Below are 288,358 nucleotides of genomic sequence, written 5' to 3' on the forward strand. Positions count from 1 at the left end.
TGCTGCAGTGCCTCTTGAACTCCTCCTTACCAAAAGAATAAAACTAGGACAAAGACAAATGTTCTCAGGTGCGATAACTCCGAAGGTAGTTGTGTTGAGGGTCAGGATGGCCCTCTCCAGCAAGCTTTTGGTGTTGGAGCAAATAACCAGATGGTGCCGAAGGAATAATTTCATAACAAAATGTTTTCTTCTTCCCAGAGCAAACTGCCTGTGAAGCGACCACACGTTCTACACGTGCATCAGCTGTATGGAGGTGTGCTGGTTATTCATCCCAGGGCTCTCATGTCTGAGCCTTGGGGCTTGGATGTTGGACTGTACAATCCCTCTGGCTCAGCACGGCATCCCCCTGGCTCCTGCAGCAAGGCTGCTGAGGTTGGTACACAGTGGTCCATTTCTCCTGCTCTCCCTGAGGGTTTGGAGTGGTGGATCTGGATCCAGAGCACCCAGAGCTGCCAGAATCCCAGAACTACCTGCTCCTTCCTCCCCAGCAGATCTTCTTGTCCACTGAAACCACAGCAACCATTTGCGTTGCAGGCAAGGAGACAAATAGCACCAGGAGTTCCTGGGGACCTCCAGGAGGACATAGGGAGAAGTTCCCCAAGAGGAATGAATAGGGACGGGCTGCTGAGGCCAGTGAGAGAAGGAGCTCCCCTCCAGCCAGTGTTAATAAGCAGTGGGAGGAAATATTTATCTTAACTTTCTTAGATGGCTCTGGAATATCACTGAGGGAGTAAGGGAGGGGTGTCCTCTAGTGTGATGGAGCAACTGCTGCTGACTGTGTCTTCTCAGCACAGCAATATCTATACACACAGACAGATCAGACCAGTACAGCATGGTCTGGAGGCTGAGCTTATCTGTCTTGGTTGTAAAGGCTCACTTTGGATAATGTGCACATGAGCAGCTGATGGAGATGGTTGCTGGACCCATCTCTGTCTTAGTGAGAAGTGGAGATCTCTATCCAGATGTTCCTCATTATAGAACAAGGAAGAACCAGGTGTCATTTTAGCTAACCTTGGTCATTTCAGCTGTAGGGACCATCTCCAGATTTCAGTTTTGTGCAATGTTCTGTGTATTTGCAAAAATAAAGTGATTCTTTAATATTTAATCAGAGTCGTTAGTCACTTTTATTTATTTTACTCAGCTGAACTGCATTACAAGTGTTTCACTGATAACTCCTCATAGTGGAAGCTCCTTCCTGGAGGAAAACTCCCCAGTGTTTGAGATTTTTGAACCAACTCAGGCTCCTCTGGGAGCTCTGCAGTGGGGGGCTGAGCACTTTTGGCTGGCAGAGGTCTGTCTCCAGCCCTCCCCAGGGCTCTCCCCCAGCTCCCCAGGAGGAACAGGGCTGGCAGGGCTCTGGTTAATGCTGCTGCACATTCAGTGTTGATGCTTTTGGCCATCACAAACCACAGCTTTGCCTGGCAGGGGGAGCAGGAGCTGAGCACAAGGAGGGGGGGCAGAATGGGAAGATGGGCTCTGGGGACCCCATCCCGCTGAGAAGGTGGGTTGTGTTTCACATTAGCTGATGCTCCTGTGTGATTTCCAGCACTCACCCAAATGCAAAAGCTTGTGGCAAGGCAGCTTGGATATGCAGCAAGCATCAATCACGTCAGCTGGATCTTCCTCTGTAAGGATGGGGAGAGCCTCTTTTCAGACTGGTATGGTGATATAGAGGGAATTGCTCAGTGTTGAGAATTGCTCAGCAATGGGATAAAAGCTGTGGAGGACTTACCCCTTTTGGCAGAACAAACGTTTATCTGCACTGCAAGATCTCGGGCTTTGTTTTTTCCCTGTTGGTACCAAAAGCGTCAGGGCAGAGATGATATGGGTGCCAATGTGGAGAATAATATGGCAGTGCTGCCCAGACATCTTCAGGGCTTGCTGGTGTCCTCTTCTGCCTTCCTACCCTGGCAGTGTGTCCCAGATGAGCATGGGGACCTGAGATCTTGACTTGCTGGTGTCTGTCACCAACCAAAATGACCTGAGAAATAATTTCCCACTGTAGGATCCTCCCTTGGGCTGTAGACCTGGAGTTTGACAAGAGGTTATCATGTTATCTGGCATCTTGAGCTTTGAACAGGTGAATGTGAGGTGGGTAGGGCTGCTTTAGGGAAGGCAGTGATCTTTAGCAAGGGACATGGCAGGAGTAGGTGAGGAAAATTGCTGCATATTCAAGGAGAAGAAAACCTCCCAGCTGTTTTCTGTGAAGGCAACTGGACCCTTTGTTCACCCAGTGGGGCAGATCTGTGGATCATCAACAGCCAGCGTTGAGCAGAGCCATGATGCACAGTCTTGCTTTGGTGAAGACTGAGATGAACACTTCTTCCATCCAATGCCCAGCCTCTGGCCAGTGGCCCCCACTCAGCCCACCAGGAGCTGAGGAAGGTCCTGGGCACCACTGTTGTTTGGGGAGTAGAAGACCATGGGATGGGATTTCACCCAGCAGGCAAGGGAAGGAGCAGGGGACGAGGGTGTTCGTGATGTGTTCTCTTGGCATAGCTCTCAATGACTGTCACTCATGGCACATTTCTACTTCTCACCTCCAGCATGTGGACTTTTTGCCCATCACACTTGCAGGTATGTTCATGCATATCACCTCCAGCCTCCACATCCCCCTTCTCCTTAGCACCCCAATGGTTCCTCCAACTGGCTGCTTCCCACACACCTCCCTCATCCTACAGCTTGCCTGCCTGATGAATCTCACCCTTCTCCTCCTCCTGATCCTCCATCTTCATCCCTAATCCAAACCTCATCCTTCTGCAGCCCCTTGGCCCTCTGCAGCCCTCCCCATCTTTGCTCATCCCACACTCTTTCCTTGGAAGGGCCAAAATAAGCTCTAACTGGAGTGTGTTCAAAGGCTAATGTATATCCTCCCTTAATTATTGATTTGTTTATTGCAGACACTTTGGCAGGACATTCCCCGCAGCTCACAGACCAGGCTCCTGCCTTTGGTTCCCCCTGCAGCTCACAGGGGCTGAGGGCCGTGTTAGTGGGGTGACCTGGGAACAATATTCCCTGGCTTGAGGGCAACATCTCCCCATCCCCACCAGTGCACCCGTGTGTCCCAGGGTCTCCCAGTTTAACCCCCCTTAGCCCAGCCCTGTGGGAATGGTTAAGGGCTTTCCCACAGAGCCAAAACCAGAGCTCCTCTCCAAGCCCCCCCGCCTCACTCCCCAGGTGAGCAGAGCTCATGGAAGCTGTTTCCCATTGCAAGACCCCCTCCTGTAAGGTGGTATGAACTCCCAGCATGTGTCTAGGAAGTGTGGCACAAGGGATCAAAACACAATTATGCCATTGAGCCCCAGCTGCTGTCATCCCCGGGCAGGGAGAGATTAGATGCTGCACATTAGTGGGGTTGTTAACGACTCTGTAAGAACGATGTTGAGGAACAAGACTGGCAGCACCCAGAGAAGAGGGCTCAGTGACCCTGTCCTGCCACCAGGGCTGCTGTCAGCCTGTCACCCTGCACTGCAGGAGCTCTGGCTTTCAGGTGATGCCAGAGAGGCATCAAAGTAGGAAAACAAAGATGCCACCAGCCGATGTGCTGCAACGCAAGAAAACAGGGTTTGGCATGGACAGGGTTTGGCATGGACGTAGCCCTTCCTTTTGTTCTGAAAAGCATGCTTGAAAATCAGCTGAAGGTTTGTTTGTTGGTTGGTTGCTTTTTTGGTTCATTTTGATTATTTTTAAATCTAAAGCAATTTTTCTTGCACCAAGGTCCTGTGTTGTGGGTTATCCCAGGCTCTCTCTGCCTCCCTGCAGTCCTGAGTGCTCCACTTGCACATTCAGAGACTGAATTAGCAATGTGGTATTTTTGAAAGCACAGGCTTGGTTTGGGGAAAACCATGGGGCAACACACTGGAGACCTCTGCTCCTTTGTCCTGGCAAGGGTTGTGCCTGTGACTGCAAGGCCTGACTGCTCACATTGGGAATTTCCTGACTTGTGCCCACAACCCAGCGGCTCTGAACATGTAAAACGCCCCAAGAGATGTGCAGATGGCAGGCCATCAGCGGAACAATGCCCAGACTATAATTCCCATTATCTGCCTGCAGCACATCGTCTGGAGTGTGTCCTGGGACTCCTTCGCAGTCCCCTCCCCAGCTCCTCTCCCAGCAGCCTCACCCCCAGTAGTTTCCCTACCAGCTCTCAACATCAACATTGCGCCTCTCCCCTCCCAGTGAGACCAACCAGCTCTGCACAGAACATCCCTGGCAGATCAAAGTGCTGCCTTGATTTCTTGACGGCAGCTGTAATCTGCTCCACATTATTCTTATTCCTATTCCTTGGGCTTTCCGAGACCTTCATTTCAGTCCTTTTATTTTATTTTTTTTTATTATTATTTTTTTACTATTGCAGACATCCTCCCTGGATCACCTCTTGGACATTACAGCCATGACCAGACCTTATCCCTGGCTAGACAAATTAATTCAGGAGCTGCCTAGGTGGGAGACTGGTTTAGGTTCTAGCAATGAATGCAAACACAGCAGTATTTGTTATCTTCATGACAAGGCTGTTTCTTTAGACCTCACTTGAATATGTTTTCTCCTGATTTTTTTGTTCCTGTTTATTTGAATAAATGGTTCCTTGCTTTCCCTTAAACTTTATTAACAGCCTTGGAGATTTTATGAACAGGACATGAGCTGGAACGGCTTCACCCTGCCCTTGTCCCCACATGCCCACAGCCTCAGCAAGGACAACACAAGGCTGGAGGCTCTTACCACCAGCCACCCTCCAGTCCCCCCAGCTGAGTCCTTCAGCTTTCATCACATGTCTGTGGCTGCCAAATGTGATCACTCCACACGTCTCCCCCTGTCCCTCTCCTTGCAGGTCCCCAGGCTGACCAGTGTGTGGGATGTGACCTCTCCTGCTGCACAAGGACTCCTCCTGCCAAGCGCTTGAGGAGCAATATGGACATCAGGTCACAGGCTGCCTCCTAGCCCTTCCTGAGTGGTGGGAATGAGGAGCTCTGCAGCACTTCGGTTGCTCATGTGTGTGTGCACAACTCGGGTGAGAGGCAAGTAACTCTTGGCTTTGCAGGGGCTGATGTTTTCCTCTTGCATTACCAGGGATGCCATGGGGGATGCTGTGCCCCCCAATCCAGCCTTGACCCGCTCCCCGAAAGCTGGCAGCACCTCCCAGGCATTTACCCTGCAAGCTGGACCCTCTCCAAAATGACACTTCCAAAATTCCTGGGGTGTGTCCACAAAGGGATGCATGAAGCTACAGCCAGATTCCCAAGGCAGGGGACGAAACCCTTCTCCCTGCCTCTCCCGGCAGAGCTCGCACCCTAGGCTGCTGCCAGATGGCAGCTCTGCCCGCCCCGGGGCTGGCTGCGTGTCAGGGGTGTGCAAAGTGGTCCTGCTGCCGGCAGATCTGCAGATCTTTCTGGATGAGAGAAGGGGGGCTAGAAAAAATGTCAGCTCATCGTTTTCAGCGAGCGGCGAGTGCTGTTCTGGTAAGAGGGAGCAGGGCGGTGCGTGGCTCAGCACGGGCCTGCCGGATCGATACGGAGATCAGAAGCAGGAGTGGACGTCGGAGCTTATGATGACTGAGCAGATCTTGGACCACGGATCTCTTTCTGATTGTGCCCCGAAGGGCCATGGTGTCTGCTGGGCCCAGGAGGCGAGCGGTGCATTGGGGAGCCTTTACCTGGGAAAAGGGGTGACAGGAGGAAGGATTGTCCCTGAGGGACGGCCAGCCTGGGACTGTGATGCTAAAGGCAACTGTGTAGGTGGGAAGATCAGAAATGCAAACAAAACAGCTGCCTACACCTCTGTCCATAGCCAGGAGCCCCTTGGGCATGTCCCAGCCCCTCTCCTTCTTCTGAGCCAGGTGTCTTGGTAGCAGCTCATGTCCCCATGCAGAGGATAGCTGGGATGGGGGAGAGAGGAACCTCTCTGAAGAGGAACTGGGGTTTGGTCTTGGCCAAAAGCATTCCATGGAGTTTCTGGAGGCTCTCAAAGGTTAGAGGGAACCCAGCCCCCGGGCCCCAGTGGGGCAGAGCTCTTGCAGGATGCACTGATTTAATCCTTCATGAAGATGCTTCTTGAAAGAGCAATTTGCCAGCATCCCTCAGAGCAATAATGGCAAGGCCTCTGCTCGAGATACCATCTCTGCGCTCTGACAGCCCCATCACTCATGTCCTGTTCCTGCCTCCCTCTTCCACAGGGACAGGAGTGAGGGATGGAGGCAGGGATGGTGCTTTCCCACCACCAGCGACTTCCGAATGCTCCTGTCCCCTTTTGGGTCTGGATGTGCAAGAGGTAGTGCTGTCCTCGCTGAGCAGCATCTTTTGTCTGTCTGTGGACAGCTGAGAGGTTATGGGTTCAAGTGGAGGAAACAGGACCGGGGTGGCCCGTCTGTTCTCTGTGGCAGGGACTTTGCTGTCACTGCAGTCTTTTCTGCCAGCAAACATGTCAATCCTCCCTGGCAGCCTTCAAAGGGGAGGATGAACAGCCCGGGTTTCTTTCTTTTCCTGCCCACCTTCTGCCCTGCCCTCTGGGCACCCAGCTGGATGCTCCCGCTCCTCCCATTTCCCCACTTTGCCTGGCCACGTTTCCTCCGTGGGCAGTGGCTTTAGCTATTAGCTGCAGAGGAAGCCGTGGCTTGGCACAAAACCTCCTCATTAGCTGCCCAACTGCGTCCCGCCTGGCACCGGGTGGCAGAGCAGGGTGTGCATGTCACAGGAGTGGGTGGGCTTCTGCATCCCCCCCTACCTGGGACAACCAGCCTGGGACCTCCCCAACTTTCTGTGGGTTAAACCTCATCTTTGCAAGGAGAGTGCAAAGCGTGTAACTCCCTCCGGTTGCAGAGGAGGACCTGAGAGGCTCTCTGGGTGGGTTTGTGCTCCATTAGCAGTTGTGCTCTGCTCCAGGCCAGTGGATGGAGGGACACAGGGCAGGCTGCCACCCGGGTGGGTGAGGAGGGTGCAGGGTGCCCATGTACGCAGCCCCATGCTGAGCAGTGCCACCTTAGCACCCTGTGTGATGGCTGCTTCCCCCAGATCCCAGTGCTGCCCTGCCCAGAGGAGAGCCTTGCTGTGCTGTGGGATCGCAACAGGTTCCCAAGGCAGGTGTGTGCCCCCTAAACATGTCCCCACCCTGTGACCAGCCCTGCAGTGATGTGCCAGGGCAGGCTAGTGCCCTCACACTGGTTTCACATGCTATGGTGTGATTGATGTCAAGTGCCATGAGGCTGTGACCTTGTGTCAGCTCCAGTATAAAGAAATCTCTGGTCTTGCCCTGGGCACTGGTTTTGTGGATAGTGTGACATCCCCGTTCCCTGTGCTGCTGAGGGTTGAATGCACATGCTGGCTGGGTGTTATGGGGTGCCTGGTGTTCCCTACAGGCAGGGGTGTATAACATTTTGCCCTCCATCAGTGTCTTCTCCAGTTGGCTTATAGAGCTGAGCCATAAGAATGGCATATCTCTGACATGGGTGGGGAAACTGAGGCAGGGAGTAAAAAATATGCTTGAGTGTTTTCCTCTTTGGAGCCTTTGTAGACATGGTCTCCATACAAGTGCCTGAGGATCAGAGCTGCTTCTCGTGGTGGTGGGGACCCACCAACCCTTCCCCGTGCTTCCCTTGTTTGCAGTGCCAGGCACTTCAGTGACCTCTCTGCATCCAGGTGTTTCACTTTAGTAACTTGCAAGCAGGTGGGGTTTGGAGAGAAACCAGCCCTCCCACCTTGGTATTTATTAACTAGATGAGTGCCCCTAGTTCCCCTGGAAGGCTCTGGCAGGAGGGGCCCTGGCAGAGCTGCCTGGCACCCCAGGAGCCACTGTGGGAGTAGGACCGATACCCTGGTGAGTGCAGCACCTTGCACATCACTGACACTGCCAGGTCCTGCGGTGCAGCTGTGTGGCAACAGGTGAGGAGTTACCCAAGTGTGAGCCCTGCTCATGCCCCACTGGACGGGCTCCCAGTAAGTGTGGCTGTGGGCAGCCCACTCCCTTCCCGAGGAGTATGGCTGCATGAATCCTGGTTGCAGAAATTTGGCCAAGGGGTATGGGTACATGAATCCTGGCTGCAAATATCTCTTTTTTCTTTTTCTTTCTTTCACCTTTTTTTTTAACTTCCAAATCCTGTTGCCTCTTCTGGACTAGGATGATTCAGGCTATGTAGCAGAAACTGGAGGTGTTAGCTCAGCCCATGCAGAGATCCCTCTGTCTCTCCTCCCTGTGCAAAGCCCTGTGCCTGGCAGAAGCAGACCCTTGAAATATTTGAGAGTCCTACACCTGTAATTCCTCCCTTCACCCGTGCTCCTGTCTGCAGCACCATCCCTTTATCCCTGTGTCTCTGTGCAGAGGAGCAGAGACATGAAACTATGAGCCGGGCGGGGGGAAGGCATGTAGAAAAGCACTGTAGAAAAGCAGAGCAAATTAAGCAGAGCTCTGATCTGCTTGGGTTTGTGCTTGCCAAAAATGCACCATGCATCTTAATTCGCTCTGCTGTTCAGCTCACACTCACTGCTCTCCTGATGCCATTTCGGCGCTCTGAGCTCAGCCTTTTCAACACTTCAGTCTTCCTCTTTCAGGATTTTTTTTTTTGCATGTCTGATTGCAGGATCTGCTGCAGGAGCGAAGGGGAAAGCCAGGGGAGGGAGGACGGGAGCCCCGACCCTGGGTGCTCCTGCCTGCGCTTCCCGGCAGCCGGCTGAGTCCCCGTTGCATTTTGGAGGGGGGGTGATGGGGGGCGTGTGTGTGTCTTTTCTAGAAAGTCCTTCCTGGGTGCTTTCCAGTCGCTTATTTTTTTTTCCACCCAGCCGTCTGATCTGCCTCTCGCTAGGATCCTCTAAAGAAAAAAAAACATTAAATTGCTGTAATCCACACTGGCTTTTATTCTCGTCCAGTTCAGTTTAATCTTTCTTTGCTCTCCACCCTTGTGTCCGGATTGCGGGGGAGGGGGCTGTGAACCCACCCAACAAACAAGCGAAAGGCAGCATCGTCCTCCTTCCAAAAGACGAAAGATCCTGAAAAAGCAGGAGCCGAGCCAGAGCCCCTCAGCTCTTCCCCCAGCACAAATTTAACCCCAGCTGCAACTTTTCCTCCGCTGGCGGGGCTGAGCTGGGGCTCCGGCAGTGCTGGGGTGGGTTTTTCCCCCCTCTCTCCCCCATCCCCTCCCCTAGATTGATTTTAGCGGAGAGGGAGGGGGGGGTGGGGAATCCTTTTTATTGCGGAGCCCGGCTCGCTTTGCAAAGCCTTCCTCCTCCCTCCTTCTCCTCCTCTGCTTTTTGTGCCCGCCGCTGCAGGGCTGGCCAGGCCGGGGGGAGGGAGGGAAGCGATGGGAAAGGGAGGTCGCCCCCTCCTCTCCCCAGCCTCCTCTTCCCTCTGTGTGTTTTTTTTGCAGGTGTGTCAATTTTAATTCTGCCCAGTAGGTGGGACTTGGTGACTTTCGCACCGGGTTTTTTTTTTTTGTTATTTATTTATTTCCCCAGCCTCCCGTTGCAATCCTCCGGAGCGGCTGCCGGGGAGCGGCGGGCGCAGGGCGGCCGGGCCAGCGATGCATCCCCGCCCGCTGCCGCTGCCCTAGCGGGAATTACAGCCTCTCCGAGCCAGCTGCCAGCATGATTTCATCTGCTGGAGGATTTTTGCATCTGATCGCTTGAGGTTTTGTTGTGTTGTTTTTTTGCACACCCCCCCCTTTCCCCCCCCCTCCCCCCGTCTTTGTTTCATTCCCCCCTTCCCCCCCCCCCCCCCCCCTTGACCTTCCTCCATCCCCCCTTTCCTCCTCCTCCTCTTTTTTAGAAGCAGCAATCGGAGATGGATGTCTCTCTTTGCCCTACCAAGTGCACTTTCTGGAGGGTATTTTTGCTCTGGAGCATTTGGGGAGACTATCTGCTTTCGGTGCTGGCTTGCCCTGCTAATTGTCTTTGCAGCAAGACAGACATCAATTGCAAGAAACCGGATGATGGGAACCTCTTCCCTCTCTTGGAAGGGCAGGATTCAGGCAGCAGCAATGGCAACACGAGCATCAATATCACGGACATCTCAAGGAACATCACTTCCATGTAAGTGGGGGGTGTCCCCTGGCTCTCCCGGCGGGCAGGGTGCGGGCAGGGCTGCCTGTGCCGGGCTCAGGTGCCCTCGGCATTGCTGCGCTGCCTGGCAGAGCTCAGCCCTGCTGCCCGAGCAGGGGACGCAGACCCGGCTTTTACCCCTTACCCCATTCCCCCAAAAAATAATTTAAAAAAGGGCCCAGCAACAGTTTGGCCAAGGCTTAAGAGGAATAAAGTAAATAAGATTTGATTCCTTAGCAGGGGAGAGAGCAGCAGGCGAGGATGCTAAAGCTGCTGCTTCCTTTAACTGTTAGCTTCTGCAAGTGGTGGTGGTGGGGGGACGCCACAGCCACATATATACCCAAATTGGGCAAGAAAAGCAAGTTCTGAGCTGCTTGTTCTTTTTCTAGACTTTGGATCCGATTAGAATGTCTTTTTTTTTTTCATCCCCACAACAGAAAATGCTCCTTTCCCTGCCCTGGCTGAGTGTATCAGGGGATCTGCGGTTTCGCGTTTTTAAGGGGAGGAAAAAAAAATAGGACAGTGAGATGTCCCTTAAGTAGCTGATTTAACTCGCATTGTTATAATTTTGCAACTCGCTGTGGTGCTGCGATAGGGATTTGTGTGTTTTCGTCTCGGGGTGGTGGCGGTGAGGAGAAGCATCGGAGCAGGGAGATATTTTTAGTTGAGCACTTTGCGTTTGTTTGCATGCTTGTTTATCTGGAAAATCAACTTGAAGTTGCATTATCCTTGTTTGGAGAGACAGTTAGCAAAGCCCATGCTAATCTCATCAGAGTAGAGTCGAGAAAGGAATATATTTCCTTCTCCTGAATCCATCATACTCTGTGTGTGTGTATGAGGGGAAAAAAATATCCTCATCTCTTCCAATCTCTGCTCTTTATTTTCCAGTACATTTTTGGGTGAGATGAACCCTGAGCCATTTCATTATTCTAATGCTAATTGAAATGTGAGCATTTAGAGAAATGTAGCCCCCAGAGCAAGTTGCCAGTGGGAGTTGAGCAGAGAAGAGGTGGAATCCTTTATTCTGGCAGTTAAATGCAGCAAGGTTTGAAATGAGTAATGGAGGGTTATTTTTTTTTCCCCCACCTCGATGGCACAGTTGCATGGAAGGAGAGGGCTTTGCGGGGTCTCTTCTTGAAGCTGTTTTATTTGGTCACAGTGCAATTGCAGCATAGCCACGGTATAATTGCAGTGCCTCTTTCACAGCTCTGCTTGTCACCTTTGCTGGGTAAAGATGATGGGAGCCGCTTCCCTGCTTGCTTACAGGTTCATGAGATGCCCGAGCAGGTTTTCAGCACGTACCACTGACCCTGAACCCCCAGCCCTGTCTTTGCCTTGTCAGCAAACCTCTGTAAACCTAGCAGGAATGGGAAAAGTAAAGGGGAAAACTAATGCAACGCTCCCCTTCCAATTGTCACATATTTATCCTGCGTAGTGGTGCTTTTTCTTCTGAGATGCCGGAGGGATGTGGCCGATGCTGGGGAAGTCAGAGAAACTCGTGTGTGGGGTTTTTTTTTGCCTTGTGCTTGCTGTTTGTTGTGGTTTGGTTTTAACCCTTTGGGAGGCAGGGAACAGTAGGAAAGGCTGTGAAGGGTTTGGAAGCCACCAGGGTGAGCGTTGTGAGATGCACACATACGTCTGGACTGCTGCGAGAGGTAGTATTACATGAGTTCTTTGTGCCCAGAAAACATCTTTACTGCTTTGAAATTGAAAAATGTTGATAAGCAGGCTGTATAAAAGAGGTGGCATAAAAAAATGGACAACTCCAGAAAGATGTTGGGTATTTTTTTGAAGTAGAGCTTCTTTTAACTTGGGGAAGGAGAAGGTGGCAATTTTTGCTGGATGCTGTATGCATCTCTGCTCCACTGTGAGCAAAGCACGTTCCCTCACCTCCTGCATCGCTACTGGCCTTGCGCCTCCCTCCCTGGGCTCGGGGGCCAAGATGTAGAACTGGGGTGAACCTTGAAATGCCATGAGGGAGCCTGAGTGAAAACTTTCCCCAGAGATCTGTCTGTGCTTACTGGGAAGACAGCAGTGGTTCGTAGAGGATGCTTATGGGAGTAGAGGGATGGTTTGCATGGTGGAGCTGCTTCCTGGCAAAAAAGTGACTGCTGGAAGCCAGAATTGAACCTGTCTCTTTGTGCTCTGGTGTGGGAGCCATTGGGTCCTGCATCCTTCCAGGCTGATGTCAGACCTCTCCTTGCCAGCCCACACACCATGGATGCTGGGGCGAGGGGTGTGTAGAAGCCCAGCCTGGTCATCGCTGAATCACTCCTGGCACGTGGGTCTGATTCAGCTGGGCACCAAACAACTCTTCTCCCCATTTGCCGCCCTCATGGGGGCTTGGCTTCGCCAGGCAGCCTACCTTGTTTTTGGGCAGCGAGGAGGCAAATGCACCTTTGCTCGATAGGCTTGGGGCTGAATAGGGGAGGCTTAGCTCTGTCCTTGTGGCCAGGCAATGTGATGCTCCAGCTGGGTCCTCCCCAAGGCCCTGGGGGAGGTGGTGGTCTCTGCTCCATCCTGTGCCGGTGAAAAGGTGGTAGGATACAGGGTGGTGAGAACACCCTGGGGCTAAGCAGGGCCTTGCTCATGTGTGAAAGATAAGCTCAGCTTGGCAATCTAAGCTTGAGTGGTGCTGATGAAAAGCTGCCAGGGCCCATTCTGAGGGCTCTGGAGGAAGAAAGCAGTGTGAGCTGGCTTGGGGGGCTCGTCCCTTTGAGCCAGGGCAGAGGCCACTCCATACCAGCCCACCGAGGCAGGTCCCACCAGCATCAGGGGCCAAGCCATCAGGAGTTTTGGGTTATTTCACATCTAAGTGGCTGCTGACCCCAAGGCAAGGAGGACAGGGGATGCCCAGCCTGCAGCACTGCCCATGGAGGCTGGCAAGGCAGGCTAGCCCTGTTGATACCCCATTGTGGAGCCTCCTTTTGCACCCCTCAAATGAATAAATTTTGCTTTGATTGCTGCTGCTTTTTGGTTTCCCACCCATCTTCCTTTTCAGGGAGAGCAGAGCAGCTGCAGTCAGGGCTGGGTGGCTCCTGCCTGGGCTGGGGAGGATGGTGACACAAAACCTCTGTGCAAGTCCAGGTGGTGCCAGGTTAATGGTGAAGCAGGAGCAGGGCAGGAGGTTCCTGGCCTGAGATAGAGGTTGGGTTGGCTGCTGTCCTTCTGCCCTTTCCCAGCCTGCCCAGAAATGTATTCGGTTTCAGACTGCATCCCTGGGGATGTCAGTTCTGCACGCAGAACCCTGTGAGAGCTGCCAAGGGTCTTGTCTAGCTCAGGGGCTGGCTTGGACCCCAGCTGAGATGGCTCCGGTTTGGAGTTGGACTGTTGGACTTTGCCCTCCCTGTTCAGGGAAAGGACAACTGTGGGGCTGGGGTTTGTTCATTGCTTTTCCTTGTGCAGCTGGGTGGCCTTTGCTGTGTCCCCAGCCAGGTGTGACTTGTGGGGATGCTCAAGCCTTTCCATAACCCCACCTTCACCCTGTGATGTGGTGCTCCATCCTTTGCAAGACCTCCCCGAAAAGACCAGATACACAAGGAGAACTTCAGTCCTGGCGGTCCTGCAGCACAAAACCACTTCTTGTCACTGTGCTCCGAGTGGCCGGGGCGTTTGCCACTCTGGGTCCCTATCCATGACACTGTGGTGATGTGGCTGGTGCATGGGGTGGCCAGACTTGCTCCTGCTGGCATGTGTCGTTGTAATGGCAGACGCTGCGTGCTGGGGATGGACCGGGGAGTTACCCTTCTGGCAGCGTGGGCAGCGCCTGCATGCGCCAGCACGGTACGTGGGGAAGGACGGACGGAGGAGTTTGCCATCTGGGCCTCCCTACTTCTGAGCTGTTGCTATGGCACTGCAGAGATGCTGCCAGGCAGGCGGTGGTGGCCTACGTTTGTCACCTCTGGGCTCCCCTGAGGGAGGGAAATGTCCATAGTATATAATGCCTTGCTCCCTTTCCCAGCGTCACCAGGGGAGAATGGGGTTTCTTATGGTCAAATGGGTGGGTTTGTAGGGTTTACCTGTGCAGATCATAGCTGCGTGAGATGAATTCAGAGCAACCCAAGAGGATGTGGGTCATTGTAAAACACTGTGGGATGCAAGATTTTTGGGGTCTTACTTGCAGGTCTAAGGGGAAATATCTTCTCTCCCACCCCCGTGGACAGAAGAGCAGTCCCATTCTTTCCTGCAGGGCTGTCCCACCAGCCCACAGCAGCATTGGCTCCATCCTATGGGCCCGGCTCAGGGTGGGAGAGCTGCGTCAGAGCCGGTGTCGTCCCACTCGCTGCGTGGGAGCTGGGAGCACGTGGTGTGGAGAAGAGCGAGGGGGTGGGCAGAGTGGCAGCACCTCTTTGCTGTCGGCACGGGGAGAACCAAGGCATCATTGATGCCCATGTGCGCCTGCATCTGGGAATGAGAGAAGAAAGGGCAGGCATCTTATTGGAAGGGCTGGGGGAGCAGAACTTGCTTTTATGGTCCAAATAGCTGAGAGAGGGTTTCCTGTGATGCCCAGGCTGGTGATTGCTCTGCTTCAGACGCCAGAACACAAACTTTTGCCTTCATTGTGAATCAACCACAGCGTACTCAGTGTGCCTCATATGCTGCTGCTCTCCAGATATGAAGGGCTCTGCATTCCCAAAGCTTCCCATCCCATCATTCCTTCCATCTCCTGGCCCCAGAGGCTTTGGCTGCTGTAGAGACCATTCAAATGTTCCCTAATTCAATCCAGTTTTGTTTTTGAGGGCTCTTGTTTATGCTATGAGTGTCTGTCCTGAAGTATGTTAGGATGGGGGTGGTGAATGCAGCATGAGGCTGTAAGGACAGAAGAGGGTGCAGAGATGCTTGGGACAAGGAGGTGGGCTGAGATGTGGTTTTGATGCTCTAGAGGTTCTTTAAACCAGGAGCAGTGGGTCCTGACTGTCCCTGTATTGTCCCCCTTGCAATAGGGGATCAGGACAATGGCAGGTTCTGCCTTCTGCGACAAAGTAGCTGAACTTACACCGGGACAGCCTGGGGCTGGGTGAGTCCCCTGGTCTGGCTGCTGGCTTCTTGTCCTGCTCTCAAAGCCTTTCTCCCCACTCACTAGTGCTGGAAGGAGGCACTTTCTTGGCATGGGTGATGTCTGTGACCTCCCATATTTTTGCAGCTCTCCAGGCTATGTGCCAGGACAGAGCAGAAGAATCTGGGTTAGATGGGCCATAAAAGATGATTTTTGGAGGAGTCAGCTGTCAGAGCTGGGTCTCAGCTTGGCTTTCCCAGCAGTGGCCAGGCTAACACTGAGCAGAGAACATCAGGCACCCGAGAGTTACAGCCCCACTTTGTCTGGTACATGGGATTCCTGCTGGGTTGAGTCACCTGCCTTTTCATGCCAGTCTGCTGGTGTCTCTGTTCCCCTTTTGCCTGATCCTACTGGGCTCCCCAAGTGCTCCCCAGCCATGTGTGCATTGCCTGGCTCTGCAGATGGTCTACACCAAGTATTTCTCTGGGGAGGAAAAAATTTTGGTGCCTGTCAGGACTTCCCAGGCTTTTTCTGAGGTGAATATGGGTCCTGAGCTGCTGCCTGGACAGGAGGAGCTGGTGACCTGGATGGTTTCAGGGTGCATGTGGAATCTCCTCAACCTTCATCTCCTGTAGGGTTTGGGGAGGTCTAAGTCAGCTCTGCGTGCTGGCTTGTCTCCTTGGGCTTGGAGAAGTGAGATGAGGATGCTTCAGGTCTAGGACAGCTGTTTCATGGGGGGAAGAAGCAGAAATGGAAGGGAGGACACTGAGGAAGGACCTGCCTTGCTGCCTTTAGAGGTTTGGAGATGTGTTGCCTCTGGGCTAGGGACTCTTGTAGAGCGCAGTTAGGGAAAGCTATCTGGGTCTGCTCTACCCCATCAGCTCACCTCTGTGGGTGTGACACCATCATGTGCTTTGGCATGAGGCTTCTCATGGTCTCCTAAAGACCTGTGACCATCCATGCACCCAGTAATGCTGGGCTCTTTCAGTAAACCCCCCCAAAGAGACCATGGGATGTCCCATGGGATCACCCTTGGGTAGGTAGGTCGTGCTCAGTGATGCTGGGCAGTGCTACCCTGGCACGCTGGTTTGTCCTGCTCAGTACCCATGCCAGGTGTTGCCCAAGAGTTTTTATGGTTGGATTTGGTGTATCCCGTTCAAGGGGGGCTGCAGTCAAGTGGGGAGTAGACCAAGCCCTGGGTTTGCCAGGCTTCCAGAAGAGAGTGTTAATAGTGCTTGTGGCTTGCTGTATTATTTACCAGTCTCTGTGCAAGAACAGTAATTTTGAGCTTGAGAGTTTCCTGCAGCAGGAGGATTTTACTGGGTTGTACAGGTGCTTTCAAGCAGGTGTGTTAGATAGCGGCCTGTGTGCTCTGGTCACCCCCAAATTCTCTTGCTCTTCCCCTCTACACCAAGGGGTCCACAGCAGAATCCCTGCTGAGGCACTGCTGTGGGGTGAGCTTCTCGGTCAGAGGCTGCAGTTTTGTATGGCAGTTGGATAATGCAGGCATTTTGTACCCTGCATGAAGAGATGGACACCAGCAGCCTCATGCTATGCTCCAGGTCCCAGAGGGCCATGCACAGGTCACCAGGACCACAGCTGCAATGGGCTATTCCCCATGTTCCATCTCCCAGACTCACAAGGCTGCTCCAGACAGATGCTATTGGGCGGGAGCTCTTGCAAATGAGCAGCTCCGGGGCTGTGCCATAACCCCCCAACCCCAAGTGAGCCTCTGTCCCTGGGGCAGGCGGAGCCCAGCTCAGCCCCGTGCACCCTCTGTTCGGCTCATCCTCTCCTTATCCTCCTCTTTCTTCCCCGGTTGGAGGTGGCTGTGCCGCTAGAGGGCAAGCGGCAGCGTGAGACAGCCCCGGCTCCGGGATGCGCCGGCTGCGACAGGGAGAGGGCGGCCGGGTCGGGGGATGCGGGAGCGGCTGAGGGTGGCGGGGACGGAGGGGTCAAGTCGCCGCTTGCTGTCCTGCGGGACAAGGTCTATTGCCCTGGGGTGTCTGTGCTGCCCCGCGGCTCTTGGACTCCAACCCGCTCAGTATCTCGGTTCCTAAGGGGACACCCCGTGGTGTCAGAGGGTCCCCTGGGGTGCAGCTGGGTGCTGGGTCACGGCTTGCTCAGCGCTGCTGTGGGAGGATGTGGCCAGTGCACCCCCATATACCAATAGCTCTTACACCAGAGCTGCAAGTGATGCAGCCCCAGCACTTCTGTGAATTGAGGTGATTTGCAGCTTTTTGGAAAGTGTTGACCCAGCCAGAGCGGGTGCTGGGGGGAGGTGTTGCTGGGCTGTTTGAAGTGTCGGGCAAGAGGTGCCTGATTGGGGTGATGTGCTGCTGTCTGCAACCAGCTTGTGGCTGTGCCTGGTCTGCAAAGAAGCTCCTCACAGCTCTGCCCATTTTAATATTGGGGAAACTGAGGCACAGAGCAGTGGAATGGGGATGAAGACCCTTCAGCCCATCACCAGCCAGGGTTTAAGGAGAGGCCAAGCATGGAGGGAGGGATAAACAAGGCTGTGATATCAGTCCTGTTGTATTGAACATCCATGGGAAGTGTCCCCAGAGGAATTCTGGATGTAGAGGCAAGAGGGCACAGGCTGAGAGCTGTCTCTGGATACCTCCAGGGTGAGCTGGATGCTCTTTTCTTCTCTGATTAACCCTTTGCTGCAGAGATTGGATGGAGATTGGCAGGCTAAAGAGGCCACATGGCCTTTCTCAATGGGGAAAGGCTGAGAAGAGCCTGGTGTGAGAGAGGGAAAGGGTTGAGTGGTGGTAGGAAGCTGGTCTTGACCTTGCAGCATCTTCCTTATGCAGCTCCTGAGGGATACCTCATCCTCCCTGGCCCCTGGGCCAAAGATGGGCTGGTTATTTCCCTCCTGGCTGTTGCCAGTGTGGTGGAAGGGCTGTGACACCCAGTGGTCCCACAATGCAACAGCAAATGGATCCCCAGCATCATGCTGATTATGTTTGGGTGGATGTGTGTTGGGGTATGGGTGATGGATATGCGTTAGAGCTGTGATATTGCTCAGGGTCTGGATTTGACTTCATTTGAAGAAAAGGAGATTAAAATCTCTCTGGGCTCCCCTTGGAAGGCGGCACTGAAGTCAGTGCCCAACTATCAAGGCTCTTCCACCAGCATCTGCCCTTGTGTATCTCCATCCCGCCATGTACCACCCTGTTTCCAGACCTCATGGGGCTGTGCTGTGACCTGTTCCTTTCTGTGTGAGACTTGACCCCTGCTTGCCTGAAAGAATAGCACCAAGAAAATATCTACTGTATTTTTAGCTTGTTTTCATGTGATGTAGCATTTGGGGAACTGAAAGAGAATTCAGAACTGTGTGTGCAGCCAGCTTTCCTCCAGCTGCCATCCAGTGCTCCAGTGTAGGAGATAATGGAGCCTGTTAGTGACTGTCCCCATTCTGTACCCCACCTCCAGTGTGTGCCATCATCCCTACCTTCCCCTTCTCCCAGCTGTGGTCTGCCTAAATGGAAAGGAAAACTTCTTTAAAATTAGAAACAAGAGTCCCAGCAATGGAGCAGAATGGTCAGGAAAGATTTCCAAGGGAGTGTGATAGTGTGGTGGCTTTGGGTGCTTCTCCCTGACCTCAGTGTTTGTTGCAGTGATAACTGAATGGTCTTGGGATGCTGGGGTTCCAGGGAAGGATGCAGGGAGATGCTGAGCCCAGGTGCTATCCCCCTGCAGCCCTCTTGCTGCTCTGTGCTGGGCCAAGTTTTGCTGGGGCACTGATGCCTTTGTTGGCTGCACCACAGTGTCCCTGGAGGACTAAGAAGTAGGTAGAAGCAGATGTGAGCATGGTGAAGTCCCCATCCTCCTGGGTTGTGCAAGTCTGTCCCTTAACTAGCTCTCCTCAGGCAGTTCCCACCAGGAAATGTTAATGTGGAAATGCTCAAACAGATGCTGGGAATTTGAGTGCTGCTGAGGACCCTGCACGCTCAGGGGTTTTGCCAGGATAAATTAGGAAAATGAGTGCTCAGCGGAGACACAGTGATGCCAGGCTGTCCTGACCCTACTGGGACTTGAAGCCACATGGGGGAGAGCCCGAGTGCCTCCAGCTGCTGACCTTCTCTCTACTCCTGGAGCAGCTCTGGCCTCATCTCCATTCCTGTGCTCTCTGTGGAAATGCTGTGCAGCAGTCTGGGCTGGGAACCAGGAGTCCTGGCTCTCTGGTCTGGGGTCCAGCTGTGCAAATGCTCCCAGGGGCTGTCTGCCCTTGTCCTGGACCACAGCCCTTCTTCTGCCTGCTTCTAACCCAGACAGGCAAGAGCAGCTTGGGCATCCCTCCTTGTCCGTCCTGGTATGGATGGGATTGCCTCTGGGTAGCTCTGTGACTTGTACAGCTGGAAATCTCTCTTTTGTCCCCCAAACCTCTTGCCTCCAGAGTGCAGCTGGGTGCTCCTGGGGCAGTGATGTGTGCCCTGGTTTTGGCTGTCTCCTGCCTTCCCTGTGCTCTCCCAGCCAAAATATATCCTAGGAAAAGCAAGCTGAATGCCATCGAGTCACTTGGTGGCTGTTGCTGAGCAGCCTGGGGAGCAAGCAAAGTTCAGTGGGACACAGGGTCAAGGATGCTGCTTGTTCCCAGCTCCTCAGCCTGCCAAGAGCATCCCTGTCCTCTTGGGGCTCTCTATGTGCCGGTTCAGAGAAGCCAAATGTTACTGGGGACTGTTTCTGAGGTTGAGCTTCCCATAGGCTCTGTACACACCAATACTGCCCTCTGTCTCACCAGCTGTCCCAGGCTCTCCAGTGGGGAGGACAGCACAGAGCTGGGTCAGTGTCAGAGCAGCAGCCAGGTGCTCTCTTGTCAAGTGCTGTGCCCCTCATTTCAGGTTGTGATGGGTGCTGGAGGGTGTCCTTGGGAGCATCAGAGCAAAGCCTGAGCTTGAGGAGTGCACGCAGGGTGCTGATGTGGTGCAGTGATGCTGGCTGGACAGGGAGAGACTCTCTGTAACAGGGAGCTCTGCAGGGCCTGGCACACTGGGGGTTAATGGCAAGTGCACCAGCAGCTGGAGCAGATTTGGGTGAGGCAGAGCCCAATTAGGCTGAAGAGGCATCAGGTGGGAGAGCTGGGGTGTGGCATTGAAGCTTGTTAGGGTTTGTGGGTGAGGAAGGCAGGTGGTTGCTGTACTCAGGATGCTACAGAAGCTGTTTTGGAAAGAGAAGCTGGAGCTGGGGTGCTCTCAGGTATGAAGCTGTGCAGGTTGTCTGCCCTGGCTCCGGGCAGGGGGGCGGCTGGGAGGGATGTGGGTGCCTGTAGCTGGTCCCTGGAGCAGTTTTGGCTGCTTGCTCAGTGATGGGGTGATGTGTGGTGGTGCCCATCTTTGTGTCCCCCCCAGCACTTTGTGGGCTGATCCTCTGGTCCTTAGGGGTTCAAGCTCTTGACTCCTTATTTGTAGCTGAGATTCCATCTTGGGGCCAAAAGGCACTGATTTGGGCAACCCTGCCTGGACATCCTCCTCTCTGTGCTTTGTCCTGCCTGTGCCCTTCTCCAGGTCTGAGTGGTTGAACTCCCTCATGTCCCCAGCCTGAGCTGTGCCTGATGTTGCTTTGTGTCATAGATAAGCTCTTGCTTCCAGGAGGGATGGTGGTGAGATCCTCATTTGCCCCAGGCTTCTCACCAGCCCTGGGCAGGCTGCCCAGCACCAGGGGAAGGATCCCTGCCTTCCAAAAGGCATGGATAACGTAGATTTATTTATTCAGAGACTTAATTAGCATCTTTAAATATTAAATAGTAAACAAACTGCATCTAGTGGGATCAACATTTACAAACAGGGATTTTATTTTTTCTCTCTATCTCTGGGACATGCACTTGTTTAAGTGTTTGGAGAGAGTTACTGACTGCTAGTGGGCTCTGGCTGATGGGCAGGAGATGGGTCCATAGTGCTGCTCGTGAAGGGCCATGAACAGACAGAAGGGCTGGGGAAAAAGGAAGCAGAGAAGCAGGGCTGTGTGCTTGGAGCACGGGTGTTGGGGAATTGCAGAGTTAAGTGCTGGATATCAGTAATTCTCTGCAGGATGTGCCATTCCCTCCTGCCCAGGCAGGTGGAAGGGGACAGGCAGGAGATGGAGGTTCCTGCTATGGCACAGCTAATTGCAATCAAAAGGTGGTGGTCCCTGCAAGGGGAGGTGGTTTGCAACTGATCTGCATCCTATTATCTCTGCAAATGGAGGCCTGCCTGGTAGCAGATTACACTGGGGGTTATTTATTGGCAACGCACTGTACAGTTTTAATTTTTCCTTTTTGCTTATTCAGGCTTTAGCTCCAGAGGAAAATAGCCTGCGGTGGCTTTGGAATGGATTCTCTCTGCCCCATTAACTTATTCAGTGAGTTTAATGGGCCTTTTTTTCTCTGAGCCTTGAAGCCATCATTAAAAGGCAGAGATTTATAAAAGCAAAGATACTACTGAGCTTTAGTCAAACTTTGGGGTAGAGGGGTGGGGGGCAATGGTGTTGTCACTGCTTGTGGTTTGGGTGAAGATGTACAGGTTTTTGCTCAGGGTTGTTGTGAGGGTTGGGTGCTGCTATTGTGACTCTCTGGAAGTTTTACTTCAAGAGAACCAGGTTGTTTGGGGTGCTGCACTTGCGGCTCGTGTTTCTCTGCTGGGGAGATGCCTCTGTGGAGCTGTGGAACCTGTTGGGCTGGGAGCAAACCCTCATCTGTGAGTGATGGGATGTTATCTGGGATCTTAAGCTTTGGGATATTGCCCAGTATAACTTTTAACTCATCTGCACCACAAAGCTGCCAGGAGCTGCTGTCACTCCAGGCTGGGAGAAACTTTGCTTGCTTTCTGTAGGCTGCTCACAACTTGATTTTTATCTCGTTTATGCCATGCTGGGGCTGGGCAGTACTTGGTGCTTTCATGGGGGTCTGTGGTCAATGCTTGGAGCCCATCTTCTTTTTCCCTCTGCTAGTGGCATATGGTCCTATTGCATCCCTGTGCTGAGCAACCCAGGGCTGTGAGAAATGGGGTGTCCCCTGCAGGGATTGCACTTGCTAAGCCTGTGGTCTCCTGGTATCTGAGGAGCATCTGGAGAACAACACAGACATTAAATGTCTGAGTAAATTCCATCTTTTTTGGGTTCTTCTAGGGCCAGCCCCTCCAACTGTTGTGTTTCAAATCAGGCGTGGTATCTTTTTGAGGAGTAAATGCAAGACATGGGTTGGAATGTCATCGAGGGGCACCCTCCTGCTGGCACGGTTAAATTTTTGGTTCAGGAGTGGGAAGAAGATGCAGTGGGAGAGGGGAAGGACCTGCTTGCCCAGACCGATGTGCTCAGGGTTGCACATCCGAGGCTGAGCCCAGACCCTGGCTCCTGCTGGGTGCTGGATGCAACTGCAAAATGGGACTGGAAACTGGGTGATGTGACTTGTGTGCATCTGTGCTGGTGGCCCTGGGGCTGGCTTGCTCATCTTGCTGTGGGATGAAGGGAGGGCAGACTGTGACCTCTGCCTGTCTGTCTCCAGCCTGGCAGCCCCATGCTGTTGGTGGTGGCGAGGAGCCTTTGCAGCAGCAGAAACACTGCCTTGCTGCCAGCGGATGGGCTGCACCAGACTGGTGGGCATGGGCTGTGGGGCTTGTCAGGAGGAAGAGCCTTCAGGAGGAGATGTCTGAGGATCTGCTATTTGTAGCCTCCCAGAGGGACTGGCCTTGGAGCGCTGCCTTGGGGTGGTGGCAGGACAGGGACGTGCTTAAATGACCCTGGGAGTGCTGTGGTCAAGCAGAAGCCAGCTTGCAGCCATGCTGGGATGGAGAGGATCCCTGATGACCTCTCTATGTGACCTCTAGAGCAAGGAAGAGGCTTGCTGCAAATCCATCTGCTACTGTGCCCCTCCCTGGGTCACAGCGGTTAGAAGAAGGAGACACTAATTTCCTAATAAACACCCATAAAAAGTAGTTCTCCCCTGCCCCTGTAGATCTTTGCCTCCTTGGTGCTACCTGCTTTGTAAATTGCTGCTAACCCTGTAAATCACCCTCTGCCTCACCTGACCTCCCCTGAAACTGTCCCTTCCCTGTAAATCCTCTATCCCCATCAGTTTTCTGCTGCCAACCCCCTTGCTCTGTCTGTGCTGTAAATCCTGAGCCCCAGTCAGGCTGGAGGAGAAGGTGCAGTGATGGAGAGCAGCTTCCCTGGGGTGGGATAATCCCTCCTGACAGCTTTCCCAGGACTCGCTTGCCAGCAGGAGCTGGTGGAGGATGTTCTGCCCAGCTGCCTGCAGGGAAGGTCATCTTTGCACTGGAAGCAGGACAAGGCTGGGCTGTCTTCTCCGTCCTCTGACCTGCAGCCAGCTGGGTGCAAACTCAAGGGTGTTGGTGGAACCTGTGCCTGACCACAGGCATCCCAGCACTTGGGAGGGCTCCTGAAGAGGGCTGCTCCCCCAGGACGTGTTTCTAAAAATAGCCAGAATGAAGAGGAAATCTCCATTCATGCCTCAAAAGGTCATCTAGTCAAATCCCCCTGCTGGAGCAAGAATGGAGAACCATCAGCTGAGCTTCTGCTGGATAGGTGCTGGTGCCCCGTTTCTGAGCCCCAAGTTGCTGGGGTGACCATGCTGTGCTTTTTCCTCTTATTGATGGTGCTGGAACAGCACGTAGGAGCTGAGGCAAGGGGTCTGGCAGAGACCTGATCAAAGGGAGGTGTAGGAAGACAAAAGTGGGAGCATTGCCTGAGTGCCATGAGCTGTGTTGTCCGAAAACCCAGCCTTACTGCTCAGCCCAGGCATGTTGGGCTGTGCCAGGGTGTGCAAGAGGAGGTGTTTGTGTCTTCACGAGAAAAGCTGTGGTTAGCGATGATGGCTTGGCCCATGTGGGTGGCTCAGCCTTGATCCAGGCTGGTCGTGCTGCTGCTTTGGTGTGGCTGGATGGAGCGTACTGAGGGTGTGCAAGCACCTGGCACCCAGACAGGGTGTTATTTGGCATGTGAACTACTGAGCCTTTCTACGTCCAAGGGCTTAATGAGCAGAAACTGATTATGCTCCAAAACAGCTGCCTTTTTCCTCCTAATGGGCAGGAATGAGCATTACCCTGAAATGCGTGAGCAGCTTTGCCCCACTCCCACAGAGGTCAGTGGATCACACAGCAGAAGATGTGCAGTCAGAGCCGGGATGGAGTCACCAGAGTGATTTGGGATGGTGCTGTCACCAAAGCTGCTGCATGCACACAGGGTTTAGAGACTTCTGCTTGGCTCTCAGTGGAGGATAATGTTGCAGAAGGTCTGTGTTTCTCATGGTGTGTCTTTCCAGATGCACCAAACCCCCAAGGTGTGAGTGGGAATCTGGGGTGCTGGCATAGGGCAGGGGAGCACAGCCCTTCCTGACCTCCACAAGCCCCAAGCCTGGCGGAGCTCCTCAACCACCTGAGTGGTTCATGGTTTGGTTTGTAGATGTGCTGGCCCTGACTCGCCATGGACCTTGTGTGTCCTTTGGGAAGGCATTGACCAGTGACATTTGTGGCTCAGATCTGCCTGATCACCCCAAGGGTAGTTGCCAGAAGACTTGCACAAAAAACAAGGTGATGCTCAGGGATGGCTGATTCAGGCATTAATATTAACTGCTCATGCTGCTGGCAGTGCTCTGCGATGGACCTGGGCTTGACCCAGGTGGGTGTTTCCTTTAGACCTTTCTCCTGCGGCCAAATATCCTTTATTCTTTTCTTTATTACTTTTTTGGGTTTTTTTTGATTAGTTTTTCTTGTGTATCTTGTGTCTGAGGCCAGTTGTGTATTAATGCTGGGCTTATGATACTGCTGTGCTCTGACTTTGGGAGGAGGAGGAGATGAGTATGGTGGCAGCACAGGGATGCTGACAGCACCGGGGAAGACAGGGGGCAGCGGAGGAGAGCAGAGGCAGATTTTCAAAATCCATATAAATAGCAAAAATAAATTTCCAGCAAACGTTTCCAGTCCTGCTGTATTAAGAAAGTGAAGCACTAGAGGATAAGGAAGCATGAGCAATAACAGCAGGGATTTAGAAAGAATAAATCTTGCCAGACAAACCTGATTGCTTTTTCTTTTTGATGGAATCACAAAATTAGTGGCTGAGCAGAACGTGGAAATCCTAATATATTTGGATTTAGCAAAGCATTTGATATAGTGTCTCGCCAAATCTTACTCTTAAAATTAGTTCAGTTTGCCTTGGATATGACGCTGCCAAATGGACTGAAAACTGGCTTAGGGCTCTAAGCAAATAGCATTGGGCTGCATTTGGGGAGAGAGGGAGCTGTGGGAGCAGATCTGTGAACTGGCTTTTTTATGGGAAAAAAAAATCCCAAAACTACAGAAAACTCCCAAAATAATAATTGAAAAAAAAACCCCAGGAATGTGAGCTCAGTTTGTGGCACCTTATAACAGGAATATTGGCAAACTAGAGAGAGTGCAGAGGAAAGCAAGGCAGAAAAAAACCCAAACCAAACCATTGGAAGGGTCATATTACCCTTGGAGGGAGATGGGGGCTGAGAAAGTCCCAGGGCTGGAGGCATTTTGGGGAGGAGCAGCTGGTGGCCCATGGGGCTGAGATGAATATTTGGGCTGTTGTTGGGACCTGGCAGTGAGCACCTCAGCGCCTTCGCCCCCGCGCAGTGGAGAATTTCTAAGCTGCCCATTTCACGGCCCTTTCCAGATATTATCGAATAAGTGGGGAAAATATTCACCATGACTGTCGGAAAGAACATCCCTGACTGGGGGAGCTGGGCACTTTTCCTCTGGGAAAATCTTGAGTCTCAGAGCAAGCATGAAGAGATGACCCTGGGTGATTTGGGTCAGTAGATGGTGGATTTTCCTGGGTCGGTTCTTGATTGGGAAGCAGAGAGGTGATTATAGCTATCTCGAGGTGCTGCCTCCTGCAATATCTGTCTATACCCTGCAAGCATCTATTTATGATCAGGGAAAAGGCTGGGAAACTGCTGGTGGCAGCTGGAGTGCAGGTGTGCCCCCAAGGGAGGATGACTGAGTCCCTGCATGTTTAACAGCTCGTGGAGAGGTAGTGGCCCCCTGGTCACCTTGCAGAGGTAGGACAGGATAGCTTGATGCCCCTCACAGGATTTTATGTGGGTGGTTGATTCCCTGTCTGTAGAGATCACGAAGGATGAGATCTTCCACCAAGTTCATGCTTGAAGGTGTCTGTCTGTCATCCTGAGCTACTGGAATCCTTTAGCACTTGTTTGAGGCATGGAGGAGACACTGAGTGCGTGGAGGCTTTTGGCATAACTGTAATGTTCCCATGAGGTGAGGGAATATGTCCATCAGCAATGGCTATTTTGATCAATTGGGTTGTACCTGGGCCATCGCTCTTCACTGCTAGTGCAATGGCTTAGGTGAGACAGACATATCCATTTGCTTTTTAAAATCAAATCTATGCCTTCTGATACAAATGCAAAGAAACTTTCAGAATAGAAAAGGCAGTTTGTTGCTTTTCCTAGGGAGCAGCTATCAATACCTTGCATTGTTGAGCCAGCCTCGTGGGGCAGGAGTTAGCTGGGCTGAACCAGACTTAAGGAGACAGCCTTGGAAAAGAGCTGAGAAGGGCTCCTACAAGATGGGATGGCTTTGTGTTGGTGTTCTGGTCTCCCTGGGGAAGCACAGGGTTTCTTCACCCCCATTCTCCAGTCCTTCAAGTGGTCCCCGCTTTGCGTTGCTCCCTGCCCAAGGCTGAACCTGCTGGGGGGGTGGTGGTGGGACAGGCCTGAACCAGGCAAGGTTTGGGAAGTATTTTTAGCTGTTCTAATTGTGGCAAATAAATGCCATTCGTTCTTGTTGGGATTGAGCTACGGCTAAATCACAACTAGTTCTAATGATGATAATTACCGGATTTCAATATTTATAGAAACGGGCGCTTCCTTCGTATCGGCGGCTGCCGCTGTGCTCTCACCTTCACAAATCGAAACCTTGGCTCATTATCGCTGCAGCTATTTATTTACTTGCACATTTTTAACCCACAGATGGCAACGTATGAGAAATTGGAGATGATATGGGTCTGTTGGGGATGTTGTAGTCTTTGGGTAGAAGATGTGGGATGAATAGGAAAGCATCTCCCAAAGACTTGCTGGATCAATTCTTGCTTTTTGAGCACTCTTGAGAGATGTTCTCAGGTCTGCAAGCTTGCCTGTGCCTGCCAGGGCTTAGCCTTCAAAGGGTGGAGGTCGCTGTGCATAGTTTTGCATATGTTAGCTTGGTGAATCGCTGCCTCTGATTGCTGCGTGCGCCAAAACATGCACACGCTGTAACTGGAACACAGCTTAAAGGTGAGACAACACAAATGACTCAAGTTCTGTAACACTGGACCTGAAGGAGCTTATGGAAATGAGTCTGGGAAGTTCCTGCCTGCAGCAGCAGCTTCTGGATGTCTCAGTATAGCTACAACCCTCTCCAGCCTGGTGCTGCAGAAGGGTGGGCACCTTTCAGAACTTGTGGGCGCAGAACCATGCCCATGGGTGGCACGTGTACCCATCCCCTGTACCTTACATGGGGATGTGGACCTTTCTGGGCTGTATCAAACCAGCCCTGTTGGGTTGCTCCCTGTCTGAAAATCCTCACGGGCATCCAGACCTGTGTGCCCTTTGGGTCTGAGGCTCCCTCCTTGTGCAAGGTATAGAAAAGATTCACTTATTCAATTTGCTATCTCTCCAGTGCCACATAAGCTGTATTGATAAATTAATCTTATATTGTTGTGACTAAACAGCCCTGCAATTTTTTACACTGTGCAGTCTAATCTGTCTTGACAGCTGTATCATTAGTTTATATTTGTTGTAATCTTATTCACTGTGTTGGCTGTGGGGAGTTTTCCTTTGAGGCGCTGTGCTGCTATGCAGGCACTAGGTGCAGCCAGTGGCTCTCTGCTGGGTGTCTTGGGGTGCTGTGGGGTGTAGCTGGGATGTACCCCAGGAGCCAGTGCCAAAGTGCTGCTTTGCTGCCTGATAGCATCATCTGCCTGGTACCACCATCCCCAGGGCTGAACCAGCCTCAACAAAACATCCTTGCTGCTGAGATTTTGATGGGGAACTCCAGGCTGGGGTAAAGATGGTGAGAAGGTGGATGTTGGGAGATTTGCCTCTTATGGTGACCTGAAGGGTTTGTTGTATGATGAAGTATAAATTGTTTCTTGGTCTGTGCTTTAGTTTTCTGCAGCATGCTCTGTCACTGAGGTTGTCTTTTGGTCACAGGGAATAAAGGGACTGCGGGAGTGTCTGACTGCTCCCCTGGCTTGAGCCTGGGTTTACTTTCCCTGGTCCAAGCAGGACAGATTTGGGCCTTTACTTTGCAGGCAGCTTCACTTGCAACTTATTCCAATAAATAGCTTCCCAAAACTATGGAGCACAAAGGTTTGTGCTGGTGCAATGAGATTGCTGCCAGCAGGGAGCAAGAGAGACTGTGTCTTCCCCAGGCATGGAACAAAACAGTGGGGATGGGAAGCATTTTGGCTGCTACTTCATGCTTTAGATCTTCAACCGGTTAAATTCAGATGGGAAAGGACAGTCGCTGGAGCACAGGTTCCTGTTTGTCTCTGATCAAGCCTGGATGGGTCAGTAACAGCCCAAGTTTGTCCTTTTCTCTTGAGTGTGTCCTTTTGGGAAAGTGTTCAGGATCTGGCAAGTCTGAAGAAGTGGTTGGCTCCTGAGACAGATATGCCCATTGCAGTTTGATATGATTGTTATTTAGATCTTTAATTAAGGTTGTGTACCTGCGGGGCCTGGCAGGGTCCAGCAATGCTGTGTGCTGATCTCAGATCCACCCTGGCACCAGTAATATGCCAGCCCAGTGGATGTGCCATAGTGCCTCATGGTGTCATGGTGGTACTGCCCAAATGCTTCCTCCTTTGCAGGCAGGACTGAGGGTGGGATGTGCTGTGTGACAGCCCCAGTGGCTTTATGTAGAGCTGGTGAGGGAGGATGGTGAAGCTTGGTGAGATCTACATGGTGGCATCAGCATTGAATTTGGGAAAATCCCTGCTCCAGGAAACAAATGCTTGGAGAAACATCTGTAGCCTGCTCATTGCCAAGCATGCAGTAATGCTGTGAAAGGAGTTTCATGTGTGATGGTCCATGGTGAGTGGTGACAATGGTTTGGTGAATGGTCTGTCTACTGCGGAACTCAGAACCTCACTGCTGTGGTGCCAGGTTGCATCAGGGTTAAACTGCCATTTGTGAAGTGACCTCAGGTTGGGGATGGCTGGGGACAGCCCTCAGTAGTGGCAGAGATCTTCATTAGCATCCTGCTGCTGGGAGAGCTTCCTGCTGTCATTGCTATGGGAGCTGCCATTTGTCATGGACTGCAGCTGGTTACTAACAGCTTGAATACAGCTACTGAGCATGGCCAGAGGCAGGAGGTGTCCATGCTGTTGGCAGGGTATCACACTCTCCCTCTCACCCAGCTGGGTGGGGTGATGGAGTTGGGGGTCCCTAACACGCTAATTCCACTGTTAATGACAGACGTGCTACCCCTGCCAGCACTGCAGTAGCACCTCTGTGTGCACTGAGCACTGCTGTCCTTCTGTCTGCTCCTGTGGAGAAGCTGCATTTCCCACCTGCCTGGTCTTGGGTATCTGGAGACCTTGTTCCAAGCTTGAGTGGTGAAGGATGATCCTTCACCTGCAAAGACCCCACAAGTGTTTTCAGCAAGGAATTGGCTCCTGCCACCCTTGTCTGTGGCTGCCTCCTGCTTCTGGTGAAGATATAGCTGAGGGAGACAGTGGCTTTTTGCTGTTTGTAACACTCTTAGCTGTTAGTGTGAGGATGTTTTGATTAATTTTTTTATTTTATTTTTTTTTTAACCTGATTCATACCTGGGTGAATTTTGGGTCCTGCCCTTGATTCCCAGATGGGTCTCACTCACCCATTGGTGCTAAGCGCTGCTTTAAGCTTTGGGTATCCCCTGTGCAGCTTGGGATAACCTCCAGCACTGCTATTTTCTAGACACTGGTGTTAACTGGGTGCCACAGGGAATTTTGGCTGGTACTGCTACGCTCCACCCATACTGATGAGAGTATTTCCATAGCAACTACGGGCTTTTTCAAAGGGGAGATATGGGAAAAATGTGAAAAACCAAAACTAATCCAGCTGAAAACAGTCTTGGGCAGAAGCTATTGGTCAGTGTGTGGGATCTCAAGGGGAGAAGTTCCTTGGTTCGGTGTATCTGTTTGGGACCTCCTGGCCGAGCATCCCACAGGCAGCCCTGATGCTTTTGCCACCCAAAATATGGAAACCAGAGCTGGTGCTGGCATCATGCTGCTTGGGAAGGCTGGGATGCTCTCACGGGGGTTTGAGGCTGGGGAAGGGGCAGGAACATGCGTGACTGTGCTGCATGGAAGAGGCAAGTGCTGCAGCTCTTGAGGGGGCTATGGAAGATGCTGCAGCTGCTGATGATTCTCAAGCTGGTGGTGTCACTGTGCTCATTGCCAGTGAGAAGGTTCCAGTGGTACTGGGGGCTGTGTCAGCTCAGGTGGCAGCTGGGGATGCCTTTTATCTGTCACTGCTTTCCTGCAGGGGCTAGAGCCCTGGGGGAGGGAAGGGTGGCTTCTGGCCCTGAAGCTTCCCAGGGCTGCTTCGGCTCTGAGCTCTGTCCTCCCCTTCATCCTCATCCTGCTTCCTTCTCTACTGTCTCCTGCCATTGCTGGTAGCCAGGAGAACAGCTAGAAGGGTGTAAATGATGCTTCTGGGGCAGAAAGCTGTGGGAATGCGTGCACAAGCCTGGCACAGTGATGCTGTGTGTCTGGTTCTGGAGGCTGAATCTGAATCTTGGTGTTGCAGCAGAGATCAGAGAGTGGCTTGACCCACTGCTGTTGGGGCTTACCTGTGGTTTGATGGTGGTGTGGGTTTGAGGGCCACCAGTAGGGTTTTGGTCAAGTCTGCTGGCCACCTGGCAAGCTTGAAGGTGACTCAGAGGCTGATGGGCATCCTGTGAAGCTCGGTGCAAGGCTGGTGTGAGGAACCTGTGTGCAAAGGCCAATTGTGCAGGTTGGTGAGACCTGATCCCAGGCCTCCTGCTGCAGAGGAAGAGGGACCACAAAGAGAGCTCTTCTCTGTCCCATTGTAATATGCACAGAGGGCGAAGGAGCTGCTGTGCAGGAGGGCTGTCCCCTGCCAGCTGCCGTCCTCAGTAAGCCCCAGCCTGGCACACGGTGTGGGCTCTTGGGCCCCAGCTGCCGCAGGCTGCGAGTGAGCCAGCTCGCTCCCCGGAGGGCTGCCCAGGGCTGGCGGCAGACAATGTCCGTATTCTTTGTGCAGAATGAGCTTCCCTTTTGCTGATAACCCTCCCGGCTCACATAATTTGCTCTGAGGTTGGGCTGGTACTGGGACTCTCCTGGCTCTCCAGCTGTCCAGGGGCAGAAACAAAGTTGGAGTTATTATTTGCAAAAAAAATTTAAAAAAATCCAGCAATAACAATACAAAAAAAAAAATCTCACTGGAAGGACTTTGTCCAATGATCTGCTTTCTGGCTTTGAAATTGCTCCGTGACCTTAATCAATGCCAAAAAGACATGTGTTCCATTAAATCCATCTTCAGCCCAAGTGGTGAAAGGGCAGGCGCTGTCAAGAGGTGCAGCCTGCCTTCCTTGCTCGCTGCCTCTCCACAATTACAACCAAGCAGGACCTCTGGATCCCTCAAATGCTCCTCTGAGACTTTATACCTGTCAGTTTAATGCCAGCCTCTTGGGAATGCTTCAGAGATAAGAGGCTTGTTTTCAGGAGCAGGCGCTTGGTTAGGGCGGCTGGTTTTGGAGACCTGTCAAGCTCTGGCTGTGAGTGCTGCTCTCTGTCGAGGTGCTGGGTGAGCATAATTCAGTTATTCCTTTATCTAGAGGAATGGCAGACTGAGCTGTGATACAAGATGGAAGCAATCTCCAGATTTGCTGTTTACGTATCTGGATAAGCTCAAACACAACAACCCGGTTAGCAGCATCTCTGACTGTCAGAGTATCTTCTCCTGTAACATTTTTGCAAGACGATTTTTTTTTTTTCATGTTTATATGAACAAAGTAGAGCGCTGGGAGAGGAGCTTTTAAAGTGTCTTGTTTCCTCCCTACTCTCCTTTCTTTCCTTCCCTGCCACCTCCTGCCTGTGTCATGTTTATAGGTGTGCTGGTTATCTTTTCATTCGTGGAGCCAGCTGACTTCCCACAAAATATCTGCTATCCTGGGAAGCCTAGAGCTCTGAGTCACCTTGTCTTAATGTGTACATCTCCTTACTACTGAGTGTGTTGGAAAAGCTGAGGGGGTGGGGGAAAAGGGATGTTTTTTTCCTGGCTGGGCAGAAGGGGACTGGGTGATGGAGGAGCCCCTCCATTGCTGTTGGGGAGGGTGGGCAAAACTGGCTGTGGTTTATTTGCAATGCAGATACAAACCTGGGGGCTTTGTGGCAGTTGGCCCAAAGTAAACTCCATGGGGAGCTTGCCAAGTCCTTTGGCTTTACAGGGAGCAGCTGGCAGGCTGGGCAGGCAGACCTGAGGTGCTGTGAAGGTAACGGAGAGCACGGCGGATCTTCTTGCAGGTTGGAGCTGCTCTGCCTTTGGCCGTCCTGAGCAGAGCGGCTGGGAGCCTGGCCTGCAGCCAGCCCAGCTGGGCATTGCTGCCTGCTTGTTTGAGCTCCATAAACATCTGAGGAGCCAAAATGCTGGAGGATCAAAGTTCAGGCTCCTTGGGACCCGTTTGGGAAAACAAGTGGTTCGTGGGAGCGGGATCAGAGTCCAAGCAAGATTGGCTCTCCCTTCACTTGCTCAGGCAGCGGCTTTCCTGTTGTTTGGCATATGGGAAAGCTGGAAAATGGGATGAGCTGTGCTAAGGGGGTGGAGGAGGATAAAATAGGATAGGGGCTGAGGGAGGGTGCTGAGTTCAGCCACTAAATAGCTATAACTGTGCTGAAGCAGAGTGGCCCTTTGACGCACCTGCAGTTTGCAGCTCCAAGCTTTGGTTTCTGTGCTGCTTTTGGGATCCGGGCACGGGAGCAATGGGAAGGATCTGCCCAAAAATGTGCAGCTACATTGGAATGGGATTTGAGATGAAGCTGATGTGGATGTATAAAGCTTCTGGAATTTAGACTCCCATGGAGGCTGTGGTTTTAGAAAGCGTGCTTGTGGGTTTGTGTGGGTGAGTGGCAGCAGGCAGGGCCAGGAAAGGTGGTGGGTCTGGATTAAGAACCACAGCCCCATACCCGGCTCTTGTGTCTGCTCTTGCTGGACTCTCACTCCTGTGTCCTCATTCCTAGTGCTGTATACCACGGTAAGAGCCAGTTTGTGGGAGATTTTATTTCCTCTTTTTCCTCCTCCATCCATTTTCCTGTCTTCAAGCACAGCATGAAATGCAATGCATGCATGTGGCTGGCAGAGCTCCCCTCTGGGTCCCAGCTGAGCTAATAGAGTATCTCGGGACATTGTCTTGCCCATCACTAAGGCCCTGTACCTTTTCGGGGGGCTCCTTTCCACCACACACTCTTTGGCACTGCTCTGTACCAAGAGTTACTCCTGCCAAGCTGAACTCTAGTGATCCTGTACCTTTAGTACATCTCCTTGTCTTGCTAATGTGTGTAGGCACTGTGCTCTCCAGGAGAGAATCGCAGCTGCCTTTAGAGCAGAGCTTGGCAGCTCTGTCTGCTTATATTAATTCATACATATATATATACATTTCTGAAAAGCCCTGGACCTGTTCAGATATGGGAATGTGAGGGAATCTGACCTCTGGTTTGAAGTTGCAGGGAGGGTTTAATAAGGCAGAATATGATTACTGAAGCTGATTTTGACCAGGGTGCTGCTTCCTCTATAAAATGCCATTTGATCTTTAAAGACCGCAAAATGCTGCACGCTGCTGGCTCTCACTGCATATGAAGTCCTATGGATAAAAGCATCCTTAACTTCGGTGTGACAGGTGCCTGGGAAGCTGCCTAAAAATGGGAACTTTTTTGGTCTCTTGCTCCCTGTAAAGCAAAGAGTGCTGCCTCACCTTGAGGTTTGTGCTTGGTGTAAAACTCCCAGGGAAATTGTTTTTCCTGCCCTTGGATTGCCCTCTCGTCCCAGCCAGCTGCACGGCTGTTTCAGAGATGTGGTGTTATTAGACAGCGTGGGTTGATGTTAGTAGTCCTGAACAGGAGCCTCTGCTCCCCGTACCCCAGATCCATTGGGAAGCACCTCTCTGGGCACAGAGGACTGGTTTTGCAGGCTCTCCCCCCAGAAAGTAATGAAAGAAATACCCTTTTATGGGAATAATAACTTTTGAGTCTGCCACCCAGGGGAAAAGGGGAGTGAGCTACAGCTGGTGCTGCAGATAAAGAATGGGCTCTTGCTCTTACCTATGCTTCATCCCAAGGTGGTTGCGTTCTTGTATCTATGCCCATGCCTGCAGGACTAAACTGCTTGTCCTGTCTTGTGCTCTATCACTTCAGGTGCTGTCTGAAACTATGCAGGGATCAGACAGTGATAGGCAATAAAAAAGTTATGGGGAGAGAGCCTGCAGCTGCTGAGAGGTGCTGAGGTGGTGGGCAGGGAGCTGGATCTGAGCCAAGAGCCCAGCCTGTAGACAGAAGGGTTCAGAGACACTGTCCTGCTAACCCTGCTCCCTGTGCAGATGCTGCTGTCCTTGGGAGTTTCCTCCTGAAGCTTTTGCACTGTTGCTCATCTCTGATAAATGACATTTCTTCAGCATGTGAATGATTTTGGACGCCTCACTTATTGCCTGGGACCCCAAGGCTGCTTTCTCCCAGCACTAGCTGAGTACTACTGATGGGATATTAAGGAGGATATTTGTGGTGAAGGCAGTTACACTGCTGCCCACAGCAGTTCTTCAGCTCTGCCATCCCACTGCCTTTTTTTCTTCCTTTCTGAAAGCAAGTGATGGGGCGTAACTCTTCCTGCACGGTAAAACCTTGATGTAGCATGTGATAATGGGAACATACTGCTTCCCATGTGCTACAGCTACCTGTCCATGCTGGGTCTTGGCACCTCGCTGTCCTCTAGTAATACTGACACATTGTCCCTGCAAGAGATGGTCTCTGCTCCATAAGTTACCATTCAGAGCTGGTGCAGGATGTGGAGGGTGTCCTCAGGTGAGCTGGAGGCTTGTGGAGATTGTGGAGGGAAAATGAGTGAATGCACAGACATGAGGCTCAGTGCACCCTGTGCCTTAGAGGGTCTTGTCCCTGGGGACAAAAGCAAAGGGTGAGGTCCTGGTCATGTTGACACTACTATCTGTTTTTTAAATGAATGTACTTTCCTTCCCTCCTTTAGATACAGCTATGTGTCCTTATGGGTGCCAGGCAGCATGGCTTAATTGGAGTTGCTGGAAAAAACATGTGTTCAGCAGAGCTTAAAGCTGTTTCTCAGGGTATCTTCCACAGTAGGGTGTCTTTAAGTGGCAGTCTTGTTAGGCAGCACAGCTGTAGCAGCTCTTCTGCACCTAATGGTTGTTCCTGGCTGTCCTGGGGCCAGGCAGATGCTGTTGGGGTGAGTGTGAAGCTTGTCTGGACTCATATGAATGGTGTCCTGCAGGGGAGTCCTCTCCTCTGAATGCCTCATGTCCCGTGAGTTACTTGTGTGTAGCAGATGGATTTCTCCAGGAAGACTGAGAGACAGCGCTGTGGTGGCTTGCATAGGGCTCTATCATTCCCATGCCCTCCCAGCTCTGGGGTTTGGAGGCTTTTTCCTTTGCACAGCCTTTCTGGAGAGACTCGTTTTGGATTGTTAGGTTGGATGTGACTGGATGGAGACTGGGTGCATCCCCCTTGCATCTTCTGCAGCACCCATGTACCCCTACATGGCCTTAGCAAGAGGAGTGCATCTGCTAGTGCAGAGGGAGCTGTGTTGCAATGGGCTGTTTTATGATTGTTACCTTGACGAATCACAATTACACTGTGGGGTTATGCTCATAATTGTTTCTACAAAGCTGGATTTGCTTTCTCTCCCTCCTTTTCCCAGTGACCTCAAATTATCCTTATTGATGCAAAGTTACCCACCACTGGGTGACTTTTCTGTGTGTTTTCAGGAAGGGAAAACCTACGCTTCAAATGGGGAAAATATTGCCCTCATAAGTCTTTATTCAGGTGCACTTGCCTTTAGTGCTCAGTTACCAATTCACTTTTATAACTTCCATATTGAGGGAATCAAGTTCTTTGTGCCTCTGGTTATTAAATGGATGCGATAAGTGCCTTATAATACTGTGAAAGATGGCTGATTCCTTTATGACTTCCTCAGCCCTGTGTGGGATGTGAGGGATGGATAAAAGGATCCAGCAGTATGCATTGTGGCTGTGCTTTGCCCTGGGGTGTGGGACCTGCACCAGTACCATGGGTTTTCCAGGCTCCAGGGCTTCCCATCAACATCTGCAGCACCTCTGCCTGGAGGCGACAGGTCTTACTGGTCCAGGGTTTTAAGAGATGTCTTCCCCCTTTTCCACCCCTGCAATCAAATTCATATTTGCGTGGTCTGGAGCTAGTGTGCCAAGAGGTGTGTTTATAATGCTAAATGTATCAGGTAATTGAAAGCTAATGCTTCTGTCTGGATTGTGAGGTATAATATGCCTGGATGACGAATCAATTTTCCTGTTGCCTTGCAAGAAAGAGGAGTCAAATGTTCTGCTTGTCTTTCCTATATATATATATCCTAGATACATAAAATTGTGTGTGTTTTGGGGTGTTGCCTGTTTGCTAGTTCACAATTTATTCACTGCCCGGTATCCAAACACGAGCAGTGGCACTTGCACAACATGGCTCTAACAGGGATGTGTCATCTGCTCCGGCAGTGACTGGAGCTGATGGCATCCTGGTGAAAAGCCTCTCCCCTCCAGCCTGGGCTAGATATGGATTTGGGTAGCATGTGTGTTTACATGCTATATAATACTTGGTGCTTATCGAGTGCCTTTTTTAGCTATTGACCACAGTGCTTGAAAAGCTGAGATTAGATAAATATTATCCTTGTTGTGTGAAGAGGGTGAAGGAAGGCCAGACACATTGAGTAGCCTCAAGCTAATTACTTGGTAAATTGGCATAAGAGGCAGTTTTTCACCTCTGGCTCATGCATGTGGGACAAAATGAGCCTGTCAGTGTTTGAAACCCAGTGGATATTCTGGTCTCATTGCTGCATTGGCCCTGCGCTGGAAGGGCAGCACGTGGAGCTGTGTGGTCTCCAGAAGGTGACACCAGCCTGTCTCGCCAAACACCTCTTTGCATGGTGTCCATCTGGGAATGAAAAGAAATGCTATTCCCATGGGGTTGGTGGCTACCAGTCCCCTTCCAGCAAGTGGGGTGAGGTCCTTGCATTTCTGGAGACCAGCTGAAACCTAAACTTGGTGACTTTGTGGTGAGAGGTTAATATGATGCTACATTACATTGCAAGTGTGGTATATAGCCCAACTGTTGTAGGTGAAGTGTTGGATAATGGAGAAGTGGTGTGAGGTATTGAAAGAGATCACCTCCAAGGAACCTCAGAGGTTATGTTTGCTCCTCCTTTTGTTGAGGACACTGGCACGAAAGGCAGAGGCTTGCTCATGGGCTTTGCTGCTGAGGCTGTGGGATCACAAAGTGGGGTAAGGATGGCCAAGGGGAAGAGCTGCAGCAGCAAAACCAAGAGAGCCTGTAAAGCAAAAGTGAGATAAATGCACGTGTGGGTGTTACAGGGCTTTTGCTGCCAGTTAGGAAATTAGGTCAGCTGGAAATGACCTGGTGGTTAGAAGTGCTTGGTGTAATGCTTAATTATGGGGTGAAAACAAGCCTCCAGCCTGATGGGGCTGTGAGAAAGGCCGGTATGACCCACAAGTCAGGACGTTTCCAGTGTAACTGGAGAGTTGCTTGTGTTGTTATTGAAGTGATATCTCCTGGAGACTGCTCCGTGGTTTTGGTCACTCTTTTTCAAATGAGAGATGGAAATAGGCTGATGAAGAAAACATAGAATTTGCTACTACAGTGTCTATCACCATGGTCCTTCTTGCGTAGGTCACCAAGCATGAGCGTCAATTATGCTGAGTCTGAAACCAGGAGCAAAATACCCTTGCTACCAGGACTCTGCCTGAGCAATATATCTATATCACTTCTTGGACTTGAGTTAGTATCTCTTCAAAGCACTTGAGACAATTTGCCTTGCACTTCACTGCTTGGTACAGACGTGCAGCCTTAGAAGAGCTGGCTCACATAACTTATAAATGACAGCAGGGTGGGTCTGGCTCTTGCTTGGAAAGGAGGGAGGAGGAAATGCCAGGAAAGGAAAAGAGCTGCCTAAGCAAAGGCAGTTTTGACACGAGAGAAAATGGATGTATAATGCTTCTGAGTGCATTTGGGTCAGAAATGAGAAGAGCAGGGGAGTTCTGGTGCATTGTTTCAGTGGGGGTTGGGAGGGCAAAGCCTGAGCTACTGCTAAGGTGGAGTTTGGTTGTAGAAGTTGTGGAATAGCAACAGGTCTCTGGTTTGAGGAGACCTGGACCAGCAGGATCCTCCAAGCAGACAAGGAGTATGAAAAGGAAGCAAGTACTTAAACAAACTATTCCTTATACTTCCCCTGCCGCACCTCCCCCTGCCCCCCCACCCCAAAACAACAAAAAAACAAACCAAAAAAACCCCACAAACCCCACAATTTCATCCATGTTAGCAACATCTCACATGGTCTTGATTAGAAGTTGGAAATGAGGCCAGGTAGATGCGTACATGGTGAGCACTTCAGTATTTGTGAAGTATGGTATTGGTCTTGAAGCTATTGCGTCTTGCAGAAGAGCAGCTTACCTTAGTAATAACTGAGGAATGCCACAGGAATAGATATTTAGAGATGTTTGTGGGGAGGGGGGAGTAACCCACTGACTGTAATTTATATGCCTGATTGCAAGGACCAGGGCAGGGCTGGGAGTTGTCACATCTGTATTTGGCATGAACCCAGCACCTGTGTTCCTGCCAGGTTAATGAACCGAGGCAGAGAAGGTCTCAGTCTTCAGCAGCAATTGGGAGGATATAGTATTTCTAGGGCAAGTAAAATCCTGGAAGGAAAAAAGAGGGAGCTAGTTAAGGTACTAAAGGACATGAGGAGAGACTTACTTTTAGGGGTGGAGTTTCTTTGCTTGGTTTGTTTGTTTTCCTGTGCAACCATGGCCAATTTTGCAATCACAGCTTGATTCCTTGAGCTTCAGAATAAGATGCATTTCTGTTTTGTTTTTAACGTGGATTGAGGCGAACCTAGCCAGTGCAAAATTATACTGTTCTTTCCAAAACAAAAGGGAACCAAAGAAAATGGTTTTTCTGGTGTATCTTTGAGATGCCTGTTAACCAAGACTGGTTTGTCACTTCTAGGAGCAAGAGTGCAATTCCTGCTAAGTTGAAAAATCAGAGAAAAAATGGGAAGAAACATTTCTGGGAGTCTCTGAGAAGGGAAATGTCTGTGTAGCTTAAAGGACACAAAGTCCCCTGCCTGACCTGTGCACCTAATTCAAGATGATGCTATTTCCCTGTATTGCCCTCTATGTAAAGCAGCTGCTGGGCTGGGTGATTATCCTGTACATAAGAGTATGTGTATATATACTTATTTTCACTGTTACTTCTCTTGTCTCTCCCTTTCTGGGTGTTGTGTTCCTATGATAAATGATGTACCAAAGCATATCTGGCTCAGGAAGCTCATGGGCTTTGTTTGGGAGGCTGCAACACAGGTGGTTGAGTTGTATTTACAATCTAGTGTAATGTCACTTCTGGGAGGGCTTGGCTGTAGGGACCCCTCAAGACCTCTGTACTGAGTTATCAGAAAGTCATACCCATGCACGTCACTGGGAACAAGTTCAGGTCTCTCTGCCTCTTCTAGAATGCTGTCCACATGGCTTTGAGTGTCAAGTCAAAAATAACTGTGACTTTTTTTAGCAAACACAATCAATAAAACAAGAGCCAATCTGGCCGCCGCCTCTTTCCCAGCTGTGGTTGCTCCATAACTCCTGGCTCAGGGCTGCTCCATCCCTCCATGAAGGTCATTGCTGGGATGCTGTACCTTCAGCATGCCCTGGTGTTAAACCCACATCATCCCACTCCTGCTTCTCCCCCTGCTTTATTTTTTTCTCTTAGATTACCCTCTCTTTTGATACATAGGAGTAGCAGATAGGAAATGCCTTCAACTTATGTTTCTAACCTTGCTCAGTCCTGCAATCTCATGGCCCAGGACCTGAACTTGCAGTCCTGCCATGTCTCAGAAGGGTTTCAGTGAGCTGTCGGGTCTCTTGACTGACTCCTCCCAGTCTGCGTTTTGTTCTGCAAGTGCTCGCAGAGGCCTCAGATATTGGCAGGGAATATGAAATGGCTGTAATCATTGTCCTGTTTCTCATTCTGTCTGGGACACAGGCGATTCAAGCCAATGAGCAGGTCATTGAGGATGAACCATAACTTATGCTGTCATGCAGTTGGGAGCAATGCTGAGTCCTTATGCTAACTCCTCTGGGTATGCAGACAAGTATGGAGCATGTGGAAAGCAGAGGTGACTCTTGCAGGTCTCTGCTTTTCTTGGATCTGCATGGTGAGAGTAGAGAAATATGTTTAGGTTTAGTTCAGGCTTTGCATTTTACTTTCCTGAGCTGGATGGTGTTTGGGATATGTCTCAAAAGGTCTGTATACTTCTGTCATGCTAATTAATCTGGTTTTGTGCAAGCACAAGGTATAGTGAGTGCTGGAGGAGCAACATGTGGCCCCTGTGACTGCTCTGGAAGTGGTCAAAGGTGCCTCTTCTGCTTACCTTCTGGACCACCATGTGGGGTCCTACAGCCTTCTTGCCTAGAATCGTAAAATTATGGGATAGTTCTCAGTGTTGGCTTGTCACACCAACCCCGCATCACCTGGAAATGTTTCCCCTCTCCAGGGCTAAATCCAAAGCCAACTATTACATCAAGGCAGATCTGAACTTTGGGGTGTGTGTTCATAACCTTTGAAGTTGGGCTTCTTTCTCATATTGTCTAAGGGGACCAGCCAGATGTTTTTTCCCTCTCTCAGTTCACTTTGAGAGAACCACTTCTGCTTGCTCCCCAGCAAAGACCCTCTTGAAATTGTGCTTTCTGGTGGGAGGGTGCCCGAGTTTAATCTGGGAGAAGGATGAGGACTGAACTCCTTCCCCACCATGCAGCTTTGCAGCTTGTTTAGCTGAAGCCTGTAGCTGCAGCCACCCAGCCACGCTGCTGCCAGCATCGCTCCTGTGCTGCCGATAACAGGGGACCCCGTTCTCTGGGGCCGTCGATCTGTCAACTTCCCCCGGCTCTAATATTTACTGAATAATGATCCTACGGTGACAGATCTATTTCTGTTTTTGTTCTCTATAACATACCTTCCAGAGCGCCCCAGGCGACTGAGGAATTTATAATAAAGGCACAATTTGAAAACCAAGTTTGGTGTTCCCCTGCCAGCAGCTGAAATTCCCTGCAAAAACTAGGACTCTGTTTGTCCACTCCCATAAGAGACTGGATAAATACATGACTTTTTTTTTTTTCCTCATTTTCTTAATTTTTTTGTTTTCTGTTGAGAGGTTTTATTTGCATTTATTTGTGTGAATTGTGATTTTGTTTTGTCGATGTGCGCAGAGAGGGGCGATGACTTCGTCAAGGATGTTTAATGGATCAGTTGCACGTTACACACTCAAAACTGTTGGTAAAATCATGTTATTTGTCTTTCGCAAAGCACGGGAGAAACAGAATAAAAAGTAACATGGGAAACTACCCATTTTGGCAGCGTGACGTGTACTGTATGTATTTGAGGGTGTGGGTGCTGAAGCCCAAGTGGCTCCAGTCCCCAGATCTGCAAGAAGGTTTTGGCTGAAGGCAGGTGGGAAGAGGTGTGGGGCTGGGTGGTTGGACATGACACACTCCTGCTGTGTGCTGTCCCTTGCATGGGCAGAGCGACCATCTGGTGACGATGCCGCAGCTGAGCCTTTCTTTCTTCTTGACAGACACATAGAGAACTGGAAGAACTTGCAGACACTGAACGCTGTTGACATGGAGCTGTACACGGGACTCCAGAGGCTGTGAGTATGTCCTGCATGTCGGGGAGGAGAACTGCACTGGGCAGCCCCTTCTTTCAAGCCAAGAGCTGCAGCGTCTCTCCCTCCACAGTCTGCATGCCAGCATGTTTGGAGCCTGTTTAAGCTGCCGGCTCTGCTGTATTTTGCTATGAGACTCTGCAAAATGGAGAGGAAGTGCTTTTTTGGTCTTTGCTGGGTTTGAGGGAAGGAAGATTGCTAGCTCCTGACAGCTCTGTCAACACACATCAGCCCTGACCTCTCTTCTCCCCCACTGTGCTGGCTGTGGGCTTGTGTGTTGTTCTGAGTCATTTCAGACCCACAATGTGAAATTCCAGCTGTCTCCACCTATTCTCCATTGCTGGGCTGCTGGTCCTCATTTAAGGCAGTTGTCATCACGTTGGTGCTGCACAGTAAGGGAATCTCATCTCCCTGCACAACCCTTTGAGTACCAGGGAAGGCTGACTTTATGCATCATGGAAGGGAAACTGAGGTCCATGAGGCTGAAGGGACTAGACACTTGGGAAGCCTGGCCAAGTGAGGATATCATTCAACCTCATTCCCCTTTCTGGAGCTGGGAGCACCCTGAAGTTCTGCTTATGTGAGATGCAGAGCGTTGTTCAGGGTTAATCGGAGACTCTGCTAATGCGTTTCACTGGGAGCTTTACATTAGGCACAACTTGCCCGCAGGCTGGAGGAGAGGTGAACATTGCTGAGCACTCAATAACTAAACTCCAGCAAGTAATATTTTTAACACACCTTGTAAGCAGGCTGGCTGCTGCTGTCATCTCACCTAGGAAAGCAGCAAGGGGGTCAGGCATACTTTTGTCTGCAGCAGATATTAATAAACACTGGTCATAGTGCTGATACAGCTTCTTCAAACAGGGTGGGAAAAGGATTCTCCCTTTGATGTCCATTACTCCCTATGCAAAGTACTCACTCTTCCTTATCAGAGCTGCAAGCAGAAGGGTTTTGTCCTTTTGAGGGAGGGAAGCTGGTGGTGCTGCAGATTAGGTTTGCTGTGGGGCCATGTGGTGCTGCTCATGAAGATGGAGGGAGAAGAGAGACAGGAGATGCTCCGGGCCACTCCAGCAAGCCTTGGTGGATGTGGAGGGAGAATCTCGCTCAGCAGCTGCTCTGTACTGAGCCTGTTCTGTCCTGATATCAGATGAAGATGAAAAGCCCAATTTCCTCTTTGCTTGTAACTCAGAGAGGCTGTCTGGGGAGAGATGTGCCTTTTGGGGGGGCACCACAGAGCTCCCAGTGCACCTCAGGTGCTGAGTGCAGGGTTTTAGAGCAGTCATCAGCCTTGATTCCATCGCTGCCCTTCTGCATCTCTTTGCAGGACGATCAGGAACTCAGGACTACGAAATATCCAGCCACGCGCCTTTGCCAAGAACCCTCACCTGCGCTACATGTGAGTGCCGGCTGCTCCTGCCGCCTTTTCCTTCTGCTCCCTGTGGAAAGGCGATTCCCAAAGAGGATCCCCAAAGTGCCTGTCAGTGAGGGAAGGGGGATGCTGGTGGGGAAAAAGAGGGAGAAGTGGCAAAGGTCAGGAAAAGGAAAAGTGAAGGTGCAGGGAAGTGCAGTGGGCTATGATGCAGGATGAGGGGAGCTCCTGCTAGACAGCTGATGAGCTTTGATTTTTAATAACTGCCCTGGCTTTTGATTGCCTCTCTAATGAGCGCTTGTGTCGTTAGCAGCCTTGCAGTGGCCCATGCACCCTTTCTGAAGAGTCCAGGGGGTGGCTACATGCCTCAGCACGCAGAACCTGTTCAGCTTCTTAGATTTTAACCAAAGAGCCCTTTTGTGTCACAAATCCTGAAGTGTGGGGCTGCCAGCTCTGTTCCCAATTATTGACTTCTTAAAATGATGTCTGCAGCGAGTGTGGGGTAAGGATGTCTTGCACCAGAGAGGCTGGAGTCCTGTTATCATGGGACGTTGCATAAGTGTCCACCTGCTGGGGCATTGTTGTCCAGCAGGAACGGTGTCCTAGGGGATTTTCACATCCTTGAGGCCAAGGGCACTGATTTTTCCTAGATATGTACTTAGTTTTCCTAAAGTGATAGAGGAAAGACTGAATTTCAGGCCAGTGTGCGAGGTGCTCCATGGGTTTTGAAATAACTTGTCAAAGTGATTGTGTCCAAGATCAAACCCCTCTCAGCTCTGGTATAGATCTAAAAGGTGAAAAGAGGTTGGTGAGATGCCACTGACCTTGGGCACAAGCTGGTGGGCTGGATGGAGAGTGTCTCCCTGCTTTTTGGAAACTGATGTTAATGGCTTCTTCCATGAAAAACAACAGTAACTCACATCCATTTGAGTCTGAAGATGCATGTGGCCATCGATATGGGCAAGTTCCTGGCTGAGGGAGATAGATGTGACCTGCAGAGCAGGATAGATTTGTCTTTTGATGTCTGCTTGGAGATGATGTGAACTGAAAAACCCCCAAAGCTTCCTTTTTGGAAAACCAGTTGCAGTTGCTAAGTGACAGTAAAGTACTTGCTAAATAGGAGATCTGCAGTACTAAAGGGCATGAATAGTTAAGGGCACTGTGAACAAGCATGGAGCCTTTTTGAGTTTAAAGAAGTGCTTATTGTATCATCATAAACCCTCCTTAACGCTGACCATTGGGATTTTCCTGACTTCTGCCCTTTGTTATTTTAATTTGTAGTGTTTGTTTTGTGTCTTCTGTAGTTGTTACTGGGAAGGATTCTATATGAATACCTCTCTCAATTGATTTTTTTTTTTTTTTGAGGGGGGTGTTGTTTGTCGATTGTGCATTTGCTGTTTACGTTTCTTGCAGATAAAATGAATAACATTAGATTCCTGATAAAATTAGTTTGGATATTGTATGAGTTTAGAAGGCCATGTACCATCGTTTTGAGGCTGAATGTGTTGGTAATGTGTACACATACAATTGAAGCTGCTCTCTGCAGAAGTGTTTGTTTTTGTCTTTCGAGATTACTTTTGAAATGAAAAAAAAGAACCACAAAACCAAACCAAAACCCACCACATCCATCTTGTGTCAAGAGTTAAGGTTGGTATGTGGTGATGAAATATGTGTTTGTTTACTGCTTGGGCTATGTAAGATTGATCATGTTCTTAACGTCTTTCTTTTCTTGCCTTTTGAAGCCTGAGGCAAGTAAGTATATTACTTGGTTAATGTTTGTTGGTGGATTTTGATGCTGTTCCTGGGACGTAGCAGTGTGGATTTTTGCAAGGTGGATTTTCCTCACGGTGGTGCTGGGTACCTGGTGATGGAGACCTGGTTCTTGCAGGGGTGGTGGTTCCCTCTTGCTCCCCAGAGGCCCTTGGGTCATGGAGCTGCTGCTCCCTTGCAGCCAGGCTGCTGTTTCTGGGGCTCCCTTGTCCTGATGGAGGGAACACGGTGGGTTCTGAGGCTTTGCACAGCCTGGCAGGTGCCTGGTGCCACCAGGGGCTCCTGCCATGGCACCATGCAAACATCTTGAGAGGTGCCTCCTCGGCTGCTCCACAGCTGCTGCCTCCTGGGGAGCTCAGCTCACCGAGGGTCTGACATTTTCCACAGCTGCTGTGTGTAGGAGCCAGGAATAAAAGGATTAATGGAAATGTCACTCTGCTGTAAGCCTTGGGCTGATGCCACCAGGTACAGTAGATGACAAAAGTGAGGGATAGTGTCCCAATCTCTTGGTTGGGGTCCACAGGACAGCATTAAGGCTCAGAGAGTTACTGCTGTGTTTTATTTCTGCTGCCCTGGTGTCGATTCTCCTTTGCTGGGTGTTTGGATGATTGCAGTTAGAGTCAATAAGACAGCAAATGTCAGAGAGGCTTCACTGCCAGGGAGGGCTGGCACAAGGTGGTGGGGACCTTTGCAGTGTGCTACAAGCTGGGTGTGAGCAGCAGCAGGCTTTTTTTCCACATGAAGCTCGTGTACAAATTGTGAGGACTCAAAAGTTGTTTTATTGCCCCCCTTCTCCCTCCCTATCCAGGGTTAAATCCCAGCCTGCTTCTGAAGTGAGATTTTTCCCAGTGCCTTTCATGGAGGTTTCCTCATCTCAGATGGGTCTTCTCCCACTAACTTCTATTTCTGGCCCTTCTTCAGTGCATGCACTTGTCTTCAGACCCCAGCTGTACAATCACAAACAGATCACTTAACCCAGCTCTAATTGCAGGAGCTTGGATTTGTGGGGGTTTGTTTAAGATAATGGTTCTGGATGAGGTTTGGCTTGGCTTTTTTTTCCCATTCCCCACCACAGAGTCAGGGAGGAAAGGGGAGAGAAACCCATGAACGGGTTTTTCTTCCTTCAGCTGCCTGAGTGGTAGGCAAAGTGCAGCCTGGTAGGGTCATGCCCATCCTATCAAGTATGAAATTAGCTTTAGAAGTGTAAGGGGTTTGAGGCCCACCTAATCAGTGGAGGAGCAATGAGTGACTGGGAGCCAAAGGTGTGGATCTAGAAATAGCTTTGAATGCCTCTCTGCTCTCCTTGAATGTGGACAGCTAGGGCTTCATGGCTTGTGTTATCTTCGGCGCTGTGAAGCCTATCACTGCTACAGAGGGAATTAATTCAAAATGTAACACTGGATTCTGCAATGTGTTTCTACCTCTTCTGTTGGCAACTGGGCTGAGGCAGTTGATTCCTTCCAGAACAAGTACTGGCTGGATATTGAATGGGGATGCATGTGGGTCTGATCTAAACTGGATGTCATCCAGTGTTTTTTTTTTTTGTCCCCCCCACAAAGGTCTTCTTGCTGGGCAAAGTTGTGTTGGTGGGTTCCTGGTCCCATTTCTGTGAAGATTTGATGGCTCTTTGGCTAATATAGGAGTGGTCCTGGAGAAGACCATGCTCTGGATGTGAAGATCAGCAGATCTAGGCTGTGGAAAACCAAACACTCGTAGCCCAGATCTGTGGAAGTTACTGTTAGCAGGCGATGCAGGTTTATGTAGGAGATGCTTGATGTTGACAAAAAACCTCAGTCTTTGCCTCGGTGCTGTATAAGAAAGGTTTAGGGTATATGGTTCCTATATTTGAGACACATAAACTGCCCAAATACACATTTGTGACACTGTGTTTAGCACAGCTTATTGAGGAAAAAGTCTTGCATGCTCTTGCTTTCCCTGCCCTTCTCTTAATAACACTGGAATGATTTGGCCAATTAATTTGAACTTTGATAGAGGATTACAAGTCATGAGGATATCAAGTTCCTATGTGTGTCTTGAAAACAGACAGAGGAATAGTAAAGAGAAGTGGTTGTAGTGTTTTGTGGGGAAGAATGTAACTTTATCACAATCCTCATTGGACCCTGGGAAGTCCACAGGAGAGCTCAGCTGCACAGTGCACCAGGAATCAGTGCACAGGAGAGGAAAGGACCTGTTTGCTACTGGCCAAAGCATCCAACCTTTGACTGTGGAACAGTAGAGCTGCTCCCGTAGGAGCAGGTTGTGCCTAGAGCAAGACAAGTTGACATTTGCAGTGCCTGGGTCCCCCTTTACTGGGAAGCAAGTACTTCAGAAACTGATTTCTTCTAAATGCTTTCCTGGTCTGCTGCGTACTCAGCCAGTTAGGAGGCACTGCCTTGTGTTTGCAGAGGGTAATTGTGCACACCTTATTTATTGTGTAGTAAAGAAAACAAATTAAGGCTGTGTAATTATAGAGACAGGCGCACTTTTAAATGAGGCTTAAGTAGTCAGATTTCTATTTAGAAAATTAATAATTGCCATTTCTGCCTGCATTTCAGGGGCTCTTCTTGCACAGCCTTCTGGAGGTTTAGACATGCTCTAAATTGGTTTGTGGGCTGGCCAAGATGCAGCTCCTGTCAGAGCTCTCTCTCAGTGCTGTCTGCCAGAGCAAGGATGGGATTGGGGATAAAGCTTTGTCTTCCAGTCTTCACCCAAGGGTCTTAAAGACAGAGACCTTGGATTGCTTTGTGTACAGTGTAACTGTTTTTTGAGTACAGGATGGTCCAGTCACCTTCTGCTCCACAGGTATTTTAATCTATGTGATCCTGTCAGTCTTTCTCCCAATAATGGGGATTCAGGAAGATCTGGAAGGTGCTGGCGGGAATGTGCCGTGATCTGCTGGTGAAGGACTGAGCTGATTGCCTACAGAAACAAGCCCACAGATCAAACCTGTGCTGTGATCAATTTAATGGCTCCCAGAATTTCCTATGTAGGTTGTGTTATTTTATGAGGATGGGCAGTTAGGTTTGGTGTCCTGTTTGTGGCAACTGTGCAGTGTCACATGAACTGGTACCCTGGTATTGGATGTGCAGGGTTACATGAACTGGTACCTTGGTATTGGATACAGTTTGTAGCTTTTACGTGGGAGTTCCCAGAGATGTTATGGTTTTAGGCTTTCATAAGAAAGAAAATGGGCTCCATCCCCTGAAAATTGAGGTAGCTGAGGCAGCCAAAGGTTGGTGAGTCTCTCTCTGCTCTCTTCAGTGCTGTTTTAAGACAGCGCTGAAAACCCTCCAGCAACTGAGGCCCGTGTGTTTTCAGAGGGCTGTAGACAACAGTCTTGCAAGGCTGGCAAGGTTCACCTTCTTTGCTCTGTGTGTCTGGGAGCTTGATGGAGATCTTGCATTAAATAAAGAAATAAGCAAAATATTACCTCTGAATTATTGCAAGCATAGCACTGTTCCTTTTTGGTCATGACTCAAGGGTCATTTCCCCTGCTTTGTGGTTAAAGATCTATTACCTTGCTCTGGAAGAGCCATTCCTGTATACGAAGCAGGGTGAAACTGTCTTTTGCTCTCTTCCTGTAACCAGCTCCAGGCCTGTGACTGCCTGTAACCCTCTGCTTGATTCTGCGTGTCCTATTAGCCTTCCTTCTCCTTCCCAATTATTTCCCTGAGCTTTCTCCTTTCATCACTGCACTGCTGTCATACCCATCCTGGCAGTCTCCTCCTAAGCCAAACTGTCATGTGTTAATTGCTCTTGATTTCCTGTCCATACTCTCAAGTCAGCACAACCTAACAAGTCCCTGTGTATCAGCAAATGACTGTATGTGAGCTCTTAGCTCACTGGGAGGATGAAGGAAAATGCATTTACCTAAACCACCTTCTTGATAGATCAATTCACTCTATTTTGCATTTGCAAAGGACAAAATAGGAACTGATTTTCTCCATGAATAAGTATGAGAAAGATTTAAACAGCCCTTAATTTATGTTAAGTGAATGTTCCTTTACTATCCCTAATCAGGCAGACGGCTTGGGTGCCCTTTGATTCCCATTTGCACTCTAAGGATGTTCCTGCTCCAGCTCCTTCTAGGAGCAAACCTCTGCGGTGCGGTTTACTCAGGGAAGCATTTCCCTCCATATGTGTCTCTATTTCTGTAAAGTGCTGGGTGTCCTTATAGCACAGTCATTAAAATGAACTGCAGAAACATCTCTGCTTCCATAAACTTTCCTGTTCTGCCCCCCATCTGCTTTGTCCCCTGGATGCCAGTGTAGTACTAGTCCTCACTGATATGCTAATCAGCAGCAGTGATTTGGTGGCATGTTTATTTCTAGTCATTACCACAGGTGACTGATAAGTCATTAATGGCAGCTATTCCTTTTTATGCAGCAGAGGTAGATCCTGTGTTTTACCGGCCATTGTGCACAAGGCCAGAGGAGACACATTCCCTGCAGGACTGTGACTTTCCTTCAGGCTGAGTTGAAATCGTTTGACCTGCATTCAGAAGGCTGGGTAACTAATTCCTGACTGCAGGCTGCTGTGCTCAGCTGTGGAGATGGTTTATTGGATTGTAATAGGAAGCAGAGCAGTGAGTTTGTGACTGGTGTACTCTAGTGGGACCTGAGAAAGAAAGTTTCCAACTCAAGCACTGTGCACCTTGCAGCAACATTTGTCCTGCATCAGTTCTCTACCTGGAAACCTGGAATACTGGTATTTCTCTGGTTGTATTTGATGTATTTGCAGCATTAATGCCCTGTATCATTTCTAGTGAAACCTGACCTTGAATTGCGGGATGCTGTTGCAATGGAAGATGATTTATAATAATACTGTCACAAATATTTGTTTCCTGCTCAGTTTCTTATGTTGTGCCTATTGCTCTGGTGCTGGGGCTCTCAGGATTTTGCTGTGGCTTTGTCTCTCCTTCCTTCCTTTGAAATGTTGAGATGTTCTTTCGAGCTACATCCTGTGGCCATGAGACTTATTTCCCTTCCTGAAATCTGATCAATTTTCTTGTGGTGGACGTGAAGGACAACTGTGGTTTTGCAAAAGTCCTATTTTTTCCATCCCCTCCTTAAAAAAGAAAAAGGCTTCAGGCAATGCTGAGGATGTTTTGAATGAGGCTGGGTGTGTGCTTCTGTCTTTTTACAAGCCTTGTTTAAGGGCTGGGGTAAAATGTGAACTTTAGACAAGTTTGGGGATTTTGAGGGGCTCATCCTCTGTGACATCATAGTTATTTCTGTGTGACAATGACCTGATGGGTGTCTTCTGAGCTTCCTTTCAAAGAGAGGTCAAACATTCCACTTGGATGTGATCCTGAAGCTGAGTTGTAGTTGTGTTAAACCTCACTGTATCTCAGAGATCATAATCAGCATAGAATGAGCTGATTTCTGGAGATTTGGACATGACAAGGACCAGACCTTGTTCCTCACCTCCTGAGGTCACTGCAGCATGGAGGTACTCTAGAAGCAGCCTCTGGCTGTTCCTTTTGCTTGCTCCCCAAACACTGTGGCTGAGTTGATTAGATGTGTTGCAAGGCATCTTACCTGTCTATGCCAGTGTAAGAGGTGCTGCACAAGGAGGAGGACCCTTCCCCAAGAGGCACCTGAAGACATGGAAACTTCCTTGAAATCTGCTGGGGGGACAGAGTGAACAATCATGGCAGGATGAGTGCAAATTAAGTGACTGCACCAGTTATTGCACCTGGGACTTTTCTTCTGTGATACTGGTTTACTAATGGTATGATTGCAAGGCCGATTTCTTTTTCCTTTTTGATATACAGGCAATAGGCACCAGGGCAGAAAAATAGAAACATTAAAATCATATGTTATTTGAGCAATAAGATACGACAGGGCACGAATGATGGGACATTAATTCACGATGGTGTGTGACTAGGCAAGAATTTAAATGTCATAAGTTGGGCAGTTATGTGTTTTATTGGAATTATAAAATTTTATTAGAAAACTGGCTGAGGGGGTGGAGTTTTCCACCAACCCCCTCCCCTCATTGGTATCTGTGAAGGGATGAGCTGTGAATTATGTTGGATGCAAGAGATGCTGGGATATTTACAAGTCTGCCAGTAGCAGCCAGAGATTTGTCCTCCTCAGGAGCTGTGAGTAACCCTGTCTGTAGACTTAACTGAGGATGACTGTTTGATGTTAGCTGATGTCCAGCATGCCCTGAGGTCCTGCATGGCCTTTTCCAGGACAACTGGTGCCCGCGGGTGTCCCATGGGGTGAGGCGGTGGCCAGCACTGGGCTCCCTGTGGTGCCACACTTCAGCACCATGGACAGGGCCGGCAGCCCTGCCCACACCCCCCTGCCTGCACCTCTGGCCACTGCACCCCCCTGCCTGCACCTCTGGCCTTTGTCCTCCCTGCCTGCAGCCCTGGCCTCTTGGCTTCCAACACAGCTGCTGATCTTCCTGCCTGCAGCTGAGCCTTCCTTCCTTCCCAGCCTCCAACCCAGACCTGACCTTCCTGCCTGTGGCTGGGCCTCTCTGCCTCCCACCCTCCAAATTTCCAGGCTTCTCTGCCTCCAAGCCATTTCTCCAGCCTCCTGTCTTCTCTGCCTGCAGCTGGGGCCTCCCTGCTGCCAAATCAGCTCTGACCTCTCTGCCCGTAGCCTAGAACCAACCACCCTGCCTGGACCATGGGCCCTGTCCTGTAGCCTTGTCCAGGCCTCTTGGTCCACCCTGCTTGCAGCCTGGCTCTGATCCAGCCTCCCTGCCTGCATGAAGCCCTCCAGCTTCCCTGCCTCTTGCTCAGCCCCAACCTGCAGCTTGGCCTCCCTGCCTGCAGCTCCTGCTGCCTTTGCCCTTCTCTTGGAACCACCTCATTCCCCTTCCAGCCCCAGCCAAGCACCCCAGGGCAGTGAGTGGAGCAGAGACTGTGCACACCTGCCTGAAGGTGCTGGATCAAGCCATCAGGTGTGAGCCTGCCTGAGGGGTGACCAGCCTGGTTTCACTGCCAGCCCCACCTTTATTATTCCATCTCTCCAGTAATGAAGCCACACTGCTGAGATGCCTATTTGAGAGATGCAATATTGAACTTTCTGAACTGCAGTGGCTCCTGGCACTGGTTTTGTTCTGCAATGTGAATGGAGTTGTCTTGCAGCATCGCCACCCGGCTGCTGTCTGTGGGTTTCTCACATGAGTAGTTCTCTAGGAGTACTGCCATCCAAGCTCACTGCAACCGCAACCCATGGGCTTTGGCTAAATGTTTGTTTTATCCAGTTGTGCGTGTTGATAATTGTGGGTAATTTGCTGTCTCAGAATAATGAAGGAATGCCTGCTGCAGTCTGAGGCACTTGGTGCTTCATGGTGATTAGTCTTTTCATTTGAAAATTTTCCTCACAATGTCCAATATTTGAAGATAAAGGGTGGGTGAAAGATTCTTTTCCTTTTCAAGTACATCACGTATTGAGAAGAACAGGGAGAATGTAACTGCTGTGTCCGAACGTTCTTGTGTGTCTTGGTTTTTTTTGTGTGCTTATTTTGTTTTTTTTGACAGAACTAATTGTCAAAGACAAAATATGTTCCCGCTTTTGAGGTGGCTATAAGCAAGGGGTGTAGACTCTGGACTCTGACTATATTAAGTCAACAACAGTTCCCTGCCCCGCCTCAGCCAAGTGTGCCTGGGGCCGTGCTGAGGCACATCACACCACAGCTCCTGTATACCTGCAGGCAAGTTTCTGCTCAGAGCATTACTCCTCCTTGTGTGCTCAGCCCCTGCAAACAGGAGTGATTTGGCCCAAAAGGCATCTGCTACTTCCCTGTTCCCCATCCCTACCTCACAGGCCCCCGGAGGGAAGCAGCAGCCTGGTGTGAGGCAGTCCCCTGCTCGATGCTGTCTGTCTCCCAGGCTGGTGCTTTTCTTGCTGTTTGATGAAGCGTAGCCGGAGCATATCAGCCTCACCTCCCGCTGCGGCCAGGAGCCTCCACGCAGCATGGGAGGTGGCAGCTGCCATCTCCGCTGGCTGACGGCAGGGTCCCTTTGGTCCCCTATTCCCCATGCTTGCACCTCACCATGCCAGGCAGCTGCCCCTGCCTGCCCCCCAGTTGTGGTCCCTCGTGGTGTCTGGCCACTGCTCTCTGTGCTGTGGGTACAGGTAGCTCTGCTCCCCGCTGAGGTGGGTCGAGTGCTGCAGGCTAATGGCAGGCTTTCTTTTCATTAGCTGGTGTAAACACAGCTCTTTGGCAGCAGTCTGCTTTTCTGAGCCCAGGAAGAACCATTTTTTCCTTTTATCTATAATTTAGTGAAGTGTCAAGCTGCAGAAGTTTTAACGATAATAAGCAGCAGAGGACATTTATTTATTTGCTGCAAAGGTGGGTTTCATTCCAGGGCTGTGGGGTTTTATTTTACGCTTCCTTTGCAAGAAATGTTGGCTGCTCATGCAACCTCCCTTCCAATGTGTTCAAGCGACCTTCCCTGCGAAGCTCACCACTGCAGTTCCTGCTTGGCTCGGTGTCTCTCCAGCCCCGCTCCCACGCAGGACCTGTGGGCCAAGCGAACTGGCAAAGGAGAAGCAAGGAAAATATAGTGAGGTGGGAGTTTTTGTGTGCCTGGTGAGGTGTAATGGGAGAAAGGGGAGTCATGAGTTCCCTGTCTTTCACTTTCTCCTGTTGCTGTGCATCACTTACATCTGCTTCCCAGACCAGCCTCTGTGATGGATTTGACTGCTGAGGAAAAGCAGGGCTTTTCTGGGATTACATGTAGCGCTTGCCTTCTGTCAGCCTGTGCAGCTGCCAGCGGTGGCTGAAGGAAGATAAAAAGTGGATCCATGTCATATAGAAAGACCAGGGCTCCTTCCTGAGGTCCAGGAATGCAGAGAATGGAACTTGAGGCTGGTCAAAGATGAGCAGGGAATGGAATGCAGATGTATGAGGGACAGGCACCAGTTTGGAGAGAGAGAGGGTTGCAAGAAAGAATTGAAGCAAGGAGTCATTAGGAAGAAAGTTGAAATCGAACAGAAGGGGGATGGAGTGTAGAAAAGATGATGGGGAAAATGGATCTGGAGAGGAGAAGGGAGGGTTGACAGGAATAGGGAAGAAGCATGTGTGTGTGGGAGCTCTACAGGGGGAAGCAAGTGTAAGGGAGAAGTGGGTTTGCTCACAAATACTTGGGAACTGTGCCTCTGCATTAACCAGAACCTTCCTCTCCCCCTCTGATGTGGCTTTGGAGGCAATATTAGAATCTTCCTAATTATTTTTCTTGGACGAGTTTTACGATCCTGATGATATTAATTATTCTTAAAGGTCAACAGCACTCACTTGAATCCCCTTCTGTTCTATCATGTAATCAGTTAATTAATTGGAAACCATTTAGCAGTGTCTGCTGAGAGCTTAGCCTGCCTTATGCCCTGTTGTTTTGCTGTTGCTGGGAGATAGATATGTGTGTGTGTGTATATATATTTTTTCATATTTGTACCCTTTCCTTTTTTTTCAGAGGCTCTGCAGAGCCCTTGATACCATCTGAGCCTATTCTGGCACCTCTTAGGCCCAAGTGTTACTTTTCCCTTTACTAACCCCCTGCAAGAGCAGGGTTTGAGATTATCCAGGGTTCATTGATTTCTGAGCATCCAAGTAGGTGAACTTTATTTTTTTTCTTTCAATATAAATTTGATGTAAGAGCCCTTTAACAGCTGAGGGCACAGTCCTAGTTCAGGAGGGAGTGGGAGGACCAGATCTGTGTTGAAGCTGAGGCTCTTGAGGACCTTGTCCAGGTCTCCCAGTGCCTACTGGTGCATTTAGGGATAATGTCCCAATTGGGGTGGTACCTTCTGAATGCCTGAACTTTAGCGTATTCAAGGGGAACGTGGTTGGAAACATGCAGGAGCCTAGGAGGACATGTGTTTGGGGCCTGGTGTCACCACTTATTGGGAAATACCCTTAGGCACAGCTCTCCTTCCCATGCCATCTCCTTGTGCTGTCTCTCACTGTGGGACAGAGGTCTCTTCTCTCACACAGCAGTTAGGTTTGCTCTGGGTCTGCTGGAAACCTGTAAATGGGAGGCATTCCCTGGGTGTTCTCTGCCTCTAGCTTGAAGAAACATGTAACTTGAAGGAAACAGGCAGGATCAACCTAACCTCTCACTAGAGCTGATAGCTGGCAACCCTTGTTATCAAGCGGCACACTTCTCCAGTGCTATTTCTGCATACTGAAGCAGGAGAAAAGCCCAATGTGCAAGTTATATTCCAGGTCTAATGGATGTAAAATTGTTATAGTTTGGGAGAGAAGAGATGGGTTGGGGGCAGAACAGCCCTGAGGATGTCTCAGCTGCAGGAAGGCAGCTGTTGGAAAGGGATCTTGCCTGTTGCAGGTTGATTTTTCTCTTCTTTGAGCAGAAGACTGGCATGTTCTGTGGATGCTGCTGGACTCTGCCCTACAGGGAAGCTGGCAGGCAAAGGCAAAGCAACTGCAAGGCTGACCCAGCTTTTAACCTTTTCTCGAGTCCTCCGAGAACTCAGATGTCTTTGGAGAAGAGCAGTGGAAACTGCACACAACAAGGCGGAGATGAGTGTAGTCCAGAGGACCAGATCCCTGCATCTGATCCGCCTCGAAGCATAAGGGACAATATTACCCACATCTGGTGATAGTTTCCCATCTGTATCATGTGCTGAACCAAAGTTGTGAACAGCAATAAGCTCTGAGGGGTGATTTGTCTCCAAACAAAGCTTCATGCAGCTGGGAGATGCCTCAGAAGAGATGACTTAAAGGGTGTGGAAGCATCATGGGGTTGGAGATGGCCTTTAAAACAGCCTTTAAAGTGTTTTGGGATGGGCTGGGATGGAGGCAGCAGCAGGAGATGGCTTGCTGTGTTGGCAAAGGCAGTGGGAGGGGAGGCGTGGGGCAGATGTTCCACTGACGCTGGTGGTGGGAGCCCTGTGATGGAGGCGTGGTGCCTTGCGCCTTCCCACTTGCTCTGCAACTTCTGTTTTGTAATGCTGTTGTTCAAAGAACAATGCAGGAGAGCAGCCCCTTCCACCTCCTCCAGCCCACTTTCGGTGACAGCTGGGACTTTACGAATCAAGACTGTGCAAATGGGAAATACAGGGGAGTGGTTGTTCCTTCTCCGGTATCACATCTCCAGGGCTCGTGGGTGGGCATTGACGTGGCAGGGTCTCCTCTCTTGTGCCACCAATTATGGTTGCTTCTCGTCTAGTGCATGATGCTTTGAGTTTGGGAAATTGTTGCAAATTCTATCTATAGCTATATATCTATAGAAGTAATTTTGGGGAAAATGAGATGATAATGTGATGGGACATGCTGTGCGACAGATGCCTTACAAGGCATAGGACAGTACCTGTGGACATGAGAAGAGAGTTACTCTGTTCAAACTCCCAGAGGAGCACTGAACCTCAGACTTTTTTTTTTTTTATTCTGCTGTGTTTGGAGTCAGTAAAGTCCTGGGTGTTGCTGAAGAGTTGCTTGAGAAGCAGAACTGGACTGTAGGTAATGCCGGACCATAGCTGGAGGACCTCTGTAGGCTTTCTTACTCTTCTATTGCACCAATACCTGTGTCCTGGCACTGAGCCCAGACAGGAAGCACAAATGGGAGAACTGCTGGAAGCTATGAAACCTCAGAATGACCAGTTTAACACCATATCCCATTCTGCTAACTCTGATTCTGGGCGTGCGAGGTTTGCAGGCTCTTGGCATTGCCCGGTGCTTTTGCAGTGCATCTTGCTGGGACTTTGTGCTGAGCTATTGGAGACTTCAGTTGATCCAATATTTCAGAGCCTGATTTGTGGGGAAGCCTGTGCTGCCACAGCTTCTGGGACTTGCTGGGGTAATTTTAGCACATTCATTAAGGGAGGACAGTACATGTTTTTCCCTTAATGAGCAAAGTTGCTTACTAAACAGGAAAAGGAGAGAGGAGGAAGGGCAGGGCAGGCAATGGGGAGTGTAGCGTCACTTTTAGAGGTCATTTGAGTTATCTGGCAGGGACAAGCAAGCCCCAGAGTGACTTTACAGCATTTCTCTGGTTCAAACCCAAAGCTTTAACGGCTTACGTGCTGCAGAAATGAAACCTGAATGGAACTACCCCTACTCCTATGGCAGCATGTGAAGCTGCTGACATTTTCCTCCCCTGTGGCCAGCAGCACCCAGCCAAGGCTGCTGTGAGATGATGGGAAGCACCTGCTGTGCCCAGAGCACAGGGGATATCAAGGGAGTCCCACATGGTACTACCAGCATATCAAGTGCTGGGGACCACGGCTGAGATGTGCATCTCGCTTCTCATTTCTGCCAGTCCTGTGCTCCCTCAGCCCCAGCTGCTCTGCACAGTTAATCCCCTTCTGATTAGGATTTTCGGAATGGCACTGTTATTAAAATGTGTGAAATACTTCTCCCATGCAGAAGTAAACGTGTCAGGTTGGAAACAAGGGCGAGTGGAGGAGGGAGATGTGTGGAGGAGAGACAGACATGGAGGGTCCCTCCCCAGCAGCAGTGTTTCCACCATTGTCTTGGGCTGAACTGCATGATATAGCTTACAGTTTAATTACAGGGGCTCCTGCTTCTTGGTGTCATTAATGAAGCAACTGGCTTAATTTAGCTGAATAAAAATGGTTTTAATAGTGGAAACACTTTTTGCTGCTGGGTAATTGAGGGAAAAGAAAACATGTCTCCTCTTGCACTGACATCCACCTGTTCTGGGCTGCATGGATCCAGACTCCTATTTTTGTGCTGTGCCCACTCATCCCTTTTTAAATGCAAGAGCTTGTCCAACAGATGTACCTACATGATCCAACCTGCTATCCATCCATGGCAACGGTCACGTCTCTGATGGTCCCCAGCAGAGTCTCTGCAGTGTCTGTGGGAGAATGTGCAGGACACATTGTGTCCTGTCCTGAAAAGCAGGAGGAGGAGGGATGGAGGAAGAGAGCAAGAACTGGGACTTTGCTTTTGAGGCGTGTGTGGAGTTGCTGGTGGAGATATGGTATGACAAGACACCTGCAAAGTAGGAGGAGAGCAGAGTGGTGTTGAGCCTCAGTCATGAGTGGGTTGGGTGTTTGCTGCCCCAGACCTGGTCCAGGTGAGCTCCATCCAACCCCCTGTTCCTACCCAACTCCTTTGAAACCTGCTCTGGAGGCAGAAAAAAAAAAGATTCTAACAACTATTTATGAGTACTCTCTTTGTAAAATAGCATCTTGTGAGTGATAGAGAAAATGTTCCATGGCAAAGGAGGAGTTTAAATATGTTATATGAGGGTGGGTGGCAGGTCTGTCTTGACAGAGACAGGCTCCTGTTTGCTGCTGTGAAATGCACGTTTTGCTTCCCTCCTCATGTTTTTCCTGGATGCGTGATGTGCCGTATTTTATTACAGGTGGAGCAGATGTACAGGCTGTTATGAAGGTTGTCTGGCATGCTCTGCTACAGGACTGCTTCCACTTTCCTATAACTGCCAAATTTTAATTGCTCAGGCTGAAGTTTTCTGTGTTGGGTGTTTGCTCGTCGCTGAATTAATGTTTTATTATTTTTTTTTTCTAGTTTCAAATAAAAACCTTCTCAAATGTTTGAGGTGGTAGAAAGGAAGGAAGGAAATGGGCTGTTTTGCTCAAGCTAGAAAATACTGGTGATGTTTCTGTTACAGAGCACCTGCGCTCTGTTGGCAGATTTTGCTTGGACTTAATTTTGCTCTGGGACTTCTCATTACATTGTCAGAATGGTTCTTAGTCCAGTTAGAGCGGGGGTAGTTTAGCAAAGGATGTTTGGGAGTGGATAGGGGAGATGGGGAGTGGCAGCTCTTCTTGGGCACTGGAGTTGGGTTGGGAAGATATTAAAGTGGGGGAGACTGTAAGAAATTTGGGCATGGATAAGGAAATTGGGGCTGAGAAGTATTTGGGAATAGCTGGAGAGAAATGGATGCTGTGATGCAGCTGGGTAAGGGAGATAGCAAATGGATTGGGAAGAAGAGACCTGGTGCTGCCTGGGCACAGGAGGATGGAGGTTCTGATCACTGAAAATGATGGGAATTTGGAGGTGTAACAGACTTTCAGCCTCAGAAATATTGATGGGAAGACAGAACAGGCAGCTGGAGCTGGGAAAGTATTAGTCCTGGCTGAGAAGGCCTTGATTTTCCCCCCAGTCCTCCACATTTATGCTTTACAAAATAATGGGAAAATCAGTGCATGCAGCTGAGGTTTGAGCACAGGGGGGACCTTGTGAGCACCGAGCGGGTGTTACAAAGCTCTGGAGCTCAGACTTTCACCCGTGGAGCCAGAGTTCAATATCCTCATGTGCATGTACTGTGATACTATCTCAAATTACACAATCACATGCTATATTTCCTGGGAAACCTGGCCCATCCAGTGTGTGGGATGGATCTATTCTGGGGAGAAATCAATGTTGTGCAGTGAAGTTTCTTTGTAGGAGCTGCTTATCTCTTGCAGAAGTCAGCAGATGTACCCTTTGCATGTGGAAACCCAACCCTGGCATCTCTGACCTTTGGAGTTTTTGTGACTGAAACAGTGTGGTTTTAATATGTTTGTATGCAGCCTCTGTCTGTCTCTACGCTGAGATCAGGGACCTTTGCAAGGGTCTATTGCAAGGACCTTTCTGTCCAAGGTGTCTTGTTTCCAATGACAAACACATTCTTCCCCGTGTATGTCCTGGCTGATCTGTACAGAGCCGTTGTTGCGTGTCCCTTTGACCAGCTATGCAGGAGTTGATGGTCAGGTTGGATCAGACACTAGCTTTGCCCTTTGAGTGTGGAATCTCCTTCCAGATGTGTACAAGTGAAGACTCATCTGACCCATCTCCTCCTTGCCTAATACTTGTTGTGGTTTGTTGTTTGGGGGAGGGAGGAGGTGGCAGGAGTTTGTTTCCAGGCGTTGTAGGAGGCGAGAAGCAGAGCACATCTGCCTGGCAAAGCTCCTTGCATTAGTGAGGATGTTTCCTTTCTCCATCTCTCTGTATCCTAAATTGTAATAACATGATCATGCTATTTTTGATTCCCTTATTTGCGTGGAAAGCCTGTTGTTTTTTTCTCTTCTCTTTCAGAATCCAATTTTCTCTTGACATTTCTGCCTAATGTAGCAAAACATGACCTTTGAGAAAGGACATTCCAGCAAGATTCACTCCCTCCTCTGCATCTCTGCCTCTCTCCCACATCTTGCTGTCTCTCATGCATCCCTCTTTACGCTTCCTTCTTCTCCCTGCTTTGGGGGAGGGAGTTTTCTGTCTCACTTTTCAGTAGCAGCGAACTGCTCCTTCCCCTCCTACTTTTCATCTGTCTTTGCAAAGTTTCCAGGTGCTCAGTGCTCCAGGGTGGATAAAAGAGGGAGTTTTGCAATATTTATTTTTTCCCCCCTCTGCTTAGCTTCACCTGCTATTTTTGCTGCTTTTATAAACTTTATTGGAGGCTGGAAGCAGTTTGTCTACAGCCGTAGGAATGGTGGGATCTTAGTCATGTGAAATGAGGTACCTGTGGTTTGCCGTGGTTTCCACAGCGGGGTAGTCTGATCCGAAGCAGCTCCAGAATTTAATGATGCAGCACTGTGCCATCGCGGTGTTCAGGCTTGTTCTTCTGCCAGGCTTGTGGAGAGCTTTTGGGATGGTAGTTTGCTGTGTGAGCTGCAGCAGCTTCCCCACTCCTCTTTGCTGTGAATCCCGAAATCTTGCATTGTTTGATAACAGGTGGGACAGCAATAGAGGTGACTTTTTCCCGTTGTTGGTCCTTGGGCTGTGCCCTCTCTGCATTTGCCCAGCTGCATTGCCCTTGCTGCAGCCTAGGGTAAGGTGACAAATGCATTTCTCATCCCAAATCCTCATCCATCGGGAGCCGTTCCAGGATTTGCTCTCTTGATTTTTTAGCATGTTTCTGCAAACCAAACAGGGGTTGTGGGTTGAGCCCTTGCTGTCACCTCTGGGCCACCTTGTCTCATACCCCCTCTCTGGCCAGCCGATACTTCAATGAATCTCCAGATGGTTCACACCTCTGGCTCTTCATCACACCTCCCGTGTTTCCTGAAGATCAGCACAGGAATGGGAAGATTTGGTTTTCTGCCAGAGCTTGTGACCACCTGTCCTTCTGCTCACCCCATGGGCTGGTCCTTTGGTTGGTGGCTCTCAGGCTGGCCAGGTGTCCCCAGGAATGTTGCCTCCTACAGAAAGCGCTTGATTACCATTTTCTCACTCTGTTAAAAAATCCGTGACTTTTCTCTTTCTGCTTGTGCTGTCCCAAACACATTTCTTCCTCTTGTTTTTAGTACTTCGGTTACTTTTACACTCTCTTACCCTCTCTGGCTTTCTGCTGAAGAAGCAACGTCTGCTGTGTTGAAAAGCTCTCCCAGGTAGATGCGATTAGTGTTTTTGCAAGTTTGGGCAGATGGAGAGAGGGATGGGGAGCTGTTGGCCGCTGTAGCAGCGGTACCCGTGGGTGCAGACAATACAGCCATACCGGGACACTTGGAGCGCACAGCTACTGCAGATCATGCGATAACACCTTGGGTAATCTTCGTGCTGTAATTTAAACTTGGCTGTTGCTATTTTTAACATAAGGTTTATATTTTTTTTTTTTTTTCAAGTTATGAGATAAGACTTGTTCTTTCTGTTTATGGTTGGTCAAGCTCCAGATTCATGAGTGAGAATCAGATGCATCTTGCTCTGTTTGGATTTTTTTTTCTTATCATTACAGCAGGATATAAACCATTTTCTCTCTTGGAAAAAAAAAAAAACCAAAACATAATGAGAAACTTCCATTTGGGTTCATTCTCATTAAAATATCTCATTATAAAATCTAAACGTGGGTCCTAAACTGCTTGGCAGCCTCTCCGTGGAGGAGGATGATGAGCTCTGCAGAGGCAGTAGGGCCACGTGCAGGAGGAATGACTTACTGTGACTTCTTTTTTTTCTTGTTCATTTTCAGAGACCTCTCTGGGAACCGGCTCACCACTCTCTCATGGCAACTCTTCCAGACTCTGCGACTCTTTGAACTGTAAGTGCCACCCTGGAGGTATCTCCTGGGAGAAGAGGGGAGACTGAAAGGAGGAACAATTTCAAAATAGAGCTGTTTTGAAGCCTGTGAATAATTACCTAAAACTCCAGTGGTCAGCACTCGTCCTTGGGAGGGTTTCCTGGGTATGGGAGCACCAGAGCAGAACTGCTTCTCTTTTAACTTCACAGCAGCTGGCTAATTAACATCAAGGATGATGAACAAGTTATGCTTGGGCTAATAAACAGTTGACTAACTCTGAGAAAACACTAGAAATACTTACTAGGCCAGATATTGAGTGAATCTTCTCAAATACTTGATCCTCATCTGGTGCAGGGTAGGACTAACTGTTTTTCTTCAGTTGATGGGCATGAATTATAAGACACCTTTGCTTATTAGGTGGATGACTGTCTTGCTCTCTAGCAATTGAGGCACCTCCCAGCCCTGTTGTGGGTGATGAGACAGTGTGTCTCCTGGGGCACCAGTGGCCTTCAGCCTGCTGAATTATTGATAGAGCATTCAGAGCCGGGCTTGAAAAATAAGTGGACACGAAATCAATGGAGCATTGCCCTGATGACCTGTTTTGTTGAATTTTTAGAAATAGTTGTTTGGTGGGTATAAAAAAATACATATATGTAGGATTTATCCCAGAGGATCCTGGGAAGCTCCATTCATCCTCACTGATGATCAATAGAGCTGTAAGCTAGAAGTGACTTATGAAAGAATAAAGACAGTCTTTCAAGTGGGAGTAAGTGTGTTATCACTGGTGTTACTGTAGTGTATTTTATTTCTGTCAAATTGTTAAATGAAAAATACTAATAGTGATATTAGAAAATCTAGAAACGCCCCTCTGATGGAGAATCTGGCTTGCAGAGTTAAAATGCTGAATTTGGAATTTGTCTCCTCACTGATTACAGCTCTAAATATTTTTCAAGCCTGGCTCAGTTTTCAAGTTTAATAGCATGAGTCATTTGTATTCTTAGACCTTTACTTATTGTCATTGCACTGTCTGGCAAAACTCAGATTGATGGTTGTTACCCAAGAGAGACCCAAGAGTGGAGGAGCAAATGGGGCTGCAGTCCTGAGCTGGAGGCACTGGCAGGGCCTGGGGTAATGGTGAGCCTGCAGATTAATGAGGATACTTCCAACAGGGCTTATTTTTGTGTGGCTTTGTTTCATTTGGTCATATTTTGTTTCTTCAGGCTTGTCTACCAGCCCAAGTCAGGCTCAAAAGACCAATAGCGGCCACAAAGGGAAGTGAGATGCTGTTGTTTGGGCAGCAAAACATACTTATCCCTACCTGATGAAGAATATATCTGCGTTGTCCTGCTATGGTGACCCTGACAGGGAAGCTGGTGTTCTTGAGGTGGCTTTGGTCAGTGTTAGCAAGTCAGGGCTGGTGCTCTGCAGTCTAGCAAATGGGAAGGATCTGAATTACTTAGCTTCTGTTGGAGCTGTGCTCAGAGCAGTTTTCTGTGAGATAACAAGCCCTGATTGGTGGAAGAAGTACTGCAGATGGAAATGTGGGAGGTGGTGGGGCTGGTTCGTAAGGAGAGGGGATGTGGTGGGAACACAGCACTGATGTGGTGTCCATGATGTCCCAGGGGAAGGCTTGGCACTGTGTGGGGCTGGAGCTGCAGCTGGGCCTCTCCTGAAAGTGTTGTGGAAAGGTCTCGGCAAACCACCCCTTGGAACCAGCTCCAGCCATCAACCTGGACCTACAAATGTCCATGCCTGCAGGGACTGGCTTGCCACTGGCTGGGCTGGAGTAAGAGCCTGGTCAAGTTTGTTTTTTAATTCAGAATTACTTTGTCACTGGTGTTTCCTGACAAGTTTTCCCTTGCCACTAAGGACCCTCCATCCACACGAGCACAGGTAGGATAGTCAGTACCAGAACAATATTATGATGCTGTTCCCTAAAATGTGACAGGAAAGGGATATTTTAACTGATACCCACTGGCATGTCAGTGTTAATGGGGCAAGGGCATATGCCTGAGAGTGAGAAACTGTCCTGCTGATCTTTGGATTTGTTTGAGGAAGACAGCACTGAGGTGCACTCTGAGCTATGGGCTCTGAATAATTATTCACATAAAGATGTTGGGGAATTATGTTAAAGGCATATGACATCTACTGTGGAGTGGTCATGGTCTGGAGTGCTAGAAGGATGAGACCTGTTGATGAGGAAAACAAATCCTCAAGATGGGGAGAAGTGAGTAATGGATGTGCAAAAGTGGGAAATATTGTATTTATTTTTATTTTTTTTTTTTTTTTAGAAATGCAGAGGATGGGTGAGTAGAAGACAGATTTTGGCATGCTGAGCTCTAAGGAGGCTTCCAGAATCTGGGAGGGAGATAGAGGGCCCACATAAAGTGAGTGTGAAGCACTGGTGAAAGCTAGAAAGGGAGCTGCAGTCTGAAATCAGCCAAAGACTTGAAGTTGAGCCAAAACTCACTGGAAAGGCAGAAGATGGTGAGCAGACTGATGCAGAGGCATGAAACTTGAGGAAGGCAAGAAGTCCCCAGGGACAGGGAGATGCTGGCAAGAATCTGCTCTTCTTGGGAGGGTTAGGTCTATGGGGAAGGTTGGTGAGACAAGCAGTTGCAGGTCTGTGGTGGTTCACCAAGGGACTTTATTGAACACCAGTGCCCCAGCACTACCAGGCAATCATGGATCTGGAGGGAGGATGTAGATGAGGTTCTTAGGGACATGGTTTAGAGGTAAACTTGACCACGGTAGGTTAATGGTTGGACTCAATGATCTTAAAGGTCTTTTCCAACCAAAGCGATTCTATGATTCTACAATAGTCATTGAAGGCAAAACTGTGACATGTAGCTTGGAGCACGTGGGAAGGGAAATGATGGGAGAATCGTCTCTGAGAGAGTGTTGGGAGGAGAGGAACTGCAACTGATGCGACGTGGAGACTGCCAGGGAACATGAGACCTGACAAAACCGTTCACGGTGAACACGGAGGAGGAAAGAGCAGAAGACTAATGTGAAGATCATGTCACACTATGAGAGCAGGCAGGTGGATGGGAACTTGGGACTTCAAACAGCTGCCTGGCTGTGTTCAAGGCATCTCAAGCTTGGGATGGTTGTATTGCTTTAAAGCAGATTTCATTTTCTTGTTGAACAGAACTGAGCTTTTACCCTGCTGACTCACTGAAGAAAGGATGGCAAAAATGAGGCACACTTCCAAAGAATATTATCTCTTTCTCTTCCTGGCCAGAAGCAAGGCTTGGAATGGTTTCCAGTAACTCCAGCCCTAATTCCCACAGCACTGGCTGACCTTGACCGGCAGGGCTTGAGCTAATGTGTGCACAGCTCTCTTAAGTCTGAAGCTGACTGTGTACAGGAAAGCATCTGACACATGCAACAGCTCATAAACCTTGGACTTAGAGCCTTTCTTATCCAGAAGTCACAGCTGGTTTCCTCTGTCATGTCCTTGGCTTCCTTTGTCATGTCCTCGGAGAGCTTAGGGCTAACATTTCAAGCAATTCCTTTCCAGAAAGACCTAAGACTCTGGATCCAATTACATCTTTGGTTGTACAAAACCCTGTAGTCCTGAACATCTTGCTGCTCTGTCTGGCCCATCAGCATTTCTAATATCAGCAGTTCTTGCCAGCTTGCCCTGCAGTAGATTTCTGCAATGCTACAGCAAGAGGTTTTGGTTGGGATGGGGCACAGCAGCATCTCGGTTAATATTATAAGTCCGACTTATTATTGCCTGTGCCTCTAGCTTAAAAATGTATTGCTGCCAACAGTCACACTGATAGAGTTGTAGCCAGACAGTGGGTACTCACCTGCTCTCTGCCTTAGCTAATCCAGTATCACATGCCATGCATCGATCCCTGAGTTTTTTCCTTTCTATCCCACCCCTTTTTGGCAGGGGTTTGGAAACAACATTTCTGGTTGGACCACCAAGAGAAGCCTTGGTTCTGGGAAATAAATAGAAATGAAAAACAAAAGTAGGTTTTGTTCTTTCTCTGCTGGGTGCTTTTTAGTTCTCAAGCTTAGGGAAGTGGTCTCAGTCCTGAGGTTGAAGAGTGTTTTAGTTGCAAGTGTCTGAAACCTCAGCATTAGTTTTATGTGAAGCAAAACAGACAGAAGTGTGGCAAGGATCTCTGCTGCTCTCTGAGAGGCTTTAGCTGGACACAGCTTTGTTTTAGCTGATGAGTGGGGTGATGTCTCCTTTAACTGCCTAGCCTGAATAAAACCTTGTGTGTGAAGTCCTGTCTGTCCCAGTATATACTGGCATGCTGATGGTATCCCTCTCCTGCCCAGGCTCACCCTGATATAGGTTGTCCAGGCAGTTTTGGGGGGTGATGAGTACAGCTTTTGCTGCAAGCCTGTGCTTCCCAAGGCTTGTGGGTGGCTCTGGCTCATGTGCAGGTTCAGTCCCTTTTTGTGTCAACTCCTTGGTGCAGAAAGCAGCAACTCTGCTTGTGCCAAGACCCCAGCTTGCTTGTGACTGTGACACTTGCTATTTCTCACAGGCATTTTCAGTTTTAATGAGGTCTTCAGAAGGTGTGGGAGTGCACAGCTCCTGAGTACCTATCACCAGGCAACGATTTGGCAACAGTTCCAGGCTAAGGCTACATGCAAAAAATGCCCTTTGGGTTTACTTGTCCTCTCTGGGAGTGACCTGTGCTGGATATGTCTCATGAGAAGGAGCCCCTTGCCTTAATTCTCACTGCTGCACCCACTAAGCAGAACGTCCATGAAGGCCTCTTGCCTGCCCCGTCGTGCCTTTCAACACCATTTTTTGTTGTTCCCACTGTGATGGGAGACATCTCCACAGCACATGGTGATGCTTTCTGGCCCGATAGAGAGTTTTGGCCAAAGCATGTCTTCTGTTCCCTGGGGTGCTTCTCCTTGCAGAAAAGGGCAGGTGTGTTCATCTCAGCAAGCAGAAGGCTGTAGGTGGAGAGGGCATATTGCAGAAGTCATGGTAGGAAGAGTTAGAAGGAGCTGCAGCTCCTAATGATCCCTGCAAGCCTGGGGCACTGATAGGGTCTGAGGAGGGAGCTGAAGGTTCAGGTTTTTGGGCAGGTGCAGGACAGTGTGAACATGGAAGTCCCTGTGCACCTCTGGAAAGCTGGCTGGCAAGGAAGGCACCAGGTGATGAGGGAGGCCATCTTCCATGTGTCAAGGATGCTTTTGTGATGTGTGCTAGGGAAAAGGGGTGCACACATCTGTGCCCCTTCTACCCACCAGCTGCTGGTGATGGGAGTTAATTTGTGTAAAAACCCCTCTGGGGGTCTCGATTAGAGCGAGTTACATCGCTGATGTTGGGGCAGGTTGTGGGTAATTCTGCCCTGAAGCTCGCTGCTCTTGTATTATTCATGGGACTTCATGAATTAGCAATGGCCGGGAAAGCTGCCGTCTATTACTTATGGAACTGCCCTTAAGTGCTGGGACAGCGGCTCTCCCCAGCAGCCTGTTTCATGAGGATATTTGCAATGGAGCAGAATTTCTCCCGGTTGCCTCTGAGCTCCCCTGGCTCCCTGCAGGGTCCCAGGGTACATCTCAGGTTACGTGACCTGCTGAGCCCATAGCTCTTACCCACCTGCCATTCTGTGTCCTGCTGGTGGGCATGACCTTGGGAGGATCCCGTGGAGCACGTGGCTTCATGACTCTGATGAAGAGGATGCAAAGCCTGTGAGGGGTGCTGGCAGTACTTATAGCACGCAGGGAATGTCTCATCATTTGAGTCCCACAAAGTCACTGCACTAATCTGCTCTGATCTGTTAAATTTAGTGCTTTGGCCTTTGAGTTGCTTGTCTGAGCCTTGCGCCTGTCATGCAAAGGTTTAGGTGCTTTTGATGGGAAAGGAATGAACTAATGAAAAGCTATAGAGTGAAGTTGAACTTGATGTGTGTTCTTAAAAAAACCAAAAAACAAACAAACAAAAATAACCCCCGAAAAGGTCAGATGCCATCTTGTTCTATGAGGAGATTCAAAGTGGCATCATTGGGGTTCAGGTTTAACAACCCTGGGTGATACCAGAAGATCCCTTCCCCTCCTTTTGCAGTACCGCATGGACGAAACAGTAGCTGCACGTATTTGGAAGGCTGGTTTCAAATCCTGTTAGTCGGTGGAATTAATTTTGTAAAAGCAAGCATGAATTTTGCAGTAACACATGGAATAGACCTGAAAAGCAGCTTACCCCTGTATGACAGGGGAATCTAGATGTTGCGTGAAGCAATGGTTTGAGCTTTGGAAATGCTCTTCTGCTTTGGGGTGACTGAGCTCACCTTTTGCAGCACTGACTCCTCTGCTGCTTCTTGCTTTCTTTCATTTCATGGTTATGTGGGGAGCTTTTCTTGTTCTTTGGTTTTTTTAGGCTGTATCTTCTGCAACCCCTGTTGGTAACTCAGTCTGTCCTGGCTGAGCACTGGGCTCTCCTCCCTTCTGGGACCTGCCCTCCTCGCATCTCCACAGAGAGCTGCAGGGCTTTAAAAATGTAAATGAAATGGTTAATAGGTTGGAAAATCAATTATAATAAACATTCCTGGTATATAAACTGTGTGTAACTGTGTTTTAAATGAAGTACATTAAAGGCAGTACTTTTCCATTTCTCCTGGCCAGGTCAGCAGGGTCTCTGTGCAGTGCTGTTTGATTTGATTAAAATGTGTGATACCCTGCCCATTAGCTCATGTCCTGGGTCACCAGGAGCCTGTGTTCAGACAGGGTACTCGGGAGAAGAGCTGCCAGCTTCACTGAGCACTTGTGGGGCTGGAGGTTGGCTTTGAGTCTTGGACCCCCACTGAAGGGGTTTTGAAGATGTGAATCAATACTTTGGGGCAGTGGGGTGTTGCTGCTGCTTTGCTGAAGTAGGAATGTTTTGGGTGTCTGGATGGGCCTAAGCTGCAGATGTGCAGATCTTGTTGTGAAAGATGCTGATTGTATCCACGTGCTGCCCTGGGAGATGTAAAACCTTGTGTGTGTGTGTGTGCGTGAAGGAGACTGTGTGAATGCATGGATGTGTAACTTCTGTCTCTCTGGAGTTGTAGGAACAGCGTGTACCAGACGACCCTAGGAAAATAACTTGGAGGAGATTCTCCGCTAGCTCAAAAGACCCCCTTGCATGTCGGCTGTCCTGCTTGGGGATCCTGGGGCCATGCGATGGCCCTGCTCATCCTTCCCCACCCCACCATCCTTTCTCATGCTCTCTCTGCCTGTAGGAGACTAGAGAGGAACCTCTTTAACTGCAGCTGTGACATCCGCTGGATCCAGCTCTGGCAGGAGAAGGGTGAGGCGAACCTGCAGTACCAGGACCTCTCCTGCATGAACTTGGATGCTGCCATCATCCCTTTGCAGGATATGAACATCACCCAGTGTGGTAAGAACTCCTGAGACAATTGGGATGCCAGGAAGGACCCATGCATTATCTGGCACCTCTGGTGCAACCACTTTCTTGGGGAGCCTGGTGCTGTAGAATCCCACCACATGAGTCAAGAATAAGATGATCAAAGCTGATTGGGGTAGTTTGTGGATTAAAAATGGAGTATGTGGGTACATGTGGGGCTGCTGTTTCTGTATGTGCAAAGGTATCGAGTGGTTTGAGGCATTTCCTCCACTGTAATGCTGCTGCTTGACAAAGTGTCTGTGATGAGTCTACGTGATGTCTTGAAAAGGGATATGTTTCATGGTGCTCTTTCTCTATCAGATCATATTGTTAAAAGATGCTGGCACCGTGTCTTTTGTAATTACTCTTAGGAAATACATGTCTCTATTCATTTTCTTTTGTTTTCCAATTGAAAGCCCATATCTGTAGGGAAGAGGCAGGAGTGACTTTATATCTCTCTGTTTCCTGCTGATGTTTAAAAGAGTCCACTGGCCCCAGGAGCAACATGAGGCATATTCAATAGTTATCCCTTTTTCCTTCACCTTGTTCACACATCAGCTGCCTACTTGGTGTCAGTTTTTTGCTCTGTTATTGCCATTACTGGAAAGCAGCCCTTGCAGAGTAAGGGGAAGATGTACTTTCAACAGCACAATTAAACTGTCTATACACAAGCAGCTCTCAAACTCACAAAACCCCAGAAAAACTAGAGGTTTTATTTTTCTGATGGTTGTTCTCTGTTCTAGGAATTTGGCTTTATTTTTTGTAGTGGTACTAGGCATAAAGCATGCACATTTGGATTTGCATTATTTTTTATTTTTTTTTTTCCAAGTTCATTGTGTCCCTTTATTAAGCTCTGAAAATTGGCCAAAGTATACCTGCATGTGGATGAGCTAAAAAGATTCGAGAGACCGTTGTAATTTCCTCCCCCAAGGGGAAAAATAATCTCCAAGGATTAGAGGGGAAAAACCCAATCCTTAGGGATCAGGGATGGCAGGAGGAAGTGATTTAATCAGTGGTGGTATTAGACTTGATGGGACAGCAGAGTGCTGATTTGGGAACACAAACATGCTGGTGTGCAGAGTGAGCACCAATTCTGACCTTACAGTCTCCTGGAAAGGAACCACACTGATCTGCTTTCCTCCAGAGGAGAATCTGTTCAAGCATTTCATTTGTCTTTTTCCTTTGGTGCTGAGGGCTGGCAAGAGTTGGTATGGTCACATTTCACACCAGCTGAACCTGCTGAGACCATCTGTGTCTCTCCCACCTTCCTTTCTGATGATTCCTGCCACCTATGCAACTTTTCCAGACTTTGACTGCTGCCTTCTTTTCTGGCGTCCCCCAAATCCATGCAATGTTGCTTCCCTCCTGATGCCACCCCCTGATGGCACTGAGAGGATGTGTATCCCCGTCCATGGGTTTGGGTCAGTGTGATGGGTGCTGGTGCCCTACAATAGTCTGTTCGCCCCTGCCCACCCAATTTGCCTTTACGATGAGCCTGGAAAGCCTTCCTCATGCAAGAAGTCTGTTTGCCCTTCTTCTTGCAACCAACATGATCTTGTTTTATGTTGCAAGGATATTTGGCGCCTGTGACAAGTAAGGAAGTGGTGTAAATCAGGGCCACCATAAATCAGTGGATCTCTCTGCCACCACTAAGGAAGAACAAGGACACCTTTTATTAGGAGAGCTGCAGTTGATGTGAGGACACAGCCTTGGTCATCGTCTTTTGATTGTTATAAATTAGAGGGACACTCTTCTCGCCTGAAGTGCTGGGCACTTTCTGATTTGTCCCTGGAGGTGGGAACTCTTTGGATCCTTTTCCAGCACATGCGGCTTTCCTGTCCCAGGTGACTGCCCCTGAGAGCAGCTTCTGTGGGAGCAGAGGAGATGGAGAAGGGGTTTTTTGGGAAGGGAAGGGCAGCCAGTACTGAACACCAATTCAAGTATGATGGGAGGGTTTTTTCAGTTGGCACATCTCCAGTGTGCATGCTTTCCCTTGTCTCCATGCCTCATCCCTCCCTCAGTAGGGCAAGGCCATGCTGTTACCTCCTGCTACTTATCCCAGGGTGCGGGAGGCTGATTTTTGGGAAACAGCTTGGCAGGATCTGGGTCCACACGTGTGCCCCCTGCAGCTGGTTGTAGCAAATGCTGCTCCATACCTGAGCACCTCGGTGTCTGGCTCTCCTAGATCTCCCTGAGATCAGCGTGAGCCATGTGAACCTGACGGTGCGGGAAGGGGAGAACGCTGTCATCACCTGCAATGGCTCGGGCTCGCCGCTGCCTGACGTTGACTGGACAGTGGCTGATCTCCACTCCATCAACACGCACCAGGTAAGGGCTGTGGGACCTCAGTGCTGCCTGTGCCCCATATGGTGTGGGCAAGGTAGTTGCCTTGGGTTCCTCAGGTCTGTGCATGAAGGGCAGAAGGTCAGGTAGATGCTGGAGACTGCTGTGAGAAATGTGAAAAGGCATACCGAATCCACATGAGAACCTGGCAACTACCTGAAGGCAACAGAACCTTCCTTCTGTATGCCTGGAAAGATGAGATAGCTTCATATATCAGTGTTCCCTAATTGAATTAAGTCCTGTCTCCTCTAATGAAAATACCTGTTCATAGAGGTGTCTTCAATAACTGTAGCTGAAATAAGCAACTAAGAAAGCTTTTGTAGAGATAAGCCATGTTTATTAGTGCTACAACACCATGGGTCTCCCCCTCCAAGTAGTTCCTCTTATAGGACACAGTGTACTTAATCAGACCCCCCCTCACCCAGATCCTAGTTCTCCTTGGATTTTTGAGACCTTTTTGCATCTTATATGGAAACTGGGATCCTCAGCTTCTGATTCAGACACTGATTTCTGTCTGTATTTCTCTCTGGGATTTTTAGACCAACCTCAACTGGACCAATGTTCATGCCATCAATTTGACCTTGGTGAATGTCACCAGTGAGGACAACGGGTTCCTGCTTACCTGCATTGCTGAAAATGTGGTGGGGATGAGCAATGCCAGTGTGCTGCTCACTGTCTACTGTAAGTAGCAGCAGAGAGACCTTGACCATATAGAGACTGGAGGGCTGCCCTGGGAACTGTGTGAATGCATGTCCACTTGCTACCTGTGACACTCTGGTTTTGAGGGTGAGGAGCTGAGCACAGTCAGGAGGAAGAGAATCCCTGCACATCTATCTCTTAAGTGTCTATTTTTACTTTCCTGCTGCTTCCATTAATGCAGAAATGAGTGACTAGAGCAGGGGAAGGAGCAGCAGTGCCACACCGGTGGTGGACATCACTCCACCTATCTCTTGGAAGATCCAGCAAAGTAAGAAAACTCTGATTACAAACACAAGAGTTGCTCACCCTGGTGCCATGTGAGTGGTTAAATGTCACTCTTGCTAAAGCCAGTGTAAATCTTGCCTCTGAGTTCAGAGATACTAGTGCATCCTCCTTCCTCCTAGGTCTGTTCCTACAAAGTTAAACAGCAAATGTCATATAAACATGCACATGTCAAATTTCAACTGTTCACTTTTAGCTGCAAGTAGCTAAACTTTCTCTATGCTTTGTAATATAACTTCACATAAACCTGACCTTAAGAGGAAGTTTACACAGCTTTGTGCTCTCAAGCGGATGAGATTTACTATGTGTTGCTGTGTCTGTAATATTTGCTTTTACTCTGTAGTCCTCTACGCTCAACCCTGCCAGGTAGAGTGGAGACCCATGCAGGATTCTGGCTGGTCTTGATACATGTGTTGCATGTCCAGTGTATGAGACACTGTAAAGACAAAGGGTCACAGGGGACTGGAAAGAGGAGAGCAGATGCTTTACTACTTTAATCTTCCTCCCAATAAGTACTATTGATGGATTGAAGAATGGACATAATTAAAGTTCACATCAGCTCAGAGGTGATTAGTCAGCAGGTGGTTTTTTTTTTGCACTGTGTCTTTTAACATCTTTTCCTCCACACCTTAAAAAGCACCATGCCAATGCCTTTTTTCACTGGTGTAATCCTCTAAGCTGCTGACAGTTTCTGCTACCTCTGCTCTTGTTGCCCAGACACATCACTCAGGCTGTAATTTCATGCTGAAAAGATCCAGGTTTATACACGTGTAGGTGGCTGCCTGTTTTGAATCCTCCTTGCCAGGAAGATGCGAACAAGCCACATGCAGATCTGGGCTTGTGAGTGAAACAAGGTGGCTGGGATCTGGCTTTGTGGTTCAGGGTAGGTGGGTGCTGGTTGGAGAATTTTGCTCAGTTCCAACCAGCTCTGCACTTTTTTCTACCACCTCCACTGCCTGAAAATTCATTCTTTTTTCCAAAAGATGGGTCAAAATTGGTGCATTGTGTTTGTTCCCTGCGGATGCCTCATGACTGTCTTTGCAGCTGGATGCTACCAGGAAAAGGAGAGTTTTAGGCAAGACCTACATCTTTTTTTGTCCTTTGTATTGGCACAAAAGTCTGTTTTTCTAGTTCAGACCTTGTCAGCCTTGAGGTTTGGGACCTTGAACGTAGGCATTGTAAATGAGGTTTCAGAAGTGATGGCAGGGCAACATTTAAACTCTTGGGAGTCCTGGGGGGAAGATAATGCATATGTAATAAGTTGCAGGTGGAATCTCTTCTTTTCTTTTCCCTCTCCCACTCTATTCCCTTTAATTAAAACACCCCTGGAGGGTGTTTGGCGGGTAGGAACTCCTTTGGGATATTCAGGCAGTCAAAACCCGCAAGGACAGGCAGTCGCTGAGGGATGCTTGCTTCCACAGCCATGCAATCCCGAATTGCTCAGTGTGACTGGAGAGCCCCCAAGGTGCACCTTGCACATATGTAAGGGTGCTACGTCATCAGTGTCCTCCTTAATGGGGACAGGCAGCCTCCCCATCATCCCTTGAGGGAAGGAGAGCAGCAGTAAGTGTATAGACAGGGCAACTCCAAGCTTAATTGTTTTCTATGCTGGCAAAAGGACCATCCCTGTCATTAATTTGTACCCCATGTTCACAAGCCCAAGAGAGCTGGCTATGGTTCAGATCCTCCTTCTGGGGAGCATGGAATGGTTCCTGTGGCTTAGCGCTGCTTCTTTGCAGACATCCATGGGAAGAGTAGAAGAAACAGGGATTTTGGAGGTTGTGTTTTCAATAATCTCAATTTCCATGGTGCACAGAGACATGATGTGGGTGGAAGTATGCTGTGAGCCTGCCATGTTTCTCTCTGCTAGATCCCCCTCGCATCCTAACTCTGGAGGAGCCGGTGCTACACCTGGAGCACTGCATTGCATTTGCGGTGCATGGGAACCCAGCTCCCACCCTTCACTGGCTGCACAATGGCCAGATCCTCCGGGAGACAGAGATCATCCACATGGAGTTTTACCAACAAGGGGAAGTGTCTGAGGGTTGTCTGCTCTTCAACAAACCCACTCACTACAACAATGGCAACTACACGATTGTGGCCACCAACCAGCTGGGCTCAGCCAACCAAACCATCAAAGGACATTTCCTTGAAAAGCCGTTTCCAGGTATGTTCAGTTTATCTCATTAGGGTTGCTTGAAGTCCAAAGGTCTTACTATGGTCCCACCAGTAATCATTGCATTTAGACAAGGCCTTGTCAACCCAAGTTGGGCTTTGTCCGAGCAGCAGGTTGTAAGACGTGACTTCTGGAGTCTTCTTCTGACCAATGTGATTCTCCTACTCAAGTGTGCGTTGGTGTCATAACAGCTCTTTAATGCAGAGAGAGAGAGACACTAACTGGTGTAGATATTTTGGTTGTGTAATATGTTCTGCAGTGCGTGTTTTTGTTGTTGTTTGAGGTTTTATTTTTCTTTTTTAAGATCTGTAGGGATTTCAGTGTGAATAGAATGCAAGTTTGGTCAATTATTTTTAATCTCCTCTGGGGTGCACCACAGAGGTTACCCAATTTTTTTTCAGAGAAAGTATTCTTCTATGTGATTGCTAGTTATAAACTAAAGAAAGGAAAGCCCTTTAAAATGATGCAGCTCTTCCCTTTTTTTCTTTTAGCTTGTGTTTGAAATGATTATAGCTGGATGCAGCAGCGTCAGGATTGTTTTCTTTCTAAATATGACATGTGCAATTCCAAGATGACAGGTCTACAAAAGATGCGATGGCTCAATTAGTCGCTTTGCCTCAGTTTGGGTTTTCTTAACTGATTGTTTAGGATTCCCTGATGTACTCCCTAGTGATTCAGGGCTTAACTGGAAAAAAAAAACAACCCAAGAAAAACCAAAACCAACCAACCAGAAGATTTGAGGATGTGAAGATTCAGCTCTGAGGAGTGCAGTAGAGACTTTAGAAACTTCTGTGGTGACTTGTCAGCTCTATAGGAGCATGGAGGGTCTTGGTCTGCTCTCTGTCATTGCTACACCATGCTGGCCATTATGGAGTTAAGATCTGTGCATGCTGCTGCCTTCAGGAATGATGCCATGAGAAAGTGGCAGCTCTAAATTGGCCCCTACAGCCCAAGAAAATCCAGTAAAATAGGACGTTTGCTAAATATAGAAAAATACCAATGGAACTCTCATTTATTATTTATATCACACCATATATGTACACAGAGTTTTCCTTCAGGTCAAATATCATAAGTGCAACCCCAGATCTCTGCCTTGAAGATCTGACAATCGAACAAATGAGCTGATATGGATGGGAAAATTTATATTCAGGCTTCAAGAATGATGCCCTGTTTGGCTATCTGACCTATTTATGTTTCCTGCTGTCGAGGCAGAAGAGCAGCTTATCAAATGTAGGTGGGTGCAGAGAGGTATAGGTTTGCAGTCTCAGCTCTGTCAGGTCCCACCTTCGTGACTCCATTTCCCCATCTGTGAAATGGGGGCAGCTCTGAAGTAGGTGCTGGACCTCCAGAAAAGGGGGCAGATCTGCTGTTTCGGAAAGCTGATTTTGGAAATGGATCTGAGCTCTGTTGTGATGTGGGAAGGCACGTTGATGTTTGAAGAGCCACTTTTGTCAAAGGCTCTGGGAGAACCCATTTGTGTGAAATATATGTAAAATATTGCCCTTGTGAGTGCATCTTCACCCACGCCTTGTATGTGGTGTTGGTGTGGAGTATTTACAGACCCCAAACCATCTCTCAGCAAGAACTGACCCATTTCTTTTATTTCTTCTGATCCGAAGTCCCAAGCCGTTCCTCACCCTGGCAGACCCTGTCAGCCCAATGCAGGATATAATTTACTTTCCTTGAAGTTTGTTACTTCGTCCACTGTCACAGCTGACATTAACACTCAATGCAGCTGACATTTATAATTTCCCATTTGAAGGTAGATTTCCCTAGAAAATGCCACAAATGGAAGGTTTCCCCAATGTGGTTCATTCAAGAAGCTTATTGCCTATGGCTATTCGCATGTGCAAGGTTTTTGCTGCCACTACCCAGGATAAGATTAATTAGTCTTAATTAATTAATGCAAGTGTAATTCCTGGAAAACTTCCTATCAGCATAGAAAAGGACCCGCGACCATGTGTTTTTAGAAAACCCAGTCATCTTGGTGCCAGATTGTGCTTCCCGAGTTGGGGAGGGGGAAGGTGCTGTTAGAACCTGGACGGGAGCAGGGAGATGCACTCCATGCCATATCCCACTTCTCTGCGATGGTGTGGCTTTAGGAGCCAGGACACATTTGTGTCATCTCCTGATAAAAATCTCATTGCATATTGTCACTGGTGTCTCTACCATTTAATCCACATAGGTTAATATACCTACCACCTCCCCTTGATGAGCGTTCAGTTCTTTGGGAACTTCTCACAGAACTCAAGTTGGCTGAAATTTCTTGGCTATGTTTTATGCTTTGAAAAATAGGGTTTAGTGGGAAAAACTTTGTGTGGGTTTTTGTTGAATTTTCTTAGTCCAGCAGAGAAAAATAGAAAGGGGAATATGTAGAAGCAGAAGAGTTTTATGATTAGATTCTGTCTGCTGTAATAGCAAAAAAAAGTCTCCAAATGAAATATTTCTTCCTTTTTTATTTTTTTCTTCCCTCTTGCTAGAGAAAGCCAAGGAAAGTTACTCTTCTGCTTGACTTGAAACAAAAATATTTTTTCAGGTTTTTTTCCCTGGGTTTGGAAAGCCGTGTTTGTCACCTGGGGATTGTTTTATGCTTCCCTTCCAAACCTCACCCGTACTTCAACATGAATGTTTCAGCATCCTTCCAGGAACCCTCTGCCAGCAAAGCTGTGTAAACTCCAGTTAATATCGGGCTCAACTTCTTACATGGGCGAGTGAATTGAAAGCTGACGTTGCTCTCATGCTATGTAAACTGAGTGTCACCAAGAGCTTTAGACCTCATCATCTGAGGCCTCGGCTGCCTTCGGAGCTTTACTGAATAGACTGGAGCAGTGGAGGGGCTGACAGCTGGGGAGAGAGGCAGCTCTAGGACAGCTACAGCCCCCATGTCCGTTTCAGATGCCATCAGCTTTCATGAGTGGTTCAGCAGGCTATGGAGGGAGCCCAGATGAGATCTCTAACCTCCTGCTCCAAGGTGGACTCTCCTTCCTGGGAGCTTATTCATGTCCCTGTAGGACTTTCACCCTGGGCAAAATCTGCTTCTGTTGACCTTTACTCACCTGATGTAAGCAAGGTTGTTTCCTGACCATTCAAAAGTCTCCCGTACGGGGTACTGCTAATTGTTCTCCGTTAGGGCAGTAACATCCCTCCTCTCCTGTTTCAGCTGCTCACAGTTACCCCGTGTTATCCAGCATGTCCTGCTGGCACACCTGCAGTAATTTCCAGTTACAGTTGCCCATGCAGGAGAAAATATGAAATCTTTTGGTTTTCTGGGCTTTTTGGGCTGGTGAAGTGTGTCTGAGCCAGGCTGGGAATGAGACCACTCTCCCTTTACTATGTTGCTAACTGTCTTGCTTCTCTCTTTGTCCTTTCCACAGAAAGTACGGATAACTTTGTCTCAAGTAAGTGTCTCCTTGCTCTTTGGGTGTTGTGTTTTGTGGTTTCCCCTGCCCCCCTGTGACTTCAGTGCTCCTGGAGGAAAAATCAGGAACCCAAAAGGAAATTGATAGAGGCTGCACAAAGCCCTGGTGTCCCCACGCATGAGCAAGATGACTGGGGAGCTTCTGATGAGCTGGACAGTCTCTAAAGCTCAGGAGATGCTCATTTCCCTTTAGCGACACCCTGAAGAAGGTCCTATAGTGAAAATGACAGTCTTTGGTCCTAAATGGCAGAGCTGGAGACAAATATTACCAAAACTCTAAGCAGTCGGGTTGTGGTGTAGGAGAAGGGGTCTTAACTAGATGCAGGCTGGCCAATCCCCAAAGTATTTGGGTGTCACGGCCCATTTACAACATATTCTCTAGTGTGGATTGGAGTGAGAAGCAGGACTCAACTTTTGTAGCGTTTCCTCCATTTCCTCTATAGATTATTTCTTCCCTCACACCCCCCCACCAAAAAAACCCCAAACAACCCAAGCATCCAAGTAATTGATTCTTTGGGTCAAGTTCTGCTGGAGTCAGTCTTGTGTTTTAACCCTACTTAGCCCAGTAGATTTCTGAAAACTCTAGAAGATGGCTCAGTGGTGGAGGCCACCCACCCAAGGACACCAGACACCCAAATGTTTCTCATTTATAAGGCTGGAGGGACATCAGAGTTGTCCTGGTCTGTGTTTTCTCTGCTCATGTGCACAGGGAACTCCCTGATGGCTGATTTTGTTAGGGGTGACTTGGATCTTGTTAGTCAGGCGCTGCCATTGGGGATGTGCTGGTGCCTTGGGAGTCCCATGGCAGCCGCTTTGAATCTTCTGTCTTTGGTGTTTTGGTTTCAGTTGGTGATTATGAAGTGAGTCCCACCCCACCGATCACTGTGACCCACAAACCAGAGGAGGACACTTTTGGGGTGAGTCCTGTCCTCTTCACTACAGAACTGTTTTACGTGCATTTCTTTTTATTGGTGACTCAGTATTTACATTCCTGTGCTGTTTTGAGATTTTTGCAAGGAAAAATCTCTCTCTTTATGACTCAAGACAACAATCAGAAGGATTTTGTGGCTTGTGTCAGACAAGTAAAATACTGACATGAACCATCTGATCCTCTTGAGTCTGCAGTATGGAACCAGGCAGCTCTTTGAAAATAAGGTGTCCTGTGAACTTGCTGCTGGCAGGGTCAGAAATTCTCACTCTAAAAAGGCAGCACCCAGAGAACAAACAAACAGGCAATCGTGTGTTTCATGCTGTTATTGAGCTGTTAAGTTTAGCCCTGTGAAGGGACTTGGATTTAGCTTGGTTCAATTTTGTGAGTGCCCGTTTGCCCTCACTCCTGCTCTGTAGGGCATGCCAAAAATGAAAAAAGAAACAAAGCCTATGGCTTATCCGATCTCAACATTGTCTTTCTCCTACAGAATTCAGGTAGAAAAAGCAAAAAACATTGTGTATAAGTATTGAGGGGGGAAATAAATAACATGTTACACAATTGCTCTAATTCCGTGAAAGTTTTAAGATCTTGAAATCCACCAGGTGTTAACAGAATGGAAAAAAACCCCTCAATTCACCTTGGTTTCAGATCTCATCCAATTGAAAATGTTCTATAACTGAAGTGAAAGCTTTGAACAGTGAGACTGGAGTAATAATGTGCACTGATTATTAAATATAAAGCACAGAAAACAAGCAAGGGGGTGAAAATAGAGTGTGGTAAAATAAAAAAAAATTAAAATATTGTAGCTAATGTATCAAGGGCAGGGAAAAGGACTGAAAAATGAAATTACATTTTCTTGGTTAAATGATGTATTTTCTATTATAGCAGAATACAGTTTTGTAAAAGGAAACAAAGTCAAAATGCATCACAAGACCCAGTACAGGAGAACAATTGGACAAATGCCAAAGAAATTGTTGTTTACATCAATGCAATAAAAGTATCTTGAGCAAGGACCTGAAGGCATAAATATTCATAAATATTAATATAAGCCTGAGATTGTAAGCCCTTTAGGGCAAGGAGGTTTTCTTTCCTCCGCATGTACACTGATACAGTGGAACTACAGTTCCATTGAAGGAATCCGGATAGTGTTATGGTATAAATATTTACTACTTATAATAAACAGGGAACTATTAGAAGCTTTAGAAAAACTAAATGGTTTTGGGAAAAAAAAAAGCCACAATTCTACTTAATTCCTTCTGTTTTCTTTTTGTGGTGTGTTATTTTCCCTCCTCCTTTGTCCTGAGGGATGTTTGGACTGAGACAGAGTTGGTCTTTCTAAGTAATTTTGTGCTGCTCCTGTGTGTTCCCAGCTCTGGTTGGTACAGCTTGATTGTTGTGACATCACGGCGCAGTGGTGATGTCACAAATGGAGGCTCATGATGTGGTGCAGTGGAGGGACAGCCCAGATATTGGGGCAGAGGTTCTCCTTCCCTGCAGATGTGTGGAGTGAGAGGCTGGGGACAACTGGTGCTGACAGGGAGATCCCAAACCTCCCAGTCCTGCAAACAGCTGGTGATGCTTCCAAGCTGTGCCAGAGCCCTTTGCTTTCACTGTTATTTTCCTCTACAGCTGATATTCACAGGGCTGCAGCAGATGGTATGAGCCTGAAAAAAAGGTTAACCGGGCAAAGAGGTGCTGTAGTTCCAATCTAGACTCCTAAATTCCTCTGTCTTGACTCTATAGTTTTTGCCTTTCAGGTTTCCATAGCGGTTGGGCTGGCAGCTTTTGCTTGTGTCCTCTTGGTCGTCCTCTTTATTATGATCAACAAGTATGGCCGACGGTCCAAGTTTGGGATGAAAGGTACGTGCAGTCGCTTTCCTCTAGCAGGAGGCACCTTCCAGGATTGCCCAGCTCTTATAGCACACGTGGAAAGGTGTTGTGGTTTATTCCTACATTATCAGTATTGGGGCAAAGCCTTCTGAAGAGAACATTGTCCAGCCCACTTCTGTTTGTTGAGAGAGTAACGGAAATGGTACGAACTGATGGTTCTCATCTGTATGTGCTCCTGCTGGGCAGAAATTTGTGGGTTTTACTTATCAGTACATAACTGCATCTGCAGGTTGCCCAGAAGAACTTTAAGCTTATTCCCTCCAGCCATGTATTGAGGCAATTGTATTTAGGACAGCATGTTCTTGGATGAGATCTTTATTTGCAGACCTGGTGACACCTGAGCTTCTCCTTATGTCACACTGAGTGCATAGCACAGGGTGTGAGGGGGGGAACAGGAGAATGGGCAATCGGTTTGGGTTCTGTTGGAAAGGCAGGTGCACCCATTCTGTGCCTGTCTGTGAATGGGGACAGAGACACTGCTGTAAGTTTGTAATGTCTATACTGGGAAACCAATTGCTGACCTGTCTTTCAGTGATGTGGAAGGTCTTTTTCTGCTGCCTCTGTGTTGGAAGGTTTCCTCCTCTGTCTTGTGAATAACCACTTTAGGAACTATTTCAAATGTCCTTGGTAGTTACAGAAAGCAGAAAGGCATCTGATGTTTGCCGAGCAGAACTGGTCTCTCTGTCTCACCAGCACTGTGATGTGACAGAGCCAATGCCAGGAGAAAGTAGGATGACTCTGTGCCATCTGCTTTTTGTGACTCTGCTGATATCTCCAGTTGGGCAGCGTTGGTGGTGCCCAGTGGAGGCTGGAGGAAGAGCCTTCACATGACAAAGTAGTTCCCAGCCTAATTGGTGGCTCATACATACACCATTTGAAGCCAGACTTTGACAAACATGGGCTTCTTCCAAGGCTTCTGAGTTGCAGCCTATTTCCTGGCCTTGCTGGGTTCTGCATTGCAGGGCAGGTTGAGGGGTTTGGGAACATTTCTAGGGCTTTGTTTGCTTTTACAAAGACATTTCCTGAGTGTGTCCAGATGGGATTCTGGCTGGAGTTTCCCCTATGCATCCTATGGAGATGGAAGACAGGACATTTAATTAAATAGCAAATCTTCTACACCAACTTAGCAATATTTAGTCCGTATGTCCAATGATAAGAACCATCTGTTAGGGTATACTGACTGGTGGGTGGAGTAGAGAAATAGAAAACACGGTTCCTGGGATAAATTCCCAGCTCTTCCACTGACTCACTTAGTGTCCGTCGGCAATTAGCTGTCTTAACCTCTGTCTCTGCTTTAATTTCCCCATCTGTAAAACTGGGATGAAGTTACGTGCCTTCTGGAGGGATATGTTAGAACACTTTGGATGTGCTTGGGCCTTTGCCACTGATGGGGCCTAGAGATACAAATATGAAAAGGCAAAGAAACTTCTGACCCTAATGGAAGAATCAAGGAGGAGTGAACTTTGCGAGTAACCAGTCTTGGTGAACAGATGTGTGTACATATTCAGAGGCGTTTGGATAAGTATGTTAGTGGATATTCTGAATTTCTGGAAGCCAGAGGGGTGCTGTTGATTGGCCTTTGTGTCTGCAGTTTTTGGAAGGCTAAAATGTATAGCCAGAAGAACCTGCTGTCCTCACTGTTCTGTATTTCTTCCAACTCTGATATGAAACCACAACCCTGTAGAGTTTCTAAAAGTTTTTTTCATTACATGCCTTGGAGAGATGGAGTTGACAGAAATTAAATATGCAGTTAGAACCGGGGAGATAGCTCTTTAGTAAAGTCATAGATGTCATAAACACCACCATGGGCATGGGCACCTATTCATTTTGCCTAAGCTCTACTCCCTGTTGGAGGCTGCAGATCCTCCTCCCCTGTGGACAGTCTCCCTAGGACATGGCCTTACTTGCTCTGAGCCTTCTGCTTTTCCCTGGTGTCTCTGCCTGCACTTTTTTCCTTAGCCGTGGCATTACTGTCACACCACCAAGCTTAGCATCTTTAGCCTGGATCTCCCTTCTTTGCATCAGGCATTCTACCTGAACCTCACCACTTTCATCCACAACACAAAGGCAACTCTTCCATTCACCTGCAGTGGCTGGGATGCTTGGTGGGACCCTGGCTATGGCCTGCCCTGGCAGCTGTAGCTAATTTATTTCTCACCCCCTCAAGAAATGTCACAGCCTCCTGCAAGCTTTACAAAATACAATTTCTAAACTTTCCTTCCTTGCTGCTCTGCAGGTCCATGTGTCCAGAGCTTTACTCTCTCCCTTGGTTGCTTTAGGGTCTCAGCTGTTGCAGTTGGTCCCAAACTGGCAAAGATACCTTGAAACTTGTGTTTGTGCTTGATGCATCTTTCCCTGGCATCTCCTCTTTCGCTTCACTAACAGGCTGCTGTTCCTTTCCTCTTCCCTGGACATTTTCTGCTCATGAGGTGATGCCTTTCTCCAGATTGTCAAATCACTTAAACTAAGTGGTCCTGAGCTGCTCTTCCAGGGGTTCACAAACAGGTCCTACCTTATTCTGACACCTGATACAGGACAGTGGAGCTGGCAACAACCTCCAAATCTCCTTTAGCTGGCACGTTCCTCTGGGTCCCTCATTATCAGTTAATTCTTGGGTAGGAGCCATCCTGTGCAGCATCCATCATGTTATCATTTATTAAGAACAAAAATCCAAACCCTGAGTATTTCTGGGGAAGTGCATCACTCCCTGAATCAGGAGCTTTTCGTTGCCAGCTGATATATTGCCACTTGTTGTTGAAATCCTATCTTGGCAGGCCTTCAGGAGCAGGTTTTTCCTGTTGTTTTTGTCATGGACGCAGAACATTGTGTGCTCATGTTGGACATGTTACCCAAAGCACCTCGTGAGTCTCTCTGAGCACATCTTTTTCCTTCTGTGGCTCCTAGCGCTAAGCAGATGGTTTATCTTGTAGAGAGGTGGACTTGGAATGACAAAGTTGGATGACACGTTGGGCTGGAAAGTCCCCTTGGGTTACCCACCAGGCTCAAAAGCAGATTAAAGGACTGTCAAGTGTCCAGCTTTTGCTGAAAATAAAGTCACTGTGTCTCAGGGCACATGTGCTGGGGGAGGACTAAGAGAGGTTGGTGTGTCCACATTTGTCCTCTCCTGGCTGGTAGCACTGGAGCATTGCACGAGAGTCCTGGCAGAGCTGCTGCTCTGGTTATGACCCGGTTACTGATCCAGCCAGCAGCCAAGTGGTGGAAAAGCCTGCGCTGCCAAGCGCTCAGTCGGCAGACTGGAGCGGTGGCATCAACAAAAGCTCCTTGTGAAAGGGGCTGTGACGTGCTGCGCTCCCGGCTCCTTGGCGTCCCTCGGCTGAGCTTGCGGAGGCTGGCTCCGTGCCATCCCCTTCGCCTTTCCCTGCTCCCTCTGGAGAGAATGTTCATTAACAGGGGATGGAGAAGGTCAGATCCCCTTTCTGGCCGCCTGTCAACTTTGGCTCCTGTAGCTGGGGGGAGAGAAGGGTGGGCTGAAGCGGCTTTGGGATCACTGGAGCGGGGTGTTGGAGGGAGCAGGAAAATGGCAAACAAAGTGCCTTTTTGTGAAATGTGGCGTTACATGGGCGACACAGAGGCAGTGGAGGGGGAACCACTGGGAAAGGTGAATGTGAAAACTGAGAAGCATTGAAGGCTCAAGCATGGGCTGCAACTGTTTGCTAAAGGGTGATGTATCCAGAGGGAGCTGAGATGCTTTTTAAAGCCTTGTGGGAAGAACAGGATCTAATAGAGCAAGGAATTGGGAGTCAGGGTGTATTGCTGTGTCCCAGGGGAGTGAGATTTACAGGTGGGATAGACCATATGGGAGCAGGGAGTCTAGTATTCTGCGCTCAGTTGTCACTTGCTCTGGCTCTGGTGTCCCGTGTTCCCTGACTGCCCAATGGAGGTGAAGGAGTTTACAGCTCACCTTCTGGGGTCAGGCTTGTCACCGCAAGCCTCATAAACCTGAGTCTTCCCAGCAGATGACAGGAAATGAAATTTCACAATATAACAAAAAAGCCATGCACAAGTCCCGGGACTAACAAAGATGAAATTTCATGAAGCAATAATAATGACATGAAGTCCTGAGACTAACAAAATGTTTGGATGGCACGGTGATGGAGGCCATGTAAATACTGAAGTTGATGGAGTTGATATACTCCTTCTACTTGTTTTCTATAACATTTGGAAGTACATTGGGATGAAGGATGTGTACTCATGCACAATTTTGTGTTTTATTCATTGTGATGCTGCACAATTACCAAAAAACCAAAAAAATTGAATTTGCAGCTATACAGAAAGAAAGATGCTAGAGAAAATCCAGAAACAAGAGCAGTTGTTGTTTTGCTGAGATGAACTATTTTCCAGACTCTGAGATGAAAAACTACTTGCATTCTCCAAAAGAGGTTTTCTTCTTCGAGTAGAGACAGTGCCAGCTAATGGTTCAGACTTGGTTATAGTTGGCAAAGAGTCGATTGCTTTTTAATCTGATTTCCTAAAGAAATAAGGCGTGTGGTCATGCTGCCTCTCTGTGTGCGTGCAAGCTTGTGTGTCCAGCTCTGCCTGCCTGGTTTTTCCCTTTCTCTGCTGCAGCTTTTGTATCTGCTGGCTGGTTCCACCCAGAGAAGAGGGAGGAAGAACTTAGAGATGCCCTTATAGGCATCCTGGAAATAGCAGGGGCTAAATAGAGGTTGACAGCTTGGGTGATGCCCCACTGAGGGAAAAGCCTTGAGCCTTTCTGGGCATCAGAGAATCCATATAAAAGCTCATCCTCAAACAGGAAAACAAAATACAGGGGACCAGTCTTTTGTAGGGTCTGTTGTGGTGGGTGTTGCATACGTCTGTACACAGGCATATACATATTTTCTTTCTGAATAGTCAGAAACAACAAGGAGGTGGGGAAAAATGAAAGAACAGTAAATAAATACAGCCCACGCTTTCTGTAATGTTTGAGGAATCGCATCACTATCAGTTCATTTGGTATTTGTTCTAATAGCGCCGATCAAAGTGCTGGCAGTGCTGATGTGCATGTGGATGTCAGAAGTACTTGCAGAGCTGTTCCATTGTAATTTAACATTAGTTAATAGGTACTTAAAGTAAAGTGGTTGCCTATTTGATTATGATTGGGGGTTATTAACATTTTTTTTCCATAAACAGATGGTAACTGTCCACTGAGGCAATTGCAGAACAGTGCTAGGGTTCTGATTCAAGAGGGCCAGCTCCTGCAAAGATATCTTGGGTGCCTGGCTTTTTGCTTTTGTTGATTTGGTTTTTTGTTGTTTTGTTTTGTTTTTTTTTTTCTTCTTCATCATGCAATTGTCACGGCAGCTTTAAGGGAAAAAAAAATGTATACAAAGGCTATGACCTACCTTTCAGATGAGGCTTAATTCTGACCCATGTTGCTTTAGCCAAGCCTGGCTATAATCATGCATGACTTGTTTTTCTCTGATTATTTGTTCATGACTGTATAGGAAAGAACAAACACTCTGCAGCTTGGAGAGCCTACACCTTAAGGGTGAGTTACTCAGGAGAAATGTGTGATTAGGGCCCTTTCATTTCATCCTCTGGGGACCCTGCCATGTAGCGGGAGCAGGAAGAAGGAGACACCAAAGTGATATTGACTGGCGGGGCATTGCTATGGGGGAGAAACAAGCATACATTAAAAACCATGGCTAATGACGGCATCTCAGGGATGTATGGAGAGCCATGCTAAAGGACTGGAAATGGAAGCCCGTTGCTTTCTTTAAGCCTGGGTGTGTGATGAGCAGAGACCAGCGGTGCCAAGGGGCTAAACACCCTGAAACACGTGGGCAGAGACACCATGTGGGATGGTTGGAGGTCAGGGCTTTTCCTTGTTGGTATCCTTCTGTTTGTTTGAAAAGCCCCTTGATATACTACTTGTGCTCAATCTTACTTGGTTTTCTTTGCCTAGGAAGTGGATTGAAAGGGCATGTGGTTTCATCTGGGCTTCTTTCTATAAATGCCTGTTTATACGCTGCTGAAGTGCAAGCTGTGATATTTATTTATTAATTTAGTGCCTTCAAGGTGATAAAGCATAAAGCTCTTGGAACTAATAAGTGCCTCATCCTCTGCTAAGCCATGCAGTCCCTAACCGGTATGGTGGCAACAAGGGAAAGCTGCTCTGCAGCCCTGGGCTTCTTGGTGAACCTTGAGAGATGCCACCTTTCCTCTGGGGTGCTGTAACAAGGCACCTGCATCTGCCTTTCCTCTCTCCAAAGGCTGATCATCTCTCACACCATCAGTTAATGCTGACAGCCTTTGTCCTTTGGTCCCAGGTGTGGTTTTAGTTCAGTGAAAGCTTTCAAAGATGGAATGGTGCCTTGCTTGGTGCTGCCTGAAGGAGCAAGGAGTCACCTTTGGCTGGAGAGATGCATCCAATGACCCTGCAGGATAAATGGTTAGCAAGACATCAGGACTTATTTATATCTAGAAATAAAACATTTTCCCACTCCCAGAAGTATTAATAGGTTATTTATAAAGGCAATGTGAAGTGCACTGACCGGCCATTATCTATTTCAGTGGCTTTTACAATACCAAGGTGTCTATTTTAGGCAACTACTAAAAGCAGTTTAAAAAAAAAAGTCAGATTGGTAGTTTTCAGGTGACCTGAGAAGCCTTCAGCCTCCTTCACACCATGTTCCTGCAGGGTCTTCCTCCCCATGCGTGACCTCCCTTGCTCACAGGTGCACTTATTTGCTCTGGTCAGCAGCCAGGTGCTGGACCCACGGGTGCTACACTTGCTCCAAATGAGCCCTTTGGCACAGTCAGTGTTTGTCCGGGGCAGTTGTGTTTGCAGGTGTCTCATCATGAACTTTCACAAGTGGTTCTTACATTGTGGTGTCAAAAGCTGCCTCAGTGACGCTCAACTTACCTGTGATTCAGTGTGATGTGAACTCCTTGCCTCTGCAGCTCCAGCCTCTGTCTACTGCTTGATCTGATGGTGTCTGCCTGTTTCACGTGGCTTTGCTTAGTGAAATCTACTCTATTGACAGCACAGAGCCAGAATAATTCTGTGTATCTCCAGAACAGGTACCACATAACAGCAGGACAGGCTATTTTTTTTAACCAGTGTGATTAATCTGATGAAGCGAGATCACCTCCATGAGCTTTACATCCCGTGCACTCTCTCCTGTGCCTCTCAGAAAGCGGCCAACAACCAAACAACTGTCAACTTTGATGTGGTTTTAATAAGGTGCAGGGCAGTGTGGAAAGAAGCAAAAGCCTCTAATTATTATTTTAATTGTAGTTGGTCTGTACCGCAGTTGTCCAATTATTCTTTGAAAAAGATTTTGCTACTGTTAATGCTGATAAATGGTCCTCTGGGAGGATGTCCTTGGTGAGGTCATCACCTCTTCTTCCTCGTGACATGCGGTAGGATTGTCATTCATTCATGCAGTGTTTAACCAGTCAGGCTGAGATCTGACACTGTCCTTAAACCCTGGAGCAGGAGAGCTTTGCTTTTGGTCAGGGGACAGGTAACTGTGATTTAAACAGCGGGACTGACAAGAGCAGTGTTTGGGAGCTGTGACAGCAAACGTAGAAAAGGAAGGGAATGGTGCTGCTTGGTTTTCGACCTGGGATGATTGTGCTTGAAGGAGTGCCTAGAAACTTGGAGACAGTGGAATAAGGGAACGTCAGTTGGGCTGCTCAAGCTTTGACTGGTGGAAGTAAATTGTAAAGAGCACTGGAGCATCTGATCATCTAATGGGCTTATTCCATCTCCAACTTCTATTTCTTGTGATGCAATAACAAGCCTGCCTGTGTCCTGGACAGCCCTCAAAAACTCTATCATCAGCACCAGCGTTTAGCGTCTGTTGATGAAGGTGGAAGCGATGCAGAACCCCATGTGATGCTCAGGCATCTCATTTCAATCTACAACTATGCTATTAAAAGTCAATGGACCAGAAGATAATGCCTGTACACAAGGCAGCTGGGTAGTATTTTCTGCACAGTAGGAGTAAATCACGTTTGGATTCACATATTTTGTGTCTGAGGGACAGGGTTATAAACCAGTTTCTGTTTGGGACAGTGGTCTTCAGTTGGTGCCATGGCTCTGGCTGGTGAAGGAGAGCAGGATAGAATGCTCTGTTGCTGTGAACTGGGCTTGTAGTTCAGGAAAAGGACCTAGGAGATCTCATTGACCATGACCACATAAACTGGCCACATGTCTCCCTTTGGCTCTGTGTATGAGATGCTGCTGCCGTCAGGGGGCACGGAGGGGCACAAAGTGGACCAGGTCCATGCTGGGAATGATGCTCAGTGCATGAAAACTCACCCCAGCCCAGTTATCAACCTTCAGTGTTCTCTGCTCCGCACACAAGACCATATGGCTGGATCTCTTGTCTACTCTCAGGCTTGTGGTGAGAAGAGCATGGAGCTGGTGCTTGTGGTCATCCTCTGTCTCACAGCCTCTTTGCTCCCTGTATCTGCCAGAACCTGCTAGCTGCAGAAAAGCTTTTCTTCATTGTTTTATTTCACCACAGACCAACATCTGCAGGAGCTACCAGCCTCTTCTGGAAGGGACTGTTTCACATCAGGATCCTTATGCTGCAGCCCAGCCTGCTACATGTCCTGGTGCTGGGGTGGTTTTGTGGTTCTGTTGGATACCCTCTGATCTTGCTGGAAGACCTCACTTTGTTGCCAGCGAGGGATTTTCTCCACAGAAAAGGAAAAAGCCATTTTTGATCAGAGCTCTGTTGAGAAACATGACCTCTGGCATGGTGTTTTTTCCACGTCTACCTTTGCCACCCAAGCCAAAGTGGTGATGCAGCTTCAAAAACCACAGAGCGTGAAGAATCATACAAATATGGCAGAGGAAATGGATGGATCTGCCTGATTTTTGGGTTAAAACTCTGGCTTGCTTCTCATTCTTCTTGAACCAGCTATGGCAGGAGCTGGTGCCAGAGAACTTGTGTCTCTGTCCCAGGGCATGCTTCGTCTTCCCCAAAAAGCTCCAAGTTCCTCCCAGCCTACAGCAGTCAAGAGTCACATGAGATGCTGTGAATTAGTGTGAAGGGAAAAACATTGTTTTCCTTCAGAGTAAGATTTACATATGGGCTGAGTTGCTGGTGCCGTGGTAGCTCCAGGGCGGGCAGCGTGCTGGCGAGTCTCCCCATCACCACCGGCATCAGTGTCCTGATACAACACCAGCCTCCTGTGCAGAAAAGCCTGTGGCACTGAGACAGCTGCTGGGATTAGGGCAGGGAAGAACTGGCCCTTTTCTTGCTGACAAGACGATTTCATCTTGATGCTCTAAAAGCTCTTGTGACATCTACAATTTTCCAGATGGATAACGAAAACCTGTGAGCAGGGGCGTCTCGGTGGCTTTTGAAGCATTTGCCTGTGGAGCTGTATCCATTGGTTTCATATCTGCTGACAGGGCTTAATAATCATTACGCTAAGTGTAGCCGGCACTCGGGGAGGAAGGTAAAGCTGCTGCTGCCCCTGGGCTAAGATGCGTTTCTCACCGTGCAGTGCAGAGATCTGGATCATCGATGTGCATCCACATCCTGACGAGCTGATTTCTGCCTCTTCTTCCAGCTGCGGGACTTTGCGAGAGCTGCCACCTGGGTCTGCTCACCTCTTGCTTAGGAGCCCATCAACAGCCACTCATGTCATCCAGGGATCCAGCCCAGGGGCTCAAGTGCTTCCACTGGACTCTGACTTCAGCCCCACTTTGGGAAGAGGAAAACAGAACTGGAGTTTTCCCTCAATCAGCAGATGCATGGTTTATGTGCACAAGCAAAGCATTTCTTTTACCCAAAGTGCTTGTAGCAACAACGTGCTCTTTTTCTGATTGATGTGGGGGTAATAATTAGTGTGGTGTCACCTATTAAGCTATTATTATTTTTTTTTTTAAATGAAAGAGAGAGGTCTGATGTTATGAAAGGAAAGAAAAACCCCATCATTTTGAGGTAATAGTGGTCTAGGATCAATATTTATTGTTATCGATTCCTTAATTGATTTCTCTGACTTTGTTTCGCTCTGGTTGTGTTTTCGGTGAGTTCTCTGTGCACACAGCAGCGGGATGCTGCAGCAGGGCTGAGTGGCTGGCCAGGGGCTCTGGTGCAGCGCAGCAGGGCAGATACCCCTTTCCCTGCTGGCGTGCAGCACTGCAGAACCGGCTGCTGAAAGCTGTCTGGAGGATGTGTGATGTGCAGGGTCCCCCAGCGCTCGATGGGGACATGTCCCTGTATAGGACGTGGCCCTGCTCCCTCACCGGCTTATCACCTGTTCACAGCCTCACGTTACCACCAGCCCGTTTGGACATTGACTCTTTTCCAGGTTTCTGCCTCCCACCAAATTGGGCATTTATCTCCAAAACTTGTTTTTCTTTAGTTTTTTCATCTTAGTTTTCTTCTGCCTGTGTTTGCTGGCTAAGGGATGTGCTGCCTGTGTAATATTCTGTGCCTTTGGTGTCATTCAACTTATGAGAAGGTCACAGAGCAGGTGCGAAGGAACCAGCTCTTCTCAGTCATTGAGCCACCATATCAGTGATGGCTTTCAGAAATTATTACAGTTCCACCCTGTCCCCTAAACAGGCATGCAGCTAATTCAGTGGGCTTGTTTTGTTTCCAAATAATTAAGACACTAAATAAACACAGCCTTAACACCAGTCCCCATGGTGAGCCTCTCAGGCTTAACACTTTGCCATATTTGTGCCACCCAAACCAGCCCTAGTAGGGAAGAGCCACATAAATCAAATTTACTGTTATTATTAATTTTGTTGTATGACAGTGCTCATATCCAAGCCAGTTTGAATTAATTTTTCAAGGAAGTTTTTTTCTGAGACACTATCAAATATTTTACGAAGCCCAAATATATTACAGCCTTCATTGACTAATTTTGTAATTCAGTCAGGAAAAAATAAAGCATTGAGGGTAGTTCAGCTTGATTTGTTTTTATAGACCAACTGCTTCATCCTCTCTCTTCACCTATCATTTAGGCCCTTAATTTTTTTCTTAACATTTCCTTTGATTTTTTTACTATAAATTTAAAGTTAGGCTTATTAATTTTTTCTGCACGTCAGCTGGGAGAACAAATGCAAGTTGTCTGCATATGTGTGCATATACATGCATATAAAGGGAGAAGTCTTTACAGATTTACAGTACGTCTGCCTTCTTGACAAGTTTCTCTGCTCAGAATTGAATTGGTAGCAGCATCTGGTAATGAGACTTCATCCCTTTTGGGCTACTGAGTGCTTTTGCTAAGTATCGTGCTGTCGACTGCTGCAGGTCTCTCCCTGCAGATCAAGAGGGGAAATATTGCTGAATTTTCCAGTAGGACTTTAGTTAGCTGTTTGGACCATTATTTCATTTTTTTCTTTCACTTCATTTATTTTTTTAAAGAGTATTAATTCTTCTATCTGCTCTCTGTTCTCAATCTCCCTTCATCTGATATGTCATGGTAGAAACTGAAATTAGATACAGCCTGATCTCACTTCTGGGTGTCTGCAGAAATCCCCTTCCACTCTGCTGCTGCGGAACAGCTGGATTTTAGATTTTCCTCCCCTTCTTTACATTGTTATTTAGGTCTTCATAAGAAAACATATAGTCTTTGCTATGTTTCTGTTCTAAGTTTATTATGCTACTGGTGTATTTAGGACTGATTTGGGTTTATTCTCTCTGCTTAAAGATTTCAAGTAGTGCTCCTTGGCTGCTACTGTCTGTTAACATGATATGGGAGTTAATGGGATGTCAGCCTGTGCCAAAAGCCCTCATCAGCATAGCACATGTTCAGCCCTGGCATATTAAAACTGAAGCAGTAAAAGTACATCAGGGCGCCTTCCTACCTTTTGTTATGCATGGGTAAAAATATTGATTTAAGTTCTGCTGAACTTGCTGTGATCAGGTCACAGCAAAAAATTGCTCCCTCTCATGTGCATCCCAACAGAGAAGCCAGAATCTATACTAGGTTTAGAGATGCCTCAACAAAGAACATCTCTCTTGGGTATGCTCCTGCCAGGACATCACTGGGATTTCAGCTGGTGGTTTTGGGACCAGCTGTTTGGGCAGGCTTTTTGTTAACCTGCCAAAAAGGAATGGCATTCTGCTTTTTGTTAAAAGAAGAGCTGTGTAAGCCCTCTTTTTTGCAAAAAGTACCTTAGTTGAAATTCCTGGTTGCCCTACTGTGACCCATGGTGAAACATCCTGCTTTGATATTGGCCTTTCAAACCCCCCTAGGATGCAGGCAGGGAAGGCAGTGTGCTGCCTGAAACTGTGCTTTTGACGTTAAATCCTCATTTCCAACCAGTGGGAAAAATCTATACATTTTCCCTGGATCAGGTTTTACTTTTTTTTAAGCATATGTGGTTCTCAATGCTGTCAGGTTTTGTGCAAATCTGTGATAACTTACAGGTTCTTTAACAGCGTTCTTAGCAGAGTCTTGAACCCAGCCCTTGAGAGCTTTTCACAGGAGCCATTTCTGAGTATTTTACTTTTAGATATCATTGCTAAGCTGGCATGTACATATCTCCGCATGCTTCGGGAGTTACGAGCTCTCTTTTGTGGCACACATGTCTTCTGAAAACTTCATCATAGAATAGTTTGGGTTGGAAGGGACGTTTAAGGTTATCTAGTCCAACCCCCTGCAATGAGCAGGGACATCTTCACCCAGATCATGTTGCTCAGAGTCCTGTCCAGCCTTGAATGTCTCCAGGGATGTGGCATCTACCTCCTCTCTAAACAACCTGTTCCTGTGTTTCACCACCCTCGCTGTAAAAACATTTATTTCTTATATTTAGCCTGAGGCTCCTCTCCTGTAGTTTAAAACCATGATCCCCACACCATCACAAATAACATAAATATACATTTATGACCCCTGCACCATCACCATCTGCAGCACATTTTGGACCGTGTGCTGCTTTGCAATGTGCAAAGGTGTTGTGAAGTTTGCAGGTGGAAGATGAGGAGAAATTAAGATGTGGAAGGATAAGGGAGAGGCAATGCAGCAGCCCAGGCACACACTTGACAGATTAATGTTTCATGTCACCCTTACCAAAACAAGTAGAGAAGAAGGAAACTCCTCTCTCTGAGGGCTTTGTGCATGGAGACCACAAGTGTGTGTGTTCACATGTGTGTGCACTGATATCATGAGGGAATAAAGGTAGGAAAATGCTTTATGAAGCTGTTAGTAGCTGGCACTAAGTGCCTATTCATCTGCACTGAGCTGCAGAGCCCAAGAGTGGCTGGAGAGAGATTTGCTGTCGGGCAAGCTCTTTAAGGATAAATAATCTTGCCTGGAATTTGTGCTAATGATTTCCTAAGTGTGCTGGCATACCTTGAGCGGTGGAGAGGGAGGGAAGGCAGTGCTTGCGTCTTTTTTCGGGGTGTGAATGGGGAAGGCAGGAGGAGGGAGCAGCGAGCGTCTCCCATTTCGGTTAGCAGTGTGGGAGATTGGAAGTTGGCGGCTGAATCTTGATTTCTCTTAATTTGTCTGGTAAGGACAGTAGCTATGGGAGATGCATGACTCATGGACGTGGCTCCGCTGAGCATTCCGCAGTCCTTTAAACTTTTTACTGAAGCATGGTGCCTTAACAAAGAGGTTTGGTTGAAACTGAGTCCAGCACAGCTCTGTCAGTTTAAATTATCGAGAGTGTACATACAACTGTCTCCATCAGGTAGCAACAAAAACAGAGAAAAATACACAAACCCATCTCTCTGGAGCCAAAAGCCATTCCATGCTGGTGCAGAGCAGGGGGAACTGCTCACATCTCCATCGTGCTCAGATCAAGTTCAACTGAATTATCTCAGCACCTGCCTGAATTTTACTGTGGAACTGAAGATTTGAACTTTAACTCATCAGCCCCAAGCCTGGAAATAGGTGTGTACCCTTCTGCATGTGTTTTGAGTGAGCAGGAGCACTGTAGGCAGTGTTTTGTGCATTTGTGCCTTGTGCTGCAGCTGTTGAGGTGCAGGGGGTCAAATGTGTCGTGGTACCAAATAAAGTCTTTGGGATATCAAGACATAATCTTCTAGAAGTTGTAGGCTGAGGAAAATGTTTCTAGTAAATATTGACTCCTAGAGGATAAAGAAATGAGCAGTCCTCATTTGTTTGAGGTAGTTTATCCCTGTTTCTGGGGCATATCATAAATGCACAGATTAGGGTTTTGCTGCGTTTGTGCCTGTGTGCTGGGAGGTGGGGGGATGCGGTGTGTGCTTCTGGAGGAGTGAGGATCTGGTGATGCACCTTTGTTCCAGCCTTCATCAGCTGTGACAGCTGCTCCAAGCCCCACCACCTCAGTGGTACTTTTTTCAGGGGGTTGCTCCTTCCAGATCAGCTGAGATTTACTGAATAAGACGGATAATTTCATTAGTAGCTACCTGTTGGGAAGGACATGCTTGCAAGCATTTTTTTAAGCATTGTGAGTTTAAAAAGTAGCAAATGGAATTAATATACAAATCCTCCTGAAATTCCTCTAACATCCTTTGCCAATCCTGGGTTTAATATCTAACAAATGCTGAGGTATGTATGATGGGAGCAGGGGACGGTGCTTAATAAAATGTTTCACTAACTAGAGAAAAAGGGCTTTACTCACAGTAACTCAGTGTGGGTAAGTTTGTATGGCCTTGCTGAGAAGACCAGGACAGAGACGGGCTCCCTGCTGTGAGTGGCACCAAATGAGCCATCCAGACTGTGCAAGATTTAAGGACCATCCAAGTAGAAATGATGTCCTGTAGACTGTTAAATTACCAAGGCTGGATTTTCATTTACCCTCTGCTAACAAGTCTGCCTTGAATAGTTCTTCAGTTTGATGTTGGAGTAGCTTTCACAGAGGCCTAATGAGACTAATCACCGCAGACACCCCCTCCCAGCTGTCCAGGAGGGGTGGGTTCCTCATTAGGCAGATGCAGAAGTGTTTGGAGCTGGGTCTCTCACCACTGACTGCAGAGTGAGCCTTGGGGACATCCATCAAATCTGGTTGGAGGCTGGGACACTCAAAGATAGAAACATACTTAGAATAAAAGCATCCTGAAATGCTGTCCTGAGCATCTTCCTCGCCGAGAGGGGTATATGCACTGACTACCATCATGACCTTTGTTCAGCATGGGCTTGCCCCAAAGTGGCTCGTGGGTTTTGGGAGAAGTTTAAGCATATGCTCAGTGTCTTTTGAGATGCATGTTCCTGGGACGTCTCTCAGGCATCTGCTGATAAGTGCTTCTTGTCCTCTTTCACTGCACTCTTTGTTGGAGATTATTATTATTAAACTTCTTTGTTATTGTGTCAGCTAGAAGAGATGAGGTGTGAAGGAGGATACGCTATCACAGCCTTCTGCAGGCAGCAAAAGGGAAAAAAGGCAGATTAGAGATGTTTTCAGAAGGTGAATAGACAAAGAGCAATGACTTGAACTTCAGGAAGATTTGGCGAGCGGTTAGGAAAATTCTGAGAGTGGAGGAGAATGGTGTCCAGCATGGGGGGCATTCAGGGCTTGGACTGGGGAAGCACAGCTGGGTTTGCAAAAGATGACCCCAAGGGCACAACTAAGTAAAGATTTGTCTGTTCTGAAGGAGGAACTCCCTGGAGAAGTGGGCTGAGGGCTTGTGTAGACTGGTATTACTGGCCATGGTGGCCCCTGCTGTCCTTGATCCTCTCTTGGGAGCTTGCTTTGCTGGCTTCCCCGTGCTGTTAAGCACTCGCTGCAGCTTTCCTCTTACTCACCCTGTCCGTCCCCTGGGGAATTAGCAAATACCCTTCAGCACAAGCATCCCTGGTAATGGAGATGCTTATGCAGTAGGTTGTTTGCAGCTGAGTTATGTGCCACTTGGAGATTTTTCTCCTAACAAGAGCAGTATATACGGATTTTCCGCTTACCGCCCTGCGTGCGCTGGCTGTTCCCCGAGCCCGAGTTAGTTACGGCAGCTTTCAGCGCACCCTGTGTCTATCATTCGGCTGGCAAACACGTGTAGCTCATGCAGGAAAAGCTTTATTTATTTATTTATTTTATTCCTAGAGAATGAGTGAATTAAGTCATGTGTTTACAACCACTTGAGCAAAGCGGTCCCAGGCTGGGCCACAAGATAAACGGCTGGTGTTTAAAATTAAGAGCGCAAACATCAACATAGAACCTAAGAGAGGGAGAAGGAGTCTTGGTAATGAGATTACATTACTTCCATGCTAATATGACCTTGGAGATGGTCTGCTGCTCTGCAGGGATTTGGGGAGTAATGCATTTGATAGCATCATCTGAGAGGGTGTGAGTTTATCTGTGCGTATTTACATCCAAGCTTACATATTTTTGCGTATGTGCATGGTGTTTATTCTTTCAGTTTTATCTGTTCATCTCCAGCTCTATGTGACCCAGGGATGTGTTGTGGGTGATGCTGTGGGATCCTCCTGCAGTGGGTTCAGATGCTCTACAAGGGGTTAATGCCTTCTCCTTTGAACTGCCACCTAAAAAGCCTGAATCAAAAGCATTGCACCCATGAAAGTCAGAATACAGTGGCAATGCCCCCCAGGGACTAGATCTTTACTCCTTAGTCTCAGCTGGAGCCAGGAGGGGAGGGAGATTTCAAAGGAAGGAGCTGCTATCTGCTAATTCATCCTCTTTGTGGCATTATTAGTGTGGAGAAGAGCTGCAGCCTCTCTTTTATCTCGGCTATTGGGGTACCACACCGAGAGGAATCGATTGCTGAGGTACCCAACGCCCTGGCTCTGAATGGAGAGATTTCCAGATTAGAACCAGCATTTTTGGATACCTGTTGGTGGTCAGAATGCTGTGGTGCTGGGCAGCCTATAAATTATTAAAATCAATTTTTTATAATAGGCAGTCACAGTAGAAGTGAGTTATAATGAAATGGATCAAATGGTTTACAGACGGGCAGTGTAGGGGGGGTGGGAGAAAAGCAGGTTTTTCCCTGTACAAAAGCATCCATGGGGAGCTGTTTTTCTGGGTCAGAATATCCAGAGATGTGCATGTAGGGGGGCGCTCACCATTCACTCTGGACTCTGCAGAGCTTACCTTTTTTTAGGAAACAGCACTAGGTTTTTGCCTTTTCTACTTTTTTTATTAAGGCTACTTTTTTACTGGAGAGTCTGTGAAAACAGCATTTATGTATCAAAAAGGAAAAGAGACAAGTTCATCATTTAGGGGGAGGGACAGTCTTGGGTGATGTGGGAGCTTTCTGTGCAAAGGTGGCATTTGCTCAAGGAGAGAAGGCAGCTCTTCCCAATCTTCCTTGGAAATAAAAATGATGCAAAGGGAATGGGATGACAAGAAGAATGAATGCTTTAATGGCTTACATGGCTATTGAAGCTGTGGAGTGAATGTGGTTTCTATTGAGGCTGCTGTAGCTACTTTATGGGGCTTCTGCTGATAGAGAACATAGCTTGGGAGTGGGCAGGTAGCCCCCACCCAGCATCCTCATGGTAGCTGGTTTCTCTCCAGGTGTTCATCACCTCTGCATACCGTGACAGCTCTCAGCTCCACAACTCCTTTCTTGTGAAACACAGATTATTTTTGTTTTCCTTTTATTTTGGTATTTTGGATGGGAGAAGGTTGTGCATCTATATGATGTTTAACACTGATGGTCTATTGCAGTGCATGCTTCTGTCATGCCCTGAGTCCTCTGGCAACTGGCAGGTCATTTTGTCTGTCCTGCTCAGATGTGGCAGATGGAGATGTCTTCCTACCCCTTAAACACAGAGGTGACTCTGGTTCAGTGAGAAGAACTTTGTTCTGTCTACCATTTCCCTAATCACTGTGGCACGTGCCTGGATTGCTGATGCTGGGAAAGACACTGTGGCTTTGCGGGATGATGCCACCTGCCTGAGCTGAGCTTGGCTTTGAGCTGTCATCTCACAAAAGGCAGCACCCTAATAAGCACCTCTCGGTGATCGTGGGGTGACCCTTGGAGGGATGAGCCCTGCTGCTGTCTGAAGAAGGGGCTTTGAAGGAGTAGTTTTGGGGTGCTGTTTTGGGGTGCAACCCCTTGCACCCTGGGGTTGGCTTCAGACCAGCTGCACCTCCATGGAGGCAGGTTGTAGGCAGCACGTAGAAATGAATCCTTGCTTGCGGTCTATAAAACACACAATAGAATCTGCTCTCCACATCCAGGCAATTAAAACATCTACTTTGTGCATAAAGAGAGTCTAATAATAATAATAATAGCGAAGTTAATGAGATTTCAGATGTCTTTGCAAACTGGGCGAGGTTTTGTAAGCTCAAAGATGCACTGTGTTGCAGCCCCTGTGAATTGGGGAGTTTTCTTCCCTCAAGTGCTTCAGGCTGTAATGAAGGTTGAGCATTCCCAATCAGGCAGCCTGCATGGTGTATGTCTGATCCCAAAGGAAACAGGCATTAGTCAAAATGCAGTCTGGGAAGGATGAGAGCAAATTTGCAAAACATTCTGCCTGATGCCTTTTGGAAGGAATTCAGAGAAGAGCAACTAAAATGATTAAAGTTCTGCAGGGAATGTATTGTAAGAAAAGATTAAGAAAAAGAAAAACTAAATATATAAAATGCAGCTAGACCAAAGTGAAGGGGAAGTGATCCCCAGTGGTGCATATTTAGAGGAGTTGAACAATGGAGAAGTAAAAAGACTATTTAGGATGCTGGAAGGAGAACATAGGGTGTATAGAATCAATTAAGCAATCAGAAACCCATGGGCTGCATATCTAGATCCCTTTTCCAAAGGGAAGAGGTAAGAGGAGCATGAAAGAGTCTCTGAAATGGATGTCTCTGCCTTTGGAAACTTTTGAGCTGGGTTGAGAGCGGCAGACGATGAGGGCTTGCCCTGTGTCACCTGGGTGGAGATGTCCTTCCTGAGGTCCTTGTGTGGTAGGATAGGAGTCTGGAAATGTCCTGGCCTTGTTGTGCTTCTGCTTTCTCCTTAGAAAGTGCGGAGGGATGTCTAGGCATCCTTCCCCACCCTGAACTGCCTTCTCCCTTCCCTGATGCTGTGTCTGTGCATGAAATAGCAACCTGGAAAGCGTGATAGGGACGACTGGCTGCCGTCTCCCTGCCTTAGCTGATTAATTAACTCTTCAGATTAATTTCCTTTCTGATTACCGCTTGATTAATTCTTCCTAACTCTGTGAGACCTCCTCACCACTTAATCCTCTTTATAAGCCCTCAGAGTGCGATGCTTGAAGTAAACATCAGGCAAAAAGGAAAAAAGCAAACACTCTGAAACACAAACACGGCAATGCTGCTGGTGGGACCCCCTCCCGTGCTGGGACCCGGCACCCGTGGGGCTGCCCCACAGCACCCTGCCCCAAGGGCTCCTCCACGCTCCCCTGTCCGAGCCCCACTTTTTGCTTCGGTTCTCCAGCATGTCTGTAGCAAATTGCACGATTTCACTTGTTGATCCTGATAATTAGTGACAATACCCCAGAGATTTGCAAAGGGGGCAGGAAGAGGGAGCTGTGTTCAGCAGCATGAGGGGAGGTTTTTTCTCATTGCTTTGTTACAGTGAGTGTCTGAACTCATAAAGCAGCTTTTGATGTGCACACCAGCACAAGATGCTGCTGATGTGGTGGGTCGAGCCAGGCATGGGCGCTTGTGCTGTCTCAGTGCTCAGACCGGGGCTGTGGAGCAGGGCTGAGAAGCTTGGAGGTGGCAGGAGCCACCAGCTCCAAGGAGAGGGGTGTGAGTAGGAATACCAGTTTGCAGGTGGCTGGTGTTAGTTTGGGTGAAGGAAATGGGGTTGGAGTAGGTGAGGTGTTCAGTCTGAGCCTTCTCTTGAGTCTGGATGAAATCTGCATGCAGAAGGCAGCAATCCTGATCCTGCTGGGCTTTTTAAATTTCATTTTGATTTTTTTTTTTTTTTTAATTCCTGGGCATCCATTCCCAAAGGCTTCTAGAAGCTTTAATAAAATATAAGTAAAAACATAACTTATGATGAGAAAAGAAAAGCAGCCAAATGAATCCCTAAACAGGAACGAAAGTTTTCCCCATATCTTCCCTACACTTAATAACCCAATGTGTACTCCTGGGAAACGTAACATTTAAAGAGCAACAGACCTTTCTTGGCCATTGTTTTTGAGGAACGTTTTGTGGTTGGAAACAAAGCTGTAGTATGCACCAGCTAAGTCCAAGTGAATTTGTTTTCCTTGTGACCTCAGCTGCAATGGACACAGCAAGAATATTTTGCCCCCAAGAGCCAAGCTTGTTTTTTGTTTCATGGCTGTACAGCATGTGTCATCCATAAATGTGACCTAAACTAATGAATTTGGCTGAGTTTGAACTGCCGAGTGGAAGAAAATAAGAATGATGGTGTGTGGATAGAGGCATAGGCAATGATTTATTTCTGTGTTGACAGACAACACAAGCAGCTCTTGGAGGTTTTTGGAACTGATACTGTTCCCAGCCTGTGGCCTTCACTGTGAGAACCTGGTGCAGCACTGCGCTCCCCTGGTGTAACACTACGGTCATGATATGTGAATCTGTCTTTAGATCTGCTGGAGCAAATGACTCTGATAAAGGAGACTGAACTGCACATGGAGAATATGCTGTTCTCATATACATGCTGTTTAGTGTAACCCCCAAAAATTACCAAGATATGCACAGACTGGGGCAGGCTGCAGCTGGTAACCTTTGGCCATGAAGTCACTTGAGCTTGTTTTTCTTCCATGTCATTGCCTCTAAAAAAATATTCCTTTCTGGTGGTGTGAGCTGTGTTCTAAGCAGTGCATGGCAAGTTGGAGCTGTGTTCTGCTGCATTAGCTTGGACAAGCCTGGAGTTCCTTTTGGTCCTATATCTCACCTTCTGAATTGCAGGAACAGATTAATAGTCTATTTCAGTTATTTCTGAACTTGTGCAATGATATTTCTGCCCCGCCAGGGTGAGTTGAGGAAGAGATGGAGTCCTCCTGGTAGTCCACAACCATGGGAGTTGGCAGCAGCAGAGCTGTACATGGCTGAGGTTCCTGGCCAGGGAAATCCATGTCCAAGCAAACATGGGTGGTGGGTGATCAGGGGACCTGATCTGTGCCCCTGGCTGGCCCAGGCTTCAATCCTTCCTGTCACCTGTCTGTAGTGATAGCAAAGGGTACCTATAGACCCTGCAAAGCTCCCTGATTTCTGGGCATGGGAGATGCTGCCATAGCACGGGCAATGATTTGTTCTTGCATCCAAGATCTGCAGAACCTTCTCTTGGCTGTCTGCAAGGCCAGATCTTGTGTGTGTGACTTTTGTAGGTTAATCACATCTTTCATTAGGAAAAATAATCCCTTTATGTTTACCTTTTAATCTCTACTGTTGAAGCTTTAATGCTGACCGACCTCCAATTCCTACAAGGAATAGGCGAGAGTAAATTGAAATCTTTGATCTCCTTTGCTCTACCTCCCCTGTCCTTGCATTGTCTTTAGGGCTATGTTTCCTTAGCCACAAAAAAAAAGTCAATATAAAAGTAAGAAGGCAGGGAAAAAAAACAAACCAAAACCAACAACAACAAACAGGATTTATTTTTTGTAGTGTAAAGGGAGCGTGCATACCAGCAGCAACAGCAGCATTGCATCAAAAAGTTGAGCACCATGGCTGTGAATGACATGTTCCCTGTTGCAGGAGTGAGGACTGTTATCTTCTGATGACTGTGCTATCTGCTGTGTGTCGGACTTGAAGGGTAGATATTTGTGGGGCAGCTGTGTGGCTACAGGTCAATTGTAGGGTGTTCCTGTGGACATGACGCTGTTGAAAACCTGTGCAGCCTCTTCTGAGTTCCCATTTGGCACCTTGGCATAACCCCAGCAGACATGATGGGTCACATTCTTAATCCAGAGCAGGTCACTGAGCCCTTTGAGGGTGCAGGACACCTCTCCTGGTTAGAGCCTCCCAGGACAGGGCTGGTTCCCCCAGGCTGGCAGGGGATCAGTGCTCTGTCTGTCATTCCTGGAGGGTGATGGAGTAGCTTTGGTGTCACACCTTCGGATATTGTCCTGTGGCTAGTTCTGGGCTTGGCACATGTGTGTGGGTGTTACTGTGTGAGGACCTTAGGTGGGTTTCAGGCTGTTTTAGAGGGATCCTGTCCTAAATCCCAGGCTGGAGGAGAACAGCTAAGGGTGGGGAGTCCCTCAGCACTTTGTCTGGGCTGAGACTGTCATCTGGACTACACAAAATTAACTTCTGAAAAGGGGAAAAATTACGAGCATGGATATTCTGACTATATCCTGAAAATCTAGCCAGAAGCAGCCAGAACAGGGCTTGGTGGAGGAGCGCTGGCACACTTTTGGTTTCCTACGCAGCTTGGAAATGGGAGTGAGAGAGAGAGAGATGAAAGGCAGATTTGCAAGGAAGGTGGTAAGTCTGGGGAAGAAGGAGGAAATAACAGACTGAAAAGGATGAATGAGTTCCCAGCTCATGCAGAGGATACAAATATGCACACAAATTATTTTAGAGGATTGAAGCTAGTTTTTAAAAGACATTGCTTCCAAAGTCCCCAGAAAAGGCGCTTCAGTGCCCAAGGAAATTTCTCATTTTGTAAAGTGACCAGAGGGTGAATGCACAAACCTTTTGGTACCGTGTTGTACCTCCCGTGCACCAGCTCCCTCCATCCTTTGCGCTCAGACAACTTCAGCTCTGTAAAGATGACTTAGCACATGAAGGATGTGGTAGGACTGGATCCTAATCAGATCATTACTGCAGCAGTAAAGGAATATAATTTCCCATCCATGAGCCACCACCTATTTCAGCATCTTCTTTATTTATTTCTAAGTATTTTTTTTCTTTCCTGTGTGATCAAAAATGAAACCACTTTGTGTAAAAGGCAGGAGGGGAAGTAAGCCAGGTTCAGACAGCGTGGAAAATGTTCTTTTCTTCAGAATTAAACCTAAGCAAAGACCCCAGACGGTTTGAAATCCAATACTGAGACAGACACATGCACAAATGTCTTTTCTGCCAACCAAATAATACTTTTCTACATCCAGAATCCAGCTACTGGATTTATATGTCTGTTTAGCACAGTGGGATCTTGTGGCCAAAGGCTACAGAGCAGTAGGAATGGGAAGAAGTGAATGTATCTAAAAAAAAAAAGCCCCGAAACATATAAAAACCCAACACCGTTGCTGCTGTAACAGCATGTGGCGGCTGGCTGAAGACACGGGTAATAGCTTTGCTTTCTGTATTGCACATTTAGCATCTGGTCTAGCGCTGGGTTTCAGCCGGTGGTCGGCAGCGCTCTGGGTGTTGCTGAAATCCTTAAGAGGGACCCAGGGAAAGGTGGTGGTTTATGAACAGAAGATGTGACAGGAACCTCTAGCTCTTGTAGGGCTCCTTTGCTTCTACTGAAGACTAAAGGCTTTGGTAGGTGTGTTAGGGGCTCCTGTTCTTCGTCTTTAAATCATTACTTCCACACAAGATTAACTTCTTTTAAGTCTCCACTGATAGAGACGTACTGGCACCGGGGAGTCTCAGGCCCCAGATATCAGCTCTTTGAGGGAGCTGGATGGTTTTTGTTCTCTCCAAACTTTGACCTTCCAGGTAATCCCTGGGTGGTTTAATCAGCTACCTTGGAAAGCATTTTAACTTACAGTATCATACTAAATCCAAAAACAAAGCTAAAAGCTGCATGCATGCTTAAGGAATATTGTATAGTATCTTGATGAAACAGTTGAACCATGATACGTGTAGCCTGGTAGCAGACAGTGCAATACCTCTGTCTATAGTTTTGGGGAAAAGATTGTAATTTTCTGCATAGACTCAGAAAAAAAGTTTGCATGTGATGCTGAAGAAACTGTAGAGCTGTGAACGCTTTGCAGAGCTCTTTTTTTTTTAGGAGACCACAGATGGAAAAGAGCTCCAAACTATCTGCTAGTACGCAGCTATCTGTGAATGGGAGGATCACAGTTGCATGAACCATCCACAGCAACAAGTTGTTGATGCAAACTGGCTTAACAGATCTGCTCTTAACAGCCTCGCTTAGCTTGTGATTCAGCTTTTGGGGTGGAAATTGTAGTCTTTTATGCAGAAGTCTTGCTCTGCTGCAGGTAAACTGCCAGGCTGTGGGTCAGCCCTAGACCTTCATGCCATGGGACCTGCTTGGTGGAAGCGTGTGTGCCATCAGATAACTGGGTTGGAAAGGGATTGTCCTGTGGGAATACAGGTTTCTGTGTTTTAGGGCAGCTGCTAGGAAAGGTTATGATTTTGTTACTGTGTTTTCAAAGGACAGGAGGAAGAGGCTGGAGTGAGGGCATCCTGCTAGGTGGCTCAGGGGTGCTCTGCCTACATAGACCTGTCTCAGTGGCATCACCGTTCCCCACTTGAAATGCTAAATTATTCTTCTCCTCTGTTGTGTGATTGTTTTATGTGCTTTTCTCAGCAAAATCAATCAAGAATTGATAATTTATAAGCTCTTGTTTGCCTTTTTCACTCTTCAAGGAGAAAGAAAAAAAAAAAGGATAAAGCAGAAGGCAATGCCACAGGTAAAGGAGCCTGAGGGATGCAGAGCTGACCACTCACCTCCCTTCTCTATGGGGTCCAAGGCTACTCACTGCTTGTGCCAGTGAGGGGGCTTGACTTTACTGGTGGCTCCTTAAGAGTCTGCCCTTGCTGCCTACTCAAGGAGTGAGGATACAAGCTGTGAGCATGTCTTAAGGAAAAAATAGCAGCTCAGCCTTGAGAGGTACCAGGCATGGTCATCCCTAGTAAAGTTATCTGAGTGTGAGCAAGAGCAGAGCGTTGCCTGGTCTGTGCATTTCTATGTGTTCAGAGCGCTGTGGGAAGAGAGAGATTCAACTCGGCAGGTAGAAGGAGAAAGCTGGGTCGGCTGCCATTCCAGCTTACGCTGAAAAAGAAACACCCTGTGGCAGCATATTCCACACTTCTCAGCTGGAGCCCTGCCTGCATGCCTGCTGTCATGTCACCCCACGCAGGCAGGGCTGTGTCCTCCTGCCTGTCTACCTGCCCCCAGCCACTGCTGCCCTGTGGGCACATGTCCCATCTCCATCCCACCCCACCACCTCCATGTGATCCTCCTTGGATTGCAGTGAGGACACAAGAGGAAGGAGCCTTTTCCCCTGGGAACTGCCCTACTTTGAGAATTTTTAGGGAAAAAGGAAGCAGCATTGTCTTAAAATAGAGGCAAATGCTATAGCTTTATAGAAAGATAAATAGAGCAAGGAGACACACTGCTGAGATAAATAAGTGCTGTGGATAAATACTTAAATACTGTAAATAATTATGTAGACAGATGGGTGCACAACTATTCCATAGACATGGATGATATGAGGATGCTCTTATGGGAAAGATGCACAGTAGTTCTATTTCTCTCTTCCTCCTGTGAATTGTTTTGTCCCCTTCACTGATGCTCCTCTGCCAGAACAGTCATTTGCATGGTGAGCTGCTGCTTTTTCTTGGGAAGGTTTGATTTCTCCATCTCCAACTCTGTAGCTTTCCAAGCATTGCATCTCTAATTTGGAGAGCAGCCTTGGAAGAGAGAGCTTAATAAAGCTAAGAAAATCCATTTATGAAAACAGCCCATCTTAGACCTGGCTCCAGTTCTGCTCCTGTGAGTTTCTGATCCAGCAGGATGAAGGGAGCTGAGCTGTGGGGAAACCAGCCTCGGTGGCTGCCTGCGCCCCTCCAGTGCTCAGGTACCCGCTGGAAGCGATGGCATCTGTTGTGCTGCCTCCTCTGCCTAGCGGGGTTTCATCCTTTAGCAGATGGTCTAGAAATGCAAAACAAATCTCGGAGTGGACTGTTGACATCTCTCCTTTGTAGGCAGTTCAGAATTTGATTCAAGTAGTCTATATTTGTCTTGGGTGTTTCAAATGATGCTTTGGAGAATTTGGCTGGGAAGGGTCTGGAACTGGCTGTCTCCCAAAGCTTTCCTGTTACAAATATTCCTTCTTCAGTTTTCAGCTCTTATGCTTCTACTCATGATCTGCAGCAGAAGCATAGTAATTGCTTACATGAAGATATATGAGACTTTTGTGATATCCTCGAAAGACCTGGACATTCATTCAGCTTGGCTCTAGAAATGGCAAACATTGATGTGGGCAATGCTTTTTGAGGGCAGTTTTGTCTTCTTTCTGGAAGATAACTTTTTACTTTATCTGCTCTGACTTCCTGGGATTACCAACATTGGTCCATCTCACTTGAACTCAATCTCTTGAGAAATAGGTGTCACTGGATGGGTCAATAGATGATATGATTTAAAGTGTAGCCCATGGTGGGTCAAGTGATTCTGAAAGCTCCTCTTAACCTCTTTATTCTGGTTGCAATTTAGCCAATGATATAGCTCAGCAAATGATTTTACTAGGTACCAGTCTCTTATTGTGCAAGAAACCTTCTGTTCTCACCCATTTTAAAGGAAATCCAGTGAGATTTCATTACCACTTTTCCAACTAACTGCTTGTTAGCAGAGAAGGTCCAAGACTGAGCCATACTACTGAGAACAGACTCTGACCTTCAAAGTTGTGACTGGTTGTGAGTAAAGGGTGAAAAATACCCCAGATTTCCCCTTTCCAAGCCTTCCTGTGACAGGCTACTGGCAAAAACATGTTGTTTCGTAGTGTTACCAGAGACTGTACTGAAAGCTCTGTTAAATATAGCAGAGCCATGTGACGCCCCTACTTGCTGGACGTTCAGTCTGCTCCTTGTCATGTGCCGAATGAGGAACGTGGTGAAACAGCTTGTTCTTGCTGCTGTTAGGCGGAAGATCCTCACTATCTTCCTATGTCGTCCTTGTGAGAAGTACGTTTGGGCAGGACAGCATACGTGCATCTCCTGGTGAAGATTCATCTCAACCATGGAAGAAAATATTGGGCTGATTCACTGGGGAATTATCAAAAGACATTTTTTTTTTTTCTATAGTGCCCTTATGTGGGCACTGGCCATCAGAAGTCCCTCTGGATCACATCTTGGTTTATGCCTGTTCTTTGGCCATTCTCATTGGAAAATATGCTCTTGAAGAACTTGTTGCTTTTAGCAATATGTTCAGAAGGTCTTTGGTTCAATCTTGCCTTGACTTATCTTCCCCTCACATCCCACCCTTCTCCTACTTCTCATTGTGCCACATCTGATGAAGTGAGCAGTTCCCTGCACTGTACCACTAACGGGGCTGTGGATTGATAGCTCCTGGTTGCAGAAACCCTTGTCGGGGGCTTGATGGGCTGCTCAGGGTTGCTTGATGTTGCAGGGTGAAGGAAGGAAGCTGGTGAGCTGTGTGCTCGTGCTTTATGGCCCTCCTGGTGGGACTGGTGGGCGGCCTGGCATAGCAACTGCTCAGGGCATTTATGAAGAGATTTATGAGTTTGTAATTTTCAGAGGCCCTGAAGGAAAAGTGTCTTTAATTAAATTTTGATTCTCTCTCCTCTTTCTGCCCCCTTCCCTTGCCTTCTCCCTCCCCACTCCCGTCCCTGCCTCTGGTTTGTTTACCAAGACCCAGCAAAGCTTTCGGAGAACAGGTAGGAGTCTTTGAGCGTAGCCAGGAGGAGCAGAGGATTGCAAAGCAAACAAGCAGATGGCAGATATGATAAAGCAGCCCCCGGCCAGCTCTGCCAAGCTCAAAGAGCACTCTGCGATGCAGTTCAAGTGTTCCACAGTAAGAGCTTCCTGCATCCCTCTGCTCCGGACATGGATTTGGCAAGGTCTCCAAGAGACCAATGGCCAAGCTGTGTTCCTGTGCTCTCATTTGTGTGGTGCTCAGATCCTGGCGTTGCTTCAGACTACCTGGGGACGAGACAGCCTTATGTTGCTCTGCAGGCTCTGCTGTGGCTGTCATGCTTGTGCAACCATCCATCTCTGAGTGGTGGCCTTCTCTAGGGGCAGAGCACAAAAACCAAAGGAAAACAGGCAGCTGCCATGTATTATTTTGTTTTGTTTTTGCTTTTGGTGAGTTTTTCGGTTATTTGTTTGTGTGGGTTTTTTTTTTTTGTTTTTTTGGGTTTTTTTTTAAAGGAAGTTCTAGAATAATAAGAGAAATTGCCTTGGCCTTTGTGATATACTGTTAGGGGAACAGGGACAGGTTCCCCCAGGAGAGGCTGCCTTGGCACTGCCCAGGATTTCCCCCATCAGCAGTCTTATTTTGTGATCCCTCCCCAGCCACTGAGTCAGTGGCAATGTCCTTACCCAGCCAAGATATGTCAGTCCTGTGAATAGATTTCTATTAACCCACTCAGCCCTAAAGAGCTGCAGTTAAAAGGCTCTGAAGACACCATTGTGTCTTCGTAACAGCAGTGATGATTTCCCTGAGAGGTAGGACAAAAAGTGTCTCCATTCCACTACTTCTACAGAGACTCGATAGCTGCTTCTAGAAAGCAGCTTGGTTGTGGTCCAGGTGCCTTGACCACCACAGCTCTCCCTGTCCTGTGCAGCTTTCTGATCTCATGCTTTTGTGGTGCCCGCACCCTTGAGCTGTGGTCTGTAGAGTGCTACCAGCTTGGTGGGTGCCTGTAGACAGGTGAATTTGGGAGTGGGTTTGGCAGGGTCTGCTGCAGGATATAATCGCAGCCTGAAGTGCAAGGGAGTACTTGGCCTGATGCTCAGCAGACACATGCTACTCCCAACTAGAAAGCCACCAACCTTATGCAAGCTTGTTTGTTTGGTTTTTGTTTCCGCCCTCATCACCATGCTGTGGGTGAGGATGCTGTTTATCCCTCTCCTTCCTGCTCCCTCGATGGTGCAGATGGAGAAGTCACTTGACCTCTGCACGTCTTCAGGTCTGGCTTCCCCGCATGGATGTGTTGTCATGTCTCCTGTTGTGAGCTAAAAGCCATCAAGACAGGGATGTGTTTTAGGGCCATGTCGGGCAGGGAGACAGTGCTTAGTCACAGAGGTAAATGTTGAATGCCCCATCTTTCTCTGCCTTCCTGGCTCGCAGGCTAATGCAAGGCAGCTTCCCTCCCACTTGCCTTCAGGGTGCTGATGAAGTGGCTTGGGGGTAGGGTGTGGAATAAATGTAGGGAGACAGGGATATGGCTGGTGATGGCACTTATGCCTGTAAATGCTGGTGACTGAGGCTGCAAGAACCAGCAGAGTCAAAAACAGACTCTGGAGATCTTGCTGTAATGTCCCTTCATATTGCCAGGCCATTTTTTGTACAGGGTGACTGTTGTGATGCCCAGTCTCTTGAGTCATTTTTAGTAGGATTTTCTCTCCTGGGTATAAAAAGATGTTTGTTTTGATTCTGCTGGCGCCATGTTCAGATGCCTCTGGTCTCACGTGGAGCTTCATATGACTTGTCCTCATTCACCGACCACACGCTGCAGCATGTCCATGTGGTTAACTCCCACTCCTCATTTATTTTCTGAAACTGTTCTGTTTCCCTGGTGTCTTCCAGCTAGAGGACAGTGCCTTGGTTAGCTCCTGACATTGTAAAGGATAGAAGTGGAACTGGGGCTGATTCCCCTCGGGGGAGGTAGGAGATGAGATGAGATGTGCTCTGCCCCAACCTTCACGATTGCATTGGGCACCAGCTGCTTGTTTCTCGACTGGCATCAGGAGGTGATGCATTTCTGCAGAACAATCTGCTTTAATTGACTATTTTCACTCTTGCTGCATAAAAACTCTCATCTTGAAAAGCTTTGGTGTCGGGCTGGCAGGGTGGCAAGTATCTGAGCATTTCTAGCCAGGAGGACTTGCCAAGCAGGAAGGTGCTGGGAGGTGTGAGGCAAGGTCCTTGTAAGGGCTATGGCAGAACCCCCACCCCTGGGACTCTTAACCCAGTGACAATGGGTGACAGGTGATGTGTTTGCCAGAGCTCCTGCATTGAAATGCAAGCGGCGTTCCTTACTGACCTCTGATGGCAGCCGCGTCCCTGCCTGGAGCTCGCCGGCGAGGAGGTGAGTGTGCTATGCTGGTTTAGAAAGAGAAATTTCCCCGGGCCTTGGAGGAATTAATCGTTTTATATGCTGGACTCTTGCCTTCTGACTGATCTATCTGAATTACAGATTAACTGGCAGCGTGGGGACAGAGGAAGCCATTTCAATGAATAGCTCTCTAATTTATTAAAGGGGTTGTTTGGGCTGGTGGATCAGCAATGCTGCAAGTTCTCTGAGCGGAGAGCTGTTTTCTGTGCCCCTCTGCACCTCCCAACCTTTTATCCCCTGCTTATTTTAGCTTCCTGCCCATAGGGCCCCTCTCAAATTTGATGAGAGTCCCAGCAAGGCAGATGGAAACCCCAATGCAGTGATACCCTTTGCAAATGCACCATCGGCTCCCAGAAAACTGCCATTTCAGAGCCTTTCCCTAGGGGCAAATTCTATGATTTTTTTTTTTTTTTTTAAGCAAAACCACTACCTTTATAACCAAGTACTATAAATTTTAGAGTAAGCTGTGGCATCCTGGAAAACACTGATGTGCTGATGCCGCAGTTGGTATTAGTTCAACCAAAAAGCATCAGTGATCAGTTCCTCCTGAAGAATATCAAGGGCTTCCTCCTTACCCTGTGAGTCTACAACAAGTTCTTGAAAACCTGCAAAACCTAATTTTTTTAAAGCGATTTTTTCCTTTAGCAAATGTTGATCCCTGGACTTGCAGCAAAGCTTGACACTCCCAGTACCATTATTGATGTGAGCATCATGGTCTGGGCAGCACCAGGGGCTCCCCAAACCTCAGCATCGTTTCCTCTCCCAAACTGCTCAGCATGAAGGAAGATTTGTTCGTTTGTGGATATTTCTGACATGGACTTCATATTCCAGAAGAGTCTTGTAATACTGTAGGAGCAGATTCAGGATTTAGACCAATATACAAGTTAAATACATTTTGATTCTGTAAGCAACACACTATTTATCTTGGGATAGAATAAATCTGAGAGACTGGTATCGTTGCCAGAGATCATCTCAAGGAGGGCTGTGAAGGAAAAAAAAAAAAAGATTTGTCTGAGAAGAAGTTTTATATTTTCATTGCCCTCATGCATGAACTGAGCCAAACTATGGTTGCAAGGATTATTTTTTTATTTGTTGACCATGTAAGAATTTATCTGAGGAAAGTAAACATCATGAGTCTGATTTTAAGTTGGGTTTATAAATTCACACCCTGAGCGAATGCAGCCGCTCTCTTGCTGGCAGGAGCCGGGCATGCAGGGTGTCTCCTGGAAGTGAACCCAGTCCATTGGCATCTGCAGCCTCAATGGCTGCTTGATGTTTTCATAAAAATTCTATTTAAAACAAAAAGGTCAGATGTTGACCAAAAAAGCAACAACTGAGAACTCGTTTTGTTTGAAAAATTACAAGTGCTAATAATTACTGTATGAGAACCAGATGGTGGTACTGACCAGTTTAGTTTTGTGGAAAAAAAAAAAGAAGAAGAAAAACACAGAGCAAAGACAAACCATGTGTTGTGCCAGGTACTTTACATTTTGAATGCTCCTTCCATTTGAAACCCCTGAGCAATGCAGAGTGCGGCATTTTTTTTAATGTATGATTTTATTATTTTTTTTTTATATTGACAGAATATTAAACCAAAATAAGGAGGCCTGAAAATTAATGTCCTGTAATGATAGCAAAATCCCTCTGTCTCAGGAGTCTCATAAATGGAATATTTGGAGAGAGGCACACATCTCGCTGGGCTCAGAGAGGCTTCGGTTACCACTGGAGAAAATAAACCTCAGCTCGGGCAGCCGGGCTCCAGGGAGAAGGTGCTGGTGTCAGCACGAAGTGATGTGGCTGGAAGATAGCCTCGTTAGGCTAATTGTTCTGGAGCCTTTGCCTTTCCTGCCAGGGCTGCCTGTCTCCTTACCCATAATCCCAAAACCCTTTGATGGCCCATCAGGAATATTGGACTTGGCCCAGTTTTACGTCCATCCAATAACATTATGAAATTGATAGTGACAGTTCCATTGGCACTAATTTCAGTAAGAGATTGGAGCCAGAGGACAAGCGGTTTGCTTTCATGGCGGCTAAGCTTTCCAAGTAGATCAAGATGACTCAAGACTGATCTTGCAGCAGCCGAGGTGTGGGAGGGGGATGAAGATGGCTGGTGGACCTGGGCAAGAAGCTGGTGAGCAACATGCTCAACACCTGCCTTCAGCATGCGATGGTCCTGACCAGTGGGATGCATATGCTGCTGCCCAGGCTTGCGCTGCAGGGCTGCTGCTGTCGGGGCTTTCTCTCTGTGGATGGTGTTTATTAAGCAGTGTCGGGCACCAGCCTCAGCAAAGGTCAGGAGAACTTGTGGGCAGGAAGGCAGCAGTGGTTCTAGCTGTTTCCTCTGAGACCTTCAGTGGTTCTTGCTGGTTTGGGTGTTTACTGGCACAGACACAGGTTCCTGCAGCATTGTGCTCTTGGCTTAGGTCAGCAATCCAGCAGCAGGCTAGGCATGCTGGTGGTGGAGCTGCCAATGGAGCCCCTCACTGAGACATCAGTGGTGCCCCCTGTACTACAGGAACTCCACACTGAGCAGGTTAGGTGTCATGTCCCAAAGCTTTCACCCAATGCTGGCCACAGGGTTGAAGCTGATGCAGTTGCCGTGGCCTTACTGCACATCGTGTGCATGTTCTTTGCTGGCTAAATTGAGGAGAAATCTGAGATGTAGCTTAAACTGCCTCTGCTTTCCTCTCCACCCTGCAGCTGTTGAGCCAAGGTCTGGTTAGAGGTGAGTGGAGGGGAGCATCACCTTGGTGCTGAGCTGAAGCTTGCAAAAGATGGCTCCTTGATGCCTCTCCAGCCTCACACTGTGTTCACACATTTACCCGAGCAAGGGCTCGGGAAAAATGTTTATCAGTTTGACACAGTCTCATTCTGCGGTGGCTGGGGGCCAGGAGAGAGGATAAAAGCCTTAGGCTGATGATAAATTGGAAATGCGGAAAGAAAATGTATTTGCTTAGTGCTGAGCAGGCTGCCCTGCTTCAGGCTTGGGTGTTTGTGTGGGGTCACTTGCCCCTGGGGTGCTGGATGCTCATGAGGAGGTGAAATGCCATCAGGGCCACATGTAAGCCCCTGTGTGAACACAGTCATGGGGTGCTGAGGGTGTGGGGGATGCATATGCTGCTACTGCCTTGCCCATGTCAGGCTGTCCAGGGAGGCTGTGGAGTTTCCTTCTCTGGAGACGTTCGAAACCTGCCTGGACACATTCCTGTGTAACCTCATTTGGCTGTTCCTACTCCAAATGGGGGATTGAACTGGATGAGCTTTTGAGGTCACTTCCAATCCCTGTGATTCTGTGATGTCTCTGTGTCAGTGGGACTGTCCCCCTTGGTGTGCTTAGCAGCAGATGTGAGGATGCCTGGATACCTATCAGCACTGAGCAAGCCACCATCCACTCAGGAAGGGGTGTGAGTGAGTGAGCATTTTCAAGGCTAGACACGAGGAAGAAATTATTTACAATGAGGGCGGTAAAACACTGGAACAAGTTGTCTAGAGAGGTGGTGGATGCCCCATCCCTGGAGACATTCAAGGCCAGGCTCGATGGGGCTCTGAGCAACCTAATCTGGGTGAAGATATTCCTGCTCATTGTAGGGAGCTGGTCTGGATGAGCTTTGAAGGTCCCTTCCAACCCAAGCTATTCTATGATTCTTTTATGAAGTGCTAATGTGACCTAGGGCTCAGTGAGTGTGTGTTAGTGTTGCTCTTACATGGATGAGGTGTGTTGCTTTTGGAGACATCTCTCCATCTTCCACACAGAGCAGGGGAAGAGCTGTGGTTTGGATCTGCAGATCCCAAAGATCTCCACTGGAGGGGCTGGGAATGAGGAGGTGGCTGCACACCAGCGGGTTCGGAGGTGCCAGGGCCTCCTGTAGACAAGCTGTAGGAAACGCTGCAGTATATAAAGTGCATTTTGCGAACAGAAGAGATTAGAAAGCTGATATGATGTTATTCCGATTGATTTTGCTGTTGTATTTATACCTGGTGGTAAAGAGCAGACATACTGGAAATCAATTGGCCTTGTGCTCTTCCCCACTCCCGCTGCAGCACCGTTTGAATGAAATGTTTATATCATTTTTACGGTGTTTCTGTGATAGGGATGAGTGAGCCAAGAGATTAATAGGTGCTGCTGAAGCCTTTACCCAGCCACTGTCCAGCTCTCACCTCATAAAGCCTTCACTGCTCGGGAGTTCAAGGTGCCCCCGAGGTGACAGCTTGGTGACTTTGTTTGGAAAAAAAACCTAGAGGCGAATCTCTAGTCAAGAGGAAAAATAGTGGAAAAAAAAAAAGGTAAATGGCAGTAAGAGGAGGATTTGGGTCAAGCAGGATGGTGCCCAGCTCTGGAGGATGATAGAGACCCAGGGGAATAAAAACAAGTTTTTTGGCTTCAAATAGAGCTGATCCCATAAAGATGGATGGAAATGGTAGCCTTATACTCAGGAGATAAGGCGGTGGGGATGTTATTTTGCTGTCTCATACCTGACAGCTGCCTATCCTGCCCCAACAGCCCCTTCTGAGCCTTGACCTTGGGACTGGGGCAGGAGGTCTGCAGTGGGGCCACGTGGGGAGATTGGCCATGCACAGCCACTGTGACCCCAGGTGCCTCAGTCACTCTTCCCATCTCATCGGGGTGTGTGTTCCTTTGCTGGGGGAGCTGCTGGTGCTGGCTTTGCCGTGCCAAGGTGCCATTTTGCAGGATGGATGTGTTGGAGCCCAGCTGGCTTCTCACATGCCATGGGGAGCATGCATGCCCAGCAGTGGGAAAAATTGGATTATGACCTGCAAATGATGAAGGCAGGTGGGGTAACGGTGGAAGTTGACTGGGGATGGTCTGAATGCCAGCACTAGCGTCTCCAGATTAAATATCATCTGTCCTCTTTGGAGTGACAATCAAATAAAACCTACTTTTCTTCTTCTTTTGCTGCCTGTACCGCTATCTGCTTCATTCCACCTCAACAGTGAAATCCTTGTCCTTTGGCAAACGAAACAGCTATCCAGTATCCATTCCCTGTTATGTGGGAGAAGATGTTGGCTTATTCAATACTTGAAAAGTCATCAGATTCTCACGTTGCAGGATCGAAAATGTTCTCCTGGGTACATCCATGCCCTGTTTGCGGTCCCTTTCCTGGTTATATGGTTTTTAAGTTGATGAGGCTTGGTACTGCTGGGCTGAGAGCTTTAAGCCTGAACATAAAAATTCCTGCATGGCTTTCCTGCAGGTGCTGGTTGGCTTTGCTGTCATGCATGGCCTCAGCTTGTCAAATCTCTCCCTTTTTAATTATCAGATTGTCTCATCATTTTTTACTGTAAGCGTTTTCTGTTGCTTGTTCTACCGAATTTATGTATTTGTGCCATCATATCCATTGACTTTATATTTTATAGGATTTGATCTTAATGTTTCCATTCCCGAGCATGAGTGCTTATAGGATTTGTGTCTAAGCTCAATAAATAAACTTCAGCAAGGGGAAGAAGGAAAGGACATGGGAGGAGAGGGAGAGGTTTGGAGATCCTCTGCCCCCAATGGGGTTGGAGTGATGCTCTATACTGGGACTACCAGGGCAGCTGCATGCTGGAAAGGGTAAGGGGAGGATGCACAGGGCTGCTGCAGCCCCTCTGCCCTGATACAATGCCTTTTGCAGCGAGAGCTGCTGTCTTCTCCTGCAAATACTGAAAAAATCAGAGGGAAAGAAATACTGATATCTAAAGAGGGAAAGGGGGTTTTGTAAGCAGCAGTATTTTAGCAGACTGTTTAAACAGGAAAGATCCTGAAGTGCTTTGAGGGTTGTCCACTGAAAATGGATCTGACAGCCTTTTTTTTTTATACCACAATGCAACTGCAATTTATTATGAGGTGGAAGGTGGCAGCAGGGTGAGGAAAGAGCCACATGTCCAACCCAAATGGTGATGGGTGCGGGGCCCCCTGGCCTGTCCCTCTCTCCCTTTCACACCAAAGGTCAATGGGATCTTCAACTCCTCGAGATGGTCAGGGCTCCAAACCCATCATCTTGTTCAGGAGAGGGAAAAACAAATCGCTGCTTGGCTATTTTCTCCTGCCTTTGCTGCCAGAGGGCTTGGAAGCTGAGGATTTAGAGTAGATTCCTTTGAATCTCGGGTTGAACCTCAGTGTTCTGTACAAGTTGAGGGATCTTCTGTGGCACGATGTGATGGACCATCCTGTGGTTGGGATTGGAGACCCTGGGGATGAGGAGAAGCAGCTGATTCCCATTGCAGGAGGGCAGGGGACGGGCTGGAGCCCAGGGCAGTCTGGCTCCAAGAGGTTCCCCACAGGCACCAAGCGCCGGCTTGGACCCATGCCCACAGCTGCCAATAAAAATTAAGAAATTGATTTCCTTTTGTTTGCCTGAAAGGACAAGGCACTCTTTATGAGACAGTAAATGCAATCTTGCTCTGAGCACAGCTAGATTTTTAATTGTATTTGTTGTGCTTGCGCTTATTGTTTTATGAGTTTCAGTTCCTTCCCTTGCTGGTGCAGAGATCAGCCCTGGGGGATGGTTTGATTCCAGCTTCAGCAAAAGGTTGGAATTTTCTTTAAACATTTTTCTGTTTGTTTCCCTGATGAGCTGAAGTTTGGGGTTAGTTTTCTATCTGCATTAAAAATAAACGTGCAAGTGTGTATGTATAGCTCTGAGTTGTAAAGCTGGGCTGAGAGATCCTGACTTGAGATTATCCACTTGCCAGCCAGTGATGCGACCCTTTGAAGAACAGCATTTAAGATTTCGATCAGAGAAATATAGAAGTGCCAACAGAGGCTTGAAGTCAGAAGAAGAGGGGGTTTGATATATAATATATACTGGAGTTTAATGAGGTCTGCTTCAGCACTTGCTGTACGATGCACAGTGACCCACTTTACTAGGAGAGCACTTTTTTTTTTCCTAGTTATGGGTCATATACAGTTCCTAATTAAGTAGGTTAATTATATGACTCCTTTATATTACACAGGCGAATGTAGATGGCACAATTATCTCTTGCAGTGATCATTTTTGATCAGAAATGATGTTCTGAGTGACAGCTTGCTCTCTGCTTCAGCAAACTCTGTTTCTGTCTTGAGCTTGTGGCCTGGGATGTGGATGGAGTTGTCCTCTCTGAATCCACGTTGGAGACCCCATGGCCCTGTCCTGGTCCAACGCTGTACCTGTGGCTGCATCGGCAGCTGCCCAAACCTGGTCTGTAGTGCTGGTGAGGTCCATGGTTGGTGTTTCTTTGGAAGCACTGAAAAGGGAAGAGACCTGAGGGCTGTTTGGTTGCAGGTAAAAAGTGCTGCAGCTTGGGAGGGCTCTGAGCAGCATCAGGCCCTGTAGCTAAACTGTCCTAACTGTCCTTGAAAGAAGTTTCTTTAACCTTTCCCTTCTCAGCCCCACAGCGGCTGAGCCCCCGCAGCATCCCCGGGTTATCTGTTCCAGTGCTCAACCATCCGTACCGCTAGGCATTATGGAAAACATTCAAACTCTAATCTCCCTCAGTGCAATTTAAACCTATTATTTCTAGTTTTATTCCCAGTGGACGTGGAGAACAGCTATTATATTTCTCTTTGCTGCAACCTTTTATGTATTTGAAGGCTGTTATCATGTGTCCCTTCAGTCGTCTTCTCTCAACACAAAGCATAATTCTTTCAGTTTTCCCTTGGAGGTCATGTTTTCTACACCTTTGGACATTACTGTGATAGCAAGCTGGAGGTTTTGTTGTTTCTTCACCTGTCTGCCTTGGAGCATTCATTGCGTTACAGATGTGTATGAAGTGACCATTATCTTCTCTAATCTGTGTTTATTTATAAAGTACCCTATATTCCTGAGCCTGTGTTTTATCAGAAAGTATAGCTCTTAGTCTTGATAAATAATTTACCGTTATGTTATGATCATGCGAACAGGGGCTCCCTAAGCTATTTATTATTTTTTTCTTTATTTTTCTTAAGTAACAAGTTGTCCATATAACCCTTTGAATGAACTAGGTGATTCACAGACACAGACTAAAAGGTATATCCTATTTCACAGAGCTTCCAGATAGACAAGGAGATAAAGGAAAACACCAAGCAATTGGGTTAGCATGGAGAACAGCTAAACCCTGTCCTTGCAGGCAGGGTGAATGCTGTTGTCTGGTGAGACATCTGTTTGGATGGAAGGAGAATCACTGAAAGCCTTTTGGAGTATAAATGTGGCATATTGGATGCTCAGAACATAACAAAGGCTTCTTAAAAGTGCTAATGAATAAACTCTTTTTATAGTTAATATCCACAATATGTTTGTCCATAACACAGGCTGAGTTATTCACAGAAACAGCTACTGCATTACTGTTTAGATTCTAAATTTCAGAGAAGCTCCAGAATATTTTATAATTGTGTTTTTAAATTGAAGGATGGTATATCAGGAGTTACCCCAGGCTACACCTGACTGTTTTTCTACATTTTTACAGTACAAAATTGGCTTAATTTGTATGTCCCTCTGCCCATTCCTCTGTCAAGTGCAAGGTAAACCTAAATCTTAAAATCTGTATTTATTATTCCAAAATAAAGCCATTCATCAGCAGCTCAACCTCTTTACCTACTTAGTGGCAAAAAATATATATTATTGCCAAATAGATTAAAAATGTTGAAGTCTAGGCAGCTGCTTTATTTCCAGGAGTTACTAATGGCAGTATATGTTTTGAGTGTCAGAGCAATAGTCAAACTCATAAAAGTGATTGGTGACTGCTTGATATCAATGATGTTTTTAAAGTCTGTCTCAGGCTTGTGCAGCAAATTCAGTGCTGGTCTGAGTCTCAGAGGGGCAGCAAGAGTGGCCATGCGGATTTGGATCAGGGAGCTGGATCTCAGCCTTGACCTGCCAGAAGAGATGGGAATCACAGAATCATGGAATGTCTCAAGTTGGAAGGGACCTGTAAGGATCAATGACTGACAGTGATAAAGAGCCATGGCTGTGTTGTAGGAGTTAATGCTGTCCAGATATCTACCCCTCTCCCCCGCTAAGTTAAAAGAGGAAACTTGGAGAAGTCCTTTACTGTAAATAATTATGTCTTTAATCCAGTTATATCCTGTTGAGGATATAGGGATGGCTCAGCTGAATATATTATAGTTCATGCCAGCTCAGTGCGTATCATCCTCAGAAATGTTTTTGAAAGCTAGTGCATTGCGTCCATCTGGTGTGTTCCTTAGAAGCCTTGAGAATGCAATTTATTTTGTGTTTTTCAAGAGCTGGAGATACAGTCAGAGGCAGTAAACTGTCCCTGGATTATTGCAAGGGTAGAATGTACTGTGCGTGGTGTACTGTCCCTGTGGTGTCAGGGCTGCAGCTGCCTTGGCAGTTCTTGGGTTTTGCAACTTTTACATTAATGGAAAGGGATTGAGATGATGATGGAGCATCAGAGTTCTGCTCTAAGGGTTTTGAGGCTCATCAGATCTTGTAAATGTCCAAACCTGGAAGCATCGACTTGAGCTGGATGACTAAGAGACTGAGTCCATTTACAGGACCCAGTGTTTTCTGGAGAACAGAAGTGAAATTGTGAATTGGCTGAGACGCAGTTACCTCCTACCTCATAGACCTTGGACAGGTTTGGGGAATGAAATTAGTGATAACTAGTTCTTCTAAGAAATGAGTTGTAGGAACAAACCTGTGGAGTGTTAAGAAGATCAGATTCTGGATCTGTTTATTGTCGAGGAAATTGCCATCAGAACATGGGGTACTAGATGCTGGTGGTTCTTAGTCTCACAAGTGCCTGATCTCTTTGATTGTGCCCTACTCGTTTAGAGGTAGCCATGTCCTAACCTCTTTGTGCCAGAGGGACACTGTCGTGGTCTTTGTTCCCTAAAAATGAGATGCTGTGCCAGCAGAGACAGCGAGGGTTACCTGCTGGTAGGGCTTTGTGGGCCCCCGAGAGCTACGTCCCCAGCAGGGTCTGTGCTAGCCTGGTGCATGTTCCATGGCTGGTTATGAAACCAACCATCTTCTTCCAGCACCAATGTTGTAGAAGAGATCTTTTTTTGCTCCTTGTCACGAAAGTGTGATTTCTGCTCTCAAAGGAAAGGACAACAAAGACTTCCTTCATATCATTCACTAGAGGGGCCTTTCATGTCCCACTGTCTGATTAGGTACCTTCCTTTGAAGCACCACCTTGTTTGCTTGGGGAAAGCAATAAGCCCTCAATAGCCTCTCCCACTACTCCACTGCAAGTGAGACCTTTATGGTCTCTCCTCAAATTATTTACACTAGTCTATACCAGCTGATATTTTTATGGCTTGTTTTGTGAACTGCATCTTGAAATGCAGAGTTCTCCCCTTCCCAGCACAGCAAGACCAGCCAGTGGCTCAGGGTAAGACCAAAGGGACATGCGCACTGTGCAAAACCCAGCCCTTCTGGTTTGCATGCAAGGACTAGACAACGTGAAAGAACAAAAGTAATTCAAACTAAAATTGCCTGTTTGCTTTTTGTGTTTGGAGAAATACAGCGTGCGTAGTCCCAACAGAGGCATCTTGCAGCAAGAGCTGAATTTGGCCTTTATGTCTCAAAAGCTGGAAGTCACGTGGGTCCGGGGAGTAACATAAAAAGCAAGAACCTGCCAGAAGGAATTCACAATAAAGGGAGAGACTTTTTTCCTTGTGACTAAAACACCTGTCACAGCTGCCAGGACTCTGCTAATTACACAATAACTTTATTACATCCTGCTTGGAAGACAAAACAATACTTGAAGCTCCAAAAAATGAACAGCTTTTAGACTAGATTAATGCAGGCAGAAGGACTGCACAGAGCCAGTGTTTGCCCTGTCCTCCCAGGAGCTCTGGAGAGTAAAATGGCTTGAAGACTCCCCTCTTTGTTACTAGCAATACATAATATAGTAATTGTGCAATTAGAAATAGAGGCATTTTCTATGCAACATAGGTAAAAGACAGGTTTCTCTGAATAGGGTTGAAGCCTTAATGCAGCATCTCTGCTCATTTTTCCTTGGGCTTCTGGTAGCCCCTGGTAGCATTCAGACAGGAGAAAAGGAGAGAATCTCTAGCTGAGTATGTTTTTTCTGCCCATGTGAATAGGTAAGGGAGGTCCTTGTGAAAGGTTGCAGCATGGTCCCCATATTGCCTAACTCCTCAGCATCCTGTGTTTACACACCATGAAAAGCTGCAGCATGGATTAGAGGGTTTCACCTCATGATGGAGATGTTTGTGACATTGGTTTGCAGGTTGGATGAAAACAGATGGAAGTGGGGAATAATGTATTAAGGCCTGATGTCCCCTGAGGTTTTCCAGCCTTAGCAGCTGATAGCAAAGGCTGAAGTTAGGAGGTCTAAAAATAAAATAAAGCATAAGCCAAAACCAGGGTAAATATGAACTTTGTGAAGTAGCTCCATGTGGGAAACAGGTCTTGGCTCTCAGGTATGGGTGCTCTTTCCTTCCTCATTTGATTTTTACCTATGGGAACAAGCTTGTCATTGGTTAGAGTAAGATTAGAGCAGTGATGCCCTTGAGTGTAGACACTTGGGTGTAATGAGTCATGACAGGCACGGGAGGCTGAAGGAGCTGGAGCTGGGTTGCTGACTGGCCGTCTGCAGGAGGGAGATGCATGTTGGTGCATTTGGTCATGCTGGTGTTTTGGGGGTCTGCTCCGTGGGTGTAGACAAGGATGTGTAAGCGGTTGCTGTGGGACTTGAGGAACACATGTGGACTGGCCCAGGAGGGCAGTGTCTAGCTGGAGTGCTGGTGGATGCTGAGATGCTTGGGGAGTAGGAAGGTCTCTGCAGGTATCAGCCCAAGCAAAGGGCACTGTGTGTGTGCTCAGGTGAAACTAAACAATGGGAGACAAGATGGGTGACATGTATTCGGAAGGCAAATGGTTTTGAGGTGAAATAGAACTTTGACTGTGATGTTTCTTCAGTCTAAGTTGCTTATGTATTCTGCCAAGTTCATGATGCCAGGGCATACAGGCGCCACAGCAACTGATCTGTCTTGTGGCAGCCCTAAGAGAGGACTTTGCAGGACTCACCTCTGCTGTGGTGTCATCTGTAGCTACTTTAACCCCTGCAGGATTGTCAGCCTGGTACCCCAAAACCAGGAGAGTCTTCCCTGCTGTGTGAGCTGCCTGGGGATGGGCCAACTGCGAGAGGTGTCAAGACAGGCATCCCATACAGAGGCTGGTGGTGACCCACTGCAGGAATCCATACCCACCTGGTCAGCAGGTCTTGTGGGTTCCTTTTTCCCTGTTGTGCCTGATAGATGTCCATGGTGTTTACAGGTCCTGTGGCAGTGATCAGCGGAGAGGAGGATTCAGCCAGTCCCCTCCATCACATCAACCACGGCATCACGACGCCCTCATCCCTGGACGCTGGCCCGGACACGGTGGTGATCGGCATGACCCGCATTCCTGTCATCGAGAACCCTCAGTACTTCCGACAAGGTCACAACTGCCACAAGCCAGACACGTGTGAGTGCCCGATCTGAGCGGAGCCCCCTGCGAGGACCAGGGGATGGGTTGGGGGGACGGGGGAAGGAGGGCGAGGAGGAAGAGGTTAAGAGGATGAGGAAGAAGAGAAAGAGGTTTTTGAGGAGAGTGGGTCTTGGTATGGTCCAGAAACCAAAGTGAATCTCAGGTCTCAGAAATCACAACATACATGTAGGTGCTTCCAGAGAAGATTTTCCACCCTCACCTTCACCTCCCTTCACCCTCCCTCCGCCACCCGCCAGTCACCTCCCCTGCTTGCCTGAAAATGCCATTCAAAGCCTGGCTCTACCTCTGAGCGTGAGGTCCTGGGTGTGGGCAAGAGCCACCCGGGAACGTGGGGATGGAAGTGACCCCTGCCTGGCTGGGGAAAGGACCTGCCTCCCCTTCCTCCTCCAGCAGTTTCCCAGCCATAGAGCTGCCTCCTTGGCTCCCTGCTGGGCCAGGGAGAAGCTCAGGACATGTGGCCATAGATGGGACAGATGCGTGGAGATGAAGAACAGGAGGCTTAGATGCTGGTTGCTTTGTTTTCATTGGCTTCTGTAAAGCTTTTGCAGCTTCTCTGTATAAACCTTGGTTGTGAACTGTGCTTGTTAGGCTAGCAGGTGGTGATCAAGTGGTTCTCTTCATTTTGCATTCTTAAATTCTGAGCATAAAAGAAAAAAGCATTGGGTAAAAGGATGCAGGGAGCACCGCAATGGAGTCACCTCTGCTCTCGCCTTGGCCGCTGCTAACTCCTGAGAGCAGGAGACATAATTCAGCCCTGGAAACAGGGAGGAGATGGATCTCCCAACCTTCAGGAATTTATTCAGCATTAAGTGCTGGGCAGTGCTGGTCCCCAGCCACTGCTCCTCCTGTCAGGATGGGGAGCTGCAGCCACTGCTCTTGTGGAGGTGTCCCCGGGGCAGCCCTTTGTCACTGCGCTTCGCTTGCTGGAGCGATGGGGTGTACCCAATGAATGCCACACAGCTTTCCTTTGATTTTCATTTTAATGTGCTGAATTGGGTCTGTTTGTAGAGAGAGGGGAGGAGGAGGGCGGTGATTAGGCAGGAGTGGAGAAGCTGAATGTAGCGTGTTTTTTCTGTGCCGTTAATTATATATTTTACATTTCGTATAGCACCTCATCTCAAAATGATTTACAAACTCTGATGGCTTGTGAGGGGGGGCTCCCCCACTTTATCTTTTTCCTTTCCCTCCTGTGCTCTCTGTAATTTCTCCATGCGCCGACCATTTCAATACACGGGTGCCATTGCAGCTGTGCAATAGCAGAGCTTAAACCTCAAAATTTTGCCCTAAGTGTTTGCCCTGTGAGGCTTGTCAGAGCTGGGGAGAAGTCACTCACATCAGGACTTGGCCTCAGGAATTTCACAGAACTATTTGGTTAGGATCTGAAGAGTTCATAGAGATTCTTGGGGGTGGCATCTGGAGCCACTTCTTCCATGGAAGGTGCCATGGGGGAGAAATGCAGCGCTAGTGATAACTGCCACACTTGGAAATCCACAGCAAATTGCCACCTTTGAGCTCCAGGTTTCCCAGGGCTGGAAGGGGCTGAAACCAAACCCCACACATGGGCACTGCCCTTGGGTGCGAACAAGAGGCAAACCTCAGCTGGATGCTAGTGGGCTGAAAGCCCTTGTATTTTTTAAATTTGCTTGTCATTCACAGAGCAAAACCCAGGCTCTGAGACCTCAGGGAGGTTTGTATTTATCATGTGTTTTGTATTTTAGTCCCCAAGACTTTACTTGGACAAAACTTCTGACTTCACTGGTGGCTTTGCTTGAGGCTGGAAAGTTTTATAATTCGCCTTTTAAATTAACCGTGCTTTGGGGAGCTTTTGCTGTTTGATCTGGAGAATATTTGTTGTTCCTGTTCTCCCCATGGCTGTCATGCCAGAGGGTTTTTCTTTCCCCCTGTGCAGATCTTGGGCACAAACACTTCATTTGCTGTCACTTGTAGAGAGGACAACTCCTCTGAGCCAGGGAGTACCTTGATGCCCAGTTGAGCCTGTACTGATGCCAGCTGTCACCTCCCTCCTGTCACCCACCTCCCACAGAGCTGCTGTCCTGCTGTGAGCGAAGGTGCTCCCTGGCACCAGCATCTCTCCTTTGCACTAAGATGTTGCTAGAGCAACATCTTCAGCAAGCAATTTGTCTCTTTATGATGAAGCTTTTCTCCTTCCTCCCTCCTGCGAGCATCCCTGTGCTCTTCGACGTTGTACGGGTTGAGGACGTGCCGATACCCATTACCGTGCTGCAATGAGGAGAGCAAACTCTATATGCTTAATGCAGTATTAATAGTACATTGATGTGATATAGATTTCTGTCACCCTCTATACTAGCGAACATCGCTTATCACGCAGGGATGACAGATGTTTATTCCCAGCCACTTAGCTCTGCATAATGGAATTGCAGCTAAAATATGGAGAGCAGCTCCCTGCCCACAGAGCTGCAGCCCCTCTCACTCCCGCTGTGCAATGCTGTCCTGTGGACTCTTCTCAGTAATATGTCCTTGAGGAGACAGGGATGTGCTCCTCCTTGGAGATGTGCTGTGCTCCCATGGATGGGATGAAGGGCGCAGTAGCCAGCTCTCAGCTGTGACTCACTGGGATTTGTGCAGTTGTCTCTTTGTGCAGGAGGGTCAAGTTTGGCTCAGGGTCCTCTTCCCCTTCCCATCTGAGGGCTACTCAAAGAGCCATGGAAGAAACTGCATCGCCTTGTTTTCTCGTGATGAAGCACCGAGTCTTTGATAAGACGTTCCCCGTGTCTTTATGCTGTAACTCCATGGCACAATGAACAGCACTGGAGTTTGCAATGAGTCCTTCTTCCAGCCAACCTCAGCTTTACCTGAAGGGTTAAACAAAGACCTTGACAATGGGGACACTCCAACCATAAACTAATTTCAGAAGAATAAGCTAAAATAGTCTTTTTCTCCCCATCTTTTTCACATGGAAGAGAAACCAAGTGGCATATCTTCTTGGTAGATGTCAGCAGGGGGAGCGACAGGTTGTGGTGAGTTTGCAGCTCTCTATATTTGGAAATAAACAGATGAGAGGAGAACGGGACTTGTGGAGCAAGCACTTTGGACAGAATATGTGAAGAGGAGATAGGGTGTAGGACCACATAGCTTCCACTTCTGGTTTTAGTAAAGGAAAACATGATCAACCCTCGTTTGTGTCCAGAAAATGGCTATCAATGCTTCTGGGCAGGCAAAGTCAACTCATTACAACAGATCACTTCTGAGAGTAGAAAAACAAGGAGCATCAGCTTGAAATAAGTTCATGAGGCTGCTAGTAGGGCATAATTTTCATATACATGCTTCTTGGCAGTAACAGCAACTTGTAACCTTAGCTCCATCTCCTGATGTTCAGGATTCAAATTTGCAAAATGGGTAATTATGAGTAGCTGGAGGTTTTTTGTGGTGAAAGACTGGTAATGTTTCAGAAGAAACATTTTGGAAGATTGTTTTACTTTAATAGAAGTAATTTATTATCAGCACAATGCATCAGATGGAGATTAGTTCCTGGATATAATCTCTCAAGCTTTACTCAAATGTCACAGCACAATCTTGGAGTTGTTCCGTTTCCTTGTATTTCTTGTCCGACCAAAAAGCTGATCTCAAGAATTACAACAGTCAGAGAAAAAGATCCAAACCTCAATGGAGAAAATGCATCCAGGGGGCAGATCTTTTACAGGTCCCTGTCTGCCTCCCAGCAGTGGATGCTCAGGTCCCACCAGTGCTGTGAAGCCAGAATTTTGGGACAAGTGGTTTGATTTTTGGTGAGGGTCGTTGCCCGACACGACCAGCGCTGGCTGTGTTTTCCAGGACTGGGATGTGTTCTCCACACGGGTGGATCAGCCATCCTTCCGTAGAGTCCTAATGAGCGTTTTTTTTCAACCTCATTTATTACAGGCTGCCCTGACATAATTACATAGTCGAAGTTAGTAATTACATGTATTCATGCTAATTAAGTAATTAGATATAATTACACTAACTGTAAATACATGGTAATCGGCTAAAAAGAAGTACTTTGGAAAAAAAACAAGGCAAATCACACAATAAAAGCGCCATCAGCACTCTTTCACTCAACACCCTGCCTTTATCTTCTATTGCTGTGCAGTTTAAAAGGAACATTGTGGTCATTTCAAAAATCATATTTTTTAAACAAATAGTTTTCCTTATGCCTGCTTCTAATAGGGCTTGAAAACAAAAATGGAAAGGATGTTTACCGTTGCCGCTATAATTTGTTTTTTTGTTTTTGTTTGCCTAGAGTGTTTTGTTCATCCTGGGCATGGGAAGCTAAAAAGTATGCAGCATTTCTATTTTTGGTCACTTCATGTTCCCATTTTTGCCAAAACAACAACATGAAAATAAAGCCATAAATGCTGCTAAAAAAGAAAACTGAACCTGTTGGTAATGGAAAAGAGAAACTTTCCTCCCCTTTTTTTCTATCCTCAGGGATAAGAGGATTTCTTAATTATTGTTTTCATGCAATATAAATGTGGAGCACAGTGTGAAGTGACAGCAACACTCTGCTGCCCAGTGCCCAGCCTGGGGCTGAGCTACAGAGGTCTCAGTCCCTCCTACCAGTCTCTGCTTCTCCTTCCATTCCTCCAGACTTCTCTTTTCCTCTGCCCTCCTTTCACATGAAAACTCCAGGCTCTTCTCCAGCAGGACTCAATGCCCATTCTCCGAAGTAGGCATTTGTGGGTTGAGACTCTTCTGCACTGGGGCTTCTCACTGTCTTATGGTCTTGTCCTTCTCAATCAGCCCATATAAGACACTCTGAGGATTTAATGATGACCCACAAGTAGCTGCATATTCATTGACATGTGTTTTGCTACTTTTTCTGTGTCTCCTTATTCGTACTAGCAAAACTTGGGTTTCTGGCTTGGGTCTGTGGAAAAGCCCTGACCTAAATGCTCAGCTGCTAGCAGGTAGAAGGCATTGGAGGTCCCCGCAATGACCTTCTGCCTCCAAATTTCTCTTTCTTCTGGTTTGTGATTGCCTCTCATAGAAACTACTCTGTGCTCCAAGTGCTCTGGTATGAATGTCCTGCAAAAAGTTTGGATGTTGAAGAAACTCCACAGGCTCTGGCTGGCTGCTTCCAGAGCAGATGTTACAGGTACCTGGAGAAAAGTGTGAGCAACAACAGTTACTGCTTCTGTCACCCCTCCTGGGGCAGGAATGAACTTCTCCTGTGCCCAGCATCGCCTTCTCGTCCCCTTGCTCAGGCTGCAACATCTGACTAACAGGAGATCCCATGGCCAGTGGGATTTGATCCAACCTGCTCAGCTCTTCCCAGCCCTCTCAGCTGTTTTTTTCTCACTTGTGGCTATTTTATGCTCTGCAACGTTTCATCCAGCTCCAAAAGAGCAAATGGAAGAAATCTACTCATTTTCTGAAACTCAGAAGTCCAACCTGCATTTGCAGAGGACGAATGCCCATCCCACCTGTACTTTTGAGTTGCAACCTCATACTCAGCAAGTCAATCTTCAGACCTTCTTATCAGGATGGTGCTACAGAAATGGGAGTTTTTCAGGCTGTCTTGGAAAGGCTGACAGAGTTTATTGCATATACCTTGCCCCACTGCCATCTCTGCAGGTGGTGTCTGTATGGCTGTATCCAGAGAAAGAAAAGCAGCATGGGAAGGTGGGAAATGTGTCTCTGCCTGTTGCCAGCAGCACAGCTCTGCCATGCTCTGGGTGCAGTGTGCACAGCAACTTGGTTTGAACACGAGCTGCTTACCTGCTGCAGCTGTGATTGGGCTTTAGATTCCATCTCTGCTACTTTTGTGTGTGTTTACCAAAAATATTTGTAGCAACACCCAAGATCAAAGTGGCCTGAGAAGATTCCAGCCCTGGTGCAGGCAATGATGCTGGCAGCACAGCTGGTACTGGGTGATGACACATCGGGCACGGATCCATTAGGAAGAGAAACCTTTAACTCAAGGAGAACATGGCTTTGGGCTATAACATTGACCTGCTTCCAGGGACCGTCCCGGTGGTGGAAATACTCCTGGATACAGACAGCAAGTGGACAGGGTGGTGCTTTCTCATGCAAAACTCTGCCTTCTCTGGCCCGAAAACATCTCTGGATGGACCCTTTAATCCTGGTGTCTGTGAAGGCAGCGAGCAGCATTGGCTCACCTGGGGTGATTTCAGAAAGTGAGCCTGTGATGTGTAAACTGTCAAACACTTAACAAGCCAGATGATGGAAGGTCCTGAGCTGGTTTCCTCCTGGATTTGGAGAGGCTCTAGCACAGCAGACTGCTTGTGCTGCCTGGCAGCATCGTCCCCATGTCAAATAGGCTGGACCAGACTTCCCAAGACATGCACCATCTCATGGAGGATGTATATGTGCACTCCTGATACTCAGACTTGCATCCAGCCCCCTGCTTATGTAGGGGTTCATGCACCCTCTCATTGCTTTTGCAGCATCCCCTGGCCCCCACACCAGCCTGGATATGTGGGTACATGGTCCCCACTCGCTCACCTGTGCACTGTGGGTTGGACATATAATAAAACCCTTGCTGAATCAGTTCTCCATCGTTCACCATGGCACAGCTTCCTGCATGGTGACACCGATCACCCAATCATCTCCGCCTCGCGACTGAAGCTGCTGAAGCACATGTGGACTTCTGCTGAGCACCCTCCCAGCTCCGTCTTTCCTTAGCAAAGCCAGGGATGCCATGATGCTCCTGGCTGGGCAGTTCCCCTGCCAGGGATTGCCTGAAGCCATCAAAGATAGTTGCATTTCCAGTTTCTAGTGAGTGTTCAGGGCTTGGCAGCATGAGGGTGTTTCTCACCTGTGGTCTGGCATGAGTCAAGACTAGCCATAACACAGGGAGAGAAAAGGAGTGGGATGAAATGGGGATAAAGCGTGTTTTCATTCCCTACATAATTTGCCATGTGTTCAGATATTGGTGCTTCTCTACAGTTGCGGTTGTAGTGCTCTTGACCCCACAGTGCTCTTAAATCTGAAAGATGGGTCCATGCCAAAGGAAGGAGGGCTCTGTTCATCAGCCAGTACTCCTCGTTCCCAGGGCTTCAGCCCTACAAGACAAGAGATAGCAACAGGGTGCATGACGTGAGGCTACTGCAGACTCGGGCAGCCCTGATGCCCAGGTTATGTTGTGGATTCAAGAGTAGTCTCCTAAGGGTTCATTGATTGTGTGAATTTTGCTGTGGGTTGCTTTAAAAATAGCTGGTGTCTGTATGTGTGTGTGGCTAGAGTTGTCGTACTGATTTCTTTTGGTCATCAGTTAAATATTTGTTGTGCCTTCTAATGAGTTTACTGTGGCTTATGATGCTTGACTGTTGGGACGTACCTGCAGGCTGGAGTAGCTCTGCGTTCCTGGGACAAGGGGTCTGTACCCATGGGGTACCCCTCAAGGCACCAGGAGCTCACAGTCTGCACAGACATTGTGTTGTGACTTTCTAATCTAATCAGGATGGTTTTCAGGTTTAAAATCAAGCGCTCAGAAAGCGTATGGGGATTCATCATGGTCAGACAGGAGCTGTGTCTCTGGTTAGAAGATCGCAGGTTCTCGTTGTTTGTTCATTGTCTGGTTAAATTATGATTCCTAATTAAAGATAGCTGGTATTGTTTAGGAGTTGGAGTGGTTTTGCATGAGCACACATGCAGCAGGAACATTATTAGTAGCAGTGCACTGTGGGACAAGAAGTACAGCTCGGGATCTAGTAGAGAAGCTGTACATCAGTAAAGGTTAAAAAAATAAAAACCTATATTGAGTGCTGCTTTTAGGCTAGATAGCCCCAAATACCCCTTTCAGTCCTGAAAACTGGGGAAAGACCCTTGTAAAAAGGTATTCTGCCTCAAGAGCTTCTCATGACAAAGTGGGTTTTGGTTTCCCAGCATAGCATGGTGTCTGGCTCTGCGAGGTGTTGTGTGCAGGCAGGGATGGCTTGTGCCTCCTGGCAGCACAGCTCTCAGCTTCATACATAATATAACAATAAGACAGAAATTGTCATTTTTAGTTGCTGAACATTTCCAGTCTGCCTCAGCATCCTTCTGGCTGTCTTGCTCTCATCAGTCGTGGGTGTGAACAGGCACGTGAGGTTCACCATCAGTTGGGCTGGTGGGATGGAGGAAGATGCTGCTGCTAATAGGAGTGCAAATTTACCGGTGCAGTCCTGAAGCTTTGACTGAAGCAGCTGTCTCGCACCGCTGTTAAGCGTAAAGTACTAACCTTGTTGAACTTGGCGTCATTTACTGTAGTGAACAGACTGGGCTGAGAATTCAGCAAACCCATTTCCATGTGTAGCTGATGTAAGATTTGTATGCAAGTGTCTCAAGGTGAAAAGCACATTGGATTCACAGCATGTAAGGATTGCTCTCAATGCCCAGGCTTGTCTCCCATTAAGGCAGAGTTTATTGCATAATCCATTTTTAGATTCCTGCACACTCATTCCTAAACAGACTGCAAGTTACCTGATGCTGAACCCTGCTTGAATCTGTTTTTCGGGCCCCTTCTCCTTGGCCCTACCTAGATAAATCTGCTTAAAAGACAGGAGCAAATAACGACTCAGTGAAGGCGTGAAAATTTCTGTATGTACCACATCAACGATCGGGGTGTCCTGCTGTCTGCAGCTAAGCGTGGTCAATACAGGATGCAGTACTCGAACTAAGAGATAACTTACGTTCATGTATACCCAGCTTTTCCTAATGTTCGTTCCACGTTCCTATTTGTTGCTGACATTGCGGCAGTACCTGCATCTCTCTACCACAGTTGTGAGTCTGCAAAAATGTCACACCTTTCTTACAGCCCTACTAACCTTTTTTTTCCCCCTCTATGAATCGGAGCACTGAGTCTGAAGGTTACCGTGCCTACCTATTTTTCTGTATTTAGATGTATCAAATATATATGTTGGATCTACTTGAAATGTAGTATTTTACAATGTTTGGGTACCTGTTGTTTTATTGCTAGTACATTTTAAGAGGCTTTACATCATCCTTCACTGCCAGCCACCATACCTCCTTTTTTTCCCTTTGTGAGGAAAAAGGGATCTATTTAATTATTTTTTTCCCTACAATCATCTCTGAAATTCAGGACAAGCAGTTTCCCTGTCTCCCATAAGTGTGACTAGGAGACAAAGCAGCTAGGTCTCCTAAGTATATATGGCAAATCTTCAATTAGAAGAAAACACTGGAACAAAATTACTTCCGACTTTGTTTCCCTTCCCCCAGCCTTTCCCACCCATCTACCTCCCTCTTGCAGGATTAAGCTGAGCTAATCCTCAGATGAGCAAGATCTTTGGGAAAGCAAAGAAGTGAAGTAAAACCAAGGGAGGAGAAAGAAAAATCCTTCACACTCAACACTAATAAGGAAATTACAGGCGTCCTACATTATGAATTGGATGAATTTTTAATGGTTAGAAATGCAGTTGATTTATAATGCATCCATCCTGGACTGCAGGGACTGTTGCCAGCTACTAAATAAAAGACAGACCCTTTGTATTAAAAATATCAGTCATTTTACATCTCTGCAATGTAATTGATGTGGAGCATTGAGCAAGTGGAGATGATGGCCATCAGGTGTATACCAAAACAAAGGACCTCATGCTTCAAGCAATACCTGAGGTCTTGATACACTAGAACGTTGCAGCCCAATCTTCAGGTCTTCTCTTGGATGGGCTACAGCTTCTGCTCTATGCTATTGCTCACAATCCAAGACCAAAATAAATAAAAAACTTGGCAAAAGGCTCCATGATTTTAAAAGTTTATTTTAAAGCCTATCTTAGGGCTCTGTTTGATGTGTCTCATGCTCTAGGACAAGTTAGTTACCACCATGCAGCAGATGAAGCTCCATCTGAGGTGTCTGTCCAAGGCTTCCTTCCTACACGAGGAAGGAGATAGGATGCTTTGGGTCTGCCCCATGTTAGATGCCTTGTTCAGGATGAGGGAGATAGTGCTGTCTGTTCTCTCGATGGTCCAGGTGATCGACACAGATGGGGTGAGCCTTGCTCAGAGTCAGAGATCAACATGAAGTTGTACAAATCCCATCACAAATGTTCACAGTGAGGGTTGTGTTAAAAATAAGTCCTGGGCAAATTCCAGAGATGGGATGGGGTGGAACTGTCCTGTTCTCATGCCAGATCCTAGCAAAGCTCAAATGTCAGGAAAACCTTATTGAGAGCACAGCACGCAGCTGAGTATTCGAGGGATGGGATATATTTTTATCCTCTTCTTAATGAGGTGAAGTAACCTGGCATCTTGTACCTTCACTATTTCCTAGAAAGAGGCATTTCTCCTTACAGCTCATCAAGGGACTGCCAAGCATCTTCATCTCCATTTTATGTATGAGGAGAGGTAGCTGGAAAGACATCAGTTTCCTCAAGGTCACACCAGGTTGGTGACAGATAAAGGTCTGGCCCATGTTCAGCCCACTGGACCATGTTGTGTATTTATGAGTGAAGACCTGAAGTCCTTTTCCAGCCAGTCTTTTGGAGTCAGGAGTTTAGATGGGCAAACAAGTTTTGGAGCTATCAGCTGTATATCATGATCCCACAAAACAGAAATTCTGAGCTTTTCCTGCTCCTTGTCAGAAAGGTTAGATCAAATTCTCTCTTTCCACCTTCATGGGGGCCATGCTACACACTATCATGTTTATGCTTTGCTCTTTCAACTAATTCTGAAGAGACCTTTCCTTGCAGGCCTCCTAGGAGCTCTGCCGACCCCATTCCACCTCGGCATTGCCTCCTGGCCCACTTGGTTGGAGTTGGTGTTGGTTGGAGCCCAAGTGCTGGGCTCAGAGGAAGAGCAGTTATTTTTTACCTTGGCTTTATTTCCTGGCTGAAGGAATTGAATGAGGATCCTGGGATACGAGCCTTGCTGCCCAAGGAAAGCGCCGCGCTCCAAGATGTAGACTTGCATATTGACCTGGAGGAAGGAAGCGCTTATTGCCTTATTTATTACATTTCCCCATAGCAGCGTAAATACTATATCCATGATAGATATAGATCTTACAAATAATATAGAGATTTGAACTAAGTAATTGCAGTGCTTTTTTAATACAAGAGATCCTCAGTGTCAAGTAGTATTAATGATCTGTCTTGACGCGGTCTCTGCAGAGAGCAATTGCAAACCCCAGTTCCGTGAGAATTTGAGAAATTGGGAGAGAAATTCTAATATGCTGTTCATCCCCTCTGTTCCTTTTGGGACACTCCAGAAAGAGTATCCTGTCTGCTGATTTATTTTTTTTTCTCAGCTTTCCCTAGACCCTCCAAGGATGAGAAGGCTAAGTGAGTTTTGGGAAAAGAAATCCCTTTTGTAGGCAGGCTGGGCTGGGCTGTCAGAGGAGACAACTTGGGGAGGAAATGTAATACAAAGATTTTCGCAGCTCCCTGTGGTCACTAACAGTTCTCCGGACATTTCTGGAAGACTAAAATAATTAGTTATGGTAAAATAGCTAAATTCAAGCAGAGGCAATGATATTCTATGTCTCTGCTGTTGTGAGTCTGGTCTCTTCTCTGTAGCTTTAATTTGAAGCCCTCCTTTCCACTTGCTCTCTGAAAACCTTCTGCAGCCTTGCTATTAAACAGGTGGCTACATTATTATGAGGAATTCTCTATAAAGTCCACCTTTTAATGCCTTAGAATCTTTAGGGGTTAATTTAAGATATTAATAATTATTGAGATTTAACACCTAATACTTCTTTGCAATTGTGTCACTGTGGGGAAAGGGATAACAGGATGGTACTTGTGGGATGTGCGGTGGGTCATTTTGTGCCTTGTATCATATTTGCAGAGGACTGGTAGCCCGGCTGGGTGGTCCTTGCTTTCTGCTGTAGCTGCAGAGCCCTAAGGCCTCTTTAATTTAATGGAGCTGTCTGAGAAAGTTATGAATACCTTTTCAATTTATTTTTTTCCCCCAAACATAACATCTCAAGCCTTGAATCAGGCTGTGAATGTTTTCCATTCCTCTCTTTCTAGCTGTGTTCCTCTTCTATGGTTATTTCTTTCCTTTTTCCACCATTGGTCTTTTAACAGGAACAAAGGCAGGGGAGACCCGTGGACTCAGTAGCCCGTGTTCTCACGTTGTCAGTCTTGGAGGAGCAGGTCTTGCTGACCTCTGTGGGCTCAGGTGTTTCTTTGCTACAGGAATGGTAGCTCATTAACACTCTCTGCCCTGCAGATAACTTTTATTGATCATCAGCTGCTTAATCAAAAACTCTATCACAGTTTGTTTCGATTATTCTTTTCTGTCTCTTCGTCTCTGGAGAATCAGCTTAGCGAAACTTAATGTACTCATTACGCAGTTGGGGAAACCACTGCCACAGACTGCTATGTAAATCATTGGGTTTATGAAGGTTTGTGTCCTCCTTCCTCCATGTAGCAGGATGAATATATTGGGTGCATATTGGGTGCCAGAGACATCCCTCCCATCTCGTAGTGGGTCTTTGGGTCAAAGCAGCTTTGTGGAGTTCTCTCTGCTGACGATTGCTCAGCACCTGAGTGATGAGGACTTTCCTATGGGAGACTGAGCCCTCAGGAGAGGGGATCAGAGAGCTGGGACAGGGTTAAACTGTGAAACAGGGCACAGACAAGGGATGTTTGAGAGATGTGGGGTGGGAGCAGAGCTGAGTGCCAAACCACAATGACCAAGGTCCGCACAGCTGGACTATGCTTTTTTGGTTTTTATTTTCTGATGATCTGTGTGCAATGTATATATAGACGCAGAAGTGGTGACTTACAGCAAAAGTAGGACGTTAAGTCCCCTATCTAAACAGATCTCAGCACTCCTGAAATCAGCACCTTAAGTGTGTTGCTGTTGGGCATTTTGCTGACGCAGTGAGGGCCATGGCTGGAAACCTGCTCTGCAAATAATGGCTTTACCTTTTTGGAAGCATCAGGGTGCTGGGGAGGAAAAGCGAGGAAGCTGTGCAGGAACTAGCAAAGATATTTCCCGGCACTTGCCATGTTTTTAATGAGCAGGGCTGAGGCACTTGCCATGTTTTTAGTGACCAGGTCTGAGAAGTGGTAAGCCAATTTGACCGGGAACACAGGAAGGGCATGAGAGGGAAGCCCTGAGACAGGGGTGCTGCTTGTTTCTGCTGCTCCAAACTTATCTCACACTCTAGTTATGCCTGATGTCCTGATATGATCCATTTTCCCATTGTCTTTTAATGTTTACTACATAAAATCATTCTCCTTGATCCTATACACTATCAGGGCTACATATTCTGTGGTGGTTATGGTGTTTGCAATGACCTAATTTGATTGCGGGGGGTCGTGTCCTGTATAATGTTCTCTCGTTTTCTCAGTAGTCGATACAAACTCAATTTTATTTTCTTTGAAAAGAAAGGAAATGGGGGCAGGAGCCCAGCATCCACGGCCACGCTTACACCTGCAGCTCTTACCTTGTTGCCTGGTTGTGAAGCCGCGATGGCACATGTAGTTTAGCCTGAATGGGACCTGCAGGCTCTTTTATTTTTTTATATTTTTTTCTTGCTGGTACTGAAGGGGAGAAAGGATGGAAGCTACAGCCGAGAAAGGCACTCATTTATAGCTGCTGGCACCTCTGATTTGCCTCAAGGAGTCATTATTCCAGCAGGCTGGACCCTTGATGGAGCTTATCTCTGGAGGGGAGGGTTAGCTGTGTCTCCCATGGGATGGGGGTGAGTGTTTAGCTTTCTCCTTTTGTCTCCAATTAGATGCTCGGTCCTTTGTATCTCTGTGTTTCATGTGCCTCAAAGACCCTTAACCTGCCTCATACCACTGTTATTTATGGGTAGCTCAGAGGCGAAAAGGAGGGTCTGGTCTCTACTTGTGTGGCTGATTTGCATGTGTAAGAAGCCTGTGGTTTCAGGAGTGGTGGCAGCAGCCCAGGTCTCCTGGCCCTGCTGGTCTCTTTGACATCTCCAGGGCTGTAGCTTGGTGAGCCGTGGCAGGGCTTGCTCATCAACTGGAAGTGTCTCTGTGTTTTTGTAGAGCTTGTTCAGAAGACGGTGTTTTTTCAACAGCTCTTAAAGGAGATATCAGCCTTGTGTTTGCTCTGTGGGGAAAAGAACCTGCTTTTGCAAAGTGAGGACTGCAGCAAGGGCTTAGCTCTGGCTCACAGGCCATCTCTGCCAGCGGGGATTGATGGTGTGGCAAATTATTCAGCTGAGATTTTTCATTGCTGTTTTCCTTCTGGGTTTTGAATTTTCTTCCTTTGCTCTCAGGATATTCTGCACTCTCAGCCCTGCATCCTCCTGTTCTGTTGGGTGTTCGCTGCACTTTGGATTAAAATGGGTTCTTTGTGGTGACAAAGCAGGAGTCAGAGAATCATTGGCAGGCAAAACAGACCATGATTTTGCAGCTTTAGATGCAGGTAGGAGTTGAATAAATGAGTCAGCAGATCTGTGTTCCTGTTGTGCCACCAAGCAGGCTCCTTTGGCTTGGGTGAAGGATTTAGTTGGTGGTAGGAGGAGGCCAGGCAGTGGAGTGGCAGTGATCAGTACAGCCGGGCAAGGACCAAGGGAACGGGATGGTGAGGCTCGAGGGCAGAAGCAGAGGGAGCGGGTTGTACATCGGCCACTTGTGTGATCCTCCTTGGCAGGATACCAGGTCTCCATGGGCCAAGCGCCTGGCCCAGTCGAGCCAATGTCCCCGATTTGTTCTCAGTTTCAAAATATTTAATCAGAGAATCAAATATGAAGTCTCTTTAAGAAGGGACTGGCACACAGCAGCTGGCTGAGTGTCGCGATCAATGTAACCACTGTGGAACGTTTCCTGCAGAAATATTACATCCTCTCTCATTTACTTGATGATCTTCAGGGTGAATCAATCAAAAGATGCCGCACACAAATAGTTCAGCTTGTGATCCTGTGGGTCCATTAGAGAGACATTTGCTCCATGTTAATGGACCTGTTGATTAACAAACAAACCATTGCTTTTTAAATAAAAAGCTGTTTCTTGATGGCAATTGTTAGCATTTGCTTTTCTGCTGCCCCACCTCCCCTATGTACAGTTCTCTGTGCCAGAGAAGGCAACTGCTGCAACAAAACCCAGATCTGCACTGCTGTAGAGAAAAGTACTTGCATCTCACCCAAGCAGTTATCAAAGGTGTATCTTCTCCTGGAGGCTGGAAAGGACAGAAAGACTTATTTGTACTCAGCATGTGATTTCACCACTGTGTGTCATTTGTCCTGTTAATTGTGTTTTCTGCACCCATCTGGCTTGGCATTACATGTCCTGTTGGATTCCAGCGATTTCCAAGGAGGATCTCAACCTGGCATCCCCAACAGGTCAACTCCCTTGAGGAGTCTGTCTTGGCTTTTACATGCATGGGAGGTTTTTATTTGGGTCTGTAGAGCCTCTAGTCTGTTGGAGCAATACTGTGTTCATTTCCTTCCCCTACAACATGGATATTTTCCTAGTCTCCACATTTTCTGGGTGAAAAATTGCTCATGTTGTAGTGTTAATTCTTACTTTTCTGATACTAAAATGGCATGAACCCCAACTGGCATTTTAAGCACTAGGAGATCAGGATGATGCCTGCTGCACAGAAGATGTCTTTACCCACTGGATCAACCTGAGTGGACCCAACTCAGTGATGACCAGAGCTATGCAGACAACTAAAAAGTATGTTTGGTGCTGCCAGAGCTCTGGTGTGGCACTGAAAACATGAGCTAAACCAGGATAGACCACCGTGCTGAGCCACGTACTATCACTAATTTCAGAGAGGCAGTCATGCAGCAGAGCTGACCAGCCCAAAAGGACCAGGGTTGTGGCTATGGGTTACATTTAGCCTCATGCTGGTAGTTGTTCTGCTTTTTGGGATATGTATTTGGACCATTGCTGCTTAGCCAGCAGCTGTGGGGGCATTTGTTCCCCCCAGGCTGCTGGTGCAAAGCAGCCATTGTTCAGTCTGGCAGACCAAGCATCACTCCGTCCCGCTGCAAAGGGGACCAACATCCCCTGTGTCATTTGTTTAGCTCCATCACTTGATTGCTACAAACCAACTCACCCAGAGCTGTCCTTCGTAAAGCTGGTGGGAGTCAGAGTGATGAAGCAGTTAGTGGATGAGGGCAGCAGAGTGAAAACCATTTGGCGTTTCTATCCTGATTCTTCTGGGTGCCTTTAATTAGCATGATTGCTCAGCATGCGATTTTGCCATGTTCTTTAGCTCCCCTGGTTAGAATAATTATTCCCCCAGCTCCTTTTGTTCCAATTCCTGATCGCTTACAAAGTCTCCTGTTAAAAGCCATTAAATCCGTAATGTAAAGTGAGAGTAAACGTTCGGCGGCGTTATGCTCTCAGCCCCACACGTGTGTGCTCACGCTCTCTGCAGCCCTCTCCTCTGCTCCTGGCCACGTGCTCCGTGCTGCAGCATCCCCCTCTGCTTTTCTCTCGCACGCTTCTCCGCTGGCCATCCCACGTGTCCCACATGCAGCAGGTTGTGTGCACACTCTCCTTTGCTTTCTGCTGGTGATTTTTGGTATCGCTCAAGCTCAGTTTGCTCTGCACGTAGGCTGGTTTTTACTGAGGTTGAATTTATGGCTGTGGACTGTGATCTCGTACATTGAGTTGCATGTGCAAGTGTGGAGGTGCCATATTAGAAGTGTATGGTTTTGCATGCTTTTGCCCCAGTGTGGGCAGCTCTTGCTTCAAGGGGCAGCATACGTAGAGGAGGACATGTTTAGCCTGTGGTGGCAGGCAGGACTTCTGATGATAGATGATGGATAAGAGGAAATAACTTATTTTCTAAGTAAAGCTGTTTCCCTTTTTCTCAAGCATGGAATCCTCTGGCAGAGTAAAAACAGGTTGTGTTCCCGGTAGTTTCCATGTTGCAGTGTCTCCCCATCCAGAGGCTGGGAGCTCAGCCCTTTCCCTGTCCCTCATCTCTACTGATATTTGATCAGCACATGCCGGTGACACAAGTGGGGCAGACACACAAAGGCTTGCACAGAATTATATGGTGTGAAATAAGATTGGGCTGAAGTGCTTTAAATGCCTTGTGTGTTTAGGTGACTTGATATGAGAGGGAGAGGAGACATATTTTCAGACCCCAAATGAAACTGGATCAGAGAAAGGCCTGGCAGTCATGTAGATCATTAAGCTTGGAGCTGGCTGCTGGAGTAAAAATTCACAGCTAGATCACTTGCTGGAAAAAGCTTCTAGGAAAGAAATCCTGATCCTTCCTCCCTCCTTTGAATGAAGACTTCTAATAGACAACAGCCATGTGTTTTGGGCTTAGGTCTTGATTTGCTGCCATGCGGTGATGTGCCAGACCTTCCTCACTCTGCAAATCATGGTGGCATGAAGATATCCTTGCACAGCAGCAGCCACCTTCCCAGCACCCCTCCATGGTTGGGGGGCTCCCCACTCACCTTGTCTCTGCCTTGCTGGATGCAAGAGTTCTTCTCAGGATTTTGTGTCTTCTCTTGCAAAAAATATGCTGTGTTTCATGTATATTTTGTGGGAGCAAAGCCGTTTCTCCCCTCCTGCAGAAGGAAAGCCACCACGAATACCTGCCACTCATTTGGTGGGCAGTACCCGCATTGTTCCCTGGGAGCAGGGAACAATGCATGATCCTAGTGCAAACCTGTGTTTGTCTGTTTGCTGTCCCCTTCCCTGGGGAAAGCACAGCCCTCCTGTGCCCTGGGGCGTGTGTTTTAGAGCTTGCCTCATACTGGCAGGCACCAAAATGTGGTCTTGAAACAAAGCCTGGACCTGGGAGCTCTCCCCTGGGAAGATTAATGACACTCTTCTGATATATTTTGGTTCAGAAGGCAACTTGTTTTGAGAACCATCAAGTGGGGCAATTATTAAGAGAAGAGGAGCTGTGGTGGCATCCTTCATTTCCCAAACAAGCAACAGAGTGGAAGCACTGGAGAAACACAGACAAAGGACAATAATTCCAGACAGCACAGCATCCAAGCAGCCTAAAAAATCAACAAAACCTCATTCCTCGAGGCTCCCTGCTGTTCTCACTGTGTTTTTGCCCTCAGCTCTTCCTGTTCCCATTTACGACTCCTCTGTATTCCTCGGTGCCTCCTCGCCTGTCGAGATCTCCCACGCTCCTCGGTTTCTATCCTCAGCTTGTGAACTCCACTAAATCAAATTTCCCCACAGGATGCTTCTCCCGACAACTTGAGGCTCTTGGGCTTGTACTGCTCCTGGGCTTCCTGGAGGGCAGCTCTGGCCTTTCTAGATGACATAAGGTATTGTCGGAGCAGATGGCAAAGTAAAGAGACTTGAGCAAGCAAGAATTTATCCTGGGCCTTGATCAGCTCCTCCACCAGCCTCCTCCTGAGCAGGAGAGCATTGTTGACACTGCCTGGGCAAGGAAGGCGCCAGGTGCAGACTGCAGCAGCTGTGTGCTTTCCTATGCACCGTGTGTGTGTCCTTTGGCTTTCATATCCTGGCACTGTGGCTTTACTGAGTGCTTCTGTCTCCTTCTAGACCCCAGGTCTCCTGGCAAGGACAGGAGTCTGGAAGCTGGGGCTGTTCCCTATTGAGTGCCCACGCCTGTATGAGTTCCTCCAGGGACCTTGGAGAAACTCTGGTCCTGCTCTATGTCACCGTTTTGCCATCTACATAACGAATATAACATCTCCTGCCTCCCCAGGGAACGAGCAAGGCATAACAAATTAATGTTTATGAAGCACTTTCTGGCTGAAAAGAAGTTTGCAACAGGGCTGTTGCTGTTCTAACTTAGAGGCTTCCTTTGCTGGTTGGCTCTTTGATGTGATGATCTGTGGTACTGGTGGATCAGCTCTACCATAATTGGAATTAATCAGCAATTAAGGAACACGAGCCCAACCAGATTCGTTCCCAGTGGATGTTCATTTCTGGGCAGATTAGTCAGTGGTTTCAATAACTCTTTGTAAAATGCTTAGGGTAACTATTGCTGTCTGAAGCAGCTGGGGAACAGAGGCGGTGTCAGAGGGACGAGAATACCTGTCGGGCAAAGTGGAAATGTGAAGCACTTGTAACGCTGTGCTCAGTGCTTAAATTGGCAGCACTCTGAGGGATGACTTGAAAAAAAAAAATATTAAAAATTGACAAAAGAATATATTTGAAAACCAAAGTGATGAAAAGGTTGTATTACTTATTACTTGTTGGGATGAGATCTTTCATGCCAGGTCCCACAGGCTTTGTGGAGCACAGAAGCAGGAGAAATGGGGACTCGTGGAGGCAGGAGATCTTGTTACTCTTCCAGGCAGTGAGAATTGCAGAGGAGAAGGCTTCTGGACTTAACAGTGCGAGCACACAGAGGGACAGAGACAGGGCAATAGCCTGATAACACCTGGGATGTCAGCGGCCACCAGACTCTTGGGCATTTCAGAAACAACTTCCTGGAGCTCGTTCTCACAGCTGACCTATAAATGCCAAGAGTTTTGCCACGCACATTTGCATAGCGGTGGATGTTATGAGGGACAAAATGAGCCATCCTCTTTGCTCAGGTACCTTCTCTCTGACCCAGTACAACTTAACTAAGGCAGAGACTAAACTCTGCATGTTGTGGGTGAAACTGCTGTGTACCCAGTCCTTCCCCTTTCCCTGGTCCTCTTACGAGTCTTTCACATACTCTGGCTTCAATCTAATGAAAACAAAACCGAAGAGGCCCAACTGATCTGGCTGCTTTCCATCATACAGTTGGGCCTCCAAGTGGCTTTAAATAGCTGCACCTCTGGGCAGTCTGGAGAAAAGCATCAGTGGTGCCTCTGGACAGGGAGGGAAGCTTTAACCCAAATCACAGGGCATCTCAGACCTGAAAATCACCTTTTTGTTTTGTTCTTGGTCTTAATTTTTTTTTATTATTATTTTTTTTAATTTAAATTTTATACCCTGGTAAGTTCTTTCCTACTTTGGGGCTTTTCCTAAGGGGGATTGGTGGGGAATCTTGGAGCTCTGCCTCCTGAGCTATCAGGCTACATCATTTAGCGTCTTGGAACTACTCCATCCATGAAGGAGTTCCAGAGAAAACAAACTTGTGATCCTGGCTAATATGAATATGGCCCACATTAACAGTGACAACAGTAGAAATGCGGTGGATACTGGAATTCCTTCGACCAAAGGTTTGATGAATCTCACAAAGTCTTAAAGTGTTCACTGTGTGGAAATCTGTGGACGCTATCCTTTTCTCAAGGAACATTGTTCAGCTGTTGAGTGCCTGTGGTATATTCCTAACCCTTCCTCTGCTCTAGTTAAGTATGAGAGAAATTTGTGTGGAAATGGGATCTTCTGGACCCTTTTGCTTCTGCTGTTTCTCTTACTCTCAGCTGTCTTTTCCCTTTCCTGCCCTCAAAAGCACATGCAGTGCTGTGATCCTCTGCTCGTGGGTTTTGGGTTGTGGAGAAGATGAAGATGCCACAAACTGTAGCTAGAGCTCCGCCTAGCACATTCCCAAGAGGTTTCCAGTGATGTCAAGTCTCATTGACTAAAGTGGGAGACTCTTATGCCTGAGGTTAAACCATGGAAAATGAACAAAGATACAAGGTGAGCTGCTGTGGAGGGGACTAATGACCCTGTCTCCATGCAAATGAACAATCATAACCATTTCTGTAGCTCTCAGAGACATTCTGTGGATCTTAGAAGAGGAGTTTTCTATTTGAGGATCTGCTTGAGATCTGCGTGTTGGTGTAAAATTAATCTGTGGGCTGAATTTTCTTGCGATTCTCTGTTGTGGTCAACACTGCTGGGCTGGTGTGGATGAGAGGAGGTCTAGGCTCTTCAACTTTACCTTGAACAGTAGAGGAGATGATGTGCTAATCTGTGGCTGAGAGCATCAGGCAGAACCTCATAGTGCGCTTCTGCTGGGCTTCTGTGACCTGCTGTGTTGTGGTGAGCAAGGACTCAGGCTGGGTTTTATCTTGCCCTGCTGTAAGTTGTGGAGGAGGAAAAAAAGATGGGTTTGTATCATAGCCCTGCAGATGAACCCATCCGTGACAGGAAACCTGGATTGCTGTGTTGCTTTGCCTTCAGATATAGACATATCAGTCCTGACTTTGACTAGACGGATGGCTCCTTCGCTCTGGATGCAGGCCAGGCTTGATGGTTTTCATGCCGCCTTTTGATGCTATTCATACTTCATATCTGTGCATAGAGAAAGATAAAATGTACACAGTTGTTGGAGTCTCCTGTTGCTTTTCCTTTGTATCATAAATTCTGCTGTTACACGGGAGATGAAAGCTCCATTGCCTAACGTGGGCTGTGTGGATAGCAGTGTTAAGTTTGACCAGCTCCTTGCCCCTAATTTGCTATTTTTATTTAACCCATTTTTGCCAGTTGTTACGTGGCATCCTGTTGCTTTTCTCATCTGTTCCCACAGGGATTTATGATGCTGTTTTAGAAGGAGTTTCCATCCATGAGTTTCAAATCTGGGCTGCATCACTCCTGCAGTGGCAGACGGGGCTGCTGTGAGGAGTTGTGCAATGTTTTCTGCATCGTTCTCTCACCTTCCCGTGTCACGTTCCCTGCTGTTCTTCTCTGGTGACCCGCAGCAGCCTCACATCTCAAAAGCCTTAGGAGCATGATGTATTTGGATGGTTGCAGTTCTATCAGAAGGGGAACAGTGAGATGAAATTATCTGGTTTATCTCCTTGGTCTTGTTCTCAGTCAGTGGAGGCAGAGTGTTCCTTGCAGGGCACTGGCTGTAGGCTGGGTTGGGTGATGTGCCTGGGGTAAAGTGGCTGAGAACCACTAGCCAGGGTGTTGGGAAACGCAAGATAGCTCTGGAGGACTAAGTGGATGGCCAGGCTTGAGGACAAAACCCGATGGCATGGTTCGGTTGCCTTCAATTTTATTGTCCTTTCATTGCCACATCCTTCCAGCCTGCTTAGAGAAATGCCCCATCTGCTCCCTCCATCTCAAGCTGTTAGAGCTGCACAGCAAATCTGAGCTCATTCCTCTTCCCTGTTCTCCAGCACTCTCCATACATTGATTTCACTACCATACCATAGCTATTAGTAGAGACAGTATCATGTTTAAATTTAAAAAGTGGTCTCACTAGAACTGGGAGAACCACCAAGTTTAATCTATCACACCCTTCCCAGTTTTGCAGGGCTTTGGAGATACTTTTGATTTGAATCTACAGGGTGGGTTTTTAACCTCATTACCATTTTCAGGCTTGTATATTGGAGTTTCCCTCCATATCTACAACCAGTGTCAAAGACAGTATTTTTCCTCCCTTTTTCCAGCTAACACTGACAAACACGAAACTCCACAAAAGTAATTGTTTTTAGAATTTCCACAACTCCTTCTAAGAAAATGAAAACTTTACTTTTTTTTTTTTTCTTAAAATAAAAAAAAAAAGAAAAAGAAAAACCCCACATTCTTTAAGACGTTTCCAAGCTAGCTTTTCAGGAGCTAATAGCTTTGATGGTATAAATATGACATTTGTCACAGCAGCATCCAAACTCTGAACCTGTTGAGATTCACCCATTTTAACCCCAGACCATCTCAGTGAACATCATGCATCTCATATCTGACAGAGAAGACATAAACCTAGCAAGAGCCTTCTTGGTTTCTGCTCCATACAAGAGAATGGGGTTGAAGGTAGCAGTATAGGTATAGGAGTATAGGAATATAGCAGTATAGGAGACAGTAGAGAGGAAAGAGAGAAAATCAGTCAGGAGAGAATCATGGTTTTTAAAGATTCTTTGGGGACTTTAAGAAATCAGAAGAGAATGCCAAAATGACTGATACTGCATTGCTTTCCCAAGTCAGTGGTATGTGTGTTCATCCCCTAAGCTTCAGAAATGTTGGTTGTCCTCCTGCCACGTTCCTCATTGTCTCTCAATAACGACTGCACATCATTTATGGGGTAACCCCTTCTGCAGTCCCATTTGGCACAGTCCCTGCTGTCACTGGAGATCCCTGCAGCTGGGATTCAGAGCATAGCGCCAATAACAAAGAGAAAAGCCCTCGGTGTCCCCAGCCTTGTCTTGCTGATCTTTCACATGTCCCTTTATTCAGGCTGTGTGTCCCCAGTGGGTTTTTAGGTCTGTTGAGTATGGTCCGGCAGAAGTGGAATTGCCTTAATTTAGCAGAGCTAAGAAATGCAAAGAAAATAAAGTAGACAGGAATGCTCCTTGGAGATACTTAGTATTGTTGAGTATAGTCTTTCCCAGCCATCCTTTGGTGGCCGTAAAATATATTTATATCATGAAAACCATAACACAATAAATAGTGACGTTCAGGGATGCCATGTTTATTTGTCTCCCAGTGACTCTGATAAGAAATGGACTTAGTTTACATACACTTTTCCAAGCATCAGCACTTTAAACTCTGCTTTGGCTCTGAGAGTTGAGCTAGGCTTTTTCTCACTACTAATGATATTTCAACACTTGGAATTTGCCTATGAATTTTGTTTATGACACATGAACTGAAGCTGAGCCTGTTTTACTCTCCCATGAGGTTCAACCCTTCAGGGCCACTAAGAATAACAGATAGTTTCCCCCAAACAAGTTTAAATGTTCCAAAACAAACAAATAGCTTTTGTCTACATCCTCAGGTTTGTCAAAAGAGGCATGTGTTTGATGAGCAGATGCAGTAAGATAGTGCAGGAAAAAAATATAATTAGATATAAAAGAAAAAATAGAAGAAATAGGAAAAAGAAATCTTCTGGCTGGTGTAGGTTTGGCCTGAAAAACCTTCTGTGCCTAGGCTAGTGGAAAGGACCTTTTCTATTGAGGTCAGTTCATAAGGGCATCTGAGCTGCTCCATGCTGCTCTAGTGATGCCAGACGTGGGCTAACTTACTTGGTTTGTTGGGGATTCTGTGACCATGTGAGAAGCAGGAGCGTTTTCCAGACCTTAGAGCAATTGTGTAGCCAAGGCATCCCAGTAATTTTCTTGGAAAACCCCTTTGGACCTATAAGAAGTTGGGACAGATTAGAGCAATCCTCAGGATGCTGCCATACATATCTTGGTCCTGGCAACTGGATCTGAGCTGAGGATTTTGAAAAGCTGGCATAGAAGTCTCTTATGTCTACATACTTGATCTGAGCTAAGAGCAACTTAGCAGCCACCTGTAATGACATATGTCTATTCCTGCCATGTCTCATTCCAGCCCTTTGGAATGGCCTCAGCTGTAGAAATACTGCTACAAATGGGTGTCTGAGAAAGTAAAAATGATGAGCTGACACCTGAAGACAAATATGTGGGCTTTTTCTGCAAGAACTTGTGGAACTGGGCACAAAAGGTAGTAACAAACAGGGTTTCAAGTCAGGAGGAAGGGAAATGTAAGCTAAACATCAGGATGTGTCCTAACAGTGAACTGGAATGTGCCCTCCTTCAGTCAGGCTTTGAGGAGAGGGCTGTGGGACTGGGTATCCCAGCAGAAGGGCTCCCTCCTGGAGCTCCCTTCCAGTGCTCCACAACAGGATTGCTCCCTCCAGTCCAGAGAGCTATTCTCTGATGAGTCCTGAATATTTGCATCTATTTAGCTTCAGAGAATAATTCTCATCTTTAATAGTAATTAACATCTAATAACTTGTATATTACAAACATGCTAGTAGTGGCTTTCCCTGGTTGGGACACCCCAAGGCAGGAGCATTATGAAGAGCCCTTGAAAATGTTATATTTGTGAAGTATGTTCACTGGGGCTGAAGGAAAGAGGATGCCTGCTCTACTTATTTTTATTTTTCATCTTGCCAGTATTTCTGGCAAATTCTAAACTTTCAAATTACTTTCAAAGAGGTGGGGTTGTGTAAGGAGAAGATGCCTCCAGTGTGCAGGTTTGGGTGTAGATGGGACAGCTGGGACAAAGGAAGTCTATGAGGTTATGAGAGTCAGGTCTCCCTAGTCTCACAGTGGTACTCTTCAGCTTCAGAAATGTTAAGCCAGACTAAATAAATCATGAGAGGAAAGTAGACATAGGAAGGATTCTCCATTTTTCTCACCCCTTGCCTAGGGGAAAGATGGACTAGGTAGGAATTAGGACTTTTCCACTCCTGATTAGTGGGAAACTCTAGAAAAGAGTTGTTCCCAGTTCTCCATCCAGACTGCTTGCATGCCCCTTGTCCTCAGAGCACTTGTGCCTGCATGCACCACATGAAAGAATTGCCTATTGGTTATGGAAAGACAGAGTGAGGTAGCCCTGCCCAGAGAGGGCGTTTTGGCTTTAATTTAACTACAGCCGTTTGCTGGTTATTCATTTGGTTCTTTTTTAATAATTACATGTGTGTCGATATCTCTCTCTTTTTTTCTAGTTTTGCTCTTTTTTGTTTTCGTTTACTTTATTTTGCTTTTTTCTTTTTTCTGTTTTTTTTTCCCCTTTAGGTTTCAGAGAAATTATGTTGAATCCAATAAGCCTCCCTGGACATTCCAAACCTCTTAACCAAGGCATTTATGTTGAGGATGTCAGTGTTTATTTCAGCAAAGGACGTCATGGCTTTTAAAAACTCCTTAAAAGTCCCTGTTCTGATGTCAAGTTTATAGGCTGTGCCCTCAAAATGGTGGGAAGCAGTAAGCGTGGTCTATATGGATTGAGGTCTCCTCCTAATAGGACTCTACAGCCCTGCCTGTACACACGTTAAAGCCAACTGAAACTGTGGTTCTCTGTCACCAGATAACAGGGTTGTTCTTTTCCTCCAATGGTCGCTGTGTACGTTAAATATTCCTGCAAGGCACAACAGCAGCAATGAGAGCAAATAAAGAGAATTAAAACCCAGTTGAAAAGGAGTCATCCTAATAACACAGTAAATAATTGTACTTTTTGCTTTAAAATAAAACACAAAACAAAACCAACCAAGCCAACCAAACTGACATCTTTAGTCATGTCCTCCCTGCTTGGAGTTTTCCTTGTAAGCTTGTGTCTTCGCAACACCCAGTGAACGCTGCCATCACCTCTTGTGTGGCACCGCCATGGGAGGTCTCCCAGAGCGAACCGAGGTGGGAGCCTGGAAGAATCTAATGCAGAACGAAGACTTTTGGTAAGAACAAAGGCAGCCCCACTCCCAGTTCTTGCACAGAAAATAATGTTGGAAGGAATAATAATGGAAAGAAAAAAAAATCTTCTCTGACAGGAAGAGAATGTGGTTATCTTTGAAGTGCACATATTCTAGGAGGCTATTTTTTTTTTTGTTTGTCTGTCTATGTGCGTTAGAGCGGCTTGTTGGATCTGACTATATCATTGTCGTACTCTGATCTCTTCCTGCTGTTTGAATGATGAGCTTTATCTGAGGAGTTGCCTGGACTTCCCGCATGGATGGAGAATCCATAGCGCAGGAGGGTCCGTGTCCTTGCCAGGACTAGGGCAGTAAGCAAAGTGGAAAAGCATATCAGATGCACGCAGGTCCCAGTTGCTGGACCTTTTCCAGCCCACTTTAGCTCTTCCCTGTGTTCTCACCCAACTGGAGACTGGTTATAACCCAGTCATGTACCCAGAACCATCAGCATGAGGCTAACTGACTGAAGGGGAGGAAAAATAAGTATTCTCTTGCTTCTTTTCTGGCATAAACAGGAATATTGATCCTGCTCTCTGGCCAATATTCTCTCTCCCTCTCCCTTCCCACTTTTGTCTTATTTCATCCAAAGCCTCTCAGATGGAAAAATAAACCCTTTGATCCTGTCCTCAAGAGAAGCCAGCTGCCCTCATGGCAAGTTACAGAGCTTTCCTTGGACTCTCTGGATGCCACATGTACGGGCAATAAAGATTTGCTCACGCATATCGGTGATAACCTATAAGCAAGGCAGATATTCTCTAGAGGGAAAATAACCTTTCCAAAGCTTCAAGTGTTGCCAGATCCTTTTCTGAGAGGAGTATTGAACCAGGAGCTTGCTCACCAGCCACTCAGATTTTCTTGCCTTCTTGGTGGCCCGAGACGACCTTATCACATCAGGGATGTCTCTAAATCACCAGCTCTAAAGGGTCACTGCAACGGGAAAGAGTCATAGTCCCCCTCTGCCAGAATGGGGCAGAAGCCTCAGAATGGGATGTTCTGCTTCATCCTGCCCTTATGGTGACCTGTATGAACCACCCTGGAAATTGCCAGGAGGTTTTATTATCATGTCCCTGGGAATATTCCATTCTCTTGCTTCTTTTCCTGATTTGCTCACATAAAAAGGTAAAGTGCAATAGAAGAGTACAGGAGAAATGGTAGCAGATTAAGTTAACAGACTTGCCTTAGGGGGGGCGTATATGTTAGGATGAGGAGACCTGGCTCAGGTTGGATGGCTTCAGAAACCATGACCAAAACTCCCAACAATGTTTCCTGCCCACATCGGAGCTGGAATTGCGAGAGGTGCACTACCAGAGAGGACCTGCGGCCATGTGCTCTTGACACCTCAATTCTGCAGATTCACAGAGTGAGGAGGAGCTTCACCAAGCATGTGAATCACTGGGTGCTTGTCCGGACTGAATTTCCTCATCTCCTGGAAGTCGCCCACCTGACCTGGGGATGTCTTGTCCGTCTGAACTGTCTCCTCTCCCTAGCACTGTTCAGGGGACTCTGCTCTCAACTGTGTGTATCAGTACTAGAGATACATCTGTGGGCCTGGACCAGAAGCCTATATCCAAACACCCTAGCAGAGGAAGGGTTGAATTTTGCAGCTCAGGTCCATCTCTGCTTAGAAGAAATCCTCCGGACCGTACAGCATAATTTAAAGCAGTTCTCCCCACTGTGATCGATGTCTCAATTTGTTTAACACCAATTAAAGTCTCTGGTTCCTCACTGCTGAAAACAAAAGCCAGTCATGGCCGTTTGCAATTGGTGGCTTTAAGTAGCAAGTCTAAGGATGTTTTTTTTTAAAAATTATTTTATTTTTAATTATTGTAAATCATTACCTCATTTTCTGTCAATGAGACTCCTCCATCTTTGAGCATTCTTATCTTGCCATAACTATCATCCTGTGCTAATGGGAAATGGGACAGTCCCTTTTCACAGAGACTATAGGGGTGTTCAATGTCTAGTTTCTTAATAAACACTTTATTTTCTAACGAAACAGCTGCATCAGGTCTCTTCTTTGAAGGCAAAATAAATAAATGTTCAGAATGACACGTCCTATAGTCTACTTCTTCATGAGATGGTCCATGTGTGCGGAGTCTGGTTGGTTTGCTTCTTCAGGGGATGCAGAGGGTGGGATTTACAGTTGTGATGTGAACATTGCTCAAGTGCAGCACTTGCTTCTGTTATTCTCATCAGGTACAAAGATGTTTTCTTGCTTGAAGGTTTTGCTGATGATGATCTCAGTTGACCACCTGTTGTTTTTTGTAGCTTAGGATGGTCATATTCTTAGGGACAAGGCAGTACTGTTGGGAGATGGTGTCAGGATTTACCAAGACACGTTTCTACACTTAGTGGAAGGAATTTTATTAGGAACCTTATCTCTCAGAGAGCTTGACACTAGAGGATTGTTTCGGCTGTCGTGATCTTGTATCAGAACATGCTGTTGCTGCAGGTCTCCCTGCTTGACTGTGCAAATTACTCTCCTGTTGGGTGTTGGACTGTTCTGGCTTTGTCAGGGACAATTAGCCTCCTTATTAAGCTAGTGAGGATGTGTGTGATATAGAGGTGATGGGGTACAGGTGAGTACTGAACTCAGGCTCCTCATCAGGAGTTCATGTGAGGATGGTTGGTTGCTTCAGGAGGAGAGAGGAGCCACTCTACAGTGTGCAGGGCTGGGCATGAGGATGTGTCTTATTGGTTGTGTCTTAGAATCACTACTGGGGGATGTCATGTATGTGACTTAAAGCTGCTGTGCCAACCTGCAGGTGACTGGGCATGAGGCTGGGGGTGTGTTTGAGCTGATATTGGCGAATGGTGCTGGAACCCTCTTAGAAAACCTGGTGAGGGTTTTGATGAGCAAAATAGAAATAAGTTTTCTGACATCATTCTGTTCCTACAACTTCTGGGCATGACTTTCAAGCAAATGTATCAAAATGATGCTATGGGTGAATTTCTGCATGCTGTTCCCTTCTGATGAGTGTGCTTCTAGAAGTGACTGAGTGCTGCAGTTCACAGGACTGGGTGATGGCTGAGATATTTACCTTTCCAGGGATGCCTGCAAGCAGCTGAGCTGCATCAGATTTCATCTCTATTTCCCTCTCCTTTCTGAGATGGTGGAAACAAATATGGGTGTTCGAAACTCTGTCTTCTCCTCCCTAATACTCCAGGGTCCATTACCAGGTTTCACAGCCCAGAAATCTTGCAAACAAGGGGCTGATTAGCCAATTACTTATGCTGCTGGTATGGTCTGCCTTAGTTCCCATTGCTTTATATTTCAGGGCAACTGATTCCTTACATATGAGTTCCCACAGTGTTTTTGATGCTGCCAGTTCCCAAGGAGCCAGCTTAATTCTGCCCGTGGGTTCTGATATATATTGCAGAGGGGTTGGGCACTAGTTACTCCTTGTGCTTGATTCTTGGTTGCCTCTGTTGCTTGACACAACCATGTGAAGCCTTTGTGCTCTTCAAGACAGCTGAACCATGAGTTGATGCTGCTGTCTTGCTCTCCCTTCCCACACTGGCTCTTGAGCTTGTTACTGAAGGAGCTTGGAGTACTGGTTGTAGGCAGTGATACGTATCAGCTCCTCTTGAAAATCACAACCCTGCCTTCTCAGTTCTTGTAGAACATGGAGGCTGTATGTGGACAAGCAGAGAAGCAAAGTTGTGTTTACTTGTATTTTGAGTCTAAAAAGATGAAATCACATTTCTTTTAGTTCATGCCTGGAGCAAGTATGATGCGCGCTGTCTGATTCTGGCATGTTACCTCTCTGAATAATGGAAGCCTGATGGGACCTTAGGATTGGACTTCCCACGGGCAAGTGTTTGACGTGTGTGATGCTATAGGTCATGATTGGTGTATGTTGAGACTCTGCCACTGCTTATCCAAGTTGCGCGGGATGAGTCTTTATATTTTTGCTGCTCTTTTGTTTATTTAATTGTGCTTTCAAGGAGTCAGCCCTTCTTTCTCAAGAGGCTGGAGCTTATTTGAAGGTGGTAGTTTTCTCTGCCATCAGGTCTTTGGCTTTTTCAGTATGTGTCTGTGCTCAGTGTGGTGGGGCCGAAGTCCCAGGAGCTGTGGACACTCAGAGGAAGATGCTTCTGCTGTTTCAGCAAACTGCGCCAGCGTATCACTGCTCTGCTCTGATTTGTACCCACAACAAGCTGCAGATCCTTGGGGTTAAGCCCTGGCATTAGCAGAGGATAAAGAGACCTAGACACAGTCACAAAGCTGAAAACCAGAGGTTTGGAGGAGCAGCAGGAAGAGAGCATGCAAGGAAACAATGCCAGATTACTTCATTTTTGCTTAAAGATTTGAAGTGCTTCTGGTGTGGTTTATGCAATGAGTCAGAGGCCTTATTAGTTGTATATTTACCAGTCCTGCAGAAACCGATCAATTGACAGAAAAGTTTAACAGGCTGTGGGAAAGTGCGTACAGCTGCTTTGAAGGGGAAAGAGTGTGGATGGGAAACCAGCACACAAAGAGCTGGAAAAGGTGCTTTTTCTGGTGAAGCAATGATACATCTTCCTCTGCTGCTGTGGTGCATTTTGCTTTGTCTATATCTGTTGTGGTTTCTCTGATGTGCCCTCCACACTCTCCTCATGACAAGCAGACGCCTGGTGGTGCCCATACATGGTCTGATGCTGCAGAGCATCAGCCACCAACTCCACATCTCTGGTGACCTGAGCTGCTTGTGCTGCAGAGGTGCACTGCGGGCTGTGTGGAACCACATAGGTACTGCTCTGCCTGGACTCCTAAAAAACAGCATAGGAAATCCAGCGGTAAAAATAAGTTAATTTGTTCAATGTGACTTTCTTTGTGTTTCTTTTAAACTGACATGTGGGAAAGACACAGATGGCTTAGGGATGCAGATCCAACACCTCTTTGCTTCTTCTGGGAGCTCAGTTTGGTTGCGTCAGCTCCTGACATCATTCTTCAGTTTGAATTTCACCTCCTTGGGTGCACCATTGGAGTTTTGGGGGTTGTTTTTCTGTCTTCCTTAATGGGATTTGGTAATTGGTTTCCAAAGAAGTGGTGTCTTAATGAAATCAACATGGAAATTCAAAAGAGTGTGTTAACTGAGCTTTTGCCAGACAGCACTTTGAGGTGGAGTTCAGTCTTTGAGTTTGTCAAGAGCTAGAATAAATCCCAACCCACACTCCCAGCCCTAATAAAGAAATGTGGGATGATTCCTTTGCTATGTGAGGATTATGATCTCTCCAGCAGTAAAGCAGTGTGCAAGTACAAGAAAATTATATTTGAACTTTATTAATTTTGAACTTGTGAGTGTAGCTGCTGACTAATCAGCAGGAATAAATCTTAGTTGTTCTCTACAAAGCTGAAGGATTCGTTCCAAGTGCTGGTTAAATAATTTGCTCTCCCGTTAGTGAGTCATTTGTGACCTGTGCCCAATTCCTGCAGATAAGTTGACTTTTTGTGAGGGTTTGCCTATGATTTCAGACTATTTGGCTTTTTTCATCTGAGGGTTTGTTTCAAATATTCATGTTATGTGACTGGCTAACTGGTGCTGCTTTTGCTCTCAGGCTGGGTGAGTGAATGTTTCAGACAGGCAGACAGAAATGTAACATGCAGGGATGCTCTTTGGTAATCTGATATTTGGGGTTGTCCCTAACCCCATGTTTCCATTTCATATCTTGGGACTGATAGCACCCTACCAGTTCTGATGGTAAAAATACCAAACAAACCACTGTGCCCCAGGCCCTTTGGAGCAGTTAAGAGATCGCTTTCAGAGCAAGTATCCTTCATGGCTCTAGCTTGAATTTTGGGAGCAGCCTGTATCTGATCTGTATGTGGGTCTGCAGCCGCTGATCTCAGCGCAGCCACTGCTGGAGGTCAGTGTCGTTCATAAGAAGTCAGAAAGAGCCAGACTGGAGTCGCATTAGACTCAGTAAACTGCCAGGATGTCTGAATAAGCTAATCATGGCCAGGTCATCATTATCTTAAGTGAGTCAGAGATGTGTCCAAGCTGTTTATTAAGATAATTGGAAGAGGGAGGGATGTTTGCAGTCTGTGAACCAAACCGGTGAGGCGGTGGAATGTATTGCAACAAGAGAGAAGGAGCTCATGGTCTTGCAAATTGATGTTCTACTTGTGTCCATAGCCTGGTTGCACGGGGATTCAGTCCCTGGTGTCAATAATGGGGATGTAAGGTGGTATCATCAAACACCACCAACATGAACTTATCTTGCCTGGCCAAAGAGGTTGTACCTCTGCTCAGATTTCCTCAAAAGGCCTTTTTTACCTGGTAATTTTAGAGATATTCTGGATCAACATAACATTTTGGTTTTGGTACATCAGTGCCAAGCAATATTTGGGGATGACAGGAGCAGCTGTGCACAGTCACTCCTTGCTTGGCAGTGCCTGATCCAGTCCTCTGCAGAGTGCTGAAGGGGGCGGCAGGTTTGCTTTGTGTTTTCTGAGACATGTTTGTTCATCGAATGGTGCCAGAGGGGTTGCAAGTTTAAGAGTGTTTAAGCTCCAGTCATGTGCTCAGCGGTGCTAGAACAACTCCAGAGGTACACGTCCCCCAGAGCCATCACACCTCCCAGTGCACAGACATTGCAGGCAACTGAGAAAGGACTCACTTAAAGACAGGTAAGTGTCATTTTTCTCCTTCCAGGGAGCTGTTGTATGTAATATGCTGAATTCAGACCTCTAGCAGGAATTATTTTGATGGATCTGTTCTAAATGCATAAAGGATAATGGACTGCATTAGACATTATCAGTGAGAAGCTGTCAGTCCCTGCTTGGGAACTAGCAGGGGCTCTTCTGGCTGGAAATTCTGCAGATGTGGCACTGTGTGAAAGCCAAAAACCAAGAAGAGCCAATTGCTGCTCGATTTGGAGTTAACCCCTGCCATTGCTTTTGCTTGACAGCCCAGGTCAGGGCTAGGGGATGCAGCTGGGGTGCCAGCAGGTACGGCAGAGCTGTGGGAGTTGTTCGGTATGGCTTTCCCTCCTTTAGAAAGCTCGAGAGCACAGAACTGCAAGGGTGGCTACTGCATGGTAGTGCTAGTCTCTCATTTTCATCAGCAATAAGTAAAAAAAGGCTCTGGTGTGCCTTAATCCTTCTGTCTGGTGCCAGCAGGACATTCATTTCAGATGGATCACCTCTTTTGCAGCCACATGAAACACTTGGCACTCAATTCCATCAGAAGATCTGTAGCCAGTGTTTCAGAAGAAGGCAGCAAAGTCCCTGACAGTGCATCCTGGATGAAAATACTGTCTTGTGACTAGACTGAAAGTTCAGGTTAATCCTGTTAACCTCGGAGGGGACTCCTGGGAGTTGGGTACTGTTCTGTGTAGGTCCTTAAGCTCCTCTGCAGGACTGTAATGTGTGAAGCATCTAATCTTGTGCCAAAAATCCCTCCCTGGATGTAGTGATGCTGGCCTGAACCTCAAAGAAAATGGGTAGATTGATAACAAAAGCAGTCTTACCAGGGAAGGAGAATATCTCTCGCCAAAAAAACTAGAGTCCTCCTTAGGAAATAAAGAAGTCTCCTGAGCATAAAAGATATCGTCAGGTACACACAAATGAGTAAGGATTGATGATGTCTCTTCTAAGGAAGGACATCTCTAAGAATCTAAAGAGCAAGGAAATGTGGTGGTCATGAGCTGTAGATACAGCACAGATGGAAACCTGGCTCTTTGATTCTGAAAGGATCACTGAAAACAAATGGGCTGCATAAGAATATATGAATGGTGCCTTAATGGATGGTTCAGCCTTCTGGGACAAGTCTGTGCCCTTAGTTTATGGCACTACGAAGCTCAGGTTTTCTGGCTACCTGGGCTGTTGGTCTGCCAGCACAGGGAGGGAGACATCCCATAGCTTGCTGGGCACGAGCCATGGAGGACTTTGCTGCCCAGCCTGTCCTGTCTGAGAACTCTATCTTTTGCCTGTGCTTTTGCCTGTGCTCCCTTCTGAGTAATGGTGGATCCTCATGCTTTGAGCTTTCACTAGATCTTACCCAGGCCTATGCTTAGGTTCCCCAACAAGAAATCAGAGCATGACCATCTCTTTGGTTACTTGGACATAACATCCTTGGAATTGTCTGAAGCGATCATCTTGTCTAGTGAGGTAAGATGTTCGCTGATCATGGTGCAGGGATGTGTGTATGTTGGTGTTTGTATGCACAGTAGGAATCAAATATTGATGGTGGAAAGATGGTGTTGGATTTCCAAGGAAAGAGACACAATCATTAAATGTGATCTGCTGCCCAAGGCAGAGAACTGGAAGTTGAGATGGTAAAGTCCTCAGTGGATTACGCTGTGACATGGAGGTAAGTTTTTGCTGCAGCATCCCCATCTGTAATCCTGCATAAATGATTTAAGTCCCCCACAGTGCACTGATGGTATTTGTACACTCCAGCTGCCAGGGATGGATGAGAAGAGCCTGGCTCTGAGCTGGTCCTGGGTGTGATTCAAAATTGCAATTCTTGTGGCTGTCAGCAGCAAGCACGTCCCTGCGCTGCAGAGACTGAGCTGAGGTCTCCCGCAGAGCTCAGCTTCCACTTCAGAACAGCTTCTGGGTCTGGAAAAGTGGGAAGCCACAAGGATCCTTTCCCAAGGGACATCCCAGCCCAAGCACAGGCATCACACATGCTGCTCCCTGCTCCCTTGCAGCACCCTGAATAAAGACTCTTTGTTCTAAGAGATATAGATTATATATATATTTTAAGGCTCCATTAATCATTCATATCACAAAGATGAAACCAACCAAGCATCAGAGCTAAGGAAATGCTGAGGGTGTGAGGCGAGGAGCCTTCTATTATTTATTGTACTAAATCTGACCTGGTAGCACCTTCGCTTGATCTTGCCTTTGCTTCAGAAAGCCCTCCTTTCTCCTAAAAATAACGTAATCTGCAGTATTCTCTTACTTTCAACAGATAATTGTAGCAAGAACCTAATCAGCCGCTTCCCTTCTTGTGCAGCTTGGTGTTTGGCCTTTAAAGGAGTAAAAGGTACGTCTTAGTGAGAGTTGGGCTACCGGGACAAGCATGGACACGTTGGCTTGGATGGAGAATGAAGAGTCTTAAGTATGTTCTAAGGTCAAGAAGGGTTGAAAGGTTAACACTTGATCTGACAAACAGCAGCTGGGGAAAATGGGATTGAATGGTTTGGAAAGAGCTTCTGGCTCATTTCTGACTGAGACAGGCACTTCCAGGCTTGATGTGGCACAGGCCAGCTGTGAATAAGGTCTCCTGTTCATTCATGGTCATTTGGTGGTCAGCATAAAAAACTTTTGTGTGTGTCAACCTCGTTCCTGGCAGCCAGATGTCTATAGAATATAAAATGTCTATGGCTTCTTGGATGGAGGCAAATGCACATTACTAAATCGAGAGTGTTGTTGCATGATTCTGGTTTGTGGTGTCCTGACCTCTTGGCAAGAAGAAGTAGTCAACACAACCTGTCTGAATAGCACCAGAAATCATAGCCAGAAAAGCAAAAAGGGTGGAAGAGAGGCTGGTTGGTTGCTTGCTTGCTTTTTCTTTGTGGTTTTACAGTTTGATTCTGTAATCTAAGAGAAGGGCTGGAAGCTGAGCTTTTCTTCCTTTTTTATTATTTTTTTTTTTTATAAGATCATAGTTTGCTTTGTTATTTCAGTTGTATTGCAGTAAAAATTCAGGTTATGCATGTCCTGATTAAATGGCAAAATGTTTTACCACAACAGCAGGAAACTATCATGTTGCTTTGTTACTGCCTTTTTAATTACTGTGACCAATTCATTGGCAAGAGTAATATTATTATTGCTAAGGGCTGGAGGCACCTTCCCTTTCCATTGCTGTACAGCCCCAGGCCTTGTGAGACGCAGCTTTGGCAGTCAGGTGAGATAAAGAGAACTTCATTTATTTGCTGCTCTTCATTTGTGCCAACATAAGAGCTTACAAGGCCACAGTCTAACCTGAGTGTCTAATATGATCCAAGTTAAAAATAACCCCACTTCTACCCCTGCTCCCTCGAAGGTTATTTTTTAGCCGGAACATTTCAGGGCACTGCTTTGCCAAACAGCAAAGACAGCAGAAGGGAGGGAGAGGCAAGTGCTGGGGTGGAGATGGTGGGGATATTTGGGGGCAGGAGGAGGCCAAACACTCAAGCAGGTTTCACCAACAGAGCTGGCAGCCAATAGTTTGCAGCAAGCAAGCGCCATGACCCCCAAGAAGGCTGCAGCAAAAACTGGGAGAGAAATTATTTGGGAACATGTGCCCTTTCTAAAGATTTTATTTTTTTAATAGAGAAACCTTTCAGGCCTCTTTTTAATTAATAATAAAGAGCAGGTTCAAAAGAAGGAGAAGGCAAATGAAAACAATGAGGCTTGCAAGGTTCTTTTAAAGTTGGAAGGTCACCTTTAAAAATGGATGAATGCAGCATTTGGAGGAAGCTCCAAGGCAGCAAGCCTGGGGATCAGGGCTAGAAGAGGAGGCAGAATAAAGATGAAAAGAAGAATCCACATAGGATCTAGGAGAAGCTGCAGAGCTGCAAGTGCCCATGGTGGACTCAGGTCGAGGGGGTGTTTAAGGGAGCTTCTCTGCTCATTCTCTCAAAGCTGCTGTTGTGCATAGTGATGTGCTGGGGGACAGTTGTTGGGTGCTGGACACCCAGCTGGGTTGCACAGGAGCATGTGGATTGGTGATATCGTTGTTAGTGTAAGCTGGGATTTGGGATAAAATTAAGGAACTGCCTGCCTGTTCCACATACAGGGGTGCTGAGCAACCCTAGAGATGTCTCGCTTGTACCAATTTTGTTCATGCTGAGTTGTCCCCTTTCCTGGGAGCCCTCAGCAAATGAGCAAAGGGTGATTACAATGTGCGTCGTGGTAACGCCTTGCTGGACAGGAAGCTTTTGGGCTGTATTTTGGATGATTTCCTGGCTTTCACTACTTTGGTCCACTTTGTGAGCCAGTGAAAGTCAAGGTACCACCACTGTGTTGTATGTGAATATATTCCCCTCGCCGTACCTCATCCGAATCAACATACTGGAGAAACAGTTTTTAGGTATTTCCTGCCCACAATACCCCAAAGATGAGACTGCAAGGAATGATGCCCAGCATTTGAAACTGTAAACTCCTGTTGTGTCTGACACAGACCTTTCTCTCCCATGCTCCTGCCCTTCCCATCTTTCCTTGTAACCCACCAGACACAGCCTGGGAGCTGCCTGATTGTCGAGAGGGCACACAGCAGCTCTTCTTTCTTCTCTAACCGGCTCAGACATATCCTCAGCGAGCTTCAGACAGCCTCAAGTCCCACAGGTTCCTCAAGAGCCTGGATAAGCACAGGGAAATGTTTTCCCCCCCGCTATGAATCTACAGTTCGTCTGTAGCTTTGGGATCTGCTGAGAAATGCTGTCTACATGGTGTTTGATGTTTTGTCCTGCTGTGTTGCTTCCCTTTTTCTGTATCTGTCCTATTAGAGGGTTTTTAGAACAGTTTTGCAATCAATAGTTAATAAAGACTTGCTAAGGGTGTAGTATGGAGGCAGTTTTCAGGAAGGAAAACTGAGGCTACTGTGTTGCCTTCCCTAGGCTGATGCAGTTCCTGCAGAAGCACATGGGAGTGAATGGCCAGACAGAGAGCAGGACTCCAGGGACACTATGGGGACTGTGACCAGAGAAACCTGGGACTCTGGCACCAGTCTCATCTCTGTCTACTGGGCACAGAAGCTCCCTATGACAGGGAATGAAATGATATTTCTTAAGGGTTCACCTAAGAACTGAACTCATTTCATATTTAAGCACTTATCTGTCTTTCCCACTGAGCCAAGGCACGGGGGCATCAGACACATGCTATCTGTTGCTTATTAAGTGGTTTAACAAGCCCAGCTAATTACAATGTACTCAAGGATTTCGTAGCTTATGAAAGCGGTCCCTGTTTGTTTGTGTCAGTGCTTTAATACATTAATACACCAATTAAACCTCAGGGTATGTGCGTGCTCACACAGCTTAACATAGAGGAAGGCATGTTGATGTCTTTCATAATCATCTGGGGTTGCTCTGGCTGTTTCAGCTGCAGCTCTGAAGGGATGTTTTTGGTTTTATACTCAACCTTGTTGCTGAAGGGACATGCATTGTCTACATAAAAACGTAGCTCAGCCCCACCGAGAAGTACATTGTTTTACAAGTCTCTGGCAGACACGGGTACTCTTTGTCATCAAGGTTTCCTTCTCTAAGGCAGGCCTGGGAGAGTTTCTCGGTCTTTATGTCCATCTCAGTGCTGATGATACAGGCAATTTTTGCATGAAAGTGTTGTCTTCTCTTCCTCAATTAGTCCTGAGGGGTCACCAGTGAGGAGTGTGTTGTCTGCGACATTTGCACTTGTTTGCAAACGGCCCAGTGCATTTGTTAAACCACACGGGTAACAAGCGATAATCAGTGCACAAGGCACCAGTGTGAGTCAGTGCAGGGATGGGGCTGGAACGGGCAGCAAGGGTCAGAGGTAAAATCCTCCTACAGAGCACTGAGAGTTCAGTGAAAAGAAGGCAATCATCGGGGAGGAGAAGGAGAAATGGCAGATTAAAGGAAATTGAGCAGCTGTAATAAATACACTCGAAATTGAAGATCATCTAGGATGCAATGATTATCTTCCCTGCAGAGCTGAAGTGCTGAGGAGGGTCTGCAAAAAGGGCAGCCGTACAAAACCACTGGCCTCTTAGAGAACAGGCTTACAGAGAATGCAAAATGAGTCAAAGAAAGCTGTCTGGGTTTTAGTGCAGGTCTTTAAGATACAGTTGGAAAGGCTGTCCTAAACAGTCTAGTGAAAATAAAGACAATAAAAAAATTGATCAAGGGACCAACATATGCCAGGTTGGCTAAGCAAGAGATAGAGACCATGGTAGGACGCTGCTGATGTATCACAGTGAAAGCAGAGAGGAGGAAGAAGAAAGCAGGAGAAAGCAAAGGGATGGAAAGCAGCAGCCATATGGGATGCTGAGTATGTCAGCAAAGTTCTTTTGTGCATAAGTATGTTTGAGAAACAAAGAAACTGGCCTCATAACATGGAGGGGTTTGGGCTTTTGACAACAAGGAGCTGATGGGGAGGATACAGAGAAGAAAGTGCTTATCTTGAGAGTGATATATGCAGGACTTAGACTGGTGACAGAGAATGAAAGTCTGCTTAGATCAGTGATAAGAGGAGAGAAGGATTATTAAACAATTTTCATCTGCAAAATTGTGGCCAACTTTACAGAGGATGAAGAGAAGAAGATCTCCCCATATCAGTGGCCAACTGTTCAAGGGCACAGGACACGGTGAGCATCCTCTATGGATGGAGAACACATCCCATAACATACACACCTGTGGGCATGCACACAATTTGTTGAGCTCTTTGCTGGCATTTTAAATTGCCTGCCTAAAATGGAGGAGATGGGTGAGAGTTAGAAGGTGGTGGATATAACAGGGACAAGAGACAGACCAGTAAGTTTAAATGTTTACTCTGAGAAATTCTTGGAACTCACTTTAAGGGATGTTGTGGGAGAACACCTGGAAAAGTAATGCTCTGTGAAGGCCAAACTTATGTCACTTGAAGTAGTGGGAGGTCACACTCAACTAATCTGCTGGTGTTCCCTGAGGAGCTGACTGCCACTATGTATAAGGGAATTTCAGTGGATACAGTACACTGAAATTTTCAGCAAGGACCAGCATCAGAGATTAAGGGCTTGGGGTAGAAGCACTGGTGTAGGATTTAAAATAAGAGCCTGCGTGGAAATCTGCCCTAGCAACATGAGACAGAAAGAAGCTATTGCGAAAAGTGTTTCCAATTGGAAAGAGGTTGAAAGTGATGTGTTCTCAGTCAGTCCTAATAATCTGTGTTTTTCACAATGTCTGCTAATGATCCACAAGGAAACACTGGCAGCAGGAGCCAGAGTTGTTCCTGCTGTAACACCATGGATGTGAGGGATTTTTCACCAATGCTGATTGTGGCCCAAGTCCCAAATGTGCCCAATGCCTCTCCTGATTTGGGAGATGTTTGAGAGGAATCCCAAGTGAGAGAAAAGAACCAGAGACAGAAAGAGGACCTCTTTCAACCTCCTGCAATACTGTGAGCAGCACAGGGAACATACCCACACTGGAGGAGACATAGCATGGGGAGACAGCAATTTATGCAATGGAAACACATATGAAGAAAGGAGAAACGAAGAAAGCTGGACAGCACAGGAATCTTTTCCTTCATAGAACTCCTTCCAGAAATGAAGATGTGATTTTGAACAGCTCGGTAATTATTCTTTCCTTCATTATTTTTAAATTTTGTCTGCTTTCTCTACAATTCCAGTTTCTAGTCTGGAGACCTCGAATGACTTGATGTGAGCTCTGTTTGCAGGAGAATTTCAGCCTGGCTTTGTAAATGCGAGAAGTCTGAGTGAAGTTTTGAACTCTGGGTGCTCATCTGCACTCAAATATTGATCTGGGTAGGTTTGCCCATTACATGCTTGAAAAATCTCTGCCCTGCAAAAAGGTTAAGGGACTTGATTTAAACTCTGATTGATACAGAAAAGACATCAAGGTGACCTTTATAATACAAGCTGAATTTGGGGTCACTTTCCAAGCTCAGATTGCAATAACAAAACAGGATTTGCAGGCAGACTTATGGATTAGATTAGTGGAAACTGACATCTGATTTTTCCATGTTACCATCCAAATATCTGATGCTGGCCCCCCAGTCAAGACAATTTAAGGAAGCAACATATATACTCTTGTCCAAGACATTTTCCAATTAAATGAGATCCATCCAAGGCTAGTGAGGAGAAAGAGCTAATGGCATATCAGACATCTTTCCACCATTGTACCCCACTCCATGCTCTGCAGCATCACCCACATGCAATTCATCTGCAAATTGCTGTTATCAGGTTTGGGAGGTCCTTTTTATGCCTCTACATCCTCAGCTAACTGCAAAACATTATTTTCCTTTCTTTTCTTTCTCAGCAGCCTTGCTCATTTTGGTCTTTTCCATTACCAGTATGTTCTTGCTGTAAAACTCCAGCATACACATTTAAATTTAAACTGTTAAGCCATATATGATATATATATAATCTTGTTTTTGTAGCTGAAGATCCTAGCAGGTTGCCTTCCCCGTGTGTCTTGAATACCAACTTAGCAATCATCCAGTCCTCACACATAGTTCAGTTAAAGCTGAACATGCACCTTTTCACCATCTGCAATTAATCATGTCTTCTGAGGCTACCAGCACTGTGGAATGTTTTCTCAAGTCTCACCAGGGTCCTTAGGAAGAATTAACTGGGTATTTTTCCCCTGGTGCAGACACTGATGTTTTGCCACAGGAGAAAACTGTAGGATATTTTTTTTTCCCCCCTTCTTGCATGAGGTTGAAGTTTGTGATGTTTTTGTGTGAAAATTCTCCCCAGCCATCTGGCTCATAATGGCAGGAGACATCACTGAGATGACAGACAGACAAACGGACAAATATGTGGTGTTTTATCACCTTGTGTTCTCCCTGTGCTGGGAGTGTCAGAGACAATAAACCAAGATGGATTCTCATTTATAAGCATAATAAAGGCAGGACACAGGGGGGATACAATAAAGCAGTACCATCAGGGAGAGAAGGGCAGCTTCCTAACAAGAGCATGTGGTTCCTTAAACAGTCCTGAAATCCTGGTGATGAGACATTTCCAAAGCCTTGTCCAAGGAGAACTTTTCCTGGTTCACTTCTTGCTCCTCAAAGCGCTCTGTTTCTGCTAAGGAGAGGAAAGTGGTGTTGGCACGACGGAGCCTCTGCACAGCCAGTGTCTGTGGAACGACTCAGATACCACCAAGCAGCAGCTCTGGAGTCAATGCATGGATAAGCTGCTGCCTTTCAGATGTCCTCTTCTGCGGGATGGACCCAGGGCTCCTGTCTCTTGACTAGAGCCGCTCTGCCATTACCCTGCTCGTTCGTCAGTAGTGATGAGGACCCGAGAGGAAAGGTGGATTTGTCTTTGTGTGCATCACAGGAGCACTAGTTCAACATTCATTGCATCCGACCCGTGACTGACTCCGATGTAGACCAAAGGAACACAGGAAGCCCCAGCTAAACACAGATCTGGATAACTAAACGAGGACCAGCTGCTATCCCCATCAGATTAGCTAATTCCTTTGTACAATCCATCCTTTTCTTTATTCTCCTCTGCGTAGTTTATTGCCTCGTAACAATTGCCGAAATCACCCAAACCACAGTAATTTTAGAGCTCAGCAGACAGAGCTGTCTCACATTACTTCTCCTTCAGGGGTTTCCTTCAACAGGAGAAGTTGGCAAGGTGAAAAAAGGGATGGGGCTGTGCAGACAGAAGAGGTAGGGAGAAAGCCAAAGAAACCTCAAGGAGAAAGAAAGATGGAGCAAGGTCCGTTTTGGGGTGTTAGGAAAACATGAGTCTGAGGGAACACCTCATCAAGCTGTAGACGTAAGCGCACCTCCTGTGTTGGTCCTGTGAGAAAGGGACTTGGAGGAGGCGGGAAGGAAGGGGAGAGATGGAAATTGGGCAAATTGGAGAGAAGCCTTCTAATGAAATCATAACTTGAGCCTGAGATCTGTCTTTCAACACCTCATGTTTTCACTTCATATGGCCTCACTTCTGGAATTTTCTTGTTCCACGAGTTAAGCTGCATTAGCCACTCATTTAATGACCACCAAAGGAAGTTGTTGGTGGGAAGAATGACTGTGCATGGGGTGAGAAAAGACACAGGTACCCAGAGATCCCAGAAGAAAAAAAAAAGCAGAAGATGCCATCTTTTGTCCAAAATCATTCTTTTCCTTTGTGGTGATGGTGAGGCTGGCAGCAATCAGAAGTATTTCCAACCTACCTGGAGCTCTAACTGGAAAATGCAGAAGACCAAGCCATCTCACCAAATTTCCTGCTTTGAGTCAGTCCAGAAATTCTGTCACAACAGATTTTTCTGAAAGTATTTTCACACTTCCACATCTGGAGGGAATGGTGCTTCTTCTAAAAATACTTGTTCATTTTGCACCTGATTTTGGGGCCAGTTCTTACTCTGTTCAGAATGGGTTCTGTACCAGGGACCACAGCTGTGGATCGATGCTCAAACCATTTTCAAGCCATACCTCTTTCTTTAATGCCACCCTTCTAACAGTCACATAGTCCCCATAAGATACTCAGTATATCTGTATTTTTTTTTGCATTTATGGTGGGAGCACATTAAGACCAGAAGCTGTTAGGAAGGCAATGACAGCAGTCTCACTAGGCAGAAACAGCAGATGCCTGTGGCTGGATGCCTCAAGCAGAAACTGAACAACATTGAAACAGTCCCATCAAAACCCCCTAAATCCTCAAAAGTGCAAGGAAAAACTTAACCCTGTGACTTGAACCAAGTGCTGTGGTATCTATCTGGTTATGCAAACTGCAGCGTGGCTCTGAGATTGCCTGCTGGGACTGGGATGGGACCAACAGGACCTGGCTGCTGAGGCCAAAAAGGGCAATAGATTGACCATGGGATGTCTGTCGGTCAGAGACATACCCCACTGTGGGGGTAAGTACTAGCACGGCTGAGCTCTCCTCTTACCTGTTGGAGGTTAGACTAGGTGCTAGCAGCAGTGATGCATGACACTTTCGTGTCTGCCTGTCACTCTGGGCGGGGATTGCAGTTTATCACGGTTGTTGCAGAGATGAGGGATTATTTTTGGTGCTGGTCCCAAATTAAGGAGTGAGAGGAAGACCTAGCTCAGGGATGAGGGTTGGGAGAAAGCCTCAAGTTGTGGCATGAGCCAATTAACCCAGCCCTGAGTGACACCCTCCTGCTGGGACGCCTGAAGGGTGCTAAAACCCAGAGGACAGCGAAGGCGAAAGCTCAGGCTGAGTTTACAGAGAGCAAACTCCTTTCTACAAAGGACCTGGCAGCTCTTTTCTGGCCTTGCAGCAGCTCAGCATGATTCACACACAGCCAAGGAGGGGCTGCCTGTGCCAGGTACTGGAGTCAGTTCCCATTTCTCTGCAGCAGAGCTTTGACTAGGGAAATATGAGGCTCAAAGCCTGAAAAGCAGACGCTGCTGGGCTTCTGGCCCCACTGAAGGAGGCAAAATTAACTTGCAGACTGGGGGAGCCGATAGCCAAGAGCCTCCGAGCCCTCAGGAGCAGCAGGTAAGCCTCTATGTTCCTGCTGGGAGACAGTCTCAAAGCTGCAAGGCTGCTGCTGAGACCCTAGTCGCTTCCAGCTTTCTTGTGATTATCCATCTCAGCAATAAGATGCTGTTAAGTGTCTGATTACTGCATTGTTAAAGCCTTAAGCCTGGAATCTGACTACTGTGTGGTTCCTCAAGGGGCAGCCAATCGTCCTCCGTCCTTCCAACAGTAATCCTTCCCTTCCCTTGGAAAAATAATAAAAAAGAAAGACAAGTGATATCTGTCTGCAGCAGTGCTTTCCAATCGAGTGAAAACTAGCTGGAAAATCAAATCAGCTGGTAAGTTCCTGCAAAACACAACTCTATCTCTTTAAAATCTCTCCTTTTGAAGGGATGAACTGAACAGCAATAGCTGCTGATGTAAAACAAACCATTATTCCTTCTGTCTCCTCTCCAAGCCCCCTCTCTGCAGACACACAAGTCTGAGGGAGGCAGATGCTCTCTGAAGACTATTTTCCTCTGTTAAATAAATTCACTTTCAAATAATGTGTAATTAAATGTGTGGTATTGAATTAATGTTTTATTCCGAGTGCTTTGGCAGCAGGGGACCTGCAGGGGCCTGGCTGGTGGAAAGAAAACACATTCACCAGAAAGACTCCCTTTCCCTCTCTTTCCCTTTTCCTCCCACCTTGCCAAGAATCCCAGTCCCTGTTTCTGAGAACTGCTGAAGTGTACCAGGGTGTCGGTGAGGAGGATGCTTTGTGTAAGGTTGCTTTTATGATACGTTGCCATGAGGCTCTTGGGTATTTCACCCAATGCAAAGATGTCTACAGTCCACTCCGGTCCGTCCTTTCTCTGTCTCCTGCTGGGCTTAGTCTTCCTCCTCAGAACAGCCCAACTGTGTAGTTAACCCTCATGTATGAAAGGCAGAGCCCAAGCGTTCTCTCAGGGTGTGAAGTGGTTGCTGGATGCCTAAGGAGACAGACTACTGAAGCTGGAGAGGCAGTTTGGCTCTGCAGCCTCGTGTCAGACAGAAATTATTTGAGAGGGTGCAGGAGATGATGGGAATCATTGCTCGGTATTTAAGTCTTTTGTCTGGAGTGTTTATAAGGTTTTGGTTCCATCAGCAGTGTTTTCCCCTGGGAGCCAGCTAAGGAGGAGTTGGTGTGTAGAGAGGTATAGGTAGGCACAGGGTGAACTTGCACCCACGCTTTGTAAGGATGATAGCAACAAGGGGCACATTTGGGAAGTCTTCCAGGTCTCCATACTAAAGGACATTTTAACCATTGACAACAGCATAGGTGAAGGGATTTACCTTCTTGGTTCAAGGAAAGGTCCTGTTGGTACAATGAACTCTTGCTTGAGTAATTTCATTAACTAATAAACCTGCAGAAAGAGGATGCTGTCTTAAATGCGAGAGCCTGCTGCTGTGCGAGGCCCAGAAATGCTGGAGGCTTTGTTTCCTTGTTGCTCTGGTCATTGGCAAACATTTGTTGGGGGTGATGCTCTTGCTGTAGCTCTTCTGCTTTGAGATCTCCCCAGGATAGTTGTGCTTTCACAGGACTCTGCGGTGTTGTGCATCCCAGATGAGACTGCTCAGCACCCAGTAGACATCTATTTCTCTTTGTATTACTCTCTTTATAAAATAATTACTAAGTGATTTGTACTCAGATTTATGGGACTGAGATGGATGAGGAAAGCTTGAAACGATGCTTTTATATAGGAGGTTTAAGCTGTGATGGAAGTTTATGCTTAAAAAGTGTTTATGGGGTGATGCCAAGCACATTCTAACACTATTATTTTTCAGATTTTTTTCATGGAGAAAATGAGCGTTTGCTTTGGTTTGGGCTTAAACTTTGCAAGTATGTCGCACCAGGTGATGTCATCTGCTTCCAAATGGTTTTCAGCATGACGTGGTGAGGGAGTCTGGCAGGTTCTGGGCTTGCATCCGCTGAGTTGTTGGTTTAAGGGGCGATTGCGCTTTGCCTTTCTGTCAGCACCTTTACACACACACATATACACTCACTTTACACTCACCTTTAGCTCCAAGTGTGTTGTACACGTGCAATGCTATTGCTGTGTGGCTGACACCGGAGCTGGTGCTGCAGCAGAGATGCAGCAGCTCCAGTTACGGCAGCTCAGCAGGTGCTAATCCAGTCGCTTCGCGTCGCTAATCAAATCACTCTGTGGAGCGTGAGGGCTGTGTTGCAGAAATGTGGCTCTCCCTTGAATCATGGCTGGCTGGCGTTAGCTTGTGAGTGAAAGACAGCCCTTTGGGTGTGAGCTTCCTCTCCACTTGCTATTGCAACTGATGTCCTAATTGCTGGAGGTATGCTTGGAAAAGCTGAATGTAAGATAGTTTCAAAGCGTCAGAGATCAGACTTGTAGAGTTTGCTCTTCTGTTGTCCTGTTTTCATGAGTTTGATTACACTGAATTTCAGCTCCCAGTGCAGATTGATATTCCTGGATAATTTTTTCTAGCCCAGATTGTCCAGGTAAATGCATCGAGGCTCACTGTTTGTTAGTAAGGACCATATAGCAGCATGTAGTATGTTAGCCCCAGATCTGCTGGGTCAGCTGGGCAGTAACAACTCCTTCTCATCCAGGACCTGCACTCGTGTCTTGTGGCTGCTCCCAAGGAATGAAGGGAATGGTAAGAAAATGCAAAGAACTGCAGAAACATAAAGTAGTTTTCTTTTAAGGTCTTTATGAAGGAGTATGACCATAACTGTTTGATAACGTAATATATAGTCAGGCAGCAGGGGCTGCCTGGAAGCAAGTTGCCAGCATCTTGGTAAGGTACAAGAGATGAGTAACAGTCTGAAGAGAGGCTGTGAAACTAAATAACTTATATTGGTTTGCTGAAGATCAAAAAGCCTGAGAAGTGGTGTAAAGAGGGGTAACACAGTAAAAGGGAGAGCATCCTTTGCATTTCTGGTTGTTTCCGTCAAGACCAAAAGAGAGATGGATGGAAGATGTAAAAGTCTCTCTCTATTTTTGCCACGTGGACAAACACAAATGGCTATTAGAGATGTCATGCAGAATTAGTAAGACTGAAATACTGCCTCAAAAAATGAAGAAAAATGTCTGAGTGACGTGGTCTTGTCCACAGGGCCTGCAAAAAGAAGGGGGTGTTTTGGACCTTGGTGCACCCATGTATTGGAGCCCAGGTGGCTCAGCCAAGGACTGTGCCTCCTCTGCCAAGTTCCCAGAGATTCAGATATGCTTTACATAAACCACCATGATTTGGGGTCTCTTTGAAAGGACTGTCAGAACTGCTTGGTGCTTATAATCATGAATCTTTTGAAGCTGAGTCCTTGAAGGGTGCCTTGATGGAGGAACTTGGCAAAGAACCAGCGTCTGGGCACGGCGCTGAGCTGCCGAAGTGTGTATCGAGGCCTTTTTCCAGAGGTGGCTCATGTCAGAGCTGGGAGAGAAGACACCGGAAGTGGAGGGTACCTACTCGGAGTCCATATGGAGATAAGAAACTGCCTGGTTTTGTCTTCATTTTTTTTAAATGATGTGGGACTGATTCTCCCTTTGTTTACATGTGCTTCACAGCAGACTGTCATTGAAATCAATATCCTTCATTGACTTTGATGGATTTGCACCGGGCCAGGAGGGAGACTCAAGACTCTGTGCAGCTAGCCTATGCCTTATCTTCTCTCACTATGAGACAAATCTGTGAGAGAATGGCTTATCAGCCCTCCAGTGGCCAGGCTTTTTGATCTGATCCTACCCAATCTGCACATTTTGCTCTGATCAGATACATTGGGTAACTCATCTACACGTTTGGTTGACATCCAAGTTGCTATTGACTACCTGACATGAAAGGCACTCTGTTTGGTAGTTACATGTCTTAATGACAAGATTTCCAGTGTAAACTGTAAGCTTTGCTTATTTTATTTTAATTGTCATAGAGCAGTGAAGCTATGCACAGTTTATTCATAAGAATTATTTTAGCAGAGTCAAGCAAGAAGTGAATGAATCATGTTGACTGAGAACTTTGCTACCTTTTTGTGGACAACTTATGCATAAAGAAAAAAGAAACAATTCTTTGGCATAAATTAGTTGCAGCAAATGACTCAGCTGCTACTGAGAAGTGTCATTGTTGTTATCACTTATAAAGTGCTGTTGAGGCAAATGAGGCTTTAGAAGCTTATAAAAATCAAGGCCATTACCACAAAGAAGACAGGTTCAGACTCAAATCTAAAAGAAGTCAGTTTTAAAATAGGGATTGAAAAGCAAGAGGGGCAATAAATAGAGGAGAAATGCCACAAAATGCCAAAGGTAAGGGAAGGAAGAGCTGGTGATGGAGAGGTGCAGAGAAGGACCTACCTCTATTGAAAAGAGGGCCACATGTGTGGAGAAGAAGAAGGAAATGATGGAAAATGAATATTGGCTAGAGAAGAAAGCTGCTGTTTAAGAGCGTAGCAAAAGTAAAAGGAGAAATTTCCATAGGTTTGCTCTGTTTCTTCATTGAGCTACATGTTGTTCATGAATTAAGAGTCTAAGGACAGGAAACTCACTAGAAATACAGCAGCCAGACAGACTGCTGTTCAGGAGTTTGAAAGAAGGAGATGTAAGGAATTAATTTCAGACCTGGCGTAAATGATCCAGCTTAATAAGTAGTTTTGCATTTTGCTGTAACTACAATACTGGCACTGCTTGTGGTTTACTCTGTTTGGAGTTTGATTTATCCATTTACCTCCCGCTGTAGCCGTCTGTGTCCAAACACTATCATGTGCATCCAGGTTTCAAGAGTATTATCAAACCGTGGTTTTAAGGATGCTGCCTGTGATGGGAATGTGAAATGCAGAATTTGCAGTGGCATTGAACCCATCTCTTCCTCATCGGACCCCCAGGACTGATTTGGGAATGAGACAATAACTGGAAAATTAGATTCATGAAATGTACTCATGCAACTTTGCAATTTCTACCCATGTGATTGAAATGTGGTGGTTATTAGAAAAACGGTGTTCTCCTCACACACAGTCTTTTACCAGCTCTATGTGCTCTACCCAGGATTTGGAGGCTGTTAGGGTCTTTTTGCTTTGACCTTGTCACAAGCAAGAGAGATTCTGCAATACGAGCATAAAAGATGGGTGAAGAGTCATTGAATCAGTGATTTACGTGAAAAAGCTCTGTCTTTTCCAGGCTTTATCCCAGGGGCCAGTGCAAAAGTGACCCATCAGGACATGGTAGATTGATATATGAGAAAAGTAGAATTAATCTTGTTCCCTTTTCTTCTTCCCCTATTTCCCATGGCTGTGCTGGGTTCGCAGGGTTAGCAAACTAGAGTATGTTTGTGTCAAGAAGAGGAGCAGACATGACTAAGGGACACATGGGAGCAAATATGAGGAGGAAGAAGTTGCTGGTTTTAGACAACCACTTTTCTAACTGAGTGCACTTTAAGCACAGATCAAGTCAGCCTTCCTGCAGAAGGTTCAGAGGAGGTTAGGTAAGATTCCATCACAGATCCAAAGGCGCAACCCTTCTGCTTTGGCTCTTCCAGAGAAAAGGAAAGGTTTCTGCTCTGGAGGCAGTTTGTAAAGGTGAGTGCAGTGTCCCAGACTTACCCTCTTGCTAATGCTCTTGCTCACCCACATGCTACCATCATTGAACTGAAGTCTTGGGGCAACTCCAATCAGCTGCAGGTGAAGTGTTTTCTGATTTGGTTCATGTGCTATTTAGAAAAACAGTTAAGGCAAAGCCTTGAAACACATTCTCCATGTGTTAAATCTTGATGGACAAGAAGGAAGGTGGGGGATATGCCTGACTCTCCTTCCGTGTCATCCAGCAACATAGAAATCCCCAAACAAGGACAGCAAGATGTTTCATTTAAAACTGGAATTACTTCAGCGTTGTGCACTCACATCCTTCCTGCAGATACAGCACGGCCTTGAATGAGTTCCCATCATGCTGTCAAGTCTGGTTATTTTCCTGTTGGGTCTTGCTGTGGCTCCTGCATAGATTCTTCTTTTGAATTGTCTTGTTGGCTTGTTTTTATAAGTTAATGGTACAGGGGAGAGGAAAAAAAAGAAGAAGTGGTACTTACGGGAAGACTGTTTGTGCACACCTTGTCAGCAACACAGCCGAGACAGATTAGCACACGACTGCCTGCCTAAAACAAATAAACACCAGCTGTTTATCAGGCAGGGCTCAGCTTTCTCCAGGAGGAGGTAAGCAGATTTATGCAGATGAACCTCCCAGGTGCCCTTGCAGAGCAGCATCTTTCGTGGCCACTCGGCCTTGCTTATGAGTTACAGCCACGACAGACGAGCAGAGAGATGCAAGGTTAGCACAATAACACAGCATCCACACAGTTCCAGGGCTGTTTATCATTGCTTTATGTTTAAAGCCCATATTTAATAGTAATGTAGAATTAATCATGGTGCTGATCTCACTGTGAATGGAAGAATTTGCTGTAAACTTACAGTATTTTAAGCCTATAGCATGCGAAAAAGCAATTTATTATAACTCGCTTATTATTCCATTTGTGCCTGAAACATGAAGCAAAATTTATGGCCACTCGAGGTTGAGAAAAAATTGTGATCAGCAAAAGTACAAGTGCTTTTCTGACTTTTCATTAAGATTGTCCAGTTGCTGTCAAACTGCTTAAATTCACGAGCTTTCCTTTTTTTTTATAACCATCCAAGTTTACTTTCAATCCAGCAGTGATACTTGAGTTCGCTACCTCTAAAGGACTGCTCCTCTCTCAATTCAACTCCATCTGCTACAATATGTCCTTAAATTCTTCATATAAATTTTCCCTGAAGCTTCTCAGGTGACCCAAACAACTTTCTGCGAAATCTAGTCTTGAAGACAGATGGGATATTATTTTGATAATGTAGATGTAATTACACAGTCTGGATGTCGGCTCTCAGAAATGGCTGATCATTTATTAAGACGTTGTTGGGAGGAAAAATTGGGAGCTGGAAATTTTGGACAAGACCCTGGGGAGTTCAGAAAGAGAGGTTTGCTTCAGTTCTCATGATGCTACCGCTTACTCATCAGAAGTGTAAATAATGCCAAATAGCATCACTAGTTATTCTGAGACGGTTTCCTTTTTAACTCACACAAAATGGGGCAATCGTATCGCAATTGCTACATTTCTGTTGGGATTCTGAGTTTTTTAAAGTGTCGTTGGGCTCTTCTTAATACAAGATCATTTCCCTGCAGCTTTCTTGACTGCTGCTGTTCAGGAGACCAAGAATGCAAATACACAGTTTGTCAGTACAGCAAATCCTAGGTACGGTAGTGATGAGTGCTGCAGAAAAGCTTGCCAAGAGAAAGAAGTAAAAACCCCTTTTCCTCTAATCTATTAAGTAAATTGTTGCCATTTGAGCTTTTCTTAGATTAGGACTTTCCTCACCCAAGTGTATCACTTAACATTTCAACACATAGTATTTCAGATTTCTCAAGGTACTCCTTAAACACTCAACTAAACCAGGTGGAGAAGGCAAAGTCCACACGTGATTTGTTCTCCCTCACTGTCACTGCAGATTTAAAACCAAAGTCATTTTGGATGTGCCTACCATCCTGCACCTTAATGTTACTAATATTATTAATATTGGTAACTAAAAGTTTTCAGTCTATTGAACAATTAATGGAAAGGTCAATGGGAATTCTCTATAGAGGCATCATTCATTACAAGGCCCATTGCTTATGCAATCTTGCAGCATCCATTTTCCCAAACAAGGAGAAGGGCCAGAGATGGCAGCTCCTTAAACCTGCTTGTGAGCTCCTAATTAAGAAGTTTAATTGTATGAAAGCCTTTTGGATGTTAGTCGTCCAATCCATTGGCTTTTTGATGCACTAAATAGTACCTATGTTGCTGTGGGGCATATCCTCCCTTGGGTCGAGTCAGGTGCCTATTTGGGCACCTGAGTGGTAGGAGCTGGTGGCAGATTGTGATGCTTCCCTGCAGCTAGTTTGAAACCCGGTGTTCATCACCTCCACCTTCTATATCTGCAGTGCCCCACAGAAAACCTGATCTGAGGGGCACATGCCTGTACAGCTCCCAGGGAACATGGAAGAGATGGAAAAGACTGAAAAGCAGTTGAGGCTGTGAGCAAACAGGTGCAGGGCCAAGTTATGAACACACCGGGGTAGGAGTGGAAAGAGGGCACTGTTCCATTTAATGCCTCTGCTTGAGGAGACCCCTAATGCACCAGCTTTTGCTCACCAAGCACTGGAGAAGACTGTGTGGCTCTCACAGCCCTGCCATGACCATCAGGCTGAAGCTTGAGGTGGTCTGCACTACCGCAGTTCTGAAGGGAGGCAGTAAGCTCTAGTGAATGGCAGTTTAGGGAGATGAAGTTCTGGGTTCTGTGCCTCCAGACAATGATCCTCTTTGTATTGCCAGAGGAGCTGTATGGGCACTGTGATGCCAGAAAGGTGCTTAGAGTTTTGGCAGAAAGTACTTGTTGTCCTAGTGTCATCCTCAAATGACAGCGTGGAGACCCCCAAGCTCTTCCAGCAATGAGGGACATTTAATCATGACCCAGCAGTTGTGGAGATCCCACCAGCCACTTACCTGCCCTTCTAGATGCCTAGTCCCTCAGCAGATCTAGCCCTTATGAACGGCCCTGTTAGCTGAGCAGACCCATCTTCATAGTCCTCTGTACCTTTGTTAAATTAATAGCTATTGCTCTTTTGATACTACCTGAAACCTCGGTTGCTATTCTCTGTCAGTCCGCACCATTCTAAATGTCAGTGGAAAGGATCATTGAAACTAATGGGCTGAGTTTGTCTGTTGTGCTAGTGACTTCATCCTGGGATGACCTTGTTTCTGAGGAAACTGTCACACAGGAGATGGCTGCAGGGTCAGAGTCTTGCCATAGGGTAGCACTTCGCACTTCGACTCAGCTCCTGCTGCTGCCCTGAGGTGCATGGGGGTCAGTGGTCCCCTTCTGCTTAGGTACACTTTGCCTTGCCAAGGCTCAGCCTCAAAAATCTGCGCTAGTTTGGGTTTAAACTGATCCTGACTGAACTGCAAAACTCAACAGGACCTTCTAATCTCACCTGGCCTGGCACTGGAAGTATGTGACCTTTGCTACGCCTCGCAGGAGATGAATTATTTCCAGGAACATTCCAAAGAGATTCAGGACTTTGTAGCAGATTTTGCCCCAAAGGTTCCTCTCCCTGAGGACAAGCTTGCTATGAGCTTGTAGCAAAAACTGTGCCATACTTCAAGTGCTTTCCTCGCAGATGTTTTGTGTGAGACTAGCTCCATCCCAGAGATGGCTACGTTCCGTGGGTGGGTAAAAAGATCTCTGTAGATACTTTTGCAAAGCAATTTCAGATCCTTTGCAGCTTGCTAGAAAATTGAATTAGTTGTTTTCCATTCCCTGAATTAACCCTGATTCATTCTTCCCTCAACCCTCTCCCTCCCTTCCCTCCAACAGACGTCCAGCATATTAAGAGGAGAGACATCGTTTTGAAGAGGGAGCTGGGAGAAGGTGCCTTTGGGAAGGTGTTCTTGGCCGAGTGTTACAACCTCAGCCCCACCAACGACAAAATGCTGGTGGCAGTGAAGGTAAATCCCAAGGGCGAATGGCAGAGATTAGGGCAGGGGCTGGATGAGCCTGCATGGGAAAGGGAAACAGGGGAGGGCTGGGGGCCAGGGACGGACATTTATCTGATACCGGAGATTGTGGTAAATCCACTTAGTCACACAAAGTTTCAGTGTTTTGCTTCAAGGTCGTCTATTCTCACCCATGCCAAAGTTTTTCTTCCTGCCGGTGCAGCCAGGAGACAGATGGGGAGGAGAAACTGGTCGGAAAGCTGGAAGCTCCCACGCAGCTGCAGTGTGGTGTCCACCTTCCCTCCACAAGGGACCGGGGCCCTTCTCTTTCTGGATTTTATCTTTTTGTGCAACATGCAGAAGCTGAAAAGGGACAAAAAAAAAAGGCCTCGGCAAAAGTGAGCACTTAAAAGCTAAGCACAACAAACCAATTTGCTAGGATCAATTTGCTGCAAGATGGGCAGAACAGCACAGCTTGGCTCCATTCAGCTCCTCTTTCTTAGCCACAGATTGCTCCTGTTTTTGGTGATTTTGAGTAAACACCAGTTCAGCTTGACTTGTGCTGTGTTGTTTGCAACCTTGTGAGGGTCCTCACGTGAGCTGTGCCCCACCAGTGCGGCTCTGGGCAGAGGAGACCACTCAGCGCAGGAACGTGCTCTGCTCTTGAGTGGCACCGCTTGGCAGACACACACAGGCTAATCCCTGGAAGTTAATTGATGCCTCCTAACTCTTTGGAAGAAGATGTACATTTGAATGAATGCTCTACAGGGAAAAAGGTTCCAGCACTCTCTCCAGGATGCTGGAGGCATCCAGTTACTTGAGAGTTGTTATAATCATTGGCAGTTCAAGCCTTTTTTAAGCTCGTTTGTCCCTTTATGCTCTGGCTGTGAACTGCAAGATTGTACCTTTCACCTCTGAGACTGGTTAAAGATGAGATAGCACAGTTACTCATATGATTAATTGCCTGATTATATGGCTGGTACCTGCCTGTCAGTGTCAGCCATCCCTTATGTGATCCTGTCTCTTAAGTCTCTACTGATTTTCATTTGCATGTAGGCAGAAACAGCATCTGAACTTGTTTCTGTTAATTGCTACTATGAGCTTACATCTCCAGAGTGCCTTTCATCCTGCAAGATCATACAGATCCAGCTTTGGAACAGGGCCTTGAAATCTGGCTTCTTGCCAGTTCAGGGAGGGGGAGGTAGGGAAAAAATCCCTCTAATTTGGGCCACATTATAAGTCTTAGGAAAAAAAAAAGAAAAGTAAAGAAAAGAAAATGGCTTTACATATTACATTAAGATTTGACTGCATTTTCTGAAGATCTCACACTCCTGACAGAGGCTGAGAGCTGCCTCCCTGGGCAGGAGCAGGATACGCTGGTCAAGACAGCTGAGTCCACAGCCCAGAGTCTGCCTCTGCTCTCAGGGACCCCCTCCCAGGGCCAAAGAAAGTGGCTCTCTTACTCACTTGGTTAAATGGACTGAGATTTTCAGCAGATCTAAAGGTTGCAGCCCCGCAAACACACTGAGCTTTGATGTGATGGTATGGACAAGCTTCCTGTTTTATTCAGCTTGCTTCTAAAAACATCCCAAGAAATGCACAAAAACTATATTCAGTGAAGAGTGTTGAGGTTACAAAGTCAAGTACTAGAAATGCTGGAGGGGCTGGTATTTGGGACATGTCCTCTGAACACATATTTTTCATTTCTCTTTGGACTTCTTCATCGTGATGATCGCTCCTGTGTCTAAGAGCTCCCTAGATGTGAGTATACTTGTTCTCAGCCTCCCAGTGAGGTGCTAGGGTTGTGTCATCCCCATTTTGCAGAGGGCAGATGGATAAGCAGAGAAACAGAGCTACAAGGATCCACTTAGGTGGAGGATGGAGTTACAGACTTGCCTTTCCAGCCCCATGGACAGCAGGTACCAGATCCACATGGACTCTCACTGCTGCAGTACAGACACAGCACTTGCACAGAGCTGGCCCTGATGCCACCTGAGAGGGGATATCCCAGGTAATATTGGATCAACTGACAATTTGTGACAACGGCTGCAACCTGCAGATGCTGAGTGACTTGCTGGATGTCACATAGGAACTGTGTGATGAAGGCACAAACACAATCCACCCCAAACCTTTCCAGGAGAGCCATTTCAATGGTTTTGGTGAGAGATCCCTTCTCTTCCTCCGGTTCTGGTCTTCTTTCCCTGTTCTACCACTTCTAGCTCTTGTTTCCCTTATTTCTAAATGCTTTGCTGTGCAACCTTATTGATGTGGACGTTTTTTATTTGTTTGTTTGGTTTTTGTGTGTGATATTTACAAACTTACAGTCCTAACACTTTGTAGAAATGATTGTGTGCAAAGGAGAGGAAACTTAAAACTCACTGCAGCTTGAGATATCACATGCGACCACAGGAAAAAGAAGGAGAAAAGAGGGATGGGGGAGGCAACTGCTTTCCTGAGGAAAAATAGAGTAACATCAACATTATGAAGATATTAAATGTGTAAAAGTAATTGTGTATCTGAGATAAGGATGGGTGCTTTGCCATCTGCACAGTGTAACTAACATCCATTTAAATATCTCTAGTCAAGCTACCCCAGAGGACACAGAATTAAAATAAAATTATGCCATATGACTAGCAGTTTGCGAGCAGAAGAAGGAGATGAGGCAGTGTCCTAAGGCTTGGGTAGAAACCTTGCAGCAGATCTGCTCTCAGGGAAACAGCAGCTACTCAGGAGGACTCACTACACTCTGTAGTGTTGCACCAAGCAGCACCATGGACCAGCCGGAGATGCATGAAATGTGATTGTAGCAAGTTTCTTTGGATCCTTTTCAACTCCCATTAGGCCACACGTTTAAAGCCAGAGCTGGTATTAAAGAGACCTGGCATATGGAGGATGGGAGAACAAAACTGAGACCCCGCAACTCAAAACCAGAATTGCCTCTTCATTTCCTTCAATGTTTGCAAAGACCGTGCTGATTCTCATGGCCATCCCATCTTGTCAGATGTTCTGGACTTCAACTTTTTTACTCAGTGCTCATGGAAGAGCCCTCCCTTGATACCCTGAGGTGACAACATGCTGCTTTCAAACTAGCTTTCTGACGCAACTGCAAAATAATGCACAAACGAGTGGCCTCCAACCCTGGGGAACCCACCTCGATCACCAGCTGCAACCACAACAACATCTTCATAGCAAACATGCTGCAATATCAGGCTGGTACCCACAGCCTGAAGCCTGCAAGCAAAGTGGTGTGCTCAAATGCGGAAGATGAGATATTCTCATAAAGGGTACCGATTTCAGCATCAGTCTGCCAGGGGAGTGTTATAAACAGCAGGGAATAAAAACATGATTTTAAAAATTATGAGAAAAGACTTGACAGTGTCCTTCTTCAGAGGCAGTTTGAAAAATCCACACAATAACTGCACAGCCAGGCAAATCCATCTTCTGAATAAAGGCAGTGTAGTCAGCTATTTCAAAATAAAAGACAGATAGCAAGGACTGGCTGGCTCAGGAATTTAATAATAATGAGATATGAAGCCATTCACCCCTAGGTCACCAGTACAAATCCTGCCCAAGCTGGGAATAATTGGAAGCTATTACCCTCTGAAGCATGTTTGCTGCTGCCTGGGAAATGAGTTGGGGAACCCGCTGGGCCAGTAACTACACAAACAAAATGCTGAGATGGTGCCGCCGGCACCTACCACCACCCTCCCAGTACAACTGGACCAGTGGCAGCTGTTTCTCTCCCCTCCCTTCCTTGTCAGCTCCTCTGCGATGCTGTGACCCATTTGTTCTAGCTTTGTCCCCACCTGAGCCCACCCTGTGTGTATCTGTGCCCCTTCTTTCAGGCACTGAAAGACCCCACCTTGGCAGCCCGCAAGGATTTCCAGAGGGAGGCAGAGCTCCTCACCAACCTGCAGCACGAGCACATCGTCAAGTTTTATGGTGTGTGTGGTGATGGTGACCCGCTCATCATGGTCTTTGAGTACATGAAGCACGGAGACCTAAACAAATTCTTGAGGTAAGTGAAAAAGAGGGTACGGGAGAAGCTGTCCAGCTACTCCACAGCCTTGGTGTGGCTGGTTATAGATCTGAGGTGCACCAGTGACACCACTGCCATGTGGATGCTGGTGGGCTGGGTAACAAGAACTAGTTGTTCTAAGAACAGCTTGTAGGTGATGATGGTCCTCGCCAGATTTGGTAGTTTATTAGCCACACCTTGAATACAGTGTTCAGTTTTGAGCCCCTAACAACAAGAAGAACATTGAGGTGCTGGAGAGAGTTCAGAGAAGGGAAAAAAAGCTGGTGAGGGGCTGGAGTACAAGTCTGATGAGGAGTGGCTGAGGGACCTGTGCGGTTTAGCCTGGAGAAAAGGAGGCTAAGGGGAGACCTTTTCTCTCTCTACAACTACCTGAATGGGTGTTCTGGCATGGAGGGTGTTGGCCTCTTCTCCCAAGTAGCAAGTGATAGGATGAGAGGTAATGGCCTCAAGTTGCACCAGGGGAGGTTTAGGTTGGACATTAGGAAAAAGGGTTGTCAAACACTGGAACAGGCTGCCGAGGGAAGTGGTTGAGTCACCATCCCTGGGGGTGTTTAAAAGATACATAGCTGAGTTTCTTAGGGATATGGTTTAGTGCTAAAGTTATGTTAATGGTTGGACTTGATGATCTTGAGAATCTCTTCCAACAAAAATGATTCTATGATTTCTTCTCCCCAGCAAGTTTGAAGCTGCAGGAACTGTGGCTACAACTTCTCTATGCACTGTGAGGGTAGAAAGATGTGAAGCTGCTGTCAGCAGCTCCAAGTCCCATCCACCCAGCAAAGTCACGCCCTGCTGAAGCAGGAAAGCCACTAGCTATCAGTCCCCATGTCACCCAGCTCCTGCTTCAATAGCACCAGAACCAAAATATTCCTTTGAGAAACTTGCTGGAATCTTTGATATGATTGGTATCCCGGGTATTTCCTTATCTCTAGTTCTCATTCCTATTATCAGAAAAGAGCTGAGAAATGTTGGAGGGTCCTCTGACAGTGCCTGTGGAGTCCATCCCTGGTCCTAGTTACCTAAGCCTCATCAGACAGAAATGCTGACTGAGGTACAAAATATCGTAACCTGGGGCATCACGATACTCAAGAAGCTAGACAAGGCCTGTCAAAGTGCTGTAATTGCCTTCCATGCCTCTAGAGAGACGCTAATTGCTGGAACCACCCCTTCCCAGTGATCATTCAACCATTTCATCAATGTGAGGCAGATCATTTGTGTGCCTTGCATCCGCCAGCAGTGAGGAGCAGGGAGCAACTGTGGGAGGATGTTTGTGGTGCTGTTCTCCCACGATACAGAAATTACGCTTTGAAACCGGCATGCAAGTGGAGTGGTACTTACCTCTTGAAATAATTAGTAGTTTTATTTTGCATTATTTAGAAAATTGGACCCTTGATATTTTCCTGTTTTGACTGCTAAGTGTGAACATGATTGCAGCAAGAACAAGAAGCTTGAGCACAGCAGGTATAGGTGTGGGGTGAGGATACACTGCGTGATTATTTTTCCACCATCACAGTCAGTTTTTGACCAGTAAACACAGGTCCTTCCCTGAGGTTTTCATTTCTAGGCAATCACCTACACCAGAAGGTGGAAGGACCCCAAAGGTTTCTGCTTCCTAATTTTGGCACAGTTGTGGGTAGATGGAATATGATTTTACAGCTCAGGCCCTATCTTGGGCTCTGACATACTTGACAAGGTAGGACAAGTGAAGGCTGATGCTACACTGGGTTTGAATGGTTCCTCAGACCCATGTTCAAGGACGAGCAGCCTTGGTTACCCTGGGACCCTCTCTCTTGTGGTACCCTGTCTTGCAGGGGCCCAGTAACCTCCCAGCAGAAACAGATTGAGATCTTCCTTCAGGTATGAAACCCTGCATTGGGCTGAAACTGTGTTTTTGTGTAGATTGAAGATGCAGTGTTAAGGACAGTGCCTCAGCCTTGTGACTGGAGGAAGACAGTCTAAAAAAGAGCATGAGAGACCACATTTTTGACATACTTCACAAGGAGGAGCAGAAAATTCACCCTTTTTTTTTTTTTTCCTGGCAGAACAACCAACCTTATTCTCCTTAGAGCAGGTTGACACCATGGCTGAGGCACAGCCTCCCTCTCTGCTCTAATTGATCTCCCAAACAGTATTGTCCAAACTAGGCTCTCCTGCTGTCTCAGAGGGATGTCTCATGCCCACTGCCAATGCCTTGTGTAATTGCTTCACACAACAGCATGGTCCTAAGGTTGATACCATGCTGAAGCCATGCACCCCTCCTCCCGTATGTCCCAGCCCTGCTCTGGGACATGTCTGAGAAACATGAGGCCAGGTTCTGTACTGGTGTCACCGGAGAAGCTTATTGTTATATTATCTTTGGCCTTTATGAAGGAAAATAAATTTTCCAGATGTGTAGTCCCTGGGATTGCAGCCTTGCATCTTCCAGCTGCATTTAGCTGCCAGCTTTTCCTTCTCATGCAGCTATGGAGTAAGCAGCTATGAGCTCCCTTCTCTGCATGCTGGTGTGTTACAGGCAGTGAAATCCCTTGGTGCCCCAAAGAAAGATGGGTTTGGGGACAAAGGAGCTTATACCCAGCAAACAGGAATTCAGAATGCCTAAGGGAGCATATGGAAAGAGAAACTTGGGTTTTTTGTGCCAGCTCAGCTGTCTACTGGTGGGAAACTCTAGAGGGCAAGGGCTGCAAGGGGATCAGAGAGGGTCAGTGGTGCAGGAGTGCCTGGCATCCCTCAGCAAGTACCAGTTTTTATTGTGGCACAAGTCACCCAGAGCACAGCAGGAGATGGTTGTTGCCAGGCACTGGAGTCTGCAAGGGACACTCAAATAGACTTTTCCCAGTTTAACTGCAGAAATTGGAAAAGCAGTAAAATAGAAGAGTCTCACTTTAGACCCAGTTTCCTAGAGAAAAGCACAGTCAATAAATTCCCTGAAGTGTTGTTAGACCTTTGTGGGCTTCCCAGGAAAAAAAAAAAAAAAAAAAGAAAAGATAATTTTATTGGTCTGTAAAATTAGCTGGTGTGGCAATGGGGAAAGTATGAGGATCCATGCCTACCAGCTGGTGTCATGTATTGGGATGGTTCTACACACCTCCCAGGGCCCTTGCATGTAAGACCATTGCAGGTTGTGTGGGTGGCAATGCTGGGTGCTCCCCACCACATGGACCCACTGCTTAGGGGTCTGCAGGAACCACCTTCCCTCTCTGCTCACCGAATATCTCCATCGTTTCTTCCCTTTCCTTCGCTCATTGGATTTCTAGCTTTTGTCTTCTGTCTGTGGTAGCAGCAAATTTGAAGTAGTGATGTTTGTATGTTGCCATTACAGACCCTCTTTGCAGTCTATAGTGAGTTGTTGCCATTTGCTGTTAACTCAGAAAGGCAATAGATTTTGTTAAAAAAATTGCATGGTTCTGATTTTTTGTGCCAGCTCTTCCAGTAGAGCAGCCCCACAGTCAGTCTGTCTTGGGAGAGAAAGAGGCATTTCGGCAGAGGAAGCCAGGGGGGTGATTTTCTTCCTCATGTTGGCAAAAGCCTCCATCACTCCATTATAGAAAAGAACCCCAACAGTTCTTTAACAGGCCCTATGGCCTTTCTGTAAAGCTGAATTAAACCTGTTTCTCCAAGAAGAGATGGCCAGACTCCATTCCTTGACACAACTTAATGTACTAGTATCCCTCCTGTTAATCTCATAAATGTGTCGATACTTCTTTCTTCTGGACTATAACCATGTGGGATGGAGGGAGGTGTATGTATTATATAGCACATACCGAGAAGTGTCCTATATAGTAGGATGTACAAAGAGCCACTCAAATAAAGGTGTTGGCTGACCATTTTTTAAACATCACCTGTTCCTTTACAGAAGCTTCTTTGGAGGCCATTATTGTATTTTTAAGAAGGTGGCAGTGATGACATAGTAATATATCCTTCATTTCTCACACAGGAGTGTTTGCCTTTCATGACAACAGGCATCAGGTGCAGCTAAATATGGTGTAACTGCAAGGCATGACGGGTACAAACTGTCCAGCACAGTTTTAGAAGCTATTGTTTGTCCTGCTTTGCTGTTTTTAGCTAACCTGTTTCACCTGCTGTTGACATCTGTTGTCACCACCCGGTAATTTCCTGGGGTAAACCCATCTGTGGTCTATTTAAATAAGACATCAAGCAGTCATTTCTACATACACTCTTCTGCAGTTTCTCCTTGCCCTCAACAGTTCTTCCAGTGTTCTGCTGCCCCTACCATGCCAATGAGCTCCCAAAATTCCCCCAGCCCTGCCAACTCATCCCACTTTCACCGCAGCATCACCCACTCGTGGCTCCCAAAAAGCACTCCTGGGTCCTCAGCACTTATTTCCAGAGTTCCTCTCCTGTCCATCTGTCCTTTTTACCAGAAGGCGACCTTCAGAGCCATGGTCGCAGTGGTAGGGCAGCAAGAGGTAGCTGAAAACAAGGGCATTTTAAAAACCATCATTTGATCCCCAAAAGCCTGGATGTTAATCCCTTGCTGCACCCCCAGGCAATCAGGGAACAGAGACAAAGGAGGAAAACAGTTTGGATCTTGTTGTGGGTTGTTCAGTCCCATGTCAAGAAGGAGGGAAAGCTCTGTATGTGCAATTTCAATTTTCTGGCTCTCTGTGGGGTTACTGCTGATGACAGAGGTGAAATGCCAAGAATCATTTCAAAGAGAACAGTATGAAAGCCTTGGAGGAAATGCTGTACTGTATTTTAGTCACAAGGAGGAAGGTCACAGCAAAATCTCATGCTTTTCCCTAAATATGAGAGCTTTTGTTATTCAACCTTCACACAGGCAACCACAGGGTGAGCTCTGCCATGGGAAGAGACATCACAGAGGGAGCAAAGCAAAGACAGGCTTGGTACACAGCGAGGGAGGGGACTAAAAAGAGGACAGGACAGGAACAAGACTGACCTTCAGTCCTGCATTTACAATGCACTTGCTTCAGCAAAATATTTCCTTTTGCTGCCTAGGATGTTCTCTGCATCTGCCAGTATCCAGGTCTAATGTTTGCACCTCTGCTTGTGTTACTTCTGGAATAGCTTAAGCTATAAAAGGTATTTTCCAGGGTTGAAGCTGCTGATGGTCTTCTGAAACCTTTCCTGTGATCTCTGGCTGTATTGGTGTTGATCAGGGGGAGGTTGTTTGGTGATACAGTGTTTGGAGAAGATAGAGGTTTTTTTGGGATTACTAAGGAGACTAGGAAGCAAGTATATGATGGCTGTGGAAGAAAAGGGGGTGATATCTCTACCTCTGGGAAGGTTGCCAAGGTGTAAGAATCAACTGGAGCAAACATGTAAATATCTGAAGGCTCATTTGTTTTGCATATGTCTTGTCAGAGACGAATGTCCATGTTGCATCAAACCAATAGTTCCTCTGTCCTGGTAGTCTGTCTCCTTCTATGGCCATAAGAATTTTCTTGCAGTGGAGTAAGGATAGGAAAAGGATGTATGTCACCCACCAAATGTTCCCTCAACCTCCTGTTCTCTTTTTCCTTTTTTCTTTCCACTGGAGTTGTGCGTACATCCTCACAGTGAGGGTTAGTCCCCACCCCAGCAGGAACAGAGACGGTGTGGGATCCCTAATCTCCTCTCCTGGTCACTTTTGAGACCCAACTCTATGCTTTTTGCTTCTTCCTCCCTATAGGGCACATGGCCCAGATGCTATGATCCTCGTGGATGGGCAGCCTCGACAAGCCAAAGGGGAGCTAGGGCTATCTCAGATGCTCCACATCGCTAGCCAGATCGCCTCTGGAATGGTGTACCTTGCCTCCCAGCACTTTGTTCATAGAGACCTGGCCACCAGGAACTGCTTGGTCGGAGCCAACCTGCTGGTGAAGATTGGAGACTTTGGGATGTCAAGAGATGTCTACAGCACTGATTACTACAGGGTAAGGCAGCTCGAGCAGCAGTCGGATGCTCAGAGCAAAGGCAGACTAGGAAATGTTACAGTAAATCAGGTTTTGGAGCTCTTGGGCTCAATTGCTTGGTTATTCCCTGTTTGAAATGTGCACAGAAGTCAATCAGGCATTCCTGAACCACTGTCCTCATTCTTTTTCAGTCCTGGGTATGCTTGTAGTTCAGACATCCATGCAGATGCCTATACACAGAGCAATCTGTGATAGCCCAATCCACAGTCACATGCTTTGGGATGGCTCTGGAGTCATCCTATTCTTACTTCTTTCCTATTTTTTCTCCCTTTTTTTTGAAGATGTTGATAAAGGTAATCCAAAGACATGACAAAGACTACAGGCTGTGACCTCTGTTGTTAGATTAAAGAAACTTAATACAAGGAGTTAGAGAAAAGGCAGCTGAAAGACTGACTGATAAGTGCATAAAATATGGAAGAGGAAATAATAAGCGATTTAGGTTTGACCTTAGAAGACTTTTTTGCAGCAAGGTCATCATTTAGGCAATGGAATAATTAGCCAGAGGTAGGTTACTGAGGGCCTGTCATTAAAGAAGTTCAGGAAGCAACTAGATAAAAATGCCTGGGTTTAGTGCAGAGGCTAATCCTGCACTCATCTCTGGGGACAGACTCAACGAGTCAGGAATTCCTTTCCAGGCATTTCCTCTGTGATTTGTGTTTGCACTGTCCCATTGTCTTGCGCAGTCCCTTTGTCCCTGTCCGCACTGCCCGATCTGCCTGGTATGGTGGCCTCCCTGGGGGGACAGCATGGTCCTCACCCTTCCTCAGCTCCAGGACAAGCTGTGGTGTGCAAAGTGTTGGAAGCAGACTGGAGCAGGCATTTGTCACTGGGCCACCCACCAGCAGGGAAGCGCTTTTTAGGCTGATGAGCAGTGGTTTCTAGCTTGATGCTTGAACTAAGGCTGGTTTATTTCTGGTTACAACATGATGTTTGCCTTTGAGGATGATTTCAAGGAGTAACCCAAAAAAAAGACTTAACTTATGGTCTTGATCTGATTGGGAAGATTTTCTTTATGTGATAGGCAGTTGTCAAGTGGAGTTGCTGTGTTGGGAAGGAGGAAAAATGTGATCAGATTTCTGCTGAGCCATATCATGTCTTCCAGCCCAGGATATTGGCTTATCACTAAGTTTAATTACCAGTGAGGGAACCAATCTTTACTGTGCAGCACAAAAACCTATGTTGGGAAAAGATCTCAGTGCGGTTACTGGGCAGTGATGAGGGAAGAGAGGTTGGCTATGGTCCTATCACTGCTGAAACTTCAGGAAGGAGTGAGTAGGAAAGAGAAGAGCCCAGGGGATGACAAGAAGCAACCCATGTGATTTCTCACGTTCTTTCCTACCTCCTTTCCTTCAGCTGTCTTAGACCTACCCCAACCTCCATCAGTGTCACACCAGCCAAGCTTGTGTTCCTGCAGTGCTGAGAACTCTGTGCAATGGGAGAATTTGCTGCTATTAGAGTGTGAAGGCTGGGAGGGACCCCAAAAAGCAAGAGCTGAAATGATCTCCATAGGCCTGTTCACTGTTTGGGGAATTTTTGTCTTCTCTGTGGTGGTGTCCTCATTGTGTCTTTGCAAAATGCTTTGCCAAGGATTGCTCCGTGCTGTCTCATGTAGTGTCATAAGAACTTTTAGCTGACTTTTCTCTGCTAACACAAACTGCCGTGCATGACCAAAGCAATAACTACTTACCACTTGTTTACAAGAGCAAGAGCTGGACTTCAGACCGGCACAGCCTTTTGTGTTCAGTTGATTTTCCTTTTTCTGCTTTCACTGACTTTTGGTACTTTTAAAACCTTTGATCAGTCAGTCCATGCTCTGCATGCATGGAGACCTTTTCTCTCTTACAGTCCAAATAAGGGCCCTATAATTACATTGGTGGCATGAGGAACAGAGGGTTTATGTGACTTGCCTAAGGCCAAAGCAGGATTCAGTCACAGAGCTGGGAAGCCCATCCAGGCCATATATTCCCCCCAATAAAGAGCAGAAGTCCAGTGCCCAAGTGTCCTTCATCCCTTCTCCAACTACAGCCCAACCACACTCCTCCCAGCATATGAGAACCCAGATACATTTATTTCTCTGTCTCCTCCTCTAATCACTACTTTAGGGGACATATTTACCAGAAGAGCACATGGAGCTGATCTCATTATTCACCTTCCTGGTGTGCTCACGGTTATGTGACAGTCTCTGTCCTCCCTCATCCACCACTATCTTGTACCTGTCCTCTCCTCTCCCTCTGCCATTGCACAGCACCACTGCATTCATTCTCTGCCAGAACTGATATAAGCCTAGCTGTCTTTAGACTGAGAAATCTATCTGGTTTCTGTGTGGCAGCCTGCACTTCTAAGTTCCCTGTGAACAAGTGTAGACAACCCTTTGAACAGAAACCTGCTTGTGACGCTAATGAAGCCACATGGGGCTCCTGTGAACTGACTGTATTAGACTTGACTTTAACTCTGGTAAGCAGCAGCATTCACTTTCTTCTGCAAACATAGGTAAGAAAAACAAATTACCTTTACAACAGTTGTGCATTTGTGTCCTGTCTTCCTCCTAATTTCAGTTTCTAACATGTCTTGCATGAAAACTGGCTCTTTAAAGCTCCTAAGATAATCCTTTCTAGTTGACAGACCCATTACAAAATCCACCAAGATACCCCAAGTGAGGGCTTGTGAATGGATACAGATAGAGAGCAAATGATCCCAAGTGTGAAAACAAAAACGCTCCTGGGTCTCACCTATAGAAGGTGGAGATGTGAACCTCTTTGGTGCTGTCCCTGGTCACATCTATAACCTACCTGGTAAAATTCCTGAATCTGATTCTCATTGTTTGTGCACAGCAGCTCTCCCCTCTCAACAGCTGGCCATTCCCTGCAGTAGGACCTTGAGCAAAGTTCTCTTTCAGATGGTTTCTAGAAAATATTTATTGGTGTATCCAAGCTGCAGCCCGGGGAGAATAGTATAATTTGTCATTTTCTGGGAACACAGTGAAGGATTCCACCTCGAAGCTGACTCAAAGTGACAGGTCTGGAGCTCTGTGCAAGTAAAGTCACTTAAATCTGCTGGGTCCCTGTGTTTGCTCCTGCTCAGGCCCCATGAGCACAGATAACTGGGCATGTGGATCTGTGAGTGTCTTGCAGGCTGAGGATTATCTCCTAGCTATTCCTTTTCTTTCCCATTTTTAATCTTTTAAAACAAAGAAAGAACACCATCTGGCTCCTACATTTGTGGGATTCAAAAGTGCTTTAACAAAGGTGAACTCTTTAATTTCTTGTTACACATTTGGATACAGAAAACAAACATTTGCTTAACAAAAGCAGCAAAGAGACTTGTTTCCCCTCTCCACAAGGCTCTCCATGCTCTGCCTGAAGACAGATGTGTCCTTTTCCTTGTGCAACACAGAGGGATCCCATCAGCTGGTGCCTTTAAACCTTCTTTCAACAAGACAGGATGGAGAGAAGATGGTTGTGGAGGTGTAGGTGGTGAGGAGAGGTGAAACAGCATCTGATTAGAAAGCGGAGGAAAGTGGAGGGACTGGGGGTATGAGGAGAAATAGCTCAGCATCTCTGTGAAGAGTAGAAGTGGGGATGCTGAAGAAGCATTTCTGTGATGTGTTGTGTAATGTGCTGTGCAATCTTTGGTGTGGGTCTTTGTGGGAAGGCAGGATGGAATACATCCATATTGGAGAGAAAAGATTTGGGCGGATTTCATTTTCCTTGCTGTTTTCTTAAAAAAACCCCAATGTGTAACTAGGCGATTTTTTTAGGTATGACTCAGGACTGTGACAACAGGTGGTGGGACGCTGCGGGCCAGGGACGTTGTGCCTCAGCCAAGCTGAGCACGACATGGAGACTGCAGCAAGTCAGGCCCAGAGCTGCCTGGGGACAAGTAGGCTGTGATGGGGGCTGATAGGGGTTGTCCAGAGCTGGGGACATTACCAGGGCTGGGCTTAGGAGCCCCAGCAGACTAGGGTTTGTTTGCTCTCAGAGCCCTTCTGTGGGTCTGGACACATGTGCTCCAGGACAATCCCTGGATCATTTTCCTTTTGTCCCCCAAAATGCGTAATTCAATTCCCAGCTGCCCAGGGAAAGAAAAGTATTTCTTCATCTTTAGAAGAGAACACAGTCTTAAATCATAGTCAAAAGCCTTCAATAATTTCCAAGGTGATGTCCTGACATGGGTGGGACATCAGCAGTGAAAACACATGTCAAGTAGAGGAAGGATTTATGTAGACATTAAACTTCATTAAGACATCCCTCTATGCAGGTCTCCTGCGTCTTACTCTTCTGGCATCCTGCCCCAAATCCTGGTCTGGGCTTGAAACCTCTAGGGAATTTAGCTCCATCCTTTCCCAGAGGTCTGTCCTGAGTATCCTCCTGGTAACAGATCATCATGCAGAGGACACCTGCTTGTCAAAAACAGACACATACAGGATTTGCAAAGGGCTCTGAAAATGTATTTCTATTTCTAGCAACACAGAACTAAACATAATAACATATATTGCTCCCTGTTTCTGTGTCTTCACCATTCTGGAGCATTGTTTGGATTTGGGAGACAAGGTTCGCAGGAAGAAGTAATATCTTTTAACAGAATGTATGATATTGTTGCATGGGGAAAAAGAATGAATTTTAGACACACAAGCCCTCTCTGAGCAGTTTTTTTTTTAGTGGTATCAGCTAGTTTAATAAAAGATTAATATCTCCTCCTATGAACCTAACTTCTCACATCCTTAGACCATCAGAACCAAAACATTTCTGCTATGATTTTGGCCTTAGGTCAGTGTTCTCTAAAAAGTTTAGGATCCGTCTGGCAGATGCCTCCTCCTCTGAAGCAAGAAGTTTTATTGTGTAAACATTTTCTTTCTTCTCTTTCTTTAAAATGCCTAGGAAAAATTTTCAGTACCCATTTTGAGGCTGCTTACTGATGACCATCTAGACCATCTCGTACTTTGGTTCTTCTCTGGAGTTCAAAATTGTGTTCTTTCTCCTGGGCACAGTCAGTTATTTTTCCAATGAAGTTTCCAAGCAAGTAATAGATTACCGAGGTTTAGCAGCTGCCTGGGTCGTGCTCCTTTGGAGGCTCATTCAGCATGGTAGATAAGACTAATAGGCAAGCCACTGAAAGCAGATTTAGTCTGACCCACACTCTCCTAGATACAGGGTCCCTAAATGATCACACCTCTGAATTCCTATCTAGGATATGGTACTGACACACTTTGCGGGGGGACGGGGAAAAAAGCTGCCACTCTCAGGTTTTATTGTAGATCTGGTGTATGCCGGCAGGATTAGACAGCTCCAGATAGAGAGCAAACCAGGCTCTGTGCACCCAGACAGTTCTCAAACTCTGTTTCAATGTCATAGAATCGTAGAATCATTTTGGTTGGAAAACACCTTTAAGGTCATTGAGTCCAAACATTAGCCTAGCACTGTCACTAAACCATGTCCCTAAGAACCTCGTCTATGTGTCTTTTAAACACCTGGAGAGATGGTGATTAAACGACTTCCTTGGGCAACCTCCTTTCAATACCTGACAATCCTTTCAATAAATAAATTTATCAATGTCAATGGGTGAGGGAAAGCAAGCTCAGTCCCTGGCCATGCTGACTGTTGTGTGGGATCTTGTATAGATGGTACAATGTGTGTGCCATGTTCAGCTTCCAACATCAGCACCTAAGTGCTGTGCAGATGCTAAGCAGCTGAGCATCACCTTTTGTCTCTTCTACCTCTTCTCTGAGGTGAAAAATAAAATGTGCTACTCTCTTTCCATTGTTTCTCCTTGGGTGTTGGAAAGGTTTCATATCTGTAAATATGTGTTCCACTAAGAACAGAACTTAGAAGTGGAAAGTGCTTTAATTTTCTCCTATAGTAAGTGGGATCCTGGGGAATATGTCTTGCTTTGTCATACCTACATAAGTAAGGGCAAAAACATCTCGTAGTGATGTGCAGTTGTGACCTGTAGATTCCTAGTCTGATACAGATGGGTCAGCCAGGCAGAGCCATTGTCTTGCAACGTGCAAGAGCCCATGTCTCCTGTTGAAACTATTACATGCCCTTCTCAGCCTCTGTTTAACCCATGTGTCCCATCACCCTAACCTGTGATTTGTTACTTCTTTCCTTGTTTTCATTGTTACTATTCTGCCTAGATGACACCTGTATGCCCCATGAGGTTGGACGGCTCATGCCATGGTGCCTCACAACTGCCTTGGCTGTGGTTTAGGGGCAAAAGAACCAGTTTCCCCCCTGACTCGCAACAGGGCTGGAAACAGGGGAGGTGAGGGAACCGCTCGATGTGGGTCCGTGGGTTAAGTGTCTCTGTGTCTGTCCTGGTGTGTTCTGCGTGCAGGAAAAGTCAGTGTGATATTGAACGTGCTGGTCTTCGATATCTCTGTGGCTCCTATAAAAACCTCTGCAAATTGAATTTGTGGCACAGTTTCTTATCTCCTGAAAGGAAGATGTAACAGCATCATCTTGTGTTTTAGCCAGACATTTTTCCTCAACACTCCCCCGTTTCTACACTGAGGGAAAAACAAATGTTGAGACTTTTTTTTTTTTCCCCCACCTTCCTCCTGTTTGAAACATTAAGAGCCCTTCACACAAAACAGCTCAAGTGCAGAAGAATTAATTGGGGAAATTAGGTTGTGTTGTATTTCTGGCATTTTCTCAGAAATGGTAATTGCCCTAATTCTCCATGCTGCCAAGACCTTCAGCCGCACCCTGTTTCCCCCCTCCCCTTTTCCTCACTATCTACCTGTCTTTCTCCTGCTTCAGTTGCTGTTTTCATGCTGTTGCCATTTATTTCATTTCAGTAATGAGAGGGATGTGGCAGGTGAAGAGCTCTCACAATCTGGTGACATCTTCTTTGAAGCACAGGCACAAAAGAGCAGTTTGTTTTTGGGAAATAAAAACTCCCTGCTATGGTACTTGACCTCCACGCTCACCTTTTCTCCTGCTTGGGATGTGTTGCTGCTGCATTGCAAGTCATTTGGCTCAGATTTTTTGTTTAATATAGTCTCAATATTCACGCAAATGCTGACCTCCATGCTTAACCCCTCTATGTTCCCCCAAACCCTCACACACTTACTGAGAGCTAATCAAACCTACTTTCAGTCAAAGCTCAGCCCCATTCCCATTTGAATTGAGGTCTTTGCTTTCTCCCAACCACTGGACTGAGTTCCAGATAGTTGAGAGTTCAAAGCCTTTTCAGTTTAGCTTTCCGATGGTTTTTAACTCCTGATCTTCCATTTACAGAGATTACAGGTGTAGTCAAATAGGAAGGAATTGGTTCTTGTTCAGTATTTCCTGACCTAAAAGACCTGGTGAAGGTCATGGCAGGTTCAGATCCAACAGGGATGCTATAGGAGGTAGTAAAGTGATGGGAGTCCTTGCCTCAGGAGATGGTAAGTGCCAAGAGCTGAGATGGCTTAAAAAAGGATTGAATACAATTGTAGAAACAAAGGAATTTATCAGCAGCTATCAAACACAAAATACCTCTCCTGTTTCAGGAAATCCCAGTGCCATTGATTATTGAGGACTGGAAGATATTGTGGGACATAGGCTGTGGGATCTTCTGTTTTCATACTGTACCCTATACATTTCTGAGCTGACTGGACTTTGGCTTCTCTTAAAAGCTGTCCAGGCTGATCTCTGCACTACTGGGAGCTGGGGAGAGTACTGGGAGCAGCCAGTCAAATGTTGAACCCAGCTGAGGGGTAGTGACACTGTCCCCAGGAAGACAGAGATTCAGTTCAGAAAGCTGGGATTATTGCTTGACATAGCCAAACTACCCAAGCCTCTTCACCCCTGCTGTGAAAACTTGGGAGAACAAGTTTCCTGTAGGGATTTCAGGAGTCCTTTCCTTCAAAGCAATTCTCTTCCCGTAAAACTTAACTAGGGAGGGTAGGATGCTTTTCTGTTTTCAATGTTTCTTGGATGCAACCAACAGATCCAGAAAGAGTGATCCTCACCCATTCTTCAGTAGTTTTTTCCCCCCCCTTGACTGTGAAACTGTTTTGTTCCCCGTTCTAATTTGTATTGTTCAAGTGTGGTTCCCAGCCATCTCCTAGAAGATGCCTGTATACAATGTGCTCCTTTCTTCCCACTCTGAACTTCCCATTAGCCTGAAAGCTGTGAGATACATTGAAAAGAGCACAGTGCCTGGTTCTGAGCCAGAGAGACTGTCCCATCGTGGAGATCTGGCCAAAACATAGTGTCACCAGAATCAAAGAATGATTTTGTACAGGGCAGGCTAAAGGAGCTGATGGGTCCTGGGGTTTACCAAGTTGGCCTGATTAAAAGGGAAACTAGAGCAGAAGAAGATAGAGAACCATATGCCAGCAAGCTTAATTATTCTAGCCCTGGGTAGACTAGAAAGAGTGTGTGTGCCCCTGAGCATATGGAAACAAACTGTGCATATTTTGGAAGGAGCACTGTTCCTTAAAATCAAGGGAGGCTTGGATGTGTAAAACCCTTCCCTCTCACCTTCTCTAGGTTTTTGGACCTGTTTCTCTCCTGCATCCCAACCGGCCAGTGGTGTCCTGACTTTCCACCTGCAGGACCATGATCTCAGCTCTTCTTTACCATGGGGACAGCCATGAGATCATCACACATCAGTCAGGAAAGGTGGGGAGTAGCCCCAGACCTCAGTATGATCAGCAAAAGATCTAGAGGCGGAGAAGTTATAAGCCAGTTTAGTGGGAGCATGAATAAATTATGCCTTGCTTCAAGACAAACTGAAAACCTCCCTAGAAAAATTAAGATGCAAATATTTCCATTGTCCTCCTTAATTAAGATGTTTGCATGGAAAGAAACCATTGTCTTTCTTTTTTTCCTCCTGCTTCCTGCATGGTCAGAGTTTCCACAGGCTTTCCCCGTCTGATCCCCCCCCATTTCATAGTCCTGCCTCTCACAGCCACAGCGAGTTCCTTCTCCAAGCCAGCTGGATGGAGAAAACCCCTATTTGCAAGCAGCTGTCTTTAATAAACAGGCTGTTTAGGGCTAGGCTGTCAAAGAGAGCATGTTCAATGTACAATCAAGGGGCAACGATGCACAAAATTGCACACACACACAAAATAGGAATCCTTTCTTGGTGCATGTTGAGCTTTGAACGCTTAAGTGATTCCACCTCTCTCTTCCCCATCCAATTATGCGGGCAACACACGATAAGATTGCTAAAGGAATTAGTGAGGGAAATCTTTACACTGCCTAATCAATATTGTTCTGCTCAGTACAAGGCATCTCCCCGCCTCAGGCCCCAGTTGTGTTCTCATTTGCCCTCTGAAAACACAAGTTCACCTTCTTGCTATTTGGGCTGTGGTGACCAAGAGGAAAAACAGGAACATGTCTGATGAAAATGTTTGTAGTTACAGCATGTCTTCCTTGCATTAAAAAAAAAAAAAGGCAATTCAGCCCTGCCAAAACAACATTGCAGGTTTTAAAGAGGTTTGCTGTGCAGACCAGAAAGACCTTTCTTCTGTTTCAGTTGTGTGGCCTTACAGAAATAGCCAGCAACCTTATAAGCAAAGACACTGGATGATATTTTTTCTGAGCATCACTGAGGCAAGATGCCAGATTTTATGGGCCACTAGACTGATCCAATATAGCAAATCCTGTATTCCACTGTGGATTCCGAGACCAAATTATCAATTAATGTGAAGCATTAAAAAATCCAAATCCCTTTTAGTTCCCTGCAGTCATTAGTGACAAGATACAATATCTATAGCTCAAATGCTTTGCCAGCATCCCCTGGCAGCAAGGCAGAAACTCCGCTCCTATTTTTTTCCAATGCATACAAGGAAAACATATGAGATCAGTGTTTTTTACCATCAGATTCGGCTGCCTCTTCATATTTGCTCAGATGGAGGAATAAATCAGGTTTGGGTTACTCTCGGGTTAGTTATTTTTTATTGGAATAAATGCATGCTAATAGATCTGAGGGAGGAAGATGTTCCTCTTTCAGCTCTGTGTTTGAGGTAGAATTTGCTTTGTTCTGCACTATATTATATTGATGGTTTTTTCCACCACTGGATGACTTCATTTGCTCTGCTTCTTTGTAATGCCCATACCTCTGCCACAGCTGGCTTTAGGATGAGACCTTACTGGATAGGTCTCTCTTTTTCCCTAAATGTAACATTGTAATACAGAGGCAATTTAAACAACCATCATGAAACAATTTTGTGAGCCTTTCCTCCACCCATTTCCTACCTCAATTTTTTGGGAAGGGAGGTTGAGTCAGTTATTCATGGGGCAATTCCCCAAGCAGAATGAGCTGTCAGCTACATTCAGCAGCTCACTTTTCACCTCTGGTGCGGTGGGAAGGTGCCCAGGGTGATGACTAGCCTGACACACCCTGAGGCTGTATTTTTGGTATTCCCCAAGCAGCTGTCAGCCTGAGCTCTTAAATACCACCACAGCCAGAACTCTCCCGACAAACCACCGTGTTTACCATCTACCCTTTTATTTTGGGATTTTGTCCTGTTTTTTTTTTAATTTATTTTTTTTTTTTTATTGTCCTGGTGGGAACATGAACATCTAAGAGAAAGTCAATGGACCTTAGGCTTATCATTCACTCCTAATTTGCACATTGAGATCCCTGTTCCATCTCCTCTCTCCCATTCCCCAAATCTTTCCTGCTTTGATACACTGGAAAATGTACTGCTGTATTTTCTGCTCCATCATTTCCCTTGCCTTTTCTGCTCCTAAAGTTCAGTTTTGCAAGTGCTGGCAGGCTTGCAGGTGATCAGAAGCTGTGGAATCAGGTTTTTTTTTTCCTCCTCTGACTTGTGACAGTAGTGATGGGACAAAGACTTTTGCAGAAGAGTAGGGTGAGGTACCAGATTCTTCACAAGGACATTTGGCCAATGATGCCCTTAACTCTTGCTTGAGTAAAGACATTAGATCTGGGTCTTGATGCACTGATAGAGGCAGATGGGTCACTGCACCATGCCCAGGACGGCTGGTGATGGGCAGGGAGTAGGATGTCTAAGTACCAGATATAGAGGAACCACTCAAGCCTCCTGAAACTTCTGTCCAGAGAAGGACTCTGGGTCCCCCAAAGGATGTGTTTTCTCAGGCCAAGGAGAGGCCGGAGCACCCCTCGCCTCTTGCCCAGCACCAGTGCTTGCTGCTCACCCTCCCTCTGCCCTGGCACAGGCGATGGTGTGGGGTGCAAGGTGGTGGTGACCAGGGCCAGGGGGTCTCACCTGCCCCATGCCCCCTTAGCAAGGGTTGTACAGTGTTGGAATGTTGCAGCCAGTGAAAGACATACAGTTCAGTTAAAGACATACCCTTTCCCTTCTTGTCCCCTCGCTTCATCCCCCGCCATCCCTCCCTCCCTCTCTCACCCTTCCCTTCTCTTTTGTTTGTCTCCTTCCCTTGTTTTCACCCATTCACTGTCAGGAAGGGCCGCGTCCGAAGGGCCAGTTCAGCGCAGCGTGGCAGCGACAGAGACTGGCACCGCCGGCAGCTGCAACAGTGAGTGGATCTCGACCCCTGGGGCAGCTGGAAGCGGGGAAACTGGTGCTGCTTGAGCATGAATTGACACGTGGGGTTGAGCGGCTTCGGGAGTAGGTCGGGTCTAGTGTGTTTGGCAGCAAAGGGGCTCTCGTGTGATGGGAACTTCACATGTTTCTACTATGGCATCTCTCTGGGGCTTATCTGTACGGTGAGATGATCTGGATGAATGCAAAAGTCCTCCGTGTAATCTTTCTCCATGGATGTTCAGGCTGTGTCTGCACTAGTGGACAGTTGTGGGCTGTCCTCTGGCTCTGATGGCAGTGAGGGCAACATGGTTTATCTCTGTGCAGCTAAAACCACTCCATGCCTCCAAGCAGGGTGGCATTTGCACTGTTCATTGGGAACTGTCCCTAACTTGCGTTGTCCTCCCAACAGTTGTCTGGATGCAATCAAATTGGTGTGGACTAAAACTAGATCTTTTGAACAGCTGGACCATCACATGTCAGTCCTGATGTCTTTTGTTTGCTAGTCTAGACACAGCCTCCGTGTCTGACCAGTTGGGTGCTTGCAGCGGCAATTGTGTGGATGTCAACCACCATCACTGCTCCCTCCGTCCTTGCGTGGTGGGGCAGCAGTGAGAGGTGGGTGTGGGTTTGATGTTATGACAGTGCACAGGAGTTTGGTTTTGCCAAGGTGGTGGCTGATGGGACCCGTGTGAGGCCGCCAAGGGCTGGTGACACCTCTGTTCCTCCTGTCCTCCCTGCCACAGAAGGGAACCCTCATCCCGCTGTGCTCGCTGCATGCTGGAGTCTCTGTGAAGGGATGCTCAGCCCAGTGGGTTCCCAGCTGTCACAGCATCCCTGAAGCCACTGCCAGTGAGCTCTGAGGATACTGAGGGTCAGCTGAAGAAGCCTGTGAGAGGGGCAAACATCAAACTTGATTGTCCTCTGTGGTTTTGCTGCTGGCACACAAGGAAGTGCTTGATCCAGAAAGTTGGGGAGTCTTTAAGTCTGTTTTGGAAGTGGATCAAGCTAACCCACCCAATGTGCAGACCTGTCATGACCCTTCACAGGTTTAAGGCAGGAAAGTGATGGCTTCCACACTTTATTTCTCAATAGCTTCCCTGTGCCAGCAAGCCCCAAGAGATGGACATAAATATTTGCTAAGTAGTTGTGACTGGGACAAAGTACTGGGATCCAATTATCCAAACCCCGCTGTGACATTGCTAGGTGAGGTGTATGGTGGTGATGAAGGGCCAGCTGTCCCACCACCCAGCCTCCTCCCAGCATCACCTCCCTCCTCCTGCCTGGCAGTGATGGGGATTAAGCGAATGCCTACACGGGGTTAAGCAGCTGAGCAGATCTCACAGAGCCATCCCAGGGATCTGGGATCTGTGAGAGAGAGGGGCTCTGGCAAGTCCTGACTGTCCCCAGAATCACAGGGAGTGCGAGTTTAGCTATCACTGATTTTACAAGGGATATGTCAGCGGATAAGATGTGCCACCAAAAGGCGATTTTGTTACGTTTATGCCTTTCTGAGCCAAAATTGAATTGTGGGGTGTGGATGGGAATTTAGTTCTAAGCTCTGATGTAATTTTGTATCTTCAGCCCTGAAGGCAGTTTTTAAAAAATTATTTTCCCTTGTGCCCTGACACTATTTTTTTTTGCCTTTCAATCATGCCCTTATGACAGAACAAATACTGGAGTTGACCTTTGCAATGTGACACAATAATATGTGACTTCTTTATAGCTCTTTTCATCCAAAACGCTTGGCACACTATGAATCTGATCCTGCAACCACTTACCACTGGGCTTAGCACTCACTGCTCCAAGCAATCCCTGGGGAAGCCAGAGGAGCACTCACACACAGAAGCGCTATACCTGGTATTATTTGCCAGATCAGGCCCTAGAGAAATGTAGTGCATGTCTGTGAATAGCCACATTTTGGAGAGAAAATGCCTTGCCCTCTCATTTATTACTTTTATTCGCTGTCAGAGTGCCATGCCCAGCGTTAACATGACAGTATCCCCTTGGCTAAAATGTCATGGCAGGTAATGCTTGGGTCATATTTATAGCTATCATCTACAACCATGTTGCTTCTTTTTATTTTTTTTTTTCCCAGCATGCTAATTAATAAGCTCTCTTAGCTTATCCTACACCATTTGATCCTGCAGAAATTACAGCATTTTATCTTATTAGGAAGTAAGAATTAAAGAATTAAAACTACTCAGGGAAAAAATGAACATAGCCACTTTCCCTGTGCATCCCTTCTGAAACAACCTTGCACTGAGCCCTCAGAAAACCCAAGCTCAGCCCCCTTGGTTTGGCAGAGGATGGGAATCCCAGAGCAGAGAATGCTTGGGCTGAAAAACGCTTTCTGCTCTACTGTTCTTGTTCTGAAAGGGAGAGCCCAGTTAGGTGTGTGGAGGAGAGTCCAGCAGTGAGATCCCAGCCTTGGACTGGGCTGCAGGTCCCTTCCATGCTGCTCGTGTCCTCTGTCACCAAAGAAAATTCAGTTAGTTCTTCTGTGCCTCTGTTTCCTGTTGTTAAAAGGTGATCCTTGCCCATTTTCATAAAGGAGATTTACATGAAAAAAAGTTTACAAAGGGACAGAGTTATTATGGTGTTGGAAGACAGGTAAGTACTTTAGAAATTCACACAGAATCTGTGAGCTGAGACATTTGTGGTACTGCTTCAAGGAGAGTGAATTTTGAAAGTCCTCAGTAGCTGGAAAATGCAAAGAGAGAAGCAGGTAGGATCCTTGCACCCACCTCTGCTTTGTTTGTTCAGAATGAGCAGAACCAGGGGAGAGACCTGCTCCACCTTCTTGGTGATGGGAAGTGGTTAAATCCAGGGATGCAGACCCACTGGCCATCAGCAGGTCTCAACACGCTTCACCATTGTTTGCATCAGTAGAGCACTGCATCCTGCCTCTCAAAAAATAAATTCATTAGGGCTAGAGAGGACTGGAAGGGATTCCCTGGATCATCAAATTCAATCCTCTGTTGCATCAATCACATCAGATTTACCCTTTTCATAATCAAGCACCACTATTAAATGTGCTCCTAAGGGAAGACAGTCCCAGAATCTCATTGCTTTAACTTGTAGTTGCTTCTAATTTCCAGTCTCTGCTTAGTCATGGCCCGTTTGTTAAACAGCAGGTACTTGGCACAGAAGCAAGAAATTTAACACAGTTTTCTTAAAATAACCACCCAGAAATCCTATCCACTGAAAATGCTGAGATTGCAAACGGGAACGTGCAAGGTCATGTAATGATAACAGGGAGGGCCGAGCTCACACTTGCCTCTGCCTTGTAGTACAGACTTTTTCTCATCACCTGCCGTTAATCTTGTATGATCCAGTTGATGTACAAGCAAAAGTACTCACAGAACAAAGAAACTTCTTTGCTGTTCTTCTCAATAATATTCATTGTGTAACCTTCTGTCTCTTTTGCCGAGTATAACTAACCCTGAGCTAAACATTTGACTATTTTTCCCTTTCTTGGCAGGCTTTTCCATGCCATTTATTGCTTTACTGTGCAAGCCATTACCTGCACAGCATCTTTGAGAAGTCAATGAGTTTCACTGCCCCATTTTACAGGTTAGGAAACAAAGCACAGAGCTATCAGCCATATCAACCTGTAGACCTGCAAGGGCAACTTTCCTCCTCCAAAATGCCTCTGCTTCATTTGGTGCAGTCTTAGCCACCCCAAACCAAGCAATTGCTGCCGAGCTACAGGAAAGGGGCTGATGCAGGACTCTGCCTTGTGGCACACAGTGTATGTTGCATGCCGTGGAAATGATGGGTTACTCTAGACCCATGACTTGCTTGCTTTATGGTTTTGTCTGGTTAGTTAATCCAAGTGTGCAGTGAATGAGGGGGGGAAGAAATAGGTGAGTATAGGCAGAGATGCAAGACCTCTTGTGTTATCCATTGCAGCATCCATTAGTTGTGGTCCAGCCCCTGGAGGGCAATGGCACATGGAGCGATACAGGCTCAGATCAGGTCGCTGCTGTGCAGCATGATCATCGAGTGACTAAGGGGAGGAAGGCTCTCTTGATGGAAACAGGTTTGCAACTAGGACACCACAATCCCATGTTTGCTTATTTAACTTGGCAGGTATTCAAGTGAAACAGGCATGGAGGGGAGGTGTCAGAGCTCATCTCCGTACCAGCGTGTGGGATTTTGGCTTTCTATTTCAGTGCTGTTTGGAAAAGAAATGCACTCAGAACTGCCACCCCCCCCCCCCCCCCCCCCTTTCTTTTTAAGCACTATTTAAATGTCATAAGAATCATACAGTGCCCAAGTTAATGTTACCAACAAATTAAAATATTTTATTAGTCTATAATCTGAAAATCATTACTGTGGTTGCTATAAAAACCTGAAGGTCTCCAGAGGGAACAATGTCATCAAGTCTAAAATGTATGCAAATATATTCATTGCCATAAAGGTGCCAGGGGTCAGAGAGGCAGCCCCCAGCCCCAGGGCAACAGACTGTCAGCGTGGGAGGGAACAAAGTGCATCTCACAGCAGGGAGGGAGAAAGCGAATCTCACGGCTGGTTTTCCTGGAGTTTTGCAGGGTGAATGCCTGGGGCTGTGCCTGGCTGGTTCGGAAGGTTTCAGAGGAAAGCGTGGGTGCTGTTCCCGTGTATCTCCCTCATGGTGAGGGTAAGGAAGTGCTCCAGACAGCTCACCCTCATCATGGATGAGCCGCTCTGAACCTCTGGCTCCATCCTGCTAACACGGAGTGGGTGCCTGTTCCCCTTGGGCATCCACATCTCCCTGGTGCCTTTGTCCTCTGGGGATGTCTCTGGATGTGTCCCTCTGAATAAGTGATGCCTAACACAGGGCAGGCAGGAGGCAGCCACATCCAGGGCTGAGAAAGCAGCATATACCTGCTGCCCCAGGCGGCTGGCACCTGCAGAGGCCGGGTGACAAAGTGGTCCCTGCTTTGGCCAGGTGACACCAGGTACTGGTCCCTTGCTCTACACAGAACCAGTAGGATCCTGCCGGTCACTCTGGCTTGGGCAAGTGTCAAGTGGTTCAAAGATTAATTACCATTTAGCCAGATGTATTGCCATCTCTGCAGAAGGCTGCAGTGGAAAAGTCAGAAGTACTGGGATAATTTACCCTGGTATTACACAGCAGATTACCCTGTACTTACAAGGTCACCAGTTACCATGTAATTAGACCTCCAACGCAGGGAAGTCTGCAAGAGGTTTCCAAACCACTCTTCTTCCTGGTGTTAGAGAAGCAGAGGGATGGCAGCAAAGTGCAGACTGAAACCTCATTAGGTGCATTTAAAGCTGTTAAATATTTTAAAATTCAAGCTAGGGGAGGTGCAGTGAGAGGGCAGCAAGGCCACCTGTACCTGCCAGTGAGAGAGAGGGAAGGAAAAAAAAGCAGTTTGTCTAGGAAATTCATGGAAGACAAAACAGAAAGGAGGGCTTTGAGGGAGCTACGTGTGCCAGGGGGCTGGGGCTGAATGGCAGCAACGGCTGCTGCTTTTTAAGCTTCATCAGGGAGAGATTTGCCAGTGGGGAAGGAATCTGCTGAGCCACAGAGCCGCATAGCCAGTGGGTCCTGCCCAGTGGGATGGTGTCTGCGGGACCATGTGGGTTGTCCCAGTGGGGATGTCCTGGGGGTCAGGATGAGGGGTGGGCAGCAGGACACCCTACCCATGCCTGCTGCCTCCCCACCTCTTGCTCCAGATTGCCATCCTTCATTTTTCATGTGCACCCGAATCAAACGCCCACTCATGAAGCATTTTTGAAGAATGACAAATGCCTTTGATTATTAAGCACAAATTCCAGTAGCAGCTCATTGCACCTCTTGTGTGGCTGATAAAGCACCAAGTCAGTTCTGATCAATATACAGCCATATCGCTGTAAAGTGAGATTGTGCCAGCCCCAGGCCATGTTGCATTTTGTCTTTATAAACCCTGTCCTCTTTGAACCACGCACAGTTCTTTTTGGGGTAGCAGCTCCCCAGCAAGCTTGCGGTTTTCTGTGTGCCAATGAAACAAATGCTCATGTGAAACCATCCATGACCCAAGTCAAAGAGCACATCATTACTTTAAATACTTTTTTATTACACAGCCACATGTCCCTGACTCATCCCCACAAAGAGTATCCATAAGGTCAACAGCTTCTGGAGCAGTGCAGCAGAAACAAAGACAGTGTGAAGCAATTGATTGCTGAGGCTAGAAAGAGGTGTATGTAAATAGTTTGTCGAAAGAATGACCAGAGTGAAGAGATGTACTACCTGATGGCAAATATTTACAAAGTTGTGATTCTGAAAGTTAGAAAACCTTGAGAGAAGTACAAGTATATAGACATTAGCAGAGGGATAATGTGGTGAGGGTGAGGCTGGGGAAAGCAGGAAATTTCCATCATGTAGGCAAGATTTGCTTGTGATTTCCTGATGGAGGCAGTGGGTTGTCCACTGGGATGTTTGGATTGGCACCCATCAATACTTTAGCAAATCTTTTAGGGCCTTCACTGACAAAGGAATGAGGGCAAAATTAAATATAACAGGGATTTTTTCAGCTCTACTCTTTGGACTGTAAAACTGTTTCATACACAGAGTTGTGTCTTTGCCTGTGCATGCTACATACACATACCTAACGCTTTTGGACTAGAGCGGCTTATCCAGATGCAGCAAAACCAGCCAAGGCTTTAAGCCCAGCATTTGCAGTCACGTTTCTCCTTGAGGTAAATGCTCCAGCAATGACATAATTGAGGACTGTCCTGTCTGCTCAGCATATGTCTGCAGGGGTCATCCATCCTCTCAGACACTGCAGAACATTAGTGGTTTCTTTAGACTCACTTTCTCCTTCCGTTCTTCCTCTTGTGGCTAACCCTAATGGAGAGCTGGGGTCTAGAGACTCCTCTAGGAAAACTCACCTAGTTCGGAGAGCTGACCATCTATAAGCAGTCCTATATTATGGCAGAAAACAGTCAAATGTATGCTATTGAGTACTGCATTTGTGAAATGGTCTCAGTGAGGCTCACTGGGCTGGCTGCAGGAAGGGGAGCAGAAGACAACCAGAAATATCTTCAATGGCCACTTAGTGCTCGAGGGCTCTAATGGTATCTGGGAACCAGGTTCCTGTGTTTTGTGGGTTTGCTTATTTATTTATGCACCTGGCTAAATAAAGCAAGGAGGAAGAATTTTAACACAGCAGGGGGATTGGACTGGATGATCTTTTGAGGTCCCTTCCAATCCCTAACATTCTGTGATTCTGTGACTCCGGCAACTCTGTCCTAACCAAAGGCAGCTGAAAAACTTGATAAAGAATGGAGGAGACTTCAGTGCACAGAAATTCTCTGGTGAAAAAATGCTCAAGTAGAAGTGGATGAAATGCTTGTTTCTTCAATTTTTCAAGTTTAGCTTGTTTTCCAGCAGAATCCCACAGTCAAAGCTGTGCCTCATGTTCTGCATGTTCCACTGTTGCAGCTATTGCTGGTTTTAGTTCTGCCGCTTCCCAGGGCCGCTGCTGCTGCTCCCCCCATCACAGCCCTGCTCAGATGGGTGCAGTCACTCTTCTCCTGCTCCTGTCCTTCTTTGGCTGTTGTCACCATCTGCAGCCTCTCCTCTGTGTGCCACACCATCTTTTGACAGAGATGCTTCAGGCAGGCATGGGAATGGTATGTCCAGGACAACCTCCCCTACTCGATGTCTTGGGAAATTTATCCATTAGCATAATGTAATCCCTGTGTCTCTACAGTGGCCTCACTCACGTGGGGAGTTGTTGGGGTTTGCCTCTGCAGTGAAATGCAGCTCACCATTCTTCAGTGCCAGAGCTGGCACAGCTTTCCCACCAGCACTGATGAGTTTAATCACATCATTAGTAGGTGTGACACCGCAGCCTCCAATGATGAGCTCTTTATTTTAACACGGCTCGCAATGTGTTTGTCTGACGTGCCATCTGTGCCTGGATTGCCTTCATTAGGAGAGAAAGCGTATGCATCTTCTGAAGTTGTTCTATATTTCTGTGATGTTTTCCTGCTGAGAAACCACTGTTCAACTAGAGGGTGAGAGCTCGTACCTGAAGGAAAGCACCATCACCCAAAATGCTTAAACAGGCCAAACAAACCATTAGCAAATGCACCACTGGGAACCGTCCTCAACTGGCCTACAGGAAAGTGGCTAGAAGGAATGATCCACTTAGTTTTATTGCCGAAAGTTTTTAATCTTGGTAAAACTCTAAAGTTTTTTGGAAAGCAAGGAGCAGATTTCTATTTTTAAAAAACTTTCAACTTTTGTACTTTTTTTTTTTTTCAACTCCATACCATGACTGTGCATAAAAATCTCTGGGTTTTTTGCCCAGTTTTGGGATTCAACAGATATCATTAACACTTGCATGCGCATATCTGAGCATCTAACTTTCCCCCTTAAAAACTCTGTGCTCAGCTATATAATTCTATAGATGATACTTGGACAACCAACAGGCAGCATGCTCACGGTGTTTCAGTGCTACTTAACAACACTCACAAATGACAAACCAGGCAAGAGCTGCCAGATCATTGTCCAGTTGCATATAAAGAAAGGGATGGCTTCTATAGGGAGTTCCCATGCCTTGTGTTGTATTAAATTTGTCTGTATGCTGCCAAGCCTATGCTCAGTGAATCTGACATTAACAAGAAATAGATTTTCAGACAATCTAGCCTAATGAATTTTGAATATTATTATGATTAATGTCAAGGCAGTTGAACTGATTATCCCGCATCCAGAAGTTAAGTAATGGAGCCTTATCTAAATCATGTGTAGTCGTCAGTCAGGAATGGCTCTGGCTGCAGACAAAGACGGAGCATTATCGGTTACCCAGAGGGGAGTCACTGTCAGGACAGCAAGAGAGGGACGATGGAAAGGGAGATTATGAGCTAACAATCTGAAAGCATTTTAGCATAGAGGGATTGCACATGCAAGTGCTTTATTGGTCCTATTTCCTAAGCTGCATTTCTCAGGCCATTTTGAGACTTTGCTTTTGTATCACCAGGTTAAGATTTATTTGGCAAATCTTCCTACTTCCCAAAGCCAGAAACCGAACTGATTTTCATTCTCTCTGTTGCCAAAAGAGTAGAATCCTGAAGGACACATTTCTTGCCTTTACCTGATTAGCTTTTGAGCTATCAAACACTTGTAATATTACCAGCTCACTGCAAAATGATAATGCAGATCAGTCATGGACAATTTCTGTTGGTACTTGCAGTCTTTGCAGACTACAGATCTCCTTTGAAGTTGGAACCAGGTGTCAGCAGAGCTGTTTCATGGGTATTGCATGTCTCTGAGCAGACATGTCCTAAAAAAACCTGCTAGAACGAGGTTGTGATCTCACTGACCTCTTTACTAGGTGCTTTGCAAACTACAGTTCTTCTGCTCCCACATCTCCACAGCTGAATAAGGCATGCCTGGGGTTCCTCACATTTTAATGTCCCAGTGTTGGAAATGATGGCTTTTGGAGCATTTACTTATAGGAAAATGAGAAACTGGCTTTTGTTCCTCTGCAGGTTGGTTGTGCAGCCTTTTCCTAGTAGTGGGTGCTGCTGCTTTGAGGACTCAGAAGAAAAGGGGAAGGGTGAACTGTAGTAAGGAGTGCACCAAACAGATTATTGGCAAACATAATTAAAAATATATGTGCAATTACTCCTCTGTTTCCCTCTTCTCAACCATCCTCTGTGTTACCTCTAGCATTTTTAGATGGCAGATAATATAACTGAGGAGACTCTTGGGTACAGGTGGCTCTTAGAGCAGCAGTGATTTATCTCAGGCCGTTTTGAGGTAGCAGAATTTACCTCTAGCTACAGCCACCCCTCCATGTCTGCCCCCTCTCATTTGCATAAGTAATTGGCAGCTTGTTAATGGCTCATTAGGAATGCTGAAAACCGTGGGATTAAAACACACTCAGTGGAGCAGAGACCAGGGGAAGAGGGAGAAAGGCCACTGTCCCTGCTTGCAAATTACACTGCTTGATCCAACGCAATTCAGAATTACAGGTCATAAAGCAACTAGATTGTTAAATGAAGTAAGGAAAAACAATGTCAATGGCAGGCTTTATTTTTAGCCTCGTGTTTAAACACAGTATGTGCATCTGGGGGAAACAAATAGTCCCTTGCCAAACAGTCCTGCTGACAGCAGGAAGGTCTCACCCTCTTCTCAATTTCACATTAACCCTGCCTGGTCAGTCTTTCCTGCTCCTGAGCGAGTCCATCTGGCTCCTTATATGGCCTCATGACAGGAATATTTGGTTCCTTTACCCGTGCTCTCCCTGGGCAAGTCCAACCTCCTCCCCCCTGGCAGCAGGTGATCTGCATCTCCCCTGCTTTGGGTAAGGCTGGGACACCCAGCACAGCTGCATATGAGTAAGAGAAACAGCTGCAGGTTGCTTTGTGCGTTGTATAAACCTCCAAAACACCGCTCCTGTGATCCCTTGCAAATTGCTGTGGGATGTGTTCAGTCACTGACATGCAGGGGAGCCGGCAGCAAGCCCCATCCTGTGGTACTGCCCAAAGCTGCAATGGTGGAAAAGGTTGGGTACAGAGTCAGGATTAGGAGAGGATCAGATCTACTGTTCCAGAAGGTGAAGTAGACACGTGGGGAGTGCTACACAAGAAGTCAAGTGAGTCAAAATGTTAGGTGGAAGCTTTTTGTTGACTGTTTTTAACCTTAAGTTCAGCACTGGCTGTGACATCAGGGAAAGCAAAGGCACAAGACCTGAAGGCAAGGACAGTTTGCCTGGGAGTTTGCAGTGATGGCATTTGAATCACTTTGAAGAAGCTCAGCCTGGGGACTGGTATGGCCATAACACATGATGCCTTTTGGTCGGAACACACGGGGATTTTTTGAGGCCAAAGTAATTCTGGCAATGGTGCAATCTCAGATATAGCTAGCACTTTTCTTTCTGGATAAGATGAAAGGAAATTACAGCTAAAGTACTTGGGAATCACATCCAGTCACAACTTGCACTTAAATTCAGCTACCTCTGATGTAAACTACTTAGGTAGTCAAGAGCCTAGTAAGGTGACAGTTAAAACTATGAAGTGTGGGACAGCTAGTGTTCAGCAAAGCTCAGCTCTGTCTGGTATGTCAGAGTTAGTCTGTCTACTTTGCACATGTGCCCAGGAATCCGTCAGGACTCTCACAGGCAAAATACTGGAACATCTAATGGAGAAATGGATCTAGTGCTGAAGGCAAGGAAGGAGTATCTTCTACTGGGTCCCCAGCCATAATCACATACTGCCCTTTGCCTCATCCCTGAGAAACCACCTTCACATGCCCCAGCCTGGTGAGACAAACTTCAGCTCACAAAGGTGTGATCTACAGCAGTCCTGTTCGTTGATGGTTTGGGGTTTTTTTTGTTGTTTTGTTTTGTTTTGTTCCAAGAACTCAACTTGGCCAAACAGAGAAGCTTTTCCTGCTTCTTGCTTGCATTGCTTTCTTTTTTTGTCCTTGTGTCCTCTCAGTTGACCCAGCCACCTGTGTCTCTTATTCATACAAGGCTGTCCAGAGCTGCCGAATAACACATCCTGCCTGCAGCAGTAATTAATGTGTCCTGATGGGGACATACATCTGGCTGCTGGGGGGAGGTTCAGAGCTAAGTATCTTCCAGGGATCACCCAGCTCCTAGAGCTGAGGTCTAAAGGAGATACGTTCTGCTGCAGCCCAGCCTGGGATAACAGCCAGGTCCACAATTAAAGAAGATCCAAGGTCATCACTACCTACAGCATCAGGAACAGAGACAGCAATCAGAGCATGTGTGTCTTATCACTAGGTCAACTCGATGGAGCATTGAGTGGATTTTCCTGAAAAGAAACGGTGCCAAGGTCTCCAGTGCTGCTGTATGCATCTGCATAAACTCAAATGTTTCAGCTTCTTGTACAAAAGGGAAGTACAAATAATGTTGCACCATATGAAAACACCTATGGTGGTTCTTGTGACTTTCCCAATGCAGGAGCAGAGCATCCCTGAAGTGTGCCAGGAACAAGAAGAAAGTTGTCAAAGGACCTTGGAAAGCAAATGCCAAATGACCCAGGAAACCAAAACCACCAATTTATTTTTTTATTTTATTTCAAAATTGGGAAGGACACTGCACAAAAAGGAAAATAAAACACAGCCTTAGATTACGCTTGAGACCTAATCCCATTCTTAGCTGAGGTCCATAATGCAACCTTCAGCTGCAAGCATGGAGGGGGTGGCTCAGTAGCTCCACTCTGAATGTTACTTCGAGTTACAGCCCTACAGCTAGTTATGAGAGCTGGGAGGGGCAAAACAGAGCTGTCTACATACACTACCTTTGATGTGTTAGTATTCCCACCAGTCCAAAGTTCCCATGAGGGTTTTTCAGCTCTACTCTGGTTTTGATTTCCATGATATGTCTGTTAGTGGCCCAAACTGTGGATGTATTGCAGAGTCTTTGGTGAACACTGCTGCTCCACTACCTGCTGCTGTACTGTCAAAGTCATTGGGGATAACATGTCCTTTTTCCCTTCCTAATCAGCTGGCTGTCATTCAGAAAGATGGGACAAGGAGAATTTTTTTCCCTAGACGCCAGCTTTCCTTGGTAGTAGACAAATTTCGAGCCTTATAATAACACTTGTACATACCACTTCTATAGCTTTACATCGTCAAAGTGCTGTACTAGCATTAAGTAATTATCTCTCTCCCTAATGGCCATTAACGCTGGCCTTTCCCAAACCTCCCCCAGCTCCCCAGGGTTCATATCTAATACGGTAATAAGCCACTCAAAGGGAGTGGCTGGTTATCTTACAAGTCTATGGGCTTGGATGTGTAATGAGGCTTCAGGGCAGAGGACGGGTGCCCGGGAGTATCAGAAACATGTGGCTGTAGACCAGGTCATGCACTGGGGAGTATCCATTAGGAAGGGATGGAAATGAGCAGGTGATATTGTGATCTTGAAATGGAGACAGAAGAGGGAAAGTTTGGCTGCTCAGAGGATATGCACTGATTGTTCTATTTATCACCAGGATAGTACTGCAAACTGAAAGAGCAAAGCAGTGGGAATAACATGTCAGTGTGGGCATGGGGAGTTGATCTAGGGAGAGGAAGTTAGAGAGCTAAAAATGTCAAGCAAAGCTAGACAGCCATGGCAATGGGATAAAGAGGCCAGTCTGCAGGTCTACGAAGCATTAAAATAACAAGCAGAAAGGACGAGCTTGGCAGCATCATAGGATTTAAAGGGAGGAACAGAAGAGGATTTACTTGCCTTATTTCCTTGAAAGCAAATCCATCTTCCAGGTTGTGAAGTGTCTCCAGAATGTGAGGACATTTCACCCTTAGGGGCCTTTAGAAGACGAACCTGTGTGATAGCTGGGCTGCTGGGCTCCCCCATCCCTAGTTCCCAAGAGGAATGGAGGAAGATGGGGTGGGAAGATTACATGACTGTTTTAGAAAAGACCCAGATGTAGCATTCTCCTGGCAAGCATCAGTCATGCATCATCATTTATTTCTGAAACTTGTCAGGCCCAGCTCTGAGCAAACAGAGGCTTGCCTGAAACAAACTTTCAGCTTCTCTCTAAAGACATGACAAAAATTCATTCCAAAGACAAGTCATGAAAACTGGCTTTGCAAAAGAAAAAAAAAATAGCTTTTTTTTTTTTCCCCTCTTTTTAGCCCAATTTAATAGTGCAATTTTGCTTTTACGCTTTAAGCAACGGTTGGTCCTGTAAAAGTAGCATGGAGCCATGGGAATCACATGCAAGCCTACAGTGGTGTAACACAGATCACAGCCACTACATGTTATACAAAGGATTTCTGTCACCCTGGACACAGTCTGCATCCTATGGCATCAGTAGCACAATCCCTCTGTGCTCAGCTCTAAATCATTTTGCTTCATCAGCAAATAACAGGGTACAGCTGACTGCAGACCTGGAAGACTTGGCTTAGTGTTCACTTGCCATACAGCTTCAGAGCAGGGCCTTTCCCTGCCTTCCTGCGTCTGTTTTCTCATCTGTGAAATAGGAATTTTAATCTTAATCAGTTTGCAACGGAAGCAGTAAGGGATAGTCAAAGACGATGCTTTAAAATGTAATAGTCAGCCTTATGTGCTGGGCTAGACATCATAGTGGTTTTATAGTACAGTTTAATTGATGCCTGTTCTGCTTATAGCTAGCTAGTGAGTACAAGACTTAACATTTGCTTTCAAAAATGCGGTACCCTCTTTGAGATGCAAAGAATACCTCTGCAAAAGAATACCTACTTATCTATGGAGCCATATTTTGGGATCCACACATTTCTGGGCATTGCTTATGGTGTCCTCCCCTACCAAAAAAAATATATTACTGGATTAATTTATTACTGGATTAATTTTTAGTAAAATCTATGTCTCACATGACATACAGGGATGAGATGAATGCTTTGCCAGTCCCCAGACAGCACCATTTGAGCTAAGTCAAGACTGTGATATCACATCCTTGGGACAACTGTTGACCGTGTATGTCACTTGACTAACAGTTCTTTACCAGGATGTTTCTAGAGGAGACCAAAGACCTTGACTTTGTTTTAGAACTGATATGGGACTACTGACTTCTCTGTTCTACTTTCGGGTCCAGGTTCTCAAGTGGTGTAAATCAGGGCCCTCCCATTCACGCAATACTGCTGTAGTACTGTTTGTGTAAGCTGCGGACCTGGTTCATAGTTTTTAAACTGCCATAAGACCCATGCAAAAGGGAATTAAAAGTGTTGTCAATACATTGTACTACCTGTATTCTCAAATGATCCTGTAAGATTCAGGATATTACAAATGTAGAAAGCTTTGCAGTAAGTAATCATTTTGAGATTGCTGGAAAAGAGTTTGTGCTACTTAAAGGAAAACAAAATAAGAATTAGCACAAAACAGTTTTTGTAATGATCAAGTTTGATATATGTCCAGTTCTGTCAATAACATTTCCTTGGAACCCTTTGCAAGAAGGAAAAACAACTTGTAAAAGCTGGGAATGCAGGAAAGAGCTAAAATTGCAGCCAGGGTTTCAAAAAGAACAAAGAAAAGCATATTTCCATTTCCATTAGAGAAGAACATTCCTGGGAGTTCAGAGCAGCAAGCTGGGAACACACCAGCCAAGTAATCTCTAAATAGGAGGTGTAAAGCTGCAATGGGCTTTTTATCTTCATGCATCAAAGTTCTGAGTGCCTCTGCACTTAGGAAATATGTTCCTGAGACTTCTAAAACTCCTCTTTTTTTTGAGGGACAGTCTATTTCAGAGTTAGAAAAAGAGCTGGTCTGCAGACCTCTTGAATACCTCATTGCAAGTGCACGTCCAAGTCCAAATTCTGTCTGACTCTCACTCTCCTTGCAGAAAGTCTGCTAAGCATCATACCCATGTCACACCCTGTTCCAAGACACCTCCCCAGCATTGTCCCTCTGTCTGCCAAGCACTGCGGTCTCTTGACTGACCCTTCCCCACACCAGTTCTGCTTTAATCAGGCAAAGAAACCTCTGGCAGCTTGGAGGAGAGCTTTTATTTGTACCAGAAATGTTTTTATCCAAGAGAGCACAAGTAATCTGCTGGAAAACTAAATACCAGATACCTTCTCCCCTGGTCTGCCACAGGACCAGAGAGATTTCTGCCTGTTTGATTCGGTTGCAGTGCTACAAAGTTATTAGCACTTGCTTTTTTGGTGTCCATAATGAGACAAACAGTTTCCCAAGCAGCACCACAAAAGCATTCCTCAGACACTTTAACCTCAGGAGAAACAAGCGCTGAGGACTTGCAGACACACTGCTTCCAGCACCGGTTAGTGACTAGTCTTCTCAATTAGCCATTTCCCTGCAGATGGTGCTGCTTCTGTAGAAGGACAGAACAGATAAAAACTTACTCTGCTTAGAGATACTTCTTCAGAAATCTCTAGTGGGTCTGAAGGTAAATCCACTCACTTTCAAACTGTTTGCATGTATCTACCTGCTGGATTAATGTGCCTTAGAGAACGATAGACACTGATTGAGAAAGTGCCTTTCCCTGGCTTGGCATACTCCAATGGGACTTTGCCCATGAGCTCTTCCATTTCCAGACTCTCCCAAGGGCTGGCTTTCCTGCCTCCAATAAATGTTGGGCATATCCCTGCCCATAAGAGCCTGTTCTTTACAAACAGACCGCCTATTTGCAGTGCAGTCCTGCAATCATTTACATATTCAAAACACTTTTAAAAAAGCCTGAAGCTTTGTTTTATGAGTGCAAAAATCTTTCATGCAATTAGGTGGTGGACAGATGCCTGTGCAGGGCTTTTAGAAAACCTTACCGGAGAGAACCAAACCTCATGCTGTAGTTCTGGTGAGTGCCTCAGTGCGCTGTGGCCCTGTAACACTCCATACTTTTGCTGAACAGTGTTTCTTGCTTGGCCTCCCGGTTCATCAAACTGTAGGGCTGACATATGCTCTTAGTATTTTATCATTTGATTTCTTTACAGTCCTATTTTGGGAGGAGAGGACATCATTTATCTTGGTGCATTTCATTCCCTATCCATCATGTTAACCAGGTGGGATCGGTGGGTAAGCCCATGGGCGGTCAGGGAGGCAGCAGCCAGCCTGGCTTTTTTTCACAGCTCCTTGTTGATGTAACTCATAGGGAAGCCCTGAGTTTGTCCACATCATGTCAGGGCTGACCCTTTCCTCAGTCTTGTCACTCATATTCCTTGTGCCTTTGCCCTCACCCAGGTTGGAGGACACACCATGCTGCCTATCCGCTGGATGCCTCCCGAGAGCATCATGTACAGAAAGTTCACAACAGAGAGTGACGTCTGGAGCTTCGGGGTGATCCTCTGGGAGATCTTCACGTACGGGAAGCAGCCCTGGTTTCAGCTCTCAAACACAGAGGTACAACAGTGCTGAGACACCTCAGCTGAAAACTGTAATTTTTACTCTCTCATTTTCAGATTTCTTACAGTTTGTACATAGATGTTCCCCCACTGGGCAGTCCCATTACTTCACCATGGGAGAAGTGTCATTATCTCATTTAAGAGCTGGGGAAGCTAAGACATGCAGGAACCAAAGGACTCTGCCAAAACCATGCACTGGCTCAGCCTCAGTCCCTCCTTCTTAGTTCCTGACATACCTCTATGGCAGCTACATCTGATAAACTCTTGGGGTGCTGCTAGAACTGGGGATACCCAAATTACTGCTGGGATCTAAGTTATTGTCATGCCCTGCATTTCCTCTGCTCTCTTTCTCCTCACTTTATAGCTGAGGCTCTTACTACAGCCTTCAATTTATGAGAGTTTGAAGCCTGTTATACAGCATGTGGCACAGTTGTGTGGCCTTATTTTTTTAGGGATATCTATTATATGGTTTGCCCCAGTTCATTGAGGGTGGAACCCAAAGAGCTGGTTTGTTCTTGCTATTTCTTTGAATAGAAAAAGTTGGAGCCATCAGTATAGGGATGTACTGTAAAAATGTTGAGGGAAGGCTGGCTGGGATTAGCAGTGTCAGAGCTGAGGTTTGAGGCACATCAGCAGAAATGCATTGGAAGATTTTTGCTCAGAATAGCAGGGGGTATTATAGAAGAGGAACAAGACATTGACATAGCAGTGTGTGGGAACCTTGCACATTTTTATCCTACTGTGTATCTAATGGATTTCAGAAATTTCACCTTTTGTAATGAGAAATGTGCATTTTCTGCTCTCTGGATACAGATCCCTTAATTAAGCAAGTTGCAGAGATGGCAAATCCAAGGTGTTGCTTTGCAGCTCTAATACTTGCCCATTCGTGTGCTCAATGGGGCCTGACTGTATATCCCAAAGTAGCACACGCAAACATTTTAGAGACACAAACAATGGAATCGACAGCGACAGAAGTTATTTGTCACACTACTTAATGAGCTGCTCTTGCATTTCCCTGGGAGGGTAAATACAAACACACACAAATGAGCACATGTAGCTTGTAGAGGGGTGATGGGCATGCTGGAATACAACAGCTCAGCTGTCCCTGTGCTTTCTGCCTCAGCTTACTTTGCAGGGCAGTAGGACTGTGAATAGTCACCCCTATCCTTGAGGGAAGAGGGCTGGCTAAAATCTGCACAGATACGACTGTATTGGCTTTTCTACCAGTCATGGAAAATTCTCATCCTTCCCTTTCTTATTGCTGTACCACTTCTTTCTGAGAGCTGAGGACTCCCACCCTAAACCACACTGTCCTGGCTGGAGGGAGCCACGTTATCTCTCATCGAGCTCGTTTTTCACCATTTGTTGTGATGGACAGAACATGAGTGGTTGCCGGGGACTGACGCCTCCAGCATCTCCTGGATGGTGAGGCATCAGAGCAAGTCTCAGCAGCAGCCTGGCCACATCTGCAGAGCTCTGGCAAAAGGCAGAATCAATGAGTCTGTGCCAGGCTCCAGCGCTGGACCTTGAGCCATCACCAGGGTGGCCAAGAAGTGCCATTGTTGGGTGTGGGCATCAGCAAGGCTGGATGCTCGCTCCTTTCTGTGGCATCCACGTGGCCTCATACCCCCAGAGCATTTTTAGCAGGTTTGTTCAAGGCTAGAAGAGAGATCTGGCCTGAGCAGAGGGATGAGGCAGGGCACCAGCTCATCTGAAAGCCTCAACCAGTCAACTTTAGCCTATGCCATTCCTTTGTCCTGGAGAGAAAGGGCCCAACACAGGGCTCCTGTGCATGTCCAGGATGTCCTGTCAGAAACCATAACTCGTGTCCTCCCACAGGTCACGGCTGCCAGCAGCTCTATGGTGTGCAGGCTGCTCTGCATGCTGTGTTTAACTCACCAGGCTTTCGGCAGGTCCTAATCTCTCCCCTCTGTATTTATATGCAAACAACAAAGCGATAAGTGTCCATTGAGCTGTGTGGCAAGCCCATTACTATTCATAAATGATAAAATCCAAACACCCCTTGCTGGGTGGCTTCCCTCACCACGCTGCTTGGGATCTGTGTTTATCTGCAGACCATGGCAGGTCACTCACAGCAATGCTGGGGCTCATCAGCTCTAACCAGGGAGGGAAGACGGTAATAGCAGCTCTCTGATAAATCATAACCCCCCTTCTCTTTGCATCCATTCCTCCAGTGAACAAAACACAAACAGACACTTAGGGCAGGCCTTTCCAATGGCATCCCTCTGAAGACTTTTATGCTGTCCAAGAGGTATTTCTCTCATTAGCAGCACCATCCTGACCCAGAACAGTGTTAGCACTGCATTTTTTTTCCTCCATCACAGTTCTGATTTGAGATGAAATATCATTCTTTCAGCTGCTTTTCTATGTCAAAAATGAGGCAAAGCTGCCCTTGGAGATGGAAGTAGAAAAAGATGCCCTGAACTCTCCCTTGTAGAATTCTCTTGGGCTTTGTGATGGAAAGGACTCTTGATTTTCAGTGAAGAAAAATAGTATTTCAGCTGTGTAAAATATTACTTTGGTTTGGGGAGTTTTGTCTTCTTCAGTTAGTAGGAAAACTGACATAAACTTCATTTCATTTGTTTGTGACCTTCTGTTTGGAGAGTGCATTGAGGTAGGTAGGTGTCAAATATTAAAGGTTTTTGGGAACTGCAAGACTGCAGATGAAGACTAAATTTTCAGTGTAAAATTATCTGTAATAGCACACAAACAGGTGAGCACTGAGGCCCTGCAGACCTCTTGGCTTCTCAGCACTCCCATTCACTAAATGGTACCACCTCAGCCAAGAACTAGCTGGGACAGGACAAGCTCCAGAAACTGCCCGACTGGTGTTCAATGTCTCCTTTCTTTCTTTCTTTCTGTCTTTCTTTCTTTCAGGTCATTGAGTGCATTACCCAAGGCCGAGTTTTGGAAAGGCCTAGAGTCTGCCCCAAGGAGGTTTACGACATCATGTTGGGCTGCTGGCAGAGAGAACCTCAGCAAAGGCTCAATATCAAGGAGATCTACAAAATCCTTCATGCTCTGGGCAAGGCCACACCAATCTACCTGGACATCCTTGGCTAGCAGTGGCCACTTGTCTGAAGTCCCTGCTCCTTCCTTCTGTCCTTCCTTCCCTCTCCCCCTCCCAAGTCCTTTGCCCCTCAGCTCCCAAGCAAACATCTTCATATAAACTCAAGTGCCTGCTACACATACAACACTGAAAAAAAAACAAAACAGAAAGGAAACCAACAAAAATCCTACAAAACAACAACCTGTAAGGCAGTTTGGCTTATATATATTTATAGATGTCTCTCTATATATAACTTCCACACCAATACAAAAAGAAGCTGCTGTTACAGAAAATTATAAGACTTTAAACAAAAAAGAAACAAAAGAGGGAGAAAAAAAGTACTTAAAAGATATATATATAATTAAAAAAAAAAAAAAAGAAAAGAAAAAAAAAAAAAGAAAGGAGAGGGTATCTTTCCCTGAGCAATGAAGCAGCGAATTGTAACCCTGCTGTGAGAATGGTTCGGGCTGCTGGGCAGGGCGCTAGACTGGCTGCAGCAGCGATGCCATCCTGGGTAGGAGTCCTGGGAGGAAAGCCTTGCCCTGGTTGTATGATATGCACTGAATGTGTGAAATCAATCCTCCTTTTTTGCCCCTGCTTCCCTCTCTCCTTCCAAACCCACAGATGATGGGCGCAAAGCCAGGGCAGTGCCCCTGGATGAACTCTCTTTTACCAGCCCTTTCCCTCCCTCTCAGTCCTCCCCCATCCCTCTCTGCCGTCCTGCCTTTTTCCTTCCTCCAGCATTTCAGGACAATTTTTCTAATTTGCTGATTCTTAAATGTATAGACTTAAGGCTTTCAAACACACAGTCAAAAGGATTGTGGCACCTACGGGTAAAACTCACACACTGGGAACCAGCTGTCCTCCTGCAGACCCCAAGCCGGCTGGACCCAGACCTCCCTCCTGCCCCGCGCCACAGCCGGGAGAGCAGCGGGACCGAAGCGGCTGCACGAGGGAGTCGAGAAGGGTCCTGGAGACCCATTCCTGAATCATCCTCAACCCATTTCAATGTGTGAGACAGGTGTGTCGCTCATCCAGGGTGCCCAGCGCAAGTGGCAACTTTGTGAGGAGCAACCCCCACTTGTCCCCATCCCTCCTTTTTCCTCTCACCCTTCACTCTTGCTAGCAGCCATGGGGTTGCTCCCCCTCCCTCGGCTGTCTGCACCCTGCCCACATTGGTCTCTGGTGTAAACCTTCAGCAGCCAGAGTTGGATCCCTGCTCCCCGCATTGGGGGAAGGCTGCAGCGTGCAGCCAGCTGGGCATGCCCATGGAGTCAGCACATTGCAGCGCTCTTCCTCCCCATTCTCTTCCCTTCCCTTTCCCTGCCCCATGCCTCAGTCATGAGCTAGTGGGGGGACAAGGAAGGGGACAAGGCCTCTGAGATGGCTGGGAACCTACCAACACCTGCCTACAGTCCCCCTTGCCATTCTCCTCACGTACCCATTCCCTGAAAGGATTGATGCATCTGCCTTTGAGCTGTTGTGAAATGCAGAGGCTGAAGAATAGCTCCACAGGCAGCCCTGGGAGGAGGGGGGGAAGGTGCCTTCAGGAGCAGACGGCTCAGCGGATGGCCGCAGCGGCCAGCCTTGCATCTCAATGAGGATAAAGGCCTGACAGGCAGTGACAGTGGGTGGTGGGGACAGCAAAGGAGGGACAGAAGTATCCTCCCTATAGCCCATCTCCCTCCAGCAGGAAATAATCCCGACCTGGGGAAAGACTGAGTCAGACACTGAATTCTGTCAGTCCAGACTAGGCTCAGAGCACAAAACCTTTCTAGTCTTTTTTTTTCTCCTATGGCTAATCAAGGATGAGGGGAAACTTCAGCATGGCAGCGGCTCTTAGGAGGCAGGGAGCAGGCGCCACAGGCATTGTCAAGGCAATTTTGAGAAAGCAACAACAATCGGTGCAAAAATAGCCTGCTCAGATGTGGCGATTGCCTGCAAGGGAATGCAGATGAGGGGAAGAAGAGATGGAGAAGGGATCTTGTATCCTTCCCTGTGGCCAGAGTAGTGTCTATGGCCACCAAGCAAGGTGAGATGAGTGACTCACTGAGACTTAGTTATGGCCAGCTACTGAAAAGAGAAGATTTTGCATCTTCTTCTCATGCTCCTTGTCTCTTGATAAACTCTACCTCCCACCCATGGCTCTGGCATGACCTGGTTTATGGTTTCAGATGGGACAGGGGACACTGCTACAGGGAGGTTTGTGGTGGCAGAAGTGGCCGTGGGTTTATTCTGTGCTTGTGTAAAGAGCAGTGTGAACTTGAGGTGAGAGATGATGGGTGGCAGTAACCCTGTGGGAGTAAGGATGTAACCTTCCTCTGCATGTTAGAGAGATTGGGGCTAGTGGGACAGACTCGTGCCAATGGAGGCTGGGTGGACAGCCACTGAACAGGCACCAGCAGCTCGCAGCATGGACACCAAAGATGGCATGGTCAGGGACAAGGGTGTGGACTGGCACCCCCTCAATAGCAGGATCTTGCTTCTTTGGGAGGGGACATCTAGGTTTCCTCATGAGCATACTTAGGTCCTCCTTTGGAAGTGGAAAAGATTGGTTGAAAGGTTGTTAGCCCTGGCCTGGCTCCTTCTGTACACAGGCTGCTTTGGCTAAAAGCACTGGAGATTCTGTAAAGGGCAGAACAAGTGATGGTTGTTAATGGCTCGGTGTCTCCAAAAGAAAACCCTTCCCTGGGACTGCCTGTCTCTTGCCTCAAATGGTTTCTCACTCTTGTGGCTCCCAGGCACAGCCCTGGATTGTGCAAGTCCACAGCTTTTTCCACCCCCCTCTCTGATTCTAATTTCTCTTTTGGACAATGTCACAGGCCTCTACACTAACAAATCACCTACAGACACTGTGTTCCCATGGTCAATGTGATTCTCCTGTCACCATTCTGCACAAGCAGCTACAACCTCCTTTCCTTCCTTCTTTCCTCCTTCCCTTCCTCCCCAGCACCACCACCATCTTCCTTTTGCCACTTCTTTGTATGGTCACAACAGCGAGGTGAGCTCAGGAGCTGGACATGTCACCAGGCCTTGGTGCTGCGTGGTTTGGAATAAGTGGTCTGTGAGAAGCAAGGAGATAGGTCCCCAGAAGATGTGAACTGGCTGCAACCAAGGTTCAGGCTGTCTGACTGCTTTACTGTTAACCACACCAAGTGCAGTGACTGCCTCAGAAAAAGGTCCTTTTGTCAAAGTTAATTGTGAACAATTGCTCAGAAGAGCAGGATGAGCTGCAGTTCCGTGGCGTGACATCTCCTTGGCTGCAGCTGCTGCTTTATGCCCCTTGGCCTGTTGGTGCTGGATGGAAGTTTGTTGCGGGGGGGAGGAAGAGGTTGTTTTGTGTTCGAAGACATGATGGAAACTGCTGCACCTCTTTTTGGCATAACCGTTTTGAATGAGAAGAATGAAAGCAGCTATACTGTGTTCCTGGTGAATACCCTGAGACCTCATTTCCAGAAGGACCTTCCCTGGACCAGAAGCGGAGCTGCCCATCAGCACGGGTGATGGTGCTCTGCCCTCTAGGAAGAGGGGCTCTGGTGTGGCCCCAGTGTATGTGAGGGGAGGAAGAGGAGCAGATTTGGGGGGAAACTCCCACAGAGTGCCATAAACCTGAGTGTGGGGACTGTTTGGAGGCAAACAGATAAGAGTTCATGCTCCTTCTCCATTTCTAGGAGAGATAATTATCATTGCCCAGCCTCTACTAAGAGGAAAGAGCTATCCTTGCTGCCTGGGAACACCAACAGATCTCACTCAATTCTGGGCCAAGCCAGGCCTAACTCCCAGCATGCCCAGGTAGACGTTTCCACCACCCAGCCTCCTCTATCAGCCGTTTTCTCAAGAGGCTTATGAAAGGGAGCTGGGAGGAACATCAGGCTAGGCATTGCTGGGAAGGGGCCATGGGGTCTTCCCTCTCCCAGCTGCATCCTGCTCCTTGAAAATTAAAATTGTTAGCACCAACTCAGTCACCCAAGGTTGTCACTGGAATGATGCTTTCTTGGAGGTGAAGGTGTTATTTTGGTGCATGATACAGGTGTCTACCATATGCCAGGGCTGCAAACAGTGTGCAGTAAATGTGACTCCAGCCTTAGGGTCTTACCAGTGACTTGTCTTCTCCAGCCATCACTTTTTCTTCTGTCAGGTTGCAAGATGAAAGCTGAAATGTAGCTAAAGGAAGACACACAATGATCTGCCAGACTGAAAGTCCACCCTGTCTCCCACAAAGCTTGCCCATCTGGTCTTTTCAAATATCCCTCAATGCGTGTATTTTGGGTGTAAAAAAGAGCCTGGTCTGCCTCATTTGAGACCTGTCCTCGGGCCTACAGGGTGTTGAATTGCAGACGGGTGGCTCTGGGAACATGTGCTTCACAGACAAATATGAAAAATCTGGAATGCCTTTAGAAAGGCTGCTTGAGAGACATCGCCAGGTTTGAGGTGTCTGCTTGCCCTCAGGAGTGGGTGGAAAAAGGTGAGAAAATATGTGGGGAAATAGAAAAGCCAAGGAAAGGGAAAGGCTGGTTTTAGAAGGCAAGCAGTTTGGATTAGGAAATCGAGATTGGTTTTGGGAGTATGGTGTAGAATTTTAAGTAGCACAGTGGATACAAGCAAAACCAAAAGAAAATATGAACATACTGGAGCTTCAGGAAAAGCCACCTAGAACAGTAGGCAAATACTAGTTTAAAAAGGAGACAGAAACCAATAAAAACAAGGGACCACTTATCCAGGCAGAAAACAAAATCACCAGGGTTTGTGCTCTTTTGTGATACTTTTTTTCTATAAGAAAATGCAACTAAGAGAAGGCCTGAAAAGTTATGTTTTTTTCAGGGTCACAAACAGAAGTATAATACTACATGAGCTGTTTCCTTTCATGTGAAAGGCTCTTATTTCCCAGAACTCAAATGCATGAGTTTCCATGAGCTCAGGGTATGGGTTGAAGAATGTAGACCTGGGTCATCGCAAAACCATGAAACCAGAAGTAGTTCTGAACAGTTGGTCAGCAGGCATTCACATGCCAGTCTGCATGGAGACAGTATTTTATTCAGCAATGTCATCTTAAGAAGTGACTTAAGCCATTTTTCCTCCCAGAGGGAGTGTCTACATCCTTTGCCCAACTGTGACTCCCAATGGTTAATGAAAAGACAACACAAGTAGACGAATTTTTGATGCATCGTATTTCCATTTTTGCTTCCTGATCTGGCCAGGAATCAAGTGAACCACTACAGCCATGGTTTGTATCACACGTTTTCATAAGATCTGTAGGTGGGTTCTGTGGTCGTAAGGCAATGGTGAGGGATAAGCAAGCTGAATAAATGGTATTCTGGTGGTCATACCATGCTGTAGTGGCTCCTCTGTTACCTTGAAGGTTACGGCCATCAACAGAGCTCCTCTGATATGAGACTCAGCACGCACGAACATGCTTTCACACAACCCAAAAGGTTTATTCTCCATTCAGATACAGTGGCTTTCTAATGGATGGTAGGGTCAAGGATCCTTGGCATAACAGCGTTGCTGGTCTCCAAATGAGTACGGAAAATAGAAAAAGAGCAAATTCCACTCTTGGCACTGCTTTCCAGGAGCAAACAAACTCGCTTAACTCTAAGGTGCCTGCCCCACCCTCATCCCAATGTGTCTCTTAAATCAGTATGCATTTAATGTTTCTTTAAGTAACTGCTAAGTCCTAAAAAAAATATTTTCCCTTTGCTGCTCACCTTGCAAGCAGAGATATTGAAATACAAGCCTGGAGAAAGTAGGTGTTTTCAAAACATCCATTGTGGCTGGCAATGTCATAAATGACACAGGCAGAGTCATCAGTTGCTGCTTCAAGAGGAATGCAGGAGCATTCCATCTCTCCTGTACCTCTGGTTCCCTTCCAGTACACTACCGAGCCACAAAACAGCTCCCTGAGAGATGTGACAGGAGTCCCATTGCTTGCAACTTTGAAAAACTGAACTGAGGAAATAGATAAGAGACTGAAGGGAGAGAAGGACACAATCATACAGCTTTCTTTCAGGGCTGAGCTTAGTGAGCAGATAGGTTGGTTTCACCTCAATGGCTTGAGTTTCTCACAGACCCAATAAGACAGGTCTTTTCACACTAAAGGAATGACCATTGGTTACTGCTCCCTTCTGTTAGCCCCACTATTTTAGCATCTCTTCAAGGGGAAAGGAAGCACAGAAAATCAACCATTGCTTCCTTACACCCTCAGGAGTCCTCTACATGAACTGATCTCCTGCCCAGCACAAGCAACTGATCCTACAGCTGAAAACTTGAGCAGTTGCTCTGAGGGGATGTTTAACTGCTGAACTACTGGCTTCTTAGGACAAGGTCCCAGCAGGGAAGGACTGAAATTCCTCTAATAAAAATCAGAGCTCTGGGAGGTCTGAATGTCTTCTTGCATGCATTCTCTTGCTCTCTGCTGGCTTCCAACATCCCAAATCTTTACTGCTTGATACTTAGATAGCTGAGTTTCTGCTTTCACTGCCTTTTCAGAGCACAGAGAGTTGGTGAAGCTGTTTGATTTCAATGTGGTAGGTGAGATAAGATTTCTCTCCCCTGCCCTCTTATTTTTCTCCCTGCGCGGCTCCTGTCCTTGCAGTTCTCAGGACTTGACTACCCGAGTTTTAAATGAAGCGAACGTCTTAATGTGAGGTGAATCCCAAGACCACAAACAGTTTGGACTTCAAACAGTGAGAAAATTGGCGCCGAATGATTCCGCACACAAAGCAGAAAACTTTCATTTCCTGCAGGCAGGATGGAATTGACTGTTATATTAAGACTTCAGAAGGAGCACTGCCCCGGAGTAATTTCACTGCTGTCAGGCAGTGTTGACATCTAGATTAACCTCTGTGCAGTGAATTTTACAGCAAAGCTCATTGTAATGCATGTGGGGTATCTCCTGTAAATCCCAGCTGAAGCCCACAGTGTCCCACCCTTCTGCACTGGAGAAAGGGTTGGGGAGCAGCCGCTATCATTTTTGACCCCAGCAAAGCGTGACTCTAACCTCATCCAGGCCAGTTCTGCTGAAACTGATTTTCTACCATACTAAAGTGACAGTAGCTCCAGCCTGCCTTTTTTTTTTTTTTTTTAAATTCCCAAAAGAGGTTTACATCACAAGGCTGACATTTTTTGCCAGTGACAAACAGCTCCCTTCATGTATCCGCCCAGCAACAGTCCTAATTAAAAGGCACTAGTTAAGCAGTGGCAATTAGCTGCTTGCACTGATTAACTCCGAGACATACAATCCACACACGCAATGCTCTGATCAGACGCGATGCAGGACTAAATGGCAGACAAACTCCCAGCTGACATGAGACGACGGCATTCAATCCTACCCACCAGCCCACAGGCACACTATTAACTCTGTCTACCAAACCAAAACTGCATGAATTAAAGAAGTTCACACAGTTCACTCAGTGCAAGGCAGAGGACACTGCAAAAGAAGTCTCTTGACTCCTGAACACAATGCTCCCTTTCTAAAGTTGGAAGCACAGACCAGACCCCAAGCCCTTTAGTCTTTTGCTATAAGAGTGGGTCAAGCAGTGAGAGTTCCCAGGCAGGAGCACAACAACTTCTTCACTCTTGTGCAGTTAGAAGCAGTCTTGTCTGGAGTTAAGATGCATCTCTGAGATGCACTTCTGTGTAACAAAAACCCACTAGCATCCAAAAACAATGGAAGATGAAGGGAAGGATTTTTTATGTTTGTGGTTTTTTCCACACCTTCTTATTCATACAGTTGTTTTCATACTCGGACATTGCTCTGCAGTCATTTGCAGGAGGTGAGAGACAAGCTATAAGGTACCAAACCTTAGCCACTAACCCTCAGGGCAAAATCTTGATAGTACTCTTAGAAATCTCTTTCAGAGACCACTCATGTGCTCATGCATAGCTCTCCATGGCAGGGTTACTGTTATATTTGTCCAAGCCCTTGGCTAGCCTATGAAGAGGGAAAGTACCTGTACCTTCCCTTCATCTTCAGATGGAGTTTTGTGTCCTTGGCTTTTCTGTAGTCAGGCCCATTGGGAAGACTGCTTCAAACTTACATTAACTGCCCCCAATAAGAATACAGCTGAAAAGGCTACCCAAGGTTATAGAGAAGGTCAAGCTGTTGTTTTGGGCTGGAATTTGCTTTGGAAGGAATTTGATGGAACAATTTAACCACTACAGCACATCAAAACTGGTGGCTTCATTTAAAAAGTAATCAGTATTGTATTTCGCTTTAGACATCCGTGCATTAGTGTTCTGCAAATATGATTTCCTCTTTGTTTGCATTATTGATGCCATAAAATGTCAGACACATTAAAGAAAAAAAAAGAGGCCAACCTTTGGGGTTTGGAATGATTCTGGCTGAATTGCAGTTGGGTTACTTTTCTTTTTATTTCCCATGGTAGTGATGGACTGTTACTCATTCTGCTATTGCTTTACAAAGAGTTCTCTGTAACTGTATTTATTCAGCCAACCATATTACAGGAAACACATAACCTTGATATTTTTTTGCTGTATGTGGCGCTGTGTGTTTTATGTGTCTTGGGGAGGGAAGGGAGGAGGAGCTTTATAAAGAGCCCTCCTATGTATGATAGTACATTGGCTTTGTGTGATGCTGTGTGACTCACTTCTGCTCAGGTAGCTGGTTTGATTTTTTCTCAAGAACTGACTTTTGTGATCAGGATTTGAGGTCTTCTGCTTTTGCACTGCCCAGAATCTGTCATCTGCTTTCAACATCCAGCAGCCATCTGCTATCCACAGTGGTTCCTAGATGTCTATGCCACAGAGATTACACAGCACTTGACTCTCAGGCATGCGATAGAGAAGTTTTTAGCTTGTTCTGGTCCTGGACCAATGGCGAGTTTGCTGATTTATCTTGGATCCTACACTCCTCTCCACCCAAGGCTCACTGACTACTGTTCCCAAGATAAACAGTATGAGCTGCTCAGTGTTTTTTCTCCTAGACCATTAAAGAGCACTTCCCTTGAAAGTCATATGCTTTCTGCCTCACCTCTCTATGGAGAATGCATTGTTCAATTTTCCTGTGAACCTTTTGAAAGAATATTTTCCCTCTTAAATTCTCAACATCTAAAAAATTCTCCTCCCAGGTCTTCTGTCTTCTCGAAAGTAACAGTGAAAAAATAAGATGGGATTATCACCCTTATGTAGGGATTTTTATCAGTGGTAACATTTCTTTTCAGTTTTTCCTTCCAGTGACAGCAAGACTTGGGAGCAGGGGGAGTGGGATACAGTGGAGCAGTCTAAGGAATGGACTCAACTACAACCTAAACTGTAAGGTCACCTGTTCACCTGCTAGGCCCTTGCCAGCTTCATACGGCAAGGAACCCTGAGCCCTTCATGAGTAGCTTCCTGTCCAGCTCTCTTGTTTCTAATCCAGTTCTGAGGAATGGCCTTCAGATGACCTTCAGATCACGTTATCTTCACAGATCCATGTCAGAAGTATCCAAACAGCCCAAAGAAAAGATGACACAGGGCTGAATGGGTGTGTAATCCAGTGTCTGTCTTCACCTTTTAAATCAGAGGTAAAGACAGTGAAAGTGACAGAAGAGAAAAATTATTTTCTCTGACAGGAGTGATCCAGTTTCTTTTAAAACTCAGATATTTAAGATGCCATGCAGCAGTACCTATAAATATGCCTTGAAATGTTGAATGAGCACATGGAGTCTATTTGGTTTTGTTTTTATGCCTGTAATTTCTCTCACCAAGAATTCAGCTGTTACTCAGCTCCCAGCAGGTTGTTCTGATTGCTGGAGAGATGGTTGGGATTGATTCCGGCTGTGATCTGTTCAAGTCCAGTCTCATTCTTATGTAGCTAGATTGAGACAATAGAAATAATCAGCAAGGGACTGAATTGTTGTTCCTGTGTAACTAAACCTTCTTGTGCAACACCGAGCTAAACAATGATGGGGCTGAACACCCTCAACTTTGTGGTTAAGTCAGTAAAGGCTATGGATACTGAGAGGCACCGAAGATCACAATGATGTTAGGGATTGAATGGCAGGAGAGAGGAAGATAAATACTACAAAGGAAAAAATATATCAGAAAATACATTAGTTGGTTTATAATGCATGAAAATCCACTGCTGTACATGAGGCTCAAAATATTCACCCTTGGCAACTAAGAACATTGGCCATCAGGCCAGGAACAGCCCTCTATCCTACAAACCTCCTCTAACTTTTAATTTCCCTTTTCTCCTTCTTTTGCTAATGTAGAGCAAATCCTGGGTTATGGCTTTCTTGAAAACTGAAAATAAGGTAAGAGGCAGATTTGAGAGAGGAAGACCACATCCTGCTGGGTGAGCTTTGTAGCTCAGCACCTTTTCAGTGGCTAGTGTCTGGTGGGCCCCTTTTTATTCATTTATTTTTAAATACAACCCCTATTTGGTGCAAGGAATGCTCGCAATGAGGATAAACCAGTTCAGTCCCCAAGAATAAGAATTTTAAAAGCCGCAATTGGAGATTTTAGCGGACCGACGGACGCCCGGAGCCGCGTCCCCGCGGATCAGCACCGCGGACAGCGGCGGCCCCGGAGCCGCTTCCTCCCGCCGCGACCCCGCTCCACTGCTGAAGCAGCTCCGCTTCTGGGGGAAAAACTCCGTTTTTAGAGGAACAGGGCACGTCATGCCCACACCAGTCAGGGCACGGCTGTCTCGTCCTTCATTCTTTTCCCCCATCTTTTTTTATAGTGTGAAATCATGAGCTGGTATCTTGTTTTCAAGTGATGGAGTCGGGATGGTTTAAAACGCAAAACAATCAAATCCAAGTGGGAGAGAACCATTTTTTCTCCAGAATTAAACTCTCTGCCCCACTTCCACCTATGAAGGCTACATCTCTAACTTGGACTGTGAGACGTTCCTATCTTCTTATCTATTGGGGCAGCCTGACAACTGGAGAGATACTATACTGCTAGCTCTTCAGAAACAAGAGGATTTACTTTATTGGAAGCATCATGTGCTTTGGCTTATCAACTAAATTTAGTATTGGTAAAGGGTAAATAGACAAATCTCTTGGAAAATTCAAAGTAAGTGGCATATAAACAACAGCGTGGCCCCTGAAAGTTATTTTGACATCAAACCATGAAAAAAAGCGCCACATTACTGTGTAATGGAATGTTGCCAGAAAAGAGTCAGTCAAAGATGAGCCATGCAGGGAAAAGCAGGCATCAACAGGCAAGGCTCCACATGGAGAAGCAGTCATATCTCATATACAAAGAAGGTGGGTTCTTCAGTATCCAGCTTGCTCAGCCTGCATACTTGGGATTTCATCCCACTGTTTTTCTGAATCACACTGGGGAGGATATACCCTCAAATCAGAGCTGAACATCTCCTGAATCTCAATCATGGTGAGAAGTTATCAGGCAAGAGCATGCAAGCTCATTACATCCCTGAAAAACTTGCAGTGAGGAAGAAAAGCTGGAAAAAAATGGGTCATAATTTGGGATATTTCACTTCCCTGCCTTGCAACCTGCTTCGTAGAAGCAGTTTCCTCTGTATCCCAACTCCTCAGCTGTGACTGGCAGTTACTACTATGGGACATTTGGACTGGCACTGAGAGACAACGAGGACTGGAAAGTGCCTGAGACACAGGACCCCAAAACTTGCAAGTGACAATATTGGAAATGAAGAATCGAGGCCAGATTTGCGATTCTTAAGGCCATCTGGAAGTAAGAAATTATGAACTTACAGGGGATGGCAAAGATCTTTTAATGAGGAGCTCGGAGGGCAAATGATGTTAAGGGAAGGGGGAAAGGAAGCCTCCTGGGACACAGGGAGAAGAAGGGAACGGACAAGGACTTAATTCCCAAGGAAGGGTAGTGAAAGTCAGACGTGAGCTGTGGCAAAGCAGAAGAGACCCCTGGTCAGGGAAGAACTATGGATGTGAGGAAGCAGTCACTACAAAATGATGTGCTCATCTAAATGAGTCCTGAAGGTTTCTCCAAACCTTCTCCAAACTGTCAGCCTTGCTGGGTTTCTCCCAGGCCCACCTTTTCTGCTCCAAATTGTTACAAATACCATAATTTTCACCGCATTTATTCAGTTCTCTGATAGCTCTGGTTTCAGCACAAGCAGGCTGGATTGTTTTAGATCCCCTCACTCCCCCACTCAGTGCCCACACCCAGCCAATTCCCTGTGTGAAGGAGAATTGCCTTCTTTTTGTTCTTCTTTTTTCAGAACAGTCCTTTAAATTTTCGGCTAAACTAGGAGGCAATTTCTTGCATGAGAGCTTCATATAGATAGGCTTAAAGCGAACAAAAATAAATAAATAAATACACTAATTTACCTCCCCCACCTTATCTTAACGAAGTGCTATTTTACTTAGGTTATTTCAATAGAAATGAATGACTCTTTGTGTAGGCAAATGATTGATATTTGTTTAGTTTTCAGCAAGTGTTACAGCTTCCTCTGCCTCTTCTGGGTCAGGCATACGGGCAAGGTTTCCCCAGGTAAAGGTTCAAGATACACAATCTTCTTGGGTGAAAGATGTCTTGGGGCCCTCAGGCTGTGTTTGGGGTGCTGTTTAGGGGCTGCACTGTGCACTTGCCTCCGGTGATGTCTGCAAGACATCTATGTTGAAGCAGTATTGTCCATCAATGGTTTGAGTGATAGTATGATGGCCTAGGCAGAGAAATCACTATGGTTTCCCATGCTGGCACTCCTGCCACAATGAGAAACACCCACCCTCCAGAAAACTGCAAAGGTAAACTTAAATTCCAGGGAACCACTCTTAATCCAAGCTGAACTGCCCTTCAATGATGCAGACAGGCTTGGCCCCCAGCTTGCTTTGGCATGCGAGCGGGTACTGACAGGAGGATGGGGCTACATCTCAGAGGAAAGACATTTTGATGGCATTTTTGTTGTTACTATTATTTAAACCAGCTTATTTTAATCTCAGTTAATGTCACTGAAAGTCTGTACGAGCAAAAAACAAATCCGCTGGTGATGTTTGCTGAATTGATTTTATTTTGGCACTTTTTTCTTTTTTTTTTACCCCATGCACTAATCCACATGCTTGCTTAGTTCAGGGCTTCTTTTGCATTTTTTGACTCCTATTTGCCATTTTGCAACTGAATAGTCAGTTCTTGACCTTTTCCATTCTGCAGCCTCCCCTTCTCCAAATCAAACCTCACCATTTTCCCCTGCTGGGAACCACCCAGGTTACTCCTCAAGGGAGAACCTGTTGAGAGCAAGGTGGTCATGATCTCTGCCTGCCCATCCCACCTCCACTGGCTCCGACTTGGAGGATGAGGGACCTTGATCTGAGTATTGGCCAAGGTAGGGACACTGCTTCTCCCCTACCTGCCACATCATGCGCATCAAGCATGCTACTACCCCAGAAGGAGACAACAGATAATAGTGTTAGTCAGACTTACAAGAAGACTTTTTAAAATAGGGATTTGCAGTGAGGTCAAGGGACCTTTTAAAGTGCTGAGATATTTACCCTCCCCAGACCTTCCCTTCCTTCCCGCCCTGCTTCGTCCCTTTCTCTCTCCCCAGCCTTGAAATGAAACAGAAAATTATTTTTTTAAAACTGTGTTGATAATTTATGTTTAGTATAAAAGATGATTTAATGGCATCACCAAAGGTCATTTTTTTCATCTCCATGTTACTGCCCCAGAGGCTGTGCATCCCCCTTTCCCCGTAACTCCACCACCCTTCCTTTCACTCACCTCACACATCCCTCTGTCACCATCCCACCACAGTGTTCCACACACCAGAAACCTGCTTCAGGTTCAGTCAATGACCATTGGAGAACAGAGATTTCAAACTGAAACCTCCACTCCAGACCACCACAAACTGGAACCATTTCCGCCTTGAAAATAGTCAGTTGCTGCAAATGAAAGGCAGACTCATTTCTTGAATTAAGTTTTTCTAAAAGCCTTTTATACCTATTTACATGTGCGTGTGCGTGCACCACATGTACACAGTGGTATCTGTGTGCACAGATGCACATGAATCTCTCTCTCTCAAATATAAATATATTGTATGTTAGAGCTGTAAATACTCCTTGGTCATGTGTCTATGTCTTATTCAAAGTATCATATCTTCAGTGTTACGTTAACAACTCCATTTATTGATTGATGAAACTGTGTGTAGACCTGTACCCTCCCAACATAGTTTATGTAGCTCTCTCTTCTCAAATAAAGTACAAAACTATCACTAGTAGGTCCTCCTCTCCTTTTTGTTCCATGCTTAACATTCAGCTTTAATTTATAAAAGTCTATACAGAAAATTAATGCAGTTCCCAGCTATCCCAACAGTGCAGGAACCTCTAGATGATTCTTTAGGACTTGTGTATTGCTGGTCATGCCAGCAAGTATAATGGTCGTTAATGAAATGTAATAATCTGTAGGTGAAATGTTGTGCCAACTGCAGTAAATGAAGGTCTCACTATTGACCTGACTCATTCTTCTCACCCGCCCCCAGGTACAGCACACACCACCAATAGTTCCCTTCATCCTGGCAGAAATGACAGGACCCCATGCTGCTCTGTCAGTGGGTCTCCACATCATTACATCAAGCAACTCTCCAGCAGTGCAGAAAGCTCTCCCTGACCTAAGAGGATCCAGTCACCTCCCTGTCATGTTGTTGGCTTTGTTGTTGCCTGGATTGCTCAACACCTAAATTCAACTACCTCGAGGAAATCTTGGGGCTGGGAAAACAACTTGAGATTATGGAAAAAATCCACTGCTGTCACTCACTTCCCCTTGACTCTTGACACTGGGTTCAAGCTGAAACCACAGGGTCCAGAGGATATTTACCATTGCAAGTTGAAAACAAACAAAACAAAATAAAACAAACAAACAGAAAAAAAACCCAAACAAAACAAAACAAAAAAAGCCACAAAAACCAAAAAACAAAAAACCCCAGCCTTTGCACAGATACACTTACTGGGAAAAACCATAAAGGTGATTTGTGAAGTAACACTTAATTTACTGCAACTGACACCACATTCTAGTTGCCAGGAAATTTGACTGACAATTTCTATGTATTTATATCCTGCTATACAATATCTACCTTAATGTTGTAAATTTTTCTGATTGGAATTTCACAGTGTCTGCCTGGATATTTATTGATCATAAAATAATCGGCACAACTTGTTAAAGTCAAAGCAGGGAGAACAGATGCCAGAGAAGTAACTCGACAGGATCTGGGTACCAGTGCCCAGGTAACAGAAGATGCTCAGACGCTATTTTTACAGTATTATGTATTACTGAGAACCAACCATTTCAATTGCATTTCTGCTGTTTCCCCAAAGTCTCTTCTGAAACACCTCCAAGAGCCTGGTGGTGAGTTCCTACCAGCAACTCCATATGGACCCTGCAACATGCCTCATTTGCAGCTCTTCGCCATTGAGAAATCCCACCTTTACAATGAAATCTGGTGTTTTCACAACTGTTCACTAAGACAGCCCACAAGGGAAACGTTTGGCTCTTTCTGCAGCAGTAAGACCACTTTTTTTTCTTTTTTAATTATTATTTTTGGCAGGCAAAGACAGAAGCGTAAAATTTCTGCCCACAGGGGAAAAATTGTGAAACTTGGTCCCAGCTGGGGGTTCCCATATTGCCCAGTGAAGAGTCTCTTATTCACAGCTTCAGCTATGTGACTTTTCAATATCTCAAATGGATCCTGTCTACTAAGTCTGGGCTTTTAAAAAAATTGTTATTATTATTTTGTTGATTTGTTTTATTTATATTTTTTTCCCCAAGGGACACCTTTGCTCCCTATGGAAATTGGAGGCATGTGCCCCCCTCCAGTGGGTGCACACAAAAGCGTACCAGCCTCTCTAGGTGCTCTTGGTTGTAGTCAAACCTACCCTTTCCCCCAAAAGTCTACACATCCCATCCCCAATCCAGCACACACCCACCTTCTCACCAACAGTCTCCCAGTGTGACACCCCTCCCAACCCAGTGCACACACATAAACCCCACTGCTCGATCCCACCACTCTTCTACCTATTCCTGGTCCTGTTCAACACAAGCCTGCTCTTCTCCCCATAAATCCTGCATTAACTTTTCGTACCTGCTGCTTTCTGAGCCCCCAAATCAGGCTGTGCTCTCAGCCCTCATCAAACACAGCTCCCTTTCCTTTCTCTACATCAGAATAATAAACTAGAAGCTGATGATTTGCATTTTAGCCACATTATCTTTGACTGGGCAGCCTGATGGGACAGGATTCCCTTCTATTATTGATTTAAGGCATTTATGTGATAGAGACCTTTGGAAATTCATCAAAAATAAAGAATAAAAAAAAAAGCCATCACAATTTGACCAAGTTCCCTAGGAGTCACCTTGTTTTGCCCCCTCTCAGTACCTGTTGCAATTTTCCTTTGCCTATCCAAGATATGCAGGAGCATGCAGCGACCGCTGGAGCATCTAGTGGGCTGGGAATAAAAACACACCCAAAAAAGCAGCAGAGGCTGCCTACAACTGGGCTGTCAGTCTACAAGAATGTGCCCTGGATGAGACAGCATCCCATGCAGGAGGAAGGTGGGCAAAGGACAGACTGGATCCTCTCAGGGCTCCCTGTACATCACTCCTGCCATAGGCACCCTGAATCGGCTGAGGCGCACACAGTAACCTTTTCAAGCTCCATAAAACCCTTCACAGATTACCCTTTGGAAAGCAGGGAAGGTGAACTAGACCGCTGCATCCCCTCCGGGTGGAGGGAAAGGAGAGGTCCTGGCCTTCCCCCAGGTTGCAGGGGGAGCCAGACGAAAGGTTAACGGTGCGATGTAATCACAAGGTAAAAAGTGCAAGGCGGGAGTGGGGGAAATTATTTCCTCTTGAATTGTGGCTTCTGTTATTCCCAGGGAAAAGCAGCAGGTATTCAGGAGCTTCTCATTAGCCAGCATGATTTCCATTAGGCTGTCTATTAACATTTTGTGGCTGTAATAAACACGTACATAATTAACACAAAAAGGAGCCCTCTCTAGGCTAACAGAAGTGGCCAGAACAAGCTGGGAATAGCACAGTCAGGCCCGTTCCTGCCTGGAAATTTCTGCCTGCAAAGGAATTGTTCCTTCCATCCTCCTGGGGACAAATTCCCTTGTAAAGAGTTAAGTTTTAATGTTTCTGTCCTCCTGGCTCAATGTAGGAGGACATCTACCTCTACTTTGCAGCTGGAAAAAAAATTATGGAATGAAAGAATCATTTTGGTTGGAAGAGACCCTCAAGATCATCAAGTCCAAACATAACCATCTCTAGCACTTAAAGAGTACAGAGGAGGGCAGAAATTGTCCCTTCAAGTCCCCCAGGGAAGATTCAGGACACCCCAGTATTCCCTAGCCCTCTGCCATAGCTGTGAGGAGCCTTTTCCTGCTACCAACTGACAGGGAAACAAATCCCTTAGGAACACATGCATGATCCCAGCTAGCAGACAAACCTCAGGAGCTTATACAAAGTCCCCATGGAAAGAAGATGGGGCTTATTGTAACTTAGGCTTGTTTATAACCATGAGAAGTACTCTAACACTTCAAGTCCACTGAGAACTGATGAATAATGGTGAAAACAGACACAAAGGTAAAACATGATCTTCCCAGTGCCTCAGTCACAGGATTTTCATGTCTTCTCCATCCTGGCAGGGTACGAACAACCTTTCTGAGTAAGTTACTCACTGGGAGAGCTTACAGGTAACACCCTCCTCCCCACCAATTGCCAAACCTGGCACTGTCTGTGCACAGGAGATTGAGGACATGTCATTTTGACGAGGCTGCTTGTCCCCCCCTACCCTATTTCAGACTCCTGCTGCTAAGAATATGTGCGCCCTTTATCATTGCTCTGAAATAGAGAGAGACACTTTGGAATTCAATTAGTCAAACAGTTGCCACAGCAACAAAAACATATAAACTTAAATGATTTATACTCACAGACACCACTTCAAATAGGAATAAATTTAATACAGCAGCTGGGAATGAAATGCATTGTACAATAAGAAAATTGTATTTTTTCTCTCCCCGATGATAGGCCTCGAGGTCTTAATGCAATATAGATGAAAAAAGATATTTGGGCAGAAGGAAGCAGAATACATTGTGCTGTATGTACAATGCCTGCTTGGAGAATACAACACATAATGAGCATGTACATCTAATCACAGAGCTGCAATTCTGTTTGCAGACAGCCACAGATCAAAGATTGCAACTAACAAATTGACTGCTTGGTTTCACTTTCTTTCTTCACCTCTCCCTCCATCTCATGAAACCTTCCCTGTCGGTTCCCCACCCAGGAGAAAAACAAATCTACCCTTATTCCAGCAGCTTCTCTATCCACTACTGAGCCAGGTCCCAGCCTAGTAAAGTGAGATGAGTTTTATTTCTAACAGAAATTCTTTGATTCAAATACAGTTCTAGGACCCGAAGTAGAAATTAATTCCAAGAAATGTGCAGGAAAATTTTTCCTTTGCAGCAAAATTGCAAAAGCTTGCAAGGAGATTTAAAATAGCCTATCAAAGTGACAATCATCTGCAGCATTTTTGTCCATGAAAGGCTGAATGCACAGTGAATGGCACCCCCTCTACAGCTCTCCTTTGATTCCGAGATTCCCTGGAGAGAGCTTGTACATGGGCTATAAGACTGCAAAGAAAATAATGCATGTACAGACCATTGGCATTAGCAGATCTTCAGAGTATCATCAACCCAGTACATGCAAATATGTCCTTTCCATGCAAAAAAAGGTTTCCTGGATGAAAAAGGGACTCACAGGAGTTTTATGGTTAGTTTCCAGCAAGCAGGAATTTTCCAGAAGTTGTGCAGAAACTACCGCCTTCCTTTCCAAAGGCCCAGCAGCTGGTTTAACCCAGGACTATAGAAGGTTGTGTGCTTGCAGCTCATCTGCCTCTTTGTTGAAGTGCCAAAGCCAGCTGCTATCAGCCCTTGGCAGCGCCTGGACCAGATACAGCCAAAGCAGCGCCTCGACTGCAAAAAAACCTGGGGATTCAACCACCGGCTTTTCATTTTCCCCTAAGTGGAAGTCAGCCTGTCACCCTAGGGGGCATTTTGGAAGTCATCTGCACCCGCAAAGCCTGATCGATGTGGGCATCCACTACTATGAACAGGAGATTGCTAACACCCTTGGGAGGGCCTATACAGTGTTATGAGCAATTGTATGAGATCTTTCATCTGACCTGCTCAAATAGAGAGCATTTACAGTGGGAAAAAGATCTTTATTTCCTGTCCAGATCATGCTCATAGCACCTTTTCCTGCACTTCCCAAGAACTTCAACAAGTTCAGTCCCACATACTTTGGGACTCTTCACGCAAAGGCAACTTCTCTGGCTTTGACTGTGTGTTGAGTAAACATCACAGGTCTATGTACAAGAGGAAAAAGGCAGAAAAGTACCTTTGAGAGAAACTGAATATCTTTTTCTAAACATAAACAAAAAAAACACAGGCTGTAGCTCTAACAGGAGTTATGGGCTCCTCAATGTAAAAAAAAAATTACTGAGGTGAGGTTTTATGGTTTGTTTTAACTAGGAGGTCAAGAGTGCTGCTCATTATCAGGGTTGGCAGGTGAGGTAGAGAGTTCAGGATGATTTGGGTGCAAATCAAGATCGACACCTGCAATTATCTTTGGCAGCTTTGGAAAGGAAAGCACGCAGATGCAGAACAACAGCTAAACAAAGCTAATAATGAAATCATATTTATGTAGGCAGGAAGGAAGCTCAATTGCCAGGAGAGTACTAAAGTCTACAAGTGTAAATACATACTAAATAAGTCAGCTTGACGAGATGCCAAGTTTGTTCAGCAGAGTATGGCACTTTACTGCTGAAGTGCTCCTGCAGGAGGAAAACCAGGAAAATGTCAAAAAGGTCAGTGGGTGAAATGTGTAGCTCCATCAGGAAACTATGCAAACAAGCTCGTCAGTAGGATTTAGCACTGTCTTACAAAGTGCTTGTTGGTCCTGTCATACTGAAGCACAAGCATTTTGCTGCAGGGCTCTGTGTATTACTGATCTAGAGCTCACTGCTCTCTTCACATGTCAGAGCAGAAAGCCACACAATTTACAAATGAAGGAGCTGATGTACTGAGTTTGCTCATTTGAAGGCTCTGGATTTCAAGCACAAACTTAAAGAAACAAATTTTGGTCAGCTGGCAATACTGACACTACAAGGGATGTGGTGGAGCAAGCGTATGAGGATTCATAGGACTTGTATGGCCAATATTTTGACTATGAGGAATACAAGGCAATAAAGGAAATCAGTAGCTTTACAACATCTCAGAGCATCACTCTTGGACCAGACTATTCACAGACTTCGGGTCAAGGGGAAAAAAACCCTGCAAAACAAGAACAAAGAGTACAAAGTGTCCCTAGAGATGTTTCGAGTGGAAATTGGAGCCATCACAATATTCAGACCCCAGATCAACCTTCCGCAGAGGCTGCAAAAGAGAAGACCCTAAACAGCTGAAAGATGGAGCTGAGCCAGAAGTATTCAGCCCGTGACAGCAAAATCTTGACTCAGCTGGGAAGTCCCCTTCATCTCCCTGTTCCTACGAAGGGAACATCTGTTCTACTCTTTCCCTGCTCCATCCCTCTTTGGAATGATGGCATGGAGAACAGCAGGTTGGCATGTCCATCCCTGCTCTGCTCCTTCTAGATTAGGGGATGGAGCAGTTCAGCAGCTGGCTCCCCAAGTCACAAACTACATTTATCATCATCTTTACACGCCTTTACACAGCTGGCTCTCCTGATGATAATATGTTCTACAGTTTCCCTTGCTGGCGTGGCTTATGTTAATACTCCATTAACATTGCTAATCAGAGACAGACTTCTGGCAGCGTCTCCAGGGGATGAACAAATGTTGTCCTATGCCTTTTAGTTTAGGAGATCAGACTTTTAGATGAAATCCATTTCCAACATCTCTGATTTCAGCAATTAAACAAAGCTACAACATCTGGGAGCTGTTCAATGCTGGATGCATGTGGTTCCTGCTGCTCCAAAATAAGTCCTTTTAAACCTTGTTTTATGCCAATTCTCAGATATATGACATTTGGAACTTTAATTCACTTGGGAAATCAAAGGCTGCTAGAAAGATGAGATGGAATCAAATCAAAGATAAAAGGTACAGAAGGTCCTGAAGGTCTAAAAGTTCATGCGGCTTCATCCCAAGAGATGAAAACCTCAGTATAGCAAACCTTAGCCACAAGAGATGAAAACAGAGATGTGTGATGCACATCACCCATTAGAGCCTCAAGCAGGTTCGTAGGGTTCCTTCTAATTGCAGTCCGGCTACCATATTTCTTACTGCACTGAAGTCTTGCCTTCTGGAGAAGTCTCTGGAAGGAGACCAGCTGCTGGTTTTTGAGCTGACCACACTGCCATTTGGCACTGCTGCTTTGCCCTCCCCTTCTCCAGCATGTTCCCCATCCAGAAATCTAGATTTTAGCTTGGCCTATTCCTTCTTACATTTCAGGAATATTTCCCAACCTCCCTTAGCTTTCTAAAATGAGTCCACTTTTATTTGGATTAAGCAGAATCAGGCACCATGATATATTTGGTCTCAAGAAATTGTCTGGAAGTTCTAGCTATGTAGGTAAAAGGAAAGCAACTGCTCATTAATGCAATTTTCAAGTCACCTCAGATTTTAGGTGGACTGCCATTCTCCACAGGATTCAAAAAGAGTATAAAATTAATGTTTGTTAAACAGAGAAGGCAAAAGCAAAGCCTACACAGTGGAAGTAACTTTATTTCCAAGGAAAATATCATAAATGGGGTAGAATGAAACACAAATATTGAAAGGAGATGTAACGCCTATAAACCTCCTCAACTCCCTCAGCAACACGCAACAGCTGAGCAGGAGGATGATGCAGTTAAACTAGTTAAATAGTGAGACTGATCAGCAAGTTTATGCTCTCATTCAAACAGCTGGTAAATCCATTTACCAGCCAAAATCAGGACATGTTTCCTCTCTATTTTTCCCTTTCCTCTCCTGTTGCAATCTCCCTATACCTCGTGACTTCTTGTCTAAAATGGAAGGCACTTCCATCGCAGGAAGCAATGATCACCAGTGATTCTCAGTGGTACAGATACAAGGAAGAACAGCTTGGCTTTAACTAACAGCTGCAGACCAGTTACATCTCACAGCAAAGCCAACACTTGCCTTTCCCTAAAAAAAAGCCAGACAATTTGCAGAGAAAGGAGGAGAACTCGCAAACAACCAACCTTCATCAGTATCTAAATGATTAAGTGGTATATGACTCATATCCATTTGGAAAGGCTCCTCCAAAGCCCTAGAGGCCTCACCAGAACCTATTTAGATGCACAGCTCAGACATGCCGTAGCTGCAGGGTTTATTTCAAACACTTCAGGAGTGTGGTTTCTATGCCCACGCATTTTAAAGGTCTGAATTCCAATTTCAGCTAAGGATGTACCATGTTCACTGAAGATGGAGAAAACTGTGTGCATATATGTAAGGTCCACAGCACATGGATATTGCATCCAGTCACTGGTTGGAAATGATTTCTAATACATCAGCTCATTGCTATAGTAAAGTGCTTTGGAGCCATTAATTAAATCGCTGCTCTCTGAGGAAATGCTCATTCCCTCCATCATTCATGTCTACTTAGAAGAACTCCAGACCTGCAAAAACTACGTGTGAAAAAGTCTGAGATTTCTGTGGGATGCAGCTGAGCAGACCGTGGGCAAGTGTTATGAAAACTTCCTCGTACAGCACTCCGGTGCAGCTCCATCGCATCCTACGGCACCAGCCCAATGCAACACCCTCTCGCTCTGCTGAACTTAGTTCGACTGCCTGCCCCCAAAACCACTGTCGCCAGGACATGCCCAATCTCAGTTCCATGGTCTTTGGCTTTCGAGCCTCACATACTACCTTAGTGGAAAATGCCAATTAACGGAAGACAAATAAAAGTGTAGTGAAAAAATTGACCTGTCCTTCCTTGACATAAATCCTCCTCTCTTTCCTATTTATTCATTATTCAAAAGTTTTCACCAGCCTGTTTATGAATTTTTACTTCCCTGGACTGGAGCTTGTTTGCAAGTAGCTTAATACACGTCCTACATATTCAGAGCCAGAGTGAAGAGCTAGTTCACAGATACTGTGAATCTTCCCTGGCTGGATGAGGGTTAACTGTCTTGAGCAAGGGCTGAGACCCAAAATCTAAAGCTGATGTGTGCCTCCTCTGCTGTTCTGCAATATTAACTGTTCTGCAATTCACTTTAGTTTTGTTTCAGCAGCTTCCCTCACTGAATCATCAGAGAGCAAAATTGCTTCAAAATAATAACCAGCTATGTGGAGGGTTATTTGGAGAGGGAGAGAGCAGAGTTTTATTCTAGATTTACATAACTCTCAACTCTCACGTTTCACTCACAGAGTAAAGTGTGTCTACATCTCTTTCTTCAGAGCCAGCACCTCAGGAGCCCAGCCTCTCAGCCTGACCTCTGCTTCCTCTCTTTACAGATGAAACACCATCCCTTACATATCACAGATATCACTTCTGCAAAGACTTTCAGCTCAGGAAGGGAATTTTCCCAGGTTATGAACAGTAATGAATGGATTTTAGGCAAACTCAGGCCCCACATATCCCATCTAATATTGTGAGGCTGCTGCAGGTTAGAACTTCTGAAACCAGTAATAAACTAGTCCTGTCAAAGCATATAACGTCTCTGCCTTTGAGTAACATCACTTCACACTCTGAAGCAGCTCTATCCAGTGCACAGAAAGTACATTGGTAAGATTTCGATTGCACTTTTCTCTCTCTTTCATGCACACAAATGAATCTTAAAGTACAGATTAATATTTAAACAATCAGGGCTACAAATACCTTCCAACTTTCCTGGACAAAAAAGTTCTTATATGGAAAAACAGAGTAGGGAAAATGCACAGGGGAAAAAAAATACAAACTCTTTTCAAATGGGAATTTACTTTTCGTTTCCGCTCCCTTTGATATAACCAGGATTAACTGCATTTCATCTCCTTCTAAAGGACATGTTGGGTCCCCAGCTGTTTTTCCACTATCAGTCCCTGGAGAACAAAGCTTAGGAAGTTAAATGAGTTTGGGAATCTCATCTTCACTTTTAATTAATTTGAAACGAATGTATGCTAATGACAGCACCACAGCAAGATTGCCAAAACTTTCCCCATTTGCATAAGGCAGTAAACACCAAAGAGCTTGGGATCTCACCAACAGCTTTAACCCTTACTTGCTACAGCCAAAATCTTGGGGTGGAATAGGGTCTGAAGGGTTCAGCAGTTGTCATCTCCATGCACCCCATGGAGACATCCTGATCTTACCTTTCTCCCATTAGCCTCACTCATGGGCGGCAGCACTGGTGGCATCTTAGAAAGTTACTGCTTTGTTGGTTTTTAAAGGTAGAGAGTAAGGTCAGATTGAGACAAAAAGGTGAGTGTTAGGTTGGTTTTGGTGCTGACAAGATGCGTTACGGCAAGAATGATTGCTGGACCATCAATACTGAAGATCCATGTCTGAAACTGTTGGTTGTTAAATCTGAGAATATCTAACTCTAATTTTGGCAGAGTTTACAGGGGTTGGGGGAAACCATTCTGCAGAGACCACAACCCTACCTGTCATAAGTAATAAAAGCTCAGCTCAAACCATGATGCAGAAATGGCTGAGGGAAAGGACAAGCAGGAAAGTGGACTGGATTTGCTAATTTTACAAGGAGATTCACTTACAGTCACTCTTGGTAAATGGAAAGTGGAATGGGGAACCAGATCCGTACTGGAAATTAAGTCAAATGAGAAGAGAGAGTAATGTGACAGAAAGGACTTTTACACATCAATCTATGTTTAGGATCATCAGGAGAGACCTTAAGGACACTGCAGAGGGGAAGGACTGATTTTAAACAGAGCAGCTCCCACTGTCCTAATTCACTGGGAACTATTCGTCTGTCACAGCTCCAGTTGGTCTCTCTCATTTTAAGCCTAAAGCTTTGCAGAAATTAGGCTCTGGACACCTGTCCCAGCAGCATTTCCTTGCTTCCCTGCAGACCTTCTGCGTCCAGATCCCTCAGTCTGTCCATCTCCTCAGTGCAAACATTAATATAGTGCATGCCCTGCTGTCCTACAGAGGAAGGCACTTGCTGCCAAAATGAGGAGGTTCAGCAGCGAAATGTGGGTTACAGAGGTAAAGATGACCACAGATAGGAAGGGGGAGAGCTAATTTGTCAAATAAGCTTTGAAAACTACCTACTCTGCATCCTGTGTCCAGTTATGCAGTTGAGGATCTACATATATGCACACACACATATATATACTTGCAGATATATATATAAGCACAGACTGTAACAACAAACATTTTAAAACACCATGGCCAGAGGAGGCTTTTGTTGAGTTAAGACCTAAGGCATTAGCACCAGCTCAGCTACAAACTGAATTTGTTTGTGCAAGTAACCAGCCTACAGTCTGAGGTTAACATTAGAGCGTCTTTAGAGATGTGGAAAATGATTGCCTCATTTGAATTAAACAAAGATTCCTATAGCTGCTGTTGTGAAATTGTTTCCCCTCTGTAATTGAGCACCAGCATATTTACACGGGGGCTTTTGTGGTTGGGCGTAAGTTGTTTGCAAGATATTTTTACTGCTTGCTAGGGAATCTGTGAAAAAGGATGAGGCAGAATGTCTTGGAATGCAAAGTACAGAGCTGGATTTTAACCACTGCACAACAGCAAATGGGTTATGCTTGGCTTTTTACTATTCAGCTGGTAGCAATAAAACAGTGCTTGGCTTACTCCTTTACAGAGCCAAGTTCTTTATCTTGAAAGAACAATAGTGAAAAAAAGGCCTGTAAAGGAAGGAGGCAGCCTTCTGAAAAGTCCCCTTAAGACTGCCTCAGAGCTGAACATAGGAGACTTAACTCCTACGCCTCCAGCCCCGGGCAGCAGCTCTTTCCTTGGTTCCTCAATGTTCCTGGGGTTAGAAAAGCTACAGTTCAGCCTTGTCTCTGGTTAGTGAGATAAGCACAAACATGCCATTTACAGCTACCCATCTTGAGGGGCAGGGACACAACTTCAGCTGCTTCCAAAGGCAGCACTCACCAATAGAGCAGAGAGGAAAAGTCCTTCCAGGCAGTCACGGTGCTCAGCTTTGTCTCTGCATTCCGGGAGCTTTCCACGAACGTCTACAGAAGTACCTGACTGTATCGTTGGCAGCACCGGTATCTGTAAGGATGATGTTCACCCAGAGGCTCCTAATCTTAGCATCCACTTAAGGCAGAGAAGAGACAGGCCTCAACAGCAATGAATAGAAAAGGCTTCTTAAGTAAGACTAATGGGCACAGACAGATCCTCTGATGCTCTGCTTCACCAGCTCCCAGATCTGTATCAGCATCACATGCATTATATGGTCTTCCTACTCCTCTGCTAGGGACACAGTCATGGTTCAGTGTTTTAATTAGCCTATTCCAGCCTATCTTAGCCATAAAGCCTCACAGAGAGAAAGGTAAACACTATGCAGAAGTCATGTTAATTTATAAATATTCAATTAAAGAAAACAAACAGTATAAACTGAGATCATCAGAGCTAGATGATGGGAAAACCACCCTGTTAGGAGTCAGCTGCCTCTGGCCTTGGGCAGGCTGGCATATTACTCTTCTGCACTTCTTGCAGTAGAAGAGTAAGGGAAGACAGGACCACCTGGAAGGTGAAGTTACAGAATAGGTCCTGCAGCAAGTGACTTTGGCAGCTCAGTACAGGCCCTCTTCACCCCCTCAGGGATCAAAACACTTGCCTTCATTTCAAGTTCTCTTCTAAGCAAGAACTCGCACAGTCCATTCTAAGTTCATTAACGTGAAAGCTCTGTTTCTTTAAAGCCTAGTCCCACCATTTCCAGTTCAGGTATATGTAAAATTCTGAAGTATAAAGCTGACTTTCAGAGACTTCTCTTGCACCCACACCAAACCAGGACTCTCAAGCCCTGCTGAGGAAGGACTATTTTCTAATAAGATGTGTGAAATGGAAGAAAGGATACTGGGAACCAGAGCAGCAGCATGTTCTGCCCCCAAAGCTGGGCACACAGCAGCAGGAGCAGCAATGCTCAGGCCTGGATCTCATAAAGGAAATGAGGAGTGAAGAGAATTGCAGTGTTCAGGGATGGAAAGGTCCATTTGCTCTCTCTCCTAACCCACCAGTGACAGATCATTCCCCTGCGCTTTGTCCTGTGTTTAATGACTCAAGCAACCAAGGCTTCTATTTACTCTATCAGGGAATGACTCTACAGCTTCAGGAATCTCCAGGAGAGGAAATCTTAGAGTTGTTTGCCTCAGTTAACTAAAAGCAGGGATGAGGGTACATATTGCCTTTAGCCTGTGTTGTGCCTCTGAAGTACCTGGAGCAGTCTGATATAAGACTTCCCACCATCAGTGCTTCAGCAAAGTCCTACTTGTCAGCGTGAGTCCCAACAGGGAGCTCAGCGTCTGTCCTATGGGGGCTTGTCTCCATCCCCGCCAGGCTGCGAAAACAGAGTCCCTCTTTGTGCACCCCAGGCAGTGACAAAGCAGCAAGTGAAGAGCTGCCTGTGCTGCTGGCCCTTGGCTTCTCTTCTGCACCTTTTTCCAGCATGGCCAGTGTTGCTTTCAGAGAGGGAAAGGAAGAAGTGACCTTGTGAGTATTACAAACTGCTAAGCCTCTCTCTGGGGAACGGAGAGACAGGACCGCTCTGGCCTCAGTAAGCTGCGCATTGTGTTACTATCTGAGATTCTCATTATCTCCAATGGAAGCTGTGATTTGTTTCTCAGTTCTCATTTCTCCTTGTACATAGTTGCCTCTCCTTTTAAAGGCAGCTTTTCCTAGGAGCTCTGGCCTCGGAGGTTCCTTTTTCTTCATGTGTGAATTAGAGATGTCACAAACACCTCTGACATGGTGCATGATTCCTCATTCAAATGCAGAGTAGCTGAGGGGGAAAACAAGTCTTTAGATCTATAGCATCCCCTGGGAATACCAGCACAGGACATACACCCATACCAGTGATAAGGCAAACTAGACACTGGATGTCACCAGCACTCCACTGGAAAGACAGAGGAGGGAGCAGGTATCTGGCAGTAAAAACCTCCACTCTTAAAGCAAGCAGTGTTGTTAGCTCAAAGAACAACTGTTGGCTGGGGATGAATTAACAAGGACCATCTAACACACTCTAGAACCAGAGTATACCCAGCAAAAGAGATCCGGATGAGGAGGTGAAGAAAAGGATGGAAGGAGATTGTTATCCTAGCTTGGAGGGAAAAGATCAAGGATGGTGTACGAATCTCCCAGATATCCAATAGTCCACAAGCTGTAACAATTGCCAAAGAAATCAGGTGATGGGGTGGAAGAGGCCACCGTTTCTCTGCAAATCCTGCAACCAACATGCCTTAAGGGTCCTCCAGAAGGGCCCTGCTTGTCACTACAAATGAGAAATACCTGCCACCATAATCTGATATCTCCCAATGAAGAAAGCCTACTGATACACATCAGCACCCTTGGATTCTGTTGCTCACAGAAGCATTTCAGCTTCCTCCACCTCACTCTTCTACCCCAAAGCCCTAGGACAGTGTAAGAGAAGAGCAACCTTAACAAGATCTCAACCTGGATGCTGCTCAGATTCCAGTATGGGAAAAGAAGAGGAGAAGGCTTTGGGCAAAGCCTCAGATGACTCTCGGTGAGATCCATGCACTGAGGGACAAAGAGGCAAGGTGCTTGAGGAGGAGAGGAGTTGCTACAAATGAAGCCTGTGTACACCAGACCAGCTGTTCAGGCTACAGTAGCACAAATGCTTTCTGGAAGGGTCCCCACCTCACAAGCACATATTGCACAGTTGATCTGGTTGCTTCCTGCAGAAATGGCTGGGATTACATTGAGCAGCAGCTTGGGTAGACACAATCTACACTGGGTTGCCAGACACATGGAACTGCTGGACAGATACAAAAGGGCAGATCTCCTCAAAGACCTGTGAGTCTGCAGGCAGATTCCGCTAATGCTGGAGAGCTTAATGTCCCCAAATGCTGTGCAAAAACAGGGATTCAAACCTTTGCATGTGCATTGACAACATTTCCTTATGGATGGAAAGAAACAGCTCAACCGCTTGTAGTAGACTCAGCCCTGCCAACAACTCAGTCCCTCATGAGTGGGCTGTGCTTTGGCAGCAAAAGGTGAGATTTTGAGACATACCCCCCTCCCAACTCTACAGCAAAGATTTGAGTGGGAGCTGTAAAACACAACTCAAAGCTCAGGACAGCCAAGGCTTATTCCAGTTCAGGAGGTTAAGGCTCCCACCACGCTTTTTTTAACACAAAGAGCCTCCTACCTGGCTGCATAATTATGTTTCTATGTCCAGCTGCTTTGTTTGGTTGCTTGTTAGAAGCTCTTCTCTGTCTAATACATGGCTTTGCTAGAGCACCGATGGAGACAGGCACTTGAATCGACTGCCACCCTGCCTTTCTCTCTCCATAAACGAAAGCATGGGAGTGCTTCACTGACCTTCTAAATACAGAGGCTTCAAATTAAATTATAACATTGCTGATAATCAGCAGACCAGGGATTAAACTGATTGGGGCCCTGCCAGACCAGATTTAGCTTTCATTAAGTTCTGCGCACAAATCAGACTTGCCCATACCCTTGCTGTCCAAGTTACAATGTGCACAAATGCACAGAGGGAGAGCAAAAACCAAAGTGCTTTACTGTTCAAAATTCTAATCCTTTCAAGGTCCGGAAATACCTGGGGTCTGGCTACCACGCAGTCTATCCAACATCTGCCGTTAGAAGTAAAAACCTGAAAGCAAGTCATTTACATGAGGGTTTAAGAGGGATGCAGAGAAACTACAAGAGCAGGGATGTAATCAGCAGCACAGAGAAAGTCTGAAAGGAGCTTGTCGATCCCTATGAAATAGAGCAAGAGGCTTATTTAATTTTTTTTTCTTGTGTGTGTAAATTTCCTCAACAGCTGACCTAAATGAGTTCTTACTATGATCAGATAGCCTAGGAAAACACAGTAATCCTTCTAATAGGATTACAGGCTGTGCTAAAGGAGACTTCAGGCTTTTTTACTCTGCATTGTAATATGTACACATACACACAGATTTGTGCCTGGTACCTGCAAACCCAGCATTTTCCACATTTCCCATTTATTCCCCCTCATTCCCCAGCCCTTCACACCCCACTTCTTGTTTTCTCCACAATTGCTATAAAGTAGTCACCAATATTGAATTGTGAAATGAGGAGGGAATAAATCAGAGAGTTTAAATCATAAAACTGGACAGATGGAAGCGACGGGAAATTAGCATCCAAAAAGGTCAATTTCAGTAGGGCTCCAGTATTACCCAATGCCAAACAGCCTTTCTTCCAGTGCTGTTCAGGAAGGCAGCATAAAATCCCTGCCACTAAGATTTGCGGGCAACACAAAAACTGTCACAGCAGCATCCAGCAGGAGGTCTCACAGGGCTTTGCAGACCTCCTGGTATGCTGGACCTGCACAAACCAAACACCTCAATAGAGGCAAACAAAGAGGTGCGCATCAGAGAACAAATAAAGCAGGACAGATCTACCAACCAGCTGTGGGTGGAAAGCTGTAGGGAAGTGAGGGAGTCTCTGTGCAGCATGAACAAGAAAGCACTGCACACACACAAAAAGAGGAGCTATTTCTTAATAAAGAACTAACTGACTGAGCTTTCAGAGAAGGATTTAGTCAGTAGTGTCTAATACAGTCTTTAGTCACATGCAAAGGGATGGAGAAGGTGGCTCATAACTTCAGGTTGCAGGACAGTGATGTTAGTGGGCTGATGCTTTCCCAAATATGTTTTTCAAAGGTTGCTAAGAAGTACTTATAGATGGTACTGGAGAGAATTACAAAAAACACCAGATGCAGTGGGGAAAACTCCTTGCTGTGAGAGACTGAGAGGAGCTCGATTCACTTTATCAAAAAAGATAGTTGTGAGGGATAGCAACTTAGTAACTCCCAGTAGCAGAGATCTCAAATATTAGAGAGATTTCTGCTCACACACGGAAAGGCATAGTGAGAACCAACAGTAGCTGAAAGATAAAGCCAGATGAACCCAAATGGGAAATTCAGCATACATTTGCAATAAGGAGGAATAGAAAGAAAGGACAGGTTTGTCTGGGGTTTTAAAACTTATTTATATTATATATAGAAATATTTTATTGTATGCTATCTATATATTATATATTTTAATATATATTTATATTATATCTTTATTTATTATATTTATATTTTATTGCCCTGCAATACCTCAGAGAGCAGCCTAGATCAAGTGGTGGTCTGCAGACAGGTCTCTGCTATAGGATGACTCCATCCTGCCTGCCTTTTCCTGGGGATACTGGGTACAGCTGATCCACCCTACTGAACCAAATGTCATTTCTTGTGTTCATGCATGGACAGGCACAGAGCACTCCAGCCTCTTTTGAACATGCAGATCTGCATCTGAGAACATGCCCCTCACCATGCACTAGCTCTCATGTTTATGGCTTTAAGCAACTGTCCCAGTTCTACTCCTAGTCATCAAGGAACACTGAAGTGGCAACGTTCTGCAGTGCTGAAGACTCACTTGAAGACCTGGTTCAGTTCCCAATACAGTTCTCCTTATTTTGGGCTCTCTTTGGTAGGACACATGCCAGTTTTCCAAGAACATGTGCTCATCAACCACATAATCTCCAAAGGACTCTGTGCCCAGCTCCCACAAACCACCACCTTACCCAAGGACAGAGGAGCTGAGCTCCTCCACCTGTTACCTACCTACCAAAACTGGTTCTACAGAGAGGCTGATTTTTATTTTAGTTTATTTTTGAAAAGAAGACTGATGAAAAGCACCAGAACAGACACCACATTTCTTTCAGCATCATGGACTTCGCTTACCAGGAACTACAATGAGATCTCACAGCACAGCAAAGGGCTGTCAGATGAGAAGTTAATCCCCAAACCAATGAGAAAGGGAAAGAAGTTTGAAAGATTTATAAGTGACTTGGTGCTTGCCCTGGGAAGAAGGTGCTGGAGCCCTGGGTCGGCAGCTCTCCTGTGCCTGTGATTGAGTAGGTGACATAATACAGATGACTCTGGCTGCAAATGAATTGATAATCCCTTATAAATCTGGACTACCTGGCCAAAGCATAATGCTCTCAGAATGACTGAGAACTGCTGAAATAATTATAAGAATGAGATATTACTTTGCAGTAGCTGAAACAAAGGATTGACTCCATCACTCCCTCCTCTCTCCTCCCTTCCTCCAAAAGTCTGAAAGCTGCCTCAAAAGAAATCAGCAAAACTTTTCTGTTTCCACTTTAACAAAATATTATTTTGAAAACAGAATTAATTCCACTTTTTTTAAGTATGTAATACCTGCAGGCTACATAGCCTTATAAGTGTGCCTGCAATATATAATACGAATAATACACAGGCTAGCACCCTTCAGAACCGTACACCTCCCAGCAGCAGGACTGTACTAACAGAATTACTTTTGAAGGGGAAGACAAGAGGAAGGTTTTGGATTCTTCTTCAGGGGCTGCAATAAGCCTTGAAACACATTCACGTGGTTGAGCTTTACTCTAAAAACTGTCACATACACAGCAATGGACAACTTGGCCCTGAAGCTGATCTGTGTCTTGGGAAGGGGAAATGGAGCAAGAGCAGATTCACTGCTGCCAGGAGAAGAAAACACTGCTGGAGACCTGTCCTTTCCACAGCCCATCTCCTAGGGGAACCAAAGGTCTAATAAAGATGAAAACAGCACAGAAATCCCTGCAGGGCTCTAGGTCTCTCTCCTACAGATCTTCATCATGGGAGGGGAGAGGCTGGGGAGCTGCAGTGATAACTAATCTGAGGAGGAGGAAATGAGATGGAGAGAGGAAATGAAGAGAAGAAAATGAGTGAGGTGCTGAATAAAGAAATTCTGAGCAGCATCCTTCCCATGTGTGCTTGATGTGGTCCAGCATCCTAATCCACATCTCCCTGAGTTGGTTCCCACCTAACGTACATCCTTTGCACAACAGACCTGGAATCTCCATCCAGCCAGGTGTCCTCGTACTAACACCTACTTGCTCAGCACAAGCCATGTTTCTCTTAGGTCTCAGCACTAGTTATGAAAATGTCTACACATGATATTATTTGTAAGATATTATATGATTTATTTTATTTTTATGATTATATTAATAATAAGAAATGAATCTCATCTGTTTTCTTCCTGCTACCTGCTCTCCTACATGGCAATAGCAGCTGTGACAAGTGCACTCCGAAATAACACCTCACTTTTAACTCTGATGCTACATCTTGGCATCATGAGCCACTACTCTTAGCTCGTCAATAGGCCTAAGGTTTGGGAATGATTCTACCACCTCCTCATCAACAGCAATGGCTAAATAGCACAAGGAGGGGCCTGATCTCATTCCTTTGCTGGCTCATCTGGGTAACTGAAGAAAAGTCCAGTACCCTCTCACCCTCACAATCGATATTAATTAATTCCAAGCCCAGACCTGCCTTTCTTTCTCATTCCCCAGCCAAGCATCATTTCCAGCAATCAGCACCTGCTGTGCAACCAAGATCCAGAACAGACCTGGTCCTTTTCCAGCCCTAAGCCCAAGGGCCCTTCCTGGCATCTCACATCAGCAGCAGGTCGATCACAGGAAGAATCATTATTAAAACATCCTTTCTCCATTGTTTTGGGCTCTACCACAGCTCTGAGCCACACAAAAGCTGCTGGCTGCCAGAATGACAGTGCTGGGTGAAATGCCATCCCTTGCTCCGCTGTGTGACGGGTTGCATGTCCAGCAGGATCGGCACTTCAATAGCAACGCAGAGAATTTTTAAAGGCATTTGTTTATTGTGGCTGTGTGCCACCACTTGATTGCCTGAAAAGCTCAGGAGGGCACCTAAACACAATATCTCCCAGAGAGTGACAGTCAGGGCAGTCTTTGCTTGGTATTAAACAGACATCTTCAATACAGATGGAAAGAGACTACAAAAGAAGCATTAAAAGAGCAGTTACATCCTTCTTTTACCCCTGGTGCCTGTTTCAATTTCTCAGGCTGTCATTAGGGGCTGCCATAGGGGACTGTAGCGCAAACGAGCAGCACGGACCAGTCAAACCCCAGCAGAGAGAAGCTCCCTGGCAGCTGCCAGCGAGAAAACCCTTCATAGCAGCACAGGGCAACGGGGCACAGCGACCAGTACCCCTGTGTCAGCCAGAGACCTCCCTTTTTCCCTAAAGCTGATGATAAAACAAGGGGAAGGTGGTTTCCCACTGCAAGAGGGGATGAGCATTATTGTAATTTTGCTTTCGGATTTCTCACACAGTTCTGAAAACGCACCAGTTGCCAGTTGTTCATGCTGGGAAAGACACCATGATGGTCTCACCTTCCATGGACTTGCTTCCAACTATGGCTTTTAAAGCTGGTAGAAGTTTTTTAAAGCCTGTCCTGCCTCTCCAGAGAGCTGCCCACCCACCCCAAACTGCTGGTAATGTTTTCCAAGAGAAGCCAAAGACAGAAAAATTATTTTATACTAAGTTTGAGGGTTTTTTTCCCTCCTCCTCTACCACTTAGATAGAGAGGCAAACACCAGAAAATTCTGAACTATCGAAATAAAAAACATATTCCTCATATGAACACTCTGGGATGGTTTAAAGCAATGAAAAATGCTTCTTGTTCAAAACCTGCAGACTGTCAGAACTCCTTACAGAGCCATTTTGACAAGCTCAAACTATAAACCCTTTTAGGTTCACTGCCCATTAATATTCTCGGATGATTCCTTCCTCTATTTGATTGTCACCAAATGCAAACATCAGTTCTTCCAGACGTTCTCATGTCTTATAATGAACAAAAAAGTAAGGAAGTCAGAAAAATAAGCTGAATATCCAAGATCTTGCAAAGGATCATTCAGTCTTCCTATGACTAGACTGCCTGAGTTCATCATCCTTCCAGACAGCTCAGTACAGGTAAACAAAATGTATTTTTACTGTTTTGCACAACCAGTTTTGCACACAGTGAAAGAGAGCTTACAAGGGCATCTCCCCCTCCAGCTTTCAGCATTACACACCTAGACCTGTCCAACAAAAATAGACAGGGAAGTAATATCTGTGCAGAATAGTGGCAGGGATCCCCGATAGGGATCTTCACATCCAGGCTGGCTGGGTAAGGAAATATCAACAACATCCAGCAAGTTCTACCAGTTAATCTGATCCCACAAAGGCTCCTGGAAGGAGCCTATAGACCCAGCTTTGTGCACAGCCCTCTTATATCACCTGGAAATATTTATGGAGAAGAACAGCACTTTTTCCATATGCCATGAGGCACTGTGAAGATCTATGCTTTGCACTCATGAGTATTTTTAGGCAGTGTGGATGGCTGCAAGATGGACCAGAAGTACCACATGTCCCTCCTTACTCAACGGCCTGTTCTTCACACTGAGATTTGGTTGACAGCGCTAGACAGCAGCATAGATCAGCAAGGCTCTGCACTCCTGTGAAACTACATCAATAAATGTACAGCCAGGACAAGGGAATGCAGGGACATAAATATATACTATATTCCCATTGGCTTGAAAGTTTCCTTGCACAATCTGCCTCTGGGCTGTATCTTCCCAGCTAAGTTGGAGCAACAGATATATACTCTGTCAGGGTTTTGATATATTAAAAAAGGGAGGTGTCTAAGTCCACTCTAATCCTCTTCATATGGCTCATTTTTAACCAGGCTTTCTCACAGAAGCCACCTCAAGGACACCTCCTCCAGCCGAGTAGGGGGACTGGCGTGTCTGCAATGCACCAACAACTGAGAAGTGAAGGAATTGTGCAGAAAAAGGCTTTTTTCTCTCTCTCCTCTCCCAACAATCGAGCATGACTGACTGCTGCCACTGCAGCTCCAATCCAACCCTGCAGACAGCAATCCCTGTGCCACTGCCTAGATGCTGCAGGAAGAAATGGAAATTCCACCTGGAAGAGAAGTGCATAAATAAAACCAATAAAAAGTTTCAGGACTTGGGGAACATGCATAATGTGCTTTATCAGAGATATCGGCTCCTATGCTTAAACACTGCCAGTGGCTGCCAGGGAAAGAAAAATAAAAGATCTCTTATAAAATTATTACCCTGTCATTTAAGTCAACAGCAGTGATACCATGATAGAAGCCAGCAGTTATGTCACATTGTTTTATCACTATAATTACATCAAGAACACAGTAACTGTCTGTGAGAGATAAGGTAAGGGAAGCAGCTCTTCTGAAGGTTCCTGTTTGCAGCGCTGGGTTTGGACACTACATTGAATGACTGTCCTTGAGCTCTGAAGAGCCACGTCACTGAAGAAATACAACCAGAGGGCTCTCCTGACTCCTGCTGCAGGTGGGTTTGTAGGAGTTATCAAGGTCAGTCCTTAGCATCACAAAGAATCCAGTTTATTGGAGATTGGCCCCCAAAGCCTCACAAGCAGCCCAGGCTCCTAAATGTCCACAGCAGGGTGGCATGAGCAGCCCTGTGTGGTGGTGGAGGAGAACATGTAGCCACATTTGCTGAATAAGCAGAAGAGATATGGGCCTGGGACTGCACCCATTTATAGGTCAAGAAAGGATTTGGCATTAAAGAAAAAAGCAATTCTGTGCAGCTCATAGAGTCAGAGGGAAAGGCACCAAAAGCTCTCCTCCTGAGCCCAAAATGATGTGCAGTCCTGTATCTCACACACACAACCCCCCGAACCTCTCTTAAACCACACCACGCAAATGAAAACTGGGGAAATCCCTGCAGACCCCACTAATTCCCCAACCAACCTGATGTCCTCCAAATGCTTTCTTCAAGCGGGTGAATCCCTAATGCATCATGAGTTTGTCTCTATTTGCTGTTTTCTTATTTCATCTTTCCCCTTTGTTTGGGAATTCACTGCAACGAGGTTCCTTTAGAAACCTAGCAAACTCCCTGTTCCTATATCATGCTGACAATTCCTCTGGTTTTAGCCCTCTTTCCCATGGATCCCTCTATTTATTGTAAATTGTTCTGGGGCACCACGGCATACAGCACGCAGTACAATGGAGCCTGAAAAGCTGCAGTCGTTACAACTTTAGTTGTCAAGTGAGACTGTGAAAACAAATAGTAAAAATGAGTTTCAGAGAGTAAGTAGTTGTCTGGAATCTTTTAAATAACAAAAGACAAGATAGGTCACAGGCTATTTTAAAAAGAGAGAGGCTGCCAGACTGGCCCCAGGCCTGTTTTTCTACCACCCCCCCTCACTCAGAAATTCATTGAATCATGCACTTATTAGGCCTTTCCACACTTGAACAAACAAGATCAGGCAATCAGTACACACAAGACTCTCCTCCTGCATTCTAACCAGCAACTGTGTTTTGATTGTAATTTGTTGTCCTCTGCTTATAGCAGGGAAAAAACCTCACAACAGTTATTAGCTCTTTCATCCCAGAGTCACTGCTTTTCAGGGATGGGTGGAGGTTGCCCTGCAGAATCCAACACAAAAACACTGACACCCACTGGTGGGAGAGATGGTTGTCAGCATGGTTGGCATATGCTTGGGTTACACCTAACTCATAGAACAGAATATTTCCAGTTGGAGGTGACCAACAATGATCATTTACTCCAATATCTTACAGAAGATGCTGTCCACCTTTCAGTACTTTGTTAGTATTATTATTATTAGACTACAGAGAGTCCCACAGCATTGAGGTTCCCTTGGAAGATGGATACAGGGACCATCTTTGCTGCCAGACATAACACAGAGAAAGATGATGCTGGGGAAAACAAACCTGTTAACCACCTTTTCCACAAAAGTTTGAAATAAAATATCCTCTCATCTGAAGTCAAGAGCAACCGTGCTGCTAAGGATGATCCGTCATGCCACAGAATTGTATCACGGTAATTACATCAGGAACGAGGTTACCATTTGAAAAAAGAAGAAAGATTACAAGAAGCAATTCACCAAAACAGCAGCAGTGTCACAGCTGAGAGATATGCAGAGAAATGTATTACATGGGAGCAATAGAGAACAAATTCGATGTGGAAAGGGCTACATGTTGCTAGATTGCATTTAGAGCACTGGTGAGCATGTCTGCTTACAAGCATGCAATCAATGGTTCTGCAAGCAAAAGATTTCCATTTGCATCCACATGTGCACTTTTGCTAATTATGCAAATGGATTTCCAGAGGGCTTTCAGAAAAATACAGAAACACCCAGAGATTTTTCCCCATTTCCAAAGAAATTAGCCCAATGAAAATCCCTGATAGCTACACAGGCTGGAACTGTCATGCATCAGGAAAGGATTGTGCTTGCGTGTCCCTTGACATCTCAGGTTAACGGTACAACCGTCGGACTGAATGCTTGTCCTGTCGGCAGCTCAGGGAAGGGAACCCTGTGCTTTTAAAGCTAAACTGGAACTTTCACTAAGACCAAGCACTGGTGTGTCTTAGGAGGTCACCAAGCACAAGTGAGCAAGAGCAGGACCTGAATGGCCATCCTCACAAAGAGCTACCCGTTCATACAGGTCATGAGTTTGACAGTCATTTGCAGGGCATGCTCTGCAGCTACACCCTCACCTTCCTTGGGCAGGAAAGCACAGAATGAAGACCTGAATGCAACAGGCTACTGGCTTTTTGTTTTCTTGAGAGGCTTGAAGCAAATCACATAACAGCCTACAACTAATCATCAGTCCAGTAAAAGATCCCCCTCTATTCTCTGTGCCAGACCCTGATCTTACTCTAAGCAAGTCTAAGCAGCATGCATGATTTAGCAGACTCCAGTCTCACCTGCTTGCTGCTATGATTCCAAATGCTTTCCAGACCAGTTCCAGGCCATAGCACAATACAGAGAAAACACTCATTGCTGGGGATATCGTCCTATTATTATGACAGGTGGGTTCACTCATAGCCCTCCGGCTTGATATTACCGTGACATCTCTGAACACTGGTCAAACAAGGATTCCCAGCCTCTCTGATCTTCAGGGTACTTTATCTCAGTGCCTAAACATAGCGCAGGGTGTGCAGATGCAGACCTTCACTTTCACAATCTGCAGATGGAGGATGGCACAAAAACTTGGAGTTCATGAGCAAGTAGAAATGTCATTAAACTGAAAGCAGAGATAGGGACCAGTTTGCCCAGGAAAAGAACCCAACAGCCATTCATCCCCTCACTGGGAAGTTTTTGTTCATGCTGTTCCAGGCAACACTTCAAAGATTATGAGAAAGTCCTTCAAAGGTGCTATAATTGGAGGCAATAACTTTTAAGTGCCCAAAGAAGCTGGTAGAGAAAGAGGCAGATTAGGAATGGCATCAGGAGAAGTAGGAGGGAAGTTTGAGGAACAATTTGCAAAGGACACACACTTTGGTTTCCTTGTTGTCCAGCCTCCTGTTTAAAAAATCATCAGGGCAGGAAAAAAGCATATTACACATGTGTGTTTGCAGAGGGCAGGCAGTGTAGGAAGTCAGCTCTCTAGCAAGATAGCTGCATTATTTATTTATTAAATACACAGTAAGCTGAGGTAGGATTTATGACACAAGACCTCGGGTAAGTTGAGAGTGAAAATAACTAGCCAGATTTTTAAGATGAACACTAAAGGGACAGGCACACCAGGGGTGCACCTGCTATAAGAATGGCTTCTGCTTCACCCCAAAATCAGATTCTCTCTAACACAGCAGAGACCAGGTTGCAGCCTAAGCTAAGCTAAGTCCAGGAGAGCTGGGTCTTGTTCTGTCTGCATCTGGCTGTGAAGGACAGATTCAAAGCCTACTAAGATTTTCTGGTCTTCAGTATTTTACAGCTCAAGCACTTAGCTTCTATAGTCCACTGAGCTTGTAAAAACCACGTCACATCCCCCATAACAATATCACTCGGACTAACCAGCACTGCCCTGACAGCCTCTGGTCAGGGCCCAGACAGGCTGACAATAATGCTTCCTGTGCACATCCTCCGACAAAAACAGAAGCTCTCAGTACCCAGCACTTTCAAGTCAATACTTTCACTCAGGCTTTAATCTCCAAAATCAATTAAAAGCAAAGAAAATAAACCCAAGAGAACCTCTCCCCTGGGTTTCTTTCAGCTTCAGAGGCAGGAGAAAAATTATCCTTCATAATATCACATTGAAAACACGTACTGCAGATGGCTGTCACTCAGTCATTAAGTGCAGTTTTGCAATTCCACCTATCGCTCTATGAACCAGGATGATTTGTGCATACTTGATGCATGAGTAACATACTGGAGCATTCTGCATCCCTTATGAAAAGCCATTATAGATAAAACCGGCAGATCCCTGATAAGGCTTCAAAAGTCCAGGGAGTGTATTACCTTCAAAAACATTGCCAGTCCCTTCCTGAGATAAGTCCCACTCAAACTTAACTTGCACCCAAGCTCAGCCAAGCTCACTTTCACACTCCAGAGCTCTGCCTCTTGTTGCTGTGGCTAAACACACATCTTGTCTGTAAAGCATGGATGTATGGACAGGAAAGAGGTAGAACACAGCTCTTACAGTAAAATGTCTCTTTAGTCACAAACCAAGCAGGCTTTTGTGATTGCCAGATGCAAGGCATAAGTTGTCAGACCCAGTGGGTTTTTACATGCCACTAAGCTGAGTCATAATGGAAATTTTAACTCAAGTCTTCACCTTTGGATACTGCCAGGTGTCACCTCCTGGGTAGTTTGCATGCAACACTGCAAGACGGCAGTGTTGAGTCATCGCGTTGTACATCACACTGTGACCAGTCTGCTGAAGTTACTTGTGTGAATCTGTGTCCAATTAGTCTGTGAGTCACCATTCACAGATATAATAACTGCTAGCCTCAACTACAAAGGAATATTTGTTCACCTCTCCTCTGAAAAGTGTCTGTTTCTTGCTGCCAGTGCATGGTCAGCTAAGGCACGGTGCATGCCAAGGCCTGGAGAGGAGTGTAACCCATCAAGGTTGATAGGGAAACTTGTATTTCATTAGCATGTTTTATAAGAAAGGATCATTCATTAACGCTTGAGATATCTGATGATTTTGTGAGAAGAGCCACTAGGACTTCATAAAAACTGCCACAGTAATACAAGTCCCATGTTCCTTAACACGTCTATAACACATTTCTGATTACTCCCTTCAACAAGAGCTGCAGAGACACCAGCTTGTTAATTATACTAAGATAAAGGGGAAATTTGGCAATTAAACTCCTGGTTTTTGCATATGTCCCTGGTAGTCACTTGATAATGCTGTCTGCTGCCGCAAGGCAGCATTCCCCCACGCAAGGTTTCCAGGAGACCTGCTGCTATGACTAAGCCTTCCATCACCACCGTGTAATCACAGGCTCGCATCAGGAGGTAAAGCTGCTCAGACTGTGGAAGCCATTGTAACTTGAACTTTCCTCACAGAACCTCTTAAGGTAAGTTTCTCTAGCTTCTGAAAGCTGGGCAAAGCAGCTTCTAATGACTCTGCCAGCAGGAGCTGGTGGAATTTTTTGCCCTTTCATCTAAGGAAGGTGAAACTCAAGGACCTGTATTTATGTGTTGGCTCTGGTGGTTGCTAAGGTTTGATCAATGGAAAAAGAGAGGAGATGGAAAAGAGCAAAGCTGGTAAATTTCAGTCTGCTCATATGCACACCAAGCTTCCCTGAGCAAGCAAGAACATGCAGATAAATGTACAGCATGTGGTGATTCCACTGCTTGCCAGTCTATCCCTATTCAAGCGATACCAGAGGCCATCAGGATGACCCGAGTACAGTTTTTAAGTATTGCTGTACTTTTGCCAGCAAAGAACAGCCAAGCACAGAGAACAATATGGAAGCAGAAAGAACAAAAGACAATAGGGAGTATTTTGCTAACACATTGCTTTTTCTGGTTCAACAGTTGCTACAGCACAAAGAGTTTCATTCTGGATGTTAATAACCCTCATGAAGCAGCTGGTATGTGCCACTGGTAGTGTTAGGACACAGCAAAAACCAGCCCCATTTCCAGTCCCTAGCATGTGCTTCCCAGTAAAAGAAGGTAAACTCTGAACTGAGGGAACAGGACATCAGTGAAATCTAAACCAAATAAAAGGTTAAATCTCTCCATATCCCAGTGACACTAAAGACCTATTGACTCTGTAATCCTACACGAGGTTTGATAGCAAAAGCATAAGCAGCGTGGCTTGTTCCACTAGCCCAGGACAGTAAAAAGAGCTGGTTTTCAGTTTGTTATCTCCATTCAAGTGCTGGCCTTTACCAATAGCTCAGAGACATGGGACGCGTTCTTTTCATTGTTACTACAAAGTATTCCCCCAAATTGTCCCTCAGCACTAGGGCAGCCATGGTTTTGAGTGCAAGGACTGAGACAGATTTTCAGTTGGAGCCATTAAATAATGACACACTGAGGACAGTTTGAGGAGAAGGGCAATGTTCAAAGAAAACATTATATTTTATTTAACATCTCAAATAGAGTAATACTCAGAGTTTAAACAGTGGGCAAACATGTAGTCTTGCCTATAACATTATTTAAGTATTTAGCTAGTTTTATTCCCTGTCTGCCTGTTGAAGATTGAATTTTCTTCTACTTTAGCTGAATTAAAAACTTTTGCTCTGCCTCCTGCCCTCCAATTCCTCACCAAACAATCTGTTTTCGGAAGAGCCGCTGTCTACTGCTGGTCTCACCTGAATAAATTCTGAATTTTGAAGCTTCTGCTTCCATCAAATCTGGCCTCAGAGACAAGAGGTAAGTTGGGCTTGAGGAGAATGGAGGGAAAACACACTTAATTAAAATGAACTTAGAAACATCAGCCATCATGATCAGGAAACAGATTTATTCTTTTCTAAAGATCAAGAGAAAGAGGGTGGAGAAAGCGAAAGAAGAGATAAAGGCCTTTGGTATTGCACAAAGTGGCCATCAAGACGCTCACTAAATTTTCATTATATCCTGAGAGTCACTATAAAAGGAGAGGGCAATTCACCACCTCAGTGTAATGAGGAAAAACACTCAATTTAAATTGTCCATAAATACCCTACACGTTGAGCCTTTGCACTGCTTAACATTTAAATGGCACTTTAAAAAGAAAATAAAGACATGAAGAAGAAGGGAAAATGTATCCTTAAGGGTAAGGACAGCAAACCAGGAAAAGCAGGAAAACAAAAGATCTTCATATCCATTCAACTTCATGTAAGAATTTGCCCTACCAAGAACGAATTAGCAATGTAAAAAATAACATTTCCTACTGTTGGGATGTCCGTAAAGGGTGGTTTGTTACAAGCAGCTATTGCTACAGTGAAATTCCACTATATTACAGTCTGAGGAGCACATCCCTAATCCATCACCTTCGTTAGTGCTGCCCAGGCTGCTGCTTCACCAGGGAGGGTTCAGCCATCTCTGGGCTCCCTGCTGCCATCAGGGCTCTGTTGTACAGAACACTGTACAACTACTCAATAAAAAAATACTCCTTGTTCCATGAGCAACCAGCCGAACAGGCAAGATAGACAAAGACAGGAGGAAAAAATTCATGATCCCTGTTTTTTTTTGGTAGAAGAAGCTGAGCCACAGAGAGGTTAGTGTGTACTTAGAGCTAATCTGCTGTGCCAGTGATATAATCAACATGCCTTTCTTGTTTACCTATATATACTAGGAGGTCCTGATGCCTTTGTGATTCCCAGTGTTAACCGCACAGGCTCCCAGCCTTGTATTTGTTCAGATGTAACAACAAGCAGCAAACTCAACCCCTCTCCGACGCCAAAAATGCCACACCTCTTGTAACTGTTAGAAAGCCAGCTAAATGAAACCTGAAACACACCAGTGATATTTAAACAAATATTCAATACCTTGAGTCAGGGCAGAAATCAATCCTTAAATTGATCTCCAATTCTGTCCGTCCTAAAGCTCTCTTTGAAAGACAGCTCTTGCACCCTGCCCTGATGGGCAACAAAATTGGTCAGCTCTGGGATGTGCTGAATGGAGATTTTCCAGCAGTGCCACTGACCAGCTCCCTGCCGCAGGATCACACCATCCCAGTCTAAGCGTCCCTTGGGGAGCACCACAGGGTGGGACAGGCTCCATTAGCAGAAGGTTTCAGGACATTTGCTGCATCACAGGTCACACAACCCTGCCATGATACACACACAGCAAGATCTGCATCTTAGATACCAAGTGGGATGCTGCCTGTGGAGATATACAAAGCAGCTTAAGGACAGCTTTGTGTTTTGTGCATGAGAATCTCCTGCTCAGTGTACTGCCTGCCTGAAGGAAAAGCCCCTCCTGTCTCATCCAAGGACATGAGGTGTTACTTGGCACTTGTAGGATGCTCTTCCATAAATCAGGCTCTAGTTGACTTATATGGTGCAAACAGGCTCTTTGGCCATGACTTGAAATGCAGCCAAAGTCATCAGACTTCGGATGGATGAAAAGAACACCCTCTGTAGTAGACATTATGCTTGCTGTATCTCCCCACAGCTTTCCTTGTATTATATTTGCACCAAGCAGTTCTCTCTCAGCCTGACCCAGTACCAACAAATGCTGGAAAAAAGGTCTGAGCTGCAGAATCCATGTTAGAAAACAGTCGCTGGAGTCACTTTAACATATGCTTCCCACTAACTCCTCCTTCCTCCCCCACATCACACACATTATCCAGAGGAAAGTAAAATGGATCAATCAAGATCTCAGAGGTATGCATACCCCTAGGAAAAGAAAGGGAAATGTTCAATATGCTTCAGCCTAGGATATAGGAACTGCTCTACCTAGCCCTCCCTCCACAGTCTCTAATCACATCAATAGCTTCATGTAACTAGGAATACCCAGGATAGCTGATAGGTCTAATAATATCAATCTCACCTTTCTTGCAATTACTGGAGGAGCCAGGGGCTCTTATCAAACTCAGCTCTACCTTATCACCTCCTCACTCCTTCCCTCTTCTGACATCCTCTCCTGTAGGTGTTTCACTGTCAGCTTTGCACACTCAGATACTTTACAGACCTAATAAGAGCAGACAAACAACGTCTATGTCTGAATGATTAGTTGATAATCACAGACATGGTCTTTGCCAAGTTTTTTTTTTTTAATACAGAAGTCCAATTCAACCTTCCTTCACCCCAGCATCCCACTGCCAAAACACACAAATCACATCAATGTAAGGAACGGATGAAAAACCAAAATCCAGCTCATATTGTCTTATATCAACTGGCTGCTAAATAATGCAAAGATATGAAAACAGTGTGGTTTGGATGATTGATTATAGGGAAATTGCTCATACCTCCAAAGCGTGGCACTTCCAATCACATCTTTGTTTCATTTGTCAGCAAAGAAATTAAGTTCCTCTCCTGGCACGGAGCCTGTTCTGTCCTATTAGCGATGTTTGGCAGATTTCGTTGCTTTTGCAGCAGGTTTTTTTTTTTTGCCCCACTCTGACACCTCACCTCACCTCACCCCACCAGAGCTGCCAAATTGTGACCACCGGGGACAGGAGGGGGGCTCCATTTAGTAGCCTGCAATGGCTCAGCAATTCCCTGAGGCTGTTCCCCCAGCTGCTCTCAATGACCCCAAATCACTTGCTCCAATCAACACAAAGTGTTTGCAGCCTTGGAAAGGTCAAGAGGACACCCAGCACCTGAGGATTTGCTGTCCCCTTGTCAAGAAGCTCTTCCCAATTCCCAAACTTGGATTTCTCTCCTTCACCTCTGTGCAATTATGCAATTTTAAATGGAGATGTGACCTTCAGATCTTAAAAGGAATATCAGTAACTGCCTCACACAGGAAAAAGCACAGGGATGAAAGAGGTACATTTGTATCAATAAAGAGCAGAGAATAGTCCCACTGGCATAAAAATACTTCTTTTCCCTTCAGTTTCTATAACACAGCAACGAAAGGGATCTCCCAGTCCTGGACTCCCCTATGACAGGCTGTGGTTCTCTATAATCCTTTGAATTAATTTAGCAAGCTCCATTTAAAAAAACAAGTTCTGATTTTTGCCCCTAGCATTCCCCATTATGAAAGGCTGTTTCAGAACATTGCTGTTCTGACAGTTCAAAACTTTCTTTCAATTTTCTGAGTAATTTATGCCTGACTGGTTTTACACTCATGTTGTTACACCAGTACTGTTCTTTAGTTTAAAGAGTTCCCTTTCCTCCTGATGTTTGCTCCACAATGATATATTAACAGAGCTGTCATATAAGGCACGTTTAACCTAGTTTTACCATTAAAAGACTTTATCTAATTATAGATGGGTTTTTAACTCCTCACTGAAGAGGCTGTGTTTTATATTGTGCTTAATTATAGATACGTATGGCAGAAAAGCATTTCATGGGATCAGAGGCAGGATCAAATGTACTTAAATAACTATTTGTCCTAATAGTTGTTTGTCTAACCCATTCCTAAAAGCCACTAAGGAAGGGGATGCCACATCTCTCCTCAGCAGCCTGCTTCAGTCTTTTACTCTGCGAGAGATTGGAAGGGTTTTCCTAATAAACATATTAAAACATCTTTACTATGAATTCAAGCATTTTCTTTTTCTTACACCAGTGACCATGGAAAACAGATCATCACCAGCCTTTTTTCCATCATTTCTCTCCTAAAATGAACAAATGCCATGCCTTCAATCTTCGTTCACATGACTTGCTTGCCTAACCACTTAGCATTCACTTGTTTCGGTATTTTCACCCTAAGACACTCTCTCCAAATTTCTTTACAGCCATAGACAATGTTTCACATCAGTTCCACACACCCACACTTGGCTGAAACTCTGCCAGCCCTAAGCAGGTTGTAATAATTGCCTCATGTATCTGGCAGAGAGCATTCTTGTTAATACAGCATTGGATACAATGAGTTGGTTTGCAGCAGCGTTGTGGGGTTGATTCACATTCTACTTGTGAACCAGCCCAACCTTGGTCCTCTCCTGCCGTTCTGCTGCCCCATTGCATATTGCCTGTTCTGTGTGTGTGTATTCTGCCTAAGGAGGAGTGCTTTGCACTTGTCTTAATTTCATCTCTTTTGCTTTCAGGCAAAATCTTTTATTTGTAAAGACTGTTGTAAATGCTGAGTCTTTCTAGCCGAGTCCCATATTTACCTGCCACAAGGACAGGCAGTGTTTAAGACCTCCAGACAATGAGGTTATGATGTACACAATGCAGAAGCACACTGGCCTCCAGCATGGCTCAGCCAGGATATGGATGGAATCTCCACACCTAGTTACGTCACACTTAGAACTATTCAGATAAATTCCTCATAGTCTTGATTTTTAGAGACTACTTCCCCCAAAAGGGATCACATGTGATTCTGTGACATACCTTCTCCTGAGCAATCTTCTACCACAGCATCATCTAATGACATTCCACAAGATCTGCCTTTCAGATCTCTTCTCCAGACACCTAAACCTTCCCATCAACCACATGAAACTTCCTCCCTACTCATCCCCGCTAACACCCTAAAATCAGCCACAGCCTCGAGGTGGGACCTCCACCTTCCTTGAAGCAGCCAAATGACACTATCCAAAGCTGGTATACACTAACATAAACTTTGATACAAATTTCTTTTAAGTTCAGATTAAATAAGGATTCAGATAAACTTACCTTCTGGTCACCGTGTCCCTGCAGCACAAGGTCCTGTTCTGCTTTGTTTTCTAGCAGCCTTCAGTAGTTCCCTGCACCTGAGTGTTCTCCTTCCCATCTCCACAAAGGTTGGCCAGGGCACTGCAAGGCACTCAGGAGTCTTCAAGCCTGCACTGTCCCTAGCAGTGTATGCTCAAGAACCAGGTCTTCAAACACAGCTCTGTAACACAAGGCAATCTGAGAGAAAGAGCCTTGTGCCCCAGCTGGTGCCTTTCAGCAGAACAAATCTTCTTCATGATCCCAGTGGTCAGGGAACAAGCAAACTAAATGCTTTCATCACCCACCACCCACCCACTTTTGTTTGTTTTGTCATAATTCCAGTTCTGCACCCCCCCCCCCCACCTCAGCTCCATTTTGGCAGGAAGGGCAAGGAGCCTTTAAAGCTGGTGGGTTTTGAAGAGCAAAACCTTCTAATCTACATTTCTTTGAAGGACTTGGCACTGTCCTGGCATGCTGTCACCTGAGGATTTCAAAGTGCATCGCTGGAGTGTTACCTCCCTTGGCACCGTAACGAGGTATGTCTGTACAGTCTGTGTTGCCTCAAGTCATTCCTTTTGGAGGAGATGAGACCAGCAGAAAGCTGCTGAGGGCCCAACTTACAAGGGGTATTAAACCTAGAACTAGTGCAACAGCAGGTTTAAAGTGGAACATAATACAGGTTAAGACTTAGCTTGTTATTCCTCTTGGGGATGGCTGTGTCTGCTCAGGTTCGGGAGGAGTCAGAGGCTAGGTAATTGCATTCTTGAGACTCTTGAAGAGACCTCCACACAATGAGAGCCACAGTCCTTCCCTAGAGGCTATCAGCTACTTATCAAACAAATGAAAAGAAAACAAAAAAAATCTTAGGGCAGCTTGATGCTGGTGTTCGTGTGGCTGTAACAAGGGAGAGCAAGCAGCGTATCAGCAGATGCACTGGGCTAAATGGAGCAAAATGAAATCAGGTAGCAGTGCTGCTCCTTCTAAGAGAGTGATCCTTCAGGATTTGGCTGCAAAGCTGCTCTGAACTGCTGCCATGGACAGAATGCTGATTCCAACCCGGCTCTCTGAACCAGCGTCATTTTCCGAATGGCATTTTCTTGTGCTTGCTCAAGCACAGAGCAAACGTTACAAACTCCTTTCCCTGGTGCCGCTTGCTCGCATTCTCACGTCTGCTCCCCGTTCACACTGACGTAGGGCAGGATCTTTCCTGCTTGCCAGAGGTGTGAAGCCAATGTAAATTACTTTCCCTTTTGCATCGAGGGAAAGTCTTATTATCAACCTGTCAGATCTAGACAGCTGCCAAGATGCTTTATAAGAAGAATTAAATCAGGCTCAATCTCAAAAGATAAATTCTTGTCCCTCTTCGGGGCCCCATGCAGGGCTCTGGCCTTTGCCAACAGCAGCAATGTCGATCAGCCTGGTTTTTTAAATCTTTCAGCTGAGCTTTATCAGTCAAAGCCGAGCATGTGTGTGAGACTGCAGCAGCATGGAACAGTCCACTATCATCAAACAGTATGTCATAAGCAAATGGTTTCCCAGGCTTTTAATTGGACACATCTCACAATGAGCTCATGGAGGAATTACATTGTTTTGTCATCAAAATGCAGCCCCCTCCAATATTAGAAATTGGTGGTCACTAGAGACCAGCACAAGCCTCAAAGCAGTTGGCACACCAGAAGATAAGACAATATCTCTCACAGGTAAAAGAAATGAAGAGAGAATTTTGCATGACAGAACAAGATTATCTGCTTTGCAATTCGGCCAAGACGCTGAAAGGAAACATGTTGACCCCTCTCTGGCTTGGTAGGTTCCCTCCACATGTCATGGACTTCACAGTAGAAGTGGTGGTTCTGGCACTGCTGTGGCAGTAGACAGGTAAATTATGACTGTGGTTTCTGTGGGATGTTCATTTGCTCAGTTGACTTCTCCACTACTGCTTATCAACACATTTGCTTCTGTTGTGAGACCTGATGAGTCACCAAGCCACAGTTATGAGGCTAGCATTCAAATCCATGTGAAATCCAGCAGCCTCAGGCTCTGTATGCTACATGCATTTTGTTTTTCCCTACAGGGGTGGGGAAAAGGTACTTGCTGCATACAAGTAAACAAATAGGTCCTCAGATCCCTTCTCACCTCACTCCCCGCTCCTCCAAAGCCTCTGCAGACTATACACTACCATGAACTAGCTGTGTTGTGGATTTGATTTCACACTATAACAAAAGACTTTGCTCTTTGAGTCTAGAGTCCCTCTAGGTTTTCTCTGCTCTGCAAGGTTTCACCTATTTTGTGTCAGCTTTGACCCTCAATGAGGGTCATGCTGGTGGATCAGAGGCTGCACAAGAGCATCTGTATTGCTCTTCCCTTTGAAATGTTAGTCTGAAATTAAGGGTTTAGAAAAGAAGGATAAAGATTGGTAGTCATGCCAACCCCTTCAAAACAGCCAGGCCCAAGGATGGCAATGTTGATCTCATAACAAACAGCAATAGACCATACATGATCCCACCCATTTGGCAGATGGCAGCAGCCACACTAAGAGGAGCAGAGTGCAGAATTCATGCCCAGATCTTCAACAAGCCCCCACACCAAATCCTAAAGGAAAATGTTTTTAAATAAGATGGATGAGTTTTTCCACAAGCACCTGGCCAGGATCTGAACCAAAGGGATAGAAAATGTATCCTGAGCCAGCTTTCTCCAACCATAAAAGAAAGGAAAACAGCAACAACTGAAAAGATTGTGGATACTCCATATAGGCAATATTGAGTAGACTGAAGGGGAAAAAACAGAAGAGTCTAGAAGGTAAAATTACACTTGTCTTAGAAGTAAGGTGCAATTTTATTACTTAGATCCTGGAAAGACAGCAAGATGTCAGCCAGTCCTCCTTTTCATCCTCTTGAATATAAATGCTTGATTCAATCCTGAATAGATGAAGATCACAGGCAGGGGAAATTTCCCTGGCTGTTACTGGCCTGCAGATGCCAGATATGACCAGCTGGGGTTGCTTGCCATGATGTCCCTGAATGACATGGGTGCCTGGAGAAAGCATAACTTCAGTACACTGCAATCTTTCAGGGCAGCAGATCCACTTCTTGTGACCATCTCTTCTTTCCCTGCTTCTGCAGTCATCTCTGGTCACCTCAGCACCTCCTCTTCTGTAGGAGGAACAGCCTCCTCCCTCCTCAGAGCACGGAAACCTTTGAGACGAGAGAAGTGGCAGAAACGGAAACAATACAGACATAACATTTTTGTTCTGTCAAAACACTCAAATGGCAATTTTTAGTGTACAGCTTTTCTGAGGGGAAAGGAAAACTGTTATCTGAATACCCTTGTACGAGGCTGTGCTCCTCACTGCCTGTACAGCAGCAACACTGGCTGCAGCTCTATGGGAGAAGGTTTTATGAAAGTCAGAAGCTATGAAAGCAGTGGAAATTAGGAGGTAGTAAGAGTCCCTCTTTCTCTCATAATTTCCATCCCACTTCTATAGCCTACAAACTGGAATATGGCTATGCAGGGTCACAGCTGCATTAGCTAGCTTTTGCGCAAATCACACAGACGCTCCCCACTCCCATGGAAACGTGCTCTTGGCCTACGCTGATCATATTTCCTCATGCAGAACTGACACATTTTAAGATCTAATTATTATCATGAAACCTTAAACATCATGGAGCCCACTTTCAGCCTCTGCTCATAAATGCCCAACTGCTCCCACTGATGGTCTCTTGGAGCAGCAGTTTGTTCACTGCAGGAACCGTCTGTCATTTTGAACTCAGGAACTAACAAACCAGAAGAGATTCAGCCCAGGATTTGACATGTTCCTGCCAGAGGCTCAGACTTGATGCCCAGATCTGAGACTGTGACATTATGGGTATCTGGACTGTAGTCCCATGTGAGCCATGACAGACTGTAGGTCTTGCCATTGCATAGCCTAGAAGGTTACAATTTCTACTGAAGATCATTGGCGTTTGAAATGGGATCAGGTAGCTGTATGAAGATGAAAAAAAATCCTACATTACTTCCTGGTTTTGTACATAAATAGCCACTGTCTTGTGAGCCCTGATGCCAGGATGTCCTGACTCTCTGCAGTACTGCTCTCAGAAGGATGCATACTCACTTTATCATTGCAAAGGGAAGCCAAGATCTCCTGGATTCCTCCAGAGCTGCTGCTCCCTTCAAGCTGGCTGGATAAGGACTGTCTGTAAAAAAGAAAAAAGTTCAGCCACAGTTTTTACAGCCCAAGTCTAATGGGAAATCTTGCATTGCCAGTGTGCTTTGCTTAGGGATCTGCAAGACATCACTGTCCATACAAGCTGGCTGGATGCTGCTCCAAAATCAGCCTACGCACGTTGGCAGCACAACCTGTCATCCCTAGAAAACAACCTCCTTTGAGAGCTAAAAATAGATGCTATTTTTTAAAAGAACCAATTAATTATTCCTAAATTTCTGCATATTAGAACTACTAAGTCTCTAATTTAAAGCTGTCCTCAAATTGGCTTTTCACCTTTGTTAGCCTGTTTGCACACACGTCAATGATGGCAGAGACTGGCATATCCAGACAGTGCCTGCAAATTAAGTGGGCTGTGAACCTTCTTAAGCCACAGAGTGGGAAGCATGAAGGTTCTGTGCAGAGACTTGTGCCATCAGTTTGTTGCTCACAGATGAGCAGCCCCGGCTGGAACAAAAGCATTCAGCATAACCAAACACCAAGGAACAAATACTTGGGTATTTCAGCAAATCAAATTTCAATCTCTTTCCCTTGTTAAATCTGTCCTTTTCCATTGGTCATGGGCAGCACTGAGGTCTTCATAGCAGCTTTTAACACAGCAGAATTTCATGCCCTGGAACACCTCCCGCAAAGGTGTCAGCTAGAACAGCCTTATGCTTGTTTGACATTTCTGAGGTTGGTCAGAGCAAAAAGATCTAGGGGGAAAAAAAAAAAAAAAAAAGAAAAAAATTCTCATTTGAACTTCAGTTCTGGTTCAATTACAGCCTGGGGCAAAAACTCAGGTTGATTTCATTTTATCCCAATGGCCTATTTCTTCTTTGTTCTGACCCTATGTCCTTGCACCTGTTATATAGACATATAGAAATCAAGAAGGCCTTAAATCTGCAGTCCCTCATTAAACAAGGCTCAGAGGCCTTTCATGCCAAACACAGATATGTCTTTATTTCATTTCATCCATGTGCAGTTGACCCTTCAATGACTTTAATCAGCACCATGACACTACAATAAAGATTATAAATTAAAAAGCGTTTTTGAAACCTGGTCTGGTTTTGTTATGATATAAAAAAGTATAAGTTTAAAAAGGTGAAAAAACACTCACTACACTATATTGCCATCAACAGACAATCCCTCTAGCTCAGCAGTCTTAGGTTTTATCACACATACACAGAGCTCACAAGATAGTAATCAGTTAAGCATTTTGCTAGAGCACTTTGAATGGGAACATATGGAGTTGAGATTCAATTGTCCAGAACTGGCTGCCTGGTAATTAATATTCCTTCAAATGGCTCTTCTGCCAAGGTGTCCCTCTTGTTTCAGCAGCCATTCCCCTGTGGCTTGGATACACTACTGAGTAGTTGCTCATCTCCCAGCCCAAGCCTTGTAGAGAAACAACAGGGACAGACAAGCTGGAGAACTTATGTTTCAGCATTGCCTCAGGCACATCCACCAAGACTGTGTATGAAAAACATCTTGTCATTTCAATAGCAATAGAAAACAAACCAAACACACACATACACCCCCCAAACAAACACAAAAACAAATCCACAAACAAACCAACCCCACACTTGAGGAAATGTCCTAGGAAATATATTTATATTACCTCCTCAGGACAAAAACAAGGAGGAAGGATTCACCTCCATGAAAACTCAAGAATATCCACCTCCAGATCCAATATATGCATTTTACAACTCTAAAGGGTCACATACTTCAACAGACTTTGGACTGCAATGTGGTGCAACTCAGACATGCATCTTTTTGCCATCGCTAGTCAGGCCAAGCTCTGTAGCTCTGTCTAGCTTACACATGCAAGTTCAGGCTTTTCAAGCATAAACTGACATCTATAGAATTGCTCCACACTTACGTAGTGCTTATTGCTCCTTAATGCAGCCCTAAAATCATGTCCAATTGAATTGCAAATACTTCATTTTCACCCTGAGTGCTGGGCAGCAAGGGAATCCCTTCAACTGACTGCAAAATGTCTTGTTTCAAAGAAACCTTGCTTTCTAGATGCAGGGAAATAAAATAACTAGACTGAAAGGAATGTGCAGACCCAGCTTCAAACAGGGATGTGTCCATAAATATTGATATATGTTAACTATTGGCAATGAGCAGGTAGATATCTTCACCCAAGAACTCTTGGTACTTATCAGCTTTAACTGAGTTTGTCTACTATTTTCTTACCTTTATTTTACTCCACGCACCTCCCTTGGCAGGTCTGCACACTGGTTTAGAGCCCAGTCCAATCTTCATGAGCCAGTCCCAGAGTATCTTCATTGAGCTCTGCCCTCAGGAAGGGCAAGGAAAATCAAGATGCCCACACAGCCTACAAGTCCAGCTATGTTTATTTGGTTTCAAGTGCATTTCCAATCTCTTTAAGCTTCCAACGGGGAGAAACAGATCTGATTCTATGCAATCTCATTCACACCTTTTCTCCTACCACTGTGGAAGTAGGATGCTGACTTCTCAGCAAACATAGCTCCATTCCTCAGGGTGTCTGCTTTGTTTGCTTAGCTGAGCCCCATCAAATTATGTTCAAATCACATTAAGACAAGAGAAAAATCAGAATGTTCCCCTTTCATATCTGGCTTTTTTATTTATTTCCTTCTAATAGAATTTATTATCTAGAGGAATTTCAGTTTTTACAGAGCTGCTTCATTTTCCCCTCTGCAATTTGGGTCAAATCCTATTACTGAGCTCTGCTAAATTTCTTGCAATATTAGCATTGCGGTCCCCAGCCTGGTGGGGATGTGACAAGTAAACATTACTGAGCTGTGCCCCAAATCCAAGCTGAGAACATCAAAAGGGCTGAGGAAAAGTGCTGAGACATCATAGCCCAGCTGGCTCCAGGGAGCCTGAGGCTGGAATGGAATGAGACAGATACAGAGCAGGCACTGCCCAGGCCTTGCATGGAAAAGAAGGACTGGAACAGCCCCTGCAAACCCCACATTTCGGGGTGCTGATGCACAAACTCTTTTGTGTGTCCTGCTCTCTATGTCAAGAGATAGGCTGGAATCATTGGTCCTTAAATCACAGCAGAGTTAGGGCCAGAAAGAAATAGAGGATGACAATGGAAGGTTAAATGGACAGGGGATGTAAAAATCACAAGGAAATAAGGAGAAATGGGGCTTTTTATTGGGCCCATTTTGATGATGCACAGGTGGGAACATGGCAAAGGCTGCTCTGACATGTAATTCAGGCTGACTGTTGCTTAGAAATGGCTGTGTTTCTCAAAAAAAAGCTGCTGTCCTCATTTCTGTTTGGAAAAAATGGGCACTGTGGAGAAGAAAGCAGTCAGGGGCCATTGAAGGGCATGTTTTTGGGCAAGGGCACCCTTCAGCAGGGACTTCTAGCCCCTACTTAATTCAGAGCAGCTACAGTTTTAAATAAGCATATTCAGCATGGAAAAGGACTCTTTAAAGTTTATTGCCCCCAAAGGACACATCAGGCAGCAAGTGGGAAGGAAACAGTTCCCTGCAGTAAAGACACCACCACCTTCCCTTTCACCTCACCTCATTCCTACCCCTCCTTCCCTCCCAGTCTCCGAACTCAAGAGGAAGAAATAAGCTAAGAAGCTTCCCATTCCTGCTGTTCAGGGACTCCCTGCAAGGTTTAGCCCTCTTGTTCACTTGGTAGACTTATTATCTTTCTCATTATTATCCCAATGCCTCAGAGTCTGTGTGGAACCTGGAGGACAGACTCCATATGGAAAACATAAAATGATTCAGTCAATACGTGGAGGGCATACACCTTGGAGCATATGGCACATGTGCTGACTAACACTGTAGCTAATGCCAATAATAATGCTCTACGGCACACACGAGCTGGGCTGCTCAGCCTTCCAACTGAGAACTTCAATGCAGTCCTGGCGGCTGTGTCGTATTTTTAATGTGTGACATTAAAATAGAGAAGATATAATGGGTTTATGTTTTCAAATGGGCTTCCAACTGTGCCACCTGGAAGTCAAGGAGATGTGGGAGGACAAACCCCAAACCGTTAGGTCATAAAAGCTCCAGGAGAAAGCCAGCCAGCATTTGATAACACAGGTATCTGTTCTCCAAGTTGCTGGCAATCAGAGCACCTTGCAATCTATGGGAATACTCAGGGTTTATTCCTGCAAGTTGCTACAGCAAGTTAATTTATATGCTCTTAGAGTAGGCTCAACAAATTGCCTCTTGGTAGAGAACAACAAGTCCTGACGATAAACCAATAACTACTTAATATTTCACCCCTGTGGGACTGTGTATATTTTCCATATCAGTTTTAGAGCTGAGACTCCCTGGCTTCCTGCCCCTACAACATCCTCACCCCAGAGGAGATTTGCATCTCTCACATGAGGGATACCTGAGCTGCAGGTTGATTTAACAGCCAGGGTTTTGCAGTCTGTAGTGGAGAAAGACTTGTGGAAGATACTTGGCAAAGTAAACCATACAGAACAGCCAGCAGATAGTCTTCTCCCTTTCACAGCCTCTAATGAGCCCTTTGCTTCTTATCAGAACAGCAAGGGAACAGACATCCCTCCAGCACATAACTGGCCTCTCTCAGAGGACTGGGAGATGAAACCATAAGCAGTGAGTTACAAACATGGAGAATTTCTGAACTCATTTGTCTGGTGATAGGATTCAGGCCTCATTCCAACCTGCAAATGGGATGTGCTTCACTAATTTTAAATCACTCAGCAGGTGATAAGTGGTTAACGCCTGGAGCCCTGAGGTGTCTTCAAAACATAATTGCTTATTAAAATAAAACAATAATTAAGTGGAAGACACAGAACCTTGTGATTTCTGAAAACTGGATCATTTTTCATAATGAATCTATCTCTGAGGCTAGGAGCAGACAAGGTATAGCCACAAAACAAGAGAAAATGGCTGAGGGACACCTGAGTACACACTGCTCTGGCAGCTGAGGAAGGGAACAAGCAACAGAACTTGAGAGCACCCACAGAAAGGATGCTCTGGGATGCCACCAGAGAAAAGTCGTAGATTCATTTGATGAGCAGGAAACCATCCAGGTTTGCACAGGAGGGGACAAACTTCAGGCTCAAAAGGTCCAAACCCAAGACAACCACAGCATCTTTTCAAAGTGCTGGGGGAAGAGAAAGGGGTTTACTTGGTAACACAAGTCCTGCCTTATCCTGTGGTCCTGGCCTTGATAATATCAATGGAGTGTCATAGCTTCTCAGTTCCCTTCAGGCTCCAATTAAACTGTCTCAGTAACTGGCACTTAGCTCGGGCCCTTCTGGGGCCACTGTAAATCAAATTTCTCATCCTCCTAGCACCATCCGTCAATGACTGATCTTGTCTGTGTGGGGATCTGCATGCTAGAAACTGATAAACAGGACATCCCTAACCACGTTTTTGATATTTGAGGTGCCAGGAGATGTTTTGTATGCAGGCATTCATCCTTTCTTCTCTTGTTTCAACCATAGAGACCAGAAGTCTCCATCTCTTCTTCATGCATGACCTGCCAAATGCTGCCCACCCCAAGAGCTTTGATTAGTCAAAGTAAAAACCCCTGCATTAACAGTTCAGTAAGGAAATACCTGATTGTTTTCATCCTCTTCTCCACAGTGTGAGCTGCATAATTTTAATCATGCCTTTGGGTTTAATCCAGATTATTTCATTGCAAACTGCAAGAACATATCATTACTTACAGTGCCATTCTACACTATTACTCCTTCAGGTCAGCAGGTGATAAGGAGATCCTCATGTGTTACCAGCTTTCTGTTCCCCTGTTTCTCGTATAGTGACAAACTCCTGCACGCCCTGAGCTGAGAATTAATGAGAAAGCAGCAGCATAATTTAGGTCCTAAACCTGCAAAATTTTCAATTTTGTACACTCTTTAGAAATATAACTCTACAGAAAAGGAGCAAGGAGAGACAAATGAAAGTGTGACTCTATACCCTCCAAACACATTCCTCGTTTTACAGGTTCACGACAGACAGCAGCAGGGAACTGTTGTTACACCGGGGAGGTTGTCCCATATATCAGGCAGAGTATCGAGCTCAGTTTGCCTGTGTTCATGACGCTTTAAAATATCTTAATCCAACCCCAGGTACCACATTACAAAACTATCTAGTATTTATTAGCCCTTCATTAACCACCTCAGCAGAGGGTCCAGGCAGGAATGAGCAATGGAAAAGGTGTCTCCAGAGTGAACTTCTAACCCTTCCCTTCCAGGACATGGTAAAGAGAAAAACCAGACTCCACTGTCTGTCCTACAGCCATCCCCAGAGCTCCCCATACTGGCAAGAGATGCCAGACAATTTTGACTTCTAACCATTTCCACATTAAAAATGACTGCCAGCACTTCAACAGAGCTCTGGCCCCAGCAAGCAGGAAGGAGGCAGCAAGCAACTAAATGCAGGGGCTATTTTTAACCTGGGCTCATTTCTTAGACAAGAAATTATTCACAACCTGTATATATGCAAGTGCATGGAATACAAGATGGGCTTGCCTGCAAATGCTCATTAATGGAGCTGCCAGCTCCCTCCTTTCTGCACTGGGAAGAAAAGGGCTCTTCTCACTGCGTTACAAGGGGTTGTAGGGAAACGCTAAAGGTGCGAGATTAACAGTCTCGTGCCACCTGCATGGTGGCTGCTGTAGTAGGAGAGGAAGCAGAGGCTTTGAGACACACAGTAATTTTGGCACTAGCTGCCCACCTCTCATTTTATCCCCATTCTTATGGCTTTCTTGGAGCTCCTGATTCTTCTGTTCCTTGCAGCTACACTGTGAACACAGCAGGTCCTGCATCCTTTTGGGAGGTCCATTTCTGAAATGCAGACATTATCTTAACCTAAGGCAATTCACCTTTCTGTTCAGTCTTTTCTCTACATTGGGAAAGTGCAGGTTTCTTGAACTTGGAAACACTTTTCTTGCAGCCCTCTCACTTCTCCTAGCACTCATATCCTTTGCCATGATCAATGGTCAAATGCTTCTGGCCCAGCAAGGGCACAGATCACTTTGAATTGCAGCCCTGATAATTGGGTTTGACAGGCAATATCTGACTTTTAAGACCTTCCTCCTCTTTTTGATTTCACTTTTATAAAGTACATGCTCAAGGATTTCAACTCTAAAGGTAAAAAAGACTATTATGATCATCTAATCTGACCTCACACTTACCTGTGGATGTAAAAAATTCACCCGGCAGTCCTTTACCAAGCTCAGGAACTTCTAGTTGAGTTGGAATGCCTCCTTCAGAAAAGTGATCTGAACTTGATATATTGGATTTAAGTAACAGAGAGCTTGCTGCATCCCTTAGGCAACCACTCCAGGGGTTCATCATCCCACTGTTAAAGACATCCACCTCATTTCCAAATTGGAAATCAATGTCAGACAAACACAGACATTGGATCTTATTACGTCCCCTTCTCCACTATTCTAAAAAAACCTCTTAACATTAAACGTTATTGTGTATTTTCCCCTGAACTGTAAACAAGCTCCTCCTACCATCTATGCACAATGCCACCTCTAGACCAGGATACACAGAACAGATATACAGCAGCTCTAAAATATACTGCTTCATCAACAGTCTAACCCCAAGCAGTTTGGCTTTTCCATGTTTTTCTGCTTGGAAAGGCCCATTCCCACAGCTGTCCCTAAGATGAGAGAGCCATTTTCATGCCCTTGCATCTCAGAGGTGTTATGTGCCACTGACTTCATCCTAACAGCTCTTTTACTCACATTAGGAGTAAAGGCCAGGTTAGCAAACATCCTTTTGGTTTCTATGAGCCTAAAAATCCCACTGTGTTTCAGGCTCTAAAAAGCCTGCAACACCATTGTAAAAACATCCAGTCCGGTTTAGCTGCTTAAAATTAGGCTGGGAGGATCCAGATCCCTTGAAATGGATGCATGAACTGGAGAGAAGGGAAGAAAAGAGAAAAAGACAAAGCTCAGAAGTCAGCCAAAATGTTTAGGCTCAAAGTTTAGCTCACAAACAACTGCAAACCATGTTTGCAGTCTGCTGCTTAAAAACTCCTGGGATCCACAGACCACTTCCAATAGTTCATAACAGGTAGTCAAGAGAACAAATAGAGCCATGAATTCTTGCAAGCAAATCCATCATGCCACTCAAAAATTTTGGGGACCCACATTGCAAATGGGGAGAGAATCCATTGATTATAGAACATAACTACAAAAACACAGTTAAAAAGGAGCTTGTGCTCCTTTTCATCCATGACAAAGAGCATCTGCTTCTCCGTGAAAAATTACACCTCAGTTAAGAAAGCAGGGACACTCCAGCTATCCCAGAAAGCAATTGGGAAAAGAAATTTATCTAATCAGAATGTAGCTTTTGCTAGTTTCTCACACCAGGCTAACAGCCCTCACACATAATTTCCCCCAGAAATAACACCAAAGAGAAAGAAAAACATCACAGGCAACAGAGAAGAAACAGTTATTTAAAGGGGATCAAAGCCAGCTACACATCTTATTGCTGAAGTCAGCTAGAGTTTGGGGGAAAACAAATCTACCAAAAAAACCTGAATCAAAAAAAGCCCTCTTCCCTGAAACCCAGCAGCTCTAAAACACAGGCCATCCCACATGGGTCTTTCCAGCATGAGGATGAAATTGAGGCAAGTGATGAGCTGATGCCCAGCAGCTGGGCCCCCAAAGCCCCTGCCTTCAGCCCAGCAGCTGTGTGCCCTCTCCCAGGCAGCTGGGAAGACCATAATTAGTCCTTTCTCCCCAAATTTGTTCCATGAGCTTTTCACTCCAGTGAGCAGAAACTCATCATATATTGAGCTTGCTGTTGCATGGAGGAAGATAGTAGAGGTGGGATGGATTAACCAGAATATAAATAAAAAGCCTAAGGTGCAGCAAAACAATAATAATAAAACTCCACCTGTATCATGAGCTCTGAAAAAAAAGAAGAATCTCTCATCTCTACCTTCACATACTCTGGTGATGTACATCTTCAGCTTTCCCATTCCTATTAGTCCTGCACTGCTTGCCTGAAACTTCTTTTCCTGAAAAGAAATATGAGATGTCTTTTTTTTTTTTTTTGAGAGAAAGGACAGAGCAATCTTCATATGAATCCATAAAACATAACTTTTATTATCCCCACATCTGCTTTCCCACCAGATGGCACATGTTTGCAAAACAACTCTTGGAGGCAAGAGAAAAGGGAGAAAGAAAGAAAGTTGCTGTGAAGAAATCCAAAGTGATGGGAAGATCTTAGGGTAGTTCTTATAATTTATAATCAGTCCATTTAATATAGAACACTAATGCACAGCTGCTGAGAAAACTTGTCCAATATGTTTCTGCAAAAGTAAAAAAGGCCTCTGAGGTCATCTTGGTGCCTACATTATGCTACAAATAAATTGTCTAATTGTAGAACCTTGTGGAGTTTTCAGTATTAACCTCTTTCCCTCATCACCAGCCAAGCAACACAGCTCTCTTGTTTACAAAGCCTGGAGCAAGAGGACCAAGGGAAAATGGATTAATAAATCCAACATGAAGAGTCTTTTACTGTTGATCCTAGATTTATATTGGGAACAATCTATTTATTCCTCTGAGCAGAATATGAGGCCAATGACACAAAGCAGGACTCATCTTAGGACTAATAATATTTCCAAGCCTTTTCCATCCAACTTGCCAGTCTCTGCCACAAAGCCCTGGGTCATTATGCAGGGGCCAAACCTGTGAATTCCCTGGAGAAGCCATAAAGCTTGGAAAGTAAGAAGCTAAGAAGACCTGCGAGCAGGAGTTTCTCCTTGTGGTTTCTAAAGCATCATCATCACAAACTAAAACAAAATTACTTCTGTCTCAGAAGTCTAGGAGGTATCTGCAAACCTGAGGTTATGTGCAAATGGGCCCCAGCTGACAGCCAGATCCCAGAGAAAAGGCACTGAGAGCTGTAACTTCAGTTGTTAAGGGCCTACATGAGAATTTCAGTTCAGTTCAGTTCAGGGCTTCCACTTTGCTCAGCCTTCATCCCTGAAAACCATGTCTGAAACAGACCTCAACACTTGCTCGTAACCTGCCTGGCATCCACCCAACACTAGAAACCCTTGCTGCCTTTCTTGAAATTTGGCTCAGACAGCACAAATCCCAGCTTCAGGCTAAGTGAATGTTTTGCAAACCATTCAGCAAGGCTGGCCTGAGTTCCAGTTTGCAGATGATTTGTTTTCTGCAGGAAGAGGCCAGCCAGACTCACCCACACAACCTGAAGGCTGGTTGCTCAAAGTGAAGGTATAGCTGAAACAGGCTCTCTGTGCCTGAAGTTATGAGAAGTTTGGGATTGCTCAAACAGATGCTGTAACTAGATGTTGACAATCTTTAAAAGCAATCAACTGCAGATAGAAAGTGGAGCTTCTAAGTTTAGATATAAGCATACTAAAGAAATTTAATGAATTAAATAATCCTGTGTATGTTTGATATTACCATAACATAGCCTTATAGACATTCTGAGGTTCTTAGTAACCTCCCAGACGTCTCTGCAAGAGAACAAAAGTGCCAACAAACTCTGAACCCTTGTCAATGCAGATGGTGCTGAGATTATTAATCAGAGAAGGACAAAAAATTATGGTTGAGCAGGCACCAGTCTGTTCACAAAGCCTTCTCCAATTAAAAGCAAAGTGGTTATGTCAGAGTTCCCAAGGCATTAAATCTTGTCTAATTAGCAATTGTTAAGAACCAGTGAGTGTTTTGATTTGGATGAGTTTGGAAAAGTCTACATTAAGAAAACCGTGTTAGAAAATCAAGATATTCCAAGAGATCAGGCACTAGAAAGACTTAACTAGACTACAGTTCAGTTTGGAAGAGCCTAGCTTTTCTCCAGTGGAATTATGTATCAAGTCATGAAACATACACAGTTGCATTGGGATAGTTTTTGTGTGACACTGAAAATGAGGTGAGTTTAAATAATAAATTTACTAGACTATCCCTACTAGACTATCCTTGCTGTCTGTTTGTGGTCTTTTATTTGGATTAAGGTCACCAGAACAGTTTTGACTTCAGTTTTGCTGAAGGTGCTTCCTCCAAAACACCCAGTCCCTTAGCTAAGACACAGTCTCTGCTAAGCACTAACGGTGTTCTTTCCTTTTAATCCCTGCCTACTGTCAGAGCAGTAACAACAATGGGATCCAAAGGGTTTGTTTGTTTGCTTTTTAGTAGGTTTGTGGTTCTGTGGTTTAATATTTGCTTTACATTTGTGACCATAATTTCTCAGTTTGTGCCTCAGGAGTCTGCAATCCCCTCTTGCACTCCCATCCCAGTATTAGCCCAGCCTGGCTCTGTTTGGCTTCCAAGATCTGGACTGACAGCAGGCAGTCTGATGTGACCATAGGTGGCTGTGCCACTACAATGCTTACACTTACAGTTATTGTCCTAGCTAGAAGAGGGTGACATTGTCACACACAGCTAGGCATTAATGCCATTTTACCCAGAAGAGGACATATTCCTTATCTCCACTTCCTCATGGTACTCATAAGGCAAGAGAGATTAGACAAAGTCTACAAATGTCACAGGTTTTTGAGCCTGAACTTGAAAATTCAAGAAAGATGATCCCTATTTTACCAGCAGTTCTAAAATTTACATCTTTCCTAACCATTGTAGCAATGGGTTTATTTAAAACCTCAATTACGTACGGAATAATTAAGGCTATTAGTTTTCCTTTTGAAATGCAGCTAGAGTCCACACATGAAGTAGGTTATGCCTTGCCCATTTTCTCTTATTTCTGGGAGCTGGTATCAGTTTTGTCCTGATAGATATTTGTCTCCATCATATTATAAAAAATAATTAAAACATTCAAAACAAAAGTATCTCTAATTCTTCACCTCTGTGAATCAAAACATCCTCCTTTGCATGTCACAGCAAAAGTCCCAGCATCAAAGTGGTCATAAAAACAAGGGTCATTTTACAGATATTGGTAGCGGAAGAAGCTGAAAACCGGATTTTGGGGAACCAGTTTAGAAACTATATGAAATATCCACAGGGAATTTATTAAAGCAAACAATGCAGCTATTCTGTAGCTTTTTGAGTCATACAGAGGATCAGGTCTTCAGCCGCTTTCAGGCTTGTTTCTGCACTTCAAATTGCGCTTGTTATCCACAAAACTGGCTGCAATTACTGCGGCAGAACAGGTTGGGTTGTCAGTGACTGTATGTCTGCACACCCAGCCTCAGGAAAACCAGATGCAAATGCAGACCGTTTCATTTTGCATGTGAAAATTGGAATTTTCTATCAAAAAATGTGATCTATACTGCCTCACCAAGTAAGTCAGCCAGTTTGGAGTGTGATGTGAGGATCAAAAAAAGAAATATCTATGGATGCTTCTAGTATTGATTGTATAAGCACCTTAAGTGAGTCTTTATTGTCTTTCTTGTATTTCAGTCTAGACATAAGAATAAGTTACTAGCTCTGTAAGTCATGGAAACTTTTAGTTACACATGTGGCAACTCTGAAGTTGTCCGAGTTTGATTTCTCCTTCACCTTTTCTGGAGTCCTTTTCATTCCTCTTTCTCTTCTTCTCTTTTTTTTGGGGGGGGTGAGTGGTGGGAGGTGGAGGGTCAGGCAGCTGGATCCATGTGTTTTGCTTTGTGCACCGTTACCACAGGCACACGTTGCTTGTTTCCTACTTTCAGTGCCTGCTTAACAGACCTGGAATGGTGCAGATGAAGCAGGGACCACCACTCTGACCAAAGCTGTGTCGCTGACTCTTCCTTCTCAGCCAAGCCTGCAGCCTAGCAGCTCTCCCATTATACCCCACTCACACACCTACATGCAACAAGCCTTTTAGATGTGCTGTTTGGATGCCCTTTCCCAGACCTAACTACTATGCGTTTGCTTGCTGTGGTTGAAGCACTGGTTCAAATCCACCATCATCTCCTATTTTCCAGTTTCTAAAGAAACAGCTGTTAAAATCCTCTTCCAAGTTACCTTGTACTGTGATATCCTTCATTTTGAATTCTTCCTGTACCAAGCTTCTGTGTGGAAAAGGATTTAGGATATTTTTTTTGACAAAAAAATTATCTATTTTTTCTTAATTGACTGACAGTGAGCTGTGGACTGGGCCCTTGGGTTGAATGCAGCACTGATGTTTCCTCCTTCCTCCTCCATTTTCCACATGTTCATTCAGGTGTAACACAAGAGGCAAAGAGACTCGTCCATCTCTTTTGGTTCCTTGTGCTAGCATTTACTCACAAGCCCTTTGATTTGAATTTATGGTAATCACTTTTTTCCCAAGCACTTTTTCATGATAGCGATGGTCTGTCTTTATCTTCCCAAATCAGATATGTTCAGCCTAGCACAGCCAAGTCATGATCAACCCCATTGACTGTTAAAGCACCAATTCATAATTATTAGCTTGAAAAGTCCATCTGTGCCCTGGCAGCTGGGACACGGAGCGGGACCCCTCTGTGCACATGCAGGTACACAAGCAGGACACTTTGCTCCAGACCCCGCTCCATCACCAGAATGATTTCAGAGTCTTAAAGGTCTGATGTAACTCGTGAATTCACCTCACTGTGTAAGAGCGCTCAGAGAGTTAAAGCCAGCAGTTTATTTCAGTTTTTTTCTTCTTTTTTTTTTTTTTTTTTTGGGTGACTGCGCACCTCTCAATTTCTGTGTTATTCACACCTCAACAAATCTTATTTCATTAGATTTTGGGAACTGCTAACGGTAATTTTGGTGATTAACTTTAAATTGAGGATAATACATGAGTAGACATTAACATAATGTCAAAACAATTTTGTACAATTGTTACTTAACCTCGGTCAAATCATTTCCACCCCCAGCGTCTTCCCAAATGGACCTTTATTAATACGACACAGACAAACATGAGAGAAGCCTGGGTTTTATGCAAGGAAATGATTAAACAAGAACACTTATTAGAAATGATCACACAGGGTAACAAGGCAGCAGGGCAAATCTCTGAATTCTCTTACTCTCAGGGCTGCATCTGGCCTTTAGAGGAACTACATGAATGAGCCCTCGACAGGATGCTCGGGAAAGGTGTCATAAATTGTCTTGCCCAGATGACAGCTAGCGGAAGCTCAGCAGCAAGATGTTTAGCTTCTTGCATTTATTATACACAGGTGATTTTAAAGCTGATGGATGGGTATTAACTACTGTGGAGACTGAAGATCTTTATTTCTATCTTGATGCCACAGCTAAACTTGAAAGGATCAATTTTTTAGGGCTGAAGGAGAATTTGTTCCCTGTGGCCTCTTCAGTCAATGGACAGAACAGAGAAAAAGCAGAAGAACCGCAAGGAGTGATGGTGTCAGGGACACGATGGTGTCTCACACAGCCAGGGGATATATTTACTCATACAAAGACTTGCTACCTCCTCGCTGCAGGAGGCTGCTTGTACGAGCTCTGTTCATCGCTGCACAGGAACCACATTCCCATCATATGCTGTAATTGCCATAGAATCCTCCTGGGTTTTCATCTCATTAACTGTCAGGGGAAAGTGAAAAAATTCAACCAGGTGTCCAACTTTCAGTCTCATTGGATTTCTTAAGGCCTCCTCTTGCAATTCCTAGGGCTTTTTTTAATTTTTGAATCAGTAGACCAGCTCCCACTGCCATGGAGAGGACTGGAATAACTCTGTGTTCCTTGGACTGGGATGGAGGGTGCTGGGCTTGTTACAGCCATGTCTGGCTGGCCAGATACCTACTTTGCACATGTACTTGCTTGAACAATCACTTCCAAAGCACAGCAAAAATTGGAAATTGGCTGAAATTTGTGGCTTGGATCTCCAGCTGGGACCGTTAAGAGAAAATACAGGGTAAATGGGAAAAAAAAAATAATTGTCAACATACCAATTTTTATCCAAAGTGTAACCACAGAGATTAATGCTGTTGGCAGAAGAACTCCCATTTACCATCTAGCAGAGATGCTTCTGATGGGTTTGACATTAGTTTGCATAGCCTCATATTTTTGGAGAGGAAATCCTTCCCACAACCTCTGCTTAGTGCAACATCTGGCAGTCCTTCAGGTCTGGACTGTGGAGAGGTTCCCATCAGCAACATCAAGCTCTGAAAATGTGTGAAAGTTTGAAAATGTTTTGCTCCGTAAGGCATATCATCTTTTACATGTACAAACAGAGACACCCAGCTTCCTAAGAGAGGCAGAAGCAGATAATCACCTTGCAATCACTGGGAATGGATCCACAAATCACCTCCTGCAACTAAATTCTCACAAGAACTTTCATTTAGATACTTGAAGTCTGAAATATTCAAGACCAGTAATTGCCTTTGACAATGTTGACTTAAATTCATTCTGACATTTATTCCAAAAGTGTAATGGAAAGAAAAAAAAGTAAGAAAGGATGAATAACTTTTTTTTAGTTCACATTTTTGTTGGAGGTGGTTTAGTTTTTTTCTTGGTATTTTTTTTTTTTAATTTCACATAATCGGTCTGAATGGAACATAATAAATCTGAGAAGGTAATAAACAGCTCATAAAAAATCACTTTTGAAACTGTTGCTAAAACAACCTCACAACAGTTGGTGCTGTAATGGCTCACTGGAGGGATCAGAGAAAGCTTAGGTGAGCCATGAGCTTCAGGGTAACAGAAAGCGCTAGTTGTTAGCTCAGTGCCATGGCTTTACATTAGGAAAAGTCAGTACCAGTGCACGTAAAAAGCATGAGGGAACTATTAGGAGCTGTTTGCTCCTTTCTTTGCTTTTGATCTCTCCCATTTTTCTCTGTAATACACTGCAGTTGTGAAGGTTTTGTCTTTTCTGCACAAGGTCTGAAGTTTATTGCGAGGTCCTGCAGGGAGGTGTTTTGTGGCTTGCAGCAGGTAGAGGATATGGCACAGATGTTCTGGGGAATCATCTGGACTGAACATCTGCTAAGGGGTTGGCAGTGATGCAAGGAATAGGATTTAATACATGGGACGGCTTCTTCTCTGTTGAGTTAATGGCTCCTTTTCCATTTGGAGGCCTTTTCTGTTTCAGATGGATGTGACCAACGCATATGCATTTACCACATTTTACCAAAAACACATTTCTTAGGGAAAAAAGAATACATTTATCCAAACTCTCACAGCAAAATCAGTGTTTGGTTGAGAAGAAGCCCTTGTTACTGCCAAACCTCAGTGCATCAACAAGCCCTCAAATAGTGAGACCATGCATTAAACAAAGGATCATGTTGTCTCTGCAAGCACCTGCTCAAGGAAGGAGGAACAAAGCATGAGTCACCATGACGTACACAGGCAGAATTATGAATGATAAGCTAAAAATAAAATGCTTTCAAATACAGTTGTGTTCCTACCTCTGAGTGAGGAGCATATTCTTCCTGGGGAGTTGATGCCTTCCTATCTCAACTGGGCAGCACTGGTAGCCGCTCATAGAGCTCCAAGGCAAGCAGCTCCTTAATTACCCTGCAGCTCCCTAATTACCTTAGAATTGCGGTGCAGGATTTTGAGTCTCCTTAATGATGCCAGCCACACTTTTCCCAAGGATGGGTTACTCTCCAGTTGTGCCATCATCACTCTTCACTTTGAAGGCCAGACACCACCATTCAGTAGAGGCACCCTTCGTGTCGGCTCTCCCTTAAAATGAAGCACAGCAACTTGTGAGACTGTCAAAATGCTGTGTTTTGAGCCTACACTAAATGGAGCCAAAAGTTCAGCATTAAATATCACTGACAATAGTATTTTTCTCTGATAGGTACTGTGAGTCACTAATAAGAATACATGAGTCAGGCTGTCAATGCAATGAAGCTCCTCCTAAGCTTTTTAGTGCACAGATATTTTACAATGTAAATTGCTTCATCCTGAGACATGTCCCAGATATGTAACAATATGAGTGCCTAAATTCTAAGGTCCTTACTCAATTTTCACAGTTTTTACATAGTTTTTAGCTCCCTTGCCCGAATGATGGCAAGGTAAAGCCTAGGCAACTACTTTAGCTCTGCTCCTATGTTAGTTCAAATAACTGGTAGCTCTTGATAACACTTGCAAGTATATAGCAGCTCCTGCTGGATGTTATCCAGAAGAGAAAGAAGACAAAAGACAAGGTGAGCTCTTTTAAAGCTTATTTGCAAGCTTGAATACATCTCTCTGTTTTTGCCTATTTTCATTAACAAAGGAGAATCTTACATTCTCCATGTGTGCAATACATCGCCAGCCCAGACTAGGATCCCACCACCAAAATTCTGGCAAATATAAGGAATTTTACCTGTACTCCAAATACAGATCAGGCTAACATGCAAACCCAAACAACTATGGGTGAGCAAAAGAAGAATATTAGAGAGACAACACTGGACAGGACTGAATTCACCCTGAAGCAGGGGAGGAGAGAGCATCCACAGTTGGGTTGCCCATGTGTAAGCTGCTCCCCTCCCTGTTTTCCAGGTGTAGTAGGAACACTGAGCAGGTGATAAATGAGCACCCAGCAACCACATTAAGTGACTCACCAACACCTGCAGACATTATCACAGGACACAGGAGCCCAGGACACTTCCAAGGCTGTGACACAGTCCTCAGTGAAGACAGCTTTGCCTTGGTTTTGAAGACTAAACATTGCTACCCTCCTTGGGCTGGGAAGGGAGTGGCTCTCAGATCTTTAAAAGGAATGAGGAAACAGCAGCAATGTCTGACTTGTCTTTTTTTGCTAATGAGCTATTAGAAGTTGTTTTTGAGCAATACTCTTTGCCCTCATTATAACTGTGTTCCCATAAGCTCTGCCTGTTGTAATGAGGAGAAATCTGGACTGATGCACAGTTTTAATGAGATACAGTGTAGATGTAAAACAGAAAGACTAACATCTGAAGCAAGACCTCAAAGTGGAGTAACAGAAACAGGTAGAGGATTTACCTCAACAGAGAAACCTGGGTAGGGGAAGTGGAAACAACAATTTCCATGTCATAGGCAGAACAGATATAACCTGCCCCCCCAAAGTTGAATGTGAATTTAAGAGATGATATCTAAAAGGACATCATTCACCAAGGGGAAAGAAGGGAAGCTCAAAAGAGATCCAGCAGTTAATGACATCTAGGATTTGAATGGTGAGAGGAAGAGCTTGCTGTCGACAACACCAATGAGGAAGGAAACAGCCAGTAGAACGTTTCTTTTGTTCTTGTCTCATATCTTTTCACGAAAATTAAAAGGGCAGTTTTCACAGCTGGTGAAGGACTTTCCCCCTCCACCCCCCGCCCTGCTTTGCTCTGCCATCTGATGCTGTCTCTACTTTGAAAACAGCAAATTTATGCCTGAAGCTGAACGGGTAAAAATTGGACTCTGTTGCCTGTGGGTATTTTGCCATGAAGAGCAGCAGGATCTGATGAGATATTTCATCCAGATCAAATCAGAGAATATTCAACAATGTCTGTGTTTTTGCAGGAGGCTCTTCTGAGCAGTGAGAGGGAGCCAGGGCTCAGCTGGGTGCATCCCAGGATGCTCCAGACAGTCAGTGCTATGAGGGGGAGAGAATATTTTGGGTATTTTTTTGCCTGCATTCTCTGAATCCAATGTGCCAGAGTGAGATCCCCAGTCTGAACCCTGAGGGGAGGATTTCTTCACCATGCAACTATGTTATGTCTTGTGGTGCTAAGAAGCAGGGGTAAAACCTGTGTGAGTTCCCACCTTTTCAACAAATCTCTGTCTGACAGTGCTCTGCCAGTGCACA

General features: G+C 46.2%; 1 protein-coding gene across 4 annotated transcripts; it reads left to right on the plus strand.

The window, feature by feature from the left end:
* Positions 1-9,747: 9,747 nt before the first annotated feature.
* Positions 9,748-219,022, plus strand: NTRK3 (neurotrophic receptor tyrosine kinase 3; the record flags this gene model as incomplete). Of its 4 annotated transcripts, XM_080351173.1 has the most annotated exons (18): positions 9,763-10,010; positions 41,888-41,962; positions 43,302-43,373; positions 61,978-62,046; positions 69,228-69,385; positions 71,577-71,719; positions 72,274-72,415; positions 74,586-74,882; positions 78,266-78,289; positions 79,156-79,226; positions 80,998-81,100; positions 123,115-123,303; positions 176,701-176,831; positions 180,665-180,837; positions 186,509-186,752; positions 198,176-198,250; positions 214,902-215,060; positions 217,961-219,022. In XM_080351173.1, 18 exons carry the CDS (start codon positions 9,763-9,765, stop codon positions 218,144-218,146), a joined length of 2,559 nt encoding a protein of 852 aa, XP_080207299.1. In that variant the 3' UTR covers positions 218,147-219,022. The 4 variants fall into 4 exon arrangements, with proteins under 4 accessions (XP_080207298.1, XP_080207299.1, XP_080207300.1 ...); XM_080351172.1 differs by lacking the exon at positions 198,176-198,250 and having other exon boundaries at positions 9,748-10,010; XM_080351174.1 differs by lacking the exons at positions 78,266-78,289; positions 198,176-198,250.
* Positions 219,023-288,358: the final 69,336 nt, after the last annotated feature.

Source organism: Nesoenas mayeri (genome assembly GCF_963082525.1).
Source record: "Nesoenas mayeri genome assembly, chromosome: 11".
Lineage (NCBI taxonomy): Eukaryota > Metazoa > Chordata > Aves > Columbiformes > Columbidae > Nesoenas > Nesoenas mayeri.